Here is a 288358-nt window from a genome sequence, read left to right as displayed (position 1 = left end):
GGGAGGGATTGTACTTGAATTTCATATGATGAAGACATAATCTTTCTATCAGTTTAATTGAGGTCTGGAGCTGGCATGTCAGTAACTGCTAGTAGTCCTTTGTTCATTTATGTATCATTGTCATTTTGCTTAGTTTTTTTTGTTACCTACATGTATTCTGACATCGGAGTCAGACTTCTTTTAAACTGAGTTTTACTGTGCGTATTGCTATGTGTTTCTTTATTCTACATTGGCTAGAGGTATAGGGGAGGGTTGAGATCTCACAAAATATGTTTAACCCCGCCGCATTTTTGCACCTGTCCCAAGTCAGGAGTCTCTGGCCTTTGTTAGTCTTGTATGTTTTTTAATTTTAGTTCATTTATATGTTTTGGAGTTTAGTGTGACGTCCATTTTCACTGACCTAGTACACAATTTTATTTAGGGGCCAGCTGAGGACCACCTCCGGGTGCGGGATTTTCTCGATGGTTGAAGACCCATTGGTGGCCTTCAGCTGTTGTCTGCTCTTTGGTTGGGTTGTTGTCTCTTTGACATATTCCCCATTTTCATTCTCAATTTTATAATCATGAAAATTCAAAATCAACCCATACAACAAATATGCCTATGGTGGTCATACTGCTTAAGAGTATCTGAGTAATAGACCAAACCCCAAAAACTTAACAATGTCCAATGATCCATGAAAATGAGGTCAAGGTCAGATAAAACCTGCCAGTCTGACATGTACACCCTACGATCATTTAATAAACACCAAATATAGTTGAACTTTTGCTTATATACTACTAGAAAAAAAATAGCAACACAACTTCTGCCTGAAAATATAGTAAAACAAAATTTTGATTTAACAAAAATATGTATCTTTCAAGTTTGTGTTTTCTTCATCTTCGATCATTTGTGTATTCAAAAGTACTACAGATGTGTTGGTCAAAATTCAGAAAGCTACACTGTTCGCAAATTTTGTGGTAGGGATCAAAATTGAGTCACAATGTTATTCTGTGTTGTTTAAAACATGTTTAAGGATTATTTTCAGACTACATTGTATGTACATATTTTTTAAGACACAGTTGGTAGCACAATTTGGTATTTTAATCTATGAGCAGAAATTTGATGGTAGGATTTCATTGATATTTACCAGAGCTTGAAAGCATAGGTAGCTGCACAAAGTTGTTTGATAAAGATGGAATATGTGTATACCCTATTTGTTGCAAATTTTTAGGTCAATTGGACATTAGTTTCAGAGAAGTAGTGAACACAAACATTAGGTCCATGTTTTCTGAGAAGAAATGCAATAACAATATTAAACAGAGAATTATTGAAGGTCTTTTCACCCTAAATGCACATATTTTAAAAGGAAAATAAAAACTTTTGGTATAATATTTCATCTCCAGTGTCAGATGATAGTTTATTTTACACTGATGCCAAAACTATTTGGTTCTATATACTTTTACTTGAAATGAAGAATATAAGTTGCTTCTTATGGTTTAAAAAATGTCACTTCCAGTGTTATACAATAGGTTACCTGATGCTGATTCCAAAGGGATATGGTTCTAGTAACTTTTAAATAAAAAATAGTGCAAAAAATGGCTACTCCCAGTTTACAACAGACCATTTCTGATTGATGTTTTTCAAGGTTATATCATGTACATGTATATGTCTGCAACCTAACTCAAAAGACCCTTTGACTTTATCATGTACCAATATGAAGTTACAGCAAAGGTCACAATCTAGAATGTTAAATAAAACTATGACCTTGAACTCAATTTGAAGTTCATAAAGCAAAGACCTCAAATCAAAAGACCCTATGTCTCTACTCATATGTATGATTAATGAGTTATATCACCATATAGCTAAGTTTAAATATAAGAGGGGGAAAACTCCTGTTATATGGCAAAATACCCTTATAACTGAAACGTATGTGTTAAAACATGTCCTAACTAACAATTTAGTGAAAACATTATGTTGACATCTTTTACGGTTTCTGAGGAGAAGTGATAATAAGCAAAAATCAAATAAAATATAGAACATGACCTTGACCTGTGATCTTGACCAAATCTTTTTTTTGGTGGACCAAGGACCTCAAATCAAAATACCCTAGGTCTCTTTCACTTATCAAGATATGGTTTGCCAGTTACAAATACATTGCACTGATATGAGGATTGTAATGGGGTACCCTTCAAGACAAATGACAGTAGGGCCAAATAAAAATATATGTCTGTTTACGGTTACCAGACTGACCCTACTTTTGAGCACCGACCCTAAGTAGTTTTATTTCCGTCATAAAGTGAAAAATTAATTGAACTCGTGTCAAAAGTTAAGTACATGAAGTAAGAGTTGCCAATAAAAGAAATCAACTGCCTGATACATCATTGTACATCCTAATGTTCAGAGTCATGAATATTACAGCTGTTTTAAGGAAACTCACGACTCATGTGATCAGTTTTTTCCAATCAATAACAAAGGGGAAATAATCCAATCATTAAAAATACGGGTAAACTCCACCCATGGATAACTCAGACCATGACGGACTGCACGACTCATAATCATGTTGCAAAAAATAAAATGTAAAAATAAAATAAAATGGAAATACCTACCTCCCTATCCTATTTTTTTTAATGATGTAACCTTAACCAGACATACATTTTTTTTTGGCCTAACATATTTGTTGAAATAACGTTAACTATAAACATTTCATTTCATTTGATGCTAACAGTAGCTACAGAATAAGATTTGATGAATGACAATACAAAATGAAAGCTCTTTTGATGCTTAGCAAAAAATGGGACGTTTGATGCTTGACGAAATGGTATCCGGTCGTTCCGTCCCCAAACTGTTCCGGCCCCAAGTCAGACCGGCCCAAAGTCGATCCGTCCCAAGTCGATCCGGCCCACGTCAATCCGTCCCTTCGTCGATCCGGCCCCATAATAAAATATGAATAAACTATATTGACTTTGGAGGATTTTGTGACAAATTTTAACAGTATAATGTGGAATTTGTAAAAAGTATTGTTGATGGATGAAAACAGGTAAGTGAAGTATTGGAGTACCAGTCAAAGAATTATTTTACATCGATATGAAAATGAGTGTGATTGTGTCTGTTTGTATAGCAGCTTCAACATATTTTAATATGAAGTTATTTTCCATGATAACTTTGAATGTCATGGCGATTTTTATTTTATTTAATTCACACACAGAATAGCTAAATAAATATTTACAGTCCAATGGAACCTATAAAATTTAACTCATCATAATGACTTGTTTAATCAAATCATTAGACTATAATTGGTTTGTTTATTCAATAATTGTCTAATGATTGTGAACTAAGGTAATGCCACTCGTAATCACTTAATTCAATCAAATCCTGATTGATTAAAGTTACGTAATCAACAAGGTCTTTATAGTTTGATCTTTTGTTTGGTGTTATGTGTTATAATAATTAATTGTATTTCTTTTTAAGGTAACATCAGAGGCTTCTATAATACATGTTTTTTTTTTTTGTAATATCGAATATAGTCCATATATTTTTTTAAAGTTGACAATATTTTGAATAGTTGTGTGTAGATAAAAAAACAAGTTATATGAGTATCCATTATTCTTTATTGCAAGATAATAACAAAATAATTACACTGAATGCACATTTTCACTCTCTAAAATATAATATCAGCATTACTATAATATAACAATAAATTCAATTAAATTGAAAACTTGTAATGAAAACATAATCAACATAGTTGTTTTAAACTCATCTGAAGAAAATATTTGTCAAAGGCCAATTTTTTTTACCGTACACCTTTTACATTATAATAAAATTCATAAACATTTATGAATTACAATTAATATATATCTTTAGTTTTATTCCTTATAAATATATTTTTTTATTGGGCCGGATCGACTTTAAATATGGGCCGGAATGACGTTGGGCCGGATCGACGTGGGATGGATCGACTTGGGCCGGATCGACGTGGGGCCGGATCGACATGAAAGCGACAATATAGGGTATTCTTACCCTCTTATATCAAATGCAGAAGGGGAAATAACTCTCAAATGGAGTCTACAGATGGCTTTGGTTAAAATTTTAATAAAAAATGCAGAGGATGTAACAAGCAATTTGGAAAAAAATTGTCAGTTTCTTGTACAGTTGCAAAGGAGTATAAATAACAAGAAAAACAGTGTTTAGGAAGATAACTCTTACAAATATACATTTAATGTAATTCACTTCTATGTTCAGTTTAGCAGGGTCAGCTTTATAAGTGTATAAACTGTACATTATCACATACCACATACCTAAGCAACATGTTGTGAAACAAAAAATACTTGCAAAATAAATTTTGGCAGAATAACTTCAATACGAACAAAAAAAACAAAAGGTCTGTTCTTCATGTTCATGGAAGTGGAAAGACCTAATTACTAAAAAATAAATATATATTGGCTAATCGAGTCCCTGTGCCTAACGATATCAAATGGTTGAATGCAGTAATTCCAGGGCATCTCTGCTCAAAAATAGTTGATAAATGTTTGATGTAAATTTCATAAGAATTTGCAAACGGACAGACGGACACCCGAAAGTTCTATGTCCTAACAACGCAATGCAAGGGGGAATCTTGGTAACACTTCTTACTTTCCAAGGACGATTCTTAGAGGTGTTGTTGACATGTTTTCGCAAAATTAACTTAACTTTTCCAAGTCGATTCCCCATGCAAAATTTTTGTCCATATCAATTTGAATCCTGGTTTTTAAATGCTCCCTCTACCCTTGATCAAGAGCTTTGAAGACTAATATCTTACTGACTCTGTGGTCCTATCTAGTTACCAAAAGAATCAATATAAAACGATAATGATATAAACGTGGAAAATAACGTCTGTTATTAGACTGTCTTCTATTTTCATATCAGAGTGTCTAAATATAAGGAATAGCATAATGTGATATATTAACATGTCAATTAATATCATTATGGATAAACAAGTCGGCCCGGAGACAACTTGGACCGTCTACAAAAAGACAACTCGGACCGTCTATAAAGACAACTCGGACCATCAATAAGTCAACTATAAAAATAATAATAATAATAATAATAATAATAATAATAATAATAATAATAATAATAATAATAATAATAATAATAACTTCTTTATTTAAAGAGGGTAACTCAATTAACTCATTGAGGCCCTCAAACAAAATAGATGTATACAGTTAAAGGGGCATTGGCTGTCAAATTCATATTTCACCGATTTGACTCAAATTTTCATATTTGATTTATAACAGTGACATACTAAAACGTATATCCAAATTATAAAAAGTCTAAAATAAACAATTTACAAGGCATGGGCTCTATAATATGTATCATCGTTTTGTGTGTATATTAGTCTAGACGCCATCTAATTAACTATCGAGTTGACCTCCGAAGACCGCCGACGGTCATATAAGCGATATAAACATAAATATAGATATAAGTAGATAGCGAACTCGTGCAATTGGATTTTTTTAGGTCTGTTTAATTTCATATTATATGTAAAAATATATGTTAATCATCGTTTTTACCTGTATAAGAATGAGTTTTCGTGGAATCAAATGATTTACCTTTGTTTCACTTTCAATGTTGACATTCTTTTCCTTTCAATAGCTGAACACGCATAATTCATGCGTTATCCACCTCTAGCTAAGGGGTTAAATTGAAGGTAACATGAATACGGATTTAATGAGGTCCAATTATACACTTGCAAGTGAATAATTCATGTTCGATGTTTCTTAGCTTATTTTGACAACATTGAACCATACATGCTGCTAAAAGCGAATTATTATTTCACTATTTCACTTTCATTAATGATTGAACAAAAAAAAATCATATTTGATTTTTGTTATATACATCTTGTAGCTAGTGCCCCTTTAACATTCAATTCCATACATCAAAATACAATCTATATATATATTATATATATCATTTAAATGTGTGAATGATTGAATTGTATCAATCATTCAAACAATTGATAAAGTTTTCATATTCTAACTATAAAATGTGTGTGAATGGTAAATTATTCCATACCTTGGTTGCAGAATAATGAAAAGATTTTTTATAATTTTTTTTATTTGGTCTTGGAACAAATAGATCATTATTAGAGACAGATCGTAAGTTTTAGTGTTGAACATCATTAATATTTAGCATTGCTAAGTAATCACAGAGACACATGTGTATATATGTCTCTGGTAATCATGTGTTAGTCCATTTACAATTTTATACATTAGAATATAATATAAAGTCAACTCGGACTGTCCTGGGACTATTATACTAACTAGTATAAATAATAGTCCCAGGACTGTCTATAATGACAACTCAGACCTCAGCTCAGACTAAGTATAAAATCAGAGTTTTGACGAAATAAATAATTTAATGAAAAAGACTGTGTCTAAAGAAAAGTCTCTAATAAAGTTTTGACGCCGATTTACAGTATATAAATGACGAAAAAGACAACTCGTCCGATTTGACTCGGTCCGACTTGTCTCCGGGCCGAGTTGTCCCGTATTCATATGATAAATATGTCTTAACACTGCTATATCGGAAATGTCGCAAATTAGCTTTCATCTTAAAATTAAACAATTAAAATATAGTATAATGTTCAATAAATGCTTGAAGTCACCTTTTTATTTATAAATCTGTTGTTTTTTTTATAATTAGTCCTTTACTGTGCTGTGTTAAGTTATATGGTAATTAGATACACTACGAGTTACTACGGAAAGCTACGTAAAACACCGAATGCCACGTTAGCAAACGTGCACCGGCGAAAACAAACATATCTTGAGAAATGGATGTGTTTCATGTATTCTTCGTTTTATTTGCAATTTATATTACATTTTCAGATGCCTTAATGTTTCATATATCTCCAAATACGAAAAAATGTCTGCGAGAGGAAATCCATAAAGATGTTTTAGTTGCTGGAGAGTATGCAATTTCAGATGCACCTGGACAAAAAGTTAACCTTGCAGTAAGTTTATGGAATGGTCTGCTAAAAGATGATATTGTTTGACCCCAATACTCTGTGATATAGTTCCTTTTAAGGTTCGTTACTGAAGGGTAAAACTGTCAATATTGAGTGTTCGATTTTATTTGGGGGGAGGGGGGTCTTTTTGTCATAGATGCCAGATGGTTTCTGGAAACTATTGATCTGTCCCCTTCATTGTTTTAAACTTGTCATTATCTGGACATTTTCATTTTGAACACCTTTCTGTGGCATCAGGCATGTGCCAGTCATTTACAAATTCCCAGCAATATAACATGTACATTTTTCAGTATGGTAAGGTATCCCTATACACCAAGGATTTGTATAGTAAGTCTTACTATACAAATCCTTGTATACACCAATCTCGAGTTTTTTATGAATGAGTTACAGCGGTTGACCCAGGGTCAATTGGTGTATACGATGTCAAATTATCAGTTCTTACTGTGATGTAATACCTTAAGCATTGTGACATAGGATATAGACGGGAAAGTGCATCAGTCAGGGGAATTATTTAAATGAGTGATTTCTTAAATCACCGATTCAAGTTTCATTTATATACGCCCGTTTACAGAACGTATTATGGTATACTGTTGTCTGACTGTCCGTCCGTCCATCGTCAACATGTCGGACATTAAGTTAACTCAAAAACGCCTTAACCAATTTGCATAAAACTTTGGTGAATTGTTTATATCTATTGACGTGAGCTCCCTTTCGTTTTTTATAAATTTCAGATTTTACGTTTCCAAGTTATGAGGTTTTATTCATTAAAAAGTTATGAGGTTTTATTCATTAAAAAAAGGGGGATTTTCCAGTTTTCGGACAATAACTCCAAAATGTTTTCACCAATTTGCAAGAAATTTTGGTGAATTGTTTATATCATTGACATGAGCTCCCTTTCCATTTTCATAAATTTTAGATTTTACGTTTCTAGTTATGGGGTTTTATTCATTAAAAAAGGGGCAGTTTACAGTTTTCGGACAATAACTCCAAAATGCGTTTAGCAGTTCTCATAAAATTTGGTGAATTGTTTATATCTATTGCTGTAAGCTCCCTTTCGAATTTTATAAATTTTAGATTTTACGTTTCCTAGTTATGGTGTTTTATTCATTAAAAAAGGGGGGATTTTCCAGTTTTTGGACCTCAAAAATGCTTTCAGCAGTTCTCATGAAACTTTGGTGAATTGTTTAAATCTATTGACAAAAGCTCCCTTTCGATTTTCATAAATTTCTAATATGACATTGAGATGTGATTGAACTTTATTCTTTGAAAATGCAACAGTCGTATCATGCGCTCATGGCGCAGCTGTTTATTCCAGAAATGTTGGAAGCATTTTTTCAACCAATATAGAATTTTACAGATGAATCATTGCATCAAAGACATTAACCTTGCTACATTTTGTACTTAAAAAAAAAGGGGGGTTCATTTTTTTCAATTTTACTAATCTGCTAATAATTACATATAAATCTAAACCTGAATGTTTAAAATTTTGGTAAAACTACAAAACCACAGAATTTCTAATTTGCTTAGCTACTTAAATGAGTGATTTTATAAATCACTTATTTCAGTAATTTCCCTGACTCTGCATGAATTTGAAAGTCTTTTATCTAAGTGGGTCTCACGACAAGTAAACAAATTTGGTTTCAAGAAATCTATTATTTTAAAAGATAGACGATAAATATTAAAACATGCATTAAGGTTCATGTGGACCCTTTGGCTAAAACAGCTGTGTTTTCACCTCAATAATTAGTACAGACAAACCTGTGTATCTGAAAAGTTTAAAGGCATGATAGCTTGCCCTAGATATATAAAATTCAAAATGCATTTGATGTTTTAGAAAATTAAAAACTTAACTGGATGTTGCAGTTTACTTTTTTAATGGTTTGAATTACAAAAGGTGCCAAAGTAAACCAAAGTTGGGAAAGAGGTTTGAGAACTTCCCCACAGGTAATAATTGAAGTGAACTGTATTGATTGAATTGGACAATAGATACCTGACAATAATTTGAGATTTAAACAGTATCACAGAGTGGACCATATCAAGTGAAACTTAACTGTATGTTAATTTTATCATCTTCTCCAAGGACAAAAAAAATCCAGTTAAATTTTAATTTTTCTAAAACATAAAATGCAGTTGAAATTTATTTACTTAGAGCATGATATGCCTTCAAAACTCAGTCAATTTAACCAAAGGATCCAAATGAACAAAGTCATACATGAAAGTGCTTTTTTGTATCGCATGCTGCGAAAGTCGCAGAAAGCTAGACATAGGGATTTGCTATTCAGGCGATGACGACGACAGCATCAAGCCGTCAACAATTGTTAAGTTTTCTGCTCAAGTTAGTTTGATAGGAACTACTTGTGATATTTTGTATGAAGTTGCATTACTATTGATGTACATGTATATCAGTTTTTAGATTGTCAATCTAATGTACTTTCAGTTTGTCGATAAATATATAATTTAGCCAAAATTATTTTGGCCAACTATGGCTTCACTTGACAGCTTGTGTGTCATATAAACCATGGGTATTGTTAAAGTATTTTACCTCAGAATTGGCAGATCCTGGGATTGGAAACCCCCCCCCTCCCCTTTTTTATGCCCCCGCCGAAGCGTAGGGGGCATTAAGTTTTACCCTTGTCCGTCTGTCCGTACGTCCCAAAATTGGTTTCAGTTCTCTAACTTAAGTTTGCCTAAACCAAATGTTATCAAACTTATACACAATGTTTATTACCACAAAACACAGATCAAGTTTGAATTTGGGTGGCGTCACTTTTACTGTTCTAGAGTTATGCCCCTTTACAAATGGAAAAATTGCTAAATTTTTCATTTTTTATGCCCCCGCCTTTGTTGAATCAACTACAATCAATGCTTTATACAATGCAATGTTTAATTTTGACTTCCACTGATAAAATACAGATCGAGTTGAATTTGGGTAGTGTCACTTTAACCATTATTGAGTTATTCCCATTTATAAATTGAAAGATTGCAAAATTTTTAGTTTCCATTCTGTAACTTAAGTTTGCCCCAAGCAAACATTATGAAACCTATGCACAATATTCATTACCACAAAACTAAGATCAAGTACAAATTTTTTGTTTCTATTTTCTAACTTTAGTTTGCCTCAACCAAATGTTATGAAACTTATACACAATGCTTATTACTACATGTACATAATACAGAATAAGTATGAAATTTGGTGGTGACACTTTTACCATTCTGGAGTTATGTCCCTTTATAAACATAAAAATTGCTGAATTTTTTAGTTTGTCTGAACCAAATGTTTTAAAACTTCTACACAACTGTTCTAGAGTTATGCGTGTTTACAAATAGAAAAATTGCTGAATTTTTATACGACCGCAAAAAAATTTTGCGTTCGTATATTGGTATGACGTTGGCGTCATTGTCGTCGTCCGAAGACACATTAGTTTTCGCACTCTAACTTTAGTTTAAGTGAATGGATCTCTATGAAATTTTACCATAAGGTTCAATACCACAAGGTAGGTTGGGATTGATTTTGGGGGTTATGGTACCAACAGTTAAGGAATTAGGGGCCAAAAATAAGCATTTTTGTAACTTCCAGACATAACTTGTGTGTTAGTGTATGGATCTCTCTGACATTGTACCACAAGGTTCCATATCACAAAGGAAATGCTGGGATTGATTTTGGGGGTAATTGCCTCCAAATTTTAGGAATTAGGGACCAAAAAAGGGGCAAAAAACAAGCATTTTTCTAGTTTCATGACAATAACTTGTGTGTAAGTGTATGGATCTTTATGAAATTGTACTACAAGGTTCCATATCACAAAGGGAAAACTGGAATTGAGTTTGGGGGTTATTGCCCAAAACGTTTAGGAATAAGGGGCCAAAAATAAGCATTTTTCTATTTTCCAGACAATAACTTTGTGTTCAAGTGTATTGATCTCTCTGAAATTGTACTGCAAGGTACCATAAAAAAATTGAAGGCTGGGATTGGTTTTGGGGGTAATTGCCTCAAAATTTTAGGAATTAGGGGCCAAAAAGGAAAAAAAACAAGCATTTTTCTAGTTTCCAGACAATAAATTGTGTTCAAATATATGGATCTCTCTGAAATTGTACTGCAAGGTACCATACCACAAAGGAAAGGCTAGGATTGATTTTGGGGTTAATTGCCTCAAAATTTTAGGAATTAGGGGCCAAAAAGGGGAAAAAAACAAGCATTTTCTAGTTTCCAGACAATAACTTGTGTTCAAGTGTATGGATCTCTCTGAAATTGTACTGCAAGGTACCATACCACAAAGGGAAGGCTGGGATTGAGTTTGGGGGTGATGAATCATAAGGGGGTTCAAAAATTTGCGGGGGGGTTTCCTTTTTTTTCTTTAAAATTTTCCATTTTAAATTGGTTATTTCTGATTTATATATAAAAGCAAATAATAATGATATGGTTTGAATAGGTAAATTAAAATTTTTTAAGTTTTTGACAACGTTATTTTGCACAAATAAAGAGTCTAAGGCAGATATAAGTACGCTGATGTTGCACACTTTGAATGATGCACTGCCAATTTAACAGTTTACGTCAGAACTTCGAATTTGAATCAAAGATTTTAATGTCAATCATTGGGATGGCCAACTCGGCAACTGATTACCATAATTGCCTTTTGTTTATGTAGTCTTAAGGGATTAAAATCGGGATAATATATAAAATGTCCGGCTGGCTAAAAATAATTTTGGAAGCCCTGGTTATGCCCCTTTATAAATAAAAAAATTCCAAAAATTTTAGTTTCCATTCTGTAACTTAAGTTTGCCCCAACCAAACATGAAACCTATACACAATATACTTATTACCACAAAACTTAAGATCAAGTACAAATTTGGGTAGCGTCACTTTTATTGTTCTTGAGTTATGTCCCTTTATAATATTGTATGCAAGCGGGGGCATCATCTGTGTCCATGGGGACACATTCTCCATTTATTTATTTTTTTTTTTTTTTAAATTATGTGTACATTTCATGGTGTTCTGGGGGTTTGAACCTCCACTTTTCAAAATGGCTTGATCTTTGCCTTCTCAGCCCTAGGTAATATAAATTTGTGTACACATCTGCACAATTGCACATCATGCAATGGGTTGAATTACAAAAGGCAAGATCTATATGGAGTTACTTCCCTTATCTTGTAGTGATTTCAAAATATACCTCTTTAGTTTTACATTTTTTCTATTAATTTGGATATAAATGAATACAAAATTTAATGCAATGACTTTAAAGAATGTTCCTTGCTTTACATTTAATTTTTTGGTTATTTCAGATATGCTCTTCATAAAAACAAAATCTTTTGTGTACATAATTACAAAGCATTTGGTCAACAGCATTGTTTGATAATTTTTATAAAATTAAAATATGTTTCATTGTTATCTTTGTTTCAAATGTGTGTTTAAAACTGATTTTTGAGATCCATGAAACCTACATTTTTTCAGATTAGCAGGCATCACTAAAGCTTGTCTAAAGGAATTATTGATTCTGCAGCGCAATCTTTTTACTAACTCAGTTTAATTTTATAGGTAACAGATTCAAAAGGACACATATTATATAATAAAGAAGATATTAAAAAAGGAAAATTTGCCTTCACTACAGAAGAATATGATATGTTTGAAGTATGTTTTGAAGCAAAGATGACTACAGGTAATTGAATCAAAGTAGTGTAATACATGTATATATATAATAAATTACTCGTATCTAGTTCTAAGAAACCTGAGTCCTCAGTTTAATTGTACATTTAAATAAATGTATAAAATAGTTAAGGATGTGTATTTACTGTCAATTAACAGTCTTTAGCTCTAATATTAAGTAACAATCTAATTTGTGAATTTACTACATACTAGTTTAAAGATAAGTAACTTGATCCTTAATATCAGTTCTAACTTAAATGTTAACTTCTCAATTTGTTCAATTCTGATCAACATTGCATATGATGATGAGAAAAAATTTAAATTAATTGGTTAGTTTTTTTATAGGCCCTTTTGATAAACCACATAGGAAACCTACCAACAAAATTTAAAAAACTTTTTTGTTACATTTACGGTAGTGTTCAAGCCTAAGAAACATAGAAATCTCTATAGGACGAAGATATTGTTTCTTTCCTTTCAACATTGAAAGTCTTTTCAGATCTGTTTTTATGGCCCCCGACAAAGTTGTTGGGGCCATATAGTTTTACCCTTTTCTGTCATTCCGTCACCAAACCATTATACGGACTTTTTTTCTAAACACTTTCAGATATTGGGCAAATTTTTGGTATGTGAGTTAACCATGCTGAGTAACAGATCAAGTTTAAGTTTTGTTCCGCTCTGCTAATTTTTGCCGAAATTACGGGCTTTGGACTTTGATAAATTGTTGAAAATCACAGTTATACGGTCTTTTTTTCTAAACGCCTTCAGATATTGGGCTGATTTTTGGAATGTGAGTTAACCATGATGAGTTACAGATCAAGTTTAAGATTCATTACACTCTGCTAATTTTTGCTGAAATTACGGGCTTGGGATTTTGAAAAATTGTTGAAAATCGCAGTTATACGGACTTTTTTTCTATACGCCTTCAGATATTGGGCTGATTTTTTTGTATGCGAGTTAACCATGATGAGTTACAGATCAAGTTTAAGTTTTGTTCCGATCTGCTAATTTTTGCTGAAATTACGGGCTTTGGACTTTGATAAATTGTTGAAAAATCACAGTTATACAGACTTTTTTCTAAACTCCTTCAAATATTGGGCTGATTTTTGGTTTGTGAGTTAACCATGATGAGTTACAGATCAAGTTTAAGATTCGTTACACTCTGCTAATTTTTTACGAAATTACGGGCTTTGGACTTTGATAAATTGTTGAAAATCACAGTTATACGGACTTTTTTTCTAAACGCCTTCAGATTTTGCGTTGATTTTTGATATGTGAGTCTACCATGATGAGTTACAGATCAAGTTTATGTTTTGTTCCGATATGCTGATTTTCATGTCGTTTCAACACATCTTCAGTACATCCACTTCCTGTTTGCTGATAGTTTGAAATTTAACTACTCATTGATCAAGGAAATTTTTCATCAAACTAGTATTGGTCTTGAGAGCTGGATACTATCCATGCATGTTTGTGTCCACATGTGTTTTTAAAATTGCAGATTTTTATACGACCGCAAAAATTAAAAAAATTTTTGGTCGTATATTGGTATGACGTCGTCGTCGTCGTCATCCGAAGACACATTGGTTTTCGCACTCTAACTTTAGTTTAAGTGAATGGATCTCCATGAAATTTCACCATAAGGTTCAATACCACGAAAGGAAGGTTGGGATTGATTTTGGGGGTTATGGTACCAACAGTTAAGGAATTAGGGGCCAAAAAGGGGCCAAAAATAAGCATTTTTGTAACTTCCAGACAATAACTTGTGTGTAAGTGTATGGATCTCTCTGACATTGTACCACAAGGTTCCATATCACAAAGGGAAGGCTGTAATTGATTTTGGGGGTAATTGCCTCAAAATTTTAGGAATTAGGGGCCAAAAAAGGGGCAAAAAACAAGCATTTTTGTCGAGCCTGCGACTTTTGGTCGCAGAAAGCTCGATATAGGGATAGTGATCCGGCGGCGGCGGCGGCGTTAGCTAACTTCTTAAAAGCTTTATATTTCAGAAGGTGGAAGACCTGGATGCTTCATACTTTGTATATGGATGCCTCATGTTACGAAGTTTCCGTCAGTCACATGTCTAATGTCCTTGACCTCATTTTCATGGTTCAGTGACTACTTGAAAAAAAAGTTAACATTTTTTGTAATGTTAAATTCTCTCTTATTATAAGTAGTAGGATAACTATATTTGGTATGTGCGTACCTTGCAAGGTCCTCATGCCCGTCAGACAGTTTTCACTTGACCTCGACCTCATTTCATGGATCAGTGAACAAGGTTAAGTTTTGGTGGTCAAGTCCATATCTCAGATACTATAAGCAATAGGTCTAGTATATTCGGTGTATGGAAGGACTGTAAGGTGTACATGTCCAACTGGCAGGTGTCATCTGACCTTGACCTCATTTTCATGGTTCAGTGGTTATAGTTAAGTTTTTGTGTTTTGGTCTGTTTTTCTTATACTGTATGCAATAGGTCTACTATATTTGGTGTATGGAATGATTGTAAGGTGTACATGTCTAGCTGGCAGGTGTCATCTGACCTTGACCTCGTTTTCATGGTTCAGTGGTCAAAGTTAAGTTTTTGAGTTTTGGTCTTTTTTTCTAATACTATATGCCATAGGTCAACTATATTTGGTGTATGGAAATATTTTATGATCTATATGTCAGTCACGCAGGTTTTATATGACCTTGACCTCATTTTCACGGTTCATTGATCAGTGTTAAGTTTTTGTGTTTTGGTCTGTTTTTCTTAAACTATAAGCAATAGGTCAACTATATTTATTATATGGAAGAATTGTTAACTGTACATGTCTGCCTGGCACGGTTCATCTGACCTTGACCTCATTTTCATGGTTCATTGGTCAATGTTTAGTTTTCTTGGTTAATGTTTAGTTTATGTGACAGTTGTAATAAAGCTTTATATTTAGGACTATCAACATAATATCAATGATTAGTAAAGAAGGCGAGACATTTCAGTGTGTGCACTCTTGTTCTAGTTTCATGACAATAACTTGTGTGTAAGTGTTTGGATATTTCTGAAATTGTACTACAAGGTTCCATATCACAAAGGGAAAGCTGGAATTGAGTTTGGGGGTAATTGCCCGAAACGTTTAGGAATTGGGGGCCAAAAAGGGGCCAAAAATAAGCATTTTTCTAGTTTCCAGACAATAACTTGTGTTCAAGTGTATGGATCTCTCTGAAATTGTACTGCAAGGTACCATACCACAAAGGGAAGGCTGGGATTGAGTTTGGGGGTGATGAATCATAAGGGGGTTCAAAAAATTTGGGGGGGGATTTTTTTTTCTTTCTTTTTTTCCTTTTTTTTTTCTTTTAAAATTTTCCATTTTAAGTTGGTTATTTCTGATTTATATTTAAAAGCAAATAATAATGATATGGTAGGAGATACACACCAAACAGGATGTGTAAATTATTATATAATAAGTATTGTGCAATAGCAAGAAATTTTCAATTGCACAGTATTGCACAATAGCAAGAAATCTTCAATTGCACAGTATTGCGCAATAGCAAGAAATCTTCAATTGCACAGTATTGCGCAATAGCAAGAAATATCCAATAGCACAATATTGGGCAATAGCAAGAAATTGTCAATTGTACAGTATTGCGCAATAGCAAGAAATATTCAATTGCACAGTATTGTGCAAAAGAAGATACTTCGTATAAATTGCTTATTTCTTGATCAATTTCAATGGGGTTTATTCTTGAATTCTTGGGGTTCTTTAATATGCTGAATCTAACCGTGTATTAAGTTTTTGGATTTTGGGCCCCGTTTTTAAATTGGTCCACATTGAGGTCCAAAGGGTCCAAAATTTAACTTTGTTTGATTTCATCAAAAATTGAATTATTGGGGTTCTTTGATATGCCGAATCTAACCGTGTATTTAGATTCTTAATTTTTGGTTCCGTTTTCAAATTTGTCTACATTAAGGTCCAAAGGGTCCAAAATTAAACTTAGTTTGATTTTAACAAAAATTGAATTTTTAGGGTTCTTTGATATGTTGAATCTAAACATGTATTTAGATTTTTGATTATTGGCCCAGTTTTCAAGTTGGTCCAAATCGGGGTCCAAAATTAAACTTTGTTTGATTTCAACAAAAATTGAATATATGGGGTTCTTTGATATGCTGAATCTAACCATGTATTTAGATTTTGATTTTTGGGCCCCGTTATCAACTTTGTCCACATTGAGGTCAAAAGGGTCCAAAATTAAACTTTGTTTGATTTCATCAAAAATTGAATTCTTGGGGTTCTTTGATATGCTGAATCTAACCATGTATTTAGATTTTGGATATTGGACCATAATAGGTGAATGTCTAATTTAAAATTTTTAAGTTCTTAGACCACATTCATTCTGTGTCAGAAACCTATGCTGTGTCAAATATTTAATCACAATCCAAATTCAGAGCTGTATCAAGCTAGAATGTTGTGTCCATACTTGCCCCAACTGTTCAGAGTTTGACCTCTGCGGTCGTATCAAGCTGCGCCCTGCGGAGTATTTTTTAAAACTTTTTGAGACGGGGCCATTCGTGTCATTCCGACACATCTAGTTTTCTTTTCTTTCAAAGTCCTTAAAATTTGATATCACATGTAGACTCCTGTAAATTATAGCTGGCCTTTGGTCAAGTACTTTTTTTTTTATATATATCTCAACTTTTTAAAATGCTACCTATGGTCAAAACTGTTTTAAGCAGTGAAAAAGTCTCCTTTTGAATATAGAATTAACAAATTTTCAGTAGGACCTAGATATTTTCAGTTTTGGTGGCCCTAATGACCAACAGGCGAAAACAAAAGATTTGTGAAATCTGAGTCTGATGTTTATGAAAATTTAACTAACTATACTGTCAATGACTGTTCCAGACATTGCATATAACTTATCCCTACTGTCGACTCCCCCTCCTTGATATCAATTATATACAGGCCTTACTCAAGATTACAAAATAAAACAAAAGTAAAGTGATCATGATTTTATTTGCCTTAAGACACATTTAAGTGTTTTCTTGGAAAAAAGATTAAAGTGTTTTTGAATATGAATAAAATCATCAGTTTATGTCTCGGCTATGATGAAAGTCCAGAAAGCGAGACATAGGGATTGCTTTTTAGACAAAGGCGACAACGACGGAGGCGTCAACAATTGTTAAGTGGTCTGCTTAAATAAGTTTAGTTCCATTAGTTTGATAGGAACTACTTGTGGTAGATCATTGATATTAAATATAGAGTTGCACTACTATCAGTACATATCAATTTGATGTCTATTTTGAGGCCCTGCCCCCTAGGACATGGTCCTGTGACTTTGAATTAATGAGCAATTTTCAATGTAAAGTTTTCTGCTAAAGTTAGATTGATAGGAACTGCTTACAAGAGACAACGATATTTTCTATAAAATTACATTACTGTCAGTCATCTCAGTTTGTTGACCATTTTGAGGCCCTGCCCACTAGATCATGGTCCAGTTCCATCAGATTGTCTTTTTCTGAATTTTGTGCCGACAGGCAAGACATATCTCTGTTTCAACAGTTTATTTCCCTTCTTGTCTCATTTTGTAAGAGTAAGGCACTTATGCCATTGATGTTAACATCAACTTTGCAGGTACTGATAAAATATTTCTCCACAGTGGTGGTAAGGAAGTATGTATTGAATCTTTACTTAGATATCACAAAGTGCACTGAAAATATTTCTTACATATTGTTGCATCTCTATTATTTTTGCAATGGCAAACCAGATTATTTATCCACGCTATACTGTATGATACTTTTTTTATGCCCCCGGTGTAGTTGAAAGGGTATTAAGTTTTACCTTTGTCCGTACATACGTACGTCACAATGTTGGTTTCCGTTCTCTTACTTTAGTTTGCCTCAACCAAATGTTATGAAACTTATACACAATGCTTACTACCACAAAACACAGATCAAGTTTGAATTTTGGTGGCGTCACTTTAACTGTTCTAGAGTTATGCCCCTTTACAAATGGAAAAATTGCTGAACTTTTCGTTTCCGTTCTCTAACTTTAGTTTTAATTAACTTGATTAACTCTAAACTTAGTTTGCCTCAACCAAATGTTATGAAACTTATACACAATACTTATTACCACAAAACTCAGATCAAGTAAAAATTTGGGTAGTGTCACTTTTACTGTTCTTCAGTTATGTCCCTTTATAACTTTATATAATATGCAAGCGGTGGCATCATCTGTGTCCCATTGACACATTCCCCATTTATTTTTTATGTTTATCTTAAAAAGTACATTGTACATATTTGTAACAAGAAATGAATACATTACTGTATTTGCAGAAATGCAGAAAAACACTGACATTACATTGTATTTTGCCATGATATTAAAGTTATTTATAATTGACAGGTGGACATGGTTCAGACACAGAAGTAACGTTGGATTTAAAGCATGGTGTAGAAGCAAAACAGTATGATGATGTAAGGTTACATATACATGTTTCTTTACTTCTTAAAAAATGACCTTAAAAATATAGATTTTAAACAATTGACAAAACATTACAACATGCCTAAATAAAGTAAAATTTGAATTCTTTAGACTCAAAACAATAAAGTAACATAGAAATAAAAGTGTGCAAGTTTCTCAAGAATTATTTGGTAAAAACGTTAATTCCTTGCAATCAACCATGACTAAATTCTATTCTAGCAGTAAACATGACACAAGAATTGAAGCTGTGTAAGCTAAACTGCCAACCCCTTTAATATTCTTTAGAAAGAAGTTTTAAGGATTCATACCATGACAGAATTTTTGACTTGTGTAGTAATTTTGACTCCTAAATATGCCTCCTTTAGTAATGGAAAAGATGAACTCAAATATTCGAGCCTTTCTAATTTTATTGGGATCCCCTGAGTGGAGGAAAAATTTCACTTGATTGCATATTTCGGCACGTAGACTTAGAATAATCAAAACTGAGTATGTCCCAGGTGCACTTCAAATGAAATTGATGAAGAAAAATATTTTTTATGCCCCCCCCCCCCCCCCCCCCCTTTCGGAGGGGGCATTCAGTTTTACCCTTGTCTGTCCGTACATACGTCCCAAAGTTGGTTTCCCTTCTCTAACTTTAGTTTGCCTCAACCAAATGATATGAAACTTATACACAATGCTTATTACCACAAAACACAGATCAAGTTTGAAATTTGGTGGCGTCACTTTAACCGTTCTAGAGTTATGCCCCTTTACAAATGGAAAAATTGCTGAATTTTTCGTTTCCGTTCTGTTACTCAAGTTAGACTCTATCAAATATTATGAAACTTACACACAATGCTTATTACCACAAAATACAGATCAAGTTCGAAATTTTGGTGGCGTCACTTTAACCGTTCTTTAGTTATGCCCCTTTACAAATGGGAAAATTGCTGAATTTTTCATTTCCGTTCTCTAACTTTAGTTTGCCTCAATTAAATGTTATGAAACTTATACACAATGCTTGAGCTTATTACCACAAAATACAGATCAAGTTTGAATTTTGGTGGTGTGACTTTTATCGTTCTTCAGTTATGTCCCTTTATAACTTTATATGATATGCAAGCGGGGGCATCATCTGTGGCCCATGGACACATTCCCCATTTATTTTATTTTCATGCACATCATCTTTAACTTGGAGAAACTGCATGTACTCCAAGATTAACTCATTTTGTCCTAACTTTAAACACCTGATTTCTACCCAGAAACTGATCTAGCTTCTAACTGTAGAGAATGTTGATATATTGATATCTGTTTGTGATCTGATTGATGATGGAAAAATATAGATCTAGCTTCTCTGCACTAGGCATGAGGATGGCATGGTGATTACCTACATTCACCAATAAAAGTGTTTCTTTTTGTATTTATTTTTATCATTGACAATACAATTATTCCCATATTCCGGTATATTAAATATGAGTATTTTTCTATTTGGTACTATGTATACTTGGGCATCTTGCAGTTGGGTCACCTTAGTCTTACAATATTTATCAACCCCTCTGCATCAGGCACAAGGATGACATACCAGGTTTGTGCATCTGCTCATAACATTTAAACCAAATTGTCTATTTACATACAAGTATACTATGTGCGTCTATCTCCCACCTTGCCATTCAGCACCATCCCTTGGTGGCTTTTGCAGTTAAGTTATATATCCAATAAATTGCCAATTTAGGCCCAAAAAAAATATATGTCTGTTCACGGTTACCTGACCGACCCTAAGTCATTTTATTCCCGTCGTAAAGTGAAAAATTAACTCAACTCATGTCAAAATCAAAGTTAGAGTTGCCAATAAAATAAATCAATTGCCTGATGCATCTAAATGTTCACAAAAGTGAATATGACAGCTGTTTTAAGAAACTTGCAACTTGTGTGATGAAATAAACACTTTGCTGCCATTTTTTTTTCAACCAATAACCAAGGGAAATGATCCAATCATTAAAAATACAGGAAAACTCAGCCCATGGACAACTTGGACCACACAACTCAAAATCATTTTGCAAAAAATAAAGTAAAATTGAAATACCGACCTACCTACCCTATTTTTTTAATGATGTAACCTAAACAGACATATATTTTTTGGGACCTTATTTAAAGCACTTTTTCATGTTGGGGTGTGCCTGAGAAGGAGGTATTACACTTGTAAACGTATATATATATATTTTTATATGTGTGTGTAGTTCATTCATGTTCAAACTGCTTTTTCTTTTCTTTGTATGTATACTTGATTATTGTTCTTTGTTGTTGTTTGAATAATGACTTATATTGTAAAATGCTCTTTGTGAGTCCATTTAATGGGAATAAAGCATTTTCACTTCTATTGAATTAGCTTACTTGTACTTAAATCTAGAAAACTAACTTCTACAATGTATGTTATTTGGTCTCTGGTGCCAGAGAGTTGTCTCATTGGCTTCTTAATATTTTAATTTTAACTGTCTTTAGTTCCCTGATTCTATTCATTATCAAGATAGTTTTTCTGTGGTATTTTCAATGGTACAGGCAGATACATGTAACTCCTTTGTTGTGGCATATTATGAACATATGTTGCATCAGACATGCAAAAACTTGATGTAAAACCTTTTAAATATTTCTTTTCAAAGTTTTAGAATAGGTGGAAGCTGGTTAATTTGTATTTTATTTTTTAATCTTATTTAGATTTTTGAAGGGTCTCTATTATGAAATGCCCATTCAAGGTGACGTTTGCAGTCTTGAAATAAAAAATGGAGGTAGTGAAAAGTTTGAATGATTTATTGGATGGCTAAACATGATGAATATCCATTTTTTTATGGGGTTTGAATACATTACAGATGAAATTTCTTGTTTTATGATATTATCAAATTGGGTTTGACGTCTTTCTTGTAATTTTTTTTATTTATGTTCATGGGATCTTCATGACTGTAAAACCTAAACATGAAAATTACAACCTAAATTGTTTTATTTTTCAGTTAGCTAAAGCAGAAAAATTAAAGCCTTTGGAAGTTGAGTTGAGGAGATTAGAAGATTTATCCAAATCTATAGTAGATGATTTTGAATATATGAAGGCTAGAGAAAAAGAAATGAGAGATACCAATGGTAATGTTATCAATAGACTGTATTGTTAAAATGTTTCATGAAAGAATGCTATATTGAGTAATGCTTTTCTGAAGATAAGTTACTGTCCTTTGTAACTTAGACAGAGGGTAAAATACAAACTTTGTCTTACTGTATATATATATATACAAGTCTAAATTGAAAACAACGTTCAAACCTATGATTGCATTGGATAAAAACCGCAATTTTTATACGTGTGCATGCAAAACAAATTTCTTGGTAGAGGGGTCTAAATACAGCACAAACAACATTTTCCAAAAGACCAAATGAGTGAAAAAGTATATTTTAACAAAACGCATTTGACTAGCAGGTAGAACAACTGATGTTCTTAAACCCTGCTGACTGCCATTGGCGAATGCCAAATAAACAGATCACAAGATGTAACAAAATAGATCTTATCATTAATTTATTACCAAACAGAACACAATAAACTTGGGGAAAATATATATATATATATATATATATATATATGTTATGTTATGGACTGCCTCAGTGGTCTCATTGTAGCAAGCTCTCAAGTGTGGGAGGTCATGGGTTCAATCCTCATCCAGGTCAAACCAAAGACTTGAAAATTGGAATTGGTTGCATCTCTGTTAGAGTGACATGTCTTCCTGCTGACCTTCTATTGAACTGGCATATTAAAAATTCAGCTCAGTATGTTGATTTAGTACTATGTGGGATTCAATTTCATATCATAATAACATGTTCTCATCCTGATATTTCATTTAATTTGCCACTGTATGTTAAACATTCATTCATCAATCCATCTTATGTTATAGGTCATAATTGTACAAAAAATAATTAATGAATTGCTGTATTGTTTCCTGTAACTTATACATATGATTACATGTATTTTGTTTCTCTTTTCAGAATCCACTCATTCACGTGTGATGTACTTTAGTATTTTCTCAATGTGCTGTCTTTTAGGATTAGCAACATGGCAGGTTCTGTACTTAAGGAGATACTTCAAGGCCAAGAAATTAATAGAATAAGAAAAATAGACATAGTTTAACAAATTAACAAAACTTTTTCTACACGGCAGACTATTTTTTTTCTGAATCATCATGACAGCATACCAACATTCAAAGACAAAACTTTTCTTGTTGAATGAAATTATATTTTGGTTGAATGTGTGGTCTATTAAGAATATAACAGATATTAAAAGAAATTGATAAAAATAGTCATTTTAAGTTTTCAGCGGTGAAAGGGTTTATAAATTTCATATCTTTTTTTTTATCATTACATACAAGTTTGTTATATATATTTTTTTCTAGCAGTAATGAATTTTTTCAAAAAATTTAATGTAGATATTGAAAAGTATGAATTTAGTGGTGCTTTCAAATTATGTTATAAAATAATTTTTTTTTATCCATATTGATAAACATTGTTGTTGAGAATATGGACAACACATTATACATGTAGTTTATGCAGTGTTTTTTTAAGAGAATAATAGTACAGAAAACTATCATTATTATAATAACACAGAACACTGACTGCACATTTTAGGTAATTCTGAAAATGCAGGAATTGTTCAAAATCAGAATGCAAACTCTGATGTTTATTGAAAGTAAAGTTTTACTGACCAATTTCAAATACTAGCATCTTACTCTTAGCAAGTGCCATAAGATGGTTATACACAGTCAAGAGATTATAATGAGACATCAGAGACCTCTACTGTCAGTGTATTATTCAATCCAGATTTTTCCTGTTGTATAGCTTCCATGCTGCAAGTGTTCTATCACTTTGAATTTTTTGGGCTCAATAGATACCGATCAAAAGACTGTCGGAAAATATATTCAGTAAAAGATTGAATAGAAGTAATGAGGTGCCTATTTCAAAAAGATAATAAATCATGAAATTCATTATTACATGTGATTAGGACATGTTAGTTCTAGTCAGGTCTTAGAGGGGGAAATCACATTACGGCCAAGTTTTGGAAAGCAATTTTTGTTTATACTCAGGCCATATATTAAAATTTCCATGTGACTTGGGTGTTTTAAGTTCTTATTTATATATGTACATAGTGTCTGTAAGTGCTTATTATTAATTTAATTGTTTTATTTCTTGGATGCTATTGTTGAAAGGAAGTGTTGGTTTTTTTTTGTGTGTGTCTAAAACAGCTTTTTTATCAACACACAATGTGTACCCAAGGAAGGCAATAATATCTTGGTGATGGATGTTGAAATGATCTTAATTATCACAGAGTTATTATAAGGTTGAAATTAATAGGCAGACGTGATTCCAAGGTGCCTTCCTGGGGATGTGTAGAAGTTTTTATCACTTTTGAAGTTGGAAAGTATTTTGCACAATTTTTTTTTTCAAATCTGGACAGGTATTTGAATTTAACATTTATTTATATCATAATAATCAAAGCATGGCACCAATATAAGATGAATCCTAATGATGATGTATATAGTTGCTAAAGTATGTAAATGGATTTTTTGGCTTTTTCTTGGTTTTGTAAATGAACCCATTTGCTTTTGATTGAAATTTTAGTCTATAAATCTCATTCAATTGATTAAAAAATTAAAGGTTACATTAACCTACCTTAATTGACCACATGTTGGTTGTTTTCATTTTAAAAGATGTAATAGCTCAATAGGGATCTACTACCAAAGTTTTTTTAATAAGCTGAATTTTATTGAATATTTGGTGTTTGTGACTTTAATGTCTTGAGAAAATACTAGTTGTTATATGAATAACTTGTTTTTTTTTTTTACTTTAGCCCCAGTGCTGCAACATTATTTAGTTAAACAAAAAAATGCTGTCTTATTATATATTTTTTAGTTGTTGCTCTCATGTTATCAAGGTCTTTAGGGGTTTTACTTTTTGATGTTGTTTGAACTTGTTTCTCAAACTCATTCTTACTAACAAGTACTTACAATCCAAGTTCAAAGGAGAAATTTTGCACTTCAAATGCACCTATGTGTTTAGCTTTTTAGACAATGCCTAGAACATATTAGTGCCTTAATGCCATGGCATGTACAAAGTGTATATATACAATATGAAATTATCAAAGATGTCATTTAAGGCTGAGGAAAAGTTTTAAACTATTTAGGAAGTACCAGTAATCTGTTAGACTTTTCTAATTAAAATCCAATAATCTTTTCTAAAAATTTGTTTTATTCTGAATCGAAAAAAAATCTTCTATAATTGTGTTCAAATTATTAAAACCTCATACATGTATAAAAACGTCCTTCATATAGTACATGTAAATACATGCATTGCTTAAATTAAACATGTCAGCTGGATTTTTAACAAATCCCACAAGAGTTTGAATTTCATTTCATATAGTTCTAACATTGTTTTGTACTTCAGCCACCTTGGTTTTTATGGCATAAAGATATACCATGGTCTGCCTTGACTCCTAAATTTTTGTGTAAAATCCACTGTTTTAGAAACCAATGAAATTTGATCAAATTTATCCTCTTGTGGAGTTCACCACTGTTTATCAAAACTTGAGTGACTTGAATTAAGTTTTGTTCAGATCTCAGAAACCTTATATTCAGAAGTATGCCACTGTTATCTCACACCTTAAGTCCATATTACAACTTTTGGTTTACCATGATCATCAAATTAATATATGTTACAAACAAGATTCAAGGTGATTAGTTATTTTTGTTTATTTGAAGCATTATTACAGATATGGTGAATGAAAGGGAGTAAGCAGTATATAGTTTTAAATGTACATATCTTAGGAATATATGACGATGTAAATGTAAGATCAAATTGTGCATCCTTTTTTGTCTGCTTGTTCTAAATTTAAAAAAAGATCATATGAATAAAAAAATCATAAACAAAGTATGTGTTCCTGTTTTCATTTGCTAAGAAAGTAACAGGACATTGTTGTCTTACATTGTGAGCACTTTTTCATTTCAACTACTGGTAGGCCAACAAAATTAGTATGAATACCTTGCAATGAGATTGTTCAGTCTGTTAACCTTTTAGATCTACCACTATGTGGCATCCATCTTTGTCATTATCACCAATAAGTCTATTTACATGAAATTTGGTCACAGCTAAAATATGGCAACCCGGGCTAAAAATAGAACATTGGGGCTAAAATGAAAGTTATCTTTTAAAATATTTAAAACTGATAACTGTTAACAACAAAAACGGATGAGCAAGGATTTGTATAGTATTACTATACAAATCCTTGGGATGAGCAAAAGGAGATTTTAATACGAACAATTCAATAAAACTGAAATTTATGATCAATTTAAGTGATCTTACCTAATACCTTTTAAAATAATAATAGATAAGACAGAAACTTTAAACAGCAAAAAATGACAGACATGTGATTCTTCTGGCGGGAGTTGAAATCTCTGATTTTTAAGCCCTCTTCCGTCCCTCATGTTAATATTTCAAATCTTTCCGTTTTTTTGAAAATTTCATTCCCAAAAAATTTGTCAGTCTCTATTTTTGTCGAGCCTTCGACTTTTGTCGAAAAAGCGAGACATAGCGATCCTACATTCCGTCGGCGTCGTTGTCGTCGGCAGCGTCCACAAATATTCACTCTGTGGTTAAAGTTTTTGAAATTTTAATAACTTTCTTAAACTATCCTGGATTTCTACCAAACTTGGACAGAAGCTTGTTTATGATCATAAGATAATATTCAAAAGTAAATTTTGTAAAAAAAAAATTCCATTTTTTCCGTATTTTACTTATAAATGGACTTAGTTTTTCTGCCAGGAAACATTACATTCACTCTGTGGTTAAAGTTTTTAAAATTTTAATAACTTTCTTAAACTATCCTGGATTTGTACCAAACTTGGAAAGAAGCTTGTTTATGATCATAAGATAGTATCCAGAAGTAAATTTTGTAAAAAAAAAATTCCATTTTTTCCGTATTTTACTTATAAATGGACTTAGTTTTTCTGCCAGTTAACATTACATTCACTCTGTGGTTAAAGTTTTTAAAATTTTAACAACTTTCTTAAACTATCCTGGATTTGTACCAAACTTGGACAGAAGCTTGTTTATGATTAAAAGCTAGTATCCAGAAGTAAATTTTGTAAAAAAAAAATTCCATTTTTTCCGTATTTTACTTATAAATGGACTTAGTTTTTCTGCCAGTTAACATTACATTCACTCTGTGGTTAAAGTTTTTAAAATTTTAACAACTTTCTTAAAGTATCCTGGATTTGTACCAAACTTAGACAGAAGCTTGTTTATGATCAAAAGCTAGTATCTAGAAGGAAATTTTGTTCCATTTTTTCCGTATTTTACTTATAAATGGACTTAGTTTTTCTTCCAGTTAACATTACATACAGTCTGCAGTTTAAGTTTTTAAAACATTTATTAGATTCATAAACTATCCTGGATTTTTACCAAACTTGGACAGAAGCTACTTACAATCAAAAGATAGTATAGAGAGGAATATTTTTATTAATTTTTTTCCTCATTTTTGCTGAGCCTGTGATTAACAGCAAAAAGTAGGCGAGACACTGGGTTCCGTGGAACCCTTACGAATTTTTTATTTCCATCGATGTCAACATTAATAACGCTTTTGTGTCACTGATGAATGTAATGTTTACCAGTAAATCAAAGAACTTGTATAATTATATGGCTTCACTTGACAGCTTGGATGTCATAGCATACTTACAATTACCCTGGTATATAAGACTTTCATTCCACTTCAATGTTATAATGAAAAAACAGTCTAAAACTAAAGCATGACTGGAATTGCAATTGGCGGAGAGCAACACTAACACAAAAATATCGTCATGGTAACAGTGAGTGTTATTGAATTCATGAATTAAATGGGATTACGATGGATCTTTAACCGAGTTTGGCCATAAACTGTGATTCATAACAATACAGGAACAATTAAGTCATCTATTAAAGGGGCTCAATTGGTGCCCATATGAATAATACCTACACCCTGTCCATAAACTGTATTACCAAAATGTACAAATATGTTGTCAAGGAGAAAATGCTGTCTCGATGGCTGAGTATTCTGTAAGACGTTTATCTACAGGAATCACAAGCCTATCAGCATGTGCGTAATTGGCAATGCCAGTTTTCTTGTCGAAGGTTGGTGGTTCTATCAAGGCAATCTGGCTTCCTCTTACAATAAAAAGAGCCGTCACGATATAGCCAATAATGCTGAAAATGGCGTTAAAACCAACAATCAATCATGGCAAGGAGAAAATTTACATCTTCAATAAACTCATCGCACTTCCAGTACATATATACTCTATGATATTCACCTCTTATACAACAAAAGAAAGCTTTATTTGGTATGCAGCAAATAAAATCACAATCAGATTTTTTAAAGGACCATTTAATTGAATAAGAAAATGTATGTTAGATGAGATTGCGTGGAAGTGTTGTGTAGAGAGTAGAAAAGTCTTAACTGTCAACCAAATTGAAAGGACAATCACAAGCACGTAATTCATCTGAAACATCCAAAGATGTTTTTCGTGACTCTCCAACAATAATTAATTCCTATTATTTCCAAATGCTTTATTACAAAAGTTGATAATAAGTTATTTGGAAGTAGTAAGCAGGAACTGTTTGATAGGGTTTTACCATTGTTGAAGGCCAAACGGTTGCCTATAATTGCTTACATCCACTTCATTTGAACTTGGTTGGATATTTGTCTCATTGGCAATCATACCACATCTCCATATTTTTATATAGTTAAACAGAGACATATGTCTCTGGTTAAAAGTACTGAAATATTTGTTTTAGAACACTTGCTTAGAAGCGAGATGAAACGATATTTGACGTTTGTCGTGTGTACTTACTGAGATAGTCAATACATAGTAGGGACATTCAAATGTTTAGAAATTTGAAATTCACTGTTTTTATCTAACAAAAAATGTTAATGACGTCACAATTTTAAGTGTCAATAACGTCATTATCGGGAATATGAGCAAAAATAAAGAAACTGGGGTGGTTTTCCTCATTTTTGACCACCACATCATGTTTGCACCAATTTGAAATTTTAACATTTAGACAAGTTCATACATATCAAACCCCAGATACAAAATCATGTTGGTGCAAGGTTGGTGCGATATTTTATTTTGTATTTTTTTCATAATCAAGCAGCGCAATAAGATTTGACTATAAAATGCCACAAATTCTTCTGACAAATATAATTTTAACATGCTTATGCCTATATACATTTGACCTTTTCACTTATGAATCGGCAACATGAATTTCTATTATTATTCTCGTAAGTATATCTATTTTTAATCTAAACCAATGAACTACAACATGCAAGTGGTCAACGATAATTTCGAGGAAAAATTCTTATGTTTTGAAAAAAATGAAATTCTCCTTAACTATAAGATAGGCATATAATATAACAAAATCTGATCATTTCTAATGTTTCTGCTAATCTCAATTCAAAAATGATTTATGTGTCAGTATAAATATTACAAGTGTAAATAGATATAAGAAGATGTGGTATGAGTGCCAATGAGACAACTCTTTATCCAAGTCATAATTTGTAAAAGTAAACCATAATAGGCCTTCAACACGGTGCCTTGGCTCACACATAACAGCAAGCTAAAGAGGGCCCCAAAATGACTAGTGTAAAACCATTCAAACAGGAAAACCAACCTCGAGGAACCAACGGTCTAATCTATATAAAAAATTCGAAAGGGTTCCGCAGAACCCAGTATCTCGCCTACTTTTGCTGCTAGTCACAGGCTCAACAAAAATGGGGAAAAAATAACTAAAAATGTTCCTATAGATAATATCTTTTGATTTTAAGAAGCTTCTGTCCAAGTTTGGTAAAAATCCAGAATGGTTTATGAATCTAATAAATGTTTTTAAAACTTTAACAACAGACTGTATGTAATGTTAACTGGAAGAAAAACTAAGTCCATTTATAAGTTATATGCGGAAAAACAGGAAATAAATTTTTACAAAATTTCCTTCTAGATACTAGCCTTTGATCATAAACAAGCTTCTGTCCAAGTTTGGTACAAATCCAGGATAGTTTAAGAAAGTTATTAAATTTTTTAAAACTTTAACAACAGACTGTATGTAATGTTAACTGGAAGAAAAACTAAGTCCATTTATAAGTTATATGCGGAAAAACAGGAAATAAATTTTTACAAAATTTCCTTCTAGATACTAGCCTTTGATCATAAACAAGCTTCTGTCCAAGTTTGGTACAAATCCAGGATAGTTTAAGAAAGTTATTAATTTTTTTAAAACTTTAACCACAGAGTGAATGTAATGTTAACTGGAAGAAAAACTAAGTCCATTTATAAGTAATATACGGAAAAACAGGAAATTTATTTTTACAAAATTTCCTTCTAGATACTAGCCTTTGATCATAAACAAGCTTCTGTCCAAATTTGGTACAAATCCAGGATAGTTTAAGAAAGTAATTAAATTTTTTAAAACTTTAACCACAGAGTGAATGTAATGTTAACTGGCAGAAAAACTAAGTCCATTTATAAGTAAATACGGAAAAACAGGATATTTTTTTTACAAAATTTACTTCTGCATGGATACTTTATTGTCGAGCCTTCGACTTTTGTCGAAAAAGCGAGACATAGCGATCCTACATTCCGTCGTCGGCGTCGTCATCGTCGTCGTCGTTGTTGTCGTCGGCGGCGGCAACCACAAATATTCACTCTGTGGTTAAAGTTTTTGAAATTTTAATAACTTTCTTAAACTATCCTGGATTTCTACCAAACTTGGACAGAAGCTTGTTTATGATCATAAGATAATATTCAAAAGTAAATTTTGTAAAAAAAAAATCAATTTTTTCCGTATTTTACTTATAAATGGACTGAGTTTTTCTGCCAGGAAACATTACATTCACTCTGTTGTTAAAGTTTTTAAAATTTAAACAACTTTCTTAAACTATACTGGATTTGTACTAGACTTGGACAGAAACTTGTTTATGATTAAAAGCTAGTATCTAGAAGGAAATTTTGTAAAAATTTTGTTCCATTTTTTCCGTATTTTACTTATAAATGGACTTAGTTTTTCTTCCAGTTAACATTACATACAGTCTGCAGTTTAAGTTTTTAAAACATTTATTAGATTCATAAATTATCCTGGATTTTTACCAAACTTGGACAGAAGCTACTTACAATCAAAAGATAGTATAGAGAGGAATATTTTTATTAATTTTTTCCCTCATTTTTGTTGAGCCCGCGATTAACAGCAAAAGTAGGCGAGACACTGGGTTCCGCGGAACCCTTACGACTTTTTATAATCATAAACAAGATTTTGTCCAAGTTTGGTAGAAATCCAGGATAGTTTAAGAAAGTTATTAAAATTTGAAAAACTTTAACCTCAGAGTGAATATTTGTGGACGCCGCCGACGACGACGCCGACGACGGAATGTAGGGTCGCTATGTCTCGCTTTTGCGACAAAAGTCGCAGGCTCGACAAAAACGAGAAACGAGAAACACTTATGAACCACACCAACAAACGACAACCACTGAACATCAGGTTCCTGCCAAAATGTGTTCCTGTGAAAAAAGTTCCAGTGGAATAAATATCACAGGAAATATATTCTGGGAGAACTCTTTTCACAGATAATTTCTATATAATTTGTTCCATCTCTTTAAAATAAGATCCACAATTTACCTGGTGAAATAAGTTCTGGGTTTGTGAAATGTGTTCCTTACCTGGTGAAATAAGTTCCTTGTCTGTGAGATATGTTCCACTGGAGCGTGTTTTATTGGTCTCTTCAGTACTTCTCCAGAATGTCTTGTGAAGAGTAAAAAAAATGAATCTGGACCTCTTCTGGAGATATTCTGTATAAGAAGCAATAAAACAAAAAAATCAATTTGCTGTCGAATATAGCAGATTTTTTTTTTGTTGGATGACATAAATGAAGTTTACGATAATTTATTAGAAAATCAATCTAATTAAAATATAGAACTCGGATTTCGTTATACTACATATAACGAAATCCGAGTTCTATATTTTAATTAGATTGTTAGAAAATTAAGATACGTCAGTTCCGATTCGGTATACATGACTGTAATAGTGTGCTCTGTTTTGGCATTGATGTAATTATATACAATAAGTATAAGTGTAAAAACAAAGAAAATTGGTTGGAAGAAATCGCTGTGTTCGTTACATTTTTTCTTTATGCTTTCCTAACTCAATTGTGCTAAACAAATTCGGCTTAAAGCCCCGACCATTTGCTTTTCAGGAATAATCTTAAACTGTACAAGAATTTGTCAATGTTTGTCTGGTACCGGTATATGATCGAAAAGGACATCTTGTCTATCAACATTTATTAAAGTAACCAAACTGGATTATTTTTGTATAAAGCAAAGATATCGCTGAGTTCTTAAAATCCTTTTTCCCTGGAGGTCCTTGAAGAAAATCTGCTGTTCCTAACTATTATTTCTATTGCAAAACTTCGATGGTCATAACCTTCGGACAACGCTTTTTGAAAACCTTATTTGTATATGCATGTATACAAGGTATACAAGGTCATGGACTGTTTATGACTATAAATCCGTTGGTTGTGTACTGATTGATACTTTAGTCTGGGAGAACAAGATTTATCTCAGTGTTAGTTGTAATTAGCTTTCAACAAACTTTCAGAAACTGCAAATACTCTTATTTCGGTGCTTTGTGTTTATTGTCTTAATGTTAGTTGTTTTTTTTTATGTCTCGTACCGATCTTTTGAGTTAACCTAATTGCAACTGATTTTTAACAGTTTGTTCATATGTTGTACGGTGACACTCACAAACATGTTTAACCCTGCCATATTCTTTAGGTGTCTGTCCCAAGTCAGGAGCCTGTTGTTCAGTGGTTGTTGTTGGTTCATATGTCTGTCGACTTATGTTTGATTTTTTTGTAAATTGTTTTGTTATATATATATAATTAGGCCGTTAGTTTTTCGTTTCAATTGTTTATCATTTTTCATGTCGGAGTCTTTTATAGCCGACTATACGGTATGGGATTTTGTCATTGTTGAAGGATGTACGAATAAAATTGAGAATGGAAATGGGGAATGTATCAAAGAGACAACCACCCGGCCAAATAGAAGAAAACAGCCGATGTGTCTTCAACACAGCGAGAAAATCCCGCACCCGGAGGCGGGCGTCACCTGGCCCCTAAACAAAATGTGTACTAGTTCAATGAAAATAAACGTCACACTAAACTCCAAAACATATAAGTGCACTAAAATTAAAAAACATACAAGACTAACAAAGGCCAGAGGCTCCTGACTTGGGACAGGCGCAAAAAATGCGCCGGGGTTAAACATGTTTAATGTTTAATGCCTATAATTGCTTACATCGATCTACATCCACTTCATTTGAACTCCGGTGGATATTTGCCTCATTGGCAATCATACCACATATGCATCTCCTTATTTTTATATTATATACCTGACTTTTAAACACGTGTTTTCCTGAACATGCATGAAATATTTGTCACTGGACGTTAAATATAAGCAACCAACAATTAATAAATTAAAACTTGTGTAAAATAAGGGGAAACCATTTGAATTTTTTTTTTTGGTGGGGTTGGGGACAGGAGGATTTTAAATATGAATATGGTGGCCTGGTAGGAGCTGAAAAATAGGCATGATTAGCGGCAGATTAAAATGAATATTAATAAATCTGCAAAATATCCTCCTGCCCCCTCCCCCTCACCAGGCCAGGATATTAAATAGCAGTCCCCTTACTGTTATTGTCCCGTAGTTCTTATATTTATCCAGCTTATTGTCTCTACAGGGACGATGTCCTACTAAGGCTGCCATACCATAAAAACGTTTATCACACAGCTCACATTCTACTATATCTGCATTCATAAATTTATTAATGTTATTTAGACTAAGTTACGCCATGTTTCTTATGTTCCTCTGCCGTCTAAACTACCTATTTAAAAGGAAGAGGTAGAAGAGAGCCAGATGATCTTCCCAATGCAAAAAAAAAACAAACAAAAAAACACAGAAATGGACCTTATCTGGCTCAGTCTTATATACTTCAAACATATATATATATATTCAAACATAAACAAGTCTAAATTGAAAACAACGTTCAAACCTATGATTGCATTGGATAAAAACCGCAATTTTTATACGTGTGCATGCAAAACAAATTTCTTGTTAGAGGGGTCTAAATACAGCACAAACGACATATATTCAAACATATATATATATTCAAACATTTGTCATCAGTGGGTTTGTAGTTATCACTCAAGTACATTATAAAAACATGTATTATATTGATAATTAATAAATAAAAAGTGTAAACATCCAATATGAATCCTGTGGAGTATAGCAAATGATTAATTAAATACTATTACTCGAGGAGAATAAGAAAAATCAGATTGTTAAAGATGTGAACATTTGTACTAAGTTGAAAAGGACAAAGTGACTGATCAATTAATTAAAAAATATGTAGTGACAAAAGACAACTCAAGAGTAGTTTGAAAATGTGCCGTGACCTTAGTATGACTAGAACACCCATGACAGTTAACAGGAAACAAGGAGGAATACCACATAAAACATAAACAAATACAAACTATGATACATTACCATCGCTTTTATTCTTATTCTTCATTCTAGAGTAACAGTCATGCCTTCAATTGCAAATGTACCCCATGTAAGCATAATACAGCATTCAATTTGCATTATCATTTAAGAGTAACAAGAAAATGTTCCGCTGTGGTTCGAGCGGAACTTATTCATTGATTTCTATGAAATATGTTCCTTCAGAACTTATATAACTTATTTCACTTCGTTTTTAAATTTTAATATTGAAACAAAATTCATGGAGCTGTGATTTTTGTTCCGGAACTTATTTCACATTTTGTAAAAAAATTAGTTCTGGACCAATTTTACAGTGCTGGAACATCATGTATTTCCTTATAATATATATTCCGGGTATAAATTTTCTGTGATATAAATTCCGGTGGAACATATTTTCTATGAAATAAGTTCCGGCGGAACAAATGTCACGCCGGAACAATTTTTTTGTTACACAAGCATTCTGAGAGTATTGCATGTCAATACATAGCCCCATACCGGTTAAAAAAATCATTGAACTGGAACAAAATGCTAACTTAATCGGTAATCAGTAATATTTTCTATATTAAAACAAACTAAGTCCTAATATCTTATATCTCCTAGTGCAAATATTGATCACTAAGTCTGTTTATACTAAAATATATGAAAAGTTTTTCTTGTGAATAAACTTTCACTAAAAGAGTTGTATCAACAAGATTGCAAGACAGATCGGCAGGCATTGTGATTTCTATTGTTTTTCAAGGTTTATTATGCAAACATTACAACAGAGAATTTTCTGGAGGGACCAAAAAATCTGCCAAATATCATCCGAACCAAACAAAATTCGAACTTAATCTGTAACTTGTCACGGATAAATATTTACAAATATCAAATCAATATCTTCAAGCATAACAAAAAAAAAGTATGGAAAAATGATTATTTGGGTGAATTTTCTAAGTCAGAGGACCATAACTTTGCAAAAAAATAATTCGAACTGAACAAAATTCGAACTTGATCAATTTCAAATCAATATCTGCTAACATGAAGAAAAAAAAATGCGGAAAACTGATTACTTGCGTGAATTTTCTAAGTTCATGGACCATAACTCTGCAAAAATCATCAGACAAGACAAAAAATCAAACTTGATCTGTAGCTGGTCATGATAAAACTATATACCAAATATCAAATCAATATCTTCAAGCAAGAAGAAATAAAGTGTGGAAAACAGATTTGCCGGACTGACGGACGGACGGGGTGAAAACTTAAAGTCCCCTTCGCCTTTGAATAGGGGACTAAAAATAAAGAGAGAGAGATGTGTACGTAAATATTAGCCAAGTTCCAAGATAGCCTGAGGTTAAACTTAAAGTTATGATAATTACCAGAAGTTCCCATGTCTGTTTCCTAATGGCTCTTTGAACCATAAACAATATATGTATCATCATTTGACATAAATAGGCAAACAGATACAAAAATTAGAGAAAGAAACAGTATCCAAAACAAAAAATGTGTCTTCTACTAAAATTACATAAAGATTCGGTAAGATTGTGGATCGCATAAAACATGTTGATAAATAAATAGGTATAGGAAGAGAAATCATTAGTTCCCATACGGGAGTTATTATGCCAAATATAACTGTTAAATTACAAGAGTTTACACCTCAACTCCCACCACTAAAGACAAAATCTGTAAATGTCATCAATACTGAGTATAATGAAAAGAAAATATAAGCAGGAATATAGATATACTGTTCCCAGATATAAGGTATACACATATTAATTTATAAAACAAATGTAATAACCAGCAATTTTACTATAAGATCAATTCTACATTATTATTACTTCACAGACATGACAGAGGTACTCTACAAGTGCATTTCGTACCGTATTTTCTTGAAGAATTAGTTGTTTGTTTGTCAAGTATTTTTATTTGTTGATGATATTGAGCATTGGTTTTTATCCTTATCATTTTCCTTGAGGTTTGGTACTTTTTACAATGTGCATTACATTGTGTTACATTAAAACAGTGGATGTATAATTTACTGCATGCTAGACAAGTTGGATCTTAAACATAAATTTATATTTAGCAATTTATTGAGTTTATCGCCACCATTATAGTGGTTGTTAGGCAACAGAATATACGAGATAGACCCAAAATGCAGGCATTTTCAGAAGGTCTGTGGTATAGAATTACAACATGACAAATCAAATAAAATTTGAGGGTGGGGCCTAAAATCATCCGGGACTTTATCACCCCTTGTCCTTTAAACCAGTCCTTCATAAGGTGTTTGGATTCATCTTCTAATGTTGAAATTATCATTTCAAAATCAGGACTAAGGAATATAATGTGTTGTTGTCATCTGCATAATAATACAATGAGATCTATTTGATTGGCCAAGTTATACAAATGTTAAACAAGAGTGTTCCAAGAACTCTTTTACTTAATATACAGACGATGTTTTATCATAATTATCTACCTGATTTTAGAGAAAAGTTAATTTAAAGTCATAGAATCGATTAAGCTGCAAGTGCACTGTTTTTGCAGCTTACTAATATTTATTTCTTATTTTTTTACAAATTAAGCTCATCGCGCATATCCATCTTTTGTCTTTTTATGCTTGAAATGCTTTTTTATTTAGAAGCTTTCTGTAAATAATGTTTTTTCAAGGTATCTTTCTTATGAATGTTTAATACATCCGGTCTTTATTTGCCTCAAAGTAATTTTTACTATTTGTTCCGATACATTTTAGATGAGACCGATTCTAATTCAAGTAGGTGTTGTTGATGTGCTCCTATACACAGGAGGAATATACAGAAAGAAGATGTTTGAGGCATATAATTTTGTCGTTACCCCTTTCCAGAAAGTCCCCTGTAAACTGACCCAGATATTTTGGTATTTTGGGATAGAGATTAGTTACTGTCTTCTATAGACCTGAGACATAATCTATTGATTGTAAGTCAATCACTTCAGACCACTTCACAGTATATTCTGACTCTACATATGTAAATCATAAGAAATTACCAATTTTCATACCTTTTATTAACCTTACATTGTATCTCAAATACGAAATTATTAAAAGTTTTAATAATTTCGTATTTGAGATACAATGTAAGGTTCATTAGAAGGAATTTGGACTATACACTTTTACAGTACAAAAAAAGTAGTTTACAAACCCAAAATTTACTCTGATTACAGACAAACCGGAGCAGTAAGGAACTAGATGAGACAATTTTAAATGCATAATTTTGATGTTTTAGCAAATGAAATATTTACCTGGATTTTGAGATTCCTTTATGTCGATCCTGCAAAATTTAATTTGTGAAAGCGAGACATGGCGATCCTAGATTCCATTGTCGACGTCAGTAGCATCAACATTTAAGTTCAGTCTGTAGTTAAAGTTTTTTTTAGACATCAATAACTTTGTCAAAGTTATTTTTAGACATCAATAACTTTGTCACACCTACATGGAATTTTATGAAATTTGGACAGAAGCTTGTTTATGACCAAAATACAGTACCCAGATCTAGAGCAAAATATTGAAAAGATTTATTTTCATTTTTCTGTATTCTTAGACTACTAATAAGTTGCCTTAGTTTTTTTTCAGTTGACATTCAGACTTAGTCTGAGGTTAAAGTTTTTCAGTCATCAACAACTTTGTCAAACCTTCATGTAATTTTATGAAATTTGAACAGAAGCTTTTTTTATATGACCAAAAGACAGTATCCAGAGCGAAATTTTGAAAACTCTTGTTTTCATTTTTACCATATTTTACCGATAAATGGACTTAAATTTTTTTTACAGTTATACACACTGAAATATAGTTCCCTATGATTCTCATGTCTGTGTACATATGCACATATGAACTGTGAAAAATTTGGGTTATATATTTTTATAGCTGTTCATCCAAGTATATATGTCTTTAAGGTTTGTCATTGTGCAGGCTACTTTTGTCATTTTGATTAGACAAGAGTAATGATACAATATCAGTATGATTGACACCTGTCATGACCACTAAACAATCAGAGACAAGGTGGGGCCTTAATCACAAGGCTCCACCTCCTTAAATGCCAATCATATTGACCATATCACTAATCAACCTCTGACAGTCTTACATAATTAAAGAGACCCTTCTAAATCTCAATACACAAATACTTGACCTCATAATTGAATACACAAATGTATATGTCAGAAGTTTGATATATATATAGAAATGATAGATTTATTCATTAGCTATTACTTTTGATCTACACTACAAAATGGGATTCTGTAAATTATGTCTGAAATATAAATAAGATCTTTTTTTTTTTCAAAAGAAAAGACAAAATATGAAATCTGAATAATTTATAAAAAAAGGTAAGGTCCATTGTCACTTTTACCTTTCTTCAGTTATGTCCCTTTATAACTATATGATATGCAAGTGGGGGCATCATCTGTGTCCACATGTGGACACTATCCACATTTTTTTTTTAGTTAATTCCCCATCAAATGTCTGTTAACAATTTTAGTCATTTGAATACAAGAAGTGTATTTTTGCAATTAAAAATGAATCCCCATTTCAATAAAAAAAAATTATTTGTTTATTTTGAAAAAGTACATTTTCAATGCCCTTTTCTGGAAAATGTTAAATTATAAATTGAATTGAAATTCACTCTACAACTTTTGATTTTCAGTGTCATATAATGATAATTGTTTTCAAAATCAATAAGCAATTATTAGAGGAGAAAAATAGTAATCCTATTTTTCAACTTACAAAATACTGCATAACAACCTTTTTAGGTTATTTTGTTTTGAGACAATAAAGTTTTGAGCTTCCAGTCTATCTGTTTGTTCCCATGTCCTACAAGGATAATTGATAAACTTTATTAGAATAATCTTTGTATTGTCATTTCTTATATTTCAAAAGATAAAGCGTAAAAGGTGAAACATGAAACTGGGAACATAATTTGGTTCAGATATAATCTGCCATTTAAACGAAATTGTTGTGTAGATTAAGGAACTCACTATCAGCGATTCACATTAGCTCTTTTTATCTACTGAAAAAGTTCTTATCCTTCTAAAGACCTGCAAGTAATGCAATTGTCAGCAATAGTGGTATATTAATGTTTTTTTTGTACACTCCATACCTAAATATGATTTGAAATTATTCAAACTACTCTCCCGGTCTTTCCATGAGTGATTTCCATCACTTTGATTTAGTTGGGTGCCAAATATAACTGGAGAGCATGATTCATATTTCAAAATCACTTGGTCTCCTCCGGTACTCGAATCTGGGACCTCTGTGTTACAAGGCAGTGCTCTAACCGTCTGAGCTAAAGAAGTACATGTACTTTCCTAGCTCAACCGCTTAAGGCTGTCTAAGTATCTACTGCATATACCAATGGAAGCAATCCGCCACACATCAATAACTGAACAGAAGCTTGTTTATGACCAAAATACAGTATTTTACTGATAAATGGACTATTACAGTTAACATTTACAGACAGTCTGGAATTAATTTTTTTTGACATGATGAATTTGTAAACCTTCATGGATTGTTATGAAACTTGGGCAGAAGCTAATCTTCAAGACCAAGAAAAAGCATCTAAAGAAAAAGTTTGATTTTTATGCCCCCGCCGTAGCGGAGGGGGCATTAAGTTTTACCCTTGTCCGTCTGTACGTATGTACGTACGTACGTCCGTCCGTACGTCCCGAAATTGGTTTCCGTTCTCTAACTTGAGTTTGCCTCAACCAAATGCTATGAAACTTATACACAATGCTTATTACCACAAAACACAGATCAAGTTTGAATTTTGGTGGCGTCACTTTAACCGATCTAGGGTTATGCCCCTTTATAAAAGGAAATATTGCAAAATTTTTAGTTTCCGTTCTCTAACTTAAGTTTGCCTCAACCAAATGTTATGAAACTTTTACACAATGCTTATTACCACAAAACACAGATCAAGTTTGAATTTTGGTGGTGTCACTTTAATGGATCTAGAGTTATGCCCCTCTATAAAAGGAAAAATTGCAAAATTTTTATTTTCTTCTAAATATCAAGTTTATATAATATATTTTTAAAATTGGAGTTATCTTCCTTTGACCATGATTATAGTTGAATCAACTACAATCAATGCTTTATACAATGCAATGTTTAATTTTGACTTCCACTGATAAAACACAGATCAAGTTGAATTTGTGTAGTGTCACTTTAACCATTATTGAGTTATGCCCCTTTATAAATAGAAAGATTGCAAAATTTTTTAGTTTCCATTCTGTAACTGAAGTTTTCCCCAGCCAAACATTATGAAACCTATACACAATATTCATTACCACAAAACTCAGTAAGGATCAAGTACAATTTTTTTGTTTCAGTTCTCTAACTTGAGTTTGCCTCAACCAAATGTTATGAAACTTATACACAATGCTTATTACTACATAATAAAGATTAAGTACGAAATTAGGTGGCAACACTTTTACCATTCTAGAGTTATGTCCCTTTATAAACATAAAAATTGCTGAATTTTTTAGTTTGTCTCAACCAAATGTTGTAAAACTTATACACAACGTTCTAGAGTTATGCGTGTTTACAAATAGAAAAATTGCTGAATTTTTAGTTTCTGTTCTCTACTTAAGTTAGCCTCAACCAAATGTTATGAGACTTACACACAATGCTTATTACCACAAAACTCAGATCAAGTTCAAATTTGGGTAGCGTCACTCTTACCGTTCTTCAGTTATGTCCCTTTATAACTATATGATATGCAACTGGGGCATCATCTGTGTCCACATGTGGACACTATCCACATTTATTTTTTTAAATTCTGTATTTTACTGATAAATGGACTCACTTTTTAAGTCAACATTACGCTTTTACACAGACAGCATCAAATTGCAGGCAAGACATGGAACCCCTTACAAATTTTTTCCAAACCTGCAGAAGATATATATGAGTGAAATATACAAGCACCTGAAATTCATTTGATAAAAAAATTGATATGGTCCCACCATCTAGTAAGCAAGTAGAATAATACTTTATTTCAAGAGGGTAGTACAGTTAGCAACAATGAAACTTGTATTCCTTGAGGCCCTCATGCAATAATTCTGAGAAAAAAAAATGAATATATCTTGAACGGTATCTCGAATGTTGTACAAAACAACTATAATATACATTTTGTGAATTTAGATATTTCAATGATTTCCTTGCTTATACATTGATTATGATGTATACTTTTCTTTCAATATATCAATAATTTCCACATTATTTATTCTAGATAGTATATTAAAGAATTCCATAATATGGTGCCTGTATGATGGAAAGTTTTTGTTGTAAAAGTTTAATGGACATTCAACAAATAATTTTCCTTTAATTGACAATCTTAAAGAATATTTGTAAAAATAGCACATGTGGTAAAATTTCACTAAATATTGAGGTGCATTATTATTCATACTCTCAACAAGCTTAAACATTAAAACATTTACACAGTTTAAATCATATATTGTTGTGCAGATATATCTACTGTCCATGTTAATCAAATTACATCTCACTTCAATAATTACATATCAAACATTTTCCCCAAACTTAATTTATTTGAGCCAGTAGTTTCAGAGGAGAAGATTTTTGTAAAAGTTTGACATATGACTAACGCCAAGTGTTGAGAAAAGCTCACTTGGCTTGTGCATATAATGTTTTATATTCATTATGTAACAAAAGCACTTATATCACATATAAATGTATACATTAGGAAAAACTGCAGTTAATTTATTCTTTAAGGCCTCACTGTGACTTTGAGATGAAAAACAGCAATAAAAGTGCTGTTCCTTTGCTTTTGGTGTTTTCTGCTGTTCACATATTGATTTTGTGTCATGGATGAATACCTCATATCCTTTCTTTTTTATTAAAGAAGAATACTAGAGGTTATAGTGGTGCATAATAACTGGTGCATTAGCTATTTAAAGGTTCCATTGAGTTGGATAAATCACACATATTGGATGTTTTGTTTTGGATAACAAGACATATTGGTGGTTCTATTTAGGCCCTTTTTTGGTTTTGATGCTCTTCCCAAAATTTTGGTGTGGATCATTTTGATGATAGTTTATATAGAAATGTGTGCTATGCTAATGCACAGTGCACTGAAATTTGATTCATACTTTTGATTCAATGAAATTTATTAAGACCATGGTTGAAATCAGAGTGAACCTGAAAAAAACTGAATAACTTAATAACTGCAAAGCAACATTCTTTATCAGGTAATGATTTAACTATTTGTTTTTGTACAAAATATGATAAATGAAATTGCACACAGAAATGTTTATTGTATTTCAATGAGTTAAAGAACCTAATAGAGGGCAACATACAGTCTTTAACAAATGGACAGGTGTCTATACATCATTTTGTACATTATATGTCGACCTCTAAATCACCTTGAGTTTATAAGAATTGTAAGAAAATGGACAGAAAGTATCTAAAATCTGCCATTTAAAACCCAATTTGCAAAACAACAAAAAAAAACATGACGATATGTGTTACATATGATAGTAGAATAGGAAACCCATGCATGAAAATTGAACATATAAATATTTAAAAGTCATATATTTTCAGGAAAAAAGAAAAGAGAAATGAAAAGACCAAAGTCCATCAAACAGACTGATTACCTTGAGTTAGTAATTTGGAGATGACGGTATAAGGATGTTAATCCTAGATATTAATTGCAACTTTTAATGAAACATATTGAGACAAAATAACTGTTACCGTAATGGAAAATAAAACAGACATAATACAAGGGACTTCTAAAGAAATTCTTCCCTGTAATGAAAATATAGGCAAAGGAACACCTAGGCAGAATAATGGTGACATAAAATATAAAGAAAAAAAGGGTTTTAACACAATAGACGGGGAAAGTGAAAAGGACCTTTGTATATCAAGTGATGATTATACAAAAACCATTAAAAATGTCAAAGACTTGGATTTTGTAGATGAAACAAAAACAGGAAACAAAGAACACATTGTTTTAGAAAATGAGCCTCAACCATTTCTAGTAGGCAAAACAGATGAGAAAATATGTATGTATATACAGAAAAATTTGGCGGCAGAAGGTATAAGTACTGAAGAGTGTTCAAGCCTCAAGCAGGAAGATAAATCATTCCATTGTAATCTATGTAACAAAAAATGCAGGAGTATGGAGACCCTTAATAAACATGGGAAAATACACACAGCAGGAAAAAGCTATAGCTGTAGCCTGTGTGGAGAAATTTTTTCAATGAATTATCTTCTTAAAGATCACATGATAACCCACAATGGAAAGTGTGACTGTGTTGTATGTGGTAAGAGTTTTAATCAACAAATCAAATTGAAAAGGCACATGTCAATACACAAAAGGAATAAATCTCACATTTGTAATATGTGTAATAAAGAATTTAGCGACAAGCGGAGTAAAGAACGGCACATGAGTATCTCATGTCCAAAGCTTCCAAAGAATAATAGTGTTGTTCAGCATTTCAAGACACACAAGGGTGGTTGGCCATATGCATATTTGTTTAAGAAAGGTAATGAAAATAAGACAAAACAGTTTATAGATAAAGATTTTCAACTACACACAACTGATCAAACATTTTGTACCTCAATCAAAGATGTAGATATGGTAATCAAAGATTCAGAAAATACTTGTTCAGCTCAGTCTGATGAAGAAATGCATTCTGAAGATTGGCAGGTTGTTGGATTTACAACACATGACTCAGAAATGATAAATGATAATACAGTTTATGATCATTTTAAGCTGAAAGACATGAAAATGCACAACAAAGAATCAGATCTTCTAGTGCAGACCAATGAAGAAATGTATACAAGGAAACCAGAACCAGTATCTTCTGTGAGCACAGAAGATGAAACAGTTGCAAAAGATTTTATATCTGGTAATAAAATGAAAATCATAGAAACATATGATAAGGAATCAGCCTCTTCTATTCCAACAAAAAGAGATACAAAGATAAATAACAAAACTTTCACACCTGAATGTAGAACAGAGGGTATGGATAGCAAAGATCCATCCTGTCCTAATGAAATGATTAACCAAGCTGAAAAGGAAATAAAAATGCATTCTGGAAAAGAAGACTCTTCATCAGGGAATGATATAGAACATATGAATGATGATCCAATATCTAAACCCTCATTAAGGAAAACCAAAGAAGCACAAAATAAGAATTCAACATCTCTTTGTCATACAACCAATGAAGAATTGACTGCTTCATTTCCTGGAAATACACAAATGACAAACAATGTAAATAAACCATATGTTTGCCATTTGTGTAGTGAAGAATTTCCTCGACGTGATTCACTTACAGTACATATCAAATCACATTCAGGTCAGAAACCTTTCTTATGTTCAACTTGTGGTAAAACATGTATTTCAAATCATAATTTGCAAGTTCACATATTATCACATACTGATGAAAAACCATACAAATGTAGCACATGTGCTAAAGGATTTAAAGCAAACAGTAGTTTCAAAGTTCACATTCAACAACACTCAGGAGAAACACCATTCTTATGTATTACCTGTGGTGAAAGTTTTTCTTACCGCAGGCATCTACAGGAACATATGACTGAACATACTGGAACAAAGCCTCACAACTGTGCTACATGTGGCAAGGGCTTTATTGAAAATTGCGAGTTACAAGCCCACATGAAAATGCACTCAGGTGAGAGACCATACACTTGCAATACATGTGGTGCAGCATTTGGAAATAAACGTAATTTTGATAGACACATGAGAACACACTCAAATGGGATGAAATATACTTGTAATGTTTGTGACAAACAGTTTTCAAGGATTGGTGTATTTGAGAGACACATGAGGAACCATACAGATTTACTTGGTGATACAACATCTGATTATCTTGAGCTGAAAGACATGAAAGCACATAACAAAGAATCAGATCTTCTAGTACAGACCACTGAAGAAGTGCATACAAATGAACAAGAACCAGTTTCTTCTGTGAAGAAAATAGAAGAAACAGTTGCAAAGGATTTTCAATCTGAATTTATAAAGAAGAAATTTATAAAAATAAATAATAAAGATTCAACCTCTCCTATTCAAACAAAGAGAAATACAAAAATATATAAAAAAATTGTCACAGCTAACTATAATAAAGAATATCTCAATAAAGATCCAACATCTAATTCATCAATAAAGAAAACAAAAGAAGCACAAAATAAGGAGTCAACATCTCCATATCATGCAACAAATAAAGAATTGCATGCTCAATTTCCTGGAAATAAAGAGAGCCAAAGATCTTCAAACAATGTAAATAAACCATATGTTTGTCATTTGTGTAGTAAAGGATTTTCACGAACTGATACACTTAGAGTTCATATCAAATCACATTCAGGTCAGAAACCTTTCTTATGTTCCACTTGTGGTAAAACATTTTTCTCAAATCAGCATTTGGAAGTTCATTTGTTATCACATACTGATGAAAAACCTTTCAAATGTAGCACATGTGGTAAAGGATTCAAAGCAAGCAATAGGTTGAAAGTTCACATGCGACAACACTCAGGTGAAACACCATACTTATGCATTACTTGTGGTGAAAGTTTTTCTTACCGCAGACATCTACAGGAACATATGACTGAACATACAGGAACAAAGCCTCACAACTGTGCTACATGTGGCAAAGGCTTTATTGAAAATTGTGAATTACAAGCCCACATGAGAACGCACTCGGGTGAGAGACCGCACTCATGCACCATATGTGGTGCAGCATTTGCAGATAAGCGTAATCTTAATAGGCACATTAGAAGACACACAGATGGGATGAAGTATACCTGTAATATTTGTGGCAAAAAGGTATCAAGAATTGATGCATTAAACAGACACATGAGAAACCATACAGATTTACGTGAGAAATCTCACCTGTGTCAGTTATGTGGTAAAGGATTTTACATGAATCAACACCTAATCAATCATATGAAAACCCATAATGGAAGAAGTTGAAAAAATAACACTTAGACGAAAAAAAAAAAAATGGTTTAACATAGTATTATCAAATTTTTATAACATTAATCAACTCATACATGGAAGGCATAACCTCAAGTAAAATTTACTATTTTGTAGATATATTCAACTGTTTTAATCAATCTTTCTAAATAAAAAATAAATAGTTCACCTGACTTAAATTGCTATTTGAACATTTGCCTTCAGTTTTTTCTTTATCTCTAATATGTTATGTAAATTAATTATGTGGGGTATACATCAATGAGGCAATATTTTAAGTCACAAAAACCTTATTGTGGACCAAATGAAACTTTTCCACAGATTCATCTCCTATTGTTCAATCTATTTAAACTTTTGTCAGTTCTATTTTCCCAATGAATAAATACAATAGCTTTTGTTCTCTGTGTAGTTTTTTCACTGGGACCTTTAAATTTCTGTAATAGTTATACACCGAGGGAAAGGTGTGTCTGGATAAGAAACCCCGTCGGCCGGGTCCGGAGGGGTTTCTTATCCAGACACGCCGTATCCCGAGGTGTATAACTAACTTACACCCCATTCTAAACCCTATGTTTGTTAACATTGATTATTAAATGAAAAAAAAAAAAAAAAACGATAGCATATTTATTGACAATATAAAACCATGATTTATAAGAATATTTTTTTATTGCATGAAACCCCACTAGTAACCTTTCTTTGGCTATCTTCGTTCAAACTTTGACAAGTGAGTATCTTTTACAAATATCAAAGTTGCTGTTTTGCATATTCCCGTTAAATCCATGTGCTAATATGGATCAGCAGGTCAAGGTTGACTGTTTCGTGTATTCTTATTACAAACAAAAAATACATCATGCTCCTGGTATACAGTTGTCAAATTATATGGACGGGTATAAGACGGACGGCATTTTGTGGCAAGCGTTGGATTTGGTAGAAGAGACTAAAGATAAAGGCAATATTATAACCCAAAGTACTTACCTGTATCAGTTTAATAAAGGTAATCATAACTGTATTTTATATCTTACGATTTTATCAAAAACAAAAGCCCCCCCCTCTTCTTGAGAATAAACAAACATTCATATTCGAACATACTAGGGGATAGGTGTCTGTGCATTAGAAACCCGACTACCAGACACGCTCAACATACAATATTTAATATAGAGGATCTCCCTTTTTGGGGGGTAATCAGGGGCTGATCCAGCCGGGGGTTCCCAACTCAAGAGAAAAGGGGGGAAGGGGGAGGGGGTCCAACCATTCAAATGCATTGATCTTTTAAATAAAAGTCGGGGGGTCTCACTAATTAGCGACAACAAGCGTCAAGAAGCGACAACAAGCGTCAACAAGCGACAAGAAGCGACAACAAGAATTATTTTAGCGACAAGAAGCGACAAGAAGACTATTTAGCGACAAGAAAACATTTTTTTTTTATTAGATATAAAGAAATTTGTATTTAATGGTTTTTTTTAAATATACGAGCAGATATGTCTAATTAAAATGTTTTATTATATAGATAGACGAAGAAATGAAACATTTGTGAAGAAGAAAGAGATTGAGCTTCTTTTTTTTATTTTTCAAATATGAAGAATATGTATAAGATAATGTATGTATCTGTTTTCATCAAAGTCAAAGTATGAAAAGAGTTTTAAAAAACAAATTATAAGATAAATAATATGTTCTAAAACACAAGGAAAAGTAATCTCATAATACAATAATTAAACGTAATACTGGCTGTTATACATAATAGATGATAAAATATTATGTAAATAATGTTTCATTTTTTTCGATCAATTTTAACTTTCTTTTCGCTAAAATTATTTTCTTTTGCATATTCTTTTAATATTTATTGCAATAATTAATTTTAATTAAAAAAAATATGTTTTCTTGTCGCTAAATAGTTTCTTGTCGCTTCTTGTCGCTAAAATAATTCTTGTTGTCGCTTCTTGTCGCTTGTTGATGCTTCTTGTCGCTAAAATTCTTGTTGTCGCTAATTAGTGAGACCGAAGTCGGGTCCAATCCACGGAACCCCCAACCCCGGATCGGCCACTGGGTAACCCGGGGGGGGGGGGGGGGGGGGGTCCGGGAGTTAGAATCCCCATTTTTTTTTAAAGATCAATGCTTTAGGAATAGAGACATATGACTGGGATAAAAAGGAATACCTTAAAGCAAAATAGTATTTAAAGGATTATTTTTGTATTCCATATAGATGCTTATTGGAATTTCCTAAAATGTGTTTTTTTAATATCATGAAACAATTTGTAGTGAAAACTATTAGTAATTTCTTATGTTCATGCTATTTCTTCGAACAAAATTTTGACTTTGAAACTTTATCAGACGATGTTGAGTTATTTCTAAATAGTCCAGTAACCGAAGATGAAATTAAAAAGGTCGTTTCGAATTTAAAAAATGGCAAAGCTTCAGGTAGTGATGAAATTTTAAATGAATATATAAAGAATACAATTGACGATTTAATGCCAATTTACGTTAAGCTATTCAATTTAATTTTTAGATACTGGAATTGTCCCAGACAGTTGGTCTAATGGAATCATGATAACTATATTTAAAAATAAAGGATCAAGATCCGATCCCGAAATGTACAGAGGAATCACATTAAATTCATGCTTTAGTAAAACTTTTCTGCTATGTTGAATTACAGGTTAAATAATTATGCAGATCACGTAGACCTGATTTCAAAATCACAAGCAGGTTTTCGTAGAGGATTCTCTACTGTTGATAATATATTTGTATTGTATTCTTTAATTACTATATATTTTTCATTTGGTAAGAAGCTATTTTGCACTTTTATAGACTTTAAAAGCGCTTTTGACACTATATGGAGATCGGGATTGTGGCAAAAAAATGCAAAAATCAAACATTAAAGGTAAACTATTTAATGTGATCTATAATATGTATCAAAATATAAAAACATGTGTCAAGAAAGGAAATGAATTTTCCGAATTTTTTATATCTCACACAGGAGTAAAACAAGGTGAAAATTTATCACCTTTTTTGTTTTCTTTGTTCCTAAATGATTTAGAAAGTTATTTTGTGGAAAATAATATAGAAAGTCTAGATAATATTTCAAATCTGTGCTTGGAATCATTACAAATGTATGTTAAATTGTTTATTATACTGTACGCAGATGATACTGCGCTATTGTCTGAAAGTGCAGAAGGATTACAAAAAACCCTTGTATGTTTTGAAGAATATTGTAAAAAATGGAAACTAAAGATTAACACAAGCAAAACTAAAGCAGTGATTTTTAGTAAAAAGAAAGTAAAAAGGAATCAGAATTTTAGGATATATGGAGAAAACATTGAAATAGTTGATTCATACTGCTACCTTGGTATACTTTTTAATTACAATGGTAGCTTTTGTACTGCACGAAAAAAACTTCTTGATCAGGCACAGAAGTCTTTGTATGCTCTATACCGAAAAATAAAAAATATATGTATTCCCGTCGATTTGCAGCTTAAACTTTTTGACTCATTGGTTAGTCCGGTTTTATTATATGCTTCAGAGGTATGGGGATTTGAAAGTAAAGATAGCATTGAGAAAATACACCTTCAATTTTGCAAAAATATTTTGAAATTAAGAAGCAGTACACCAAACTATATGGTGTATGGGGAACTCGGAAGATTCCCTTTGGAAATTATTGTTAAACGTAAAATGGTGATGTTTTGGAATAGTTTATTATTAGAGAATAACAAATTATCTTCCATTATGTATAAATTAATGCTAAAATTACATTTTCAATACCCCACAAAATTTAAATGGATTATGTACGTTAAATCCATATTTGACGAAAATGGAATTAGTTTTATTTGGCAAAATCAACTTCCATTAGATAAACTGGGTTTAAAGAACATTATTTCACAAAAACTGAATGACCAATTTATCCAACATTGGTTTTCCCAAATGAATAACTCTTCAAGAGGTGCATTTTATTCACATTACAAACAGGAATTTCGTTTGGAAACCTATTTAATGAAGTTGAAGCTGTGTGACAGGATTTATATAGCAAAATTCAGATGCTCAAATTTAAAATTTCCTGTAGAAACGGGAAGATGGTCTAGAATACCAAAAAATGAGCGAATTTGTCATCTCTGTGGAAACGGGATTGGAGATGAATTTCATTATCTATTCAAATGTCAAAAGCAGGAAATAAAACTGCTTAGAAATAAATATATACCAGAATTTTATACTGCAAATCCAACGGAGTACAAATTAAAACAGCTTCTAACATTTTGTCATGTAGAACTTTACAAAAACTTAGCAATATTTTTTAAAATACTTACACGATACTTATGATTTATATTTGTCTTTTTTGAGTTGAATGTTATGGTAATTTGTAAATTGACATTTTGCTGTATTTTACCATGCATGCATGCATTATTATGTGTAGTGTAAATGTATTGAGTATAAAAATGTGTATACGTGTATATACGATGTCCTCTTGTACACCTATGTGTCTGAGGTTTAATAATAATTACACCCCAGTTATATTGTTATACTTCATAGTTTCTATTTCTGAAACAAGTGTAAATTGAATAGATCTATTGTTACGAATAACAATGGATTTTGACCACAGGGTGTGACGAGCGGGGTTTCTGGAAACCCCTGTTTCTGCATCCCGCAAACAAAGTCCATTGTTATTCGTAACAATAGAAATTGATTATGAACATAAGAAATTACTAATATTGTTCACTACAAATTGTTTCATGATATTAAAAAAACACAACACAACACATTTTAGGAAATTCCAATAAGCATCTATATGGAAAACAAAACTAATCCTTTAAATACTTTTTTGCTTGAAGGTAATTTTGTTTATCCCAGTCATATGTCTCTATTCTAAAGCATTGATCTTTAAAAAAAAATTGTGATTTTAACTCTTGTTTTCACTCCTGGACCCCCCTCCCTCGGTTACCCAGTGGCCGATCCGGGGTTGGGGGTTCCGCGGGTTGGACCCGACTTTTATATAAAAGATCAATGCATTTGAATGGTTGGAACCCCCCCCCCCCCCCCTTTTCTATTGATTTGGGAACCCCCGGCTGGATCAGCCCCTGATTGCCCCTCAAAAAAGGGAGTTACTCAATTTTAAATATTGTATGTTGAGCGTGTCTTGTAGTCGGGTTTCTAATGCAGACACATCTATTACTTAGTATGTTCGAATATGAATGTTTGTTTATTCTCGATATGAGGGAGGGGGGCTTTTGTTTTTGATAAAATCGTAAAATACAGTTATGATTACCTTTATTAGACTGATACCGGTAAGTACTTTGGGTTATAATATTGCCTTTATCTTTAGTCTCTTCTACCAAATCCAACGCTTGCCACAAAATGTCGTCCGTCTTATACCCGTCCATATTGACAACTGTATACCAGGAGCATGATGGTTTTTTTTTTGTTTGTCATAAGAATACACGAAACAGTCAACCATGACCTGCTGATCCATATTAGCACGTGTATTTAACGGGAATATGCAAAACAACTTGACATTTGTAAAATATACTCACTTGTCAAAGTTTGAACGAAGATAACCAAAGAAAGGTTACTAGTGGGGTTTCATGTAACAAAAAAAATATTCTTATAAATCATGGTTTGATATCATCAATAAATATGCTATCGTTCTTTTGTTTTTTTTTTTCATTTAATAATCAATGTTAACAAATATAGGGTTTAGAATGGGGTGTAAGTTAGTTATACAACTCGGGATACGGTGTGTCTGGATAAGAAACCCCTCCGGCCTCCGGCCGACGGGGTTTCTTATCCAGACACACCTATCCCTCGGTGTATAACTATTACAGTATTGTCTATTGTCTATTGTCTATTTAAAAAATAATCAATTTCTATTGTTACGAATAACAATGGACTTTGTTTGCGGGATGTAGAAGCAGGGGTTTCCAGAAACCCCGCTCGTCACACCCTGTGGTCAAAATCCATTGTTATTCGTAACAATAGATCTATTCAATTTTCACTTGTTTCAGAAATAGAAACTATGAAGTATAACAATAGAACTGGGGTGTAATCTAAGAGAAATCTATCACTCATTGATTAATTTACCTGAGTAAAAAAAATATCTTCTAAAAGATGAAAATACATGTTTCACATTAAAAAAACTGCATTTGATTTTGTTTATATTCAATATCAATAATTTATTTTCAATCTGTTCAATATAAGTAGTACTATTCAACTGTTGAACAAATGGGAACTTTTTTCTTACATGTATCAGACCTTCTTTTTTCAGCTATTTATTTGGTAAAACATACAAGATCCAAATATAGATCAAGGTAGATAATATAGAATGACATAAGATTTAGAAGCAAAAGATAATAAATACATATATAAAAGAACGTCCTTGAGTAAACCTTGGTAGTTGGTGTATCAGTAATAATTAACTTTGCAACTAAAAACTTCTACCACATGCCTGAGCAGTTTCACAATTAGATCAGTGTTATGTTAATAGACTTCTTTTGTGTTTCATGAATGATATTGTGAATAACTCATGACCTATAGTATTTATCATACATCTTGTTTATGTGTTGCTCAGGTAATTGCCAAACATAACTGACAGCAATTATGCCAAATAGATTCACCTTGTAATAATGTAAGGTTCTTTTGTCATGTGAAATACTCACTTATTATGAGTAATAGGATAACCATATTTGGTTTCATCTGACCTCGACTTCATTTCATGGATTATTGATCAAGGTTTCCTTTTCGTGGTCAAGTCCCACTATATTTGATGTATGGAATGATTGTAAGGTATACATGTCTGACTGGCAGATTACCTTGACCTCATTTTCATGGTTCATTGGTCAATGTTTTTTAAGTTTTCATGGTTTTGTTAGTTTAATACCAGATACTATAATCAAAAGTTCAACTACATTTGGGGTATGGAATGATTGTACTAATGTAAGGTATACATGTCTGTCTTGAAGGGTTTTTCTGACCTTGACCTCATTTTCATGGTTCATTGGTCAATGTTAAGTTTCATGGTTATGTCTGTTTCTCAGACACTATTATAAGCAATAGGTCAACTATATTTGATGTATGGAATGATTATATGGGTACATGTTGTTTGGCAGGATTCATCCGAACTTGACCTCCTTTTTAAGGTTCATTAGTCAATGTTCAGTTTTCGTAATTAGGTCTGTTTCTCAGATGCCATAAGCAATAGGCTAACTTATGTTTGTGTATGGTATGATTGTAAGGTGTACATGTCTGTCTGGCCTGACCTTGACCTCATTTCCATGAATTGTTGTTAATGTTAAGTTTATGTGTCGTAAAACCTTCATATTACAGATCTTTAACATAAATTTAATCACTATAAGTTAAGCAGGTGAGAAATTTTAACGTGAAATCATAATATCAATGACTAAGTAAGGACAATAGCCACTCTAAACTTTTAATTTACAGTGTACTAAGACTAAGTTGAAGATAATGAATGAATTTGAAGCACGCCAATCACTTCATATGTTTACAATTGTAGTCTAGTTGAGTATTCCTTTATATAAACCTATCTTCCCTGGGGATAAGGACATCTCTGAACTTTCTGTGTAAGGACACACTGGTCTGCAAATTTTAGTTCTAGCTCAACTAATAGCTTATGGGAAAAGTATGTTGATATTACAAAGCTTGTCTATTTCATTTATAGTCTATTGAATCCTCATGATGAGAAGATCAACCTTATTAATATCAAAATTTATTGGTCAAAGAATTTTGTTGTTAGGGATGTATTAAATACCCTGCCACGTCCGGTCTGTGTTTTTGTTAGATGTTGTTCTGCTTTGAATATATCTGTTGAGTTAAGCAATTTTCAAAGGATTTTTATGTTGTGCTGTAACACCACTGCCCCAGGTTAGGGGATGGTTGAGCGCTCACAAACTTGTTTAACTCCGCCACATTCTTTATGTGCCTATCCCCAAGTCAGGAGCCTGTAGTTCAGAGGTTGTCGTTGGTTCATGTCTGTCATACTTGTTTTTCGTAAATTGTTTTGTTATAAATTAGGCGTTAGTTTTCTCAATTGAATTGTTTCATTTGTTTCATATTTTTCATGCCCGGGTCTTTTAAAGCAGACTATACCTTATAGTTTTTCTCAATGTTGAAAGCTGTACGGTTGCCTTTAATTTCTTCCATCCACTTCATTTAAACTTAGGTGGATATTTGTCTCATTGGCAATCATACCACATCTCCTTTTAATATTCAATATAAAGTTCGTAGAGCTAATGTCAATATCACATGATTTAAGTAATATGTATTGGCACATTATGTGGGATTGGGAGCTTTATGTTCCAAATTTGCTGTGGCTCTGTTAGTATTTTGTACATGAAGGTAAGTATATATATAAAACAGCATGTTTCTTTTCTGTAATTTAAGATCATTATACACCTTCATGTACAGGTATAAATGAATGCAAACCATCAACTCACAACCAAAAATAAACATATGTACACTGTTTGCTTTAACAACACAAACAAACATAAAATTATGAACTTCATAACAATTTGTTAACAACAGAAATTACATATTTGTATGAAAGGAACTTTTTATTTGTTTTATACACATTCTTTGAAACATGTGTCCATGTATGTATGGATTTGGTACTAAACATGTTCAAGGTTGTCAAACAGAAAACTTTATATTGAACATTGTATGGTAATTCCTTAAAATTCAACAGAACATAACTACAAAATTAGAAATCACATTAATATTCTTACAAATAAGATACTTGTATCAAGATTTTCAATAAAATTCAAAATATTTATGATCTATTGTACAGTAACTGAGACTACTATTACACATGTGGATACTGTAGATTTAAATATTTTACTAACTGGTTGAAAATCTAAAGTCATCTTGAAGACTTAACAAAGATTAAATGAAATCAATGATTAACATGAATAATGAAAATTGGTCAGTCAAAATACATGACTTGCTAGGCTTTGCCTTGCTGGGCTTTATTGACAGCAATCATAGCAAGATACCTGGTAGACAAAAATGTTTTTTTATTAATCTGATGTTTTACAATTGTGTCTGGTAAAATTACTCCTCCGTTGAAACTGTTGATCACAAGTTTCACATTTGTATGGCCCATCTTTGTGTGTTTTAACATGTTTTACTAAATCACTTTTTCTAACATACTGCTTATTACATTCACCACAGCTGTATGGTTTCTCACCTGAGTGTATTCTCATGTGTCTTGTGACGTCACCTGAATGATTAAAACTTCTACCACATACACCACAAGCAAAGGGTTTATGATCCTTGTCAAAGTGTCTATTTATATGACGTTTTAAATCACCTTTTTGACTAAATCTGTTTCCACATATGTCACACATAAAAGGTTTGCTTTCAGAGATTTCTAAGTGTTCATTCATATGTTTTACTATATGCTCTTTTGATGTAAATGTCTGCTCGCATAATAAACATATAAAAGGGCTTTCATCCAATTGCATTTCAATTTGTTTGGTGAGTCCTAGATGTTGTTTCATATGAAGCTTGATACTATTTTCATATTTAAAAGAGTTGCTGCATATTGAACAAGCATAAGGTTTTTCATCAGCGTGTGTTATCATATGCCTTTGTAACAACCATTTAGTGACAAACAGTTTATTACATACAGGACATTCACTGCAGTTTTCTCCTGTGTGACTCTTCATATGTAATTTAAGTGCACCTTTTACACTAAATCCATTTTCACAAAACTTGCATTTAAAAGGTTTTTCTGGCAGATGTATTGCTTTGTGTCTTTGTAATCCTCCTCTGCGACTAAAAGTCTTGAAACATTTTTGACAAGTATAAAAGTCCTCTTGTTTGTTCTTTTTCTCCTGTAAAACTTTGTGTTGGTGTTCCTGTATTTTCTTGCTTTGTATTTTCGAACTGCATTTTCTGTTCTGTCTTAATTTTTCCTTTAAAATCTTGCAATGAACTGTTTCAATTACAGTTGATGAACTGCTCTGTGTGAATTCTTCAGTGTGCAAACTTAAACAATTTTGTTTTTGGAGTTCCATTTTACAAATATCTGAAATAGGATTTTGTTGCTATGTATCTGCTATGCAGCTAAATTCAATTTATTAACAATATACATTGTAAAGGCATCTGGAGAAGTTTTAGTAATATGAATGAAAATTACAAGGTCTCCTCGAAATACACAATTAGGTTTCGAAACCTGCAAATAAAAAAGATAAACATTATAATGTATATCAAATATTTTACAAACAACTGTTGCAATTGCCATAGACCTGAAATATCGGTGAACACAAATTTGATATTATAATCAGATAATGGAGTGAAATAATATAAACATGATAAAACAGAAGGAAAGAGTTTTCTTGTGTATAAATAAGTAGTAATCAAATTGTTAAATATTCATTTTAAAACCTTTATTTTTTTCAGCATCTAAGAGAACAGATTTTTGTATGTTAATTATGTGTTCATATTATGGGGTTATATTTTAAACACTAAACACAATTTAGTTATAAATTCAAATGTATCTACTGTAATAGGTTAATATTTGATGTAATCATGATGTGATTGGTGTAGATATTAGAATATATATTTATTTTACCTTCAAATTAGCACTTGAGGTAAGCAAAGAGTTGAATTATGTTTTTTATAATTGAGTTAATAATTTGCTTATTTTGCTTACTTATACTAGCCTTTGCGTAGTTGCTGCATATAGATATTTCTTTGCCTTGCTATTTTGCTTCATTTACAAATATTTATAAATTCATGTAGAAGTATATTTTTACATGGGAACAGAATATTTATCACAATAAAGTTTATGAGATGCATAAACATTATACATGTACATGTAAGACACACGTTTGAGACAGAAAATATAGGTGTAAATGAGAATGACAATGTTATTTCATTTAGAATGTAACATAGTGCAAGTGAACTTGTTCAAAGACATGGCAGAGTATTCTTTTTTCACTAGTAGTTATAGTAGTTTTGTAGGGTCTTTATATGACTGTGATTATGTTGATTGTCATCTGAGACTTTTATTAAAGAACCTTTATATATTTTCAACAGAGTGTTTGTTATCCACATGCCTATTTTCACCCAGTTTCAAGCATAAAAGAACTTTCTTTAATACAAAACATGTGTCAGACTAAAAGTAGAATATGTGTTGTCTGGGATCCCTGACAGAAACAACAAATAAACAAAATTAAAATGATACAGAGAAGAACTGCTAGGTAAACATTAAATCAATACAGCTACAAAAGTAGTGTAACAGCCATGCTTGAACTTCTAAGGGAGCTACCATTTGATTTTTATGGGGGGGGGGGGGGGCTAGGATGAAATTTGAAAAAAATAGGCAGGACAGGAGTTTTGAGTAAAAAAAAATGCAGGATGAGATTATTTGCAAATAAAAAAAGGCAGGATGACAATTTATGGAAAAAAAAAGTCAGGATAAACTAAAAAAAAAGAAGGAAGGACCGAAAAGAGGGAAAAATAAAAAGGCAGGACAAAATTTTCCATCCTAGCCCCCAATAAAAATCAAATGGTAGCTCCCTAAGCTGGCCAACACTACAACAAAGAACAAATATTGCATCAGTCACCATGCTCTACAAAATCCAACATCAATTGTTTCCATCTCAAACAAGCAATACTTAGTACCATCAAAAGAGAAATAAATTTGTACAACCATTCTCTCAAACAAATTACCATTTATTTTCATTTTTTCCAAGAACAATAAGGTTATGGAATTATTAATTGAAATGTATTTAAGTCTGGTGCAGAATCCCAAATATATTGCTAGAACAAATAAATGTTTTTATCTACATAACGTCACATTACCCAAATTGCACAGAGTAGCAAAATTGCACACATTTAGCAAAATTAGCTGTGAGAACTTCTAAGGGAGCTACCATTTGATTTTTATGGGGGGGGGGGGGGGGCTAGGATGAAATTTGAAAAAAATAGGCAGGACAGGATTTTTGAGTAAAAAAAAAGGCAGGATGAGATTATTTGCAAAAAAAAACAGGATGACAATTTATGTAAAAAAAAAGTCAGGATAAACTAAAAAAAAAAGGCAGGACCGAATAGAGTGAAAAATAAAAAGGCAGGACCGAATAGAGGGGAAAATAAATAGGCAGGACAAAATTTTTCATCCTAGCCCCCAACATAAAAATCAAATGGTAGCTCACTTATTGCAGAGACATATAATACTTTATTATATGTCTCTGCTTATTGTAAACAAGGATTTGTATAGTGTATTATATATATATATATATTATCACTATACAAATCCTTGTTGTAAATATGTTCAGATTTTAAAATTTTTCCTAGCAATTTCCTTCTGGTGTAATCTTCAACATGTTGAAATTAAGAAGCATAGTATATGTAGATGAAGACCTTATTTTTTAATGTTTAGTATAAATGCTGCCAAGTCAATATGACAGCTTTCGAGAATTAATTACTTACGGTGGAAAGAGCGGATTTAGAGAGGGAACAAAATGACGGGGGAACGAAACGGCAACGTTTTGCATAAAAATAATATAATATAAATATGATATATATATATTATTAATCGAATATTTTTAAGGATTTGTGATTCGTTTAAACTTGATCACATGTACATTTGTATTTACTCAGTTTGAACGCCAATACTGTTGTGTTTAGCTTTTCGTAGGTCAAAAACAGAATGTTGCACAGTGCATACTGCATGTTACCGTGGCTAAAAATACATTCTAAAAATCCTCAATTTTACATTGTTCATGCAATAGTTGTTGATCAATAATACAATTGTAACCTTCATGACGAATAACAAGGATTTGTATAGTGAGACACTATACATATCCTTGCGAATAACGATAAAAAATCTTGCCAAATGACGTTAACGCCGGTAATTTTTGGTGCATGATATTGACGATAAAATGTACATTTTCTTTATGACGATACAAAAATCTACTGATTTCGACGAATCACGTTAAAGTTTTTACAGTAATAACGGTAACGGTTAATTATTTCAAATGACGAATCACGATAAGAATATTTTGACGACTCACGATAAAATGTTAACCAATTTGACGCTAACGGTAGCCGAAAATAACCGTTTGACGCCTGACGGTAAAGGGCATTCCTACCCTCTTAAATTAAGTTAAGTTAAGATATAAATGTATTTAAAAGAATTGGAAAACACCTGACTAAACTTGGAAAATTAACAATTAATTATTCTTTCATATTAATGTCCAACTTTAAGTACTGCCCACTAGTTAACTGTTTGGCACTTTTGTGGGAAGGTTAATACAAAAAAGATTGAGAAAATTCAAGAGAGAGCACTAAGATTTATTTATGAAGACTATTCAGCAAGTTATGAAGATCTACTCTGCAAATCAAAATTACCATCTTTAAAAATTAGAAGAATGCGATTATTGGCTATTGAAGTTTTCAAAATTATTAACAAAGATTGTCCTGTTTATCTCCATGATTTAATCCACTTAAATGATAACCCTTACTCTTTTAGATACCAGAATACAGCAGACCTGCAACATGTGAGAACAACTGCATATGGCCTACAATCTTTAAGGTATGCGGGTGCTAAGCTTTGGAATGAGCTGCCAGATGAGCTACGTAAGCAATCATCTTTAAATCAATTCAAGAACTTGATAAATTCTTGTTTTGGTAGCTCATGCCAATGTTTCGCCTATAAATATAATAATAAATAAGCTTTATTTAGAGTCGGCAAGGTATACAAACAAAGACAAACATAAGCTCTAATGAGCTTTTAACCGACACAACTGCAAAACCAGTTAATTCTGTTCATTATTTTTGGTTTAATGCTTTGTTTTCAGTATGGCAAAATTATTTTGTTTTGTTTACTATAGTGCTTCTGCTATTTTGTGCTTAGTGTAGTTACTTAACTAATCTCTATGTGCATTTTATGTTGCAAACCATTATTTTTGCTGTTTTTACCTCGAGCTCATAAGTGCATGCTTCAGTGTGTGTGTTTAAGATGCTTTATAGAACTTTTGTGTTGCATGTATACATATTAATATGAACTCTTGTTTTCTCAGTATGTTTAATTGTATGTGTGCATGCCTGACTTGATATGTATGTTTTGTTTGTTGTGCTTTTGTTCTGTTGGTTTTATAAGCTCTTCAGAGCTTATGTTTATAATTGTATTGCTTAAACCGACTCTAAATAAAGGTTTATGTCTTATGTCTTATGTCTTAGATTATTTTGATATAGCATTTATAAAACTGTACAACATCAGCTCGAGAGAGCTTTAGACCGAGTATAGAAACCTATCATCGACACATAATCAAAACAATAATAACGAACTTTCAATCATCGAGGATACACAACATAAAAACAATAATATAACAACATGCATTACATTCACAAATGGTTGGCATTTATATGCATTTATATTTGAAAGACTTGCATCATCATCCGGCATAGTTTGTAATTCAAAAAGGCTCTGTGTTATAGCAAGGATTTGTATAGAATCACTATACAAATCCTTGGTTATAGTAGTCAGGTACATGATTGGCCCGTGAACTGTTCCCTGGGGGACTCCTGAAAGTACAACTGAATTGCTTGATTTACTCCCATTTACAACAACGTATTTCGACCAAGTAGAAGGTGGTCCAGTTTTAGGAGGAATTTACAGAATAAGTAACAATTAATGTTTGAACAGTTTCTTTTCCCTCGCCCTCATAGCACCTGGCGCGTTTTAATTTTGGGAAGAAAGTCAATATAATCTATGTCTCAGGTATAATGTTTTTCAGGTTATATATATCTAAGACTTTTCGAACTATTCCAGTTTGAAATTTTCCTGTTTTTCATGAAAAGTCAATATTTTTCCCCAAAAACAACACATCTTTTACGTGTTTACGAGGCAAGGATTTCCTTTTATAAGGCTAGAAATATTTTCACCTGTATTTTATGGGCTAGCTCGAAAGCACAGGCACTTGTCTCTGATTTTTTTTCCACATATATACCTTAATATAACACAAGGTACTTAACTAGCATTTTTGAAAAATGACATTTAGTCACGAACTTTCGTTACATTTCGATTCCTCTGTTGTCTACCCATTAGTCCGAGATTGCTCTGACAGACGGCCCCAGCTTGTCTGGCAAAACAGCCGTTGGAGGTCAGAACATTCTTGGACGACCTACCCCACTAAAACGTGTTGTGTTGAAATCTACATTGATTTATCTACACAATGGTGTATGACACACCTACCTTTGTTGTCGGAATCATTCGTAGCAGGCCTCATGGTATGTCCGATCAACTGTAATTATTTTGTCTTCTCACAGCCATTTGGAAATGTAAGGTTGGCAGTAAATGGCTAATTATAATTGTTCCTTTGGTATCTTTTCCCTCTCTTATACATATCTCGATATCCGAATGGTCAAATCTTATTGCTAAAAATAAATGTTTTTTGGAGTTACCCGGTATCTCAATTTTATATTTAAAGTCCAGAGAGAGTCTGAATGAAATTGATGGAATGGGAAAATTTGAGTCTAAAAATAGAAACTCGTACCTCAAATAACACTTAAAAAATACATTTTTTTTCACGGAATCTCTTACAAATTTACTATCTGGATGATAAGTTCTATTCAGAGAAAAACTAACAGGTTTTTGGGAAATAATTTTTATAATTAACCATTTACAGCGAACCTTATATTTCCAAAGGGCTGTGAGAAGACAAAATAATTACGATAGACATACTTGAGAGGCCTGCTACGAATGATACGGACAACAAAGGTAGGCGTGTCATACACCATTGTGTAGATAAATCAATATAAATTTTAATGTTGTTCCGATGATCGGAATTAGTCAGAAATCAGTTGGTTGGGCTTGGCGATGTCATTAATCGATTAGGATTTTGTTCAATCAATTGATGTTATAGTTTTTGGACTTATAACATATCAACTTCTTGTCCGTTTCCTGTTTGCATTTTACATGCACAGTTAAACAAATTGTAACGAAAAATACCAGTATGTGACAATAACAATGTCAAACATCCTGTAATCAAAGACATAAGCAATTTCTTTCTTTATAAACGTGGCATTGACTTTACAGATTGATTAAAATTGAAAATGGAAATGGGGAATGTGTCAAAGAGACAACGACCCGACCATAGAGCAGACAACAGCCGAAGGCCACCAATGGGTCTTCAATGCAGCGAGAAACTCCCGCACCCAGAGGTGTCCTTCAGCTGGCCCCTAAACAAATATGTATACTAGTTCAGTGATAATGGACGTCATACTAAACTCCAAATTATACACAGGAAACTAAAATTAAAAATGATACAAGACTAACAAAGGCCAGAGGCTCCTGACTTGGGACAGGCGCAAAAATGCGGCGGGGTTAAACATGTTTTTTGAGATCTCAACCCTCCCCCTATACCTCTAGCCAATGTAGTAAAAACAAACGCACAACAGTACGCACAGTAAAACTCAGTATAAGAGAAGTCCGAGTCCGATGTCAGAATAGGAAACAAAAGAAAATAAACAAAATGACAATAATACATAAATAACAACAGACTACTAGCAGTTACTGACATGCCAGCTCCAGACCTCAATTAAACTGATGGAAAGATTATGTCTTCATCATATGAATATCAGGCACAATCCCTCCTGTTAGGGGTTTAGTATTATACCGTCATAAAATATATGAGAAGAACATAACCCGTGTCATGCCAACAACTGGTTTTAGAACAAATGTGTTTAATTCCGATGCAAAGACCCTATAAGTGAATCAATATTAAAGCCAAAATATGCAATCTTTAATGACCTGACAACAGTATCGTAACTATATCCCTTCTTAATAAGTCTGTTGAAAGGTTTTGTTAGCTTTTGAGGTGAATACTGACATTTTTGTGCTTTGTAAAGAATATTACCATAAAAGATTGGATGTGAAATACCCAAACGTATAAGATGTCTGCATGTTGAGTTATATTTACGAATGATGTCCTTGTACCGATGATAAAATTTAGTAAATGTTTTGACTAGTTTATGATATCGAAAACCCTGGTGTAATAATTTTTCAGTAATACATAAATTTCTCTCCCTAAAATCTAATACGTTGTTACATACACGAGCGAATCGTACAAGTTGAGATATATAAACACCATAAGATGGTGACAAGGGAACGTCACCATCTAAAAATGGATAATTAACGATAGGAAATGAAAAATCATCTCTTTTATCATAAATTTTTGTATTAAGCTTCCCTTAAATGATATACTGTAAATTCAGAAATTATTGCGAGGTTTTTATTAATGCGAATAATGCGACTAGATGAGTATCGCAATAATAAGAACTCGCATTTTGATAACTAAAACATAGATCTGTATGTAGATTTTTCTGAAATCGCAATAATTAAACTCGCATTCTTGTCCATTTTTGAAAAATCGCAATAATAAATGCACGCAATAATTTCTGAATTTACAGTAGATATCAAGATCGAGGAAAGGACAGTGGTCATTGTAAGTATTAGCTTTATTTAAAGTAAGTTCAACAGGATAAATTTCTTTAGTATACATACTGAAGTCGTCATTATTGAGAGCCAATATATCATCCAAATATTTAAAAGTATTGTTAAATTTTTGTATCAGATGTTGTTTCGATGGGTCTTTGCTGATTATAGTCATAAATTGTAACTCATAACAATACAAAAACAGGTCCGCAATAAGTGGTGCACAGTTAGTCCCCATTGGAATTCCGATAACTTGACAATATACAGAATCTCCAAGGCAAACAAAAATGTTATCAAGTAAAAATTCAAGGCAGATATAGTATCAAAGCATGTCCAATTGACATAGTTCTTTTGTTTGTTGCTCTAAAAAATGACCTAAAAGAGTTTGAACATATGTATTCGCATTCCGACTTTTTAAATGCCCATTTAATTAGGTGTGTGAATTTTTTCTTAATAAGAATATGAGGCAAAGTGGTATATAGGGTAGAAAAATCAAAACTTTGAACAGATTCAAAATCACCAATATATGCATGTAATTTATCAAGTACTTCCAATGAGTTTTTGACACTCCAAAAGTAATTAATTCCACTATTTTCAAAGGCCTTATTTGAACAATTTATTATCAGGTTTTTGATTGTACCAAGTGTACTAGTAAGTAGAATAGACAATTTAGTAGTGGAACAATGACTTGAAGACGAAATAAATCTATATTTGTAAGGTGATTTGTGTAGCTTCGGTAGCCAGTACATAGTTGGGACTTTCATTGTATTTGGTTCTGCTTGTAAAGAAGTAGCTAATAGTTTATGTTTGTTACAGATATCGTTTTCTGAAAATGAAGTCAGTTGGAATGTTGGTGAATTCGTGATTTCCTTTTGCAGAACCTCAATGTAAAATTTACGTCAAACTATAATGATATTATTAGCAGCTTTATCAGCCGGGACAAAAACAAATTCCTTGGCTAGTTCTTTTAGTTTATGTTTGATACGAGAAATAGGATTTTTATGGTTGTTGTTAAGAGTAAAATGTTCTTTAAAATGTTGTATACGTATATCAACTATCTTCATTACTGAATTAAAAAAAGAGTCCAAAGATTTTTTGTCAGCTTTTTCCCGTTTTATCCATTTCAAACAGTAAGCACGAAGTGAGTCGTGGATGATATTACGACACTCATTCCAATTAATAATTGACGGGGGGCGATATTTAGGTCCTTTACTGAGGAATGATTTTAAATCTCGGTCCCGAACAATGTTAAGGTCTCCTGTTATAACATGGGAAATGGGGCCATAAGTGTATTCGGAATTACTACAATGACATGACGTAGGTGTTTTTTCACTGATATTTACATCTTTACAGACTTGGCTATAATTAAACACAAATTTCCGGGTAGATTTCTTGTAAATATAACAAATAAGAGGGAGTTCAGTATTATCAAAATATCCAGGAATTTGTTCTTTAACAGAATGGTTGTTAAAAATACAAGCAATATTTACAAAATCAAAACCTTTATTGACATACTTTATTTTAATAAAATGTTTTTTATGATCTTCAGGGCGATCAATTTTGGGAATCAATATGCCATTATAATTTGAACGATTTCATACTTAGGACTGCAATATGAAATTGTGTTGCAATCCTCTAAAATTTTATTTAATTTATTTATAGGCAAAGAACAGAGCTTGGTTAATAGATAATGTCTGCCGTTGTTTTTTGAAATAGAAATTAGGTCCGAAATATTTGTATGGTTGGTCCAGATTTTTCTTTGATTGCGATTTTTTCTACGCCCATGAGAACGATTTTTACGAACAGTTTTAGAAACTATATCCAAAATGTTAACAGAATCGGTTCTTGATATATTACCAATTCCCATGATATTATCATTAAGACCGAGAGGGTAGACTGTCTGTAATTTTTTAATCCAATTTAATTCAATTATTTTCCGTGATCGTACAAACTTTGAATGAGATTCACCAGGCTGCTTAAGAACTGTTAAATATTTAATAGGATGATTGTGCTTTTTAAGATGTTGATAAATGATACTTTTGAATTTATTGGGTCTTTTAAAACGATACAGGTGTTCTTGCGTGCGTTTAGATAAATATCGTCCAGTTTCACCTACGTACTGAAATACCGCATCCCGGTTTGTTTCATGTGAGTAAATAAATAATACTGTTTGTTTTTCAAGTTATATCAGTTTCAAAATTTAAAGAAAATGTGCGACCATTAAACGTAGACCTTACCGTATTGTGGGTGGAAAGACGGGGACATGTAAGTCATTTTTTGGCATGACACTTATCGATAGAAGGGTAACCACGATTTTTATTGTTAAAAATGTTAGCGATGGTAGTATTTTTAGATAAGCGATTTTGAAGATTGAGACGTGTAGATTTAAGCTTAAGTGTACATAGCGGATTCATTTGCCGTTTTTTTACACAAGTGGGGCTAAATTTCTTTCACTTCGGCAAAATAGGATTTTTACAATTATGAAGCGTTATAAATAAATTTGACAGGGATGTATTAGAAAAAAATAGTTAATTGTCATGAAATAAAATGTCAGCTTAGCCTCCAATAAACGCAAATAAACTTTTTTTTATTGTTTCCTGTAAAATCTCTTTGAAGCAATGATGATATTCAAAGTGTTATTTAACAGCTTGCTGTTGATGCTGAAACCATTCTATCAGCACAATTCGAAGAACAATCATCATTTTAACAACCATGTCCAAGCAACCATCAAAGAAATGTCACCTTACTGGCCCAACTTTTTTGACAAGTTGGTTAGAGAAGTCTACTCCTTCATCAAATTGTAGTCAAACAGATGAAAATCATCACCATGAGCAAAAGCCCTGAAGTTGAAATTCAACCTTCACCAGAATGCACTGAAAGTCAACATGTACATTTTTGTACCAACAGACACAAGAAACCCTACCAGTACCATTGTATCACTGAAAGAAAATACGAGAATCACAAAAGATCCAAAGAAACGAAAAACAGTATCTTTGTCTGTCTAAGTATGCAGCGATTGATCTTGTTTTGCCAGTTTCAACAGCTGATTGTGAAAGGTGTTTTTCATGTTTAAACAGAGTTAAAACACCTTTGAGACACAGACTATGCCAAAAAGTGCTGAATTGCTTAATGCATATATCATGTATATCAATTGAAGGACCAAAGGAGGAAGATTTTGATTTTGAAAAAATGTGTGGTGACCTCTGGAAAGTTGAAACAGAGGAAGATATCAACAAAATAATGTGTACATGACATTAATTTGTAAGTAACTATTGCAGACTGGATTATTTTTATTATTGTTTATAAGGTCTTTCATTAATTCCTCTCATCTGTGATAAATACTTTAAAGTTCCATGACTTATATGAATTGCTGTACCTAATAAAATAATTAGATTGGTATATGGCTTTAAACATATAAATTATGTAGCGTAACTAATTCTGAAAAAGAAGCGTCGCACGCGCGTTGCAAATTCACCATGGACCCAACATGTATGAAAAATCTTCTAGGGAAGATACTGCTGGATTCTAATTTATTCACTGTTTTAGTTGCTAAATAAAGTATGAAAAGGAAACAAAAGATGAAACATGAACATACAAAATTTTGCAATGATATTGAATATATGCATTAGACATGTACAATGTAGTTGAATGCATGATTTCATATAAAAAAAGAGCAAGGTATAATGATGTGATTATAACCGATAGTCGGTGGATGCTGTCAACCGATAGTAATAGATAATCTGTTGGTAATTTCATCAGATTATCCAACACTATTAAATTTACGGCATAATAAATTTTAGTGGGGTAGGCAACAAAGGAATCGAAATGTAATGAAAGTTCGCGACCGATTGTCATTTTTCAAAAATGCGAGTTTAGTACTTTGTGTTATATTAAGGTGTTTAAGACATTTTTTTCAGAGACAAGTGCCTGTGCTCGAAAGACCGAATGACATGTCATTATTCGAATAACAGGTGGAATGACCGAATGACACCTCAAATTTTGATTATAGCACATATTGTTGACTTTTAAACATTAATTAATAAATAATATTACAATAGAAGTGTATGATATAACATAAGTAGAATTTATAGAAGCAGGTAAGTTCATAAAGATTTCATGATAATTTAGTGGATACATCCAACATGGCGACCAAGGAAATTAAAATGGGAAGACTAAAAGAATGATTGCATACATTCAAAAGAGAAATACTATGAAAATAAAGTATTAATTTATGTCCTGTATATACATGTAGGGTATTGTCTTTGACGAAGTTTTAAAAAGATAACTACACCAAAGCACTGCAATTACTCCAATCACCTATTAGTTTTCTTAATGATTTACTCGTTAATGGAAATATAATTAATAACTTTCACATATTTAATTTAATTTTAATTATGAACTTGATTATACTTGATTGTATTATAATTAAAACAAAGCAGCTGACTGGATGATTCATATGTGTATTGTAATAGCAACTTCTCAAAACGACTTTAAAGATTTTCATTGGCAAATATAAATGTGTTTTTTACAAAATTTGCTATAAATAGATATAAGATGTGGTATGAGTGCCAATGAGACAACTCTCCATCCAAGTCACAATTTGTAAAAGTGAACCATTATAGGTCAAAGTACGGCCTTCAACAGGGAGCCTTGGCTCACACCGAATAGCAAGCTATAAAGGGCCCCAAAAATGACTAGTGTAAAACCATTCAAACAGGAAAACCAACGGTCTAATCTATGTAAAAAACAAGAAACACTTGTGAACCACATCAACAAACGACAACCACTGAACATCAGGTTCCTGACTTAGGACAGGTGCAAACAAATGCAGCGGGTTTGAATGTTTTATCTGGCGCCAACCTTCACCCTAACCTGAGACAATGGTGTAACAATACGACATAAAAGGACACACTATAAAACATTAATAGAAAAAAGGCTCAACTCATCAAAGTTTGAATACTAACAGGTTTTAGACAAAAGTTAGACCATGAAAACCAAATAACAAAATAGTTAAATTATAAACCACAGAAAAATATATCAAAGCCAAAACCAGTACGAAATAATTTTGCCAAACAACCGGTCACTTATGGACCACTCAAAAAGAGCTTGTTGAGAAGGATCTTTAATGTGCAAAGAGCGTGGTACTCCCTGAACACGGGACCTTGGATTTAACGTCCCCATCCAAATCATATAAGACTTACGTGCTGTCTTCCTTGTAACTTTTTAATTAGAATATGAAATTTTTTTTTTTTAGAATATATATATATAAATACATTAAAAAAATTATTATTCCAGACAGTTAAGTATTCTAGATTTTCTTTAAAAGGGGAATTTAAAAGGGAAATTAGATATGAATACAGGCCCATAGCCAGGAATTTCCAAGGGGGGTTCAATACAATCATACTCAACTTTAACAGTAACAGAACGTCGACGTTAACAGTGCTTATTTGTTTTCAAGGGGGATTGTATGAACCCCTCGAACCCCCCCTGGCTATGGGTGTGTGAATATATCCAGGGTCTTATTAGGGGAGGCACCCACCCTCCCATTGTTCATTGCCTTGTGGCATGAGGGCTTCACTTTGGTGGTCCAAAATGTACACATTGGGGGATTGTATGCAATCCTTCTTTCCTTCTTTTAGTTTTTCCATTTTTATTTCCTTGGTCCCCATGTTGGATGTATCCACTAAATTATAATGACATCTTTATGAACTGACCTGCTTCTATAAGTTCTTTTTATGTTATATCATACACTTCTATATAATGTAATATAATTTATTTATCAACGTTTTAGAGTCACCAATATGTGCTTCAATTAAAATTTCAGGTGTCATTCCGTCATTTGCCTTGGTCTTTCGGGTTACCTGTGTTTTATGCAAAGTGTTCCCTAATTTAGATACGTTTATTAACCAGTTTAGTGCATGATGTTTGAAACTGCTAATTTATTAATAAAAGCAAAACTGGTCCAGTACAGACTAACAGGGCATTAATACAGGGCCATTATGAATAAACAGGGCTATTAAGAATAAACAAGGCCATTATGAAAAAAATGGCCTTTATGAATAAGCAGGGCTATTACAACTTTTCAATTGTTATCTATTCAAATACATTTCTGGGGAGAAGAAAAATTAAGCAATTGAAAGTTACCAAGAATCATGAATTATCTAATTTGACCCAGTTATTAAGTTAATAATTATATAACACATTCCATGATGTCTATCAATTTATTTAATTTTGAGTTTTAAAATCCAGAATGAAATCTTGTATTTTGTATGCGATAAATTGCTTTGAATAAGACAACAATAAAACTATATTTACATTTACAAAGTAATACATGTTATTCCATCACATCACTTTAAAACTTTCTTTTTAATATTGCATTTGGTATAATTATATTTATACAATTTCTCAAAAAAAAAAACTGATTTGGCTTGGTTGAATCTTACACATTGACGGTTTGGTTAATAAAAGTGTTAAGAAATGAATGTTTTCAAATTGACCCTCCGTCAGTAATAATGGCCTTGGAGGCGTTGCCTGGTGCCATTACAGGCATCCTCAACCATTATAACAGACCTTGGAGATATAATAGGGCCATTATGAAAACACCCATTAATCAATACTATAGTAAAGGATAATGTGTAACCAGAGAGCATGATTCTTTTGCAAAATCACTTTGTCTTCTCCGGGACCTCTGTGTTACAAGGCAGCGCTCTAAGCGACTGAACTAAAGAAGTACTTCCCTAGCTCAAACGCTTACTGATGGCTAAGTATCTACCACATGTTCTAAGGGAAGCAATCCTGTCACACTTCCCCAACCTCAAGAGGAGTCATACCATTATGACTCTCATAACACATACCCTAGCTAGAAATCCTCTCTAACCACCTTGGGTTTTTTAGTTGAGCTCCAAATGTAACTGGAAAGCATGATTCTATTGCAAAATCACTTTGTCTCCTCCGGGACTCGAACCCGGGACCTCTGTGTTACAAGGCAGCGCTCTAAACGACTGAACTAAGGAAGAACTTCCCTAGCTCAACCGCTTACTGCTGGCTAAGTATCTACCAGATGTTCTAAGGGGAGCAATCATGTCACAAATGTTTTATGATTAAGTATAATGACAGTTGATTGCGATAAAAATTTTGTGAAATCATACAATTACTGGTAATAAAAAGCTGTAGACAATTTTCTAGCAAATTCAAATGCATTGTATTTTTTCTGGGTTGTAATTTCAACAAACATATTCTTGAAGTAGTACATAGTTGATTGCAATAGAAAATCAAAGTACTGTAATGCTGTTTACTCGGATGAACCCAAAATCTGATGACTGGCAAAAAAAATAAAAAACTGTTAAAGCTCCATGTAGATTACTAGCAGTTGCTTTTTCAAGTCAAATATCAAACATTTCAGCCACATTTAAGACGTTGACATACTAGTATTTAACATGTAATCAATTGTCGAGGTTCTGTGGGCATAGAGGGTCAAAAGGAATAACAAAAAAAAGTTAAATGTGTTTTGCGCTGTCTGAAGACTGGATAATGCATTTGATGAATATATTTCGATCAGACATGATTGTGTTTAAAATAGACACCCTTCCCCAATACAAGACTGGAAAAGTTTGTGTGACAGTAATTCTATACTCATGTGACTCTTGCTTGTGTAAGCAGTATGAGTTGGTTGCCCTTTTCCTTAAAACTTCACACAGTAGACCTTTTTTGTTCTTTGATTAGTTTTAAATAATTTAATAATAAATTTACTCACTTTCTTAATTATGCCATGCATAACATATTAAATTCATGTAATTTCTACCATTTATATAGTAGCAATTGTTTTATTTGTCTTTATGGCTTGTTCAAACGGAAGAGGTAAATCACAGAAGCATATTTTGGTTCGCTTAGTTTAATCAGTAGTGGATCAACGAACTATTAAAAAGGGGGTGTGGTTACATGTCAATTACAGGAGGAGGAAGGAGTTTTAAGGTTCATTATACCAATTTGGCAAAAATGGCTATGTTTACACCTCAAAATGTACTCCCTCGATAGGCATAGACCGTATCACTATTTAGTCAAATCCTTCAAAAACAGTTTCTTAGAAAATCTCCTGTTAAGGTCACGTGTCACAAAAGCAAAGGTCATCAGAATAAATGAGATGAGGGAGGAATAAGATTCAGAAGAGAACATTTCAGGGCTCGAAATTAGCAGTTGTCTGATTGTCACAGACAACTTAAAGTTGCTTTGGCAAGTTAAAACTTTGCAAATTAACTGTTACATGTAGGTCATCAAGTTGTTTTATGGCCGGGCAACAAGAAACACTATGAAGTATTTCACCTGAGAATGAAGATCAATGTATCTTTATATATCGCAAATTTTGTTTATTTAACATTTCCGTTGTGGTAAAAACCCATCATACTTTCATTTTCACAGACTATTCAGGTGAAGGCAAGCATAGGTAAGGGTTCTATGTATGTATGCTCTGTAGTGTATGTTCCTTCTTTTGCTAGGATCACAGTCATTGATATGATTTGTAAGAGGTCAATACGAGGTTATATTGACCCAATTGAAGCATATTGACTGAGGATGAAGTTGGAGGTCGATATGCTTCTCTAAGTCAATATAACATTGTATTGACCTCAACCAAAGGCTACAATTGCTGTATTATTAATCAACAACAAGAAAGAACAATATAAAATTGAGGATTTCTAGAATGTATTTTTAGTAACATGCTGTATGTCCTGTGCAATATACTGTTTTTGACCTACGAAAAGCTAAACACAACAGTATTGGTGTGCAAACTGAGTAAATACAAATGTACATGCAGTCAAGTTTTAACAAATCACAAATCCTTAAAAATATTCCATTAATAATACTGACTAATAAGTAAAAAGTTAATCAAACAAATTAGTTAATAATTTAAATGCCATGATGTTGATCACAGCCATACTGAATTCTTCAATTAAGTCATCAAATTTTAATTCATGATACTGTATCATGCATCCATCCTGCTTTTTGTCACATTAATTCATGTATTTATCAAAACAACACTTTTCAAAAGAACATTTATTACATGTTATAATACACTGTGGCATTGTACAAAACAAACAAGAAAAAATGGAATCTCAATTAATCCTTTCCTGGAAAATGTCATGGCAACCTTTAGTAAAGCAGGGCAACCTTTAGCCAAGCAGGGTAACCTGGATTGTTGAGCTTGTTGCCTTGATTTTACACAAAAAACTTGGCAGGGCAACCAGGATTTTTTTTTTATTTCTAGCCCTGCATTTTGGAATATTGATAGTTCATGAACACAGGCCATGGGGAGCCCTGGCTCAAATTCAAAGGACCTAAATTTTAAATGTTTTCTGTATGTGAAGGCTCTTGAGGAAGCATTGTTACACATGACAGCTATATAGGTTAATATTTCATCAGAAGCTTGGATTATAGATGAATGTCTCTATAAGATTGACTGATTAAAAAATGTCAGTATATTATTGGGCATGTGCCCCAGATCTGGCTGGTTAGGCAAGATAAGAAGAACCCTTGCCAAATTCTTCAAGAAAATAAAGTTAAAATTCACTTTAAAAAATTGTTATAACATTTGGCGTTCGCCTTCTTCTCTTAGTAAATTGTATAGTTCCCCAATAAAGTTCTGTTATATCTGCATGTTTTATCTCTTGTAATACAACTAATGCGATAATAGAAAAGGGGAAATATTTTTCAATGTTATGTTAAAGGTTCTTTTATATTATATACTTGTAAACTATTTAAATAAAACTGATTGGTCCAAATCACGCTAAAGGTAACTAGACTTAAAATTTGTTCATTCATGTCGTTATTGTCTGATCCATCAACCAACATAGCTGCCATGGCTAAATAATAAGGAAGATTTCATGTAACAAATAATGTCAATATATTGTTTGACTTCATGACTAGATTATTTTATATCAAAAGTTGTTATTTTGGGATTTTGAATTTGTTTCATTATCTAGGCTTCAACTTTCTCATTAGCTAGAAATGGTAAAAGCTATAAAAATCAAGATAATTTTGATTAAATTAGATTTAGTTACAGCTCATGAGTTCAGTCTTAATTGGCAATTAAAGAACTTGGAATGAAGATAAAAATTCGTTTTCTATCTATTGCATAACAAGAAAATAAAGAATTCAAAGATTTATTTTTATTTACTCTCAACAAGCAAATACATTTAAAACCAAATTGATTAAGTTTACAACTAATTGTCTGATATTATTCATTATCTTAACATAGTGGCAAAGACTCATTTATTAGTACTGATAGAATTTTATTAGATGGCAAGATGGATTATCTTATTTTCCTAATTTTATTTGTAGAATTCTACGACTAATGATAAGCCACAACAATCAATATTTTTTTTCACGCTCATGGATTCACTGTGCTGTATTAAGGAAGCAGAGCTAAGATGTATCCGAGTAATTAGCGGGAGAAAAGAACTACACAAGGTAGGAACTATTTTTAATGTATTGATGTTGTTAATTTCAAAAGATGTAATGTCAACATAGCTCTTTATGAAATGAATTTCTATAATTGTTGTGGAATAACTGATTATTTTTACAAGATAATATTTACGTTGTTATTGATTGTCTAAAGGTGTGATAGATGCTTTGTCTGTTGTATTGGGAAACTAGCTATTTATGTAGGTAAATGTTAAAATGAGGACAGGGTTATAATTATTTTCCCATTGAATCACTTATTTAGAGATAATAATGAAGCTGTTAATACTGTCTCTAGTATAATAGAATTAAAAAGTCATTAAAATTTTAGAAAGACATTATCTGTAAAAGTAAACGCATAATTTATTAGAAATATAAGAGTGTTTTCCAAAATAGAGTATTTAATAAGAATATAGTATGTGGTGTACAACCTTTGGGATAAAAAATACTTTTGGTCTAAAGACATGATAATTACTCAAGGAACTTGCAGGTAATTTTCACTATTCTATGATAAATTTAACTATCCACCTTGTAAACTTCTTTGTATTTTTTTTAGTCAGTGCCACTCTTAAATTTTTGCATAGGATGATTGCTTAGTTGAAAGAATGTAGAAATAAGGAATTATTTGAATCTGGAAAGATTTGGAATTCTGAAAAATTGATAAGAAAATGTATGATAAAAACTAACCCACTTAAGGAGGGTTAGCCATACATGCATTAGTATCAGTGAAAAGTAACCTGAACCTTAGCCATGAGTGCATGACTAACCCTCCTTAGTTGGTTTACTTTCATCATACATTTCTTATCAATTTTCAAGAATTTAAAATTATTCCAGTTTCAAATAATTCCTTGTTTATATCATTTACCGGTACAATTTTCTAAAGCTGACTTTTTATGCAGCTGTGAAATGTATATTCTATTGTCAACTGAAAATGTTTATTTGATAACAAAAATTAAGGATGGGGACTTGGATTTCAATTATGATACTTCAGGGACTAATTTGATTTTTATCTTTGACTTAAGTGAAAAATAGGCCCACTCAACTCCTACTTTATGTCATGTTTTGACAAGATTATTATAGTATATATGTATTATTAACCTAAGTATCAAGCAAGTGCTGTATCAAATTATGAAAATGGTCATACCATCCAAGTCCAGTATTTCATTTTTATTTTTTAGGGACGTATTATGGTATATATAGTTGTATAGCACTCAAACCTGCAAGCAATTTCTAATGACAACATGTAGAAATATATGTCATTAACTTTAAAAGAAAAGAAAATGTCAATAATTAGTACATTGACTCATGCATATTTACAATTGGGGGCATTTGTGGCCCATAGACACATTCTCCATTTATTTTTATAAATTTCTGATATGACATTGAGGAGTTATGGAACTTTATTTGTGGAAAAAGGGACAGGAGTAGCATGCGCTCACGGTGCAGCTCCTTATTTTTCATTCTTTGATACTGTAGGAAAGATTTGACACCTGATTTTTAGAATTATCAGTTTAAGAATGTATGACATGAATATGAAATGTAAAACGCCCCTTTAGATAGATAGTTTGAACTTAATGTACGAGAAAGAAGATTAAGGCCATTTGAGCTTTTGCCATCTTTAGGTGTCAGTCGTATTTTAAAAAATCTACACCTGAAACTACAATACCTTTTTCAAACTACTTAAAATTAATGATCCTCAGGGTATCTTGTTAAAATTTGTGCTTTTCATTGCTGTCAGTCAAAAAACATGGCCACCAACCGCAGAAGGGTAAAATACATGATTTGACGAAAACCATTTGATAACTGCCCTTGAATTACAATTTATACTTATTTTCCAAATAATGATCAGCACAACAAGATATATTTTTGACAGGTGAGTGACTCAGGTTTTATATATAAAGAGCCCTAATTGTTCATATTCTGAATCACTATTAACTGTGCATCACCCTACATTTGACAAAAGACTTGTTATTTCATTGGATGAGAGCAACACCATTTATAAGAGAATTATGCTCCTTGCTCATCGTATATGAGCTATATATACTGTTACTTCTAATACTAATGATAACTTACTAATGTTACACAGTTCAAAGTCCACTGATGATTTATAAAAAATATGGCAATGTTATCAACATCTAAAATTGATTTGAATTTTCTTTAAAGCAGGTCCAATTGGTAATATTTTACATGAGACTAAAAAGGTTAATACTTTTTAAAACTTGAAAATTTCAAATTTCTCACCCATTACCAAATTAACCACTTCAGCAAACAATTTTATATGGCTTCCAAAAATTCATCAGTAGGATATATATTTATTTAAGGAATGAATGGGGTCCATTCAAACTTTACTTTGGATTTGCACGGTACAATTTTTTCATGAACCACATATTTTCAGATACGACCAGAAAGTCACAAGATAATTCTTTTGTACCTGATTTGCACATTCATGAGATTCTCTTGGATTTCAATGTTAAAAACCTACAGTTCTCTGTTTGGTTGGTTAAGCCGTTCTTGTTATTGCCTTCCTTGTATGTGTTTTCATGCATGTGACTCTTCAATATATTTGACCGATACAAGGTTTGACTCATTGTTTGAGTTTTTTTTTTCGAAACTTTCAATAAATGTATTTACACTTTTGGTGTTTAGCTAATTCTTTTCTCTGAATGACCTTACATCTGCTCCGAATAACCTTCTGACGTCAAGCAACAATCACTTTTTAATTGTGACGTCAAATTTTTACATCGCGATGACCTTGGGGTCATTCAGATGTATTGTTATCGCCTAGATTTCCATTATGTAAATTAGTTTTGGGTTTGTAACCGATCTATAAACATGATAAATATGCGCACATAAACGAATGCAAAATAACATTCCTTATCGTTTGATATAAATACATCTCTTCAATGAATACTGATAAAAATATTTTTGTTTACAACATAAATTAATAATATGAAAATGTTTTGTAGTTAGATATATATATATAAGTACAAAATCAATGATAATATCAATGCAGACGTACCGAAAAATTGTGTTAAAGCATGCGGAAGAATATCTCAGAGAACTTTTTGCGAGGACCGGTAACTCTGTAATTGTTTTTGCGGGAAAATATGAATGCCTACTCGTATCCAATCTTAGAAAAATCGAATTTTTACAGAAAAGTGTCCACCATGTATACTGATTTGTATCACTGCAATATAATAGTTATTACGGTGAAGTTGAATTTCCTGTCATTTATTCATCATCCACGCACGAACTTGTCTCAGAAAAAAATATATCTCTGTACATTAACCTCAGTTTCAGGTAAAGAGATATGTTGTTTTTTTCTGAGACAAGTGCTTTTGACCATCCTCAAGAACTTGTGGTCATCCGATGTTCAGTACTTCAGTACTTTGATTTAAATTGTGATGTCAAATTTTATGGGAATTTGTGTGATTTTACCTAATGGTGGACAATCTTGCATACAAGTGTAAATACGTCTATTGCTATATAATACACTCAGACTCGTGCTATATATCCCATATTATGTTTTTTTATATAGGGTAGTTATACAAAAATGTTATTACTAGATGGCATTGTCACATTGCTGATTTGCATAGATTTTTTTCTTTCATACTGTCATTGAATCTGTTTATTTCTCAGTTTTACATAAAGAACAAAATTGATTGAAATTCTACGGGGAAATTGTGAGACATTTTATGAGAACTTAGAAGAAAAGACATGATCTATATTATCTATAAACTGCTGATAGATTAGAATTTATACTTTTGCAGATTGTTGGTTTAAATAACATTTTCCTAGAGGATTATGTATGATGTCTTGTTTTTTCAATGAGATTGTAACCTTCAGTTCTGTCTGCTTAGTGCTTTTGTTTAGCATGGCAAGGTGATTATCTCTTTTCTTTTTTTAACATTAAGCTTTACCATATTGACAGTGGTTTTAATTTATTGCATTTATGTATTGGCAAATAGTTCATCAGGCCTCATATTCATCTGTTGTAATAATAAACAGTTTAGTATTTCTTTTGTAAGCCTTCTATGTCATTTGGTCTCTGGTGGAGAGTTGTCTCTCTGTCAATCATACCACATCTTATTTTTACAGTAAGATCATTGTTTTTTGGACCTGTACAGACACGATTAAATCTTAAAATTTCTTGCTTTGAAATTTTTTTCCCATTATGGCAAGAATGTATATATCTCAAGTTACCTGAATTTCTATGGGCACTAACTGCACATCTATAATTTAAGATCTTTTTCTTAACTGTTTTGACTAATTTTTGTGTTTTGCTAATTATTTTGAAAACTATAATAGATAGGTAAAAACTGTAAACTGCAAAAATGATCAGCAAACAAGATCTACAAAAACAAGTATGACCAAAACCATTTGCAGATGCCTTATAGGAGATATTGGCCTCCAATGATGATTTTTTACAATTTTTAAAGGCAGTGCCTTGATGCCTTTAATGGTATGAGGCAATAGCCATTTTGTTTCTACGTGGGGGGGTAAATATGTCACCATTGAAATCCAGAAATGTGGAATATTTTTTCCTTCTATTTGTGATTATCTGTGTTTTTTTTTATTGTAATTCATTGACATTGTGAAGTAAAGAATCGAACAGTGTTTTTTGTAAGTTTTCAAAATTTACTATAGAGTTGCAATTTACTTTATGAGCAGTCAACCGATTGACATACTGATATCACTTAAAAATCCGCATGAAAGAGTTTGGGTTTATTCAGAGTGGTATATTTTAATCTTTAGTTGCTTTTAAGATCGTTTCAGTCATTGATATAACAATGAAAAGTCGACTGTTCTATGCTTAGTCGCCACATGTCAAAAATAACTCAGTTTTCTCGGGAATCCGATTATTTTTTCTTTTTCTCATCAGAACATTTGGTACGTTGAATATTGCTGAAATCCGCCTAAACTATCAATATCAATCTGGAATTTATTGAAAACCAGAGCTGATGAAAATTGTCTGACTGTCTGACATACAATGTAGCTATCAAGTCAGACCCTTTGTCAGGTTAACAATTTCGATCTAATAGGTCCGATAAAGTTTGTTTTTTTAAATCTGAAACGAACAGTGCCAAAGTTGACATCAGGGAATAGTGTAAAACTCGAGGGTCTCACTAATTAGTGACAAGAAGCATCAAGAAGTGACAAGAAGAAAGAAGACTAATTTAGCCAGAAAACAAATTTAGGGTAAAAAAATAAGATATTAATTATTTCAAATAAATAAATGTCACAGTGAATTGGACATACACCTAATTTATGTTTATGGCAAATATCAGACAGTGACTTGGTACCACTTTTATTAACTGCAAATACATATTTATTTCAACATATACAAATCTTTCAACAAATTGGAAAACAATTACATTCATTCATAACCTAAATATAAAACCTCAAACTAAATAGAGACCAAGAACTGACGGACTAATAAATTCAACAAAGCGCTAAAAAACTATGCCGTGAACTAATAATGCAAATAAGACAATTTAAAGCTGTAGTTCAGTAATTTTGAACTTTACTAGAAAACTATGTAAAAAGTACGGAAAAGCTGTATCGAATCTTGTTATAGATTTTTACGATAAAACTATCATAATATTTCCATATAACTTTTACTGAATGAAATTCTATTGGGAAACTGTAAATTAGACTTTTCAAATAACAAAATTAAACACCTACAAATATTGTGTCAGCATTAAAGCATCCACTAAGAAAGGTGGTTATTCAGTTAACGAAATACTAAAACATCTATATGTATAAGGCATACATTTATTTTATTCTATCTAAATCATTCATGTGTGTAGTGACGTGTATCTGAAATTGTGCAGTGACGTGTATTAGAAATGTCGTCAGTCTCAGTCAAATGTCATAATGAGTATGATGAAACAGAAAGTGGAATGAATGAAATAAATGAACTGATGAATGACAAATCAAACATTTTAATTCTACACATAAATACGACGGTGACATAGATATAGAAACATGCATAAAAGTGTGTTTTTTTTTAATATAGTCGCTTCTTGACCCTTCCTGACGGTTATTGTCGCTGAAAAGTGAGACTGAAAATTCACTACACTTGAGTTTTTTCCTCTTACAATTTGAAGATGTAAAATCCCAAGTTTTAACTGACATTGCGCAGCTTGTGTTTGTGGGCCAACGCTATTTAACAAGTGATAATAGCTAGATTAAACATTCAACAGGTGGTTGAATATTAATTACTCGACATGGCTTCTGTTAATAGCACAAATCAAAGATGATTAAAGTAAATAAGGGCAGTGATAGAAAAGTGGAATGTTGTTAATGTTGTTAAAGTTTTGATGACGAAAAAACAGTTAATAAACCCTCAACTCAGCAAAAAAATGCTCACTATTTCACACTCCAATGTGGACCTTGAAGCACCTTCAACATGCTCAAGAAATTCCGAACTGACAGCAGACCAACAATGACTCAAAGACAATATACAGCCTCCTCAGTGTTTAGATTAGCAACTACACAAACTGTTTCAAGGATCAAGATTACTTTGGTACTGTGTCAAGTGTTTTAAAGGCAGCCAAGTTGGCTTGGACTCCTACATGACCAAGTGTTTTAAGACCAATGCTTTAGTTATTAAATAACATTGGTCAATGTAATATAGACAGTTCTTTTATAGCTAATATATTTCTAAGTGTTTGAAACAATGGCAGTCTTTAGTTTTTTTTAGCAAAATGACTTTATTAATGCTTAAATATAGGACTTTTCATAATCCAACCATACTTTCAATCACTATCTGGAGCAAGTTGACATCCTTCTAAAGTTACCAGACTTACATACATAACAAAAACATGGTACTAAGTATAATTTTTTCTCAAAGTTGGACCTTGACAATCACAAACAATAATTGGTGACCTGGCATGGTCAGTAATTTTTTTCTCAGAGTAATTATTGAAAAATAATGACTTTCTTGGAAAGAATGGACACACTTGAGATGCATTATATAACTCAATGTTTTTGAGATAAATTTCACACCAAAGCCATCAAGATAAACTGGAATGTTTTTTTTTTTAAAAGTGAATGCAGAATTGACCCTAAATATTCAGCATGTTCAGATACACTTGTATATTGGTATGACGTTGGCGTTGTCTTCGTCGTCGTCTGAAGACACATTGGTTTTCGCACAATTACTTTAGTTTAAGTGAATGGATCTCTATGAAATTTTACCATAAGGTTCAATACCACAAAAGGAAGGTTGGGATTGATTTTGGGTGTTATGGTACCAACAGTTAAGGAATTAGGGGCCAAAAAGGGGCCAAAAATAAGCTTTTTTGTAACTTCCAGACAATAAATTGTGTTTAAGTATATGGATCTCTCTGAAATTATACCACAAGTTTCCATACCACAAAGGGATGGTTAGGATTGGCTTTGGGGGGTTATGGGGGTCAAAATGCAACAGCATAGTGTATTTCACAAAAGCAAAAAAAAAGGGGGGTATGTGTCAAATGTCAAATGTTTAATTACAATCCAAATTCAGACCTGTATCAAGCGCGAATATTGTGTCCATTTTCGCCCCAACTGTTCAGGGTTGAACCTCTGCGGTCGTATCCATCTGCGCTCAGCGAAGCATTTTATTGGAGTTTTGTTTTCTCAAAAAAGTCAATTCTATGTTGCTCTGTAGCTGGCAAAATTTTAAATATAAAAGATATTAGTGCATTAATATACTCGTGCAATAATATGTTCTTTGGAAATCTATGTAGCATTACCATTTCCATGCCACAATAATTGAAATATGTCCAAATATCTTGATATTGTTAGCCTTTCCTGAAAAGTAATCCAGAAATTATTGCATGCATTTATTATTGCTATTTTTAAAGAATTATTGCAAATTTAGGAAAAGCTACATACAGATATATGTATTTGATATGATAATGCAAGCTCTTATTATTGCGATACTCCAGTTGTCGTGTTATTCGCATTAATAAAAACCTCGCAATAATATCTGAATTTACACTATAAAATTGAGAATGGAAATGGGGAATGTGTCAAAGAGACAACAACCCGACCATAGAACAGACAACAGCAGAAGGTCACCAACAGGTCTTCAATGCAGCGAGAAATTCCCGCACCCAGAGGCGTCCTTCAGCTGGCCCCTAAACAAATATATATACTAGTTCAGTGATAATGAACGCCATACTAAACTCCAAATTGTACACAAGAAACTAAAATTAAAAATAATACAAGACTAACAAAGGCTAGAGGCTCCTGACTTGGGACAGGCGCAAAAATGCGGCGGGGTTAAACATGTTTATGAGATCTCAACCCTCCCCCTATACCTCTAGCCAATGTAGAAAAGTAAACACATAACAATACGCACATTAAAATTCAGTTCAAGAGAAGTCCGAGTCTGATGTCAGAAGATGTAACCAAAGAAAATAAACAAAATGACAATAATACATAAATAACAACAGACTACTAGCAGTTAACTGACATGCCAGCTCCAGACTTCAATTAAACTGATTGAAAGATTATGTCTTCATCATATGAATATCAGGCACAATCCTTCCCGTTAGGGGTTTAGTATCATACCATCATAACATATATGAGAAGAACATAACCCGTGTCATGCCAACAACTGGTTTTTAAATAAATGTGTTTAGTGCCGATGCAAAGACCCTATAAGTGAATCAATATTAACGCCAAAATATGAAATCTTTAATGACCTGACAACAGTATCGTAACTATATCCCTTCTTAATAAGTCTATTTAAAGGTTTTGTTAGCTTCAGAGGTGAATACTGACATTTTTGTGCTTTATAAAGAATATTTCCATAAAAAATTGGATGTGAAATACCTGAAATATAAGAAGTCTGCATGTTGAGCTATATTTACGAATGATGTCCTTATACCGATGATAAAATTTAGTAAATGTTTTGACTAGTTTGTGATATCGAAAACCCTGGTGTAATAATTTTTCAGTAATACATAAATTTCTCTCGTTAAAATCTAAAACATTGTTACATACACGAGCGAATCGTACAAGTTGAGATATATAAACACCGTAAGATGGTGACAAGGGAACGTCACCATCTAAAAATGGATAATTAACGATAGGAAATGAAAAATCATTTCTTTTATCATATATTTTAGTATTAAGCTTTCCAATAATGATATAGATATCAAGATTGAGGAAAGGGCAGTGGTCATTGTTAGTATTAGCTTTATTTAAAGTAAGTTCAACAGGATAAATTTCTTTAGTATACATACTGAAGTCGTCATTATTGAGAGACAAAATATCATCCAAATATCTAAAAGTATTACTAAATTTGTGTATCAGATGTTGTTTCGATGGGTCTTTGCTGATTTTTGTCATAAATTGTAACTCATAGCAATACAAAAAAAGGTCCGCAATAAGTGGTGCACAGTTAGTCCCCATTGGAATTCCGATAACCTGACGATATACGGAATCTCCAAAGCGAACAAAAATGTTATCTAGTAAAAATTCAAGGGCATATATAGTATCAAAGCATGTCCAATTGACATAGTTTTTTTGTTTATTGCTACTAAAAAATGACCTAAAAGAGTTTGAACATATATATTCACATTCTGACTTTTTAAATGCCCCTTTAATTAGGTGTGTGAATTTTTTCTTAATGAGAATGTGAGGCAATGTGGTATATAGGGTAGAAAAATCAAAACTTTGAACAGATTCAAAATCACCAATATATGCATGTAATTTATCAAGTACTTCCAACGAGTTCTTGACACTCCAAAAGTAATTAATTCCACTATTTTCGAAGGCCTTATTTGAACAATTTATTATCAGGTTTTTGATTGTACCAAGTGTACTGGTAAGAAGAATAGACAATTTAGTAGTGGAACAATGGCTTGAAGACGAAATAAATCTATATTTGTAAGGTGTTTTGTGTAGCTTCGGAAGCCAATACATAGTTGGGACTTTCATTGTATTTGGTTCTGCTTGTAAAGCAGTAGCTAAAAGTTTATGTTTGTTACAGATGTTGTTTTCTGAAAATGGAGTCAGTTGGAATGTTGGTGAATTGGTGATTTCTTTTTTCAGAACCTCAATGTAAAATTTACGTCAAACAATAATAATATTATTAGCAGCTTTATCGGCCGGGACAAAAACAAATTCCTTGGCTAGTTCTTTTAGTTTATGTTTGATACGAGAAATAGGTTTATTGTGGTTATTGTTAAGAGTAAAATGTTCTTTAAAATGTTGAATACGTATATCAACTATGTTCATTACTGAATTAAAAAAAGAGTCCAAAGATTTTTTGTCAGCTTTTTCCCGTTTTATCCATTTCAAACAGTAAGTATGGAGTGAGTCGTGGATGATATTACGACACTCATTCCAATTAATAATTGACGGGGGACGATATTTAGGTCCTTTACTGAGGAATGATTTTAACTCTCGGTCTTGAACGATGTTAAGATCTCCTGTTATAACATGGGAAATGGGTCCATAAATGTATTCGGAATTACTGCAATTACATGAAGTAGGTGTATTTTCACTGATATTAACATCTTTACACAATTGGCTATAATTAAACACAAATTTCCGGGTAGATTTCTTGTAAATATAACAAATAAGAGGGAGCTCAGTATTATCAAAATATCCCGGAATTTGTTCTTTAACAGAATGGTCGTTAAAAATATTCACAAAATCAAAACCTTTATTAACATACATTATTTTAATAAACTGTTTTTTATGATCTTCAGGGCAATCAATTTTGGGAAACAGTTTAGAATAACAATATGCCATTATAATTTGAACGATTTCATACTTAGGACTGCTATATGAAATTGTGTTGCAATCCTCTAAAATTTTATTTAACTTATTAACCGGTAATGAACAGAGCTTTGTTAACAGATAATGTCTGCCGTTGTTTTTTGAAATAGAAATTAGGTCCGAAATATTGGTATGATTGGTCCGAAATTTTCTTTGATTGCGACTATGTTTGATTATAATCAATCTTGATAATAAAAACACAAAACCTATAGGTAACTGCCTTTACAGCGCATGCACGCTTTGATTTATTATTGTCATCAAAGGAAGATCTACAAAAATGGCACAAAATAAGAGTTACAAATTAGAATTACAAATAAGCAAATATACCTGATTGCAATAAAGGTAAACATAAATATCTTAATGGCATATTTATACCAGATGAGAGATTCATGCTCTTAGGAGTCTCTTGTAAACAAAACAAAAAAATATACAATGTACATTCAATAAACATGGTCAATATAATGCCAATATATATAAACTGTCTACTATTTTGGGTGTAGAATATATAAAAAATTAAAAATTAAGCTGCTATGTGATAACTGTTACTTTTCTATTTCTGTAATATTCTTATATAAAAAATATTCACGGTATGCCCTCAATACATAACTTAATGAATGTCTAAATAAAGGCAACAGTAGTATACCGCTGTTCGAAACTCATAAATCGATATAGATAAAAACAAATCCGGGTTACAAACTAAAACTGAGGGAACGCATCAAATATAAGAGGAGAACAACGACACAACAAAAACACAACATTAAAATGTAACACACACAGAAACGAACTATAATATAACAATGGCCATTTTCCTGACTTGGTACAGGAAATCATAGTTTCTCAGTAGGAATTTCAATTTCTCAAAATCTAACTGGAAAGACAGCATCATTTGTTTGTTGTATAATTTGATTTAATACATTTCATTACCAAGTGAAATTCAACCTACAGGTATGTGCCATACTAGCAGATAAGACAAATTCTCTGTGTCTATTGGAACAGCGACTCTTTTCACAAAAAATCTTACGATTAAAATTGATCGTAAGTTATACTGAGATGTTCATGACTTACGAGTATTTTTACTCGTAAGATTTTTTGTGAAAAGAGCCCCTGATTATTAAGCCCTTGTTCAAGATACTTATTTTTATGAAATTTGATACTCAAAGACTCATGCAAACGAGACCGGAAAAGAATAGTAGGGGAATTACTAGAAATATAAAGCAAGCAATAATGTCAAAAATATTCTCATAAAGCTATAGATCTACCCATGTATAATTAAAAAGGTTGTACAGGCCCCTGTGCATATGGCTCTTAAAAAAAGTGAATCTAGGTAACATGGGCAGATGTATACACTTAAATGTGTCACATTTGATGACCTAATTGTTAGAATAAGGAGAATATAATATATTAAAAGTGATAATAGTTTTACGTCAACAAGACGTCAATAGGGTGAAATTTTTGGACAGAAATTGAATGTATTATCAGCTAATTATATTTGTATCGTTTTTATTTTTCACATAGCTAATGATACCAGTGATAATTTAAATAGGACATTGTTCTATCATGAAAACCTGTTGTAGGTAAAATGACCTGCTTCATATTTAAAATCTGTTAAAAGGCCTATATATTGTAGTTAAGAAATAAAGATTCAAATTGAGTTTTAATGGATTATTTTTTACCGGAACTGTGAAAATCAAAAGTACAACACTCTTACAATAGCTATTAACATTGTTCTGAAGAAACTTCAAAACTATCCACTTTGTTGAGAATGAGCTATATGCTACATTACTTTATTTAGGAGAAACAATATCTTTGTTGCCTTTGCTGAGGGAAAACTTTCTTTCTAGCCACATATTTTTAGTAGGTAACATGATAGCATTAGTCAAAACCTTTTTAACGAGTTTCAGATCTAGAATATTTTGATTTAATGTAAAAGTTTCTTATAAGTAATTGTAAGTTCCATCCCAAATAAGGGTACCCGTTATAGGTCTATATAACTTATAGTAAAATATTCTCTGATGTCTTAAATAAGATGCATATCAATTGCTAACACTTTTTTGTATGATCTCAAAATTTTGTAAAGGGCAAGTTAGTATTATTGTCAGTTACTCTTTTATCTCTGTATTATTTACTCAAGTACATTTGATGGATTCTTCTAAAATTTTACATTAATGATTCTTGAAATGAAAACCAGCTTTAGAGGGAAAAAAGGCTTACAATGTCTCAAATGAATTTAAAAATCAGCAACTCTCACTCCTATATTTCATTAAGGATTTTTCTGAAATTTTCATCAAAGGTTTTAATATCAGTAATGACAGATGCATGTATCGTAAGCTAAAAATAGACTTGATGACAAAATGTAAAACAGTTCAAAAGATAAGACCAACCAGTACAATTTTATTGTGTCCTAAACCTTATTCTAATATGACGCGCTTCTTTCACTTTGTAAACAACACTGTGATAAAATTCTCGATATATCTATACTTAGCGCAGACTCTGAGATGTACATAATAATGGCTGTAAAAATAAACCTCCCACGTAAATCCACATGTATGGTAACCTATGTGCAAACGCTATGTCGATTTCGCTGTGTCAAAAATTATACAATTAAAAAAAAACTACAAAACCTTTATTCTAATTCGGAGGCATAACATAAAGAATTAATGCATTAGAGATCAGAAAAATGTACAAAATCAAAATAAAATAAAATTCCGCGAAATTCCATTAATGTTATTGGCGCATTAACGTCATTTCAAAACATGACGTCATACGAATGAAAACGACAAAGCTAAAGGTTTTTCCATTGCGTTTACCTTCTAAACTTGGATAATATTGCATTAAAATAAAATTTTGAGGTAGATGTTACTTTTTTCCTATTCTATTGCATTATTCACACATTTACTGATTTCAGCAAGTCAACATGGCGGCTCCTTCGTTACAAAATGTCAACAGTGAATTTGACGGTAGCCTACGAGAAAAAAATGTGAACTAAAAATGGCAAATGTTGGGTTTGTGAATTAAAAGAATCAATCATATTTTTCTAGCGGTTATTTAAGAAAAGATTCATGCAAGCTGCAGATTTTTTAGATTTTTTGTACATTTATCTAACAGTGGGTAAAATAGAACAGCCACACACACGGCATACCCACCCTTGCTTCAGTTTTTTAATGACAGTATGTGTCCTATTAGTATCGAAATAATTCATGGAAGCCATAGATTTGTTGTAAATTTACACATGGCCTTGGCCGTGATATTAATGACAGTATGTGTCCTATTAGAATCGAAATAATTCATGGAAGCCATAGATTTGTTGTAAATTTACACATGGCCTTGGCCTTGATATTCAGTTTATTTGTGTCCAGAAATATCACATCCCAGGCCATGTGTAAATTTCCGACAAATCTATGGCTTCCATGAATTATTTCTTAACTCTATCACACATGTGTTAAACTTTCCTATGATGACATGCTGGAATTGTATCAACGCAGCACTTTTGTTCCCACAAAAAAAAAAAAACTAACAGCTAGATGATAAAGTTATTAGTAATAGACTACATTTTAACTGTGGATGAACTACACAAATTATTACCAAATTATAATGAACTGAATAATTTGCCAGGATATAAATTGAATTTTACGTAAATTATGGCTGTTATCTTTGCACAGCAACGAGTCTGATGCAATTATCACATTGATCCTGTTAGAAAATTTTAAGTCAACAAATCATACAGAAATCCTGTAACTTTGTTGTTGATTGAAAAATAATTTGCCCAATAGATAACTGAATACAGTGTAATGGTTTTATCTTTTTCTTCATGTGAACTACTACCATCAATTAGAGTCTGTCATTGGTCATCATATATTTTTTTTTAAATCTTCTCCTCTGAAATCTGATCTTATGGGCTATTGTCCAATTTTAACAAAAACTTTTATTTTATCTAGTACATAATGTATTAAGTTTCTGTTTTTTGTTGCTGTCTGTCTATCAACATGGCCGCCATGGCTAAAAATAGAAGGTAAGGCTAAAAGTCAAGTAGTTGTCTAATATATTGAAACCCTTAATGAAGTTATTGTCCTTAAATTACATTTTTTTTAACCAATCTTTGTGTTTATGCATATTATTTTGCAAATTATAATAGATCAGCAGAAATTGTAAAATTCAAAAACAATCAGCAATGCAAAATCTACAAAATTGCCAATATGACTGAAAGCATTAATTGACTCCTTCTATAAGATCTTGTTCTAAAATGAATATTTTGACCAATTTTAGCAATTTCGACACTTAGGATCCTCCACTGTATTATATGCTGATGATGCTTGAAGATGGTGTCATATAGTGCACGCTACAGTACACATTTTTATCTGCTTCTCTCTCATGTTCTTAGTGTTCTCTTCAGGGCCTATGATTCCCCCAAAACTATTTCACCATTTTACTCTAAAATAAAATTAATTTAAATAGCATATTATATTTGTTGTTGTGAGAACAATGAGCTCAATAAACACACTCTATCAAAGAACTGCCATCAACAAATTTTTCTTGTAACAAAAAAAAAAATAACATTCAAACAATACAACATAAGAAAACCACTGAGGAGGTTATTTTTAAAGCGAAACTGCTTTATTCCGGTGATTTTAATTATTAAAGGAGATTTTGTTTTAATAGTGCAATTGAAAAATCAGTTAACTGCTTATGTTTCTGGGGAAATTGTTATTAATTACAAAAAGAATTAAAGTTGATTTGAACAAATAAAGGATATTAACGCACAATTGAATTGTCAATTCATCTGTCACATACCAATCCTCTTGCATTTTACATTTCTGATAAGAAAAGTCTTTATATTTTAATCAGTAGAAATCATCAGTTGTTATAATAATGATCTATGGGAGCTACATGTAACTATTAATTTCTTTCCTCATTAAATTCCCTGTACATCAGATGGAATTTTATGGTTCTTCATTTTTACCGGAAACAGTTCTTAATCATTGTGTGCTGAAAAAATTGATAGCTGAATTTAACAAAACAAAAATGATAAACCTCTTAATGGAAAAAATAAAGCTTATAATTGGTGTCCTGATCTTGCATAAATCTTTTGACTAAGCACATGGCCATTTTAGCCGCTTTGGCAGGACATAATCTGGAAGATATAAAATATAGATCCTTTTACCAACAATATAAAGTTTATAGTAATGTTTAGCTTACTATGAGCTTAGGGAAACAAAATGAAGAATCAATTTACTGGTAAGTGAATAAGAAAGTTGTAATTTACTTAGAGAAATGGTCTCAAACATCATAATTATATAAATACACTGATACTAACCAACTTCAAAAGGTCTTTCAAAGGAACTATTTAAACAAGGAGATCTTTTTTTTTAGAAAAAAAAGGTAAATAATTTACAGTATCATAACATACATTGGTATTTAATTAAATAGTTTCTATAGTAACAAGTTGACAAAAAGTCATGGTATATGTCACAGGTGTTTATGTATTGTTCACACTTTGGTAGTGACACATTGTCTCACTCTTTTTGACATTTTGGGCAGGTAGGCATTTTGTCACTTATTATCTGAATACTGAATTATTAATTAGTAATATTACAGGATTCTAGTTAAACAGTAATATAAAGGTAATATCAATTTTTATTGCTATCTCTGTTTTGTAAATGATAAGGCACAATAGCTTTTGATTCATTTTTTAAAGTGAAAAAAATAGACAAGATATTGGTAATACTTAAGAATAGCAGGTAGTATATTATTATTTATTGATGTTGGGGAAATTTTTTTAAATTTTTATTGTGTTTTTCTCATCTATTTCACTGTTAATTTTCTTGTTATATAGGGATTTCTTGTACTGGTTATTATTTTATGTTCTTTTATATATGTTTTGTTAATCTACGGATTAAGATTAAAAAAGTCAGGGTTGAGATCTGTAAAACCTAGTTTAACTCTGCCACATTTTCAGTCAAGAACCTCCTCAGCAGTTGTCCTATGTCATATCTTAATGTCTTTAGTTATTTAGGATTGGGCGTTAATGGCAGATCTTTTGATTGTTTCTGTTGAATTTATTTACGGTTTTTGCAGTCTGAGGACAAAAGAGCTTGATATATTGTATAGATGTGTTTTGGTTACTGTTGCCCATGAGTTGCTATCTCATTGATGATTTCCCTCTTGTCCTTTTTATCATTTCTATTTGTTGGACACTAAAAAACTGTTCTCTGAATAAACTTCACTATTTCTTACTAGTTCTGTATTGTCATAAATAGATATATTTAGTCTGTCTTCCAACACCTTACAAACCCCTTAACTTACATTCTAATTTTGAAATGATTAATAGTGTCTGCATGGTTTTGATATTATATATTTTGCCTTCATGCTTTGGTTTATAGCAATTACTTGTTTATACAAATTAGTAAAGAAATCTTAATTATTCGCTGTAGTTGCAAATTGATTATATTTACATAATTTAAATTAAAGCTAATTGAACTTGATTTTATTGAGAACTGAAACTGACTAAAAACAGCCTATAAATCATTCAGGAATGACAGTCTGAAGTTTGTATAATAAGAATGAGAGACAAAAAATCAAGTACCAGAAAAATAAGCAGTTGTCAGTTAAAGAGAAGATTTTTGTCATTCATCACCTTGGTTGGATTAAGGTTTTCCCTAATATTTCAAATGGTATAAAATTGTTTTCCTCTGTATAAGCTGATATTTTAACGGATACTGTGGATTCATTATTATTTGTGGATTTCATGTGTAAAGGTGAACCACGACTTTCTATGTTTAACAAAGTACATTCTTTCTATAGGCTTGAATGCAAACTTTTGCAATACCATGATGTCAAATATCCACAAAAATACAATGTTTCCTCAATCCATGAAAATTGGTGCCCACCAAAATAAATGAATTCACAGTAAATGAATTTTGCTAGGTTTGTTGATAATTGCTAGCTATTATATTCTTAAAATTCTTTTGTAAAAAATGGAACAAGGGAAGCCATTTTTAGCTCACCATTCCGAAGGAACAGTGAGCTTTTGCCATCACTTAGGGTATCTAGAATAAAGTTTGTGTTTTATTTACTGTTTCGTCTAATAGCATGGCTGCCATGGCTAAAAATAGAACATAGGGGTAAAATGCAGTTTTTGGCTTATATCTCAAAAACCAAAGCATTTAGAGCAAATCTGACATTGGGTTAAAGTGTTCATTAGGTGAAGTTCTATCAGCCCTGAAATTTTCAGTTGAATCTGATAACCCATTGTTGGGTTGCTGCCACTAAGTTGGTAATTTTAAGGAAATTTTGCAGTTTTTGGTTATTATCTTGAATATTATTAATGATAAAGATAAACTGTGAACAGCAAAAATGTTCAGCAAGGTAAGATCTACAAATAAGTTGAATGATCAAAATTGTCAATTGACCCCTTAAGGAGTTATTGCCCTTTAAGGACAATTTTACACAATTTGTTTATCATGTTTTTTAACTTTAAAAAATCTTCTTCTCTGAAACTACTGAACCAATTCCAACCAAACTTAAACTGAATGATTCTTAGGGTATCTAGAATAAAGTTTGTGTTTTATTTTCTGTTTCGAAAAAAAACATGGCCACCATGGCTTAAAAATAGAACATAGAGGTAAAATGCAATTTTTGGCTTATGTCTCAAAAACCAAAGCATTTAGAGCTAATCTGATGAGAGGTAAAAATGTTTAATAGGCCAAGCTCTGTCAGCCCTGAAATTTTCAGATGAATCTAACAACCCATTGTTGGATTGCTGCCACTTAATTGGTAATTTTAAGGAAATTTTGTAGATTTTGGTTATTATCTTGAATATTATTAATGATAAAGATAAACTGTAAACAGCAAAAATGTTCAGCAAAGTAAGATCTACAAATAAGTTCGTATGACCAAAATTGTCAGTTGTCCCCTTAAGGAGTTATTGCCCTTTAAAATCAATTTTTCACAATTTGTTCATTTAGTTTGCTTACTCTAAAAAATCTTCTCCTTTGAAACTGCTGAATCAATTTCAGCCAAACTTGGGCTGAATGAGTTTCAGAGTATCGAGTATAAATTTTGTATTTTATTTTCTTGTACGTCAAGAAACATAGCCACTATGGCTAAAATGAAACATAGGGGTAAAATGCATTTCTTTGATTTTGAAGAAAATATGACAGATACAAAGAACATTTCAATGGAAGTTTTAAGCCATTCATTAATATATATTGAAAAGCAAAAATAATCATTGATGAAAGATTTAAGCAAAAAATTACAGGTGAGGGATTCAGGCTCTTGAGAGCCTCTTGTTTAACATATTATATATGAGAGTAGACTAACCTAAATTTTTCTGATTTTTTGTTGATTTCTGTTTGTTTATGTTTGGTTTGATCTCTGTATTTTCTGTTATCTCATTTCCTTGTTTGGTTACAATGACTTCTGTTCACTGTTGTCATGACTGAAATAAAATATTGAAATATAAGCATTTCAAAAGGTTGTCATAATTCTCTAAGATTATGAAGGGTTGGATAATTCTCTAAGATTATGAAGGGTTGGATAAGTATCTAAATATATTTTAATTTTATTTTTTTAAATTATTTTGGAACTGATATGCTACCGCTACTAGAGAATGCCCTTTTTTGCCCCCCATTGAAACCAATTATTGGAATGAGACTGCTTTATATCAACCTTAATTAAAATAACACCTTTTTGCAAAAACTTTGCTAAATGGTAAACAAAAGAAGAATTTTTATGTGCATCAATATTATGCTCTTGTTTACAAGCCTGAATTATGATTGATTATGGGGTAGGATTTAAGAAAAAATAATAATCACTATCTATTGATTACAAAAATATGAAAGAGCTAAGCACAATAAACTGTTTATCTGCCTTTTATAGTGTGCCATATATAAATCTATGTTAGTTTAGTATGTCTATAATGATGATGTGGATACTTTTTATATGTGATCGTTAAGTACTCCACTCTTTTGATCTTAAAGGTTTAATGGCATTATTTGATGATTCTATTGATTTTAAGAGAAAGGTAGGTTTCATATTGTCAAATTCCATTAATTGTTGTTTTTTCTTAAGATAATTTAACCTGTTATTAGCAGATAGTAAAATGTTTTAAAACAGATTAAAACTGAATATAAAGTGAGTTTTTATTATTATTCCTTGAAATTTTAATTTCACTGAAGACAAGTTATCGTAAAATATGTGCCATTGCTATTGTGTTGGCAGCATAAACTATTTGTATAAAGCTTAATATATACATCGTATGCTTTATATTATGAATTGTAATGTCTTGCAGGTATCATCTAACCTTTGACTAATTGTAATGGTTCATTGGTCAATGTTCAATTCGTAATCAGATCTGTTTTTCAGATACTACAAGCAATAGGCTTCCTATATATGGTGCATTGTATGATTGTAAAGTGTACATGTCTGTCTGGCAGGGTTCATCTGAACTTAATGGTTTACATTTTATACAAATTGTGACTTGGATGGAGAGTTGTCTCATTGGCACTCATACCACATCTTCTTATATCTATTGACTTCATTTACACGGATCATTGATAATGTTATGTTTATATGATATTTGTAGTAAAACCTTGATTTCAATCATGATAAGTAAAGCAGACTAGACATTTAGGCCTGTGCACTCTTGTCTTTCTTAAGATGGATTTTATATTTTATTTTATGTATATGGTATGAATAAAAAGGAATTGTGTGATATGCATCAATAAGACCACATCCAAACCACAGAGAAAGAAAAATAAATTTCATTGAAAATGAGAACATTGCTTTTCTCAGACTGCTTGAGATGCCTTTACATTATATCCTTCGATGGTGTACTGATTGACATTTTAGTATGAGAGAATATGGTTTATTTACTAGTTGAAGTTTGGCGTTGAACTAGCTTTCAGTAAAGGGGAGAACTCTTTGTTCATTTCTTTGTGTCTTTTGTCTATTTGTTATTTGTTTTTCTTACTGCTTTTTCTTATTTTTAGCTCACCTGGCCCGAAGGGCCAAGTGAGCTTTTCTCATCACTTCGAGGCATTCGTCCGTCGTCATCGTTAACTTTTACAAAAATATTCTTCTCTGAAAGTAATGATCTAAATTTAACCAAACTTGGCCACAATCATCATTATGATATCTAGTTAAAAATATTTGTCCGATGACCCCACCTGCCAACCAAGATAGCCGACATGGCTAAAAATAGAACATAGGGGTAAAATGCAAGTTTTGTCTATTATCTTGAAAAGCACTATAAATAGAGAAAATCTGACAAGGACAGAAATGTTTGAAATGATGAGATCAACCTATTTCTCGTCTACTTCTAAACTGTCAGACGACTTTTTATGGGAGCTATTGCCTTTAAATGACGAATTTTACCAACTTTTTAAATTTTTGCCTAATATCTTGAAAATTATAATAGATAGAGAGAAACTTTTATTAGCGAAAATGATCATAAAGAAGATCTACAAATAAGTCAACAGGGTCCGAGTACACAGTTATTTCGTAGTGCATTTCTTTTAGACAATAAATGAAAATTAAAAAAATCCCACCTGCGCTTTCTCAATAATATTTTTACAGTGTGTTGTACTACTTTTGGGACAAATTATATCAAAATTATAGAAAACTTCAATGTCTCTAACTCAAAATATGGACAATTTTATGTTAAGGGGGTCTTCAAATCTTTTGACAGCTTCCGAAGTGCTAATTTTTAACATTTTTCAGCTGGACCAAATCACTACTTTACTTTAAAATTCATGACCCAAATTTTTTTACAGTGTCATTTCACCCCCCTACTTGCTATTTGAGTAATAAAACATGGAGAAATAAATTTGGAAGGGGTATAAAAAAAATTAGCAAGTAACACACTGTCCACACTAGGGACTATATTCGTGGACAACGAAAATCAAAGGACGATAACTGTGTACACGGACCTAATAGGGTAGAAAAAGTTGACCAATCTTAATGAAACTTGGTATGACCAAAGCTTAATAAATTATAAGACTGCTTACAAAGTTTCATGGCAATACGCTATACATTATAGACAATATGACTAATTCTTTATTCAACTTTGTGTGTTAAATTTAGACGTTAAAATTGAAAAATTTCAACTATCAACATTTGGGGCTTAAAAAATTTAAATATTGCAAAAAAATACTTTTGAAATGCCTTAATATATAATATATTATGTATTAAAAGCAATAGAGTACTCATTTGATTTATCAGACTTAACATAATTATTAAAAAGTTAAATTTATATGAGCCTGTGCCTAAAAATGGAGGTTTTCCAATGAAGGGGGGCCTTACATGAAGATGTAATATTTTCCAGCAATTTTAAATTTGTAAAGCTTTTTGGTTATAAATAATCCTTACATATGTATTTAATGTACTTTAAATGGAAAGAAAACTTACAAATAACATATCATATTAGTTTAAAAGGGTCTAAGGCCAAGTAAGACTGAAAATAATTTAGGGTCAATTTAGGCCGTAGCACATATTTACATTTAAAAATGCATATTGAAGCTATAGGAAATACAAATTTGTGTCTTTTCTATCATTTCTATACTCAGGTGACATGATACAATAAATCTGAGCACAAAAAGACTCTTGCATTCAACTTTTTTTGCAGACAGTATGGTCTGATACAAAGATTTTTCACTTTTTAGTGAAAAACATGCATGCAATTTTAGTCTCAACAGGCTTTTATTTGAACCACTTGCTATCCTACAGAAGAAAAGAAAGATATTATGGGACATGAAACAGCTACAAAAGACATTGTTAAGTGCTTTTTATACAAATTTAGTGAGGTCTTTATTATGGACTTCAACTTTTATGTTCCAAGCTCCTCACATTTAACTTGATCCAAACAGGGAGTTAGACGAGGGTCATATATACAACACATTTTGCACATATTGTATGAGATAATCTTCTTTTCTATAGATTCAGAGTTCACAAATGAGTAATACAACTGGATTGAAGCATAGAAACACAAATATTGACACATAAAAACCTGTCAGATAGAAAGTTAGAATGCCACTTATGCATCAAAATTGAAAAAGCTATGAAATGCTTATTTTGACCATAAAATGCCCAAATTGGTCATTTTTGCAGAAATTCTATGAAATAAAAGTTTAAATACTTTAGTTTTATGCTATTTGACAAATAGACACCATCAAATCATTCGGGGAAGTTGCCAAAGTACAGATTCTATATTTCCTGATTTCACCTCTTAGGTCCGAGTACACAGTTATTTCGTAGTGCATTTCTTTTAGACAATAAATGAAAATTAAAAAAATCCCACCTGCGCTTTCTCAATAATATTTTTACAGTGTGTTGTACTACTTTTGGGACAAATTATATCAAAATTATAGAAAACTTCATCGTCTCTAACTCAAAATATGGACAATTTTATGTTAAGGGGGTCTTCAAATCTTTTGACAGCTTCCGAAGTGCTAATTTTTAACATTTTTCAGCTGGACCAAATCACTACTTTACTTTAAAATTCATGACCCAAATTTTTTTACAGTGTCATTTCACCCCCCTACTTGCTATTTGAGTAATAAAACATGGAGAAATAAATTTGGAAGGGGTATAAAAAAAATTAGCAAGTAACACACTGTCCACACTAGGGACTATATTCGTGGACAACGAAAATCAAAGGACGATAACTGTGTACACGGACCTAATAGGGTAGAAAAAGTTGACCAATCTTAATGAAACTTGGTATGACCAAAGCTTAATAAATTATAAGACTGCTTACAAAGTTTCATGGCAATACGCTATACATTATAGACAATATGACTAATTCTTTATTCAACTTTGTGTGTTAAATTTAGACGTTAAAATTGAAAAATTTCAACTATCAACATTTGGGGCTTAAAAAATTTAAATATTGCAAAAAAATACTTTTGAAATGCCTTAATATATAATATATTATGTATTAAAAGCAATAGAGTACTCATTTGATTTATCAGACTTAACATAATTATTAAAAAGTTAAATTTATATGAGCCTGTGCCTAAAAATGGAGGTTTTCCAATGAAGGGGGGCCTTACATGAAGATGTAATATTTTCCAGCAATTTTAAATTTGTAAAGCTTTTTGGTTATAAATAATCCTTACATATGTATTTAATGTACTTTAAATGGAAAGAAAACTTACAAATAACATATCATATTAGTTTAAAAGGGTCTAAGGCCAAGTAAGACTGAAAATAATTTAGGGTCAATTTAGGCCGTAGCACATATTTACATTTAAAAATGCATATTGAAGCTATAGGAAATACAAATTTGTGTCTTTTCTATCATTTCTATACTCAGGTGACATGATACAATAAATCTGAGCACAAAAAGACTCTTGCATTCAACTTTTTTTGCAGACAGTATGGTCTGATACAAAGATTTTTCACTTTTTAGTGAAAAACATGCATGCAATTTTAGTCTCAACAGGCTTTTATTTGAACCACTTGCTATCCTACAGAAGAAAAGAAAGATATTATGGGACATGAAACAGCTACAAAAGACATTGTTAAGTGCTTTTTATACAAATTTAGTGAGGTCTTTATTATGGACTTCAACTTTTATGTTCCAAGCTCCTCACATTTAACTTGATCCAAACAGGGAGTTAGACGAGGGTCATATATACAACACATTTTGCACATATTGTATGAGATAATCTTCTTTTCTATAGATTCAGAGTTCACAAATGAGTAATACAACTGGATTGAAGCATAGAAACACAAATATTGACACATAAAAACCTGTCAGATAGAAAGTTAGAATGCCACTTATGCATCAAAATTGAAAAAGCTATGAAATGCTTATTTTGACCATAAAATGCCCAAATTGGTCATTTTTGCAGAAATTCTATGAAATAAAAGTTTAAATACTTTAGTTTTATGCTATTTGACAAATAGACACCATCAAATCATTCGGGGAAGTTGCCAAAGTACAGATTCTATATTTCCTGATTTCACCTCTTAGGTCCGAGTACACAGTTATTTCGTAGTGCATTTCTTTTAGACAATAAATGAAAATTAAAAAAATCCCACCTGCGCTTTCTCAATAATATTTTTACAGTGTGTTGTACTACTTTTGGGACAAATTATATCAAAATTATAGAAAACTTCATCGTCTCTAACTCAAAATATGGACAATTTTATGTTAAGGGGGTCTTCAAATCTTTTGACAGCTTCCGAAGTGCTAATTTTTAACATTTTTCAGCTGGACCAAATCACTACTTTACTTTAAAATTCATGACCCAAATTTTTTTACAGTGTCATTTCACCCCCCTACTTGCTATTTGAGTAATAAAACATGGAGAAATAAATTTGGAAGGGGTATAAAAAAAATTAGCAAGTAACACACTGTCCACACTAGGGACTATATTCGTGGACAACGAAAATCAAAGGACGATAACTGTGTACACGGACCACATGGTTGAAATCGTCTGACAACCCCTTATTGGAGTTATGGCCCTTTAATGACGATTTTTACTAAGTTTGGCGTTATTGCCTTATATCTGAAAACTGTAAAAGATGGAGAGAAACTTAAATGAGCAAAAATTATCAGAAAGACAAGATCTACAAAGAAATCAAATAGTTGAAATCTCCTGATGACCCCTTATTGGAGTTTTTGCCCTTTAATGACAATTTTTACCAATTTTTTGCGTTTTTGCTTAATATTTGAAAAACTATAATAGATATATAGAAACTTAAATAAGCCAAAATGGCCAGAAGACAAGATCTACATCAGGGGGTGGTTGAAAAGCCGACAAATAACAAATAAATGACTCTAGTGTTCAAAGTCAGGATCCTGTAATTCATTTATTATCTTTGGTTGCTGTCTGACATATTTGTTTTTTCTTTATTATTTTGTCAAAAATCTGGCTGTTTGTTTTTTTTTTACGTGTTTGAATTGTTTCACATTTTGTCATGTCTGGGCCTGTTATAGCTGACTTTATGGTATTGTTCTTGCTCTATGTTGAAGGCTGTACAGTGACCTATAATTGCTAACATTGATTGATTGATTGGTGTTTAACGCCACTTTCAGCATAATGAGCTTTTTCTTGGTGGTCATGTTTTTATTGGTGGAGGAAGCCGGAGTGCCCGGAGAGAACATTTGGACTTGAATAGTTTTCTCATACAACATTTCCTTTATTTTATAAAGAAGTCAAAGAAATACATGACATTTAAAAAATATTATACTATTGCCATGCAATAAATTGAGAAATATAGCTTAGCGGTTAAAACTTTTTGTTTCCTAAAATAAACATAACCTAATGGATAGTTTTGTTATGTTTTTAAGAGACCATATAAATGGCTTTACATGTTTAGGAACAGTACAAGTGAATGATAGTATGATAATCTTTTGTTCCACAATGTACAAACTATTCCTTAACTTTATTTGTACTTCAGAAAATTTTTCATCAACTTTGTTTTGTGATTCAGAAATTATCTATACAAAAAGTGTTGTTTTATTTATTTTGGAATACCTGGAGGGCCAAATAAGCCTTCAGTAAATACTGTTTAAGTGTAAGATTGGAAATCAATGGTGTGTAAGTGGAATCATTTTAAAGGATTCAATAAGATATTGAAATTTTAAAGTTTATCAGCAATAAGTTTGCTAGCACTTCCAAATGCACGATTTAAACATTTCATTGATTTAAGGTGTGTCATGTCTAGGATTTTCTTATTCAAACGGACAATGAGTGTCTCCTGACTATCATTATAATTTAAGAACATTTACACTATCTACTGTCTACCTCTATTACTGTGATACATCCAAATTTATGCTAGGTTATTGTTGCTTTCATCATTTGATGGTGTGGCTCTTAAGATTTTAAGGTACACAGAGTGTATAAGAAACAGTTTTATTTCAATATATAGATAAGGTTGATTGATTGATTGATGTTTGCTTTACATCACCTCACCATAATAGGCTTTATCGTGGTGAAACATATAGATCAGGAGATGTAGTTAGTTAAAAAAAGAAACAAACAAAAAAATACACATATAATTTCATAAACTCACTACATTTATCTGGATTAAAACTGAAAAAATATAAAACTGATCATGAAAATGGTTATTTTCAATTAGGCATAATCTAATTCTTTTAAATGTTATAAACTGATATTCACTCAAAATATTAATTTGGCATTGATAATGTTATTTTTTTGCTAAAATGGGTAGACAATTAAATCTGTCACTAAAGTGGGATATACTTTGGCGCTAACATGTCTGTTTGTTTTCGCTAACATGTTATCCTTTGCCTATTCCTTTAAAGGGGCATTAGCTACGAGATATAGAAAAAAATAAAATATGTGATTTTTTTTTTGTTCAATCATTAATGAAATTGAAATAGTGATATAATAATTCGCTTTTAGCAGCCAGTTTGTCAAAATAAGCAAAGAAACATCGTTAATGTATTATTCACTTGCAAGTGAATAATTCGACCTCATTAAATCTGTATTCATTTGAACTTCAATTGAACCCCTTACTTAGAGATGGGTTACACATGAACTAGGTGTGTTAAGCTATTAAAAAGAAAAGAATGTCAACATAGGAAGTGAAACAAGGGTAAACCATTTGGGTGACTGATTCGATCAACAAATACTCATTCTCATACAGGTAAAAACGATTATTAACATATTTTTTAAACCTATAATATGAAATCAAACAGACCTAGAAAAATCCAATTGCACGAGTTCACTATCTATTTATATCTATGTTTATGTTTATATCGGGATCGTCGGCATTCTACGGAGGTCATCTCGATAGTTAATTAGATGAAGTCGACACTAAAATACACACGAAATGCTGATACATATTATCGAAACCGTGCATCGTAAATAGTTTATTTTAGACTTTTTATTATTTGGATATAAGTTTTAGTATGTTTATAAATCAAATATGAGAATTTGAGTAGAATCGGTGAACTTGAATTTGACAGCTAATGCCCCTTTAATAGTCTCAGTTAATATATTAAATTTTTAAATATTTATAAAAAAAAATGATTAAGATGAACTTTCTTAACCAAAAGTAATATTCTTTTATGTCTAAAGCTAGTGTATTGTCATATAGTTACAAAATTACCTGCAATTCATTGGAATAATGATGTAATATATTTAAATTCAATGGGTTTCAATGACTTTCTGATTTTAACCCTGGAAATGAAACATGCAGGGAAAATCTCTTTCCAAAAATAATGTATGCTTTGGATTTCTTTTATTTTAAAACTTTGTGGATCAGTCATTTTTGCTCTTTGGTCAGGTTGTTGTCTCTTTGACACATTCCCCGTTTCCATTCTCAATTTTATTTCCATTCAATTTGAAAATGATATACTTAGATGAAATTATTTTGTTTCCAATTCATTAAATGTTTTATTATTTCTGTAAGTATAAAAAAGCAATCGAATTTAAATTAGTTTTCCATGCTTTCTCCTCGTTCTCATTTGGTTGTTTTGTATGCCACTGCCCATGATCGTATGGTGGCTTTTGTGTCACATAGTTTCCTATTGAACCCAATGGGGTTTAATTTAAAAAAAAAATAGATTCCAAAGGTTACTGCAATGTTAGAGTAAATTGTTATAGATACATGTATGCTTGAATTATAGTCCTTAATAATCAACAAAGTAATTTTGCTGCAGAGTATTTTGACAATAGCACACTTTAATACATAAGCCAATGGAAAAATACAATCTTCTTGCAGCCTCTAGTTTATGATTGAATCCCTATTGCTATTGACTTGCAAGATTGACCACTTAACCACTGTTGTCATTCTTGACCATACCATTCAATCTGAAAGACTTTGCTAATAAAAGAAATTTAGATTTATACTTGTAACCTAACATGACAAATTGAAAATGAACACAATTAATTTAGAATGTCTAGAATAACCATACAATTTCAATACAAAAGCTGTGAATACTAGCTGGCATTAGTAGCTTTCATTTGTTGAAGTTTGATGAAACTAACTTAACAAATTGATTTCTCAAAATAAAAGTGAACATTATTGTTAAATTTTATGCTTGGATTTAAGTGTATAGATCAATTATTTCATACTAGAGATAGACAATTTCTATACTATTGAATTAAAATTTCAGAGGGACATTTGATTAAATAATTGACTGTGGTAAGTTGATATGTTATTGAAACCTTTCATGGAATTCTCCATAAACTATGAACCCTTATTTTGATTTAATTTAATACAAGTTGATCAGTTAAATTGATTAGGTCTGTCCAGAATTTTAAGTAACTTAAAGATGTTTTGTTTTTTTAATAATATAAAATGTTGTCTGAGTTAGATGTTATTCCTGTTTAGCTTATTACTTAAGTTCTATTTTAAGTTTCTGTGCTAGATGCTGGTGTAGTTTATGATTTAAGACATATATAATGTTTTCTGTATGAGCTCAGATCCTTGTGTAATCTATAATTTAGGAATTATAAAAACTGTTTTTATCTTATAATATATGGAATATTATGAGTTAAGCATGATTTAAGAAATAAAAAGAGTTTTCTTTGCTAGCTGCAATGCTGGTGTAGCTTATGATTAAATAAATTTCAAGAATTTCTGTGCCATGCTGCTGTAACTTAAGGGATATACTATACAGTATGAAAATTAAAGAAGATGTGGCATGATTGCCAATGAGACAACTTTCTACAAAAGACAAAGGAAAGAGGATATAACTAATAAGCACTATAAGTCACTGTATTTTGAAAGTCTGGTGGAGATAATTTGTGAAGTTAAACATCGAAATCTACAACATGCTCGATTTTTTAAATAAAAATACCCCCCAAAAAAACAGCTATTTCAGAGAATTCTTTAAAATTCTGATTTGTAATGGTCCCAGCTGCATAAGAAATGGTCTCTCAAAGCATGTTCAACTGTGCCAAGAACAGTCATTGTTACGTATGTCTGTTGTGTTTTCGTATGCTTTGGTTCTTTGTTATACTGTTTCATAACCTTCAATAGATATAAGAAGATGTGGTATTTGTGCAAATGAGACAACTCTCCATCCAAGTCCCAATTTGTAAAAGTAAACCATTATAGGTCAAAGTCCATTCTTGTAGTTTTTTGGGGGGATTAGATTGCAATAGGGTCACCATCCAAAATGTCAAATTAAAAGCATTGACACTTTTAGAAGGTATACATCTGTATTGAGACAACACTGACTTAAAGATATTTATTTTACAAGGTTTTAGTAGTTTGTTTAGTATTCCCAAAAGCTTTTCATCTGCAACTGAAAACTCAAAACTGAAAGTAAAAGACAATGACTAGCTTTGAAATTTGAGGGCAATTACTTGTAATAAGTCCGCAAATTTAACGGATGATAATGGTCATTTAAACATATTATTGCTAAATATGTGATAATATATGTACATTTTAAATAATTGTCCAACTTCTTGTATATAAGTCTTGCTTTAATTAAAAACAAAGATCTCTGTTTTTTTCAAAAGATGATTTTTTATAGGGAGTATAATAATACAGGTTAAAACTATTGAGATATACCTGTTTTGAGGGGATTAATTATTCTTAATGACATTAATAGGAGTATCCAATATATAGTGTATTCTGTTCCTGCTATGTGGAGTCTTCAATTAAATTGATTTATACTGAAAACATAATGAATCGCACTGTGGACATTTCTGAGATGAAAAAGCAATATTAACATGACTCTATCAAAACATATTGACCAATTTATATATACAAATGAAGATGTAATCTGATTGACCAGATTATACAAAGGACAGTAGTGACCATTACTTGTTGGTCATTTCAGATTACATGGACTAATCAAGCTTTCTATTGATTTACTTCCTTATTCTGAATTAAATAATAGATTGATATAGTCAGACATCAAATAACCATAAAAAACGTGAATAGGATTTCTAAGTAAGGAGGTAGAGGGTTTGATTTTTTTTATCATTTACAAATGTTTACAATTGAGGCTGTTGAAAGTTTGGATTTGATCTCTCTTGGTCACTGTAAGGTTATAGTGTAACCTGTCAGTAAAGTATTTTAAAAGACTTACTCAGATGCGGATCCAGGACTTTGAAAAAGGGGGCCCCAAACTCGGCAACTTAAGGAGGTGGCCCTTCAATTCGCCTATGTTATTTAGACTTTAGGAATTCCCCAATTTTAACTTTTAAAAAAGTTATTTTGAAAAATTTACAGTGTTTAACAATTGAAAGAAAGTTCAAAGGATTAAAAAAAGTCTTGTAAAACAGCTGTAAATGTTTGTTGTTGAAAGTCTTGATTCTGTTTTATGTAAGTTACAATAACAGGCAGCTTTACTCTGCTAAACTAGTTCTATTTCTCTTTGGTAATATAAATCAACAGAAATAAGATATTTGCCTTTGTATTCTGTCGGGACAGTTAATAGATCATTTATTACACTCTCCTCTACACAAAGTAGACTCTTAGTCCCTTACCAATTTCTTGATCTAAAGATTTTAACACTGTCTTTGAAATTGTTTCATTTAATAACTATGTTTATTTCCTCAAAGTGCAAAAACATGTTTGGAACCAAAAAACTTCTGACTTGTCGCGGAAGTATTGGATTGGTGTTAATTTTAGGTTACCAATTACAATTATGTTGTCAGTTTGTCTGAATATTTCATTTGAAAGTGAAACAATCCATTGAAAATTGCCAATCTTGGACTATTATGAAAAACATTGTCTGTATCAGTTTGGTAAATCTTGTGTCTTGCTAGCACCAGTTAGGCAAATAACAATTTATCAAAATTTTATCAAAATCAAATCAACATTTTGACTGAGTTCCTTGTTATTAAATAGAACGGGTCTTTTATGCCTACAATTGACATTGTATCTTAGTGATCTATTTAGTCTGGGTGTTAAAGATTTTGTAAAATGTCAAGAGTTGAAACAAGTTATTTTATTCTCTTTTTTTCTTTTGTAGAACTTAGAAGTAATGCAGGATGGTATCAGAATGGATTGCATGCCTTGATAAAAGGTAGGTCTTTTAATGTCATTTCAGTAATGGATATAGCTATGAATAAATGTTTTCAACTGATACAAATAAAGATTACTTACAGGTTGTGTACCAAAAAGATTTACATTCCCAGATATGGTAATCTGATTGAAATATAGATACTTTATCCACACTGCTTTGCTTACAAGGATCAGACAAGACTCTACTTTCTGTCTTAAAGACCTTTGGGGATCCTATGATTTTGTTATAATGATACACATCTTCAAAAAATATGGAGGCAGACATTTCATTGGCTTATGTGATAATCACTAGAACAGAAAGTAAATCAGAGCGTTATCAGATCATTGTGAGCAAAGCATGGACACACTCTGTATTTTAATCAGATTGCAGATATAAAAGTTTAGGCTATACAAAACTCATAGAAATTTAGGCTTTACTAAACTGAATTTTTTTTTATTTGCTGCTTGATACCAGATAAACCAGAATTGCAATGACATTTTTTTATGCTCCTGCCGCAGTGGAGGGGGCATTAAGTGTTACCCTTGTCTGTCTGTACTGTACGTCCGTCCATTGGTCCATCCGTTTGGTCCCGAAATCGGTTTCCGTTCTCTAACTTAAGTTCTCCTCAACCAAATATTATGAAACTTATATACAATGCTTATTACCACAAAACTCAGATCTTTTGAATTTGTGTGGCAACACTTTTACCGTACTTGAGTTATGTCCCTTTATAATGTTACATGCGAGAAGAGGCATTATCTGTGTCCCATGGACACATTCTCCATTTGTTTTTATCATATTGCTATTTGAAAGAAGTATTTAAAAAGCTTAACCTTTATACGTTTGCACAGTTAATTTTCAATTACATTATCGTATTTATGTCTCCCTATGACCCAAAGAACACAAATTTATTGATTTGGTCTCATATTTGATAAATGTTGTAAATAGGTAGTTATATATCACAAACAGATCTGTTTACTAAGTCTAAAAGGATACTGACATTTAACTGCATTTTTTATGGAATTTAAAAAAGAATAGAATAAAGCTTGAGTAAAATGTTTGTAATTAGAATCTCATTAAACTGTAATATGTATAGAAAAACAGTATAAATATGAGATTAAGGTCAGCTATAAAAAATATTGGGAACTCACTTCATAAATATTCTTGTGTAGAAATTCCAATAGGGAACACATTTTACATGATTTTATTTATGTTTTTTTTTAAAACGTTTCTGCCACTGGCCTTCTTCAGTTTCTTTATTATCCTTCTAACCTACATGGTTAACAAGTCTCTTTTTTACAATCGTTTAAATTCATAAATATTGGTAAGAAATACAAGATCAGAAATATTGACGAATTATTATATATATATATATTTCCAGACCAATAGATAGAACTGGTGAAGATGTAGACATTATATTCTCTAAGCTGAAAAGTATTCCAGCATTTGAAAAATTCCAGTCGTCCCTGCTTCAAGAAATATGTTGCTATGGTTACTACGAGGACCTGGACAAAGGAGTAACATGTAGGTTTTTGTCTCGCCTTGACAGAGTCAAAAAGCGAGACATAGGTATGCTGTTTCCGATGGTGGCAGCAGCGGCATCAACAATGTATTAGTTTGTGATTAGGTCTAGTTCATGGTGAACCACTAGTGGTAGGTCAATGATATTTGGTATGCAGTTGTATTAGCATTGGCACATCTCATTACCATAGAGATTATTTGGCCCCGCCCCCTCAGTCAAGGTCTATTGACTTTGAAACTTTGCATAACTTACATGTTAAAGTATTGCTATTTTAATTTCAACATTTGCATTATCAAAATAACAAATAGGTGAGACATATCTCTGTGTTAACAGTTTATTACATATAGGAACCTGTTTTATGAATTTCTTTAAACTGTTCTATAAGATGAGACAATGTACAAAATGCTGCATATTGCCATCATTCAAATAGGGATTAATGTATTACAGGTTAATAGAAATTGATAGTTTATTAATTATTTAATTTTCCAAAAAAAATATTTACTGAGGTTTTTCCTAATAAGTTGACCAGAAGCAAGTTTTTCTTTTCTGTATGATTTGTCTTTTCTGTTTTACTTTACATATTTTTGGCTTTTTTGAATAAATATTGAGCTACAGGATATGCCAAGGTATGTAAATAATGGCTACACTGACTTCTTCATCTAGAAATAAGAATTATTCCAAGATGGAATGTTCATGCAGAATGTATTCTCTGAAAATGTTGTTTCTCTGAAATTCCTGAACCAATTTAAATGAAACTTGACATGATTAATGTCTAGGGTGTCTAGATTGTAAATTTACATTATGATACAAAAATGCTCAGATCATCAAGATCTTCCTACATAATTTTTACACCAAAAATGTCAGATGACTCCTAGGAGTTTTTGCTCTTAAAAACAACTTTTGTCCAATATTAGCAGTTTACCCCTTATCATGAAACCATAATAGATTAACACAAACTGTCAGTAGCAAAAAACTTCAGCAATATTTGATTTACAAAAATACTGATATGAAACCATCAATTAACTCAACTTTTTATGCCCCAAGTTTTACCCTTGTCCGTCCGTACATCCCAAAATTGGTTTCCGTTCTTTAACTAAAGTTTGCCTCAACCAAATGTTATGAAACTTATACACAATGCTTATTTCCACAAAACACAAATCAAGTTTGAATTTGGGTGGTGTCACTTTTACCGTTCTAGAGTTATGACCCTTTACAAATGGAAAAATTGCTGAATTTTTCGTTTCCATTCTCTAACTTTAGTTTGCCTCAACCAGATGTTATGAAACTTATACACAATGCTTATTTCCACAAAACACAAATCAAGTTTGAATTTGGGTGGTGTCACTTTTACTGTTCTAGAGTTATGACCCTTTACAAATGGAAAAATTGTTGAATTTTCCTTTTCCGTTCTCTAACTTTAGTTTGCCTCAACCAAATGTTATGAAACTTATACACATATACTTATTACCACAAAACTCAAATCAAGTACAAATTTGGGTAGCGTCACGTTTACCCTTCTTGAGTTATTTCCCTTTATAATGTTATAACGTTATATGCAGCTGGGGCATCATCTGTGTCCCATGGACATATTCCCCATTTATTTTAACCAATTTTAGCATTTCTGCTCAACTATTATAGATAGACAGAACATGTAGAAGAAGATTAATATTAAAAAAATGCTAATAAATCTGAAACCATCAGTTGACATTCTATAGGAGTTATTGCCCTTAAATGACAATTATTTTACCAATTTTAGTGTTTTTTGCCTATTTTCTAGAAACTTCAAAAGAAAGACAGAAACTGTTTATATGTCAAGGATCATCAAGCATTATTTACAAATTAGTTGCACAACTAAAGCTGGATTAGCTATGACTATGAATAAAATTAATCTTTTCTTCTCAATTATCAAATTGGTAATCTATATTTGATCATATTTGAAACATTTAAACTTTATATAAACTATTTTAAACATGAATTCAAAAAATTGATTAATATCAGTTTGGTTTGGTTTGCAACAACATTATCTGCAGAATTTTAAATTTAAATAATATTAGATCACATTCAATATTTTTCTGCATTTATTATGTCAAGCATTTATTTACTCATACTAGAAAATTCCCTCAGATCTTTTTATTTCAAATAGTCCATTGCTTGATGCAATTTTTATAAAATTAAGAACATGGAATCGGATTGCCAATAAAACACTATCTACAAAAAGACCTATCAACAAGTATGAAGTTCAGTAGATAAAGGAGAGTAATACAAGTATCATATTGCTTCAATTTATGTTTAGATCTTCAGCCCTTCAATATATATCATTTATGCAATTTTTTTGTCTCAGTTCAAAAATTGATAAAAAGATGTTCCACAACAGAAAACGTGTTTGGTTTTAAAATTTAAATTGGAAGAAAAGTCAGTTTTAATGAGAAGACGGTTAAAATATAAATCTATTGTTTCCATTTAATCCAATATTATTATCTATTTATCTTAAAGTTCTGAGTTTACTTTTGTCACTTTGTAATGATAATAGTAAATGAATGCATCATGTTCAAATTTTTCTGATGTCTGAAGTTGATGAATCAGTAAATCATAATAAAATACAATGACATCTAAAGACATCCTATAGGAAATCAATGGAAATCAAATTTATCTGGTTGCTTAATTTGAGCAAAGCTATATATACCCACTGGAAAATTTAGGATAAAAAAAGGTATTAAATTAGGAACCTGACGTCACATGAACAACATTAAATTTGAGTACATCAATTGTAGTCAAATATATGTTTTGTGTTATTCTATTGGGAACAATTATCTCAAGTCCAGATATAGCTTTATGTTTTTTTTGTTGTGAAAAGGTTTCTTAGATGGTAATACTAACAATAAAGAGCTTTGTTGTCTCTATGACACATTCCCCGTTTCCATTCTCAATTTTACAAAAGGCCCTGGATATCAAGATTTCTACAAATTAAAAAAGTTTTCTTTCTAGAAAATCAGCTGAAGTTCCTCAAATGTGCACACGAAGTGAGATGCATTTTTTCATTGTGTATACAAACAGTCTAGAAAGATTGAAACACTGAGACAAAACTATAGGAGCAGTTTATAACACAAGACAGGTGCCTTCTTTTTTGTCCCACACAATATTTACATTACTATAATCCGGATTTGACAATTGTAAACCCCAGCCCAAAATTGTTACCATTGATAATAAATTTGATTTTACAACAACAAAAAATTCTTTTGAAAATAAATATGTGATTGTTATTTGATTTCAGTGTTTAGACAAGGAGATATAGGAACAAACTGGTACATGGTATTGTCTGGAAGTGTAGAAGTTCTGTATTCCTCTTCTGGTCATCCAAGGGTAGGTAATCTGTTACATGGGAGATAACTTACAAAATTTGAACATTTCTTCGCTTTGCCTTATTTTCAAGCAAACCACAACAAATTGATTGTAGAATATCAAGTATATTCAGAAGAAGGAATACATGTATAATATTAATATCAAAATATAAAACATTTTAAGTGTTATCTTTTTATAATCTTCAGAGTAGATATAAAAAAAAATTGACTTTCAATGTGAAGGTTTTGGTGAGCATTTAAGTTTATAGGCTGGTAACTTAAAAACAAATTTCAGAAATTATTTCATCACTCAGATGTGAGGCATTTAAATTCTCATGATGCAGAAAATATAAGAAATGTGAACAGAGTATCAAGGGCATTCCTTGAACAAAAAAGAAGTGTGAAATTTTTGCAGCTTTTAACAAACAAACAAACAAAAACTCAGTACATATACTTGTAATCTTAAATCTCTTTTATGCCACATCATTAAAAAATAAATTAAAATTAAAATGAATACATTTGTACATGATGTGTTTGTTTGGAAATAAGGAAGAGGTAAGAAAAATCTTTTGTTTCAAAGGCTCTATATGTTCAAATTTTGTAACTTCTAAGCTCAGCAAAAACATGGATTGAATTATAATTATAGCATCCATGATTCTATTATATGTATAGTAAAAATACTTTGAGATAACCCTTTCAATAAATCATTATTGTCATCATTTGTTGAATATGAATAGAACAAAGGAGTAAAATCCATTGATAAATTCAGTTAAAAAAACATGAACAATTCTTGAAAGGACCAATCTGGAAATGATATGTTTATGATTTCCATATAGAAATATATTTGAAAGGAAATTTACCGTGTTTCTATTTACATGTATCAACCCTTTCTTTTATTTTAAAGTTCATTCCAGAAATTGTTCTTTTATAGCACATTAATAGTCTGGTAAATATGGTGAAATAGTGATAAATTTTTAGTGATGAACAGAAATAGCAATATCTGTTAGTTGATATGCTTGTATTTACATGTATTGATTCAGTAAGCATATCAGTAACAATAGACAAACTTTTGAAGTGCTCACTGAATAAAGTTAGCGTTAATATACTGTTGAGAAGAATTCACTAAAATCCCTTTGTTTCAAGGTATTAGTCATTTTAGTAGAAAGTATAATTTCCAATCTGTTCCCAGAATGGATTTAAAGTTTATAGAGAGTAGTCAGTCTTTCAACACAAATTGTATTGACAAATAATTTTTTTTTTTTCAATCCTTACATATAGCCAACCATAATTTATTGCAATATTTGTCTAAGGTATATATATTTATTCTAAGAAAAATCATAAATACCAGTGCTGAAAATGTATCAGATTAATAAATGCATTCAAATTCTTTATGTGTATTACTGCTGTTTTATTTAAAATCAATGAGATTATCCGTAGAGATATACTATTAATCTGTCACTGTTGGTTGTTTAAATGCACAAGAAAAAATTGATGGCAAATAAATCATTTCCATTGAGAAAATAACTCAACATGTTACATAGTCATCGCTTTGTATTTTCGTATTACTTATTATTTATTAATTAACAAACAGTCTTTCTGAGAAAAAAATAATTACGATCCTTCTGTAACTGTAAGATGACCACCACTGCGAAGCATAGTTCCATGTAGATTCTTGTCAGAATAAGACAATGTAAATCATATCCCCTCAATGGGAACTAATATGGAACACAAACATCCTGTATAATTCTTAATATAAAAAAGATTTATGTACAATCATCATGGCCATTGTTATTAAATATGAATAGTTATAACCAATATTGAAAAATATCAATGTACAAAATCCAACATAGTTGTTGATATCAAAAATAAATATTCATTGGTTATTTTCCACCAGACCAAATGCAGTTTAAGGATGTTCGCTCCTCTTGTTTTTGAATTTTTGCCATATATTTGGAATCCTCTGGTTTTATCCATGTAGTGCCATTATAAAATTTTCCCCGCTAACCCATACTTTTCTTTTCATTATTTTATTACATATAGTTTAAAAAGCCATATTTGAAAATCCTATAAAATGCTTGTTATTTTTTCATAATTTTTGAAAGAAAAAGGGTGCCAATGTTAAGTGTGAAAAGCCTAGAGAGAATTATTTCCCGCCAAATTTTCAACTGCTTATATCTAGAAAACAAGCACACGGACCCTTCATTTTATTCTGCTTTTTTAGTTCTTTTGTTTATATACTATTAATTTGTAACAGTCTTTTAAAAAGCTTGTTATTTTGAAACAGAGTGGCGAACATCGTTAAATTGGTCAGTAGGTTTTGATTTTCATGATTATATTACTGTGTCTGTGTCAATATTATGCTTAAGGAAAAATCCCTAAGTGAGCAATGCCTGCTCCTTGGAGCCTCTAGTTTAATCAAAGTTTGCACAAAAACTTTTCAAAAACTAAAACAAAAACAAATATATAATGAAAATATTTATGTTTTGAACAGGATGAGGTAACATTATGCACTTTTGGTGTAGGAATATCATTTGGAGAGTCTATTTTGACAAACCAACCAAGACAGGCAACAGTTGTAACAAAAGAATTTACAGAACTTGTTAGAATTGAACAGAAGGATTTTAGGATACTCTGGGAGGTAATTGTAATTTACTAACTATAGTTGAGTACAACATATATGTAAATAAATTTTGTTGAATATGTAATAAATTCATTGAATATATAATAAATTTATTGAATATGTAATAAATTCATTGAATATGTAATAAATTGAATATGTAATAAATTCATTGAATATGTAATAAATTGATTGAATATGTAATGAAGAAATATTTAGATTTTAAATTCATTTAAAGTTGCCTCCATGATGTAGAAATATAGATTCCACCACTGCAAAATGTGTGTTACGATATTTCTCCACTGGAGACAGTTAAATTTTAATATTTAAAGCGAGAGGCTTGCTGAGCTTAGTTATAGTGGAGGAATCTGTTTCTCTAATGATTTTTATCCTTCCTTTTCAAAGATTTGCAAAAAGTTGTATTCTTTATATGTGACGTCATCGGGCATGGTCGCCTTTTTTCAGGACGTCACAATAGGAAATTCAGAAGAAACCAAGAAAATTTGACGTCATAATTAAATTTCAACCAATCATTTGCCAAGCAGATATTTCACTAGTGAGGAGAATAATTTTTTCACAATCGGTTGGGAAATGTGAAAATAGTGAAAAAATTAGAGAAAATAATAGTATACACATTTTTTATTGAGTAAATTCTTTTCTAGGGAATTGAATATTCATCAATTTAGTCATCCATTATATATATATCCTTAAGACAACACTTTGTATTATAAAAATTGCGAAATCCTTAAATCCTTAATTAGGTTTGATATTTGATTGTGATAAGTCAGTGACAAATTTATTTTTAGGGGCTCATTGCATTTGCGCCAACTTTTAAAAATGCAGTATTTCATTAGCCCCATTGCGTTGTATTTCATTTGCGCCATAATTAAATAATGTTTTTGCACCAATTTACAGGTAAAATTTAACGGAAACTTTTTAATATAAGTTGTATCCTGAATACGAGGCTTGTATAAGAAATGTTGTAGAGTATCCTCCCATTGGATAAGTAAGTGAGTTCCTACTCATTTCTCATACAAAACTGAGTGTATAAAAATGTATAGTGTTCACATGTTGGAGGTGACAAAATGGACATAATTCATTCGGAGACAAATTGAGGAGGAAATACGTCTGTAATTTTTAAGGACTTCGCATTTATGAAATCTTATGTATTGAAAAATAGAGACAAGTCGTATAGATGTACCCCAAAAAGTTTAAAAGCCAGAATCACAATAGATGTGGGCAGCAAAACATTGAATGATACAGTCAACCACTGTTTAGACCAGCAAAAAGTACAATCTCAGCATTTTGAAAAAACTTATCAGTGTTTAATGTTTACATTTTGGTTTATTGCTGAATGTGATTGATGATCACTATGTTATATTATGCTATCAGAACTATGTTGTAACTTTATAATTAAAAGTCTCTTTTCAATATAGATCTATTATTTATATTATTTAAATTACCTGTACTATTGGCGCAAATAAAATATGTTTTGTGGTGCAAATGAAAGATTTGTTTTGCGAAAATGAAATGCAAATTGGTGCAAAAGCAAGGACGGATTTTTAGATATTGATAATTGTTTCTATGATATCACAATAAAGTGTAAGATGTTATGAAATTTTATTTGTTATTTGTAATTTTATGACTTTAATTTTAATATTTGTAAATGTTTTTTTTCAGAGAAATAAAACATTATTAGAAGGTGTGATCACACCACTAAGTTCACTTACAAGGACAAGTAAGTATATTTATTAATTATAAAAATGTAGTTGTAAATCTAAGCCCTCATGTACCAGTTTTTGTCTCCCTGCAACAAAGTCATGGAGGCCACCTTAAATTGTACTTTGGATTAACTAGTACTATTTTGCAATGAATAAAAAATAAGAGAATGGAGAACACCATTTTATTTTCTGAAAGTATTTGAGGTAAGCTGTCTCCACACTATTATTTCAAATTTCAATCATACATTACAATCCATATATAATCAGAGGCGTTGTACATCATGTTTATACTTAAAAACTAGGAAGGTCAAATGTACTTATATAGTTTTTATTTGTAAAGGAAAATAAATATAACAATATGGTCAAGATTAATTAAATTCAATCTGTGGTAAATGATAGACAAGATCTGCTTTTAAATCTAATTGGTCTTTTAACTGTTCTTAAAACATTTTAAAACCTCAACCAGTTTAGAAGTCGCAGGCTCTAAATAGGGATAGTGATCCGTCTGTGGCGGCCACGGCGGGGTTAACAAACTTCTTAAAAGCTTAATATTTCAGAAGGTAGAAGACCTGGATCTTTCATACTGTGTATATAGAAGCCTTATGTTATGAAGTTTCCGTCTGTCATATGTACCTTGACCTCATTTTCATGGTTCAGTGACTACTTGAAAAAAAAGTTAAGATTTTTAGTATTCTTAATTTCTCTCTTATTATGAGTAATAGGATAACTATATTTGGTATATGCGTACCTTGCAAGGTCCTCATGCCCGTCAGACAGTTTTCACTTGACCTCGACCTCATTTCATGAATCAGTGAACAAGGTTAAGTTTTCGTGGTAAAGTCCATATCTCAGATACTGTAAGCAATAGGTCTACTATATTTGGTTTATAGAATGATTGTAAGGTGTACATGTCCAACTGCCAGGTGTCATCTGACCTTGACTTCATTTTCATAGTTCAGTGGTTTAAGTTAAGTTTTTGTGTTTCGGACTGTTTTTCTTATACTGTATCCAATAGGTCAACTATATTTGGTGTATGAAAATATTTTACGATGTACATGTCAGTCGTGCATGTTTTATTTGACCTCGACCTCATTTCATGAATCAGTGAACAAGGTTAAGTTTTCGTGGTAAAGTCCATATCTCAGATACTGTAAGCAATAGGTCTACTATATTTGGTTTATAGAATGATTGTAAGGTGTACATGTCCAACTGCCAGGTGTCATCTGACCTTGACTTCATTTTCATAGTTCAGTGGTTTAAGTTAAGTTTTTGTGTTTCGGACTGTTTTTCTTATACTGTATCCAATAGGTCAACTATATTTGGTGTATGAAAATATTTTACGATGTACATGTCAGTCGTGCATGTTTTATTTGACCTCGACCTCATTTCATGAATCAGTGAACAAGGTTAAGTTTTCGTGGTAAAGTCCATATCTCAGATACTGTAAGCAATAGGTCTACTATATTTGGTTTATAGAATGATTGTAAGGTGTACATGTCCAACTGCCAGGTGTCATCTGACCTTGACTTCATTTTCATAGTTCAGTGGTTTAAGTTAAGTTTTTGTGTTTCGGACTGTTTTTCTTATACTGTATCCAATAGGTCAACTATATTTGGTGTATGAAAATATTTTACGATGTACATGTCAGTCGTGCATGTTTTATTTGACCTTGACCTCATTTTTACGGCTCATTGCTCAATGTTAAGTTTTTGTTTTTTGGTCTAATACTATAAGCAATAGGTCAACTATATTTGGTGTATGGAATGATTGTAAGGTGTATATGTCTGTCTGGCAATTATCATCTGACCATGACCTAATTTTCATGGTTCATTGGTCAATCTTAAGGAATGAGTGTTATTCAGTCAAACACTGGGGCTTAGTGGACCAAGATTAAAGTATTAACTTAGTATGAGTGTATTACTTTGGAGATCTTGTTCTTGTATTTGTGAATGCTTTTATACTTCTGGTCAAAAAGCTATAATTTTGTTTCCAAAGATATAGATGGACAACAAAAAAATTGATTGTAATTTATTCCTTGACACATATCATCATTGTTTTAAAATGTGTTTGGATTGTCTTTAATAGAGCACAGGATTAAATGGTAAACGAGGTTATAGCAGCATGCCCAAATTTCCACTTGCAGTTCTTCCCCAACCGTTTTCTATAAGTGAAATTGGAAAATAAAATTTGATTGTCCCCCTTGGCTAAGAAAGATGACAAAGGTTACTGTAACAGTAACCTGGAGAATGATTATGATATACCAAGAAAGATGATAGAAGAGTGGCATGAATTAGGGCCATTGCTTGTCATTTCTATATACTGTAAATTCAGAAATCATTGTGAGGTTTGTATTAATGAGAATAATGCAACTTGGTAAGTATCACAATCATAAGAACTCTCTTTATAATATCAGATACATATATCTGGATGCATTTTTTCAAAAATCACAATAATAAATGCATACAATATTTTCTGAATTTACAGTATTGGTATTGACATTTATTTATTGAAAAAAATATCTTTTTAATCCGAGCTGTGAAAGTCAAAAGCTAGAACAGTATTGTCATTAGATTTCTAATTGGAATTACTGCGAGGTATTTTCAACATACCGGGGGTATTGTTTTTTTACAGATCCTCACAAACATCAGTATGAATTGTCACCACAGATACCAAGGTCAAGGAAAGGTAGTAGTTCAAATTTGGATGATAAACACAGCAGTCCAGCCTCACCCATCACTACTGTAAGTATTAGTTTTTTTGGATATTTTGTTGTTTACCATATAAAAATAAGGAGATGTGGTATGATTGCCAATGAGACAACTGTCCACCAAAGTTCAAATGAAGTGGATGTTAGCAATTATTAGGCAACCATACGGTCTTCAACAATGAGAAAGCCCCATACCGTATAGCTATAAAAGGCCACAAAATGAACTGTAAGTGGATTTAGAATTGCTATCAGGATACTTTAAACTGATGGTTTGTACCTACTTGTTTTTACAGAGAATAGGAGAGGCAGATTTATTTTACTACAGCTTTATTCAAGGAGTATATCAGATATGCAGTATTTATTACATTTTGTTTTACTATTTGTAAATGACTTTGTCTCTCCGACGTGGAACCATACTTGGTAGATATGTTTAGTTTCATGAATCTATGATTTTCATAAAATGCTACAATTCATTTTCATTTCATATCAGTACTGACTGAAACATCTTAGATCTTCAAGTCAGAAACTTATGAACTGATTTGATTGTTAAATTGTATGTATGATCTGTATATGGTCATCTGTTATAACTAATCTAAACATTGGACATGTTAACAGCTTTGCTTCTTATCTGCATATCAAATTAGATGGTAGTGCACAAACAGCTTTAATAGATGCTGTGACAATCCTTTCTGAAAATTGTAAATTTGGTGCAGATCTATCTTCGCTAGCCAAGGATTATGATCCAGTCCCCTCCTCTCCACCCTTGGCGGATTAATCCAACATTTGTGATCACAATGCTGCGCCATCTACCGATAGATAAAAGTCATGCCCATTCCGACTACCGGTACATCATTCTTGACCAGTGGCAGCACTTGAACTTGCTTCAGTGTGGATGTGTAAAAATGGTTGCGGCTTGTGTTTACAAATTTCGTGAGGCATGATCCGAAAATATACATTGAAATTCCAACATATGCGCGAGAAATATACCCAGGAACTTCAATTAGTTGATTACAAACTTTAGAATTGTCACTAAATATCATCCTATGTTTTGGGGGTAAGACTTGTTGCACAGTCAGCACGTGGCAATTATTTATTTACATTTTCTACATTAACGCACAATTTTTGATTGGATGCAGCCAGATACAACTGTGACCAATGGAAATTGTTATTGCATGGATCCAAAATTCTGTCTTAATCTGCCAAGGGTGGAGAGGAGGGGACTGAATCGTAACCCTTGGCTAGCGAAGATGGTGCAGATCAGAAAACAAAGATTATTGCCATTAGTAAAATTTCCAGTTTTTTCTTAAAAACTACTTTATAATTCTTAATTATATTATACATAATGATTCTATGATAGCTATGAGGCTATAAATTGATCATCACCAGGCTCTGTTAATTATGTGTGTGTTGGCATTACCGTTACCATTTTTTTTTATTCTATGATAATACTTAATAATATATTTTGTTTCGATTTCAAATTAAATATAGAAGCACACTTTTAAAATTTGATTGGATTATTTTTAATGGACAATAAGTTTTGGTATGACCTTAAAAAAAATCCACGACTTTAATCATGAACAGGAGTTGCTTCCCTTAAAAAAACAAATCACTGGAAAAGATCTTGTAGCCACTTTGCTTTTTTATTTCATGATAAATTTCTTTGAAACTTATTTGGAAGCTTTTTCTTACCAATATCTCAGTTGAGTGATATTGGTAATAGTTGAGTTATTGAGTTAATTTGAGTCCTGTAAAGAAAATATTTCTTTAAGTTATTGCCCTGTAAAATGTCTTCTAACACTCTGATGATGCTCGTATTGCTGGATGGATGATTATGAAAATTAAATCAAATCTTTTCTACACAGTTAAATAAAGTGATGTGAAGGGAAAAAAATCCTAGCTACTTGAAAAAATGAAAATAAGTATTGTATTCATAGGGCAATGTTTACATTTTTTGTTGTTGACTGAGTTGCACTCCATGCTGGGGACATAGAAATACTGGGAGTCAGTCCAGTGGTGTTAACACTCTCATGTGTTGTACAATTCTTGCCAGATTTTTATGAAATTTATATCAAAGCTTTATATCAGTAATGTTTTGGACAAGTTCAAAAATTAGTGCCAAACAACCATTTTTATGCCCCCGCCATAGCAGAGGGGGCATTAAGTTTTACCCTTGTCCATCAGTACATCTGTATGTCCCAAAATTGGTTTCCGTTCTCTAACTTTATTTTGCCTCAAACAAATGTTATGAAACACAATTGTTATTACCGCAAAACACAGATCAAGTTTGAATTTGGGTAGCGTCACTTTTACCTTTCTAGAGTTATGCCCTTTACAAATGGAAAAATTGCTGAATTTTTCTTTTCCATTCTCCAACTTAAGTTTGCCTCAACCAAATGTTAAGAATCTTATACACTATACCACAAAACTCAGATCAAGTGCGAATTTGGGTAGCGTCACTTTTACAGTTCTTGAGTTATGCCCCTTTATAACTTTATATGCAAGCAGGGGCATCATATGTGTCCCATGGACACATTCCTCATTTATTAAAGTAGTTATGCCGCTTGGAAATATAAAAAAAAAATATGTGGAAAATTGCATTGTAAGTGCTCTCAAACCTACATTTCTTCATGTTCTTGTAGGATTTATTTAAAGATTTATATCAGGGAGGTCTGGGAAAAGTTCGAAAATTAGAGCTGATCAAATATATTTACAGGATGTGTGTCCCTTGAAAATGTCATTTCTATGGAAAATTGCATTATAAGCACTCAAGTATACGATTCTTGCCAGATATTTATGAAATTTATATCATAGACTTATATCAGCAATGACTTGGAGGAATTCTAAAATCAGTGCAGATAGGGAATATTTTGTCTGTTAAGTAGCACGAGCTAGTAGGACCCAAAAACTAAAGGAACTCAGTGATTGCACAATGTGCTTCAATAATGTCTTGCTTTGATAACTTGCCATTACTCAGGACCATTATAAATATTGTTCATGTCTCATAAAATGTCAATGAGCATTTCCTGCACATCCAAATTTTGACATCAGTATAAGGAAGCAGTTCAAGCCACATAAAGAATTTTATTTTTGAACTTGCTTATTTCTTTTGAAGTTAATGCATTGAACATTTTAGGATATACTGGTAAATAATGTTCTGATAAATATTGGTGAATATTTTATGTGAAAAACTGATTAATAAATCCATGTCATAGATGCTATTTGTAAGGTGTTTTATTTATGGGATATTTTTCTAAAAATATTTCATTAAAAAGGTAAGAGAGTGCTGGTAGAATTTTGTAAATGGGATATTAAGAGCTACTGTTCGTGATTAATTTTTAAAAAAAAGTTAAATATTTTCTGGATATTGTTTTTTACATTCAATTAAGTAAAACTTTTGTTTCAAATACCTTTGTAGTGATTAAACACCTGTCATATTATTTTTGGGATAGTTTTCAATCTTTCATTTTTTTTATAGATGCCATCACAGAAACTTTCTAGAGCAGCCAACATTTTACGTGCTATGATACTGTCAAGAGCTCCTCACATGATTCGTGATAGGAAATATCATTTACGAACATATCGCAGATGCATGGTTGGTACAGAAATGGTGGATTGGTTGTTACAGCAAAGTACTCTGGTGTATTCTCGTAACCAAGCAGTTGGAATATGGCAAGCTCTACTTGAGGAAGGATTAGTTGTTCATGGTGAGTTAGAGTTATTGCCCCTTGTTTAAAAGATGTGTTTTTGGGGGCAAACCTGTATACAAATATTATTTTTAAAGAATTATTTACCCTACATACATAATTGAATATTCTGTCTGTTAAATTGCAAGCCTTTGACCAGTGTGCACAAACTGTAATAATTGATTGTTTAGATTAATAAAAGCATGTTACATAGACATTTGAGATTAGAAGCTTCGTCAGTGGCCTAATTTTGATGATATATCGATGTGATTAAATGACATCCTTTTATCATGCACTATTGTTGTTGCTGACTTATAATCAATAGTAAGACATAAACAAAACAAAAAAGATTGATTTACCCATTTTAAGATTCAATAATTATATGTTAAATTTTGTATTAGAAACACTGAACAAGCATATAAACAATTTAGACATTAACAACAATTGCACAATCATGTAACAAATATTTAACTCTGACTTTCCTTTGTCAGATAAAGTATAGCAATGTTTTCTTCATCAAGTGTCTTTTTATTTCTAAATACAAATATTTATATGTTAAAAGATTTGTTCTTAAAAAAAGAAGAAACAAAAATACTTCTTTATAAACTTTGAATCAGTTTGAGCTTCAATTTAAATCTTTAACTTAAGAAATATATAATATATAGTCAGTTCACATTCTATAAAATGACATATTATGTGTGAAAATAATTCGAACAAAATTCCTTTACATAACTGCACATTTTTCATGAATAAAAAGTGCAGTTGTTTTGATATGGTTTACATTATGACAAATAAATAAGGTACAGTCACTTATGTTAATAACCGGATGTTTTGTAACATTTCAAGATTAAAAGAAATATGTTTTACATAAAACTTTACCAAGTAAACATATGTTTTATTTGATTTACTTCATTTTCCTATTTGTTATATTTCTTGGAAAAGGTTATTATTGTAAACTCTTGTTATTTGTAATATTCATGACAACTTTATCAAATATTTTGAGAGATTTCTAATAAACACTTATTCAAAATACAGGATGTTTGGTAAAAGAACAGCAACTCAAATCCCCTATACATCTTTAAAATGAATGCATTGTATTCCTTATAGGATGTTTTTCTGTAAATATAGACAATGTAATTTCCGAAAAGAACTCATTTTACACTTAAAACTGTGCCACTTTTACTATGAAGTTTAATAAAAAATCATATCCTGGAATGGAAAGTTCACATGCACTGCATTTTTTTGCAAAGTTCAAATCATAGGATTGTGTGATATTTTTTCAACATTTATGTGCCTTAAACTTCTTAGAGATTTATCTTCTACTAAAATTCTGTACTTCACCTCCCCTTTACTTTAGGTCTTCCTGAGAATTCAGTTTGACCTCTATCCTATTATCTTTATACTGGTAAAATTCTCAAGTTGTATCTCTATGAGATTAATCGTGAAGATCATATCTGGGGACCAGTATGTAAACAACACATATATTAGGTGTCTCCCCAAAAGTGGTGTGGTTTGTGAATCAGATATATTTACAAAGTACAAAATATAGAATGACATTAAAGGATATTTCCCAAATCCACCATTATACAGAAGAGTGTTTCCATTCTTAATTTTATTTAAAAGATTTTACTAGAAATACATGTACATAACGTACCTAACATTTCCATTTTTGTCGAGCCTGCGACTTTTGTCACAAAAGCCACACATAGCGATCCTTCATTCCCTCTGTGGCGGCCACAAATATTCACTCTCTGTGGCGGCCACAAATATTCACTCTGTGGTTAAAGTTTTTCAAATTTTAATAACTTTCTTAAACTATCCTGGATTTCTACCAAACTTGGACAGAAGCTTGTTTATGATCATAAGATGGTATCCAGAAGTAAATTTGTAAAAAAAAAAATCCTGTTTATCCGTATTTTACTCATATATGGACTTAGTTTTTCTGCCAGTTAACATAACATTCACTCTGTGGTTAAAGTTTTTCAAATTTTAATAACTTTCTTAAACTATCCTGGATTTGTTACATACTTGGACAAAAGCTTGTTTATGATCACAAGATAGTATTCAAAAGTAAATTTTGTTAAAAAAAAATATCCTGTTTATCCATATTTTACTTATAAATAGACTTACTTTTTCTGCCAGTTAACATTACATACCGTCTGCAGTTAAAGTTTTTAAAACATTTATTAGATTCATAAACCATCCTGGATTCTTACCAAACTTGAACAGAAGCTTCTTACAATCAAAAGATAGTATCTAGAAGAAAATTTTTAATAATATTTCCCCATTTTTGTTGAGCCTGCGACTAACAGCAAAAGTAGGCGAGACACTGGGTTTCGCGGAACCCTTACAGATTTTTCATAAAAGTGACTTTGGTAAGAAAATTTCTTTTCTGTGAACATCTTAACATTTCTAATGTAACATGATTTTAGGGTCAAACATAATTTTACTTTAATTAAAAACTGCTAAATTGATACAACTTTTCAGTGTGGCCATTTAAAAAGCAGTAAATTTGAAACTAAATGATCTGAAACTTAATATATGGTTGTAAAGCTGGCAATGCATCTTCGCTAGCCATAAAAGAGGGGTTGCTCAAAGGGACCTTTTTTGTCTAAAAAATGAAGTATTATTTAATCGGGTTATTTAATGTGTGAAGATGATTCATGATTATGTGCAAAGTTTAAACCCTTAAGATCTTTAAATATTATCAATATTCACGGAGGGTTTGAAAGATAGCATAAATTTCATTTTTATATCACCAAGGAAAAATGATGTAACCTTTAAGTATTTTCCTTTCTTCTTAATGTTAAATTTCAGTGCTTGAGATAAATATATCAAAACTGAGTATTGACTTGTTACAAATTTTACAAGCATCAAAAATGCCGTAATTAGACATTTATTTCTTAATTCAGGATAAGGGATTTAGGTATACTTGTCAAATTGCAATTACCACCTTTAAATAATAGAATAAGGAGTTTGATTATCAGTCAAAAGCAAAGAACTAGTGCATTTAAGCTATGAAGACATTTCCTATGTTAGAAAAGATGTAGATGTTTTGTTTATTTAAAGGTCTCATAATTTTAGCCTTGTATCAAATTATGCTGACTTAGATTTGATCTGTTCATATATGACATGTAAATATGTATTTGTGAATTATTAATACAGGAATCTATAACTTGTTGTTTTTGTCTCACCTGCAACAAAAGTCGCAATATACGAGACATAGGGATTACTATCCAGTGGCAGCGTTGTAAACTATATGTGTAAAGCTATATATTTCAGAAGGTAGAATACCTGGATGCTTCATACCTTGTTTGCAGATACCTTAAGTTTCCATCTGTCATATATCCATTTGCCTTGATCTCATTTTCATGGTTCAGCGACTGCTTGAAAAAAATTATAGTTTTTTTGTCATGTGAATTTCTCACTTATTATGAGTAATAGGATAACTATATTTGGTATATGGGTTCCTTGCAACGTCTACATGTCCGTCAGACAGGATTCACCTGACCACGACCTCAATTTATGGATCAGTGATGAGGTCTGTTTCTGAGATACTATAAGCAGTAGGTTAACTATATGTCGTGTATGGAATGATTGTAAGGGGTACAAGTCAGTCTGGCAGGTATCATTTGACCTTGACCTCATTTTCATGGTTCATTGGTCAATGTTAAGTTTTGTGCTTTGGTCTGTTTTTCAAGTACTATTAGCAATAGGTCAATTATATTTGTTGTATGGAGTAATTGTAACGTGTACATGTCTGACTGGCAGGTATCTTCTGTCTTTTGGGAGAAGACTTCATAAGTTTGATTAACTAGTGTCTCATCCCTTTTGCATATTTAAGCAAATAAAATATGTTTAAACAATCTTCTGTCCTTGACTTCATTTTCATGATTTATTGGTCAATGTTAAGTTCTGTTTTTCAATTACCATAGGCAATAGGTCAACTATATTTGGTGTATGGAATAGTTGTAAGGTGTACATGTCTGTTTGACAGAATTTATCTGACCTTGACCTCATTGACATGGATCTTTAAAAATGTTAAGTTTATGTGATACTTGTAGAAAAACCTTTATCTTATATACTTTTAACATAAAATCAATGGTCTGTAGAGCAGGCAAGACATTTCAGCGTGTGCACTCTTGTATTGACCATTAACTGTAATATCAAACGAAGCTGGACTATGCTCTACCAAGTTAAGCTCCTAGTTGACTCCCCTGCACAATACAAAGATCAGATCTGGGCCACAAAAAGATATCTAATATCCACATTCATTGACATACACACCAACCTGGTTATATTTCTACATATACACTAGTACATAGAACACTGCTATCACATATTTTAATACTATAAGGATTGACAAGGTAAAGTAATTGTTTTAACATAGTGCTTTGAGCGAATGAAACCCTATTTGTAAATTATCATAAGAATAAGAAGATGTGTGCATTTATGTTCAAAACAATAAACAAAAAACACAAATATGATATACAGCAGCCTTATGTCATTTCGTTTCATTTACTGATTGATTGTTGGTGGTTAACACCACTTTCAGCACTATTGGCTATATCATGGTGGTCAATTTTTATTGGCGGAGGAAGCTGGAGTGCCCAGAGAGAACCACTGACCTTTGAGAAAGAAAACTGTCAATCTTATTCAATTAAGAATGGGGTCAAACCCACCTGCCACATTTGGGGTTCAAACTCACAACCTTACTTAGTGTTTACAGGCTAGTGATACAGTAGATGGCCTGAGAACACAGTTATTCCATAGTGCATTTCTTTTAGACAATAAAGTCAAATTAAAAAAATCGCACCTGCTCTATCTCAAAAAGATTTTTACAGTGTAGTGTACTACTATTGGGACAAATAATATCAAAATTATAGAAAAGTCTACCAGCTCTAACTCAAAATATTGACAATTCTATGTTAAGGGGGTCTAAAATTCAGTTTGACAGCTTCAGACATACTAGTTTTTGACCTTTTTTAACTGGACCAAATCACTACTTTACATAAAGATGCAGCACCCCAATTTTTTTGACATGTAATATCATCCCCTTACTTAATATTTCATGCATAAAATATAAAGAAATAAATTTGGAAAGTGTATGAAAAAAATTTGCAAGTTATACACTGTCCACACTAGGGACTGTATTTGTAGACAACGAAAATCTAAGGAAGATAACTGTGGCCCCTGTTCATTACAATATTCTGTAAAATGTAAACTGTGAAAATATTATTTTCTTTTAGTACATATTAAAAATTGCTTGATAACTAATCTATAAGCATCTTAAATTGTTGTAAACATTCAGGGGAGTGAATTTTTTTCTACTGCTTACTAATTTTAACCATGCATTGATTTCTCGTCTTTCCTCCAGTGTTTTTCTTTTTCATTGAAAAGAAAAAAAAATAATTAAAAACGTTTAAATTGAAGCTTTCTATTGTTCTCATATTTGAAGTTTGAGTACTAAAATTGCTGCAATAAGTTTTATTTTTAATTATTTCATATCTTTATACAGCATTTTTGATAAGAATTTGTAATAAAAAGTTTATATAACTCATATTTTATTTTTAAATGTCTTTATGATCATTATTCTCTTGAAGAATTTTTACAGCTACAGGTACTTTTTAATAATTGTAAATATTTTATGAGCCATATATTAATAAGTAACATTTGATCTTAAAATATTCTCATAATAAAAGTGAAATTTGCTTTTGTGAGACAGTATTATATTTATATTAAGCATGATATAGTCAAAAATAAAAGAAAATATCTGTATTAACATTATTGAATGTGTTTTCTGGTCAGATTATATATAGTATTTATAAGCTTGGTCAATGTGTCTCCTTCTTGTCTTCAAATTTAGGTTGATCTTTGCCAAAATTTACAGTATAACAGGCATGTATATACTTTTGAGTTTGTAATAATTTCTGAAAAGAAAAAACTTTTTTGTTTAATTTTGTATACTTTTGTAAAAGGGGAAAAAAGGTTTGGTGATTTATCAAGTCCCAATAAACAATTTAAAGTACAGTCAAACCTGCTAAAGATCGAGACCACCTGTATGAAGCAAAAACCTGTGTTATAAGACCATAAACTTTAGATCCATTTGTAGTGTGTTTCATATAGATTGAACCTATGAGACCACTTTTTTGCTCTTCCTTAAGTGTCTCTTAAATCAAATTTCATTGTATTGTGATTCTATAAAGAAAAATACTGTCACATCAAAAGACACAAAATGAAACAAATTGAAATAAATGCGGTTAAATTGTCATTTCAATGTGCATGTGTAGTGCTGTATTTACAACAGTTTAACACTGTGTCAGTATCATAAATCTTATATTCAAAATGTTGATTTGTAAAGTTCCTCAGAACCCAGTGTCTCGCCTACTTTTGCTGCTAGTCAGGGACTCAACAAAAATAGGGAAATTTTTTTTTTAAATTTTCTTATAGATACTATCTTTTGATTGTAAGAAGCTTCTGTCCAAGTTTGGTAAAAATCCAGAATGGTTTATGAATCTAATAAATGTTTTAAAAACTTTAACTACAGACTGTATGTAATGTTAACTGGCAGATAAACTAAGTCCATTTATAAGTAATATACGGAAAAACAGGAAATATATTTTACAAAATTTCTTTCTAGATACTAGCTTTTGATCATAAACAAGCTTTTGTCCAAGTTTGGTACAAATACAGGATAGTTTAAGAAAGTTATTAAAATTTTAATAACTTTAACCACAGAGTGAATGTAATGTTAACTGGCAGAAAAACTAAGTTCATTTATAAGTAATATACGGAAAAACAGGGAATATATTTTTACAAAATTTCCTTCTAGATACTAGCTTTTGGTCATAAACAAGCTTCTGTCCAAGTTTGATACAAATCCAGGATAGTTTAAGAAAGTTATTAAAATTTTAAAAACTTTAACCACAGAGTGAATGTAATGTTAAATGGCAGAAAAACTAATAAAATTGAGAATGGAAATGGGGAATGTGTCAAAGAGACAACAACCCGACCACAGAACAGACAACAGCAGAAGGCCACCAACAGGTCTTCAATGCAGCGAGAAATTCCCGCACCCGGAGGTGTCCTTCAGCTGGCTTTAAGTCCATTTATAAGTAATATACAGAAAAACAGGAAATATATTTTTACAAAATTTCCTTCTAGATACTAGCTTTTGATCATAAACAAGCTTCTGTCCAAGTTTGGTACAAATCCAAAATAGTTTAAGAAAGTTATTAAAATTTTAAAAACTTTAACCACAGAGTGAATTTTATGTTAACTGGCAGAAAAACTAAGTCCATTTATAAGTAAAATACGGAAAAACAGGATTTTATTTTACAAAATTTACTTCTGGATACTATCTTATGATCATAAACAAGCTTCTGTCCAAGTTTGGTAAAAATCCAGGATAGTTTTAGAAAGTTATTAAAATTTCAAAAACTTTAACCACAGAGTGAATATTTGTGGATGCAGCCGATGATCGAATGTAGGATCGCTATGTCTCGCTTTTGCGACAAAAGTCGCAGGCTCGACAATAAAAGGAGGGGGTATACATGTTTACATCTGTCTGTCTCAGTCAGTCACATGAAATTTCCATTGCATTTTTCATATAAACTACAGCAAACTTCATGAAAGGCATGCTTTGTTGTATGATGAGGAGTGTATATGTCCAGGAAATTAATAATTATACCCCTTTCCTCTTTGTCTGTCTGTCAGTCATATGGAATTTTCATTGTATTTTTCTCAGAAACTACTGACAAGAACTTCTTGAAATTTGGTAGAAAACTTCATGTAAGCATGCTTAGTTGTATGAAGCGTTTTTAAATTCATTCTCTTGAACTTCCTGTTAACCAAATTCTTAAATATTCCTGCTCATAATGGTCATGTATGAAATTTGCATTGCATTATTCTGAGGAACTACAAAATACTCTAACATTGTAAATGGGTTTAAGTGGCAACACATATTGAAAATGTAAGTCACAAACAATAGACTGAATCAAGTAACATCTTTTCAAAGCGATTTTAGTTTTATAGAGACGTACTTAGCAGTCTAATAATAATAGAAGAATGGTTGACTGATCAACTGTGGCAATGAAACTGTAATAGTATTTTTCTTCACAGGATATAAACACATTGTAAAGAAATTCTTTCATAAACCTCATATTCGCCCTACTACCACATTTTATAAAAATTTTGACAAATAAATGAGATGAAATATCAGCACTGTTTTCTTTTCACATTGTGACATACTTATACAAATCACTAACTGAAAAGAGAAATCTCTATCATCCTATTGATAAAGTAGTTAAAAGTATCTCACCTGAATATATTAAGTGCTAATCTGTCAAAATTTACTTTTACATGAATTTTTAAATTTATTTTATGTAAATTATATGGAAGAGTGTTTGTATTGATACATTTATTTTGATTTAATCATTTTATCTTCATTTAAAATCTGGAGGCATTATTATTTTTCAAAACAATGTGAGGTAAGTGAAAATATAGAGACATAGTATCAATGTTTACAAATGGATAAAGAAGAACAAGGCATTCCTGCTCAAGATTAGTTAGAAAAAATAATAAAGTCTTACATATCCAAAAGAGGGTATAAATAAGGTTAAAGTTGGTATACAGGTGAAGAAAAAGGGGGTGACGTTACTACTTTTATTTTTTTATTAAACAGCAGTGCCACTTGGTGATAAAAAATTGGTCAAAAATTTTATTTAGGTTAAAACTGAAATAGGGGCCACAAATTTACATGTTTGTTTTATTTAACACTAGATATAGCCCTTTTTACTTTAAAACTTTAAGATCATGACCCAATTTTACATTACTACCTTGATAGTGTTAAAGATGCAGACCCTATATTATATAACTTTCCCGAAAGTTACACCATATTTAGGGCACATCCTTGTATAGATTTATATTGTAAGCCCCTCCCCATTCTTATTTCATCCTTGAATACATCATTACATCAACTGGACAAGATATTTGTCCAAAGGATGATTTAACCTAGATATCATGGTTTAGTGATCACTGAAAAAAAAATCATTTAAGGAGTTCTACATAAAATTTTAGGAATAAACTACTACTGTAAACCAACTAATTTTCACGACTTTCGCGAGTAGAAAAATAACTCGAATATAAATCATCACGAATATGTTAAAACTTCGATCTTCTCTTACATTAATACATCAATGAAATTAGAACATCGCAAAAATAAATCGCCGCGAAGTCAAATAGAAACGTCTTAACGGGAAAATAAATTGGTTTACAGTATCTAAGCACCAAAATTGTGTGTCTTGCCACTTCCGATGATGATAGCTTGTTTTATTGAATAATTTTGTTGACGTAGCACAATCATTGGTATTCTTATTTTTATATTGTTTAAAAAAAAAATTGAAAATGCTAATATATTTTTACTTTGTTCCTAACATGTTTACAGAAAGAATTTTTTTTTTTTTTATTCTTTCTTAAATTTTGGCAGTGGGGGTAGGGGGGAAGATATTGTCTGGAGGGGACGAAAATTATATCTGATAATCTGGAAAATAAGCTTCTTGATGACATTCAGTAAATGTCTTATAGATGCAGGGAAAACTTGATATAATACAAATATGATTGCTTTGTACATATAAACACATAAGCAATTCAGTATGAATTTCTACTTATAAAGACATCATATGCAAAGTCATGGACTATAGCAAATGATGTGTTGTACAATAAAAGAATGTCATGGACATGTTTTTACAAGTAAATTACACAGAGATATAAATTATAAAAAATGGTATATTTTTGAAAACTTAGACACTCATGGTAGATCTCTTATTTTTTCAGTATGTCATGAGCACCAATTCAAGGATAAATATTTATTCTACCGTTTCCGCCAAGACGATCAGGGAGTTGGTACTGTACCATCTCATAACGACAAGAAAGAAGCTGAAGAAGAATTGCAGGATATTTTGTTGACATTGGCTCAGATTGGACCTGACGCAATGATGCGAATGATTTTACGTAAACTGTAAGTACATTTAGTGTAAAAAAAAAACTAGAAAAAAATACACTTTTTAGCTGTCCCTCAATGCAAATAATTTTTACAAATACTTTTGTATTGAAAACCAAATAGGTGTTTTTAACTTTTAATGCCATCCCAAATAGATGAGAATGTATCCATCCTTAAGTTTCTGCTTGTATTCTCTTCTGTATTTAGGAATTAAATGTTCTGTTATGTCAGCCAATGAGTTTAAATTTTTACATACCGGGTTTAAAGAAAAAGATTTCAGCCATTTGTTGAAATCACACATAATTTATTTTTTAAAACTACCTGTCTCAAATTAATGTACTCTGACTGATTTTCAGAAAATGCTGTATGTATAAAACATGGATATGATATGAGCAGAGACATTGATGTTACCCACAGTTTTAATATTTCAGACTTATACAGGCCTTAGCAGATACTCAGAACAAAATTGAAATTTAAAATTGTGCATTTGGTTTTAAAAGCAATCTTACAAAAATATGGATATTTGGTGTTTTTAGGATTAAGCAGCACTGTATTTTGTTAAGATTTTTAAATACTTCTTTATTAACATCAAATGGTGCAGGTCAACCATGTATTTAAAAAGAAATTGAAAACTTCTACCTTAAGGGCATACAATATAGTTTTGATCTCACAGTGATTTTTTTTCGAAAATTTGCACTCAAGCTAAACATGTCAAGAGAAATATGTAATAAAAGATATGCCTTCATGTGCTACTTTTAGAGATGAATGGTGTCAAAATCTTAGACATTTACTCAAAATGTGGGCGGCTTTGAAATTTCTATCCTTTAGAAGGACATACCTAACTTTTTTGTTTCAAAGGATAAACACAAGTGGATTTTTGTAAAAACATTTGGAATATTTTCTTTACATATGATAAATTTGTGTAATAACAGAAACTATTCATTTTTATTAAATTTTCACGATATTAGAAAGAAACGGTCATTTTTTGCCATTTATTTATCTTATTTTTAAAACATTCATCAGCGATTTGTTCAGTAAAAAATTAGTATAAAGTGGATCTCATTGGGGTGTAAGCGTGATCCGGGATTGGCCGATTTTTTGCAAGCATGACACCTGAAAGTCAAAATATTTTGCATGAAAACGGGAAACAAAGTCAGGCATACCTAATTTTTATATAAGTAGTTGATCTACAGTGGTCTCCAGCCTGTCACTGATGATGTGAGTTTAAACCCTGCTCATGGCAGTTGCATTCAACTCTGATCTTAATTGATTAATATAACCATAAGGGGATGTTATATGATTGCCAATGAGACAACTATCCACAAGAGACCAAATAAAATGGAGAATTATAACCCCCCCCCCCCCCCCCTTTATACTGGGTTGGGAACCCCCCTTTTAAAAATGGCTGGATCTGCCCCTGGATATACAATGTCCTTACACATGTTAAGCTTTCATTTGATACCAAAATTACCCAAAAATTTTACTTATTGACAAAGTTACAGCTATGAGTAGGAAATATTTTGTTTAAAATATGTACTACTTTTCTTATATTTATTCTTTCTGACTGAGCTGAATTAGTGGTTCTATACCTAAAGGGTGTTCTAATATAAATGAAACCTGAAGGATCTTTTATCCTTATTGATGTTTATTAACTTTCATTTGAAATTTTTTGTTTTAATGCAATACAAACATTACCTTTACAGTGTTATACATATATTTCAAACTCTATAAAACTTTGAAGCAAAAATTTAAGTTCAAATTTTACAATTTAATAAAACTATATTTCTTATAAACATAGGCAATATCAAAACCATTTTGATTTTCTTGCTTTGTTGAAGACCCATTGGTGGCCTTGGGCTGTTTTCTGCTCTTTGGTCGGGTTGTTGTCTCTTTGACACATTCCCCATTTCCATTCTCAATTCTATATGCTATTAGATAGTAAAAGAGAAAGTAATTCTGAAATGAAAAAAAAAAAAAAATGTTATATTTTCTTTTCAAACCAACTTTAGACATAAAAACAAAATGTGTTTTATTTAACATTTGAATATTTATAACATATACCTTGTCTATGGTTGAGAATTTATTTTCATATATAACCATTTTAAGTTTCCAGCAACAGCTTAAAGTACATTTGTTAATGGGGAATTAGTTTAAAATGTCATGTTCTTCTATTTTTCAATTTTCGTGGGGGCAATTTTCACTAGAATAAGATAAACTTTCTTCTTTATGTAACATCTATCACATTTTACGGAAAACAAGTCTGTGTTATGCATGTTAATGAATTATTCTCTGTCACATTTCCATGAATTGTGAAAGGCATACTGTCTTTCAAATTAAATTATCTTATTTGCTTAAGGATTAATGTTCTACAAATAAGTGCTGAATTGGAACCAAAGAAAACATACATAATATATTTGGTTTAACTGTCTGACATTTTAAGTTGTTTTCCACAAATAGTGGGTATCATTCACGTAAAGAAAAAATGGGGAAATTATTGAATACTCAGTGCCAGGATGTCTCTGAGGGAGGTTATTTGGGGTCCTGTCACTCTGAATTACAGTCAAACTTCAATCAGAATATCGACTTAAATAGTCGTTCAATAGTATGTTTTGTTTTTAGGGGAAGTTTGTCCATACCCAACCCCCCTGGCTATGGGTGTGATTACAATGTCATGTGTCAATAGCTACTGTTATAGTTCTGAGTAAATTTGAAGACATCATTGTACATGCATCCTTAAATTAAAGAATAATAAATTTTGAACACACTGTACAATTCGCTGGTGATAATAGTACATGTGTCTTCAAGATGATGAAAAGTTAGCAAGGAGTCTTTTTTTAAGATAGAATAGTAAATGTTTCTATTGATAAGAAATAAAAAAGTACAGACACATTTTAACAGCTTATAATAAAGAAAATGAATTTTGGCAAAATTGCTTAATCTGTAACTACTTGTGTCTTGTTTTTCGAAGTCAGGGGACATATTTAAGATTTAGTACTGTAAATATAGAAATTATTGCGAGGTTTTTATTAATGCGAATAGTGCGACTGGGTGAGTATCGCAATAATAAGAACTCGCATTTTGATAACTGAAACAAAGATCTTTATGCAGATTTTTTTGAAATCGCAATAATTAAACTCACATTTTTGTCCATTCATGAAAAATCGCAATAATAAATGAACGCAATAATTTCTGAATTTACAGTATTAGATGTATGTATCCTTGAAGTCCAAATTCATATATTTTTGCAGTGAGTCAAATACCTAGATACTTTTTAAATACATTGTATACAGTCACAACACCCAATTTCAATCTTTTTAGATGCATTATAACTGGCTCTTTACTCTCAAAGGTTGAGGTATACAGTCTATAGTAAATTTGAAAGAATACATATAGCACCAAAATCCAGTGAGATTGCTGATTTTAAAGATGAACTGAATAAGATATATCAAATGGAAAATATGCCTATTATTAGAAATAAGTTAAAAGCCAAGGCAATATTTGTTACTTAATTTTATGTAACTCTGGTCATAAAGCAAGTTTTGAATGATTTAAAGTATAAGCAATATAATTTCTATGTAAGTGAAACACGATTGTTTAACAGATGTGCTCCTTGAAGTATTTGAAGACTTGCCACAATGCAGAACTACTTATTATAAACAATCATTGAAAGTTATAAGAAATTAAAGATGTGTACTTTGCTTTGGTGTTATAATATATCATTAATGACACATTTTATGAAAAAAGAACTAAAAAAGTGGTTTGTATATTGTACTTGATGAATTTTATTCCTTTCTATTCTGATTTTTTATACTTCAAGGAAGCAGAATTTTATTAAGATGTTTGTCTATCTAAATATATTATCTCTCTTGACTAAAAAAATAGTTTACAACAGAAAATTTTATTACATAATGAAATTCTAACCAACCAAAATGGCAATCCTTTTTTGTCTCACCTCGACTAAGTGTAAAACAGCTGCAATCAACAATGTATTAGTTCATTATTAGGTCAGATAAGGGAAACCACTAGTGGTAGGTCAATGATATTTGGTATGCAGTTGTCTTAGCATTGGCATATCTCATTTCCAAAGAGAATATTTGGTCATGCCTCCTCAGTCATTGTATATTGATTTTGAAACTTTTGCATAGTTTACATCTTTATGTTTGTGTTTAGGTCAGTTTACAGGGAACCACTTATTATGGTCAATGGTATTTGGTATGCAGTTTTATCAGTATTAAAATTATTATTTCCACAAAGGTTATTCGCCCCTGCACCATCAGTTATGGTTTATTGACTTTATATGCTTTGCATAGTTTACATGTTAAAGTATTGCCATTTTTGTTGAGCCTGCGAATTTTGTCGCAAAAGCGAGACATAGCGATCCTACATTCCGTGGGCGGCGGCGGCAGCGTCCACAAATATTCACTCTGTGGTTAAAGTTTTTGAAATTTTAATAACTTTCTTAAACTATCCTGGATTTCTACCAAACTTGGACAGAAGCTTGTTTATGATCATAAGATAGTATCAAGAAGTCAATTTTGTAAAAAAAAAAATCCTGTTTATCCGTATTTTACTTATCAATGGACCTAGTTTTTCTGCCAGTTAACATTACATTCACTCTGTGGTAAAAGTTTTTAAAATTTTAATAACTTTCTTAAAATATCCTGGATTTCTACCAAACTTGGACAGAAGCTTGTTTATGATTATAAGATAATATCCAAAGTAAATTTTGTAAAAAAAAAATCCTTTTTATCCGTATTTTACTTATAAATGGACTTAGTTTTCTGCCAGTTAACATTACATTCACTCTGTGTTTAAAGTATTAAAAATTTTAATAACTTTCTTAAACTATCCTGTATTTGTACCAAACTTGGACAGAAGCTTGTTTATGATCAAAAGCTAGTATCTAGAAGGAAATTTTGTAAAAATTATTTCCTGTTTTCCGTATATTACTTATAAATGGACTTAGTTTTTCTTCCAGTTAACATTACATACAGTCTGCAGTTAAAGATTTTAAAACATTTATTAGATTCATAAACCATCCTGGATTTTTACCAAACTTTTGACAGAAGCTTCTTACAATCAAAAGATAGTATCTAGAGGAAAATTTTTAATAATTTTTTCCCCATTTTTGTTGAGCCTGCGACTAACAGCAAAAGTAAGCGAGACACTGGGTTCCGTGGAACCCTTATGAATTTTTTTAATTTCAACATTTGTATTATACCATCAAAATTACATAATGTGCATCTGGCGTACAAAATCTATGATGAGTTTATATATACATAAAGGTGAGACATATTCCTGTGTCAATAGTTTATTTTCCTAAATTTTGTGAAATATGTGGTATGAATATAACTCTTTTCTGTCCAACTGTCTATCAGGATATGCACACATTTTCCTGTTTTGGTTAAGATTCATTCCTCTGAAGACTTTGTTGACAAAGGTAATTCACCACTACTTCTCTCTTTCAAGTTTAGTACAAGATTTAACAATTATATCACCTAGACACTCTTGAATGGCTTTGATAATGTTTTGTTTACACTAAATGGTAGTGAAAAACAATTCAACAGAATCTGGGTTACCATAACCTAAATTTCATGCTCGAGTAACTTTGATTAAATTTTGTGTTTAGGTTTATTTCTAAGATATGTTATTGGTACATGTACTTTGATAAAATACATTTCAGGTCTACATTTTTAACCGGATTTCCGAAAGGAAAAATCGGTTATTGATTTGGCGATGTATGGCGGGCGACCGGCTGCCAAACAGTGTCCGTGCATCTCCTCATGATCCGTTCAACCAAAGCTTTTCAAATTTTAATATGTTGTTACTGATGGCAAAATGGAGGTCAAGTTCAGTATTGACGATTTTCACTTTCACCGTTCAGAAGTTATGGTTCTTGAAAGATTGAAAAATGGTCTTTCAAGTCGTATCCGTGCTTTAACTCATGAACGGTTCAACCAAAACTTTTCAAATATTGATATGTTGTTACTGATGACAAAATGGAGGTCAAGTTCAATATTGACGATTTTCACTTTCACCCTTCAGGAGTTATGGTTCTTGAAAGATTGAAAAATGGTCTTTCAAGTCGTGTCCGTGCTTTAACTCATGAACCGTTCAATCGAAGCTTTTCAAATTTTGATATGTTGTTACTGATGACAAAATGGAGATCAAGTTCAAAATTGATGATTGTCACTTGTACTGTTCAGGAGTAATGGTCCTTGTGATATTGAAAAATGCCAGGACACAAATAAATTTTAAAAAATATCTGGTTTGCTGTTGCTCTGACAGCCTCTTGTTTTTTAAGTTTTGCCTTTACCATTTTCATAAACCTGTGGTTCTGTTACACTTTTAGTATGACTTTGACAGTTTGAAAAAGGACCCCAACTTTCAAGTCCTCTAAAAATGACGGAAATTATTCAAAACAAAATCTTGGTCTTAGTTCAGTATTTACAATTTAGCAATATTGGGTCATTTCCTGCTTAAAGGAACTGTAAATTTGGTTAGGTCAGGCATTAGTATCCACACTTTAAAAATGGTAAATAGATGATATTTATCGCATTGTGTCCACATCATACCAGAAAGGTATATACAGCAAAACCTGTCCTTTATATCTATCATTTGTAATGATGTAATGTCATCACACTTTTCTATTTAAGAATTACTCCAAAAGTTTAAGCATGCCTAGATAATATTTATTTTACAAATTCATACATGATTTGTTTTGCTCTGGAATTGTATTTTTTTGGGGGGAGGGGGGTAGGTATGCATCAGTGTTTTCCAAAATCTGACTGACAGATGATTTAAAATTTTTAAAATTCATCAAGCTCAGTATCATGGGAAAGATGTCTTTTTGTAGAACTTCATTAGATAACATCAATATGATCATGAACATAGCAATAATTTATATTACCTTTGTCATGACATTTGTGACAAATGGTTCAGATAAAGTATACATGAATATACATGTACATGTATGTAATAAAATTGAGAATGGAAATGGGGAATGTGTCAAAGAGACAACAACCCGACCATAGAACAGACAAAAGCAGAAGGTCACCAACAGGTCTTCAATGCAGCGAGAAATTCCCGCACCCGGAGGCGTCCTTCAGCTGGCCCCTAAACAAATTTATATACTAGTTCAGTGATAATGAACACCATACTAAACTCCAAATTGTACACAAGAAACTAAAATTAAAAATAATACAAGACTAACAAAGGCTAGAGGCTCCTGACTTGGATATGTTTTATTTGAAAAAAAGTATATCTTGATTGTTTAAGTTTATATTTATTTTGTTGATTTTAACCCAGATATACATGTTTTTATACATTTCGAAATTACAAAGCAAATATGTCATTCATTACATTTAAATTATTTCTGTGTAAATAATGTTATTATTCATTATGAGAATATTATCTATGCATAAACATGTTGAGTCAGAGATTGTTCAAACATCAATAATTTGCACCCCCCCCCTTTTTTTTCTAAAACAAAAAAAGATAAAAATATCTTACAGCTTTATATTTTATCCATAAACTACTCTAATTAAAGTTTTCTCTGTTCATAATCCCTCTTTTTGCCAGTCTTTGTTTCATTTTGGTTCCAGTTCCATTTCTTCACATTATTTTATATCCAGGATATTTTATTTCTGTCCAACCCTATTTGTGACAAAGATATTGTAATTACGTACAAGATTAGAGTTATTGCCTCTAGCATCTATGTACTGTGTTTGTGGGATTGTAAATAACCCAACATCATACTAACAAAATAGCTATGACAATCTTTAGTTTTTTTAAATGACTGACCAAAACCAAGGTTGGTTACTGAATTCTCTGATGCTCTTATCAATTCAGTGGACAAATCCAACTTTACAGTATGGATTTTTCTCATTGTTTAAGGTCGTACAGTTGCCTATTACTGCTAACATCCTCTTCATTTGAACTGTGGTGGGAAAGTTGTCTCATTGGCAATCATACCAAATCTCCTCATTTTTATAAGGGTCCAGGATTTGATATTAGCGGGTTTGGGTGTAAGCCCAACAATTACACTTAGTGGTACCAACAAATTTTTATGTGTTTTTTTTTAAATAAATTATAGTTTTTTACTTTCAGTGGGGATTCTCCAGGTGCCCCCTCCCCTAAAATCTGAATCCACCCCTTGAGAAGTTATGAAATTAGATGATAAGTTAGGAAACTGGAAACTTGATTCTTGTTTTCCTTAAGTAATAAGTACACAGACGCAATATATTTTCTGAAAAAAGTAAACTTTTGAACAACAACCAAAACCAAACATGTGTAAATATCTTTTTGTAAGCACAAAAAATGTTGTCATTTCTATTTTTAATATTTCAAGATCTTTCCTTACAAACATGAGATGTTACATTAAATCAAAGTTGGTAAGGCCTTATTCAGGTAAACCTAAAGTAAAGACATCTGAAGCAAGCTCCGTCACCTGAACACTATTGACTCCTATTTATAACTTTAAATTTGAACTGTCTAACCAGATGCAAGAAAGTTTGTAAATAAGAGTATGGTTTAGATCATATTGACTCAAAATGGAAAATTTTACTGAAGTTTTAATATAAACTATCTGTTTGATAGTTTGAATTAAGGAATGATAGTACTGTATTGAGAGTTGCTGTCATCAAAAACGCAGTTTTACTGGCAACATGGATTGAAGTCGGTAAATCAGACATTTGTGACTTTCAAATCCTCAATTGACTGTGGCAACTCTTCAAATACTCTGTTATTCTCTATCTAGTGTATTGCAACAGAAATAATCCATTAACCTTTGAAAAAAGAAAAAATTGACAACAAATATAAAATATCTGATACATTGTTTGCAATATTGTGGCATATGGAGGAAAACTTTCTTACTGAACATTATTTTGTAGTTTTTTCGTTTCAAATTTAGAAATATCTCATTAAAACTGTGTTTTTATACGCCCATTTACGGGACGTATTATGGTATACCGTTGACCGTCTGTCCGTCCGTCGTCAACATGTCGGACATTAACTCAAAAACGCTTTAACCAATATGCATGAAACTTTTTTGAATTGTCTATATCTATTGACGTGAGCTCCCTTTCGTTTTTTATAAATTTCAGATTTACCGTTTCCGAGTTTTGGGGTTTTATTCATTAAAAAAGGGGGGATTTTCCAGTTTTCCGACAATAACTCAAGAATGCTTTCACCAACTTGCAACAAATTTTGGTGAATTGTTTATATCTATTGATATGAGCTCCCTTTGGATTTTTATGCATTTTAGATTTTACGTTTCCGAGTTACAGGGTTTTATTCATAAAAAAAGGGGGATTTTCTAGTTTTCTGACAATAACTAAAAAATGCTTTCAGCAGTTCTCATGAAACTTTGGTGAATTGTTTATATCTATTGATGTAAACTCCCTTTAGAATTTTATAAATTTTAGATTTTACATTTCTGAGTTATAGGGTTTTTATTCATTAAAAAAGGGGTGATTTTCCAGTTTTTCGACAATAACTCAAAAATGCTTTCATCAGTTCTCATGAAACTTTGGTGAATCATTTATAGCTATTGATGTAATCTCCCTATTGATTTTCATAAATTTCAAGTATGACATTGAGATGAAATTGAACTTTATTTGTTTATAGTCTGACAACAGATTTACTTAGTATTGCGCAACAGCACATTGTATTGCACAACAGCAAGAAATCTTTAATTGAATATAAATTCAATTCATATAACCAATTTCAAGTTCTTTGACTACATTTATTCAGAAACCTTTAATATGTCAAATATTTAATTACAATCCAAATTCAGACCTGTATCAAGCTTGAATATTGTGTCCATTTTTGCCCCAACTGTTCAGGGTTGGACCTCTGCGGGTGTATCCAGCTGCGCTTAGCGAAGCAGTTTATTGAGGTAGTTGGGGTTTAAATGTTCATCATGTCATTTGTGGAATTTAAAATGAACCTGATCCTAGTGTAACCCTCTAATCCACATTGATTTGATGATAATTGCATTGGAACTGATATTAAAAATATGTAAACTGAAAAGTGATGGTGAATTTAAAGTGTCAAAAATATGGAAAGTAACCATTATGCCCAAAATAATGTCAGTAGTTATTGGTTAAAGTTGAGCATCAGATAATACATGATCCATTAATGTAAAAATTATTTTTGGTTGAAACTTTTTTTTATTACCAATTAGCCGGAGGGAATTACACACCCGACTTTGATAATTGATAATGACCTTTATTTAGCATTAAGTGAGAGACAGATTATTATTTTATAAATCAGTGAACTGTTGTCAAGTAATTTATAACATGTCATGATTTAGCCCTACATAAATAAACGATGTTTTTAAAAAGCTCTCATAATAACAATAAAGCTAATTAACTTGATAGTTTGATATTAGATTTATACCCTTATATATTCTAGCATTTAATTTATGTTGAGCAATATTGAGATTGGAACTGAATTTTTCTTTGTTGTTTATCACAACAATAATTTGCCCATAAAACTGGGAATAAATACTTCTGTGTCTATAATCATGACAGTCAGTTGACAGGCCATGTGAAGATGCATCTACCTGTTGCACACCTGTGGTAGGGAACTTAATTTGTCAATGGAGCAATACCTGTCATTATGATGTTCATTTCTTTGATAATCATGTATGTTTCACAGAAATCTACCTATCCTGCTTAATGATGCATGAGACATGATCGGACAAAATACCTCAATATTAGTATGATGAGAGAATGAAGCTCTTATAACATTACAACACTTACAGGAATTCTTTGTTTTGCAATTTGATACTCATTTAAGTTAATTGGATGTTATTGATAGAAGGGAAAAAAAGGTGATTATTAGGATCTGTTTGGATATAATGCAGCATCTCGTAGCATCAACAATTAGTTGTGGATTAAGAGCTTTGACAGTGCACAATGAGGAAGATGATTTTCTTAAAATTCTTTTGTGGAAACGGTAGGTCTTATAATCTATAATTTTATAATTGTCTTTATACCATGGTTTGATATGTCTCTGGTTTAACTTTTCAAATTTAGGTAAATTAAAATTGAACAGGCACAATAAGTTAATTTTAAATTATATCTTTAAGTGATGTATTCACTTCTGTCTTAAAAAAAGATATTTCTGGACTAACAAAAGCTCACAACCTGACACATTATTGTACACTGAAATATGAGATATTTAAAATGGGGTCAGAGAATATAACTTATTGACAGTTAGATAAAATTCTGGGTTTATTTTCCCCACTAAATATCATATGCGTAAAAAAAAAACCTATTAGAAGAGGTTAAAAAGTTTGATGTGTTACTGAATTCCTTAAGAAATTTTTTTTCCTAACTAGATCAATATTATTGATAAAATTTTGTAACTAAGTTTACTATTTTAAAAGGTATTCTTTCTTAAGGAGGACTCATTAATTCCTAGGATATTACTTTATTACTTATTTGCATAAGTAAATCATTTGAAATAGTTAAAAATCTTTGTATAGTCAACCACTCCTGTATCTTGTGCAGTTTTTATCTCTGAAATATATAAGCCTGTTTATATGTGCCAGTGCTTCATTTTTTTTTTCCATATGCTGAAAAAAGTACACCATGGTGAAACATTTTGTCTGGTGTAATTTTTTACCATTTTTCAATTTTGATTTAACAAATATTTCTGTTTTTGTATGCTGAATATAAGATCATTTTATTGAAAAAATATTTGAATCCACGTTTTGTTCAATTTTGAAATTTAATCAGACATACAAATTTTGATATCCCATAACTGATTATTGTCCATTTCTTATTGACAGTTATCAATCAAATTAGCAAGGAAATTTCTCACATTAAAGTGACAACTGTTTAAACATTTTTCGCCCCAGGTCCCAGAACCAGTGTTATTTGAAGTACATTTGTACATAATCATATGTAATTATAAACTTTTAAAAGTAATATTGCATGACTTTAACTTCAAGGACATACATTATGAAAATATGATAGAAGAAAATATTTAGCCATGACCGGGTCAAGGTCTGCCAGGATATTAACTTTTAAATTCACCTTAATTATGGCTTTAAAACCAAAATTTTAGTGATTTTATTACTATATTTTGTTCATGGGCTTAGTTTCAAGTAAATAGAGTCCAGTATCATGTCACTATTATATTATTTAGACAATAGATTCATTATTGTTCAGAAAAAATTATGACTGAACAGACAAACAAAACAAATATGGATTCCAGTCATATCACTTATGAACAAACAACTTTTTTTTAACAGATATTAGTTTACAAGGATCTTAATAATGCATGTATTCTGGACACATACTTTTCATTTCTAAAAATGAAGACAGACTAAAAGATAGATGAACAGACAGACAGACAGACAGACAGACAAATAAATAGATGAGCAGAAAGACAAATAAATAGATGAACAGACAGACAGACAAATGAAAAGATGAACAGACAGACAAATAAATAAATACAAAAATAGATGAATGAAGAGGGATAGATGAACATACAGACAGACAAATAAATACAAAAATAGATGAATGAAGAAGGATAGATGAACATACAGACAGACAAATAGATAGATGAACAGACAGACAAATAAATAGATGAATAGACAGGCAAATAAATAGATGAGCAGACAGATAAATAGATGAACAGACAGACAAATAAACAGATGAACAGACAGACAATTGAATAGATGAACAGACAAACAATTGAATAGATGAGCAGACAGACAAATGAATAGATGAACAGTCAGACAAATAATTAGATGAATAGACAGACAAATAGATAGATGAACAGACAGAAATATTTATAGATGAACAGACAGAAAAGTAAATAGATGAGCAGACAGACAAATAAATAGATGAGCAGACAGACAAATAGATAGACGAACAGACAGAAATATATATATAGATGAACAGACAGACAAATGAATTAATGAGCAGAGGAACAAATAAATAAATGAGCAGACAGACTAATGAATAAATGAGCAGACAGATAAATACAAATGTAGGTGATTTAATAGACAAGAAACCTGACACTTAACTCTCTTATACTAGATAGTATGAAAGTATAGGACAACTGTCCATTTCACTCTTGCATTAAATTTTTTGTAAGTTTAAAGAATGTGACACTAAAGCCTTCTGGCTTATCTTTTTGTCTTGTGATTTACAACTTTTACTTAATAAGTTGTCATGATAAAAGATTATAATTTCTGACATGACACTTTAGATTATGGTAACATTAGTTATGGGATTATTTTATGAATTAATTACAGTTATTTTTGTTACTGGCCTTCAGAAAAGAGAAAAATAGGATGTGTACATCTGTTATAATTTAACAAAGCCTCAATTTTTTTAACCAAAAGGTATCCACATTTAAAGGTAATATCTGCACCACACATGAACATAAATTCTGTATCTGTATAACCAAGAAATGTACAAAAGAAAGTTTCTGTTTACCCATGGAAGCCACAAATTAGTTTCTGTGAAATTAGTTTTCACTAAAGGTAGTTTCTATTTTCCCAAAAACTTCCAGGGTTTCATTTATTTCATCAATTATCATCCTCTTACAGTACTGGTCCTGTTATTCACACTTGTACCAACCCAAGTTGTGACTTATGGATTTCTTGAATTAATTTTGTGCTTTTAAAATGATTACAATATCTGTAGAAACAGATGTCTTCATAAGAGATAAAACTTAGTTTTTCATAAAATTCGCAATAATCTTAAGGATGTTTGCTACTCTGTTTTAAAATAACAAGCTTTTCAAAAGACTGTTATAAATTGATAGTATATAAATAGAGGAACTATAAAAGCAGAAAAAAATTAAGGGTCCGTATGCTTGTTTTCGAGATATAAGCCACTGAAAATTTGGCTGTAAATGATTCTCTCTAGACTTTTCTTACATTTAACATTGGCACCATTTTTCTTTCAAAAACTATGAAAAAATAACAAGGATCTTATAGGATTTTCAAATATGGCTTTTTAAACTATACGTAATAAAATTATGAAAAGAAAAGTAGGGGTTAGCGGGCAAAATTTTTGATGACACTACACGGATAAAACTAAGAGGATTCTGAATATCTGGCAAAAATTCAAAAACAGGAGGAGCGAACATCCTTAATTAAACAAAATTTAAATTATGCCTATGCTTATTCACAATCATTCCAAATAAAGACCAAACCATATGTGAAAGTTCTTTTGTTTTTCCTTTGCCTCCTCCTAACCTTTTTCCATACTATGAAGTACCAAGTTGATTAAGTATCCTCTACATGTTACCATGTTTATCATGAGAAAAAAAAACATTAAAAAAAACCTGTGCCCTGTTCAGTACAGGACTTGCTACTGAATTGGAAAATGTAATAAATCCTGAAAGCATGACCAGTACAATCTAGATATACTCTCATTTCCAAAATGATAATTTGCTTCAAGGTAAATTCAGATTTAAAATTTAAAAAAAAAGTTATTAATATACAGAAAATAGAATTACCTTTTAAGATGAAATAGAATACCCGAAAAAAATGAAATTTTTCCTTTATGAAAATATGAATTTACACAGAAGTGCTATCTTTAATTGGCAGAAGTTGTAGTTTGACAAGATGATGTCTCTTAACAGTCAACAGTTATATGATATCAGTTTAGTTATGATAACATTAAAATAACTAATATTTCCTTTTTTCATTCAAACAAATGACATGTATAAGAAAATATTATTGTATCTGTCAAGTTCCTGTTTGAAAGGTTTTAACAATGAAAGGCAATTGTAAATTGATTGCTTAATATGTCTTATATAACTTAAACACAATGGTCTATGTAACTTGAACACAATGGATCTTAAATCTATTCTTAGTCATTAAAGAATGCTTGGATAAAAAATTAAAAGAAACCCAATGATTTCATAATTTACTTAGGAATGTTTAAGAATTGATTGCATATAAAAATAGAATACTTTGTAACTAAAACAAAATGTGAAGGAATTTTAAAAGCATATTAAATTTAGTAAATAAACATTTGTAAACAATAATGATTTATCTTAGTTGAGATGAACTATTGACTATTTTTGTTAATAATTATTGTCACCGATGGTGAAATGGATTACTGTTGTTTACTAAACAATGATATTATTGGTAAATCACTAAGTAATAGATTTGTTATCTGGTCTATCAAGCGATAATGCAATAGCATTGACCTTGGAGATCATTTTCCTGTTCTAGAGTAGAAGACTATCTGTCTGTAAATCCTACACAAGCGATGAACAGCTTTAGACTCACTATTAAATATGGATCATTTTCAAAAGTCCAATTTGAATTTTGCTTTTTCTTTCATTGAGGGTCCCTTTAACCTATGATGAACTGAAGATGGAATTGTGGCCAAATATAAAAAGTTTTCACAGCTATCCCTGTAAATATGAAAACCACACTTTATAAATTTCATGCATCCAAAGCGCTTCTCTGGATTTACCTTCATCAGGCAAGCTCAAAGCCGAATAATAGAAAGCCAAGGATGTATATGAACTGAAACTGTAAATATTTAGTTGAATTTTAGTATATACTGGTAGTTATGTTATAAGTTGTTGCTGATTACATGTGAGTTTTGCTCCAGAAAATGAAAGTGACAGTTTTAATATCCATTTTCAGTCCTTCCTTTGAGAACTTAAATAATTCAATTATCATCATTATCAAGCAAGAAACAATCAACCAATCAATTGTCTTATTCTGCTCAATCAGATATTTAGCTGATATTTGGTATACAGATACATACAAGTTTGATTTTTGTTGACTAACATTTGACCTTATTTCTGCCTTTCCCTTAAATTAGATAAGTTATTGTTAACTTTCTTTTGATGTATTAAGATCATTGCAGTAAGGAAAGTATAGTCACAGTGTGGCTTTCAACATGTAACTAAAGCTCACACCTCACTGCAAGTTCGAGACAGATCTTACCATATTTTACTCTTTTATTTTGGTTGTTGGAAATATTACCTGTATGAATTTCTGATTTGATATGGTCAGGGGCACTCAGAATGTGCAAACACATTTTTTCTTAAATATCTACGTTTAGTACAAGTGAGCTTAACTTTTAAAAGTACTTAGTTAGATTATCTAGATCTTGACATATTGTATACTATAATGAGTCTTGTTGAAGATCGTATGTTGTTCTTAAAATGTTTAGTAGTGGATTTTTTTTGATGCCTCATTAACTCATTGATATAAACTCTGGCCTTCTTATTAAAAATGTCCCTATAATTTTTATTCAATTAAATTTATTTCTAAAAAAAAATAATTTTATTAAATAGGATATCTATTTTATGACACTGTGTTGCATATATTTTGGATTTAAACAATTTGCAGCCTAAGGGATTTAAAATAGAAAACATTACATAATGTTATATAATTTATCATGGGTAGATTTTTGTTAGCTATTCGAGAGATGCGATTTTCTATTATGTTCTCTGGTTATATAGTTATTATGCTGGCTGACTGTAATCCATGGAGAACTGTATAAATACTAAAATCAAAGATTTGTTCACCAAATTTAATAAATGTAATGCATTTCAACTTTGTACTAATTGTGATTAGTGAAAATTCAAATCAATCTCTGTACTTTGTAATATACTCCATGTTGGGGACAATTTTTCATGCTTCTGAGGATTAAAAAATAAAATGTGTGGTGACTGCACAAGTTTTCTTACACCTGAGTTGGCAGAACTTGTGCTAATGATTATTGGAAATCATTATTATCAAAATATTTGGTTGTCATTCTTTCTTGTTTACAGGACTTTGTCCTGATTGTAAATAGACAAGTCCACCAAAGACATTTGAATAGAAGGGTGGGGGTAAAGGATTATTGTTGAGAAAATTAAGTGTTTGCCATTTTTCAAAATGTTTTTACAAAGTAATAAGTGCTTGCATTTTTGTCGAGCTCAACATAGGGATAGTGATCTGGCGGCGGCGGCGTTAACTCACTTCTTAAAAGCTTAATATTTCAGAAGGTAGAAGACCTGGATGCTTCATACTTTGTATATAGATGCCTTATGATATGAAGTTTCAGTCTGTCATATGTCCATTGTCCTTGACCTCATTTTCATGGTTCAGTGACTACTTGAAAAAAAGTAAAGATTTTTTGTAATGTTAATTTTTCTCTTATTATGAGTAATAGGATAACTATATTTGGTATGTGCGTACCTTGCAATGTCCTCATGCCTGTCAGACAGTTTTCACTTGACCTCGACCTCATTTCATGGATCAGTGAACAAGGTTAAGTTTTCGTGGTCAAGTCCATACCTGAGATAATTTAAGCAATAGGTCTACTATATTTGGTGTATGTAATGATTGTAAGGTGTACATGTCCAACTGGCAGGTGTCATCTGACCTTGACCTCATTTTCATGGTTCAGTGGTCATAGTTTAGTTTTTGTGATTTGGTCTGTTTTTCTAAAACTGTTTGGTCTGTTTTTCTAAAACTGTATGCAATAGGTCAACTGTATTTGGTGTATGGAAATATTTTATGATGTTCATGTCAGTCTGGTAGGTTTTATTTGACCTTGACCTCATTTTCACGGTTCATTGCTCAATGTTAAGTTTTTGTGTTTGGTCTGTTTTTCTAATACTGTATGCAGTAGGTCAACTATATTTGGTGTATTGAAATATTTTACGACGTACATGTCTGGCATGTTTTATTTGACCTTGACCTCATTTTCACGGTTCATTGCTAAATGTTAAGTTTTTGTGTTTTGGTCTGTTTTTCTAAAACTTTAAGCAATAGGTCAGCTATATTTGGTGTATGGAATGATTGTTAGGTGTATATGTCTGTCTGGCAGGTATCATCTGACCTTCACCTCATTTTCATGGTTGATTGGTCAATGTTCAGTTTTCCTGGTTAACTTTTTTTCTTAGATACCTTAAGCAGTAGGTCAACTATATTTGATGCATGAAATGATTTTAAGGTGTACATGTCTGTCTGGCAGGGTTCAAATGACCTTGACTTCATTTTCATGGTTCATTGGTCAGTATAGAATTTCCATGGTGTGGTCTGTTTCTTTTATACTATAAGCAATAGGTCATCTATATTCTGTGTATGGAGGGATTGTATTAAAGGTGTACATGTATTTCCTGCTTGGTTTAATTGACCTTGACCTCATTTTCTTGGATCATAAATGTTAATGTGATACTTGTAGTAAAACTTTATATGTAGGACTATCAACATAAAATCAATGGTCAGAATAGTAGGCGAGACATTTCAGCGTGTGCACTCTTGTTATATCTATAGAATTGTTTATTGTTTCATTTCTATATTTCCATCCTTGATATAACCTTTTTGTGCTGATGTGGCATAAAGCAACCACCAATCAATCAATCAATCAATCATTTCTATATTTTGTCTTGGTCATTACTGTTGCCTTATCCAAATAATACCAGAGCATGGCATTTCCTTAGTGTAAAGTCATAATGAATTCATCCTAAAAATAATTTCCAATTATACTTTGTTTTCGTTAGAATAATACAATAAAAGAAATGCCTTGCAGGGAGTTTAAAAATTCATGTAGATTTACAAAAAAACCTCATCATAGCTCTTGCTATTTACTTTTCCAATTTCACTATGATGATAATGCCAGTTGAGAAAGTTGTTGATCTGTGTTTTTTTCCCCATAAAGTTACAGTAGTATTAGTTATTATATTTAACACTAGTCAACTTTTGTCAGTGTTATATAATTTCTATATTTATTGACTACTTCAGTGCATTTTTTAGGGATAAGGAAATGTCAGTCTATGACGAGGGCCTCAGGGAAGATTAGTTATATAGCTAACTGTGTAACCCTCTTAAGATAAAGTATTATTGTTGTTAAAAAAAAAACATCGACAACCATTTTTCTTGATTACCATGCACATTCCATGTAAAGTATTACCCCCCCTTTGTATGTTTCTTGTTGTATAAAGAACATTTACAATTATGATAGAAACATTTATTAGTGTCAAGGGCATATTTAAATAAATTAAGAAAGGATGATATAAAGTTCAGTCTACAAAGAGTGTGAACATTTCTTCTATCTCCTTAGAAACCAATAATTGTTTTGATTCTTGGGAAGTTGCATGTTATTTGAACATCAGTTAGATAAACTATACTTCAGAATCAATAACATCTGGTGAGATTTATGTAAATTCTATAGAACTCTTGAAATATACACCTGTCATTTGTTATATGTCCTCATACATTTTTTTATCATGGTTTTTTTCCAGGAATTTATTGATAAATTTTGGGAAATTAGACAGAAAGTTGTCTTACAGTAGACTATGTAAATTAAATAAGCCATCTTATACATTTTCTGCTTAATTGAATTGAAAATTTAACAGAAGCAAAAACAATTTCTGTCAAGTGAAATTCTGAAATATTGCTTCTAAGTTTTGTTCAGTATAAACTTTTAGTAGATATGCTATGTCCAGTATTAATCAAAAAGTAAAATCACAAAAATACTGAACTCGGAGGAAAATTCAAAAAGGAAAGTCCCCAATCAAATGGCAAAATCAAAAAACAAACACATCAAACGAATGGATAACAACTGTCATATTTCTGACTTGGTACAGGCATTTTCTTATGTAGAAAATGGTGGATTGAACCTGGTTTTATAGCTAGCTAAACCTCTCACTTGTATGACAGTCGCATCAACTTCTCTATGTCTCTTAAAGTTACATAACCAATGATTACTATAGATAGGATAATAAAAGATTGATCCTTATAAACCTACCCATAAGCTATTTACATCACATAAACATTATCTTTTTTTGCTTACCAGTATGACCTCTAACCCTTAATATAAATATGTCTATAATAGTAGTTTAATACTTACAAACTTATTTTGAACAGAAAAAGAACTAATACAAGGAAAGATGAACCCTTAAATCAGAAATGACAATACCTATAGACCAATCTCTGTATTGAAAGCAAATGCTTTTGATTATGACCCCATGATTAAGATAAAAAATACATATAGGAATTATTAAGTCTGTCTGTCCAAAGATGTTCTATTCTTCTTTGTCTCAGTCCATCTGTCATTCCATGCACATTGTGTTCAGATGTCTTGAAGGATATAAATGATATTTGACATTATTTTATCCAATAATTAGAAGGTTACTATGTCACAAGAAAGGTTGGGATATCTGTCTGTAAGGCCAAGATAATATTAACATACCTTTCATCTGCAGTTACCCTGTGAGGTGGCTGACTGATAATTTTTGTCTCGCCTTGACAGAGTCAAAAAGCAAGACACAGGTATGCTGTTTTCGGCGGCTGCGGCGGCGTCAACAATGTATTAGTTTGTGTGATTAGGTCAAGTTTATGGTGTACCACTAGTGATAGGTCAATGATATTTGGTATGCAGTTGTATAAGCATTGGCATATCTCATTTCCATGGAGATTGTTAGGCTCCGCCCCTCAGTCATTGTCTATTGACTTTGAAACTTTTGCTTAGTTTACATGTATAAGTTTGTGATTAGGTCAGTTCAAGGGGAACCATTAGTGGTAGGCCAATGTTAATAAGTATGCAGTTGTATAAGCATTAGCACATCTCATTTCCATGGAGAATATTTGGCACCGCCCCCTCAGTCATGGTCTATTGACTTTGAACTTTTTGCTTAGTTTACATGTATTAGTTTGTGATTAGATCAGTTTAAGATGAACCACTAATGTTAAGTCAATGATATTTGGTATGCAAATTAATTGGCATTTGCAAGTCTCGTTTCCATGGAGATTATATAGCCCCACCCCCTCATCATGGTTCATTGACTGAAACTTTTGCAGTTTACAAGTTAATGTTTGTGTCTAGGTTTGTTTAAAGAGAACGACTTATGATAAGTCAATGGTATTTGGTATGCAGTTGTATTAGCATTGGCACATCTCGTTTCCATGGAGATAGCCATGTACCTTCAGTCATGGTTCATTGACTCTGAATATTTGCATAACATCTTACATGTTAAAGTCTTGCTATTTTAATTTCAACATTTGCATTATCAAAATTACAAAAAGGCAAGACATATCTCTGTGTTAACTTTTCTAAGACAAAAATGAAACAGCATTAACAAGTAAACAACACATTGGCTCATAACATGAATGTAAGGTGGAGATATCATAGTTGTTTTGTTTCCCCTAAACTGGTATACCGGTAAATTATCACATAACTGCATTATACAGTATCTAAAAGAAATAATTCAAAGAATGTCATAATAACCTTAGACCTACTACTTACTTCATGATAGACTTAACATGTGGACTCTTGTTAAAGATTATAGCTTGAATTCCAGATTTTTTTAGTTATTTTGTCCCCTCTTCTGTAAATAACCCTTAAAACCATGTGATTTTGTCTGTTGAGAACAAAGCCAGGTTCATTTTTATACGACCGCAAAAATTAAAATTTTTTTGGTCGTATATTGGTATCACGTTGTCGTCGTCAGCGTCGTCCAAAGACAGATGGTTTCTGGATAATAACTTTAGTATAAGTAAATAGAAATTAATAAAATTTTAACACAGGGTTTATAATCACTAAAGGAAGGTTGGGATTCAATTAGGGGCCAAAAAAGGGGCCCAAATAAGCATTTTGTAGTTTCCAGACAATAACTTGCGTTAAAGTGTATGAATCTCTCTGAAATTATACCACAAGTTTCCATACTTCAAAGGGATCGTATACAGCTGCGCTCAGCGAAGCAATTTATTACACTATATTTAAATATTGTCATCCTGAAATGGCAGTCATCCATCCTATTAGCATACCCATCTCCAAAGTTAAATTTGTCTGTAACACCATTCTGTTGCATTTTTTCAGCAACTTCTGACAAGTGAAAGCTTTTTTGAAATATGGTACATTGTACTATGTTTCATCTGGTAATACCATACTGTATGAGATGTTTTCAATCCCTTTGATGTTCTTCTTCCTATTTGCTGAACTCTGATATCTTTAAAATGTCATGCACATATATGAAATGTTTGCTACATTTCTATAGATATAGAAACTACAAGTCATAGCTTCTGGATATTTGACATCAAGCTTCAACTTGTCTTGCCATACAGTGTTACATGTTTTCAGTTTGTCTTTAATTTTCTACTTCCTGTTTGCCAAATACATATATCTGTATTGACCAGAAGTGGGTAAAATCTAACTATACATGTTGCTGAATTTATTTTGCTCATATTTGTTATGATATTACACATGATTTGTTATCAGATTATTTATAAGAGTTATGGCTTATTTAATTTTTGCTAATATAGCGTGTTATCTTTTTTATCTGGTGATGTAGTTTGTTCAAAATTGGTATAATGGCTTGTTTAACAAAAATGTTATAGATTTTTATTATGATAACATATACCATGAAGTTCTACAAGATTTTTCAAAGAATCATTAATTGACTTTTTATCTTGCTTAATGTGTCATACAGTTAGTTGACTTATGTCAGAGGATTTATCCTTTATTCATGTTATTCAGTATATGTTTAAGTTACATACTCTCTTATTTATTGCTGTGCTTCAACACAAAGTTACTGTGAGGCTTTCAACAAATTTAGCAAAAGCTAACGTCTGACTGCAAGTTAAAGTTGATCCCTATAGCAAAGATTTGAATGTAATCCTATATGTTGAACACCCTCTATATATATGCATTTAAGGCCACATATGTGGGGTAATACATTTGTAGCAACAAATTACAGACTATATAACAAGCATATTAGATCTTTCTAATCTTCAGCCAACCTTCATATTATGTAATAATTTCTTATTTCAGTCAATGTTCAGCAAATTGTACAAACTACAAGTTTATTAAAATGATAAAGTAGATTCTTTTAACTCTAATTAGTTGAAGGCAACATATTTTTAATTACATTGAAGGCCACATATTTTTGATTACATTGAAGGCCACATATGTTGGGTAATAGCAACAAATTATAGAGTATGATAGACACATATTAGATCTTTATAATCTTCAGTCAACCTTCATATCATGTATTTCAGTCAATGATCAGTAAATCGTACAAACTACAAGTTTATTAGAATATGTAATTTCTTTTCTTTTAATTTCAATGAAGGCCATACTGATAAATTTTTCTTACTTTGTAACTTGACATCTTGATTTGATTTTCTCTCGATTTTTTTCTGCAAGTTGTGAGAATTTAATTGTAATTGATCTCTTGACCTATTTGGTTTTTCTTTTGCTCTGTTTAGATTTATACCATCTAAGTGAATTATTTGCACTATTCAGAATAAAAAAGATTTAATAATGATAATCCAGTCTTTTATTAATTCAATGTTTTAATGTTCATATATACTGGAAATGAATTTTATGTAGGAATATGTGTATATAATGTACAGTAAAACTTGCTATAAAGGTCACCTCTAGTAAGCGAAAACCTGTCTAGTCAAGGTACCTTCTTCTTCTCCCACTGTAGTAATAACTAAAATTTCAAAGGTCACTACTCTAAGATCAGTTTTCTCTGGTCCCAAGGGTGACCTCAGGTTTGACTGTAGCTATCAAGAAATTTACTTTGTGACTGAACTTCAGTTTTGTATAGCATCAAAACATTGTCACCAATAAATAGTGTATGATTGTACAGAGGAGATTATAGAACTACAGTGATATAAGACCTAATAACTCCCAATCAAATATTTATCTTTAATATAGCATTCATTACCAGTCAGATAACATAGTAATGGGTGTTTATTTACTTCAGATAACTAATATCATTACAAACGTGTTCCATAGATTGGCCTATTTGAGCATTTAAGTGTTTTGTCAAGGATTGTGTGATTTCGGATCAATTCCTCCAATAGATCTTGCTAAGAGTTTCCTTCTTGTACATTATTTATAGTCAACAGTGGGTTTCAGATGGAGTTAAGATTAGCAATCACAAAATGTCTGCTGCAAACTGTCGTCAGCATTAATTTTGTAATTGTCTTTAAGATCTGTCCTGTTACTATGGATGTCTGAAGGGTTTGTCATCAAAGAATTATGTGTATTCTGGTTGAAAGTGTAGTGATGAACTTAGATAAAGTTAAATGAAGATCCTTTTTTTCTTGTAATGTAAAATGGCATTTGGTATCTGTCATCGTTGTCATTAAAATTTAACAAAAGTAATGTTTTAGGGAAATAAGATCTAAAGAAAATAAGTACCAAAGTTGAATTTAAAGAGAGAAAAACAGCAAAAACATAGGAAATAAAATGTGTACAATGTATTTTCAAATCTACTGTCAGTTTGAAAATTACACCATTATTATCATTTTTTAGGTCTCAACTATAGTTTCATTTTTATATTTATTTTATCTTTCATCTGTTCATAAATCTCATCTTCATTTCTCTTTTGTCTTTCATTTTTCTTCACCATGTTTGCTCCCCTTCTAGTTGAATGCTAGTTTTTGTCACGAATTTGGTCCATTTGGATTTTCCAGCATGTCTTTGAAACCTAGTTAGTTTCTTAGTTATCCATTTATCAGTACTATCATTAAAATTTATCAGTACTATCATTATTATTCTTGCCTTTTTCAGTCCCCATGATAGAACCTGTGAAGATTTGGAGATCATCTATGAAGAACTACTGCACATCAAAGCACTATCACATTTATCTACAATGGTCAAGAAAGAACTAGCCAGTGTTCTCATCTTTGAATCTCATGAAAAAGCTGGCACTGTGTGTAAGTTTGATAGTAAGAAGGTGTTTTACACAACATCCACCAGAGTCCAAATGATGTACATATAAACAACTTTAGGTCTCTGTATGGCTTTCAACAATAAGCAAAAATCCCATAGAATAGTCCGCTATAAAAGGCCCCTACATGATAAATTTGGGAAGAAATTCAAAAAGGAAAACCAACTGCTTTATTTATGAAAAAATAACAAATATGGCTGACAACAACCAAAAACAACCACTGAATGACAGGCTCAGGACTTGGGACAGGCATATACAGAATTTTGCGGGGTTAAACATGTTTTTGAGTACTCAATTCTTCCCCTAACCAGGGACAGTGGTGAGTATATCAAAAAAGTATCTATAAAGTTTTTTCCCAAATAAAGGTTTGAAATCAAATCATAAAAGTAACTTCAAATAATGGAACAGATACATGACTAAACATTGTAAACCACAAGTTTTTCATTCAAAACTCATTTATTTGTTTTCTCACTCAACTTTATAATATGACTTATATTACTGTTTTGGTTTTCTTTTGTATACCTGTTTTAGTAATATAGAAATCTAGTAACCATAAACTTTTGTTAAAATGTTACAATGATGATCATAAAAGTAATATTTGATACAATTCTAATCTTTTGTAATATTTATTAATACCATAATTTAAAAGTAGAATGAATTTAACTATTATTATTCATTTTTCTGGAGTTATTAAAACTTAGATAGCTTCTTTTAAGGTTTTTTTTAATTAAATTTATATAGGCACACTAGAACTCAAAATATGATGTCTTAGTTTAGATTGTATATATTGTATATACTTTACTTTATTGAATATTTATTACCAGTTTATTTAATGCTAATTTAAGGATTCTTTGTACAAGGTGGTATTATTGAGAAAGTGTGATATACATTATTGGAATTGCTTTTAAAATTAAATTTGAAGATTGAAACCTGTACAATATAAGTGTGATATTTGAAAATGAATATTTGTTTTCTGCCTTTGATACAGTAAGGTATACTTTGTGACACAAAATTAAATTGGACCTCAGAATACATACAATTATCGTCAAAATTTAAAATTGCTTCTGTGAAATATATTTTAAATAATTGGTAAATTCTCTGTAGGTAACTTCTTTATTTAACATTTTAAAAAGATTATATGTGTGTTCAGGTTTTTTTCAATATGGAAGGAAGTTAACATGGAGAAAGATTAAAGAATAACATAGACTTATAGGTCATGCAGTCCAGGTTATTTGGGGTTGGCATGATGTAGGTTTCTTTTAATGAATTAATGTGGTGGTCTTCAACATGATATTCAAAAATTTTCTTTTCAATTAAGTCAATTAAGATAGGAGTCGAACACACCTGTGTGGGTTCCAACTTACGTCATTGTTAATGACTACTGATATAGTAGATGATTTACTTAGACCACTAGGCCATGGAGGCCCCCTCTTACATTAGACTTCTGATCTTTATGAATTAATGGATAGTTCTTACAATAGGCTATTGATATTTGGTATACAATTATGGATAAAAGGATAGTTCTTACAAAAGACTATTGATTATGATGTTTGGTATACAATTATGAATAAATTGATAGTTCTTACAATAGGCTATTGGTATTTGGTATACAATTATGGATAAAAGGATAGTTCTTACAAAAGACTATTGATTATGATATTTGGTATACAATTATGAATAAATGGATAGTTCTTACAATAGGCTATTGATATTTGGTATACAATTATGGATAAAAGGATAGTTCTTACAAAAGACTATTGATTATGATATTTGGTATACAATTATGAATAAATGGATAGTTCTTACAATAGGCTATTGGTATTTGGTATACAATTATGAATAAATGGATAGTTCTTACAATAGGCTATTGATATTTGGTATACAATTATGGTGAAAATGATAGTTCTTACAACAGGCTATTCAAGGAATGGGGCATATCTCTGTATTAATCATTTTTGAAAACATTTGTTTTTTTCAGAATTTCAGTCAAATTAAATAAAATTATTTTTATTTTTCCAGTATTTAATCAAGGAGATGAGGGAAAGTCATGGTATATTATACTTAAAGGATCAGTAAATGTTGTTATATATGGAAAGGTAAGGAACACATGTTGAGGGGAAGTCATGGTTTATTATACTTAAAGGATCAGTAAATGTTGTTATATATGGAAAAGTAAGGAACACATGTTGAGGGGAAGTCATGGTATATTATACTTAAAGGATCAGTAAATGATGTTATATATGGAAAAGTAAAGACCACATGATGATCTAAAAATATTTAACCAATGGTCAATGGCATGGATGGCCCAGAAACTTCAAAAAATATGTATACAACTTTTGTGTTCATTAGTTATTTTAGGACTAGTTAAGAGATTGTTCATTAGTCACATTCCAAAATTATTTGTTTCATGATAAATGTCCTATTGAAATTCAAGTGCCATAGATATGTGTGCAGGTTTCATAACATTACTGCCATCTAAATGACTTGATTATTTTGTCCTTGGATTGCTGTATCGTTGATGTTTACCCCACATCTACTTTTATTCATATATAATGGTGATCAAATTAAAGTCTTTTCTTTACCTTGAATGTTGTATTATAGCCTCATATATTGAGAACTCTAAGAACTTATACACAAGTTATGATGTTGGGAATAGTCAATGTGACATGTGGGGAATAGTCAATGTGACATGTGGGGAATAGTCAATGCGACATGTGGGAAATAGTCAATGTAACATGTGGGGAATAGTCAATGTGACATGTGGTCAAAGTCAATGGGACATGTGGGGAATAGTCAATGCAAATATGTGGGGAATAGTCAATGCGACATGTGGGATATAGTGCATGCAACATATGGGGTATAGCCAATGTGACATGTGGGGAATAGTCAATGCAACATGTTGGGAATAGTCAATGCGACATGTGGGGAATAGTCCATGCAGCATGTGGGGAATAGACAATGTGATGTGGGGAATAGTCAATGCAACATGTGGGGAATAGTCAATGCAACATATGGAGAATAGTCAATGTGACATGTGGGGATTAGTCAATGCAACACATGGGGAATAGTCAAAGGGACATGTGGAAAATAGTCAATGCAACATGTTGGGAATAGTCAATGCGACATGTGGGGAATAGTCCATGCAGCATGTGGGGAATAGACAATGTGATGTGGGGAATAGTCAATGCAACATGTGGGAAATAGTCAATGCAACATATGGAGAATAGTCAATGTGACATGTGGGGATTAGTCAATGCAACACATGGGGAATAGTCAAAGGGACATGTGGAAAATAGTCAATGCAATTTGTGGGGAACAGTCAATCCAACACAGTTGGAGAATAGTCATTGGGACATGTGGGGAATAGTCAATGCGATGTGTGAGGAACAGTCAATCCAACACAGTTGGGGAAAGTCAATGTGACATGTGGGGAATAGTCAATGGGACATAGTCGGAAGAGTCAATGCAATATGTGAAGAATAGTCAATGTGTTTTACTAGCTATATTTGATAATGTGTTTGTTTTTAATAAATATGTTATATTGGTAGACATTCAGTACTTTTATCTTTATCATGATCATAAAAACTTACTTATTTGTATTAATTTTTAGAATGTGTCTGTTAGACTCAGATAGATATATAGTCATATTAAGTCAATATTTGATATCTCATTAAGATAAAAGTTGTATGAAAGCAAGGATATTTAGATATATGTATAGTAATATCTTTTTATGAGGGATTTTTGGGAGGGGGATTAAACTACATATGTTTTACTATATTAAAGTTAATGGGATGCTTGATCACTGACATTTTCCCTAAGCTATGCTATCTTTTATTCATGTCTGATAATGATCAAGACAATCTATGACTGGAATTTCTGAATACCAAGGGAGATTTGACAGCTTATTATGATTGCATTAAAAAAAACAATGAAGAAATTGATATTAAAACCAGGATTTCACTGGTGCCCCTGGCCAAACAATCAACCAGAGAGGACCGATTGTCCAGACAAAACAAGTCATTAACATAAAAACCAGGTCAAGTAAACTTTGGGTTTTTTAAAACAGCCATTCTTGTATTGCAGGTATACATTTTCCTACACTTCTTTGACTTTGAAAAATAGAAATTTTGAACTTTGAAATAAAACTTTATATATTGTAAAATCTACTGCCTCCTTGATGCACAATATAAATGTGTGATTAGTTAATCAATGAAAACAAGAACATACAGATAACAGTTTTTGCTTATTTTACTCAGTTTTTAAAGCAGAGAAATAGGACTAAATGTGACAGTTAAGATTGGGTTTACAATGAATATAAATGCCTGTCACATAAAAGTCATATTTCTTTATACATTTTAAGTTGTGATAAAAAAGGGTATATTTTACATTTTCAGGGTGTGGTATGCACATTACATGAAGGAGATGATTTTGGGAAATTGGCATTACTGAATGATGCACCAAGGTATTTCTATATTTGTATTGATAAAAGACAGGTTATTCATGCCTTTTAATTTTCTCTTTAAGGGTAATCCGAAAGTGCTTTCATACCTTTTGATCAAGGCTTTTTCAATTATCAGTTATCGTGACTAATTTTTAGTTGTGTCTGCTAGCTTTTATTGCTATTGTTGGCTTTCATATGTACCTTTCTTTGGATAACAATTACTGTACTCAGTATGCATTGCATCTTGACATTGTTGAAATCAGTTCCATCATTGATTGTTACTTAAGTGAACCAGTTCTTAACTACATTTGGGTCAATTAGTCTGTTTGTTATGATGAATGGGTTAAGTAATTGGACTCACTCTAAGGACACAATTAATGTTTCTGTCTTTTAAAGTACACCTTTTATTTGAATATTTTAGTTTTGATTAAATTGATTGATATAACGGCGAATGCACTAAATATAGACTAGGTTTATATACATCTATTTGAAATATCACTTTTTTGAGAATTAAAAAAAAACTTTAAACGTTCTCCCTGAGAAATAAGTAAAATAAGTCTTTTTTTGTATTCCTGTATTTGTTTTCTGATTTGGTATAAAGATGATAAAAAATCAATGAAAATACACGTTTAACAAAAGTGGTCTAAGCATTTTTTTCACGGCTACATTCTTAAGCATAAGTAAGAAAGAAAACTGTTTTTATATGTATAATGAATATACATACACAAAAAAAGCACTGACAATGACATGGAAGGCATAAACAATGCATAAACTTGCTCATTGTTGAAGACCGTCCAGTGACTTATAGCTGTTAACTACTAAGTCATTTGGTCTCTGGTGGAGAGTTGTCTCATTAGCAATTATACCACATCTTCTTATTTTTATACTTATAAATACATTTCAAGCACTCTGCAAATTAAATTTACTAAAAAATAAATTGACATTCTTGTTTATCAATAATAATAACTTGATAGAATAGAATGCTTTAAAGTGTTGATTCTAATTGTGTTGACATTTGTCTCCTAATGATATTGATAATGATATTGTTACATATAGTGATGATTGTATATTATAACTGTAAATAATTAATTAGATATCTACCGGTATATGTATATTTATTCCCAAATGTATTATGAAGAGATATAAAAAAAAAAACAATTTGAAAGAAGATAAAATTTTCTGAGCGACTAGACAAAAGAAATTCCTTCTCAAGACCAGTATTTTTTGCAAATAACCCTCCAGAACTTGATATATCTGTTTAGTTACACTGAAATTTTACTTTGATTATTTATTTCACAATATAGCCATTAGCAGAAAATGGCCCCCTTTGATAAAACACACAAATGATCAAGCATCTATGTTAAAGGTAAAACAGGCATAAACCTTTTGGCAAATTAAGTTAAAAAAAGTTAAAAATAAAGATATATAATTATGCGATATATAATTATGCATATACCCAAATGTATTGTGAAGAGATATAAAAAAATAAGTTTAAAGAAGTTAAAGCTTCTGGAGTGACTAGACGAAGGAAATTCCTTCTCGAAATATGAAAGAAATTCATCTATTATTACTTTGCTTATTCAAAAGATGTTGTCCTTTCACAATACCAATTGCTAAATTTTACACAACTGCAGTTTGAATTCACCTCTTCAAACTGGTAAAAAGGTAAAGCATTTTAGATCAAGTAAAACAATTGTGCTTTTATTGTTGCACTATATTTTTTAGTTCAAAAAGAACAAAAATGTTTAAAAAATATGTGAACCTCTATTTCATATTATTTTGTTAAGCTTGATAATCATATTGATATTTATTAATAATGTTTTAAAAAGAACTTCTATTATTAATTCAGACATGCTAGGTTGTGTCATATAATTTTGACATTTTGAAAAAAAGCAATCAATATTTTAAGATTTAAACTTTTGAAATATTTGTTTTTTTTGGTAAAAATACTTTTAATCTGTTAACAAATCATTGATGATATCATTCCTTTGCTGAACCTTGTGAATAGATTAACACTTTATTATGCTATTTTTACACAGACCAATTTATGTTACTAGGCTGTGTATATCACTCATGATTTTGAAATAAGAATCATCATAAAAGTTTTAAAAAATCTTAAAATACTCATGTCATGAAAACTGCTTTTATAGTTAGTTTTCCATTGACTTAATTTGAGTCATTTCTTATGCTGTCATGTTAAGGGGCACAATATGCACAAATGATTTCTTATGCTGTCATGTTAAGGGGCACAATATGCACAAATGATTTCTTATGCTGTCATGTTAAGGGGCACAATATGCACAAATGATTTCTTATGCTGTCATGTTAAGGGGCACAATATGCACAAATGATTTCTTTGCTGTCATGTTAAGGGGCACAATATGCACAAATGATTTCTTATGCTGTCATGTTAAGGGGCACAATATGCACAAATGATTTCTTATGCTGTCATGTTAAGGGGCACAATATGCACAAATGATTTCTTTGCTGTCATGTTAAGGGGCACAATATGCACAAATGATTTCTTATGCTGTCATATGCATGTTAAGGGGCACAATATGCACAAATGATTTCTTATGCTGTCATGTTAAGGGGCACAATATGCACAAATGATTTCTTTGCTGTCATGTTAAGGGGCACAATATGCACAAATGATTTCTTATGCTGTCATGTTAAGGGGCACAATATGCACAAATGATTTCTTTGCTGTCATGTTAAGGGGCACAATATGCACAAATGATTTCTTATGCTGTCATGTTAAGGGGCACAATATGCACAAATGATTTCTTATGCTGTTATGTTAAGGAGCACAATGTGCACAAATGATTTCTTTGCTGTCATGTTAAGGGGCACAATATGCACAAATGATTTCTTATGCTGTCATGTTAAGGGGCACAATATGCACAAATGATTTCTTATGCTGTCATGTTAAGGGGCACAATATGCACAAATGATTTCTTTGCTGTCATGTTAAGGGGCACATTATGTACAAATGATTTCTTATGCTGTCATGTTAAGGAGCACAATATGCACAAATGATTTCTTTGCTGTCATGTTAAGGGGCACAATATGCACAAATGATTTCTTATGCTGTCATGTTAAGGGGCACAATATGCACAAATGATTTCTTATGCTGTCATGTTAAGTGGCACAATATGCACAAATGATTTCTTATGCTGTTATGTTAAGGGGCACAATATGCACAAATGCCGTCATAGATCTACCAAATTCAACTTGTTATACTGATTGCTAGACTTTAGAAAATAATTGTTGTTCTCTGAACAATTTTCATTTGTTTGAGCCTACTTTAATACTTCACTACCATCTAGCAGGGATCTTTTATCAGATTGGCTGGTATCACATGTGAAAATTGGTAAGTCAAATAATAAAATCAACCTGTTTCCCTTTAACATAGATGCAAAGGGAAATAACTCCAACTTAGAAGCAATCTATCTATACCACTTCATCAGAATACTGTTTTATTTTAGGGGACATTGAAACTGACGTGCTAGATTATGTTACTGTTATTACAATTGCTTGATTTATCCTTTTTATTTACAGAGCAGCTACCATAGTCCTGAGAGAAGACAACTGTCATTTTTTACGTGTAGATAAAGATGACTTCAACAGAATATTAAGGGTAAGTAATAATATCATAAAGATAAAATGAAAAGAACTATTAGGTATAAGCTAGACTATGAGGAGGGGGGCAAAACAAAATCAGTCATTCTCTTCTTGTAACAAATTGGTATATTGAACAGATATATCATGTTATGGAGGGGTATTTGCGAAAAGTACCAGTCAAGGGACGGTGAAATTTTCCCAAGCCGCTAGGCGAGGGAAATTTGGTCCCAAGACTGGTATTTTTCGCAAATACCCCTCCATAACATGATATATCTGTTTAATTACACCGAATAGATTTTGAACAGATATATCATGTTAAGGAGGGGTATTTGCGAAAAATACCAGTCAAGAGAATGTTAAATTTCGCGAGCCGTAAGGCGAGGGAAATTCATTCTCAAGACTGGTATTTTTCGCAAATACCCCTCAAGAACATGCTATATCTGTTTAATTACACCGAATGTTAACGTTCAAAAACACATTGATGATTGTGACGTTACAAGCGTCCAGTCGGATAGAGTATTTTTTGGCAAATACCATGGCAGAGAGGGTAAAAAAGGCATATCCTTTTTGCATATACCCTGGCGGCGTTAAAAAAATGATCGATATTCATTTGATAACAGTAAATTGGTGAAAAATTCACTGGCTATCAACAAATCAAAACCCAGGATTCTTACATAAGGTGTAATTATGATTGAAACTGTCTGTACATGTGAAGCCAGAAGAGAAATCCTATAGTACCGCGGGAATTACACATATACTTATAAATACGCGTTTGTGCGGTCTTTTTGTAACGTCATGGTATCTATATGTGTAAACGTCATTGTTATTCCATCGTTAAATCATTCATTATATAGACATTTTTTTTCCCCTCTTTATATGTATATTTCTGACAGATTTTCGGTTTAACTCAATCAATAGTGCTTAACCATGTTGTAGGGATAAAGTGAGAAAGGTTCCAAAAAATTTTTGGCGGGAACTGGCTCGCGAGGGTAATAAAGGAATATCCAAAATGGCAAATACCACGGCAGAGAGGGGAATTTGAGGCAAATTCACCGGCAGTGGTGAAAAACAGGCAAATTCGTTTGAAATGAGGAAAGAATGTTAGAATATGCGAAAAATACACTGGCTAACAACCAATCAAAATCCGGCATTCTTATATAAGGTGTAATTACATTGGAAATAAGTCATACCACAAACGAATGATGCCAATAAACCCAACTAACAGTGCTTCACTGGCTCAGTAAATGAAGGGATTATAGATCTATTTCAAGGGAGCAGCAGATATCCCAAAACTTATGCTGCTGTTTTCATCTTAAATGGGACCACAGTCAAATATTAAAGCTGAAAATGTTAAAACCATGATATTAGATAGTATATATTGCTAGCCTTCTTGTTCCATCTGATGTGATTACCTGATTTTCAAAAGCAATTTGAATTATTTGCTTTGAAATTTTATCTGGTTGACATTCATCCAAAAGGTTTGGTTTATAGTAGATTGTGTAATCTGGAGAGAACTGCTCCAAGAAATACAAGTTTTAATCATTGATATTTTTAGGATGTAGAAGCCAATACTGTAAGATTAAAAGAACATGGACAAGATGTACTGGTACTGGAGAAAATACCCACCAACACACCTAATCCTGATGGAACAATTCAGTCACACTTCAAGTAAGTCAGTCAAGAAAATACCCACCAACACACCTAATCCTGATGGAACAATTCAGTCACACTTCAAGTAAGTCAGTCAAGAAAATACCCACCAACACACCTAATCCTGATGGAACAATTCAGTCACACTTCAAGTAAGTCAGTCAAGAAAATACCCACCAACACACCTAATCCTGATGGAACAATTCAGTCACACTTCAAGTAAGTCAGTCAAGTAGTTTTTATTTCGTTACTTTCTATTTAAGTAAATAATAAGGATGGGAGGGGTAGAATCTAAAATGTTAGGTATATATTCATCATTGTATTAAGAAATATATCCTTAATTGTGAAAAATTCAAAAGTCATGATAAACTGAACAGGCATATTGTTTGATTATCTTTTAAAATTTGTTTTTATGTATATGTTGTATAGGTATTCTGTCATGGCTGGTACAGCAGAGAAGATGTTAGAATATTTACTGGAGACCAGACTGGCAGAAAATAAAAATGAAGATCCATCAGGTATGTGTTACAAGAGGGGGAAGATTGTTCGGAAAAGTAAAATGAAATATTTGTAATAGTTATTGCTGAAGATAATCTTATATTATAATGATCTCTACTGACAAAGTAAAGGTGATGAACCATAGCTTTCCTTAATAGTTTTCCATGCTTATTTATAACGGGAAGAACTAAAACCCAGATTTTTTGTAACAGACTTTGACATATAGTATTGATCAGATACTTTTGAAAAAATAATTCTGCTGTTATTGGTTTTATGGAATGATGCCATTTTGACAAAGAGATTTTCAAGAAATTCTTACACATTTGGGTTTTATTTAGCATAATTAATATTTGACAGGTTTATGACCTTTGACTTAGAAATTCTGTTCCAAAGAACAGACCAAAAAGTTATGCAGTAATGGTAGATGTATAATGATACTGCATTTTAGTCTTCATTGGATGCTGCAGTGTCCAGTAGTTAATATTTATTGATTAAGAACTGCTCACATATTGTTTTTTTTTTCACCACAAGTTCTGACAACACAAACTATTTATTTTTTTCAGATTTTTTCCTGGAAGATTTTCTGAGGACACATGTGATATTTATGCCGACAAACAAATTGTGTGCAGCATTGCTGTCACAGTATCCTTTCAAAGAACAAGTTCTAATCAGTGTTGTAATGGGATAATTATTGCATCCCATATAAACTACATATTCAAAGATGTTATAAAACAGGTCTTATCTGGTGCTATAGCTTCAGGAGATAGTTACACTTTTTTGTTTTTTAATATGATAAAATAAAATTTTTTTTCCAAAAGAAAACATGGACTATGCCAACTATTCTTTAACTCCTGTGATTAATTTCAATGAAATCTTCACAATCTTTCTTACATTGTGCCACTGTGCAATTTCTTTTTTGTTTTTATTCATCCAAATTTTTTTTAGGTTACACAACCATGAGCATTTTCACATCTTTTCAAATGAGGGAGCTAGTAATTAGTTTAGTAAACTGATATTGGTTGAAATATTATGCATGATATAATGTTGTAGTGAGAATGATGTTTTCATCTCTCATTGCCCTGTTGGAGCTATGTTTGTTATGCTATGGTAAAAGATCTTTAAGATCTCTACCAGACATTATTACCTTAACCAGTAAAAGTTACCATGCCAAATCCTATGTTAATTGTGATGAAGAGAGTGCCTCATATGCCCTTACACAAAGACGATCAGTCATACAGTTTGTACATGAGTGGTTTTCAATAGGACCATCTGTGTTCAAAGGAGAGAAGACCATCAAAGCATTTTTAGAGGTAGATACTGTCAAGTAGCATTCTGTTTTTGGAAAACTGTACATATAATTTAAATTTAGTTATCTTGGAATGTAATAAAAATGACTAGGAATGAAATATTAAAATTTTCAAGAGAGAAAAAAAAATCAAGAAATAATAATTATGAAAGAGTAAAACAGCATTTATTTTAACATTGTTCTTTTTTTGTCCCCAGCGTAACGCCTTGCGGGGGGACATGGAAATACCGAGCGTCTGGCCTTCCAGTCTTGTTAGCGCTCTCACGTGTACAATTCTTGCCAGATTCTCATAAAACTTGTATCATAGGTTTATATCAGCAATATCTTGGACGAGTTTGAAAATCAGTGCCGATCAAATATTTTTAAAAGAATTATGCCCTTGGACACATTAATTTTATGGAAAATTGCATCGTAAGCGCTCTCATGTGTACAATTCTTGCCAGAAATTTATGAAACATATATCATAGGTTTATATTAGCAATGTCTTGGACGAGTTCGAAAATCATTGCCAATCAATTATTTTTAAAAGAGTTATGCCCCTTGGAAACATTAATTTTATTGAAAATTGCATCGTTAGCGCTCACATTTGTACAATTCTTACCAGATTTTTATGAAACTTATATCATAGGTTTATATTATTATATTAGCATTGTCTTGGACAAGTTTGAAATCAGTGCCAATCAATTATTTTTAAAAGAGTTATGCCCTTGGTAACATTAATTTTATGGAAAATTGCATTGTTAGCGCTCTCATGTGTTCAATTCTTGCCAGATTTTTATGAAACTTATATCATAGGTTTATATCAGCAATGTCTTGGACGAGTTCAAAATCAGTGCTGATCAATTATTTTTAAAAGAGTTATGCCCCTTGGAAAAATAATTTATATGGAGAATTGCATTATTAGCCCTCTCATATTTGCAATTTTTGCCAGAATTTTATGAAACTTAAATCATAGGTTTATATAAGCAATGTCTTGAACAAATTTGAAAATCAGTGCCGATCAATAATTTTTAAAAGAGTTATGCCCCTTGGAAATATTAATTATATTGAAAATTGCCCTATGAGTGCTCTAATGTATACAATTCTTGCCAGATTTTTATGAAATTTACATTTTAGGTTTATATCATCAATGTACTTGAAGAGTTCAAAAATCAGTTCCGATCAATTATTTTTAAAAGAGTTATGCCCCTTGAAAATATTGATTTTTTATATTGAAAATTGCAATGTTATCGCTCTAATGTGTTCAATTCTTGCCAGAATTTTATGAAACTTATATGATAGGTTTATAGCAGCAATGTCTTTGACAATTTCGAAAATAAGTGCTGATCAATAATTTTTAATGAGTTATGGCCCTTGGAAATATAAATTATAATGGAAATCCTTTATTTTAAGATTTAAGCAAAAAGACATGATCTAGGCATTATTTTAGGCACCAACAATTTTATTGTAAGAAATGGACAAAGTGAAATAACACTTTATATATTTCATTTGCTTCCATGCTCAGTTATAAAAGGCTACTAACTCACTATTTCCCCGAGTAAAATGATAAAACATGACTAACAACAATTTGTTTACATGAAACAAAAATACTTGTTTTGCAGGAATTACAGAGTGCAGTAGAAAAGGATATATTGGTCCTCCAGTCACTGTCACAAGAATTACATATCATTAAATCTATTCTACAGTATATTGCTGATAAGTAAGTCACATCATTAAACCACCTAATAAAGAGTTGATCAATTGGAACTTTAAGTCATTATGCTTGTTACAATTCTGTTTATTATGCTTATACAGAATTTTTTATTTTTTGAAATTTAAATTGTGAAGTTAGCTGATTTTCAGGCAAATTTGTGTAACATTCCCTAAAATAAAAAGTGTCATTTTGTAAATGGTGCTTGTTAATATTCTATTGAAAAAAACTTGAAAGAACCATGAAACACTGTTAATTGTTTAAACTTTTGATATTTAATCTTTCTCTTTAGAAAATCTCCAATAGAAGATAGGCCTATTATAAAAAGAAAATTCTCACCATCAAGTGTCTTAGTAACAAAGAAAAGTTCATCAGTGGACCAATCAACTTTACCTAATCTGAGGCAGCCAATCAAACCAGATGATGAAAGTAAGTTTACATTTCAATACATGGTTGTTTTTTTTTTGTTTCTTGCCTTTTTTATTACATTAATAAGTGGTATGTTAATGGATAAACTATTGGTTGGGAGTTAATGTTAATTGCTATGTTCATGCATTTTACACATGTCTTAATACTAGCTAAAAAATACACCAAATGGTGTTGTCGAATCTTTTAATTTAAAAAAAAAAAGGTTTTGTTTTTGTCTGTACATCACATAAAAGTGCGTTTTTTTTTATTGAAAATTAAAGACTTTTATGTAACACTACTGTCTAATCAATAATATTTGATATGTTTATGCTCCTGTAACCCCATCACTTATTACTATACATTATATATGTGGTCTCATTAGTTATGGTATTGCATGATAGTGAAAGCATTAATATTATACACTTAACCTAATGGGAAAACAATAAAGTTGTTCCAAATATAGTCATTCTAGTGTATACAATTATTTATAATGGTATAAAGAAAATTGAAAATCACCAATTCTCTCATGTAGGAAGTTTCTATATTGTCCTGTGTGAAATTTAAATATTTTTAAGTTTTATGTGATCAAAAATAATTTGGCACTGCAAAAAAATATTCCTGGTTTTTACAACCTTTAATTTGGTAAATCATTTGTCTATGTTACTTCATCTTCGCTAGCCAAGGGTTACGATCCACTTCCCTCCTCTCCACCCTTGGCAGATTAAGCCAACATTTGTGAGAACAATGTTGCGCCATCTATCGTTAGATTAAAGTCACGCCCATTCCGAATACATTATTCTTGACCAATGGTAGCACGTGAACTCTTCAATTTGGAGGTAAAAACACGGTAGCGTCTAGATTCTACACACTTGGTAAAGCAGGAAACGAAAATATACTTTGCCATTCATGCATTTGTGCAAGAAACATACACAGGAACTTCTATTAGTTGATTAAAAACATTCAAATTGTCACTAAATATAGTCGTATGTTTAGGGATGTAAAGACTTGTTGCACAATAAGCACATGGCAATTGTTTACATACACTTTCTACATTTACATGTGATCTTGTTATAGGCGCTTTTTGATTGGATGCAGCGAGTTTCGACTGCAACCAATGAAAATCATTACCTTGTGTCTCCGAAATTCTATCTCAATCTGCCAAGGGTTAGAGGAGGGAAGTGGATTGTAACCCTTGGCTAGCAAAGAAGATGTTACTTAGTTACAAATGTAAATATTATAGCACTCCCAAATACAAATACAACTTATCCAACTTTTTTTGTAACCCATTTTTTTTTTCTCAGATATTTTCAAAGTTTATTGTGCAGACCACACATACAGTACATTACGTGATACGATGGACTGTTCTGTACAGCAGATTGTTGAGCAGGCCAGAGACAAACTGTGCCTTGGTGAGGACCTTGTATTATGTGAGGTCAAATCATCTGGTGGTAAGTTTACACATAATTTAATAGATATATTACGGAAGGCTTTCGGCAATCTATTGATCTTGAAAGGTGGTAAATTTTTCAGCAGACGACTTTACCCATTACAGATCAAAAGAAAACCATTTGGTGACAGAATTTATACGCTCTAAGAATTACGTAATCGGTTAAGAGATAAGTTATGCCTTTCAGATGACAATATTTACAAGTTATAAGATGTGGATCACATGAACAAATCACAGATTTGTAATTAGATACAATTACATTTGTAATACTTTAGTTCAAGGAAACAGATTTAAGAGTCAGTATGCATTCCCTCTCTTTCTATGAATTAAAAGAACTATGCCATATTCTGGCAAGGTCATTTCAGAGAGTGCAGTACCCATCCTTTATTTCATGCTCCATGTGCTTTATCCATTTAATCTTGATGCTGACCTTTTTTCAATAATAATATTTATGATTATTGAGTGTCATAATACATAAAAAAAATTTACAGAAAATATACCACTTTTGGTCTTTTCTTCTGGTTTGGCAGTAAAGGGAAAGATGTTAAGTAAATTAATTTGTACAGTTATGTAGTAACACTAGACAGCTGGGGTGTAAAGGTATATTGATTGTAGTATATTTACTTAAACAGCAAGAAGCATGCTTTATTTTTAAGATAGAATTATTCCCTTTGTCTCAATTTTTTTCAGTAATATGTAAAAATTAAATTATCCAAACACTTAAAAGGAATGAATTGAATGAAGGGATGTTTAGAAATGTTCCTTCTACAAATTTTAATTTTCTGAATACTTACCAAAACAATCAAATGAATATTGTTTTTGATATCTTCACAATTTGCAAAATACTTATGCCCTTTTTTAAATTTACTTCTGCTCTTTATGTGCTTGGAGGAATAATTTCTGACCCTTTTCAAATTTGGGTATAACACTAATATAATAGACTCTCAAAAAATGTATATATAAGATTGTTCTTTTTATTTACAGAACGAGTTGTTTTTAAGAAACAGGATATATGTGTGACCACACGACTCACTATTAATGGATATTTATTTATATCACCCAGAGAACATCTTGATGCTTTGGTGAGTATTTAAACCCCCCAATACATGTTATATCACAATTCACTATTAACTAATAAATCAAACTGATTCACTGATATTTTTTGCGGTCATATATTGGTATGATGTTGGCGTCGTTGGAAGACACATTGGTTTTCGCACTCTAACTTTAGTTTAAGTGAATGGATCTCTATGAAATTTTACCATAAGGTTCAATACCACAAAAGGAAGGTTGGGATTGATTTTTGGGGTTATGGTACTAACAGTTAAGGAATTAGGGGCTAAAAAGGGGCCAAAAATAAGCATTTTTGTAAATTCCAGACATAACTTGTGTGTTAGTGTATGGATCTCTCTGACATTGTACCACAAGGTTCCATACCACAAAGGGAATGCTGGGATTGATTTTGGGGGTAATTGCCTCCAAATTTTAGGAATTAGGGGCAAAAAACCAGCATTTTTCTAGTTTCATGACAATAACGTGTGTTAGTGTATGGATCTTTATGAAATTTTACTACAAGGTTCCATATCACAAAGGGAAAGCTGGAATTGAGTTTGGGGGTAATTGCCCAAAACTTTTAGAAATAAGGGGCCAAAAGGGACAAAAAAATAAGCATTTTTCTAGTTTCCAGACAATAACTTGTGTTCAAGTGTATGGATCTCTCTGAAATTGTACTGCAAGGTACCATACCACAAAGGGAAGGCTGGAATTGATTTTGGGGGTAATTGCCTCAAAATTTTAGGAATTAGGGGCCAAAAAGGGGCAAAAAAACAAGCATTTTCTAGTTTCAGGACAATAACTTGTGTGTAAGTGTATGGATCTTTATGAAAATGTACTACAAGGTTCCATATCACAAAGGGAAAGCTGGGTTTGAGTTTGGGGGTAATTGCCCTAAACGTTTAGGAATTTGGGGCCTAAAAGGGGCCAAAAAACAAGCATTTTTCTAGTTTCCAGACAATAACTTGTGTTCAAGTGTATGGACCTCTCTGAAATTGTACTGCAAGGTACCATACCACAAAAGGAAGGCTGGGATTGAGTTTGGGGTGATGAATCATAAGGGGGTTCAAAAAATTGGGGCGGGGGGGGGGATTTTTTTTCTTTTTTTTTCTTTAAAATTTTCCATTTTAAATTGGTTATTTCTGATTTATATATAAAAGCAAATAATAATTATATGGTTTGAATAGGTAAATTAAATTTTTAAGTTCTTAGACCACATTCATTCTGTGACAGAAACCTATGCTGTGTCAAATATTTAATCACAATCCAAATTCAGTGCTGTATCAAGCTTGAATGTTGTGTCCGTACTTGTCCCAACTGTTCAGGGTTCGACCTCTGCGGTCGTATCAAGCTGCACCCAGCAGAGCATTTTGTTTTAAATAGTTCTGACATTTAGTGTTCATGTTCATTACAGAAAATGGCCATAACATCATATACATATTACAAGTGCTGGCTCTGAAATATTGTGTATTGAAACTGCCATTTTTGTAAGAAAACTATTTTACATCAATATTTGCATGCAGGTTATTAGGGGGGTTATAATTGACAATATAGAGAATAGTGATATGAATACTTCATGTTATTACTAAAATAAGTATGAGTAGATATGGGTTAAACACACAGGATATAACATTTATATAAGACAATTAAACACAATTAAACATTTAGGTCATTTGAAGTGGTCTTCACTTCAAGAACAGATCTCCAACAGAAAATAAGAGAAAAATTGATAGAATGGTGACAAAATAAAATAAACTATATATATTAAAATAACCAAAAATTTCAGCAATAGTTATCATATGTATATCACATTTATCCTAATAATAAAATGACAAAATAAAACCATTTCCTTAAATATTTACATATGGGCTTGATGTACAGTAGAATACTGTAAATTCAGAAATTATCGCGAGGTTTTTATTAATGCGAATAATGCGACTACTTGAGTATCGCAATAATAAGAACTCGCATTCTGATATCAAATACATATATCTGTATGTAGCTTTTCCTAAAATTGCAATAATTAAACTCGCATTTTTGTTAATTCTTCAAAAATAGCAAAAATAAATACATGCAATAATTTCTGAATTTACAGTATGGTGAAGTTATATATAGTGTTTGAGATCACAACACTCTAAATTGTCATTTAGTTTTGTGAAAATTCTTTATAAAAGGTCTGAAATGTCTTGCTTTTCTTTGTAGACCCCATTACCAGAACAAGAAGGACCAACACATGGTACAGCAAACACAATAGAACTGATGAGTACAAAAGAAATAGCATATCACATGACTTTATATGACTGGGAATTGTTCTCTTGTCTACAAGAGGTAAGTGTTCTTATTACCTGTCACATGACCCTATACCACACGATTAACTTGATTTGGAATTGTTCTTTCATATACAGCCACATGACTTGGAGCCTGGGATATCATATGGCATGACTTTATAAGGCTGGGATGTGTAATATTGTGTTAGTCACTTGGTTATGTTAGAATATCAAATGTAGATAAAATATCAATGAAACAGCAACCCATCAATGCAAGTTTGCTAAATATAGACATCTATAGTGGTCACAATAAAGTTCACTGATGGACAACCTCCAACAAGCAGCATAAACTACAAATTGTTGTTAGTTCAGACCATATATGAATGGGAATGAGCATTGTCTCTTTCAAAATGACTTTCAAGACAATTATAGACAACAAATTAAAATATTGTAAGAATGTTGTAAATGAGCATTATTTAGTATATTTTTTATCATATACCAGTTTACAAACATTACCAACTGTGGATATCTTGGAAAATAATTTGAAATAATTTATATCCTTAATAGTATTTCATATATGCCCAAAATAACAAGCACATGTATCCCATATCCTAATAATAAAATGACCTTATGTACCATATCCTTAAACCTCTTAAAAGGGGCACAAATATGGTAGTCTTGTAAATGTCCTTTATTTTCAATTGTGTATGAATTGTAAATGTATTTTCAATAAGTAAAAGTTATCAGTAATACCAATCACTTTACAGAGCATTGAATAAGAATTGATGTAGGTGTCTTTAGCCTGTAGCCTTATGGCTTTATGAAACCAATAATTCCTTTGTGTAAAGTATTATGTCATTTATTGTGTTAAAATTGTAACTTTAAAGGTATTTTGGATACAATAAATGATGCCTCAAATTACGTTCACTGTAAGCTGAAGAAGTCAGTTGAAACCACAATAAGTCATCGTGTGCTTTCATCAATTGACTATTTTGTTACAAATGATAAAATTAAAAGTGTCCTTATATGAGGAATTGATATAGCTTTGAAATATTATAATCTTCTAAGAAAATATTCTTTGATGTGTTCCAATATCTTTTAGGGAAAAGTTATTTTCATTTGACATTTATTGGTTACTTCAATTTAAACTGATAAAAGAGAGCACTAGATGACTTGGTTATGTATTTGAATTTAATAAGTTGCCTTTTTATGTAAACAGAATTTACAAATAATGGCTTTTAAAAGATTTTCTTTTCTATGTTTTTTAATTGGACCTTAATTTGAAAGTTTCATATGGGTTTATAATTATGGGACCTTCAAAAAATCAATATAGGTTTATAATTATTTCTTTATCATTAATATTATTATCTTTTTTCATTATTTTGTTGATACATGACTGATATTAATATTTATAGATGTATGTACATTTTTTATTTCAGTATGAATTGATTTACAAAGTATTTGGAGCTCATCAGTTTAAAAAGATCACAGCAAACTTAGAGTCATTCTTAAGAAGATTCAATGAAGTACAGTATTGGATAGTGACAGAAATGTTACTTACATTGAATGTCAGTAAAAGAGTACAACTTCTAAGGAAATTCATCAAATTAGCAGCTCAGTAAGTTCTTAGGCCAAGATAAAAATTTGCTATGCTTTTAGTGACAAAAATGAAGATGAGTGTGGTTTTTTTTTAAGTTCATTTTTCCCTTTTTTTATAAATACTTTAATTCTATCAATTTGAAGTTAATCTCTCTGAACCTATTTTCATTACTAAAGATGATCTTGGAAAGGATTTTTGATTCTGTAAATGACATAATTCTTAGGAAAAATTGAATTGATGTTTTTTCATCATATATTTTGTGGTAGTGCAGATATGTAATGGCAGAAAATGCAACAGACAAAAAAGAATCTTATTCTGATATGTTAGAAATTGCCCAAATTAAGTATGTTTTGAAAGCTACTGCATTTGTGCTAGTCATGTGCATATATTCTTATTCTATTTATTTTATATTTCAGTTGTAAGCAGTATCAGAATTTGAATTCCTTCTTTGCTATAGTGATGGGTTTAAGTAATATTGCTGTCAGTCGTCTTTCACAAACTTGGGAGGTAGGTCACAATCTGTTGCTATAGTGATGGGTTTAAGTAATATTGCTGTCAGTCGTCTTTCACAAACTTGGGAGGTAGGTCACAATCTGTTGCTATAGTGATGGGTTTAAGTAATATTGCTGTCAGTCGTCTTTCACAAACTTGGGAGGTAGGTCACAATCTGTTGCTATAGTGATGGGTTTAAGTAATATTGCTGTCAGTCGTCTTTCACAAACTTGGGAGGTAGGTCACAATCTGTTGCTATAGTGATGGGTTTAAGTAATATTGCTGTCAGTCGTCTTTCACAAACTTGGGAGGTAGGTCACAATCTGTTGCTATAGTGATGGTTTTAAGTAATATTGCTGTCAGTCGTCTTTCAATAACTTGGGAGGTAGGTCACAATCAGTTGCTATAGTGATGGGTTTAAGTAATATTGCTGTCCGTCATCTTTCAATAACTTGGGAGGTAGGTCACAATCTGTTGCTATAGTGATGGGTTTAAGTAATATTGCTGTCAGTCGTCTTTCACAAACTTGGGAGGTAGGTCACAATCTGTTGCTATAGTGATGGGTTTAAGTAATATTGCTGTCAGTCGTCTTTCAATAACTTGGGAGGTAGGTCACAATCAGTTGCTATAGTGATGGGTTTAAGTAATATTGCTGTCCGTCATCTTTCAATAACTTGGGAGGTAGGTCACAATCAGTTGCTATAGTGATGGGTTTAAGTAATATCGCTGTCAGTCATCTTTCAATAACTTGGGAAGTAGGTCACAATCAGTTGCTATAGTGATGGGTTTAAGTAATATTGCTGTCAGTCATCTTTCAATAACTTGGGAGGTAGGACACAATCTGTTGCTAATAGTGATGGGTTTAAGTAATATTGCTGTCAGTCATCTTTCAATAACTTGGGAGGTAGGTCACAATCAGTTGCTATAGTGATGGGTTTAAGTAATATTGCTGTCAGTCATCTTTCAATAACTTGGGAGGTAGGACACAATCTGTTGCTAATAGTGATGGGTTTAAGTAATATTGCTGTCAGTCATCTTTCAATAACTTGGGAGGTAGGTCACAATCAGTTGCTATAGTGATGGGTTTAAGTAATATTGCTGTCAGTCATCTTTCAATAACTTGGGAGGTAGGTCACAATCAGTTGCTATAGTGATGGGTTTAAGTAATATTGCTGTCAGTTGTCTTTCACAAACTTGGGAGGTAGGTCACAATCAGTTGCTTAAGTGATGGGTTTAAGTAATATTGCTGTCAGTCGTCTTTCAATAACTTGGGAGGTAGGTCACAATCTGTTGCTATAGTGATGGGTTTAAGTAATATTGCTGTCAGTCATCGTTCAATAACTTGGGAGGTAGGTCACACTCAGTTGCTATAGTGATGGGTTTAAGTAATATTGCTGTCAGTCATCTTTCAATAACTTGGGAGGTAGGTCACAATCAGTTGCTATAGTGATGGGTTTAAGTAATATTGCTGTTAGTCATCTTTCAATAACTTGGGAGGTAGGTCACAATCAGTTGCTATAGTGATGGGTTTAAGTAATATTGCTGTCAGTTGTCTTTCACAAACTTGGGAGGTAGGTCACAATCTGTTGCTATAGTGATGGGTTTAAGTAATATTGCTGTCAGTCATCTTTCAATAACTTGGGAGGTAGGTCACAATCAGTTGCTATAGTGATGGGTTTAAGTAATATTGCTGTCAGTTGTCTTTCACAAACTTGGGAGGTAGGTCACAATCTGTTGCTATAGTGATGGGTTTAAGTAATATTGCTGTCAGTCGTCTTTCAATAACTTGGGAGGTAGGTCACAATCAGTTGCTATAGTGATGGGTTTAAGTAATATTGCTGTCAGTTGTCCTTCACAAACTTGGGAGGCAGGTCACAATCTGTTGCTATAGTGATGGGTTTAAGTAATATTGCTGTCAGTCGTCTTTCAATAACTTGGGAGGTAGGTCACAATCAGTTGCTATAGTGATGGGTTTAAGTAATATTGCTGTCAGTTGTCCTTCACAAACTTGGGAGGTAGGTCACAATCAGTTGTTATAGTGATGGGTTTAAGTAATATTGCTGTCAGTTGTCTTTCACAAACTTGGGAGGTAGGTCACAATCAGTTGCTTTAGTGATGGGTTTAAGTAATATTGCTGTCAGTCGTCTTTCAATAACTTGGGAGGTAGGTCACAATCTGTTGCTATAGTGATGGGTTTAAGTAATATTGCTGTCAGTTGTCTTTCAATAACTTGGGAGGTAGGTCACAATCTGTTGCTATAGTGATGGGTTTAAGTAATATTGCTGTCAGTCATCTTTCAATAACTTGGGAGGTAGGTCACAATCAGTTGCTATAGTGATGGGTTTAAGTAATATTGCTGTCAGTTGTCTTTCACAAACTTGGGAGGTAGGTCACAATCAGTTGCTTTAGTGATGGGTTTAAGTAATATTGCTGTCAGTCATCTTTCAATAACTTGGGAGGTAGGTCACAATCAGTTGCTATAGTGATGGGTTTAAGTAATATTGCTGTCAGTCATCTTTCAATAACTTGGGAGGTAGGTCACAATCAGTTGCTATAGTGATGGGTTTAAGTAATATTGCTGTCAGTTGTCTTTCACAAACTTGGGAGGTAGGTCACAATCTGTTGCTATAGTGATGGGTTTAAGTAATATTGCTGTCAGTCGTCTTTCAATAACTTGGGAGGTAGGTCACAATCAGTTGCTATAGTGATGGGTTTAAGTAATATTGCTGTCAGTTGTCCTTCACAAACTTGGGAGGTAGGTCACAATCTGTTGCTATAGTGATGGGTTTAAGTAATATTGCTGTCAGTCGTCTTTCAATAACTTGGGAGGTAGGTCACAATCAGTTGCTATAGTGATGGGTTTAAGTAATATTGCTGTCAGTCGTCTTTCACAAACTTGGGAGGTAGGTCACAATCTGTTGCTATAGTGATGGGTTTAAGTAATATTGCTGTCAGTCGTCTTTCACAAACTTGGGAGGTAGGTCACAATCTGTTGCTATAGTGATGGGTTTAAGTAATATTGCTGTCAGTCGTCTTTCAATAACTTGGGAGGTAGGTCACAATCTGTTGCTATAGTGATGGGTTTAAGTAATATTGCTGTCAGTTGTCTTTCAATAACTTGGGAGGTAGGTCACAATCTGTTGCTATAGTGATGGGTTTAAGTAATATTGCTGTCAGTCATCTTTCAATAACTTGGGAGGTAGGTCACAGTCAGTTTCTATAGGAATGGGTTTAAGTAATATTGCTGTCAGTTGTCTTTCACAAACTTGGGAGGTAGGTCACAATCAGTTGCTATAGTGATGGGTTTAAGTAATATTGCTGTCAGTCGTCTTTCAATAACTTGGGAGGTAGGTCACAGTCAGTTTCTATAGTGATGGGTTTAAGTAATATTGCTGTCAGTTGTCTTTCACAAACTTGGGAGGTATGTTATCATCAGCTTCATGGAAGTATAAACAATGGAGGATCAATGAAACAGCAACCCAAAAACACTAGAAAAATCCCATTAGACCTTAGTTTGCAGTTATTGAAACATATTTCATAAATGTATCAGATAACTCATGAAATTTTTTTTGAAAAATTCATGGCATGGAAGGCCATATTGCAAACCAGGTATTTTTGGGAGAGGAGGAATGGTCCATAAGTTGCCATTTGTCCCTTAGTGATATGAATTAATATACCCCACTCTAGGAGAGGGGGTTATATTACATTCACCTCGTTCAACTAATATTTTGATCCCACTTTTCTCAACTTATATTGAATGGAAGGACTTCATATTTGGTCAACAGCTAGACAGTGTTTACTTATACTGTATATTTTGATATATGTTTTTTATTGTTGTTGTCTTTGGAATTCGGTGTTGTTAGCAGGTCTTTTGTAGTATTTGTTCAATTTATTCTAATCTTGGCTAAACTTCGGTTGATTTAAGTGATATTTGAATGTAAATTTTGTTTCATACCTATTATATAATAACAAAATTTTAAAAAGTTGTTTTAAAAAGCAATTTTAATATGTTTTAATTACATTTGCTGTATTAGTATCTATCTATTTAGAAGATCCTGATAAAAACTTATGGCAATGGGAGACAATTCCTCTTGTGATTATATAGATACTGGTACATTGAAAACAAGTATATTTAGAATTTATTAAACTGCTTAATATTTACAGAAACTGCCTAGCAAGTTCAAGAAAATGTTTGCCGATTTTGAAACTTTGATGGATCCATCGAGAAATCATCGAGTGTACAGACTTACTGTTGCCAAACTCTCTGCTCCAATCATTCCATTTATGCCTTTATTAATGAAAGGTAAGGAAAACTAGGATTCTGTTCTATTGTCATTTTATGAGGGGAAAAAACGAAGTTCTCATTATAACTAGTTAAAACAGGAAACAAATTTAACTCTGATCATTTTTATAACCAAAATCTTACAATATTTTATCCATTTATTTACAACATGTCAGTTCAGTTTAAATGTATGCAAGGGCCAATTAAATAATTGGTAGGCATTTGAAATCAAAAGTCTAAACAGCTTGTTTCAGGTGCCTTGGCTATAGATTACCCTGGTCCCACCTGATAGATTTTGATAGTTATAACATCTGTGTGATATTTGAACTCTTTGATAAGATTATAATAGGAGTAACAGTTGCAATAACTTTTATTAACAGATAAGTATTTATACTGTGGGCTTATAAATATCTTTTTATGAAGCGCTGTCATATAACTATTTTTGTTTTACTTATTTCAGATTTAACCTTCACGCATGAAGGAAATAAAACATATTTTGATGGTTTGGTGAACTTTGAAAAAATGGTATGTATACTCTAACATAATTTTGTTTATTGCTGTCTCGTGACTATTTAATTGTCAGTAAAACCTTAATTCTTTGATATTAAATTTTTTTATCAATACATAGATATTGGGTGAAGTCTTTTTGTAGTTCGTTGTGAAAGACTTTCAATATTGTTGAATAATTTTAACCTGATTCCAGTAATTCTTTATTATTTTGTCCTAATATTTAAATAATATTTTAAAACATCGTCAGATAAAACTTATGTTTTCAATGAAATCTTATTACCTTTGTTTTGTTTTTTAGCACATGATTGCTCAAACAATGAGAACAGTGAATTTTTGTAGAAGTCATCCATTAGGTAAGTATTGTAATTAGAAACATTATCCAAGGTCTAACACAACCATTACCATTCAAAATTTCTACAGACTGCTTTGCACAATGAATGATAACTCAGCTGAAATGTTTTGGAACTGAACAAAAAATGCATTTCTGTAAATTGGGAATTATCTCCCCTTAAAAACCAAAATGTTACATCTATATTCATCAATAATGTATTTCCTAAATACTTTTTTTCAGAAATTGAAGCACCTTCTACAGCAAAATCATCGACAGAAGTTGAAGAATATATCAGGTATATTTTTTCAAGGATTTTCATGTTTTGATATATTAGTAAAAATGTTTTTTAATGATCAGCTAATGAAGATCAACAAACATGTTTCTTGTGTTTTCGGCTATAATGCTGAGAACTTAAGTAGATTGAGAGAAACTGTGTACAACAAAAATGATTAGCAAGACAAGATCTACAAAAAAAATGAAGGAATGGAAACAGTGAATTGACTCCTTATTGGGTTATTGTCCTTCTTGGACTGAACAATTTTTTTTTAAACCTGATCACAATCTTATATACGGTAGGGTAAGATGTCTGCCACTGTTGCTTATGATATGAATGATGCCATATTTGAGATTCAGGCTCATGGGAACCTCTAGATAAATCATATACAATATTTTCATTTAATGAATATTCTATTATTCTACCAATAATTTATTTTTGAAAAAATCCCATGCATTGTTAAGAAAGCTTTAGAAGTGATGATATCTCTTGCTCTATTGTTGATGCATTATGATTTAACAATATTGTACAGAATACATTGCAATGTAGGCTCTTAAATATGTACAGTTATGATGTATTTATTCTTTAAATAACTTATCTTATGTGTACTACTTCACTTTTTCTCTTTCAGTTTTGTATGCTTATCGAAGTTGTTATTCTTCCATCTAAAAAACATATTTGACTTTTTTCAGGAACTTGAAAGTGATAGACAATCAGAGACTTTTAACAAAACATTCATACAAGTTGGAGCCCAGACGGACATGACGAAACTTGATTTTGATTAAACTAACGGTGCCAAACGATTTTCTATAATACATGCAATACTGCAGGTGTATTTGATTGACATCTAGCATTTGTCTTTGACAATCCTGGTGATTTTATTAGTGAGAATAGTGTCAGCACTGAAGAAGCCCTGGTTTGATACACGTGTAGTGTTATTTTCTTTACTAATAAAAAGGAGATGGAACCAGAGTTATAAAATCATATGGATGAATTGTAATTTTATGTGATACTTAGTCTAAGGAAATGTTGACATGCGGAAATCATATATTCTTTAAGATCATAACTGCACATATATCTAAATATTAAAAGGTTCTAGATGCATTTTAGTATATGTTCTTCCAAAGTGCAGAGAAGAAAATTTTTTAACTTTATTTGTATGTGCTACTTACATTATATCTGAAACAGTTTATGTTGCTGTTTAATAATTTCTGATAAGGGGCATGTTCCCATATATTGACAGTAAATATTTCAAGGAACCTTACTTTTGCATCAATGGAAAAAAAATCTGCGATATATTTGTTTATCTTTTAATAAAAGTATAATTGACTTCCACTACTTTGGATGAACAAATATTATAATTTTTTTTAATACAACTGAAAATTCTCTTAAAAAATATAGATCAACACTTCAGTTTCTGTCATGGAGCCATTGAAAATTTGTTTTCATGTAGAAAGGTGATAAACTCTTTAAGATTTAAACAAAAAACTTGTCCAAAATTGAATTTCCAATCAAAAAAGAATTAGAAAATCAAAAAAGGTGTGACTTGAAAGGTTGCAACAGATATCATTCTGCTTTTAGTGATTTTGGTTTCTTACATGATTAACACACTTGTATTTAATTAAAAACAAATACTATTCATAAACTCAATTTTTTCAAAATATGCTTCCAATATCACATACATTCATATATAACCACATGGAAATTTCATGTATTTCATCCTATCTTATTTATATAATACAGAATGATTGAATTGCATAATTGATTTGTCAAAAAGAAAATTACTCCTAATTTTGTTTGGATGAGTTGTTAGTTATGTAAATCCATTGACCCACTGTTACATGTGTAGTCTTTGTGATTTAATTAGAATTTAAGTAAAAAGGATATCATCTAATAAAGAAAGATAATTCAATTTTTTCAAATCAATGGACTTAGTTGTAATTTATACAGCAGCACTGTCTGTTTCGCTGGTGTGTATAGGACTTTCTGAAAACTCACCTCGGAAGGTCCAACTCTGATTTTAAAATTGCAATTGAAAATGAATTTATATTTCCATTGTTGGGAAGTATACTGGTATAAGCACAGGTTTGCTGCAGTGCAGAGCAATGATGAGACTTAACTTAGAAAACAATGTGTTACTTTAATATACAAACATTTCCAGCTTTTTTTTAAAGTACAAGTATAGTGGAAGACAAAAGACAATAACTTTTTTATCTATATAAACCAAATATTATTTTTAAATCATTAAAAACCGCTATTCATTGACTCTTCGTTGAGCTACATTTGCCGTGAAGCAGTTCCACTTGCCCACAAAGGAAATAACCTACTTCAAATTATACTTTTAGAGTAAAATTCACGACTCCCGAAATGAGTTTCTGGAAAGACCTATAATAGTATTATAAGATACAAATATTTATAACACATAGAGATATATATATGATACATTTTTTTTAACCAGAAAAATTACAATTGTATTCAAAATTGCATAAACATTTTGATAAAGTCTGTAACACAACTGTTATTTTAATCGAATAAAGTTTACAGTGCCTTATGATATTGATCAAAAGTAATCATTTAATCCATCAGCATTATTTCATAATAAAACTTATGTAATGATGCATGGGAGAAGGTATGCTAAGGCCACTAATTTACACTGTGAAACAAGAATCACAACCTACCTTTATGTTTGTCTCAGTTATTATGTAATAGAAATTTGCCTGACATATTTTTTTAAACCTTCTACTTGCATTTAGGAAAAAATGGCCACAGCCTAAACCAAAATGGATTTTGGCCAAAAGATGTCTTATTCAATGTTTTGTGTGTGTGAGTGAATTATCATTTTGTGTAAGGCTGTTGCTCATATTTATTGTTAATTAAAGAACATTTTTTTTGTTAAATGTGACTATTATATTATATGTATTACATCCCAAAGATAGAACAAATACAATATCTACTCTAAAGTATCCATATTACATGTATATCATTGGAAGAATTTTATTATGTTTGCCATTTCAGGAGCCAGTTAATTAATAATTTGAATATTTATATTATTTTGTTTCGTCTGAAAAGTCCATCAGTGATGACAAAAAGATATATATTATAAAGAATGGCTAATTTTCCATTGTGTATTGAACAGTGCATTTGTCAGTGATTATTCAGCCTCAAAATTATACCTAGGCTGCAATTCTTTATGCCAATGGGTTTAGGCATGTAACACCAATTTTGAATAGATGCTGTCTTCCATAAGTTCCATGGTCGACAGTCGGAGTCATTGGCAACAACATTGTGCAATCACAGTCGACATTTACAGGATATTTGAAATTAATTTTGAAGAGTATTGCATTAATAGGAATAACAGTACTGTATTTCAAGAGTTGCTGCCGTCAATTTTGGATTATATTTAATATAGTACTGTTATTCCTTACCTGTATGATGGAGGATTTAGATTATATTCCTTACAGTTGTTACATTTTCCAAAGTGTATATCCTAAACTGTTGAGTGTATTTTCAAAGGACATAGAGCAATGGCATATGTCCTCTGAGACAAACCAGTTTTATATATTAATTCATAATCACAAGGTAAAATGAGGGAGTACAGTAAGATTGTTATTTGATTTAAAGTCTTTTGTGTTCTTTAGTGTAATCTTATAACACAATGGGTCAATATATTATGGTGCATTTATTCATGTCCATCTGCTAAATTAAGAAAGCAACCCCTCCTCTATAACTCTAGTATCTGTTTGTTTTCTTTATTAGGGATAGGGATTTGTGATTTGTGTATTTTCTTTATTAGGGATAAGGGTTTGTGATTTGTGTATTTTCTTAATTAGGGATGTGTATTTTCTTTATTAGGGATTTGTATTATTTTTGTGATTGTTTGATTTATGTTAGATATAATGAAAGTCATGAGGATGATTACTGGATAAATGGGAATTAGTGATAGACAAAATATGCAATGTTGAGAATTTTTCCTTTTTGCCAGAGTAATGGGACTTGATTATAGAGTATTAGTCAGAATTACACAGAGCAAGCAAGTTTCAGGAAAGTTTTACTAATTGAAGAAATTTTTTTTAGCTCATAATCACTTTTTGTCGAGCCTGCGACATTTATATCACGAAAGCGAGACATAGCGATCCTAGATTCCGTTAGTGGCGGCAACATTTAGGTTCAGTCTGTGGTTAAAGTGTTTTTTAGACATCAATAACTTTGTCAAACCTTCATGGAATTTTATGAAATTTGGACAGAAGCTTGCTTATGACCAAAATACAGTATCCAGAACAAAATTTTTATTTTTTCGTATTTAACTGATAAATGGACTTCGTTTTTTTACAGTTAACAAGTAGATACAGTCTGGGGTTAAAGTTTGTTACACATCAATTACTTTGTCAAACCTTCATAGAGTCGTGGCAGAAGCTTTTAAATGATTTTAAAAGAGAAAGATATAATGTCAGAAGCAAACCTTTGAAAATATATTTTTTTTTAATTTTTTTTTTAGTATTTTTGTGATAGATGGACTTCGTTTTTACAGTTAACATTTACAGTCTGGGATTAAATTTTTATAAAATTGGTAAACCTTCATGGATTGTTATGAAACTTGAACAGAAGCTAATCTTCAAGACCAAATAGCATTTAAAGAAAAAGTTTGAATTTTATTTTTAATTCTGTATTTTACTGATAAATGGACTCACTTTTTAAGTCAACATTACACTTTTACACTGACAGCGGCAATTGCAGGGGAGACACAGGGTTCCACGGAACCCATTACGATTTTTTTTATTAAAACTGCTTAGATGAGTGCTAGGTATTGGGTGAACAATGGTAGGGATGATTTGGGTATAAAACAACGAAGTCCATATACTAGTAATGATTTGAATCTGTAAAAAAATAATATTAATATGTTTATTAGCTAACATTCTTTATGGCAGATTATTAAAGTATAGTTCATAAATTAAAATAAGGCAGGATAATATACATGGAAAAAGCAATTTATTTTTACCAGAGTACACTATTTTTGTGTAAATGATGCATTAATAATTGTTTGTTGCATACTGTGTGTTTATTGAGAAAAAAAAATTGAAATTACTTATAACGTTCTTTTTCCTTTTATATTTCTACAAAATATTAAAAACAGGGATTTGTAATCTTTTGTACCACGTGTATACCCTGTTGCTTGATCCTTAGCTTGAGTAGAACTTGAAAAATGGAAAGACTTTTTACTTACCAGTAGGTATGATTTTGAATTATTGGTTTATTCTTTTTATGGGTTCTAGAAATTTTTTTTTTTTCATTGAAGATGACATTTTTACTTTTTTTCTTGTACATCATAATTTTGTTCATAATACCATTTATTGTTAAAAAGGTTGTTAATTGTTTAAATGATCCCTGTTACATATCTCTATTTATTTGTAATAAAACACAATTGTTGATCAAAATAAAGTAATTCGTGTACTGATGTTATTGTGTGTGTATATTTATATAACATAACTTCTCTTTAGGTACCCATAGTTTAATAAAGCTATATAAGGGTGTAGTGGATAGTGTTTACAGCAGTGCATGTCTGATTGTTTGTAAACCGCCTGGATGGATTCATGGTAACATACTCATCTCTAGTGCAAGAGGTTATGGGTTTGATCCCCAGTCAGGTCAAACAAGATTTAAAAGTTGGTATTTGCTGCTTTTCTGTTAAGCACAGAGCATTTAGGAAATAAGATCAAAGACTGGTCAGCACAGAGTCATTTACTGAATGTAATATGTGCAAATGAATCGAAAAATTTATTTATTACATATTAAGATACCAGTATTTTTGGACTAAATGGGAAAAAGATTAAATGGTTAACATTGAAAAGAAAGTTGAAGAGTGTCATTGATTACTTTTGTATGAAAGGAAATCACTTTTTGCAAACATTGCCTCTCATACCCCAATTCCTTAAAAAAAAATTGCACTTTGACAAAAGATATATATTAAAACAAATAATTTTTTTTTACATAAGAAAAATAAGAATTTGACCGACAAGTATTTAATTAAAAGTAAGAAAAAAGTTACTTCCCTTGGATTATAGTTTGTGTTTTGCTTTTAAGCTGACCTAGCCCTTTGGGCCATGTGTACTTTTTCCATCACTTGATGCCAGTTATCTTTATTAAGATATTTAGTAAAGACACTCAGATTGGTAAAAAAAAATCCCAGCTGAGCTCAGACTCCAATAGGGCAAACTTATATTATATAATAAAAATATAATAAAAGTTAGATTTTATCCAGCCTTTGTTATCAACAGCCTTATCAAATTGTTGAGGATATTAAATTTGAAGTCAGGTCTAGTCAGTTTGTCTGACTCTGGTTTTTATAAGGTTAATAATTGTGGTTCTTCATCATAAAGACAACTGAGAGACTTGTAGTGTTGGATGTTCAATAGCTTGAAATAAGCCCATGTTTGTATATATGTTGAGCTATCATTTGGCACCAGTCATTTAATGGTTAAAGAGACAACACTATAAAAGACACTATCACATAAAAGGACCCCCAAAAGTTTAATTAAAGGTCTTTAGGTCATCACAAGCACCAGTCGTAACCAGGATCATATGGAATGTGTTATGGGCGTCACTTGGCATTTGTGGCTCCATTGTGCTTACATGTCCTATGTAGGCCTCAAGTCATCACCTTGCATCTGTTGCTCAATGTCTGTTAGGCTATAATGTTTTCCCCAGGACAAGAGTATAAAAATAAGATATAAATAAGACACTAAAACTGGTAAAAAAATAATCAATTAAGGGCAACAACTCAAAGGTAATGTCTGATAATCCTCATTTTTTACTTATTTGTAGATCATATTTGTCTAATCAATTTTGCTATTTACATAGTTTCTCTCTTTGTCCTATAGGTTTCACCAAAAAATGTGTAGAAATCATTATTGAAGGGAAGTAACTCTAATACTGAGTTGCTTGGTGATTACAATCAAATTGACTTATTTGTACTGTAGATATTTTCTAGCTCATCATGTTTAGCTCATCTGGCTATTCAGCTTTTGCCATCATTCGGCATCTGTCATCCGTTCGTTTATTATAATCTTTTATAAAAAAAACAGGGGTAAAATGCAGGTTTTGGGTTATATCTATAAAAATAAAGCACTTAGAGCAAAACTGACATGGGTAAAAATTATCATCAGGTCAAGATCCATCTCCTTTGGAATTTTCAGAAAAAATAGAACAAACCATTTTAGAGTTATTGCCCATAAAATCAATTGTTTGCAAATTTAGAAGTCTTTGGCCATTATCTTGAAAACAATAGCAGACAGAGAGAAATTTTACTAGTAAAAATTACCAGAACAATAAGATCTACAAATAAGCCAGCATTGCCGAAATCGTCAATTAAACCCTTACAGGAGTTTCAAGGAGGGCTTTTACTAATGTTTTGCGATTTTAAGAGAAACTATAATATATAGATTGCAAAAATGTTCAACAAAATAAGATCTACAAATACCTCAATGTGGCAATTGGCCACTTGTAGGCATTATTGCCCTTGAAAGGTGATTTTCACACATTTTTGGCAGAAACCATAATAGATAGAAACTAAATAGCCAAAACAGTTCAGCAAAATAAGACTTACAAATAAGGCAACATAGTGGGAGTGGTCAATTGGAGGACCATTTTTACTCATTTTTTATTAGCAACAATATAAAACAAAAATGTTCAGGAAAATAAGTTCTACAAATAAATAAGCATTATTGGTATCATTGATTGATCCTTTATATTGGTTATTGCCCTTAAACATGATTTTTATCAATTTTTGTGTATTTTGCAGGAACTACAATAGATAGTGAGGAGCAGTAAAATGATAAAATGTTCAGCACAATAAGACCTTCAGATAAGTGTACATGGCTGAAATTGTCAACTGATTAGTTATAGAAGTTTTTTACCCTAATTGATGATTTTCACTCATTTGTTTGCATTTTTTTTTTCAAAAACTATAGTACAAGTAAGTCAACATTGCTACATTGTCAGATTCCTTTTAGGATTTACAGTCCTTAAATGACATTTCTTTTTTTACTTACCGGTATTTCTATAATGTTACCAATTATTTTTGAAACATTTAATAGATAGGTATAAACTGTAAACAGTAAAAATGATCATCAATACAAAATCTACAAAAATACCACTAAATAAGATTAACCAATAAGCAAACATAACTGATTGCACTATAAGTCAAAAATAAATATCAAAATGGCATATTTTACCAGGTGAGTGATTCAGGCTTTTGAGAGTCTTTTGTTGGTGTATACAATTTCTCTAGATCCGTTTAAGTTTTCAAGATCAGTGCCAAAAACACAAAGAAGGGTAAAAGTCGTTATTTGAGGGCAATTACTCCTATAAGAAGTTGATGCATGTACTATCTTGCTGATCATTTTTGCTTTTTGCAGTTTCTCTCTATCTTCTATAGTTTCAAAAAAAAAACATAAAAAAACATAAAGGCAACAATTAACTATAGGGAGTCGATTGACAGTTTTGGTCATGACGACTCATTTGTCGATGTTATTTTGTTGATTAATTCGTTGGAACTGGGACATACGTTAGTATAATAGCCCCAGGTTGGATTTCGCAATTTTCCTTTCTCTACTAGAATTTCTGAAATGGGTAAAAATCGTCATTCAACATCCATAAGGAGTAGACTGACGATTTTGGCCATTATGACTTCGTTGTAGATCATTTTCAATCTACAGTTTCTCAATATCTCATATAGTTTTCATAAAAAAAAACGCCACAAAATGGGTATAATTAAGGTTCGAAGGTATAACTCCTATAACGATAAGAAGTCGACGGATACCGGATTTTAGTAGATCTCGTCTTGCTGATAATTTTTGCTGTTTGAAGTTTTTCTCTCTATTAGATTGTCATTTAAAGCTCTTATAAAGAGTCAAAGGACGATTTCAGTCATTTTTAATGATTTGTTATCTTCCGGTATCTGCTCGTATCCGAAAAAAACCTCGAAAATAAGTTAAAATTGTCATTCACTGAGGGCAAAAATTCCCGACTGGACTGGCAATTTCGCTCATGTTGACCTATTTGTAGATCTTGCCATGGAGATCGGTTTGCTTTGTGCAGTTTCTCTCTATCTAGATCAAAATGTTGGTTCTATATAAAAATAAGAAGATGTGGTATGATTGCTAATGAGACAACTCTCCAGAAGAGACCAAAGTGACACAGAAATTAACAACTATAGGTCACCATACGGCCTTCAACAATGAGCAAAGCCCCCAACATCCCCCTCCCCCCCCCCCCCCCCAACCTGGGACAGTGATGGGTTAACAGTACAACATACATAAGAACAAACTATCAGTTGAAAAAGGCTCAACTCGTCAGATGGATACAAATAGAAATACATCTAACAAAAACACAGACGTGGCAGGGTACTTATACATCCCCACAGCAAAAAGACACTAGGTACAGATCTCAGAGTACTCGCAGTTACTGACAGCTAGTTCAAAGCCAATAACAACTAATAAAAAAATATTTCAAGATAATAGCCAATATCGCAAAAAAGAAAACGGTAACAATGAACATTTACCCGCAATAATTTCTATATCTATAACAATTTTCAAGATAATAGATAATACTTGAATTTCCCCCCTAGTGTTCTTTTTCTAGCCTTTGTGGCCATATTATTTGGCAGGTGGGACCATTGAACACATTTTAAAACTATATACCCCAAGGATGATTGTGGCCAAGTTTGACTCCGATTGGCCCAGTCGTGTCAGAGGAGAAGATTTTTGTGGAATTTAATGGATGATGGACGACAGACGACGGAGCAAAGTGATGAGAATAGCTCACACTGCCGGGCTGGCCCAAGGGGGCCATGTGAGATAAAAATGATATTTAAAAAATGTACATTCAATTACAATAATATGTTTTAATAATATTGTGCATTGATCATAAAGTCTTTCCCCTTGAACTCAAAGCTGAAATAGGAATTAAACTGCTAATTACATTGACATTCAGCTAGAAATCGGCAGTGAGGGCCTATTGAGCACTACCATTCACACAAAAAAAGAGATGGACTTCATAATTTTTAATTCTTTACATGTTTTGTGAAAATTCCAGAAGCGCCTGTATATGAGGGTATGGATGGGGGTCCTTCATTTATGTATTCTTTAATTTTTTCGCTAATTATTCTTTATCTTTAATAAATAATGGCTATTCTGTAATTACTTGATAACTGTATTCTGGACATTGTTCTTTTCTGTAATCAGTATATTTTTACCCAATTCTGTCATTTTTGCGCTTATTCTATATGTTTTTGCCCATTTTTCTCTATACTTTTTTTTTTCCATTTTCTCTATTCTTTTTTTTTTTTTTTTTTGCCCATTATTTTTTATTCTGTAAACCTTATCCACCCTCGTATATAAATTGCATGTCTCCTAGTTGATACAATATTCAAGACATAGGTTTCCTATTTCAGCAGGCTTTCCTTACCCGTCGTGTTGATCGTGCAAGTAAACATCCGGGAATAAGTCTCATTCGGTAATGTGACACTTTAGAAAAAGAGGAAGAGATCGTGACCGATATTGCATAAAGGTCAACCAAATCATGATGGCGTCCGTAAAAACACTAACGAAGGATTGACTTCAACTTTACCATTTGGAAACTTGTTACAAAAGCTACCTTATGAGCAGTAACCTTTTATCAAAAAAAGTCATGATAAGAAACGCAAACCATGGAATATTGTATCAACTTGGAGATTTATACTCTATATGCAGTCGCTGCTGAAATGTTGCTACACAGAAATGGCAAGTTCACACTGGTAAAATTGAAATCCTCCCTTTTAAAAATGGGTCTTTCGTCCGATGGTTTGATGATGACGTTACTGACCTCTCACAAATACAGTCGATATCTATCAAATCTTATTTCTAGACGTCATGAAACCTGTTGAGAGTGTTGCTTCTGCTTAAAAAAAATGTCCAGTATTCAAACAAAAGCTTAATTTATTAAATGCATTGTAAGGAAGTCCGGGCGTTGCTATTAGTGATTGCAGAAGAGACTATCTTGTGTATGCAGGTGATATTGGTATTTTCTAGTACCAAGGCAGGTATATAAAAACGATTTGATGGATTTATCACAAAAAAAAACTAATCAAAGATACCAGGCTTTTAATTTTGTACGCCAGATCCGTGTTTCGTCTACAAAAGTATCATCAGTGACGCTCGAATCGAACAAGTTAAAAGGCCAAATAAAGTACGAAGTTTAAGAGCATTGAGGACCTAAATGCAGCTAAGGTGTTCTATTCTTGGGGTAGAAAATCCTTAGTATTTCGAAAAATTCAAAGTTTTGTAAACAGTTATTTATAAATATGACCATACCAATGATAATTCATGTTAACACAGAAGTACAAATTATATACTGATTGGTGTTCAGAGGTAATACTTATCAAAACCCAAAGTTATTATATTTAACAAACCAGATAAATTGTTAAAAGATTTTTTTTTCTCTCGGAAAGATAACATAGAAAATGTTAATAATTATAGGTATATTTAAGTATATAGGTAAAGTATTGATAGCTTATGGACTTGTAAAACAAGATATAAATAAAAGTTATTACCAAAAATCACTAAAAGATGTATCTAAACTACAAAGATCTTGAGCATTTTCCAATCCAATCATTTCAACTCTATTACATATACACGAGTGTGTGGGTGGACGGAGTCCACAGACTCTGTAGAGAATAATTGACAAATAAAATGAAAAATAGAGAAGCAGGGGCCAAAAGATTAAAGAATAGAGAATTGTGGGGTGCTAAAATATATAAAATGGAGAATGATCGGCAAAAAATGTCTAATAATGAAAAATGGCATGAAAATGGAAACAATATAGAAATGAAGACTTCCTTTCAGACCCTCATATATAACTATACCATAAACCTTATTTCGAAGTATGGCGGAAGGGAAATTACGGGAATGTTCAAATCTAGTTCCGCAGCATGCCAGAAAGAAAATGAACACAATAGCAATTTTATATGGATGATTTTTAAGGTAAATCCCATTTAAGATTTATATAGGCACATACAGAATCTAAAAGAGCATGCTTACTCATAAGATAAAATGCTGATACTCATCTATGCCTTATATTTTTAAAAAGCCGAATATTCAAACAGGCATGTGGACATGTAGTAGGGTTAAACTAGTTTTTCTTTAACAGTCAACAATGCCCCCTTTTGAAAATTGCTCGGTGGTCATGAAAGTACGATAGAATCAGTTATACTAGTAGACAAGAAGACAAAAGCACAGGTACAAGTAGCAGAATAACAAATAAAGCCGCACCAGAGGACTTTATAGTTACTGAATACAAGGAAACATTTCCATTGAGACTTTCTGAAAAAAAATGTGTTTCTGCCTCATTGACATATATCTAATTCTCCCTTTTTTCACATAGCTGAGTTTATATTTAGCTTGGAAGAAAATGATGTTGAGCAGATGCGCATGAAATAAATTATGATTCGGCAAGATCGTGAACAACGTTTGGTAATAACAATATGGCCGTAAATGACAGTCCTGCATGGAAGTTTTAGTCCAGGCATAGCAAAAACCAAAATTGGTGCAATTTTTTATCTACAGGTGCAAGTAAAAACATGCCATATAAATGTAATGACGGAGCTGAGCCTTGAAAGATCTAGGACTCGGGACAGAGACAGTACATTTAGGCAATGTGTTCCACTCTCTGATCGTTTTAGGATAAAACTACACCTTCCGTACAGTTGCTTTGCAAGATGGAATTCCGAGTGCCTTTTCGTCGTTATTTCTGGAAGGGCGTTCATTTGGTACCAGCTTACTAGATGTATCAATGTTGACAGTTGTTCTGAAGCTTATACATCATTATGCGACTAAGGAACTATGTTTCCTTCGTTCTTGTAGGGTAGTCCATTAAAGATGTTCAATATAAAAATAAAGAGATGTGGTATGATTGCCAATGAGACAACTATCCACCAAAGTTCAGATGAAGTGGATGTAAGCAATTACAGGCAACCGCACGGCTTAAAAAATGAGAAAAAAATCCATACCATATTGTCGGCTATAAAAGGTCCGACATGAACAATGTGAAACAATACATAATGAATTGAGAAAACCAATGGCCTAGTTTATGAAAAAAAAATTGCGAAAAGCAAATATGACAGACACGAACTAACAACAACCATTGGACTACAGTCTCCTGACTTGGGAGAGGCATATAACGAATGTGACAGGGTTAAACATGTTTGTGAGCTCTAATTCCTCCCCTAACCTGGGACAGTGGTATTACAGAACAACATATATAAGAACAAACTGTAAAAATCAGTTACAATGGGCTTAACTCAAAAGATCGGTACGAGTCACAAAAACAACTAAAATAAAACATGTAAAAATAAAAGACACAAAGCACCGAAATAAGATTACTCGCATTTAATGAAAGCTAGTTCAAAGTCAATTACAACTACTAAGTCAAGCATGTTACTAACTGACGAAGTGTTGTGATATCTGGTAGTAACATACGGTTACCTTGCTACCATTCTTTGAACCATCTCCAATCTGTGGATGTCAGTTTGTTGGTATGGGTCCCATACTGCACTAGCATATTCCAATATAGGTCTGACATGGGACATTTTACGCATGCTTTTTCTTTGATCGACTTGTTGGAGATGTTTACATTCCTATTTAGGAAGCTGCTGGTATATTATTAGCTATGGAGCAGATGGTGCTTATGTGTTTACCCCATTTAAGATCCCAGGTATTTAGCTGATGTGACATGTCAAATTCATCCGATGTATTCCCTTTCCCATTTGACTTTTTTTTTCGGCGTTTTACAATCCGACTTATCAAGGTTGACTACAGGAGAGAGAGATACTGAGAGACAATGAATCATCAATGTACAGACAGATAGTGTAGCAATATATAAATTTGACAGTACTGTAGATCAATATATCACTATAAACCCAACTGGCCGTTTAAGAAATGCTCTGATTCAGGTATCAGTCTATAAATGAAGCCAAGGACTAAAAAGTAAAATCACAAAAATACTGAACTCAGAAGAAAATTCAAAAGGAAAGTCTCTAATCAAATGGCAAAATCAAAAGCTCAAACACATCAAACGAATGGATAACAACTGTCATATTCCTGACTTGGTACAGACATTTTTTTATGTAGAAAATGGTGGATTGAACCTGGTTTTATAGCTAGCTAAACCTCTCACTTGTATGACAGTCACATCAAATTCCAAATATCGATCATAACAGATTGATTTAAAGTTCACTGTTCCACTTCTTTGACTATTTCAACAGCCCAACATTATAATATAAGTTATAACTGAAAGTCCTGTCTCACAGACATTTCTTTAGAAGTCTCATTTTAAACAAAAATAAAAGAATCAGCTGATTTTCAGTTGATCATATCGACATATTCATTTAAAAAAACATATTCTTGAAAGGTTTTATGGTTGCAATGTTTGCCAATATTTGAAGCCTTAGGGGACGAACATTTGATATTCTGGGGGCGGGAGGGGGGAGGGGGGGGGCAGAAGGATTTGTTTTGGATGGGTTAATTATTTATGTAGACTCATGATAAGCTAGGACAGATTATTTATTTTCTGCACTGTTGAAGCATGATTTTTCATTTTCAGTAATACAAGGGACTGCTTATTTTCACAATTATATTTATAATATTTAAAAATACACAAATTTTAAATTCATTTTTTTAATTCTTAAATAAATAAAATAGTCAAGGTTGTTTCTGTTCGGAATTTTGGCTGTTCCACCTTGAGGTCTTAGTCCCTGTCCAGCACTGTGGTATTCTTTAAGACCATCATAAAGATACCATTTGTTGTTGTGTTTAATGCTAGCACAAAAATGGCCACCATTGCCATAAATCTGTGCACCAAGTTCATAACTGCAAAATGAAGAAACTGAATTATAGGTGCAAATAGAAATATGCAATGTTTATAATGCATACTTGTACATTCATTTTGTATTGTGCATTGCTCTGTTTTAAGTAAAGGAGAAAGGAAAATGTAATGCAGATATATATTTCTGTAGTTTAAGTTAAATGTACCAGTATGTTGCATATATATATATATATATTAAATGAAAAGGGGGTTTTACTTTGGGGTGTTTTATGACAAATATGTTTCTCCTGATGCAAGCACCTTTTTAGATTACACAATATTCTCACATTTAAACTGTCACTTACTATAGATTTCCATCAAGACTGCCGAGTGGGACTATTATAAGACAAGTGTTCAATTTTTCAGTTCCAGTTGTTTTATTCATAAAAAGCTGGGTTAACTTACCTGCTATTGATGATCTTAAGTTTGTCTGGGAAAGCAGCCCATGGAGACCCATTCACTTCAAACGGAAGAATAATTGGTTCTGGTGTCACAAAATGTCTTGGTGATTATTTCCGAGTTCTACCACAAATATGTGTTCTATAAAAGAATATAGAAGAAATTCTATACTAAAGAACTATTACGAAGTTATAAAAAGAGCTAAAAACTGTCGCTGAAAGGAGATACGCATCATTTTATACATAGATAGCCCATTTTATAACTTCAGTTGTATATCACTGACAAGACTGATACATATTTATAAATTTAAAGATTTATTTAATACACATGATACATTGATTGACCAAATGAAATGGCATTATTAAAATGTATTCCATATATTTTGTACAATAATTACATATATATATATATATGTTCCGGACCATATGAGTATTTGGACCATAACCATATTCGTATATACTCATATGGTCCGACCATACGCGTATGGTCCAGGTAATAAATACGATGAACGTTGAACAGTAATCGCATAGAGCATAACCCGTCATTGTGCCATAAATTAAGAGCTTCTAAAAATGAATTTTTTGAGTTAGAATATAATTTGATAATCATTTTTACGTGATTAATGAAATAAAATGAATTTTACTCACAAGTTAAAATTATAGTAGAAGCATTTTTGCCAGATCATTATTAATTTGTCTTTACGAAACACAATATGTCGACTCCGAAAATAACTATAGTGAACTGTCAAGCAAGAAGTCAACTGTTTTAGTCGTTAACAATTGGAGCATGGAAACCTCCATTTTTCTTTATTTTGGTGTTTCAATTTATTTCAAATTTCTGAAACATTTCAAATTATTTTTAGTTATCTAATTTGTTCATGCTCCTTTTTATACGATCTACAATTACAGTAGTGTATACGTGCAGCCCCTCTATTCTTATGTAGAAACCACTGTTATTGTAAGTGAAAATTAGTGGAAATTAGAAGAATTTAAAGAAAATCTAATCTAAACGCCGGGGAAAAAAAGAAAGAAAATTGTCCATGCCCCAAACACCCGTGTGGTTTCACGTACGGACGAAACTGTCGACGTGATAATGGTGCTTAAATTTGACTCTAGATAGCGAAGACAAGTCAACAAATATACCAAGATTTAGACAATATGTTAAAAAGATAAAGGATTTCAGTTAATAATTTGTCCCGATTTTGGCCCAGAGAACGAGCTGTGTCTGTTAAGGAAGTTTGAATTTATTCGAAAAATACCTATATGGTCTAAATACTCATATGGTCCGGCCCGTTAATAACCATATGGTTTACTTTTATAAATTTTGACTTGGATGGAGAGTTGTCTCATTGGCACTCATACCACATCTTCTTATATCTATATGAGTATATGGTCCGACCATACGCGTATGGTCGGACCATATGAGTATACCAATATGGTCATGACCATACGCGTACGGTCCAAATACTCATATGGTCCGGAACAAATACAAACATAAGGAATAGTATAATTATTTAGAATAGACTTTTTGTAAAGTTCTTCATCTTGATCTATACTTTAGGCCTATACCAATTAGCACACATTCATACATAATATAAATATGCAGTTTACATATCTTTTCACAATATTTATTAAATGCAAAACAGGTAGGAAAACATAGTTTGAGATAGTTTAAAGCTTGTATATTTGTGGGTATAGCGTAGACTATGTTTTATTCCTTGGAAAACATTTGTAGTTTATATCATGTATATTTTCATTTATAAAAAATACCTGTCAACTGTTGTCTTGGTACACTGACAAGAATGTACAAGGTCAAAATGTGACAGATACACAAACTTTAAAGAACAGTTGGGCAACATAATTGATATTGCATCAAGGGCACAAAAAGATTTTGAAGAGAAAGTAAAAGAAAATGAAAAACATAAGTCAGAGGGGAGCAAAGAATGCGTCATATTTTGGAGTGGGATGGCTAAAAATGACGACTTCAGTATATACACTAAAGAGATTTATCCTGCCGAACTGACTTTAAATAAAGCTAATACTAACAATGAACACTGCCCTTTCCTGGATCTTGATATCTATATCTTTAACGGGAAGCTTAATACCAAAATTTATGATAAAAGAGATGATGTTTCATGTCCTATTGTTAATTATCCATTTTTAGATGGTGACGTTCCCTTGTCACCATCTTATGGTGTTTATATATCTCAACTTGTTCGATTCGGTCGTGTATGTAACAACGTATTTGATTTCAACGAAAGAAATCTCTGTATTACTGAAAAATTATTACACCAGGGTTTTCGATATCACAAACTATAGTCAAAACATTTACTAAATTTTATCATCGGTACAAGGACATCATTTGTAAATATAAATCAACATGCAGACATCTCATACGTTCAGGTATTTCACATCCAATATTTTATGGTAATATTCTTTACAATGCACAAAAATGTCGGCAGTCACCTCAAAAGCTAACCAAACCTTTAAACAGACTTATTCGGAAGGGATATAGTTACGATACTGTTGTCAGGTCATTAAGGATTGCATTTTTTGGTATAAATATTGATTCACTCACAAGGTCTTTGCATAGGAAATAAACATTTATTCTAAAACCAGTTGTTGGCATGATACGGGTTATGTTCTTCTCATATATTTTATGATGGTATGATACTAAACCCCTAACGGGAGGGATTGTACCTGATTTTCATATGATGAAGACATAATCTTTCAATCAGTTTAATTGAGGTCTGGAGCTGGCATGTCAGTAACTGCTAGTAGTCCTTTGTTAATTTATGTATCATTGTCATTTTGCTTAGTTTCTTTTGTTACCTATTCTGACATCGGACTCGGACTTCTTTTAAACTGAGTTTTACTGTGCGTATTATTATGTGTTTCTTTATTCTACATTTGCTAGAGGTATAGGGGGAGGGTTGAGATCTCACAAAACATGTTTAACCCCGCCGCATTTTTGCGCCTGTCCCAAGTCAGGAGCCTCTGGCCTTTGTTAGTCTCGTATGTTTTTTTAATTTTAGTTCCTCTATATGTTTTGGAGTTTAGTGTGACGTCCGTTTTCACTGAACCAGTACACAATTTTATTTAGGGGCCAGCTGAGGACCACCTCCGGGTGCGGGATTTTCTCGCTACGTTGAAGACCCATTGGTGGCCTTCGGCTGTTATCTGCTCTTTGGTTGGGTTGTTGTCTCTTTGGCATATTCCCCATTTCCATTCTCAATTTTATTCAAAGTCTTTGGCTGCTGCTCATGATCTCAAAGACACGATCGATTCCGTACCATGTCATACTTCTACTATAAAGGAAAATACACTAAAAAGTATTTCTGAGAGCCATAAAATTCAGAAGGACAAGAAGAAGGGGCTCAAGAGCGAGTCCCTTCGAGCGGCCGCATGTCCGAAAGCATCACTGAAAAAAGGTCATGTATATTTCTGCTACGGGAATAAGGGGATTTTTTTTAAAAGATCCCAAATCATGCCAAACAACAAAAATTACAACAATTTTGAAAAGGAGAAACATTTATCCCAGAGATATGGACATTTAAATACAGTTGTTGTTTGATATATAAATGTTTTATTTAAAGGTTTCAGTTATTTGTTGAGAATTCATGGTTTTTCTATGACCTATTGGTAGTAATTTTCCTTTCAAGTTTTGTTCACTTTTTCTTTTGTAATGCCAAAGTATGGTAATTATTTGTCATGTTTGCATGCATGTTTAAACGACATGCATGTTTAAACGACATGCATGTTTAATAGTTTTTTAATACATTAAAGTAGACGAATGTAATTATTTTTCTGCATTCAATTATGTGTTTTTTTATATACCAGTTTAACAAGTTTATACTTACATCTTATAAATTCGATGAGATGAAATACATTATGTACCATTTAATCCAAATTAATCATCATCCTCTGGAAGTGAATCTTCTGAATTCAAAAACTACATATTGCATACGTAAAAAAAACAATATCGGTTAAAATGGGAAAAGGTATTAAAGTGAGGTAAATGTTCATGAGACAATATACCTCAAGTGAAATGAAACCCATTTTCAGACATTTCAAAAATATTTATATATGGTGTAGTATATATATTATTAAAAGATTTTGGAAGTTTTTCCCGAAAAAAAATATGAAAAAAGACGAATTTTGGTAGAAGCATTTATAAAATGGTTTAAAAGACCTGCCGAGTTATTTATTTTCAATACATTGTAGGTCTGGTTATTTATTTTCAAACTACCACAGAACAAACCATTCATTTTTTTTTTATTATCAAGGCAAGGCTGAGTTATTTATTTTCAAAATCCCCCTCCCCCTCCCCCAGAATATCAAATGGTCGTCCCCTTATTGTCTGATTGAGACAAAGGACTACTCGATCATGACATAAATGTTATCTAATTGGGGGAATTACGTAGGTGATTGTTTTGCAAAATAATGTCAAACGTATTTTCGATTTTTAAATTGTATTTTGATCGGTTTGTTATCTCATTTTTTAAAATCTTTTTTTAATTATAATTTGAACAGATACAAATCATCGTAATAATCAGTTTAAAATTCACATTTCACCGTCTTATATTTTATTTAAAAATCGGGAGGTTAATGGAATAGCCTGAAAATGGCGACCATGTGTGTTTGAAACCGGCAATGCACCGGCATATAATTTAAATTTCAACGAATCGACTATATTAATAACAAACACACGCATCGCTGTTAATTTATAAAGCGTTTGCATTTGAAGAAACAGGTATTGCATGACAATATAACATACAACATTTGAAAAAATACGAAGCGTGGGTATTTTTTTCTTTTCTAAAAAACACAAATAATGACAACAAACATGTTCTGTTTTAAATGATGAGATGTTATGGGTTATCATTAGCATTGCTTTATTTAAAGCTCTATCTTTTGCATGCATATACGGATTAACAGCGGTATACCACATGAAGCATCTTTTACGTCTAACAATGTTTATATATTCAAGGGAGGCAACTTTTATCATTTTGATCTAGGAACATATCAATTTCATTTGTGTCTAAGGTCCAGCAACTAATGTTACATGCATTGAAAGAATTTTCATATTACTCCAGTTAACACTGTGTTTTACTTGATTGACACTGAGTCAGAGTTCATGCAAGATGGGACATCCCTTTTTAGATTATGAGCTGGGCTGTCTACTGTATTATGTTAGGGCTTTTATGAGAAGAGGTATTCACTGTATTCATATCACTTTTCTTGTCAGACTTGGCCTTCAAAACCAGTATCCATATGCTATTGTGTTAAACAGTTGCTCTTGTCTTCAGCAATTTTAAATCTGAACGTAAAAGCAATTTTCCACTTTGAATAAATAAATTATGGCTAAAATGGCTGTGTTTACACCTCAAAATTTTCTCTAGTACAGACAAACCTGTGCATCTAGAATAGTTTTAAGTCATAGCATGACCTAGATAAATAAAATCCAAATGCACTGGATTATGCTGTGCATTTTTTCCATTCCTGCTGAAGATGATAAATTTAACAAACACATGAGTTTCACTTGATATGGTCCACTCAGTTGCACAGTTTAAACCACCCATTGCTGACAGATATCTATTGTCCGTGTAAATCAATACAGTTCACTTTAATTATTACCTATGGGGAAGTTCTCAAACCTCTTTCTGAACTTTGTTTATTTTTGCACCTTCTGTAGGAATGAAATAAAGTGCACAGCTAAATCTAGTTAAGCTTTTAATTTACTAAAACATAAAATGCATTTGAAGTTTATTTATCTAGGTCATGCTTTGCTTAAAACTATTCCAGATGCACAGGTTGGTCTGTACTGAGAGTAAATTTTGAGGTGTAAACACAGCAATTTAAGCCTATTAAAGGTCCACATGAACCTTAAAGACCGCTGATTTATAAAAAAAATGAAATGAAAACATTAATTAATTGTATCAGCAGACTGATTGTATATTCATCAAATGGAACATAGTTTTATGAAAATGAACTCATGTTTTGCAGATTTTTATAATATAATAAATAACAGCAACTTGTGAAATCTTTATTGTCATCATATACAGTAATACACAATGTGAACATGTGATAAAAAGCCATGAATGAAAACGTACAGAAACGTAGACATTAAAATTGAGAAGTGCCCTTTTCAACTTCAAAAAGTGCCTTGCCCTGCACTGGCATCCTGCCCCTTTCAATTTCTATCTGGAGCACTAACAAATGCTGTTTTATTTCCACTATTTGTTTCACAAGTGTACATCAAATGATTCCAATGTTAATTAAAAGCTACTTCTTTAAACCTTAATTTAAAATGATTCTTAAATTATGCGTGATACATTTGTTGCAGCATAAACATCCCATTCCTTTTCAATTTGCAAAATAGCAATATTATAACAAACAAACATTTCAGTGCCACCAGAAATTGATACCTTATTACAATAACAGCAGTTATATATGCTGCCCTCTATTCTTATTTTCCACAAGGCAGGAAAGATAGAAAATTTAAATATCATACAGGGCTCACGCTAGCAGGCAACTGGGGCAACAAAGTCGCTTTCCCGTCCGTCACTTCGCTTTGCCGACCGTCAAAAGCGAAATCTAGTCGCCCTGTTGTTCACGATACTCGCTTTCAGTCGCTTTTGTCATCGGCAATATTCAACATTTACCAAGTCGATGAAACAGCAATTTTTCATTTAAAAGTAAGGAAATTCAAAGACATAAACGATTCATTTTCTTTAGAAAACAGGTTAAAGCATTGATTTTTAAGTTGGTTGCATGTTATTTTCATAAAGACAAATTTTTTATCACTTTGGGTACTTGTTACTCGAGAGCGTACATCAAATCATTCTAACTTTCGGCAAAATAAGTTTGTTACTTCATTAGAACGTGATGAAATTTGCCTGAAGTAAATTTGTTATCCTTATATTGCATTAAAAACGTCATATTCCCTTCCAAATAGCGTGTCAAACATCGTTTATTTTTGTAAATTTTCTTCGTCCGCCATTGAAATTATTGAGCAAATTATTGTACAACTACGGATCGGAGTCGGGATTTCATTGGAAACGGACCAGCTATGACCGAAATCCGGATTCTTGCGATAATGACTACGGACACATGAATGGCATAGCTGACAGAGAAAATTGATCCCAAAAGGAGAAATTACGCATTCCACAAGCATTAGATCTTCTTGATTAATGTATATATTTCCATGTATATGCATTGTTTCAATTTATAAATTAAAGTTGCTCAACTCTGGGACTATTACAATAATATAATTATATTATGTCCAAGCTTAACTGTTAAATTTATATATCTTTTTAATGAGAAATACTTAATTTCATAAACATGATAACAGAGTAGTTTTTAATTGAATTTTAATTGATATTACAACTTTCTTCTCCTTTTTGATATAAAAAAATCTTTTTTATTTATTTAATTGTTTTTTCTGACAAGAGGACTAATATGATTGTGCAACTAGATATGATAAAATTAAACAACTTTGAATTTGAACTGTTACCATGGTTACTTTAATTGTATACCCAGGTACAAATTGAACAATATATATAAAAAAAAGATACATATGGCCCATTGTATTATAAAGTAAAAAAAATTCGTAAGGGTTCCACGGAACCTAGTGTCTCGCCTACTTTTTCTGTTAATCGCAGGCTCAACAAAAATGAGGAAGTAAATCAATAAAAATATTCCTCTTGATACTATCTTTTGATTGTAAGAAGCTTCTGTCCAAGTTTGGTAAAATTCCAGGATAGTTTATGAATCTAATAAATGTTTAAAAACTTTAACTGCAGACTGAATGTAATGTTAACTGGAAGAAAACAAAATTTCCTTCTAGATACTGGCATTTGATCATAAACAAGCTTCTGTCCAAGTTTGGTACAAATCCAAAATAGTATAAGAAAGTTATTAAAATTTTAAAAACTTTAACCACCGAGTGAATATGTTGTTTCCTGGCAGAAAATCTAAGTCCATTTAAAAGTAAAATACGGAAAAAATGGATTTATTTTTTTACAAAATTTCCTTCTAGATACTAGCTTTTGATCATAAACAAGCTTCTGTCCAAGTTTGGAATAAAATCAAAATAGTATAAGAAAGTTATTAAAATTTTAAAAACTTTAACCACAGAGTGAATGTGTTGTTTCCTGGCAGAAAATCTAAGTCCATTTAAAAGTAAAATAAGGAAAAAATGGATTTATTTTTTTACAAAATTTACTTCTTGATACTATCTTATGATCATAAACAAGCTTCTGTCCAAGTTTGGTACAAACCCAGGATAGTTTAAGAAAGTTATTAAAATTTTAAAAACTTTAACCACAGAGTGAATGTAATATTTACCGGCAGAAAAACTAAGTCCATTTATAAGTAAAATACGGAAAAAATGGAATTTTATTTTTACAAAATTTACTTCTGGATACTATCTAATGATCATAAACAAGCTTCTGTCCAAGTTTGGTAGAAATCCAGGATAGTTTAAGAAAGTTATTAAAATTTCAAAAACTTTAACCACAGAGTGAATATTTGTGGACGCCGCCGACGACGACGACGCCGACGGAATGTAGGATCGCTATGTCTCGCTTTTTCGACTAAAGTCGAAGGCTCGACAACCAGACATTGTAGCGCTGTTCTCTTTCAAAACTCATCACTTCTTCCTCTCAGTTTCAAAAAGAGAAGTCACTTCTCCCTATGATTCTGAAGTAGTGTGAGCCCTGATCATACATATGCTTTCACTAGCCCATTTTTTGAACCTTATTTCCTTAAAATCGTACAAATTAGGACTTGATGGAAATTTCAAATTGCCATTCTTTAGTGGCTTAAATTTCATCAAGTTGAATTATTAATGACAGAGGTAGACGTCAAATGCACTTGGGTTATATTCTGAATGCAACGCATGAAATCATGAAGTCAGGTAGTGTAGTGTTTTCATGCTTATCATTAAGGAAATTGTTTTATATATGCAATAAAAAATATACTTGCAGTGTTTTTAAATGATATTGAATATATTGAAAATTCTTAATAAAAAAATTTAGACAATATAGTTGTTATTTATTTAGTCTTATCATGTGTACTGTCAACTTGAATTAAATTTCAATAAAATTTGTTGCTAGTATATTATGCATTAATCTCATGTGCATCTGCCTCAATTTATTTTTAAAAGTCCAGAAAAATATGACTCCCAGTTAATCTGATGACTTGGCAATTTGATTTATATCACCACTTCTTGTCATAATTTAGTGAAAACATTGAATGTCCATGGGGCCAGGACATCATGTCAGTTTTAATTTGAGATTCTGGTGAATGCTTGTAAACCTATAAATGAATCACATATAAATTAACTGATAAAGAGCTAATTTTTTTGAAAGCAATTGCTTTTTAATGCTATAGCATATAGCCATCTTTGTGACCCAGAATGATCATGTGACCCAGATCGATCAAGCCAATGTTTTTGAGCAGATAAAACTGATTCCTGGTCTGTCATTCAAAAAATCCTCTGTATGTTTTCTAATGGAAAACATTAATTGAAACAGTTGAAAAACAACGGTGGGTTTTTTAAGTTTCAACATATGTTCTTGTAGATGTATTTGTACCAGTTTGATCGTTTTCATAGGGCAGTTCGCCCGCTCTTTCCCGACTGGCACCATGTACTCTTTTAATACTCCCTGCCCGATTTTGTGAATTTGTACACGAACAAAATATTGTCTGATTTTGAACTTTCCCCAGGCAGACAATCATGATCAGCAAATCAAAATTGTTGTTTCTCATGATTATAGGACTGTATTTGATCAGCCAATCAAAATCATTGTTTCTCGTGAATATTGGGCTGCATTGCAAACATGCTAAATTTTGAACTTGTTTGGAACATCGGAATTGTACAAATCGTGATCATAGCAGATGAATTTTCTTCTAGAAGAAGGTTCTCACACAGCCTCAGAAGAAAAGCACGGCTGATTTACAAAATTCAAAGATACAGTACTACCATAATACATTTGTCTTATTTCTATTACAATGCCCAACCGGGAAAGATGTTTTGAAAGAAGAATTAAAAAAAGAAAAGAAACAAACAGGAGTTTGAATGACTTCTTTAGTACTGCATAAGTGTTTTAAAGATATTTGATTTACAATCCTATGCAGAAAATCGCCAAGCGTATTGACAATGACTTCATGAAACTTTTTACTGTAAATTAATTTCTTTATTTTAAAATATGTTGCATTATTTTTTTTTTACACAATTATGTCATTAGTAATGAAAGGGGTTAAGGGTTAACTTAGCCAGTTCTTAGATAAATTTCAGAAGCCGGTCCTATCTTCAAAACTTTAATCAGTATGTATGAATGCATGATTCTTATTGTAAAAAACTATAGTTCGGTAAAACACTTGTGCCAGGAAAGTTGAAATCAACAACTCAATGGTTAAATTTAAACCAATTATGATATACTTAAAAATTAAAATAGAAGCAATAGAAATAATGAAGCCAGGTGCATGGATTGTCATGTTAATAATTGTTCAGTAATAAACATTCTACAAGGGAATAATCTGTTTAATATGACTTCATTACTTCTCACAAGATAAGACTCCTCTCAGGTTTAATTCTTTTACATGTGGATGAAAAATAAAAGTCACAAACACATTAACTAGGAAGCAATTGCTTTAACAGCCTTTAAGGCTTTGATTATTTCTGTTATAAAAGATATCAATCTTATTAACCAGTTGGTTGAGGAAAAAAACACAAGCTGGCCATGGCTTGTGTGTTTGCAATATATTTATCCATCAGCTGTTTTTTTTTACTTTTTACTTTTTACATTTAAATTTTTATCAATGAATAGCAAAAAATCATCCCCTTAATCTACAGAATAGTACAACTGGTTGACTCGTATTAAATAAAAGTACTGAAAACAAATCAGCTGAGTGATTACGCAACATCCTCATGAAAAAAATCATCGTAAATTGATAATTCAAAACAGTTGTCTCCCTCATACCGATTTTGATAGCGACTTGACTTCGCTATGTAGTCAGTTGGCTGGCGAGTTTTAGCTATTTTCAAAATTCTTTGACAACTTAAATCGTCATTTCGCTGGCAAGATTATGGCCTGGCATGGGTATAATTAAGTTGTTGTTTTTTTACAGTGTCATGGACAAATCAAAGGAACCAGATGCAGAAAAAACAGTAGAGAAAAAGAAAGAACCTTCTCCTGGAACTTCTGATAAACAGACTGGATCCTCAAAAAAGGTAAGCTTATAGAAAACATTTTGGGAGCATGTAGTAATGGCTTAGTCCATCCCTGTGTCCGAAACAAATGTTTTCTGTATAACTAGGGAGTTATTGCCATTTAAGGACAATTTGTTCATCTAGTTTGCTTACTTTAAAAAATCTCCTCCTTTGAAACTGCTGAATTAATTTCAGCCAAACTTGGGCTGAATGAGTTTCAGAGTATCTAGTATAAATTTTGTATTATTATTTATAGGGTTAAATGCCTTTTTTTGCTTTTGAAGAAAATATGACAAGATACAAAGAACATTTAAATGGCATTTTTAAGCCACTCATTAATATATATATACCACTGGACGTTAAGCAACCAACAATCAATCAATTAATATATATATTAAAAAGCAAAAATAATCATTGATGAAAGATTTAAGCAAAAAAATACAGGTGGGCGATTCAGGCTCTTGAGAGCCTCTTGTTTATGAATTTTTAGTTTTTTTTATGGTCTTTGATACATTTATGAATAGAGAAGAACTAAATAGCAAAATTAATAAACTAGCAAATTGTGAAAATTCTGTGGTCATTGATGTTATAATGACTGCTTTAATAGAGGACTAAGGAGAGGGCCATTTGATAGAGGTACGGGCTTGCAAACTTTTGTTAAAAAAAGTTATCCTGATTTTTTAGTAAATATATATCAAAATGACACATTTATGTCAGATATTTTATTCAGGCTATTTGGAGGCTCTAGCTAATTTTCATAACTGTCAAAAGTTCAAAGTCTTTTCATGCTTGCCATTCTATGGATGAGTTGTTATTCTAAAAAGATGTATTGAGTAAAGTCATAAAAGCCACAGCTTACTTTGAAATTGGTAATATAAATGGTAAAAACCATAAATGTTTTGCTCCTCTTTGTCTGCTTTTATGATACTTACAGCCACAGTTTTTGGTTTTCACAGATGACTTTCATTTCAGGAAAGTTTCTATAAACTGAAAAAAATTTGATTAGATAACCCAGAAACTATAGCTAGTTTCAGTCAGATGACTAAACAAACATGGTTTTTTCTGCGCAGGAAGTTTGCACATTTGGACATTTGTGCTTTTTTCTACCAAACATTTGTGCTTTATCAACATACATTTGATATATCTAATTTTGAAGTAGTTGAAGGATTGCTGTTCAAGGATACTCTTAATAAAAGTCAAAATTGCAGGATGAGTTGAGTAAAATTGTATATTATACCACTATGAAATGATTCTGACCATTTGTTGTTCGTTTTCTGCGTGAAGGCTGCTCAGCCCATAATACTGGTGGAAAGCTTTGTATTCACTAGAAAGTCCTAACTTGAATCTTTTGCCAAACGAAAATACTTCAAAAGGGCGAAGGAAATAAACTCTTATATAACAACCACGTCTCTTTCTTCAATGTCAACAAGAACAGCCAATGGTTTAAAAATCAAGTTTAGGTCCTCACTCATTCAAAAAGGCTTAGACAAACAATGATTGAAGATGGAAAAAAGTATAACAAAAATATCGAAATACTAAGCTAAATTCAAAAAGGGAGAAGTCATTAAAGCTGACAAAATCAAACTTGAGACTTTATCAACCAACGGAATGAATGGTATACAACCATCATATTTGACTTGGTACAGGCATTTTCCGAAGAAAAGTTCCTCAAACTTTCCAGGCAAAATAATGAACATAAGAGGAATAAAGTTTTTATTTTTAAATCCACGAATCGTATAAAGCTGCTAAATTTCAATTTTTCATCCATACATGTCAAAATTATAATTCCATTTACAGTTAAACTTTTATACTTGGTAAAAAAGTGCAAATATTTGGTCAAATTTGCATAAGTGTATCAAAGTTTAAAGCACAAATGTCCTTTCATATTACAGGTAAAAAACGCAAACAACCTGTGCCCGTTTTTTTTTTGGGGTGCTTGGTATAGGCAATGCATTTTGTAGGAAAACTATCAAAAATTCTGTCACTGATGTAAAGAGTATTTATACTGCAATCTTTCTTTTTGAGCAGTCTATATCGTTTACTGTATTGTATATGATATTCAGTCACTGAACCTGTAAAACCATGCCTTCAGCTAAGACTTCTTTTAAAAATATGCAATGAAATGTACACACTTCCTAAAGGCAAGCACCTACATAAACTTATTTCTTATGCAAAAATTGAACACAAATTATTGTACTAGTTTTAACCGGATTTCCAATGGAAAAATATCGGTTATTAATTTGGTGATGTACGTCGGGCGTGTAAGTGGCTGCCAAACAGTGTCTGTGCAATAACTTGAAAACGCTTTGACAAAATCTTTTCAAATCTAGATATGTTGTTTCCTGTGACTAAATGAAGGTCAAGTTCAATTTTCACGATTTTAGCTTTTATCATTGTTGAGTTGTAGACCTTCAAGTAGCGAAAAGTGATACTTAGAGCATTGTCCATGCAATAACTTGAAAATGCTTTGAAGAAATCTTTTCAGTTTTAGATGTGTTGTTTCCTGTGACTGAATGAAGGTCAAGTTCGATTTTCACGATTTTAGCTATTATCGTTGTTGAGTTGTAGACCTTTAAGTAGCGAAAAGTGATGCTTAGAGCATTATCCATGCAATAACTTGAAAACGCTTTGAAGAAATCTTTTCAAATTTAGATATGTTGTTTCCTGTGACTAAATATAGGTCAAATTGGATTTTCACGATTTTAGCTTTTATCGTTGTTGAGTTGTAGACCTTTAAGGAGAGAAAAGTGATGCTTAGAGCGTTGTCCATGCAATAACTTGAAAACGCTTTGACGAAATCTTTTCAAATTTAGATGTGTTGTTTCCTATGACTAAATGAAGGCCAAGTTTCGTTTTAGCTTTTATTGTTGTTGAGTTGTAGAACTTAAATTGATTTTGGCCTTTCCATTTCTGAACATTACAAAAATTCATTTATTTTTTTACTTGAATACTGACCCCCACGAAATAGCACAATAGTGCTGAAAGTGGTGTTTAAATATCAATCAATCAATCAATCGAATTGTAGAATTATCCTTGCATCACTATTATTGTCTATTTAGACACTGTTAAACTTAAGAGGCCAATCTAACTTGTTTTTATCTACTAATCTTACAGGGTCTATGAATAATGATTTGTCACTGAATTTTAAACAGTCTGTGGGTCTATTGACACCGATTTGGTCATTTAGTGTTAAAGGGTCTATAGAAAAAGTTTTTTTTAATGTGAAACTGTGTTTGGACAGTATGTTGCATGCTTGATTTTGATAAATTATGATTTCTCATATTCCAGTCAAAAAGACAAAAGACTGTTGTAGCTCCTATAGAGCCTCGCACACCATTGAAGAGGCAGAGGGCACCTGTAGAAAGATTCCAGTCTCCTGCAGAGGAATTACCGACACCTAAACCTAAAACGCCTCACCATGATGATGTGGAGGTTGTTTATAAAAAGGGAGTCTTTCTGGCAGTTAGAGGAGATGAAGGTAATAAACAGTCATAATCACTTTCTTTGGCAAAATAAGAATCAACCATGGAAAAAATCTTGCATTTAGTTAACATGCTAAAGGTCCATACCATCTATGAAAATGTTTCCATGCAAACCGTAGCAGGAAGTGCAAGTAAAATACAAGCCCTGAAAATCCCCGAGCTATTGAGGTTTTCCAGAAAATTCCAACCCCTGAATATGCCAACTAATCAATTGTATTTGGCATGGGTAAACAGTTCTTAATATTCCAGTCAAAATAAATCATGCATTTGTACTTTCAGGATGGAAATTTGAAGTTTGATTATGTCATTTTAAAATAATTAAAAAACATAAAAATATAAAACTGCTTATGATTTGTTTATTGCAGAAACCTTCTACTTGTGCAGAACACAACAGAATGTCTTCAGCAACACTAAAAAGTTCAAGATTCAGTGGCTTGACATGGATGAAGTGACCAAGCATTACAAATTTGATTTCCTAGACTCGACAGATATTGAATGTGTCCTTACCAATATCAAGATGGATCGTGTTGCCAGGGAAACATATACACTTCCAGATAGTGAGAAAAAGAGGATTGAGATGATATTGACAAAGGCTATACGTAAGGAGAAAGGCATGCCTATTGATGACATAGATATTGTTCCTGAAAATGAGGTTGAGGAGGAAGAAGATGAAGAAGAGACTGAAGATGATGAGGGTAAGTACCATGGTTTACTTTTATGCAAACCACATTAATGTGCAAGGTGTATAGTTTTATTAGCGTTCAATGGACAGTTTCAATCATGTCTGCAGCTATTGACTTGATTGATGTCGTATGGTTCCTAGTTCTAAGATCAGATAATGTTGTTTTAATTCTGTTAGATATTTTGAATAAAATTTCTATCATTTTACTATTGTATTTGTGTACTTTTTGTTATGACTCCAAGCTGATATTGTTGAGTCTGCTTGCATAATGAAGTTCTTAGTATAAAAAAGAGAATTTTATTGTTATGCTTGATTGATTGATTGATTGTTGGTGTTAAATGCCACTTTCAGCACTCTTTGCAAAATCATGGTGGTTTTTGTCTCGCCTTGACAGAGTCAAAAAGCGAGACATAGGTATGCTGTTTCCGGCGTCGGTGTCAACAATGTATTAGTTTTTTATTAGGTCTAGTTCATGGTGAACCACTAGTGGTAGGTCAATGATATTTGGTATGCAGTTGTATTAGCTTTGGCACATCTCATTACCATGGAGATTATTTGGCCTCGCCCCACAGTCAAGGTCTATTGACTTCGAAACTTTGCTTAGTTTACATGTATTAGTTTGTGATTAGGTCAGTTTATGGGGAACCACTAGTGGTAGGTCAATGATATTTGGTATGCAGTTGTCTAAGTATTGGCATATCTCATTTCCATGGAGATTATTTGGCCCTGCCCCCTAATTCATGGTCTATTGACTTTGAAACTTTTGCTTAGTTTTCATGTATTAGTTTGTGATTAGGTCAGTTTAAGGGGAACCGTTAGTGGTAGGTCAATGATAATTGGTATGCAGTTGTATAAGCATTAGCACATCTCATTTCCATGGAGAATATTTGGTCCCTACCCCTCAGTCATGGTCTATTGACTTTGAAACTTTTGCTTAGTTTACATGTATTAGTTTGTGATTAGTTCAGTTTACGAAGAACCACTAATGTTAAGTCAATGATATTTGGTATGCACATGTATTGGCATTTGCAAGTTTCATTTCCATGGAGATTATATAACCCCAACCCCTAATTATGGTTCATTGACTTTGAAACTTTTACATAGTTTACAAGTTAATGTTTGTGTTTAGGTTTGTTTAAAGGGAACGACTTATGAAAAGTCAATGGTATTTGGTTTGCAGTTGTATTAGCATTGGCACATCTCATTTCCATGGAGATTGTTTAGCCCTGTACCTTCAGTCATGGTTCATTGACTTTGAATATTTGCATAACTTACATGTTAAAGTATTGCTATTTTAATTTCAACATTTGCATTATCAAAGGAAACCAGAGTACCTGTAGAAAACCACCAACTTTCAGCAGGAAAACTGGCAATCCTAGTCAATAAAGATTAGGTTGAAAACACCTTGCCATGAGCGGTGATGAAACTTATAACCTCAGTGTAAACATGCTGCTGATCACTGTAGATGAACTACGTACTATCAACCACTATGGCCCCTGGTTATTGTCCCCCGTGCAACGCGTTGCGGGGGACATAGAAATAGCGGGCATCTGTCCTGTCTTGTTAGTGCTCTCACATGTACAATTCTTGCCAGTTTTTTTATAAAACTTATATCATAGGTTTATATCAGCAATGTCTAGGACGAGTTTGAAAATCAGTGCCGATGAACTATTTTTAAAAGAGTTATGCCCCTTGGAAACATTAGTTTTATGGAAAATTGCATCGTAAGCGCTATCATGTGTACAATTCTTGCCAGATTTTTATGAAACTTATATCATAGGTTTATATCAGCAATGTCTCAGAGGAGTTCGAAAATCAGTGCCCATGAACTCTTTTTAAAAGAGTTATGCCCCTTGGAAACATTAATTTTATGGAAAATTGCATCATAAGCGCTTTCATGTGTACAATTCTTGCCAGATTTTTTTGAAACTTATATTATAGGTTTATATCAGCAATGTCTCAGACAAGTTTGAAAATCAGTGCTGATCACTTATTTTTAGAAGAGTTCTGCCCCTTAGAAATATTAATTAAATGGAAAATTGCAATGTTAGTGCTCTCACATGTACTATTCTTGCCAGATTTTTATAAAACTTATATGATAGGTTTATATCAGCAATGTCTTAGACAAGTTTGAAAATCAGTGCCAAATATTTTTAAAAGAGTTATGCCCCTTAGAAATATTAATTATATGGAAATTTGCATTGTAAGCGCATTCACATGTACAGTGTTTGCCAGATTTTTATCAAATTCATATCAAAGGTTAATATCAGCAATATCATGTACAATTTTGAAAATAATAGCCGATCAAATATTTTTAATGAGTTATGTCCCTTGGAAATATTATATAAATGAGAAATTGCTCTCAATTCTTCAACTCTCTAAAATAATTTTAAAAAGTTTTAAAAAACAAAATAATTTTTTTTTTTTAGTTATTGCCCTTGGACAGATAAAATATGTGCAACGCGGGGGACATTGGAACTCTGTTCTTTTATTCTTGAAGATGTGTTGGTAGATTTGGTATTTAGTTAAATAGTAATGAATTACAGATCTGCATTACAAAATAAAAATTTGGCCAACCTTATGCTTAAACAAATTAAATGACAATCATACTTATATTGACTAGTTTGAGCTATAACCACAGATATTAAGATATTTTTTCTGTTCATTTCAGATTGGGAAGATGAACCAACTACAAAGAAACAGAAGCTGTCAAAGTCTAAAACTACACCACCATCTAAAAAAGGTGTGAGGGTGTTCTTAAAATCTGGTAATGGTGAAGTAGTGTTCAGTAACTTTTTCCAAGTTGTATAGTTTACAAATATTCAGCTATTGCCAATAATATGCAAATTTGAAAGCACAAATGAATTGTATACAAGTATAGTCTTCAAGCTGAAAAAGTAAGACGCTCTCCATTGATTGGTTTGCAGTAAAAAAACCTTAATCAGATACCTTTTAAAACAATATCAGAATCTTGTGTGCTGCAATTTAAAATGACTAAAAATAAATATAAATCATGGTCTGTCATAATCTGTGTGAAAACCAATGTATGCATTGTTGTTTTGTCAGTGCAATTGTAAAAAATTAAAAATAGTACTCTCACAGAAAACTCTTGAATGGAGGATTACCCTTCTGCTTTTGTAGCTTATTGCTGTCCTTAATCATTCATCCTATATATCTTAAAGTAAATCCCTTGTCATATTGTCTATTTACCCTTTTGTCTTCTGTTTATGATAAATGTCCCTACTATATTGAAATTCCACTAGAATACCTGACATGAGTCTGTATTTATATAAAACACTGTACATAATTTATATGGTATTTGTTAGTTGCTTAATGGGTTGTTTTTTATTTTTAGGAAAGTCATCAAGTAAAAAATCTACACCAAAAACCAAATCTGACAAAAAAGAAAAGAAAGGTAGGATATTCATAATAAACCTTAGCTAAAACTTGTAATAAATTGACTATTACTTTGTATCATACTTGAGTATTCTTTACCAAAGTAGACCTTCTCCAGCAATGTCCGTACATTGTCTATAGGTAAGAAGTTAAAGCAATTTTGCATATGTTTGATGAAAATAATGCTCAAAAATCTGATGATCATAATTTGCAACAAATTGCATTTATCAATGGAAACAAAATTACATGTAATCTGAATAAAAACATACTGCTAGAGAAATAAAATGAAAAAAGAAAAGGTATGTAGCCATTTTACAAATTGATAAGAGTCAACTCTTGATAAAAATATATGTATTAACATCTGAGTGAAGGCTAGTAAAACTGAATTTTGAAACTATTACAGATACCAAAAAGACACCAAAGAAGGATGGTAAAAAGGAAGGCAAATCTGATAAGAAAAGAGGACCAGACAAAAACTTGAAGCCTAACCTAAAGATTAAGGTTATAGAAAAAGATCCATTATTTGAAACAAAGTAAGTATGTCTGCAGTAATATGCCTTTATAAAATAGTAATCAGTTTTATTACAGGACAAAACCATCACACGAATATGATTCCTACATAGATAGAAAAAATCACATTCAACTGTGTTACGACAAGAATATTTTACATTAAAGTCTGTTATGACTAGAAAAAATCACATTCAACTCTCTTATGAGACATTCAAGTGAGAATAAATCTTTATTATTGGTGGTTGTGATTTATTATCTGTTTTGTGCAATGGAACATTTTGTTCATCGGTTTGTAAACACTACCTGAAATACTTAAAAGTCCAAACTTTTGGAGGAGACTTCAATTTTATGTCAGCTTGCTATATGAGATCTGGTATCTTGAGTAATCAACATATTTCTGGATGTCTACTATAATTATATACTATATATATATATATATGATTAATGCCTGTTACAATGTCTCAATGTCAGTGAAATGTGTATTGTCCCTATTCTGACCATGTCCTTGTAGATATTCAACATATTCAGACTAATTCAGTGATAATCACTAAAAGGAGGTGAGACCTTGTTATGCGTCCTCTCTTCTTGTTATGCTTAAACTTTAAATCAGTAATATGTGATGAAATATTGCTCAGCTAGCCTTCACTTACCATGATAGACTGACTGTGTATCATCGTGTACTGTATTACTCCTATATGTACTAAACAACTAATGAACTGAATGTAAAGTATCTTCCAAGGTAAATGAAGGATGCTCTATTAAAAAATGATGGAATAATATACTGGAACATTTTATGCCAATTAGCTTAGTAAGTATTGAATGATGGCCTATCATTGTGACAAAAAAATGTTTGAATCATGTTAAAATTATCTTTGTAGGGACCATGTGCCATTTATTTCTAAGATGTCCCATACCAAGCTGGTATTCAGAGCAGTTTTACAGAATGATATGGAATTACTGAAACAGTTGTTAGAAGATGATCAACACATTTACAATGTAATTTTTACTTCTATATGAAACACTTTTAACAGTTATAGTTAAGCTTTTCATTTTAACTACTAAGTCAGAAACTAGAGTTTTTTATGAATCATTAAAATATTTCAACAGCTATAATTGTTAGCTTCTATAGAGATAAAAAATAAGATGTATTTAATTGAATTTTCAACTTCCAGAGAAATCAACAGGAGAATATGCATTCATTTAATTTTTGAGTATATGCAGATTGTGTTTTGGGGTTAAACTTTAATTTTTGAGTATATGTAGATTGTGTTTTGGGGTTAAACTTTAATTTTTGAGTATATGTAGATTGTGTTTTGGGGTTAAACTTTAATTTAATTTTTGAGTATATGCAGATTGTGTTTTGGGGTTAAACTTTAATTTTTGAGTATATGTAGATTGTGTTTTGGGGTTAAACTTTAATTTTTGAGTAAATGTAGATTGTGTTTTATATAGGTTCAAATTCCTAAATCAATAGCAGATGAAAGAAGTCCTTTCCAAATGGCTATAGAAAACAATAATATTGAAATGATGACTTTATTGAATAAAGATATCACAGACAAAGGAAATAAAAGACTGAAACAGTCTCCTCCACCTGTTCTTTTAGAGGCACTTGGCACAGGATCGTAAGTTGTTAAAGCTAAAAATAATGCTATCAACGACTGGATACAATGCTACCAATTTTACAAAATGAGTTTCAATGAAACATAAGATACACATTAATCATGTTTTTAAATACATAAGAACTGTAAAGATTTTAGCCAAAATAGTAGTGAAAGAAGTGAAACCATTAATATGAGGCAGGCATTACCTGTGAAAGGGGACGAAGTCTATATAAATTTTTTTTTTTAATTCAAACATATATTAAGTTCTAAATCTGTTAAAAAAGAAACGGAAAATAGCGTAATGTTTCCGATTTTGGTTCTGTTGTTTTTGTTAGGGATTTTAGTTGTGACGTTATTTTAGTTATGACGTCATATTCAATGTAAACAAAGAAACGCTATCATCAGGTAACATTTTTTCATATCAAAGAATTGAAATTGTTATTGTGTTCCTTCCTATATTTTACTGGACTGATAAATATATATTTCACTCAGTCTCATGACAAACGAGACTGGAAGAAGGAAGTAGATTTCTGCGCAAATGCGGATATTAAAAAAAGTTACAAAAAAAAAGTTAACGATTTTGAGTTCATTATTACAATGAAAATTTCGGGAAATTTTCCCGATTTTTTTAAAAAAATTTTTGTTATTGATTTTTCTACTGTTATAGGGGACTTCGTCCCCTTATTAACTGTAAAGTACTTACTTTGCTGGTAAGGTGTATAATATATTTACATGCCAAGCTAATGTTCACAAGAAGACTTTTCATCTTACAAAATATAATATCTTGGTTTAGATCGTCCCAGACACACTTTTCCAGACATGTTAGGGACTTTTAGTACAATTACTAAACTTGTTTGTCCTATTTAGATACCCCACTGTCAGAGTACTGTGTATGTAGGTGATAAATACAACCACATAAAAAATTATGCGACTCTTTAGCAAGTTTTCCTCAATAAATTTGTTTGCTTTCAATTACAATTTTGTGTAGGGATATATATTTGTTAGTTTTGACTCACTGTATATCTTGTTTGTAATTTTTAGATATAACCCTGTATCTCTTGGTGTAACTTTTATCAGAAAGTTAACAGCAAGTAGAGGAAGCAGAGAAGGAAATGCTGCTTTTACTAAAGTAAGTTATATAATGAATACCTTTTTGAAAAATAATTTAAATTCATTGTTTATTTCTTATAAATGTTAATAATAAGATTAACTAATAAAGAAAGAAGGTCTATAACTGTTTATTTCGATTTATTAACCAATGACTTAAAATACATTATAAATTGTCCAGTTAATACAATTCCATGTGACTGAGAACTGGTCGTTGATACATGTCTAATACAAAAAAAACCTATTAATACAGAATGTCTATTAACCAATGCCTTAAAATACATTATAAACCAAATGGTTTATATTGATCCTTTATGAGTCTTCCTACAGTCGTGTTCATCCTCAGTCAGCTTTTGGTGGTTATTTGAAGTTATTAGTTAATAAAGGTGTCATAAAATGGGGGACCGGTAGTAAAAAGATATTCATCGCACATTATTAATTTTAAGGGTTATTCAACATTCCTTGCATTAAAATGACAAACCAAATAGTTAATATTGATCCTGTATGAGTCTTCCTCTTATATTATATGAGGTTGAAATTATAATATGATATACTGTGTCAGACTTTTTTCTCTATATTAGTGCAGTGACTCTTTAATAATAAATATTTGTCATCTGAACACATTTAACACGTCATCAGAAAATCAAGTTTACATATGCATAGATATTTGCCTTTTTTAATTTTTTTATGCAATATTGTCAGTCATTTCCATACCACAAAGGGATGGTTAGGATTTGCTTTGGGAGGTTATGGCTCAAACCGTTTAGGAATTCGGGGCAAAAAAGGGGGAAAAACAAGGTTGTCCTGGTTAACGGACAAATACTCTAGTACAAAACATAATTTAAAGCAGTGTAAGGGAGATAAATCAATTACATCATTTGAATTACCTCCCTTACACTGCTTTTAAATTATGTATAAAGTAATGGTTAATGAACAATTAAGACAATTTAAAACAGTGTAAGGGAGGTAATCCAAATACAAGGTTTTGATTACTTCCCTTACACTGCTTTTAAACTATGTTTAAAGAAATGCATATTTATAAAGGAAGACCAGTAAAAATATCTGCAAATGTTGCATCTTTTTTTTTTACAAAAAAATCTGTATGAAAGATTTGACACCATATTTTAAATTCTATTATAAAATAGATTAAGTTAGCACTATGGTATTTAAATGGGTAATTATGGTTGCTAACTCCATTGGAAATTTGAATTGAGATTATGACCATATCTTGAGGGAAAGAAATATTTGGGGGAAAAGGGGAGGGGGGGTTAAAAGAAATTGTGGGGGGACAATTTTTTATCATTTCAGATTTCAGAAATTAAAAAGAATTATTCTTCAAATATTTTTTTTTCAAATTTCAAATATTGAAAAATTTCAAGAAGTAATCTTTAATTGCACAGTATGGCGCATTAGATTTGTAAAATCTTTGACCACATTTATTTATTTGTTATGCCGAATCTGACCTTGTATTTAGATTTTTAATTTTTGGGTCCAGTTTTCAAATTGGTCTACATTAAGGTCCAAAGGGTCCAAAATTAAACTTAGTTTGATTTAAACAAAAATTGAATTCTTGGGGTTCTTTGATATGCTGAATCTAAACATGTGTTTAGATTTTTGATTATGGGCCCAGTTTTCAAGTTGGTTCAAGTTGGGGTCCAAAATTAAACTTTGTTTGATTCCATCAAAAATTGAATATATGGGGTTTTTAGATATGCTGAATCTAACCATGTAGTTTGATTTTTGGGCCCCGTTATCAAATTGGTCCACATTGAGGTCAAAAGGGTCCAAAATTAAACTTTGTTTGATTTCATCAAAAATTGAATTCTTTGTATTCTTTGATATGCTGAATCTAACCATGTATTTAGATTTTGGATATTGGACCATAATAGGTAAATTAAAAAATTTTAAGTTCTTAGACCACATTCATTCTGTGTCAGAAACCTATGCTGTGTCAAATATTTAATCACAATCCACATTCAGAGCTGTATCAAGCTTGAATGTGGTGTCCATACTTGCCCCAACTGTTCAGGGTTCGACCTCTGCAGTCGTATCAAGCTGTGCCCAGCGGAGCATTTTATTCTAAACTACTTTAGGTTAATATTGATTGTATCTTTTATCCTGCCATGTTATTTTGTCTTTTGTATACAGATGTGCTGTTGTTTTTATGCTCGCTCTTTATTTTATAGAGAATATCTATTTTTATAAGCCAAGTAAGTGTGGGAGTATGTTTGAGCATGAAAAGATTCTAAAATGTTTTGGATTTTATGTATTTTTCCAAAAGATTGACAAGTAGGGTTTATGAACAATGGAATTTTAGTTTGAAAAAAATCTAGGCAACATATTTTGTACTTCATTATTAATTAAAATTAACATTTTGTAAAATATAAAGTGGTTAAACATATCTTTACTTTTATGTACAGTTACAGCCGATTGCATTGAGTGTGTAGGCAAAGGTAATATCTTTGGTTAGCTTGCTTGCTAGCTGAACTGTGAAGTCATTATTAAGTTAGGTAAGTTACCCTCTTTTAAGAGTAGACTAGTCATATAGATATCCAATCTATCTGTCTAATGGACTAGGCTACTTAGAAAGGAGGGTAGTAAACCTGACCTAATAATGACTTCATGGTTCAGCCAACAAGCAAGCTAACCAAAGATATTACATTTGTCTACACACTCAATGAAATCGGCTGTAAAGATTTCTTACTGAAACTGATGTATTGCTTTTTTTTACTTTTTCAGGAAAAATATATTAATAATTTAGAGGTTTTGGATCAAGCTATGTTGAAAGGGGTGAAGAAAGAAACCATTGATGCATATATCAATACCTTACCAATCAACCAACAAGGCCGTGTGGTAATAATCATAAAGCTTGTTAACACTCTTGTTTCCTTAAATATTGTCACTTCAATTCCAACATGAAATATGAATGGAATACATTGTCAGTCTTTTAGTTATATTTAAAGAATTGGTCTGAACTGAATGAGTTTTTCAATTTAACACCAGCTTATGGCTTAAGCTTTATGCCTTATATTTGGATAAATTTGTTATAGCCATTGTAAAGAGTGGTTTCCATAAATATGCCTAATAAAGTAATTTTTCTGGTATATTATTGTGTAAACTTAACACAGTTGTTCTGCAATCGAGAAGTAATAAAAACAAATTGAAAATGTTTTCATGGAAACTGATTCAATTCACATACTGCTGATCAATTTAGTTTTATGGAAAAACTTATACATTACATTGAAATAGCTTTGATGACATTTTCTGTTATACCAATTATCAAAAAACAAGCATTACATCATATAGTACTAATTATTTGATAACATAAAAATGATCAATACTCTGTACAATTTCAATCTTAAAATGATCTATATAAAGAATCATCTGATTACTAAATAGTTTATCATAATACTGTGAACATATTTTTTTCTCAATTTGACAGAAAAATAGCTTAAGGAACAGTTTAGAGTTAGCTGTTATGAGGGGCCATTTGGAATTAGCAGGTGCTATCATTAAAGAGAACAAAGATGGACATGGATATAATTTTCTTCATATAGATGTAAGTAGTTGAAATGCTAATAGAAATGTTGCCTTGTTGTTATTAGTGTTAACTTGTTTTTGTCCTGAATATGCATGAAAGATTAGCCACTGAACATTAAGCATACAACAATTAATCAATCGATTATATGCCAACTTGTGAAATGTGACTTCTGTTCTTTCATGGGACATTTGTACATATCATATAGGCATAGCAGGGATTATTTATGACTGGACTCGTATTATCAGTACTAGTGTTGTAGATGAATTCATTATTAAAACTACTTGTAAAAGCAACATTTGAAAAAAAAATCTGCATTTGAATATTGTATCTGATCATATGACTTTTTTAGCTCACCTGGCCTGAAGGGCCAAGTTAGCTTTTCTCATCACTTGGCGTCCGTCGTCGTTAACTTTTACAAAAATCTTCTCCTCTGAAACTACTGGACCAAAGGAGTAGGTCCGGTAAGGGCCAATTTTGGCCTCAAATTTCAGGTTCATCTGATGAAATATTTTGGACACTTTTTAAACACTCAAGTGTCTACTTTAGTAGATTTAATTAGTTTATCTGAAAGATTTTGGCCGATTTAGTCACTAAAGACGCTCAAATTCAGGCTTAAATATTAAAAATCTATCAATTATGCCATAATATGTCACTTTTCAGATGGTTTTTGTCAAAAATGAAAGTGGCCGCATTCGTGTTCATCCTCGATCTTTATATATGATATGTATTATCTTCAAGTACAACTTACATTTAAATATTAAGAATGAACACGAATGCGGCCTCTTCCATTTAAGACGAAAACTGTCTAAAAATTAACTCAAATGCTAAAATTGTGAAGATTTCAGTAATTTAGCATGACTTAATGATGCTAGTACCCGATACATGTGCATTGTATTGTCAAAAACAGCCCATATTTATGTAACAGAAGTATTCTTCTTTCCAATAAATAGCTAAAAGTTTACATTTTAACAATTTTGTAAAACTGCTATATTTTGGGGCCAAAAAGAGGTCTTACGGGACCTACTCCTTTATCCAAACTTGGCCACAGGCATAATTGGGGTATCTAGTTTTAAAAATATGTCCGATGACCCTGCCTGCCAACCAAGATGGCTGACATAGCTAAAAATAGAACATAGGGGTAAAATGCAAGTTTTGTCTATTATTTTGAAAACCGTTATAAATAAAGAAAATTTGACAGGGCAATAATGTTCAGAATGTTGAGCTCTACCAATTGTGCATATACGACAAAACTGTCAGAGACATCTTATAGGAGTTATTGCCCTTAAAAGACAAATTTTACCATTTTTTTTTCATTTTTGCTTATTATCTTTGAAAACTATAATAGATAGAGAGAAACTTTAAATTGCAAAATGATCAGCAAAACAAGTTCTACAAATAAATTCAATGGTCGAAATCGTCAGTTGACTCCTTATTAGAGTTATTGCTCTTTGATGACAATTTTAACCAATATTTTGCGTTTTTGCCTTATATCTTAAAAATTATAATAGATAGATAGAAACTTAAATAAGCAAAAATGATCAGCAAGACAATATCTAGGATTTAGACAATATGGAGGAAATTGTCTGACGACTCCTTATTGGAGTTATTGCCCTTTAATGACGATTGTTACCATTTTATTTTTTGCGTTTTGCAAAAATGATCAGCAAGGCAAGATCTACTGACAAGTCAAATTTTGCCGATATAATTAGTAGACTGTCACTCTTTATATGAGTGATTCCCCTTAAATGAGGATTTTTTTACTCTCTTTTGTGTTTTGAGCAAAAACTAAAGAAGATAGAGAGAAACTAAACAGTCTAAATTATCAGCATCCAAGATCAACAAAACAGAGATTTTTGTCATGAATTCTATTCTCGTCTACAATGTTGGAGAGTGTCCTTTGTTCAGTATGCACATAGACCCGGATGAGTGACACAGACTCTTTAGAGCCTCTAGTTTTGTGTACAATTGGGTTTAATGGTTTCCATGATAATTATGTTTTGATTTGAAGGTATTGACAAAAACAACAGAAGATCTACCAGCCACCATACGAGCAGACTCTGTCAGAAAGAAACCAGGAGATCAGTCTATGGTAAGTCTTTTTTTGAATTCAAATGAACATAATAAAAGATACTGAGTTAATTAATGAAATAAAACTATATAGTATTACTTGTTCTGTTTCCTAGTGTTAACAAGCAATAGAATAACATCTTTATCAAGAATAAAGACCAGAAACAATCTCTGGAATAGTTTGGAATAGTATAGATGATTTTTCAAGTATAAATGAGTTCTCAGATTATTTTCTATTTTGTAGACACCACTAGGGTAAGAGTTTTCAGTGTATTTTGAATTTTATAGTTGATGTGACTAGTGTATGAAATCTTGGAATAGTTTGAATATTAAATGATGTCACAAGTATACAAGTTCTCATAATATTTTTTTGTAGATGACACCACTTCACTGTGCTTGTATCAATCCAAACAAGAAGTACCTAGAGAGGCTGCTATCTATAGAACCAGATATTAACCTGGAGGATAAGAAAGGGAGAAAACCCATACACTATGCTGCAACCTGTCAAGGAACAGGACCACTAGAAGTCCTACTTAAAAAGTAAAATTTAAATGTAGTATAGAAAATTTCTTTTATCTGTCACTTAGACAAAGGGCATACAGCTGTTGAGTTGTTTTTATTATACACCCACTCATATTGCAGTCATTTTTTCTGTCTGTTCATCCAACAAATATTTCTGTCACACTTTTCTCAAGTAATTCTGAACAGAAAAAACTTCTTATTTGTTCAGCAGCTTGACAGTGATTAGGTGAAACATGTGAGCTAATGTAAGATCTGTCAGACACTCACTTCCTGTTAGTCAATACTTTTTAGTTTTCATTATCTGAAACGAAATTTCATCAAACATTTCTTCAGCACTACCGAACACAATGACTTCATATTTGGTCAGCAGCTTGATAGTGATGAGTTGCTTTTCCAGTCTGTCAGACACCTAATTCCTGATAACTGATACTTTGAATAACAAGTTGGAGTAAGCTTAGCATTGGTTATTCATTTGCAAATACAGTTAATCAATTAAGAACAAGATGCATGTGTTGTCATACATCTTGTTCTTAATTGATTAACTGTATTTGCAAATGAATAACCAATAAAATAAAGTGTTGTTTTGAATATTAATGAAATAACTGCCATTGAATTTTGATAAGATACAATCAATCAATGAAATGAAATGTAGTGTGTGTTCATTTGATTTATAATGTCATATGAAGGAATGAAAATTTTATAAATTTCAGACATTGGTGAAATGAAAATTTTTAGATATTTTGTGTCTTTGCTTAATGTGACATTAAAACACTCTACTTTTTGTGCACTCAAAATATATTCCACTCAATACTTAGTGTTATACATCTCTGTTTTGTATTATTGTTTACAAATAATTTTCCACACAAACATTCAAAAAAAAATTCTCAATGTGCTTCTTGCTTGTTACTAATGATGCATAGAAATAATTGTTTTAATTCCAATGTTGTTTTTCAGAGGTGCTAGTCCATTTGATGTTACCAGAAGAAAGTGCACACCATTGTTTTATGCTTGTACAGCCAGAAGGGCTGAAAATGCTGATGTCCTTCTCAAGAGGGCAAAAACAGGTATCTATCAGTCACTCTCCATATGTGTGTATTTAAAGTATGAGATCATATCATTTTCAGGACAGGGTTTATATGCAGCTTTAATAAACATTCAAGTCTATGTTATTTATAAAGTAATAGCAGCATTCAGTTTTACATATCTAAGTAAAACATTCCAAGTACAAGAACATCCTTTTAAATGTATTATCCTTTTGAACCCTCTTTTTATCTTTTTGGTTTGTTTATTCTTTCAGGAAAGGAGGTTCAAATGGAAATCTTTCAATGTACAGTAGAACCAGCACAGTAATAACCTCTTTGGATTCTTTGTAGCATGTTCAACTCAATTACAAGAGGTCATGGGTATGATCCTTTGACTTAAAGAATTTAAAATTGATAATCATAACTCATTATAATGCTGTTATCCTGAAAATGCATAAATTTCCCAATGAGCATCAATCAATCAATAAATAGAATGACAGCAGATTTATCATATTTTTATTTGTTTACAGACAAAGGGGGTGCTGGAGATGTCTTTACAGAAAAGTTTGGTGTGGGTGGTATAAACAGACCTAACTGGGAGTCCATTTGTCCAATCCATGTAGCAGCAGAAGGAGGAGATGTGGTTAGTATATTAAAACACAGAAAAAGGAGGAAAAACTAAGTATCTAATGAAAGAACTGAAAGTCTTGAGTGATTAAATTTCATTATAATGCTTCAACAAACGTAGCATGGCAAGTCGACCAACTAGACCATAATGAAAATTCTATGGAAAAATAAATAAATAGGATAATAAAAAAATCTGTAAAATGTAAAGTTATCAAAATTTTACTATTGAATAATCTCCAGTCATTATACCCCACCGTAAGAAGTATCTGGAGGAGTACATGTATATAGATTTTTACCCGTCCATTCGTCAGTCAGTCCAGTCATTTTCATTTCCGGATGATAACTCAAAAACTTTATTTCCTAATGCAACCTTACCGTTCCTACTCGCTTATTAGTCGGAAAATTGGGAGTAAAATTCATAATCCAGAGAGGGGGGGCGACTAATAGACGAGATCTAGCGACCAGAGGAAAAATCCAAGCTTGAGAAAAGTGGTCAGGAGTGAATTTCCTGGTCAAAACTACGTTTTTGATTGCCAAACCTACATAAATCAATAAATAAAAAGTTTTTGTTGAAAATAAATGACTTCAATACTGTCTTTGTGTTTTATTTGTTCTTTGGTAAACATTTTCTGCAAATTCGTGTTGAAATTCTACCGTTTCCGGTTTGTGTATTGATTTTCATGGTCACATGGTTTTCCCATAAACCCAAAAGAAGAGCCAAGAACCAAAAATGAAAAGGAGATAACAATGTACCAAATATGTGAAAGGATGTTTTCAGCGGAGTTATTGTGTCATTATTGTGATATCATGATATCAATTCAATGCTTATAAATCATATAATAATCAAAAAATAATTTTAAGATTCATTCCCAAAATCAAAATATTATTCATTATAGTGTCTCAGGTAAACAAAAATTACAAAATTGATTGACAAGCCAATATAATCCATTGATAACCCCAATTAAGAGACAAAGAGTTGTATTCACTAAAGGTGTGAAAACTATCAGTGATAGGTAAACAGATGACACTAATGAGTTGGAGTTAGTTATTTTAATATATTGATTAGCTTCACTTAATTTTTTTAATCCTTTAATCATCACAATATAATAAGAATTATGAAGTGTTCATGCTCATTTAACACCGAGTTATGTATGCTGTGAAAAATATTTTCATCAAGTGTTGATTGACTTTAAATTTTTCAGGTTCATATTGGTTTATATTCGCTTTTCTCAAACAATAGGTTGTTAGTCATACCCTACAAAATCATTGATGCATTACGTAAACAACACATGGCTAATCTGACATTTGAACAGTGAACAAAACAAGAGAAATGAATACATCTTTATTATTAACAGCAATATAAATTATCATGATGAGCATCAACTAAATTCAAACCAAACAAACATTAATGCAGAAATGAATATTATTCCTGGATTTGCATTGGTTTTACCGGCGTTCAGTTACTGTCAGCTGAAAAAAAAAATGCCCAAATTTTGTCCGACTTATACGAGGGTCAAGACTAAATCCTTAGAATTTGGTGCTGAAAAGGGACCCCGACTTATAGTAGGATCGACTATTAAGCGAGTATCTACGGTACTTAAATATATGTTCACATATGATGAGAGGAAGATCCCTATTGATTTTGAGGTCACTAAGTCAAAGGTCAAGGTTGAATTAACTGAAAATAGCTCAAAATATGTGCAAAAAAGTGGTTTCTGGAGGCGTAATAAAATACTACACACAGGATTGCAATCTTACCTAGATATATTGTCACATATAATGAGAAGAGGAGTCCTATTGATTTTGAGGTCAATTCTTCAAAGGTCAAAGTCAAAGTGAATAAAATAGGCTAAAATTTGTGCAGAAAAGGAGTTTCCAGATACTTAATCAAATACTACATATATGATTACAATCATACCTAAATGTATGGTCACATAAAATCTTATTGATTTTGAGGTCACTGTGTCTAAGGTCAAGGTCATATTTACTTGAAATAGAAAGAAAATTTGTGCCAAAAAATGGTTTCAAGACACTAAATCAAATTTCTACATACTAGTAGGGGAATGCTAGATCAAATTATACACACTAGTATAGGATTGCAACCTTAATTGAATATAAGGTCACATATAAGAGGATTAGGAAAAACCTCCGTATTTTTTGACAAGTTACTTGTTCTAAGGTCAAGGTCATAGTAACTAAAAAAAAAATTTGTGTAATACAATATAAATGTCAAAAATCCTGATGTTTTGGTGGTGTGGGGTATGTTCCCTTGCTCACTAAATGTTCTTTAACTTCTTATCTACCACAGGTACCTTTACAGTTCACTACTACACACTGCTGATTAGTTAGCTACTGCAGCTGAATTGTAGGTTAACTACCAGAGATAATTTGCAGTGAGAGAATTTTTCACAAATTGTTAAGGGTGTGTTATGAGTACTCTAATTAAATGTTTAATTAATCAGTATTTATTGTATAAAAAATGAAACAAATACGAAATCAATTTCTTTCTTTTCATTATCAAGCTTGAAAGCTGCCATAATCGGACGTAAAAAGTTTTCAAATTATTTGTCCATGTTTGGCTTCTTCATCCTCGGAAGACTCGCAATCTTGTTCTAACAAGCTAAATTATCCCTTCCTATTCTTCCAATTTTGCTTTCTAATTGCATAAATCCTTCAAATTCTTCACTTTCGCTATACGATTTGAACAAAGAAGCCCATTCATCCGCCATTGTTTTAATCGCATTCTGAACACGTGTAAAATTCATCATAATTAAATGTAAACACACACTTTTTATATAAAAAGGAATGTACGAGTTGAAAGATTATTCATTTGTATAACCGAATTTCATTGGTTCATTTCGGGATTCCCCAACAGTTTTGTCCAATCTAAAGGGTTTTAACAGTGGTATATTTTACGGAAATATTCACTGCGAATACATGCTTGATTATGCAAGCGGATTTATCAGTCACTGCGGACAGAACGATGATAAAAACCGCATATATATCTGTCAGTGGTAGATAAAGAGTTAATTTGATTTATTTTTATACGACCGCAAAAATTAAAAATTTTTTGGTCGTATATTGGTATGACGTTGGCGTCGTCGTCGTCGTCGTCGTCGTCGTTGTCGTCGTCGTCGTCGTCGTCCGGCGTCGTCCGAAGACACATTGGTTTTCGCACTCTAACTTTAGTTTAAGTGAATGGATCTCCATGAAATTTCACCATAAGGTTCAATACCACAAAAGGAAGGTTGGGATTGATTTTGGGGGTTATGGTACCAACAGTTAAGGAATTAGGGGCCAAAAAGGGGCCAAAAATAAGCATTTTTGTAACTTTCAGACAATAACTTGTGTGTAAGTGTATGGATCTCTCTGACATTGTACCACAAGGTTCCATATCACAAAGGGAAGGCTGTAATTGATTTTGGGGGTAATTGCCTCAAAATTTTAGGAATTAGGGGCCAAAAAAGGGGCAAAAAACAAGCATTTTTCTAGTTTCATGACAATAACTTGTGTGTAAGTGTTTGGATATTTCTGAAATTGTACTACAAGGTTCCATATCACAAAGGGAAAGCTGGAATTGAGTTTGGGGGTAATTGCCTCAAAATTTTAGGAATTGGGGGCCAAAAAGGGGCCAAAAAGGGGCCAAAACTAAGCATTTTTCTAGTTTCCAGACAATAACTTGTGTTCAAGTGTATGGATCTCTCTGAAATTGTACTGCAAGGTACCATACCACAAAGGGAAGGCTGGGATTGAGTTTGGGGGTGATGAATCATAAGGGGGTTCAAAAAATTGGGGGGGGGGGATTTTTTTTTTTTTTTTTTTTCTTTTTTTCCTTTTTTTTTTCTTTTAAAATTTTCCATTTTAAGTTGGTTATTTCTGATTTATATTTAAAAGCAAATGATAATGATATGGTAGGAGATACACACCAAACAGGATGTGTAAATTATTATATAAGTATTGTGCAATAGCAAGAAATTTTCAATTGCACAGTATTGCACAATAGCAAGAAATCTTCAATTGCACAGTATTGCGCAATAGCAAGAAATCTTCAATTTAACAGTATTGCGCAATAGCAAGAAATATCCAATAGCACAATATTGCGCAATAGCAAGAAATTGTCAATTGTACAGTATTGCGCAATAGCAAGAAATATTCAATTGCACAGTATTGTGCAAAAGAAGATACTTCGTATAAATTGCTTATTTCTTGATCAATTTCAATGGGGTTTTATTCTTGAATTCTTGGGGTTCTTTAATATGCTGAATCTAACCGTGTATTAAGTTTTTGGATTTTGGGCCCCGTTTTTAAATTGGTCCACATTGAGGTCCAAAGGGTCCAAAATTAAACTTTGTTTGATTTCATCAAAAATTAAATTATTGGGGTTCTTTGATATGCCGAATCTAACCGTGTATTTAGATTTTTAATTTTGGGTCCCGTTTTTTAAATTTGTCTACATTAAGGTCCAAAGGGTCCAAAATTAAACTTAGTTTGATTTTAACAAAAATTGAATTCTTAGGGTTCTTTGATATGCTGAATCTAAACATGTGTTTAGATTTTTGATTATGGGCCCAGTTTTCAAGTTGGTCCAAGTTGGGGTCCAAAATTAAACTTTGTTTGATTTCAACAAAAATTGAATATATGGGGTTCTTTGATATGCTGAATCTAAACATGTATTTAGATTTTTGATTTTTGGCCCAGTTTTCAAGTTGGTCCAAATTGGGGTCCAAAATTAAACTTTGTTTGATTTCAACAAAAATTGAATATATGGGGTTCTTTGATATGCTGAATCTTACCATGTATTTAGATTTTTTATTTGTGGGCCCGCTATCAAATTGGTTCATATTGAGGTCAAAAGGGTCCAAAATTAAACTTTGTTTGATTTCATCAAAAATTGAATTATTGGGGTTCTTTGATATGCCAAATCTAACTGTGTTTTTAGATTTTTAATTTAGGTACCCGTTTTTTAAATTTGTCTACATTAAGGTCCAAAGGGTCCAAAATTAAACTTAGTTTGATTTTAACAAAAATTGAATTCTTCGGGTACTTTGATATGCTGAATCTAAACATGTGTTTAGATTTTTGATTATGGGACCAGTTTTCAAGTTTGTCCAAGTTGGGGTCCAAAATTAAACTTTGTTTGATTTCAACAAAAATTGAATATATGGGGTTCTTTGATATGCTGAATCTAACCATGTATTTTGATTTTGGACATTGGACCATAATAGGTAAATTAAAAAAATTGAAGTTCTTAGACCACATTCTTTCTGTGTCAGAAACCTATGCTGTGTCAAATATTTAATCACAATCCAAATTCAGAGCTGTATCAAGCTTGAATGTTGTGTCCATACTTGCCCCAACTGTTCAGGGTTCGACCTCTGCGGTCGTATCAAGCTGCGCCCAGCGAAGCATTTTATTATATCCTAAAATAAAATTTTAAAACCTTCTATCTGAAATAAATATATTACGTTGTGAAAGACAACATTAAGATCTTGCTTTTTGGTTTTGTTCTCGTGTTGAAGGAAAAAAAATTGGTTGCAACAAATTGATTGAAAATTTCCTCATCTGTTACTGACTTCAAAAACACATTGATTTGAACAAAAAAAAAAGAAAGTCAGCCCTTGTATCTGACCACTTCATAAAAAAGGTGAGAGTGGTTTTTAAAAGTATCAGTGTTTTAACATAGAATGTTGTATCATATGCAGAGCTAAATTGTCTAGCCCTATTGGTAAATCATTTCATTTTACATATGACCACTGTTTTTTTCAGGAACTTTTGAAAATACTTCTAAAGCACGGAGTTGATGTTAACAAACCTTTATCAGCAAGTAAAAACAAACTATCACCATTAATGATAGCAGCCAGTAAAGGCAATCTGGAAATGGTTCGATTATTAGTTCAAAATGGTGCTGTAATTGAACAATTAGGTGAGAACTTACATTGTATATTGATTTTTGGTTGTCACAATGTGGTTGTGAAAACTTGATTTACTGTCAAAACATTATAAAATATATAAGTGCTAATATTTCATAAGAGTTGGAATTCTTGATAGCAGTTTAACAGATAAGTGTGACTGATAGAATTTGCAGAAATTTTAACGTCCTGTAATTAAAATTTGTGGATATTTTTAATGACCTGCTCATATTTGTCTGATCCGTATGTAGTCCTTTCGTTAAATGTTAAATGTTAAACTTAACACTTACAGTCAAAGCTTAAATGGCTTTAACATCTGTAACATAAAAATTCACCTTAAACATACTGTATGATAAGCATATTTTGACATCTTCCTCCATTATATTATCTTTCATTTGTATAACCAGATAAATACAAGAGAACAGCTTTAACACATGCAGTAATGAATGGTAGTGTTACAGTAGCCTCCTACTTGTTATACCTTGGGTCTGACCCTAACCATGCTGATAGTTCTGGTAACACACTGGTACATTATGCTGCAGCCTATGGATGGTACTTTGTTCTTAAGTTACTGGTCAATGAAGGTGGTGCTGATCCTAAAATAGCAAATGATTGGAAGGTAATTGTCTTAATTAAAAAATTACATTAGGGAGTAGAAAGAATTGAAATTAGAAAATTTTGTAGGTTAATATTAGATAATATAATATGGTATGACCTGCATATTTTTATGCCCCCGCAGCTAGGCCAAGGGGGCATTAAAGTGTTACCCTTGACTGTCCATCCTTCCATCCGTCCAAAAGTATTTTTACATATTATAAGCAAGCTTTGGAGGGAGCATTCATGTCCTCGGACACAATCTTCTTTCATTTTACAATTTTCACTGTAATGAATGGCTTTGTAGACTTTCAACAAATTCAAAACTACAACACCACAGAAAAGTATCGTGGATGCATTGCAGTGCATGTTAAAGTATCACAATTTATATTTAGTTCTTTGAACTTCACTAGTAGCCTCATTGTATTAAGATCCTTACAATATGGTGGTATATGTCACTGAGACAGTTTCCCAATAATATATAGAACTACAAAAAAAGGCATAATGAGATTATCATCATATGGTTAGCTTGCTTGCTAGGTAAACTACCCTCCTTTAAGAGTAGACTAGTCCGACAGATAACCAATCTATCTGCCTATAGGACTAGGCTACTTCAAACAGAGGGAAGTATTCATTACCTAACAATGACTTCACGGTTCAGCTAGCAAGCAAGCTAACCAAAGATATTACCTATAGCTACACACTCATTGAAATAGGCTGTAATTGATCTTAAAAGACAAGTTGTCAATGTTGTATGTCAAGTTAATGTAAAGCGTTTAATGTAAACAAAACAAACAAAAAACCAAATCACAATATCTAATTCAGCTTAGCAGTAAGTGAAAAATATATATCTTGTTTAATTTGCTAAGATAGAAATGTAGAACTCTTATGCATATAATTTTAATAGAAATGATAAATTTAAGTGACATTTAAAGATTTTATATAATTGTATAATTATATCTAGTTGACCCCAGTGGGTGTTGCCTTTATGAAAGGTCACATGGGATTGGTAGACTTTCTGTTGAAGATGCCTGGTGTTGATATAAATTTTAAAAATGATACAGGTAACTAAATTAAATTATAATTACTTTGTATAATCCTTTTTTATTGACATGTATAAACCCAATCATAAAGACGTTGATCCCTTTAATAATAAGAATGATTTGTGTTTATCTATTTGCTGCCAGTGACTTTGTTGACTTCATTGATGTATCACTAGTATTATGCAGGAATTTTAATATGTCAAATCAGCTATCTTGTTAAAGAAAAAATATATTAAAAAGATCTGTTACAAGGACCTAGGGGCATCAACAGTAAATATATTTTTCTCACTGAATATTTTTAGAAGAAAATATGTTTATCAAATTCAAGTTTTCTTAGATGTAGCATTTAACAGCTTCTGTACTAGATTTTTCACTATGTCTGAAGGATAGTTATGAATTTCATTATTTTATGTCTTTGATTTCATTATTTATAATAATATTTACAGGAATGACATTACTGAGTATAGCCTGTAGTAGTGCTTTACAGAAAGGTTTAGAGGATCAAGTTGTTTATCTGTTAAAGAAAGGAGGGGATCCCACAATCACTGATGTTAATGGCTTTAATGCTGTGAGCTTATTATTGATGCATAAACATAGTTTTGTCAAATTTTGAGGAACTTTTGTGATGTCTTTTACTTGATTTCCGTTCTCTAACTTTAGTTTGCCTCAACCAAATGTTATGAAACATATACACAATGCTTATTACCACAAAACACAGATCAAGTTTGAATTTGGGTGTCGTCACTTTTACCTTTCTAAAGTTATGTCCCTTTACAAATGGAAAAATTGCTGAATTTTTTGTTTCCATTCTCTTAACTTAAGTTTGCCTCAACCAAACTTTAAAAATCTTATACACAATGCTTATTACCACAAAACACAGATCAAGTTTGAATATTGGTGGCATCACTTTTACTGTTCTAGAGTTATGCCCCTTTATTATTTAACTGACTTACAATTCAATCAATAAAAATACTGAGCACATTCATAATCCATTTCAAACAAAATATTTCTGCCTGCTGCAATGATTGTATGTACATAACATTCAACACATTAACCTACATGTGTTACACAATTGCAATTGACATTAACAGAATAAAATGAAATGAACAATACTTTATGTATTATAAGAATAACAATATTTCAATGAAAACATTCAATATAAGAATAAGGAGATGTGGTATGATTGCCAATTGGACAACCATCCACCAGAGTTCAAACGATGTGGAAGTAAGCAATTAGAGGTCACCGTACACAGCCTTATTTTCACCAATTCAATTCAAAGCACATTTATGTATTTTGGAATCACAAAATTTCTGACTAACTTTTGCTAACATGGTAACTGAAAAGAAAGGTTTTTTACATACAGAATAAGAAAAAAAATCTATAAAACCAACAAATATCACTTGACATAGATAAATAAGGTAGATATAAATCTAAAATGCATTCTTGCTAATAAAGTATTATTTTGTATTGATAATGAATTACTTTTTTCCAGTTGCATCATTTGGCAGCAAATAAAGTATCTGGTGGGCATGGTTCTAAAGAGGTATGTAACTACAGGACTTTATATTGAATTTCCTTAAGGGCTGTTCCAGATTTAAACGCATTGGGGGATGGGAGGCACTCAAATTAATAAATTATGGGTGGTTGCATTTTCTTAAGAATTTTGTTAGAATTATAAATAAAATGAAAATTTTATATTATGGGTGGTTTGGGTCTTAAAAAGTGAATGATAGAAAAAATACTTTTTTTCTAAATCTAAAAAAAGTTATGATAAGTAAATTTTTCACATGTACCATAACTTCAGTTTGCTTGGAAAGATTTACTGGAACTGTACATAATTATTGGAATTGTTTAATTAAATATAATGTTTGATTCAAAAAAATTCTGATATTTCATTCCAGAGGCATGGGACTTCGACAGTCAGATGAATAAAAGTCAAATTTTTTTACAGCGGAATTTTGCATTAATAAAGAGTCTTAAGGCAGATGTTAGTACGCTGATGTTGCACACTTTGAATGATGCACTGTCGATGTAACAGTTTACGTCAGAACATTCAAATTATATCAGAAGTCAGAAGTTTGATATTGTTTTTATGTCACTCATTGTTATGATGCCCAACCGATTACCAAGATTGCTTTTTGTTATTTAAGATATTTACGGATTATAATCAGGATTAGAAAAAAATGTCCTGCTGGCTCAAATATTTTTTGAAAGCCCTGTTATCCAGAGTTCTGGGACTTTTAACAGTTATTTGAAGTTATGACACAATAGGGTATCCTCGTGCATGTTTTCTACAGAGCCATATTATTTGCTTCTGATTAAACACCTTCAAAATATCTGATTTTACTTTTGCAACAATTCTAACAAAAAATTTATAAAAACTATACAGATAGTTGATATTAAATAAGAAACAGTTGCCTCTTTTATTTTGGAACTTAACTGATTTGATGCTATATGTGTTTACATTTTTAGGAGGTGCAGAAAATGGTGAATGATAAAATGGATCTGACAGTAAAAATAGCACAATTATTAATTGAAGCTGGATGTCAACCTACCCATAAAACAGACAATAGACAGACTGCTATCACTCTAGCCATAGTACAGGTAGCTAAGACATTTTGATAAGTATCCCATCTCATGTAACCCCAAAGTATGCTTCAATTTTATCTGAAGTTTATTGTAATTGTGAATTTAAAATAAGAAGGCATGATACACTGTTATTTTGTATGCCACTAATCTGTGTGGCCTAACAATGTATTTTGACCTATCTGGTATTGTCTCCATCTGTCAGAATGTCCTCAACCAGTTTGATCTGGAAAGTACTTTCATGATCAGTTAGTTTTTTCAAAATTTTTAAACTTGTTACCAAAATCATATATCCTACAGTCTGCTAAATTTTACTTTTCTGTTCAAATTTTGTGTTAACAAAAAAACAAGATATTTTTTACAGTTTCATTGAGCAAAAAAATTACCCACAAAGCATTCTGCTAAAAAATTTAAATATGATTATTCATTCAGATTTTGGATTTAGTTTTTTGTGGAGATAAATGCTGTCAGCACAACTTTGACACCACTATATAAATGCAAGCTGCTGCATCAATATTAATAAGGTTCAAGGATATAAATAACTACATTATAGATACATAATTTCTTGTATTCAACCATTTTTTATTTTACAAATAATCATGACTTAATATTAATTCACTATTTTGCAGGCAAATATCAGATTAATAACATATTTGGTGGAGAAAGGAGGAGCTATATCAGCAGAGAAGAATCAACAGGGAGACAACCCACTTCATCTGTTAGCTAAGATGTGTATGAAAAATGATATGGCTACATTGGTCAAAACCCTCAATACAGAGGTATGAAAAATAGTGAAATAATAATATATAGATCTGACTTGGGTTGCGAAGCCATCCAGATCATTACTTATTCTTATGAATGATAAAGATTACAAAAATTGATCTGCTGTAATCAAGATGATGTTCAGGATTAAAAGTGTCAGCTTATCACAGTTTAATACATTTATTAGAGATCTTTCTCATACTGACATTGAAAACTAATTGCTTTTTGCATTTCAATAAATCCAAATTAATACAAATCCTATAGTGCAAAGTCAAAAGTGAAGTGAACAAATAAAATATTACTATATATTCAATATAAAACAACTTTTCATTATTAAAATGATATGAATATAATAATAGTTTTCCATAGTTACATGTACATGTACTTAAACACATTAAGTTCAGAAATTTCAATAAACACATAATAAATTGATATTTTATGATTATTCTAAAAATAAAGATTGAATACAATGCAGAATGAAAATGTTTTAAAATTAAAAAAAAAATGTTTACTATTCTGCTTTCAAAGGTAAAAATGTTTTGGAAATATGAAGGAAAATAGCATTTCAAAGCCATTGGCTATCAGTCAGACTTAAAACAATTTACATGGCAAAGTTAGTTCTATCTAAAAAGAGAGCATGTTTCAACAATTTAAATTGACTGAAATTGTTTGCAGAACGTACCTGTAGAAATAAAAGAGAATGGTCTGACAGAAAAGATGGAGGTTGATGGTGACAATGATAAAGCTTTAGACTTGAGAGCACCAGAAAATAATGTTCCAAAACCTTCCCTAAAGAAAGAAATGTCTAAAGCACGACCAGAATATATGAAACTGATGGCGTCAGATGTCAACCATAATGGTTTTACTCCATTACTAGTTGCTTGTGAACAGTATGCTATATTTAAGGTATTGTTCAAATTATTTTCTATAAGCATGTTGTTTAAGAATTAGGAAAAACTATTGTAAAGATGATTTAAGATAGGTTTCTAGAAAAGAATTTGGTACAATTATTGCTAAATTAACTGATGAACAAGTGAGCATGACTGTGTGTCAGTTATTAGTTGTATGTTTACCTCGCCATTGTTTTCATATCTGTTCAAAAGAATAACATGCTATACATAGACAGAATGGAGGTAAAAAGGTCAAAGCATCAGTAGTTAAATGGTGAAAAAACAAAGCTCAAATTTAACAATAACATAATTGTGTTGTCTTAGAAATCTATTGTAAAAGAAATATGTCAGCATTTTTACCAACAGACCATTGGATCTGAGTTACTCCAAAATTCCTGTCCTCTATCCTTTTTTGATTCAAGGAGCAGTTTCTGGCCATACATGAAATATTTGCCACTGAACATTTGATAAAATAAATATTTCATTCAACTTTTATTTAAGGGTTTCTTTATTGATTATATTGTTATACTTCAATGAGACTACAAACCAACAACAGTCTTTTCCATTATTTTTAAATGTAAAAGAAAAAGATCAGCATTAAAATCCTCAATTTGAAGATATTTGATAATGGAGTAAATATTTTGCTTTTCATTGAAGAAGGATAAAACGGACAATGAAGAATTTCAAGCAGCTTTGAAGAATGGCAGGGACTTTATAAAGGCTGTTTTAAATCTCTCAGGAGCAAATCCATCACAGACTGTTCAGAAGAAATATTTTGAAGGTCTGGAACCAGAAAATGAATCACAAAAATATGCATCTAATGGTAAGTGTAGTACCATACCACATTTATCTTGACATCCTAAAGGATCTCATTCAGTTTTGTTTCAAATAGGTGAGACATATCTCTATATTATATTTTTTCATTTGCTTTTTAAAACACCAAATGCTGTCACAAAAGGAAATTAAATGCAACTCATTGAAATATCCAAGTATGGGTTATATTGTGTAACTAAAAGAAAATGTAAAAACAACGCTTAGCAAGAAATTAATTATGCTGATTGTAATACACAGGCAAATGTTCAGCTGTCCACTTCATGGTGAAAGCATGTTCCGACAATAAAGAAGAAGGATGCAGTGGATTAAACTTGATACTGAGTTACAAACCAGACTTAGAAGTAAAGAATTTATCAGGAGATACACCCTTGTCTTTAGCTGTTAAAGTGAACAGCCTTTGTTCTGTAGAAATTCTGGTAAGACAGATTCATTATCTATATCTTAAATATGAGAATATGAATACTTTATATTTTTATGCAAGAAGAAACTCATTTGGAATCTTTATGGTTATAAGATTAAAGATACTTCCTCTCATAATCAATGTTCAAAAGAGATATGTGTTAGTGAGACAGTAAACTGACAATACGTAAAAAACAAAAAACACCAAGGTAATCAACAAAAGACGTTTCTATACCAGTGTTCTCCCCAGGATTTTTTTAAGGCGCAAAATTCAAGGGCGCGTAACTCTTTTTTTAGAGTGAACGTTTGTGATCTGAAGCAATAAGTCATAAATTATGACATGCAATATGAATTATAATGCTTTGCGTTATGTGTTTAATAATGCAGAGTATTAATGAATTACAAGGATATATATATGAAATAAATTGATTTTAAACACAAAAGTTATTTATATTCAGTCAATTAAAGAAGTCAAAATATAAATATTCATCTCTACTCTCTGCTCCTTCTAGGGATATTGTTTCAAGATAGTGTTATTTTGTTGGACAGTCTGTTCCTTAACTTTGTCTTTATCCTCTTCAGGGTTAAAAATTAAACCCCCACTCACAATAACTTTTGCTTATACCCCCTTTAACATTTCTAAGCCATGGAAACTCAGTCATGCAGCCACTTGTCATTGAAACCAGAAACATGGTGCTTGCTTTTATCAATTGCTAAAACTTGAGCTTGGTTGGGATTAGGAGAAGCAATGAAATCTGCTTATACTGACAGTGTAGACAGAGGTGTATTCCCCTTTTCATTAGAAGTCATTGGTGTGAAAAAAAACGTCTACTTCCATCATCTACCTTTTGCTTATAATTCACCCCTTTGTTATTTGCAGAGAACATGTTCATTCAGAATTAATAAAATCGAATATGGTTAAGATATTTGGTATACAACTTTTTAAAACTATTTTTTTTTATAAATGAACAGCTGACAAGTTTCCGTAGTTTCACATTACGCTTCTGTGCGTATTATTGTTTAATCCTATCTTTGGCAGATAGATATAAACGAAACTTTACAAATTCGTTTAAGTTAAAACCATTGAAATTATTTACCAGTGACATTATACAGAAGCTGCGGCGATTCTGTACCCGTGTTGATTGTCACATATTTCCCGACGCACGGATTCACGATCGATGTTCAATGATCATTTTATTTCTACAAATATGACAGTTTCAGACGAATTTACCTTGCAAGCAACATTTTTATATGACCGCAAAAAAAATTTTGTGGTCGTATATTGGTATGACGTTGGCGTCGTCTTCGTCCGGCGTCGTCGTCGTCGTCCGGCGTCGTCCGAAGACACATTGGTTTTCGCACTCTAACTTTAGTTTAAGTGAATGGATCTTTATGAAATTTTACCACAAGGTTCAATACCACAAAAGGAAGGTTGGGATTGATTTTGGGGGTTATGGTAATAATAGTAAAGGAATTAGGGGCCAAAAAGGGGCCAAAAATAAGCATTTTTGTAACTTCCAGACATAACTTGTGTGTTAGTGTATGGATCTCTCTGACATTGTACCACAAGGTTCCATATCACTAAAGGAATGCTGGGATTGATTTTGGGGGTAATTGCCTCCAAATTTTAGGAATTAGGGGCCAAAAAAGGGGCAAAAAACAAGCATTTTTCTAGTTTCATGACAATAACTTGTGTGTAAGTGTATGGATCTTTCTGAAATTGTACTACAAGGTTCCATATCACAAAGGGAAAGCTGGGTTTGAGTTTGGGGGTAATTGCCCTAAACATTTAGGAATTTGGGGCCAAAAAGGGGCCAAAAAACACATTTTTTTCTAGTTTCCAGACAATAACTTGTGTTCAAGTGTATGGATCTCTCTGAAATTGTACTGCAAGGTACCATACCACAAAGGGAAGGCTGGGATTGAGTTTGGGGGTGATGAATCATAATGGGGGTTCAAAAAATTTTGGGGGGGGATTTATTTTTTTTTCCTTTTTTTTCTTTTTTTCCTTTTTTGTTTCTTTTAAAATTTTCCATTTTAAGTTGGTTATTTCTGATTTATATTTAAAATCAAATATTAATGATATGGTAGGAGATACACACCAAACAGGATGTGTAAATTATTATATAATAAGTATTGTGCAATAGCAAGAAATTTTCAATTGCACAGTATTGCACAATAGCAAGAAATCTTCAATTGCACAGTATTGCGCAATAGCAAGAAATCTTCAATTGCACAGTATTGCGCAATAGCAAGAAATATCCAATAGCACAATATTGCGCAATAGCAAGAAATTGTCAATTGTACAGTATTGCGCAATAGCAAGAAATATTTAATAGCACAGGATTGTGCAAAAGAAGATACTTCCTATAAATTGCTTATTTCTTGACCAATTTCAATGGGGTTTTATTCTTGATTTCATGGGGTTCTTTAATATGCTGAATCTAACCGTGTATTTAGTTTTTGGATTTTGGGCCCCGTTTTTAAATTGGTCCACATTGAGGTCCAAAGGGTCCAAAATTAAACTTTGTTTGATTTCATCAAAAATTGAATTATTGGGGTTCTTTGATATGCCGAATCTAACTGTGTATTTAGATTCTTAAATTTTGGTTCCGTTTTCAAATTGGTCTACATTAAGGTCCAAAGGGTCCAAAATTAAACTTAGTTTGATCTTAACAAAAATTGAATTCTTAGGGTTCTTTGATATGCTGAATCTAAACATGTATTTAGATTTTTGATTATGGGCCCAGTTTTCAAGTTGGTCCAAATCGGGGTCCAAAATTAAACTTTGTTTGATTTCATCAAAAATTGAATTATTGGGGTTCTTTGATATGCCGAATCTAACCGTGTATTTAGATTCTTAATTTTTGGTTCCGTTTTCAAATTGGTCTACATTAAGGTCCAAAGGGTCCAAAATTAAACTTATTTTGATTTTAACAAAAATTGAATTCTTAGGGTTCTTTGATATGCTGAATCTAAACATGTATTTAGATTTTTGATTATGGGCCCAGTTTTCAACTTGGTCCAAATCGGGGTCCAAAATTAAACTTTGTTTGATTTCAACAAAAATTGAATATATGGGGTTCTTTGATATGCTGAATCTAACAATGTATTTAGATTTTTGATTTTTGGGCCCCGTTATCAACTTTGTCCACATTGAGGTCAAAAGGGTCCAAAATTAAACTTTGTTTGATTTCATCAAAAATTGAATTCTTGGGGTTCTTTGATATGCTGAATCTAACCATGTATTTAGATTTTGGATATTGGACCATAATAGGTGAATGTCCAATTTAAAATTTTTAAGTTCTTAGACCACATTCAATCTGTGTTAGAAACCTATGCTGTGTCAAATATTTAATCACAATCCAAATCCAAAGCTGTATCAAGCTTGAATGTTGTGTCCATACTTGCCCCAACTGTTCAGGGTTCGACCTCTGCGGTCGTATCAAGCTGCGCCCTGCGGAGCATTTTATTTCAATTTCTATTAAAGTAAATCACTCCTCGTTATCTTTAATCAAACTTTATTTTAATTTTTTCAACTACTAATACTTTCATTCATAGTTTTCATCGTAAATATCTTTAGCAATGTGTATTCAAATTTATCATGTGTATTCAACACGTTCATTGGTCGTGTTAAAATAGATTCTTCTTCTAGACCAATGAAAAAATTCGTTATATAAATGGTCAAGTGATCACACACACGATGCGTAAATACAATGTATTTGCGATCTATTTCTTCAATTTCTGCACTGAAGTTTTTAAAATTTTTAATTTTCTTCAAAAAATATCTATCTTCTTGATGATCATTTACGCTATTACCTGATAACATAGTCCGATAAGGCTGAGATAAGCGTGGCTCAGGTAAAACTAATTATCAGTTATTGCGTAACACTGACCGACCCATCAGCGGTGATCAGTAACTTGACAATTTTAACCAACATTTATAATGCAAATGTGAAAATTAACACGCTGCGGGATCAAGTATTAAGGGACAGCGGTCAATTAAGACGCTGCGGGATCTACAAAAATATTATGAAGGCGCTGCGGCACCGCAGCGTCATATCGGCCTGGGGAGAACACTGTATACAATATTTCAAAATGCAAAGCACTCAAGAAGGTAATAATCTTAATTAGAAGTTTTCTTGTGAATTCCATTTCAGGATAAGACAGTTTTGAAGGTTAGCTTCAGAAATACTTAAAAGGGATATTCACTCCCAATATACATGCAGTAATCTGGCAGTTTATTATAGGATTAAACACTTTTTTCTAGAGGTTATTGATGTGTAAACTGGGCCGATTAACTCGCAAACTAAGTAAAAGTTCAATGACGTTTATGTATAGTTTGTGAGTAAGCGGCCAAGTTAACACATCAATAATCTCTAGAAAAAAATTTATGTTTAATCCTTTTAATTCTCAATCAAACATTTGGTATTTTTTTCTTTGAATGTCAGCTTTCTGGGAACTCTGAGATAATGCACATGAATATATCACAGTGAAATGGAGGGAGCAGTTGATATGTTACAAAAGTAGTTTCGGTAACATGGTCTATTGAAGTGTAAACCGAGGAAACAAATTCAAACAGACCAATCACATTCAAGTATTTGTAGATATGCAAATCATTTAAAAATTATATTATAGCTGTGTTGCTGTAGAAAAAAAAGTGAGACATATCTCTGTATTAACATTTTAATTTCATTCAACTTCAACATGCAAAATAATCTTTTATGTAAACAACATGCTTAAAAATAAAAATCTTTATATTGTGCGCTTTCAGTTTTAAAAAAAAATGATCTCATTACAGTTACAAGCTAAAGCCAACCCTAATGTGACCTATATTGTGGAAAAAGGTGCAGAGGATAAGATAGTAGAAGCCCCAGTCTTACACTCTGCTACAAAGTGAGTACAAATCCCTTTACTAAACAGTTTGTTAAGTTTAAAAAAAATCTCATGAATTTTATGTAGTTTAAATTGTTACTATAAGATTTTTCCAAATAACCATAGAACTGAATAGTTTTATGAGAGGTGTGCCGTAATTATAGCTGTAATACAATGGGAGTTTCAAAAAAAAATTCCTTTCTGTTTTAAAAAATACAAAAATTACAGAAGTGAAAACTTTCAACTTAAGCTTGAAGGTCATAGAAATTAGATTATTAGTTCTTAAAAAACCACCTCATCAAGGGAAAATCTACAAGTTGTTACAATAAAAATTAAATGCATATCAATCTAATCCTTGTATTTGTATTTGCAATTTTTTATTTTATTGGGAGACAACTGTTAATTCAATGTCAGAAATAAAATGACACCCTGTCCCTGTCCCAATATTTTAGCCTAAAATTATTAAAGTCATTTACTAAATATATTTCGCTACTTATGAACAGAGTATTTCATACATCAGCAACAATTGATATTAATGAAAACTTGTAACATTGTAGATCTAAGTCAGTGGAAATAGTGGACAGACTGTTGGCAGCAGGGGCACAAGCAGACGGACGAAATAGTAAAACAAAGAGAACATGTCTTCACCTGGCAGTTTCCGACAGAGGTAAGTTTGTATTGACAGTAGGGTTACAAACAGATAGAGGTGGGGGGGGGGGGGGGAAGAAACAAGGAAAATATGTTTACAACAGTGTCAGACAGAAGAAGCCTCTTTTTGAAGCAGAAGCATAATTAAATGGAAAAAATATTAAAACAAAGAGAACACGACTACTCCACGCAGTGTCTAATAGAGGTTAGTCTGTATTGGAAGCAGAGCGCAAGCAGATTGAAGTAATAATGAAATAAAGAGAAGATTAAAGCAGTCTTACGACAAGGTCTCTATGAAAGCAGATGTACAAAGAGAACATGTTTGCTTCAGCCAGTGTCTGAAAAGAGTTAAGTCTGTATTAACAGCAAGGGTTCATGGAGATGGAGGAAATAATCAACCAAAGAGAATGTATCTACACCAGGTATTGTCCCAAAAATATAAGTCTATTTATCTTTTACAGAAGAGCTCAATCAGGTTAAAGAAGTTGTTGTACATAGAGAAATTTATATAACAATCTATAGAAGATTACAAGATAAATTTATGTAGAACTGTAAGATTATTTTGTCAATACAAGTCATTGAAATATATTGAAAACAAAATTGAGTACTTTAAAAATTTGCAGATTATGTTTATGCCTATATTTTGTTTTCTTTTTCTAGGTGATGAAGTTAAAGGAGTCCAAATAATGTCAAGCTTACTCAATTCTGGTGCTGATGTTAATGCTGTGGATTCAGAAAAGCGTTCCGCACTACATTTATCTGTCAATTCTAACAGTGGATCGTCAGATTCTAGTACAGATTATGAAGAAGTTCTTATTAAGAAAGGAGCTAATATCTTTCAGAAATGTAGTAGTAATAGAATGCCAATACATTATGTCTTTAAAAAGATTGAGTCGTAAGTTTACCTAGCCTTTAAAAAAACTAAATTAAAATGACTATATTATAAGTGAAAAGCTTTGTAGGTTGTGAGATATCAGTGTAATTTGATAACAAAGGAATGGTGGTAAATTTCATTAAAATTGCTATAGAAATTGATTTACAAGATATAAGAATAAGGATATGTGGTATGTATACTGTCCACCAAATACCAAAGGACAAGTATGTAAACATTCAATAGATTTGAGTTAAACTTTTATAGCATAAGTTTAACCATGAGCAAACTTATACTATAAAAGGCCTTGGGATAACAAATGTAAAAACATTTAAAAAGAGAGAAATCAACATCCTGATTTAAGCTTATTACATTGAAGAAAAACAATTAATGCAAAATAGCAATCATCAACAACCACTGGACTAGAACCTCCTGACTTTTTTTTTCATTTGTTTTCAAGTTCAGTTGCATTTCTGCCTCTATATTCTGTAAATGCAGAAATTATTGTGTGCATTTATTATTGCGATTTTTGAAGAATTGACAAAAATGCGAGATTAAATATTGCGATTTTAGGAAAATCTGCATACAGATATATGTAATAGAGCTCAGAATGCAAGTTCTTATTATTGCTATACTCACCCAGTCGCATTATTCTCATTCATAAAAATTTCACAATAATTTCTGAATTTACAGTACTTCACAAAGTGAGCAGTTCTATGTAATTACACTGTTAGAGACTTAATCAAACAAGAAATTAATGTGTATCACAGTTCAAAAACAGTAGTATTAGCTGATGCAATGTTCTAAAGGTTAGAATTTAAATTAACAAAGAATATTTTACATTTATAGACCTGAACTGAAGACAGCAATAGATCCAATTGATTTACTGAGTTTGTTAACCCGTACCATGAAGGACCAGCAGATTGATGAAACAGACTGTAACCTTCAGACTCCCCTACACCTAGCAGCATATAGAGGGGCAACCATCTGTTGTCTACATTTAATTAAGGTACATGTCTGTACATAATAGAGGGTCAATAATCAGTTTTATACATGTAATTTATACATTCATGTGGTAGCATATGAAATGACGATAATATGCTTTTAATCTTATTCAGGTTTACATTAAAATACTGCCATTTAAGTAAGGAAAGTTTATAATTCTGATTGAATGATGTCAAATACCAAAAATTCGTAAGAGTTCCGTGGAACCCAGTGTCTTGCCTACTTTTGCTGTTAATCGCAGGCTCAACAAAAATGAGATGAGGAAAAAATTTAATAAAAATATTCCTCTCGATACATTTTTTTTGAAGCTTTTGTCCAAATTTGGTAAAAATCTAGGATTGTTTATGAATCTAATAAATGTTTGAAAAATTTAACTGCAGACTGTATCTAATGTTAACTGGAAGAAAAACTAAGTCCATTTATAAGTAAAATACGGAAAACAGGATTTTTTTTTTTTTAAATTTACTTCTGGATACTATCTTATGATCATAAACAAGCTTCTGTCCAAGTTTGGTAGAAATCCAGGATAGTTTGAGAAAGTTATTAGAATTTTAAAAACTTTAACCACAGAGTGAATGTAATGTTTCCTGGCAGAAAAACTAAGTCCATTTATAAGTAAAATACGGAAAAACAGGATTTTTTTTTTTTTAAATTTACTTCTTGATACTATCTTATGATCATAAACAAGCTTCTGTCCAAGTTTGGTAGAAATCCAGGATAGTTTGAGAAAGTTATTAGAATTTTAAAAACTTTAACCATAGAGTGAATGTAATGTTTCCTGGCAGAAAAACTAAGTCCATTTATAAGTAAAATACGGAAAAACAGGATTTTTTTTTTACAAAATTTACTTCTGGATACTATCTTATGATCATAAATAAGCTTCTGTCCAAGCTTGGTAGAAATACAGGATAGTTTAAGAAAGTTATTAAAATTTCAAAAACTTTAACCACAGAGTGAATATTTGTAGACGCCGGTGACGACAATGATGCCGAGGGAATGTAGGATCGCTATGTCTCGCTTTTTTGATTAAAGTCGAAGACTCGACAAAAAGTGAGAAGAAGGTTAACAAAAATTCAATAAGTGATAATGCAAGACTTTGTTTTCGAGTTTTAAACTAGGTGAGTTTATATGTTTCATTATTTGACATCTTTTGTTACAGAGAAAAGCAGTTGTTGACAAAAAAGATATTGATGGAAATACACCATTGTCATTTGCAGTATCAAATAAGCATGACAGGTATAATAGTTATAATTTATTTTAGATTCTTTATTCTTTGAATGATTATCACACCTAGATAAAGGGAAAATATATATATGGCCAGTGTGAGCTATTGCAATTACTTATATAATTAGTGACCGTCATCCATCAACTTTTACCCAAATCGTCTCTTAAAATACCATTATAAATTGGAAAAAAAACTAAATGCATACAAACTTTCTTTAAAATCTGAATACAGCCCAAGTACGTATACTTTGCCTTAAGTATAAAATGTGATTCACATTATGTATAAAATACTTCTTATCTTCAGTTGTGCCATCATCTTGATCCAGAATGGAGCTAATGTCAAAAATAATGTGGTGTTTTCTCCCAAAGACAAGCCAGAACCTGATAAAAATAAGAAACCATTATGGCGATGGAAGCCTCTGGTTTTACCAGAGGTAACTCCAGAAAAGAAAACCTACTCCATATTCCAGGAGGCCATACAAAAAGAATTACAGGGTGTAGCTCACATGGTCCTTGATGCTTCAGGAAATCTGGACAGTCGTGTTATAGAGGTACATATTGAAAAACATAAAAATGAGTTTCTTTGAATTATGCAGATTTTTGAAGAGTACACATATTACCATGTAAAAGTTAAAATACTGATAAGAAAGTGACGTTTTTGGTCAGGCATCCAATGTTTACTTACGCTTGACATGTGAAAGCATTAAGCTCTTCTGAAATATGCTCATGGTCTTGCTATGACTTTACCCGCTACTGGTCAATCATAAAGTCAATGATAATCAAATGACTTCAGTCATCAATACAGTGGGTTTTTGCCTTTATACTTCAGTTAAAGATTCTCAAAGTTCAGTTAACTATGAGTATTTTTCTTACTCAACTGTTTCATATAAGTTTTATACGACTGCAAAAAATTTTGCGGTCATATATTGGTATCACGTGGTCGTCGTCGTCTGCATCTTCCGAAGACATTTGGTTTCCGGACAATAACTTTAGTAAATGTAAATAGAAATCTATGAAATTTAAACACAAGGTTTATAACCACAAAAGGAAGGTTGGGATTGATTTTGGGGGTTAAAATTCTAACAGTTTTGGAATTAGGGGCCAAAAAGGGGCCCAAATAAGCATTTTTAGCTCACCTGGCCCAATGAGCCAAGTGAGCTTTTCTCATTACTTGGCATCCGGCGTCCTGCGTCCGTCGTCTGGAAACTTTTACAAAAATCTTCTCCTCTGAAACTACTGGGCCAAATTTGACCAAACTTGGCCACAATCATTATTAGGGTATTTAGTTTAAAAAATGTGTCCGGCCATCCCACCAACCAACCAAGAAGGCCACCATGGCTAAAAATAGAACATAGGGTAAAAATGTAGATTTTGGCTTATAACTCTAAAACCAAAGCATTTACAGCAAATCTGACATGGGGTAAAATTGTTAATCAGGTCAAGATCTATCTGCCCTGAAATTTTCAGATGAATCGGATAACCCGTTGTTAGGTTGCTGCCCCTGAATAGGTAATTTTAAGGTAATTTTGTTGTTTTTTGTTATTATCTTGAATATTATTATAGAAAGAGATAAACTGTAAACAGCAATAATGTACAGCAAAGTAAGATCTACAAATAAGTCAACATGACCATAATGGTCAGTTGACCCCTTAAGGAGTTATTGCCCTTTATAGTCAATTTTTATACGACCGCAAATAAATTTTGTGGTCGTATATTGGTATGACTTTGGCCTCGTCGTTGTCGTCCGAAGACACATTGGTTTTCGCACTCTAACGTTAGTTTAAGTGAATGGATCTCTATGAAATTTTACCACAAGGTTCAATACCACAAAAGGAAGGTGGGGATTGATTTTGGGGGTTATGGTACCAACAGTTAAGGAATTAGGTGCCAAAAAGGGGCCAAAAATAAGCATTTTTGTAACTTCCAGACATAACTTGTGTGTTAGTGTATGGATCTCTCTGACATTGTACCACAAGGTTCCATATCACAAAGGGAAGGGCCAAAAAGGGGCAAAAACAAGCATTTTTCTAGTTTCATGACAATAACTTGTGTGTAAGTGTATGGATCTTTATGAAATTGTACTACAAGGTTCCATATCACAAGGGGAAAGCTGGAATTGATTTTGGGGGTTATTGCCCACAAAGTTTAGGAAAAAGGGGCCAAAAATAAGCATTTTTCTAGTTTCCAGACAATAACTTGTGTTCGAGTGTATGGATCTCTCTGAAATTGTACTGCAAGGTACCATAACAGAAAGGGAAGGCTGGGATTGATTTTGGGGGTAATTCCCTAGAAATTTGAGGAATTAGGGGCCATAAAGGGGCAAAAAAACAAGCATGTTTCTAGTTTCAGGACAATAACTTGTGTGTAAGTGTATGGATCTTTATGAAATTGTACTGCAAGGTTCCATATCACAAAGGGAAAGCTGGGTTTGAGTTTGGGGGTAATTGCCCTAAATGTTTAGGAATTTGGGGCCAAAAAGGGGCAAAAAAACAAGCATTTTTCTAGTTTCGAGACAATAACTTGTGTTCAAGTGTATGGATCTCTCTGAAATTGTACATGTGAACCTCCCGACGGGAGTACAATAATCCCTTCAGGGGTCTCCTCCCGACCTCCAGTTGAAGACAAAAAAATCCTGTGTATGAAATATTTCATGAATGAAAAATTTCAGCCCAACATATCTGGTGTAACTGACATTACCTGAAGATATATTTTACCTGTAAATCAATTAACATGTATAATTATATGGCTTCACTTGTCACCTTGGGTGTCAAACATACTGGTAATCAACGATTTTTACCTCAGGCTAACTGCTGTTGTGTAATAAATTTATTTGAGGGTTCTATACTTTCTTTCAAGGCTTAAATTGAAATTTATTTAATAACTATGACCCATGATTACAATCTAAATGTGTTACTTATCATGCATTTAAAATCTACTTGCAGATAGATAAGCAAATGTTCTGATTGCAATGAATAATGGTAAAAAAGATATGACCTAAAAAATTTAAAGAACATACTAAAAAAGAAGAATGTTAGATTGAACAAGTTGAAAGTTTAAAAAGATAGAGAAAATTTATAAGTACAAGGGTACATATAATACATTCGGATGGAAAGTTGAAGAAAACACACTTTAACAGACAATTTCTACAGCACACGGTTACATTTACGACAGAATTTATGTCGATTAAAAACCTCCTGATCTGAGTCCTAATCTCCTGACCAAAATTTCCCAAACTCCTGATCTTAGTTTCACAGTACATCACATGTACAGTACTGCAAGGTACCATACCATAAAGGGAAGGCTGGGATTGAGTTTGGGGGTGATGAATCATAAGGGGGTTCAAAAAATTTGGGGGGGGGGGGGGATTTTTTTTTCCTTTTTTTTCCCTTTTTTTTCTTTAAAATTTTCCATTTCAAATTGGTTATTTCTGATTTATATATAAAAGCAAATAATAATGATATGGTTTGAATAGATAAATTAAAAATTTTTAAGTTCTTAGACCACATTCATTCTGTTTCAGAAACCTATGCTGTGTCAAATGTTTAATTACAATCCAAATTCAGTGCTGTATCAAGCTTGAATATTGTGTCCATACTTGCCCCAACTGTTCAGGGTTCGACCTCTGCGGTCGTATCAAGCTGCGCCCCAGTGGAGCATTTTATTAACATTTTTTTGTAAATTTTTGTTATCTTTTACAAAAATCTTCTCCTCTGAAACTACTAGAACAAATTTAACCAAACTTGTCCACAATCATCATTAGGGTACCTAGTTTTTAAATTGTGTCCGATGACCGCGAACAAGGATGGCCGACATGGGTAAAAATAGTATATAGGGTAGAATGCAGTTTTTGACTCATATCTCTGAAACCAAAGCATTTAGAGCAAATCTAACAGGAAAAAATTGTTCATTAGGTCAATTCCTTTCTGCCCTGAAATTTTGAGACCATTCAGGCAACCCGTTGTTGGGTTGCTGCCCCTGAGTTAGTAATTGTCTCGCCTTGACAGAGTCAAAAAGCGAGACATAGGTATGCTGTTTCCGGTTTATTTGGCCCCATCCCCTCAGTCAAGGTTTATTGACTTTGAAACTTTGCTTAGTTTACATGTATTAGTTTGTGATTAGGTCAGTTTATGGGGAACCACTAGTGATAGGTCAATGATATTTAGTATGCAGTTGTATAAGCATTGGCATATCTCATTTCCATGGAGATTATTTGGCCCCGCCTCTCATTCATGGTCTATTCACTTTGAAACTTTTGCTTAGTTTTCATGTATTAGTTTGTGATTAGGTCAGTTTATGATGAACCAGTAATGTAAAGTCAATGATATTTGGTATGCAAATGTATTGGCATTTGCAAGTTTCATTTCCATGGAGATTATATAACCCCACCCCCTAATTATGGTTCATTGACTTTGAAACTTTTACATAGTTTACAAGTTAATGTTTGTGTTTAGGTTTGTTTAAAGGGAACGACTTACGAAAAGACAATGGTATTTGGTTTTCAGTTGTATTAACATTGGCACATCTCATTTCCATGGAGATTGTTTAGCCCTGTACCTTCAGTCATGGTTCATTGACTTTGAATATTTGCATAACTTACATGTTAAAGTATTGCTATTTTAATTTCAACATTTGCATTATATCAAAATAACAAATAGGCGAGACATATCTCTATGTTAACAGTTTATTTTTCAGAAATTTTGCAGTTTTTTGTTATTATCTTAGATATCATTATAATATCCAATATCTAATACTATTAATTATGATTTTAATCTTATTTTACATGATTTCCAAAGAATCAGTAAATACAGGTGAGCGACACAGGCTCTTGAGAGCCTCTAGTTCTAGTTTCCAGACAATAACTTGTGGAATGGTGTATGGATCTCTCTGAAATTATACAACAAGTTTCCATACCACAAGGGGATGGTTAGGATTGGCTTTGGGGGGGGGGGGGGGGGTTATGGCTCAAACCGTTTAGGAATTAGGGGCAAAAAAGGGGGAAAAACAAAGGTTTCCTTGTTAATGAACAATTAAAAAAAGTACAATTTTATGTTTGGATTACCTCCCTTACACTGCTTTTAAATTATGTATAAAGAAATGTTGTATTGTCTTGAGGTGATTAGCTGTCAATTTATTTTTAGAAGTTACTATTTAAAAATGCTGATTAAGGAATATTAATTTTAGCCATGATTATGTATGTCATTTTCTATTTGAAGACTTTTATGATGTATTTAAATGGGTAATTATGGTTGCAAACTCCATTGGAAATTTGAATTGAGATTATGACCATATCTTGAGGGAAAGAATTTTTTTTTTTGGAAAAAGGGGGGGGGGGGGGAGGTGAAAAAGAAATTGTGAGGGGGGGGGGGGCAATTTTTTCTCATTTCAGATTTCAGAAATTAAAAAGAAAATTTCAAATTTTTTTTTTTTTTGCAAAAAAAAAGGTGGGTGGGGTTAGGGGGTAAATTAATATATATATTTTTTTATTTTTGGGGGGGGGCGGGGGGGGGTCAATTCGCAACAGTATAGTGTATTGCACAAAAGCAAAAAATTTAATATAAATTCAAATCATATAACCAATTCTAAGTTCTTTGACTACAGTTATTCTGTGTCAGAAACCTATTATGTGTCAAATATTTAATTACAATCCAAATTCAGACCTGTATCAAGTGCGAATATTGTGTCCATTTTTGCCCCAACTGTTCAGGGTTGGACCTCTGCGGTCGTATCCAACTGCACTCGGCGAAGCAATTTATTTTTTAACTAAAATGCAAATGGTTTGTTTATCAGTAGAAAACAAGATGTTCATACCAGTCAATAAAGTAATACTTATGATACAAGAAAGAGACATTTGTAAACTTAAGAGCAAAATTGCTTTGTAGGGTAGCCCTCCTTCAAAAAGATTTCATTTGAAAGCTCACATAATTTTTATATAAAATTGGAGATGCAATGTTGTAAGTAGAACAAACAGATCTAAAAATGCTAAAACTCTGTAGATTATGTTTTAAAGGATGTAAAATAGTTGTTGTTTTTCTCTTTATTATAGGCAGCTCTACGTGTGAACCAGTTTAATGTAGTACTACGATTACTCAGAAAGATCAATGATCGATCTCAACTACAGATTCTCAATGACCAACAACAAAACCTTTTCCATGTGTTAGCTTTACATACAGAACCAGGAACCCCAGGGGCAGTAGATTCTCTACAATTAAAGGTTTGTAGTCCCTTATATGTGTAAATTTCAGAAAATTAATTTTCAGATGTAGTTTCTGACAGGTTTCATCTGACCTTTACCTCATTTTATAATGATAGTAGTGAAATAAATTTCTAAAAATGAACAGAATTAAACAAATAGATAATAAAATAATTTGCAGAAATTATACCTAAATGAACTTAAAATTATTCGTCACTTTTTTCTCAGAAACTACTCAACAGAATGACTTTATGGTTAGCAGATCATGTGATGAGTTGTAACTTGTGTGCGACAAAGCCTGCATTCTTGTGGTTCTTTAAAACCTTATGTTTAGTATGGTAAACAACACTTTGAAAGATGATGTAAATTGATATTATTCCATTTTGTATAAGCTAAACTGTATCCAACTTGTGCTTATGATGCAATAACTGAAGACAGTGGAAATCTGTACAGGTTCCTACTCTTGTCTAATAAAGGTATGTTAAATAACGGTAAATTTTGAAATTGAAATATTATATACTTTCTTTCTAGGTAGCTCAGATGCTGTATGACAAAGGTGTCCCATTAAATCAGACTGATGAAAATGGATGTACGCCATTACATTATGCAGCTCTCACACATCAGCAATATGATCTAGCCAAGTTTTTTGTTGGTAAGATATATTTAGATAATGGAAAAAGTTGTATGAATAGAATATTCTGAGTGTGATATTGATGAGACGCCCATTTCTATTGATTTTCAAGCAATGACCAAACACAAAAGAGAAATTCACAAAGTTTATAATTGGCCTGAAAATCCTAGTAATAAAACTTGCTGATTTTGTGTTTATAAGATATTTTTACATTTTTCTTGTCAGATTTATTCATGATCACTTTACATGAATTTCATTGAATTTAAGGCAGAATATTTTATCTTCATCAATTTACTCACAAACCAATGCCTTTTCCTTGAAGCATGGAATTTGATGTACACATATAAATGTTCTTTTACAGGAATAAAGGTATAAGAATAATAAAGAATGTAAGAGATGCAAATGTAAATTAAATGCTTGAGGGAAAAGTCTTAATTTCTGGCCCATTGGTTTTGTGAAAGGACAAACCTTCACCGATAAGCACAGTGAGAGCTCCTTTACTTCAGTGTTAGCTGAAATATTGTTTTTCTAATGTAAAGTAAATTGTAATTAATTCAGTTATAAAGTAGGAAAATTGAAAATATGTTTTCAAGATATTTGAAAATAGAAAGACTGTAGCTTAAATGTTTCTTTTCAGAAAAGGACACAGCTTTAGATTTGAATAGAAAAGACAAATTTGACAGAACAGTTATAGCAGCATTTTTCTGGGACCATCATAAAGTCACAAAACTTTCCAATTTAGAACTCAATACGTAAGTAATGTTGAGGAAAGAAAAAAAATATTTGTAGAAAACTCCAAATTATTTAAAACTTTATATCCATGTACAATGAAAATTAGGGAAAGTAATAAAACTAACAGAAACAAAATGACCAACCCAGTACTGACTTGAAACAGACACATAGTACAGTATATATGGTATGGACAGTTATCACAGTGCATATAGCACTTATTACAGTGTACACCAAACTGTACTCACATACACAAAACTTAAAAGTTATACAACAAAAACTTGCATTCAAACAATTAACAAACAATAAACTTGAGTGTAAGTTCATGCCCAACTTGAAAAAATCTAGCAATAACATGAAATGCGGATTGAAAAAAGGATTAAAGATACAACATATGATAGATTGCTTCCTGATATTTGTTACATCCACTGGGGATCTGTACATGTCTGCCAAAACATTTATAAATTATGTTCTAGTATGTATACGTATGAATAAAGAGATTGGATCATTGATATCTGGGTTATTGAATGAAACTGAAAATTTGCCAAGTATGAACTTTAAGAGCATGTCATTTAACAATTAATCAATTCTATGCCAATCTGCCAAATGATTTCCTAACTTTGAAACTATTTACTTACAGAAAATGGTTACAGTTATTTTTATCAAAGGGTTGTTCATTGGACATTTTGTTTGATCTCCCACTTCCAGAAGTGCCTGTATTTGATATGTTATCGAACACTCTTAGTAATTACTTTACAACAGCATGTGAATACAGGATTTCTCCTTTGATTTTTGCAATAAACTTTTGTGAAGTTGGAATTCTCAGATTTCTTCTGGAAAATGGAGCCAGTTCAAATTTTGCAGACAATCGTGGATTAACCCCACTCATGCATGCAGTAAAAAAGGTAAGGCAAAAAAAAAAAAATTGCATGCCAAATGTGAGTTTTGTTTTCACTGTTATATCAGAACTACCCAGGATATATTGTCTTATTCATTTACCGCCTCAGTGGTCTTGTGGGATTGTGCTCACCTCCAGTGCAGGAAGCTGTGGATTTGAACCATGGCCTGGTCAAACCAAAGATTAGTCGGCTCAAAGTCAAAATAATGTGTCTGGGTAGGGTGACATGACTGTTACCTTGTGAACTAGCATGTTATAATTCCAGTCTTGTACAAAGCCGGGTTTAGATTCATATCACGTTATCATGTTCTCATCCGGAATATGTATTTTATTTGCCACTTGACGTTACACAGACATCCTTTATCATCACATCTTATTCATTTAACATAGTTTTGCAGGAATATCATTTCCCTAGTTCGGAATAGTTAAGCACATCACCCACCAAATTCCAAATGCAACCTCAAAAGTAGGTAAAAGATCTGACAAAAACCCATATTTGTCTGTTGTTTCATGTGAAAACAACAAATCATTTCTCTGTTAATTCATTCAATGGGTATTTTTGTGATATGCTTTATTTTATTCAGATTTTTCTATCATATGATTTGATTCCTTAATGACAATGTCATCATATTAAAACTTGACAATGAATAGATATTATTTTGTGAACAGTTATCTCCCTCAAAAGACAGAAATATCCAATTGTTTTATTTTTTATATTAGAAGTAAAAACTGTACATGTTTGATATTCCATTACCAAATTATTGAAACTTTGCTTTTAGAATGATCTTGTCATGGTGAAAATATTGCTGAATTCTACATACAAAAGTGATGGCAGTCAGTCAAAATCAGAGAAAACCAAAATGTCCAGACAATTGTCTAGGAATGTATTTGCCATCACACAGATTGATGAGGAAGAGGAAGACAATGAAGATGAAAATGAGGAGGAGGAGGATGATGCTCAGGATGAACAAGATGATGAAGATATGGGTAGGCATTCTGATTGTAGAGATTTAGATTTATTTCAATAAATATATGAAACTAATTAATTTATTCTTAATTTTAGAGTTCCTTGCACTGTTATTAAACTGGATAATAATTGAAAATATGAATATATCTATCAAACTAGATATTTATATCTCAGTTATAGCTTTTGGGTATGTTAAGACCCTTTGAGGTGGTTTTTTTAAGATCTATTTCACAACTCTGTTCTTCCTCGAAAGGTTCAAAGTTAATCACCTATAGAATGCAAAATTAAATTTTCTACATTAGATGATGAAGACAATGAAGAGGAAGAGGAAGCAGCAGAAGATGATGATCATGACACAGACAATGTTGATGAAGATGAGGAGGAAGAGGATGAGAACAATGAGGATGATGATGAAATCTCTCCTGAGAGTTTCCCATCACTCACTAGTCACCCATCAAAATCATTGTCGCAAGAAGAAAAGAAATCGGATGAAGGTATACAGTCTACTTTTAGAACTTTGTTTATGTCAGTCACCAAAAGTTTGACATTGTCTTCAAGAATTTTTTGGCTTAAAAAGCTTATAATATGTTACTCATTAAGAAGGTTAAAGTAGAAAAATCAGTCGATTGTAATGCAATTCCAAGCACTCAATTATAAAATGTTAATGTCCAATTATTAGATATTTTTCAGTTTCACTTTCACTTTTGATTCCTGTTACTGCTGACATCAAGTTGAGCATTTTGTTTTGTATTTCAATTAAGTGTACATATGCACAGTTTTTGTCTCACCTGCAATGAAAGTCGCAGTATACGAGACATAGGTATTACTCAGGGATGGGGTAATCGTAATCGTAATCGATTGTAATTGATTACATTTTTTCCAGTAATCGACAGTAATCTGTAATCGAAGATATTTTCGATTACATGTAATCGTAATTTAATCGATTACAGCAAAAATTATGATGTAATCATTGATTACTTTTCGATTACATTTCGATTACTTTGGTAAAATAGCTTGATGAAATATAATCTATTTTATATGAAAGTATGTATGTATTCATCACTTTATAGTACAGATAAAAATAAAATGTATTGATATGAATTAAAAGTTTATCAAATGCCTTGTTTCTATCTATTGGCTCCAGCTGCTTCAACCAGATCTATCAAATTATACTGTATATCTAGCTTTTGAAACAAATGACTTTTCTTGCTGGTCAATAATTTAAGACCTTTTATATAAAAATAAGAAAATAGATTTAAATAAGAAATAAGTCTTAAGTTAAAATCTGTACTTTATTGCAGTAGTAAGCTTATTTGTATTAAAATTCCTTTAAGCATAATTTTCAATAATAGTTGGAATTTTAGCTTAGAATAGATAAACATTTGATTCATTATAATGTTATGACATAAAAATTACAAAGTACACGAAATCCTTTTGACAATGAACCAATGGCTATGCATTAAAATTCTTGTTCAGAAATAGAGATACATGTATCCAATTTTTGCACAAAAAATATAAATTGTTTATAATTTTGAAATGAGAATACAAAATTCTCAACAAAGTTCTTGTCGTTACTAATCAGATGAACAAAGACTTCTAATCAATAAGATGAAGACTTTGTTTTGATTTCAATTATGTCTAAATAAGAGAAGATTTACATTATATTGCCCCAGGTTATAATTGTACTCCATTGGCAGTATTATAGCCTGTAATTAGGGAGGTTGTCAAAACAAAAGGATTAATTCATGCATGTAATTACAAATCATAAATTTTCATCTCTAAAATTAGCTGAACTAATTAATTATTCTACTTTTTTATAGTTTTTTTTCAGAGTAAACTTTCAACATTGTAATGAACTATATTCAAATATAGCTGTTAAAGGGAAACTTCGCAAAAAAATGAAAAATTGATATTATGTTGATTATGTATAAAAAACCACAAATTCATAAATATTAAAGTTTAATTCTGCTAGATAAGAGATCACCATCGATTTTAAATTTAGAGTATCACTTCTCCGCGTGCGGCCATTTTGACATCATCCCTGAATAGAAACCACGATATATCTATAAACCACAAAGGACCAAAACAAGCAGTAACCTAACGTAGCCGTAAGTGAGTGTCGATATCTTGTCAAGCGTACGGTTGTTTTACCCGACAAGGAAAGCCTAAACAGTTTCCCGGGTCACAATAAAAGATTATAATAGACATGGTTGTGCATGCAACCTTTCCTAACTAACTTGATACGGAAAATGTAATTATAAATAATTTTTTTTGAATAACTTGTACTATGGTCTGTCGTTTTGAAACTGTTTTTTTTTACTAAGTTTTTGAAACAAGAAATGTTAATGGAAATTAGTTAAAAAGTTCAAAGTGATAAATTAAGTGTTCCGTGTAAAAATGTTTTCGAAAATCTAGTGTGTTCATAATTCATTTATTTAATAATCTTATTTAAATAAATTCGAACCTTCCCTTATCTGATCACCAGCATTGCTAAAGGAATTGTTCCCAGAGGTATTGTGAGTTGACACGTCCAGGTATTCAAGCGATTTCCTGTCGGGCTTTTAAACTCTTATTACACAATTACATAAAGCAAGTTCGTGCATCACTTCACCTCTGAGGGTATTGAGAAGTGTACACGGCCGATAACTTGGAACTTTCCATTTTGAAACTATCAGGTGAATATACATCTTTGTCTTGCGTGTCCGATAGTGATATGCTTGTCTTTACTAAACCATAGATATAATAGCCATTATATATATGACTAAACTCATACGCTTGTTTATAAATAACATTTATGGTGTAAAGAACATTTATGAAAATCTAAATAATTCCAAAAAAAGATTTGATAAAATAAAAATATATTTACATATTTTCCAAACGTAAATTAGGGAAAATGTAAGTAATTACTCGTTGTCAATAATTATGGACATTTTGAAACGTACAAATATTGATTTAACAAAATGTACGCACTTGTTGATCATTGGATTATACGCCTAGATAGAAGGTTACGGAACTATAGATAGTCGCAATTTAGAATATATACATGTATATTGAATATACGAAAGAAACATCCAAAACCAATCTGATTTAAATACAGGTCGATATCTAAGTGTCTCATAAGTCTATTCTAAGGCTGGATATTTGATCTCTGTTTTTATTATGAATTGTTGTATATATATATATATTGTTTGATCAAATATGTGACACTATAATAAAATAATTATTTATTTTATTTATTTTATTTATTTTATTTATTTATTTTATTTATTTTATTTATTTTATTTATTTTATTTATTTTATTTATTTTATTTATTTTATTTATGTATATCTAACTTGCTTTGGTTCATCAAAGTTATGCACATAGTAAAATCACAGATTTTTATTTCCATAAGATTATTTTGAACAGTTTAAGAAAGTCGTCATCATCTCAATGGTTGTGTATTATATATAATAATGTAATAATGTGAACATGGTTCTATTATACCTCATGTCAATCTCCTGTTCCGACATGCATGTAATATATATGCCACTGGACGTACACTAATGATCCCCAAAAAGCTTATTTGAAGAAATAAAGAAACTTCACTCCGAATTGACTGATAGTAGATGTGTTAACGTCTGGTCAGCTAGAAGGTTGATTAATTTATTTAGTTAGCTTAATAGGGATGGGGGATAAACCATTCCTAATATTGCACTTATGCATAAAATATTAAATGAGAGTAACATAAGAGAAAATATAAATACGAAAAGTCGCATATCTGGTAAAAAAAAGTCTCACTGGCAACTATAGAATTTCACGTACACTTGTCATTCTTAATCAAAATAACGGACAGTCATTAAATACATGCATGTACACTTTGATAAAAAGGGGTGCTGCATTTGCATATTATTCATCATAAATCTATTTCAAGTATATACTTTCCTGTCATTCTTATAAGTTAACGCAGAGACATGTAACTTTACATCTCTAGTTAACGACAATCAACCATATAAATATTTGAATCTGATGTGACTTACCGTTCATCTCTTTCTTTTTTCATCTTTTTTTTTTTATTTGGGCAGGTACACAAACATTGTTATGTTAGATATACTGTTCCCAGGTTGGGAGGGGGCGGTGGTAGGGGGTGAAGTATATCGAAAGTTACAAAATAAGAACGTTGTATTTATGAATTTACATGAAGAATTCTGATCTTGGGCGTATGTTTCTTTTTTTTTAAGTTCAGTGATTTAAATTGAGAGAAAAAAATATAGTCAGAATTTAAATCGTACCTGCAATTTCCACCTAAGACTCCTCTAAAATCATGAATGGTCATGCTTCACAATCATCAGAATTTTCTTTGCATTGGTACATTCTGTATCGGTAGTGATTTACCTTGACGTTTCCGGGTATAACAGAGCTACTTGTATATTACCTGTATGTGGTTAGGTGACGTCCCATGAGGTCTTACGTATACAGGTTCACATTTATAATGGTTTCTGATATAACAAGGTTTTATGACATTCACACTTCTGCATGTTCTGTATACCAAATTCTTATCTTATTTTCAGACCAAACGAGGATATGAATATTTTCCAGGAAAAATATGGAGTATCAAAGTATCAAATTAATTTCGGGATTTTTTTCTTTCTTGGTATTAAATCACAGAAACTTCAAGAAAATACTTCTTGTCCGCTTTAGGTGTATTCTTGTCAGTTAAGACTGACATATATGTCTCTGGTATAAAGTGGGTTTATGAATGAATGATAAGTCTTGCAAAGGTACAAGATATAAAGCACATTGAAAATTGATTCCTCCGGTCTGTCTCCATTCAAAAAAGGAAAGTTGACGTTAGATTGATTCTGTTATTTTTTTTAAACATCGTTGGTCAAATAGCTAAAATATGTATACGTTGTGAGATTTTAAAATATTTTAATAAGGGCATTCCCGATTAGGTAAATGTAGATCGCTGTGGACGGACCAAGCTATATTGATCATGTAACCGCGATAATTTTCTCTAAACATTGAAATATTCACGGTTAATACCCATGATAATTTGAAAAAGTAAGTAAGTGTTTGGTTTATACGCTCGTTTTCGTGGGCCATTTTTATTTGTAAAATTATTTAATTGAAAGTAATTCAGAATTTCGATGTTACAACAAAATACTCACCTATCTATTTTAAAATTAAGCTTGCGCAAAATATAAAAGATATACATGTATATAACGGCGATTCGGGTATTTTGCCACCATATTCCTCCCCAAATAATTAATGTTTTTATCATTCATACGAAATGTTGTTCACACCTGTAACGGTGAACCGTGTTGGCTAAAATTCACCGAGTGAAGATCAAAAGAATAGAATTACAGAATGCTAATCTTTTAATTACCTTGAATTTAACCACGCATTCAACAGGTGGTCACTTAGTGTCCCAGTACAATACACATTGTATTTACACAGTACTCGACTGAAGTAAAAGCCTTCAGGTGAGAATACAAACATGCATTTGTAAAACAATATCAGTTATATATATTTGTTCAAAATATCCGTCGGAAAAAAAATTCATGAAAATATATTCTATTGTATGATTTACTGTTATTACTATAATCATATCAGAAATCCTTTAAATATAAATTGTACATTTTAATTTTGAAAGTTGCACGGCGGATCACTTTACTTTCTTAATTATTAGTTGGTTAATAGCTTCGCCAAAAGTCGTCGATGCGCTTTAAATCGCGTTATGAGATGATTAACGAACAAGACTTACAACGAGATTTATTCACTCCCGGCATGCAAAAAGACTTAAACTACGTCACATAAGTCAGGAAGTTGGAATAAATTAAATTATTAATTCCCAAATTTCTTCTTTACTAGTGTTCATATCCAGATAAAACTTGGTAAATATGTTTTTTATGGTATTATGAACATAATAAGATGAAAAGTAAAAAATCGCGAATTTTCCCTTTAATAATGAGTAAAAACAAAAAACTTAACTTTAGTCAGTATGACAGCAAAAATTTGCAAAAATATGGAGATAATAACCTAAAATATAAAGAAGTGATTGATGCAATGTGATGCCATTGCAAGAACTTTATCACCAATCATTCATATTGAAAACCAAAATTTCTAGAATTTTTGAATATTTCGGATCCTTAGAGAGTAAGAGCTTCCATCTAGAAAACAACTGTCAACATAAAATTTGGAAACAATGCTTTACATGCTATTTTTGTAAAGTTCAAAATTTCCACTATGCATACATTGAACAACATAATTGACTTTGTGTTTAACTTACTTTATTTAATTTGTAATTTTGTAGCATGTAATTGACAGTAATCGAAAAGTAATGTAATTACTTTTGCTAAAGTAATCGATTGCAATCGATTACATACACAAATCAGAGTAATCGATTATTAATCGATTACACAAAAATCCTTCAAGTAATCGATTATTAATCGATTACATTTGTCAGTAATCGTGCCCATCCCTGGTATTACTATGTGGCGGCGGCGTAAACTATTTGTATAAAGCTTTATATTTCAGAAGGTAGAAGACCTGGATGCTTCATATCTTGTATGCAGATACCTTATGTTACGAAGTTTTGGTCAATCATATGTCCATTGTCCTTGACCTCGACTGCATGAAAAAAAAAATTTGAGTTTTTTGTCATGTGAATTTCTCACTTATTATGAGTAATAGGATAACTATATTTGGTATATGGGTTCCTTGCAACGTCTACATGTCCATCAGACAGAGTTCACCTGACCTCGACCTCATTTAATGGATCAGTGATCAAGGTTAAAGTTATGTGATTAGGTCCGTTTCTCAAATACTATATGCAGTAGGTCAACTATATTTGGTGTATGGAATGATTGTAATGGGTTCATGTCAGTCTGGCAGGTTTCATCCGACCTGGACCTCATTTTCATGGTTAATTGGTCAATGTTAATTTTTTGTGTTTGGTCTGTTTTTCAAGTACTATAAGCAATAGGTCAACTATATTTGGTGTATGGAATGATTATAAGGTGTACAAGTCTGTCTTGCAGGTATTATCTGACCTTGACCTCATTTTCATGGTTCATTTGTCAATGTTAAATTTTTGTGTTTTGGTCTGTTTTTCAAATATTATATTTGGTGTATGGAATGATTGTAAGGTGTGCATGTCTGTCTGGAAGGTATCATCTGACCTTGACCTCATTTTTATGGTTCAATGGTCAATGTTAAGTTTTTGTGTTTGATCTGTTTTTAAAATACTAATAGCAATAGGTCAGCTATATTTGATTGATGGAATAATTGTAAGGTGCACATGTCTGTCTGGCAGATATCATCTGACCTTGACCTCATATTTATGGTTCATTTCAATGTTAAGTTTTTGTGTTTTGGTCTGTTTTTATACGACCGCAAAAATTAAAAATTTTTTGGTCGTATATTGGTATGACGTTGGCGTCGTCGTCGTCCGGCGTCGTCCGAAGACACATTGGTTTTCGCACTCTAACTTTAGTTTAAGTGAATGGATCTCCATGAAATTTTACCATAAGGTTCAATACCACGAAAGGAAGGTTGGGATTGATTTTGGGGGTCATGGTACCAACAGTTAAGGAATTAGGGGCCAAAAAGGGGCCAAAAATAAGCATTTTTGTAACTTCCAGACAATAACTTGTGTGTAAGTGTATGGATCTCTCTGACATTGTACCACAAGGTTCCATATCACAAAGGGAAGGCTGTAATTGATTTTGGGGGTAATTGCCTCAAAATTTTAGGAATTAGGGGCCAAAAAAGGGGCAAAAAACAAGCATTTTTCTAGTTTCATGACAATAACTTGTGTGTAAGTGTTTGGATATTTCTGAAATTGTACTACAAGGTTCCATATCACAAAGGGAAAGCTGGAATTGAGTTTGGGGGTAATTGCCCGAAAAGTTTAGGAATTGGGGGCCAAAAATAAGCATTTTTCTAGTTTCCAGACAATAACTTGTGTTCAAGTGTATGGATCTCTCTGAAATTGTACTGCAAGGTACCATAGCACAAAGGGAAGGCTTGGATTGAGTTTAGGGGTGATGAATCATAAGGGGGTTCAAAAATTTTGGGGGGATTTTTTTTTTTTTCCTTTTTTTTTTCTTTTAAAATTTTCCATTTTAAGTTGGTTATTTCTGATTTATATTTAAAAGCAAATAATAATGATATGGTAGGAGATACACACCAAACAGGATGTGTAAATTATTATATAATAAGTATTATGCAATAGCAAGAAATTTTCAATTGCACAGTATTGTGCAATAGCAAGAAATTTTCAATTACACAGTATTGCACAATAGCAAGAAATCTTCAATTGCACAGTATTGCGCAATAGCAAGAAATCTTCAATTGCACAGTATTGCGCAATAGCAAAAAATATCCAATGGCACATTATTGCGCAATAGCAAGAAATTGTCAATTGTACAGTATTGCGCAATAGCAAGAAATATTCAATTGCACAGTATTGTGCAAAAGAAGATACTTCGTATAAATTGCTTATTTCTTGATCAATTTCAATGGGGTTTTATTCTTGAATTCTTGGGGTTCTTTAATATGCTGAATCTAACCTTGTATTAAGTTTTTGGATTTTGGGCCCCGTTTTTAAATTGGTCCACATTGAGGTCCAAAGGGTCCAAAATTTAACTTTGTTTGATTTCATCAAAAATTGAATTATTGGGGTTCTTTGATATGCCGAATCTAACCGTGTATTTAGATTCTTAATTTTTGGTTCCGTTTTCAAATTGGTCTACATTAAGGTCCAAAGGGTCCAAAATTAAACTTAGTTTGATTTTAACAAAAATTGAATTTTTAGGGTTCTTTGATATGCTGAATCTAAACATGTATTTAGATTTTTGATTATGGGCCCAGTTTTCAAGTTGGTCCAAATCGGGGTCCCAAATTAAACTTTGTTTGATTTCAACAAAAATTGAATATATGGGGTTCTTTGATATGCTGAATCTAACCATGTATTTAGATTTTTGATTTATGGGCCCCGTTATCAACTTTTTCCACATTGAGGTCAAAAGGGTCCAAAATTAAACTTTGTTTGATTTCATCAAAAATTGAATTCTTGGGGTTCTTTGATATGCTGAATCTAACCATGTATTTAGATTTTGGATATTGGACCATAATAGGTGAATGTCCAATTTAAAATTTTTAAGTTCTTAGACCACATTCATTCTGTGTCAGAAACCTATGCTGTGTCAAATATTTAATCACAATCCAAATTCAGAGCTGTATCAAGCTTGAATGTTGTGTCCATACTTGCCCCAACTGTTCAGGGTTCGACCTCTGCGGTCGTATCAAGCTGCGCCCTGCGGAGCATTTTATTCAATTAGCATTCGCAATAGGTCAATTATATTTGGTGTATAAAAAAGTTGTAAGGCGTATATGTCTGTCTGACACATTTTATCTGACCTTGACCTCATTGTCATAGATTTTGATTTTTAAAAATGTTAAGTTTCTGTAATGCTTTTAGTAAAACCTTTATCTTTAAGACTTTCAACATAAAATCAGTGGTCAATAAAACAGGCGAGACATTTCAGTGTGTGCACTCGTGTTAAAATAATTTGACCCAATTCAAGAGTTTAAAAATTAAATTAAGCAGTTAATATTTTATGTTTTTCATATGCATAAAAGCTACTTGAAATGGAAATTTTCTCCAATAAAAAGCTACATTAAATACAAAAAGGCCAACATCAAACAAACAAACACACAACAGAAGTACAAAGTATATTCTTTACTATTCAATGTTTAAATTACTCCCCCAAGTATAGACAAAACAATGAAAACATGCACATTTATCTTTAAAAAATGATGAAGAGAGTTTTCACAGTGTTCCGATTATTTGATGATTATGAAATTTCTTCCAATTCCCATCACTAGAAGTTACATATACATGTCTTGAACTTAATTCAGTAAATGTTCAAAATATCAAAGGAAATAACTATACGGGTGTCTTTCTGTGAAATGGGGTAGAAATAGGTTTTAGAAATTATCTTGCTTACTCAAGATTTAATTGGTTCTTGTTTAATGTTGTAAAAAATTAAATCAACATATTCTATTTATAGTATAACCTGGTGTTATTTTATTTTAAGCATTGTAAACACACTTGACACAGGCTGATGCTATAAATAGAATATAAACAGATTTTCTACAGTTATTTCCAAAAATAGTATATAAAATCATCATATATTATCTTTTACACTTATATTGTGGCTTGCACACATTAAATTTGTTAGAAGAGTGAATAACTTAACTACTATGGTTATCAACCATTTTATTTAATAGACACTGGTTTCTTAAGAATATTGTTCATCACAATATAAATTGAATCCTATAAATCATTGAACTAAAGGTACTGTGTTTTCAGAATTTGAAACAGTTGAAAAAACCAGTGATGTTAGATTAAATGCAACAGATTCTCAGGGATGGACAGCAGTGCATCATTTGGTGTGTCCACTAGACTATGGAACCTTTGATAATGAAGAAATTTTATTTGTCCTTGCCAAAGTTGGGGCAGATATCCAAACAAAAGACAATGCAGGATTGTCTCCCTTAGACCATGCTTTAATCCGTGGAGCTACACAACTAGCAAGACGTTTACAGATACTATCTGGTGTGGAGAATAGCAAACTGGTATTGTCATTTAACAGTTTTATCACATGATGTTGTATTCTTTGTTTTATTTTTTTTTTTTTTGCTTTAAGGATGTAAAATTGAGAATTGAAACGGGGAATGTGTCAAAGAGACAACAACCCGACCAAAGAGCAGAAAAAAGCCCAAGGCCTCCATTGTAGTCTGGTGAAATAAAAAAAATCTGGAATTTAAAATTGATACTATAAATCAGAAGAGCAGTAGTAAAGGAACAAAATAAGCTAAAAATATTGATAGGTTATGGAACTCCTTTTTGAGATATTTGATTTAAAAAATATGGCGGAAAAAGGCTGAATCAGACTTTTACCTTATATTTAGCATTGGCATTATTTGGGTCTCAAATCGTAAGAAAAGAAATCTAGAATTGGCTTAAATTTTGGTAATGACCTTTTATGAGCTATTAAAATCTGCTATGAAAAGAAAAGTGGGTGATATGGGGCAAAATATTTTACCCTGTATCGCAGGAAAAAAACAAAGGAGTCCCAACATCTAACAAAAATTCCTAAACCTGAAATGACTACATCCTTCAGTTTACTTCATATTTGAATATTGTTAATAAATCATAAAACTGAAATTAGTTATTATGTCCACTTAAAAAGATGGATATTTCATTGAAACTTATTTGATTAATAAAAGCATACCTTCACGAAATAGAGAACAAGTATGTTGGGGTTAATGTAACAGATCACCATGGTATTATAACAGTTAGAGGATGATGTGTAAAATAACAAAAAATTAATGCCTGAACATGTGTACATGAGGTTCAGACCATTTAAAGATTTTAACCACATTAAACAAATACCATCTATTGATGACAATCAATTGGCTGTTGAGGTTAGAATCATCTGAGGTTCCACAAGAACTTGCATAGCTTATTAAAATTGAGAATTGAGATTGTTTGCATTGTTCAGAGAATGACCATGAACTAGTAGAAATTGTGATTGGAAAAAGAATTTCTCATTTTCCATCAGTAGCATTATTTCCTGGAGTTAAATGGAAAGGTTACTAGAATGATAGATGTAAAAATTAATGAATATGTCATTTAAAAAAAGGTTGTGAATATGATGTATTTTTGACTATATTCCAAATTGAGTGAGTTTCATTTTTAGGATGAAACTAAGGGAAAACTTATAAAAACTTTGTTGATATTGTAGGAAAAGCCAGTATTTCCATCTATAGAAGTGAAGGACAGTCTGCCTGTGCCATTGTCAGTAGATTACAAAATTGATTCAGAAGAATATCTTAAGTCAATACAAGACAAAGACATGGATGTGGATGAAGAAAACAAATGTGAAGTTGACAGATGCTGTGAATACAGAAAAGTTGGGTAGGTCAGATATTTGTATATATCAAATATCTAAGTATTGCATGTTGCAGTGCTAAGAAATAAAAAAAAAATGGTAAGACAACAGTTGAGATGACAAAATGGTGGGTCCCTGATTCCGTAAACGTGGATATTTGTGCAGTTTTTATGCCCCACCTAGGGGCATTATGTTTTTTGGTCTGTCCGTCCCGCTTCAGGTTAAAGTTTTTGGTCAAGGTAGTTTTTGATGAAGTTGAAGTCCAATCAACTTGAAACTTTGTACACATGTTCCTTATGATATGATCTTTCTAATTTTAATGCCAAATTAGAGTTTTGACCCCAATTTCACAACCACTGAGCATAGAAAATGATAGTGCTAGTGGGGCATCCGTGAACTATGGACACATTCTTGTTCTTTTTATACGACCGCAAAAAATTTTGCGGCCGTATATTGGTATCACGTCGTGGTCGTCCAAAGACATTTGGTTTCCGGACAATAACTATAGTATTAGTAAATAGAAATCTATGAAATTTGAACATAAGGTTTATAACCACAAAAGAAAGGTTGGGATTGATTTTGGGGGTTATGGTCCCAACAGTTGAGGAATTAGGGGCCAAAAAGGGGCCCAAATAAGCATTTTTCTAGTTTCATGTCAATAACTTGTATGGATCTCTCTGAAATTATACCACAAGTTTCCATACCACAAAGGGATGGTTAGGATTAGCTTTGGGGGGTTATGGCTCAAACCATTTAGGAATTAGGGGCAAAAAAGTGAGAAAAAACAAGGGTGTCCTGGTTAATGGACAATTACTTAAGTACAAATTACAGTGTAAGGGAGGTAATTCAAACACAACTTTGAATTACCTCCCTTACACTGCTTTTAAATTATGTATAAAGAATTTTTGTATTGTCTTGAGGTGATTAGCTGTCAATTCATTAATTTAAGTTATGATTATGTATGTCATTTTCTATTTTAAGACTTTTATGATGTATTTAAATGGGTTATTATGGTTGCAAACTCCATTGGAAATTTGAATTGTATTATGACCATGACTGAGGGAAAGAATTTGTTTTTGGAAAAAGGAGGGGAGGGACAATTTTTTCTCCTGAAGATTTCAGAAATCAAAAAGAAAATCCTTCAAAAAAAATTTTTTTTTTTTAAAAAGAGGGGGGGGGGGGGGGAGGTCAATTCGCAACAGCATAGTGTATTGCACAAAAGCAAAAAATTGAATATAAATTCAAATCATATAACCAATTCTTAAGTTCTTTGACTACAGTTATTCTGTTTCAGAAACCTATTATGTGTCAAATATTGAATTACAATCCAAATTCAGACCTGTATCAAGCGCGAATATTGTGTCCATTTTTGCAACAACTGTTCAGGGTTGGACCTCTGCGGTTATATCCACAATGTGCACAAGGTATTCACACTGGGGAATTTTAGCACATTTTGCTGATGGCTAAATAAGGAAAGATAACCCCTGCACGAACCATGTTTACAGTAGTTTGTGAAGGTTGATGGTTATGTTGTTCCTGTTAATCTTTGTTCTTATTAATTAGGCAAACTTGAAACAAAAGACAAATGGTTAGTCAAAAAAGTTTTGTTTTTTATTTATTTTCGAGCATATTACATACACTGTTATTGAATACAAATATTAATTTCAGAGAGGTTGTGATGGATGATTCTCAAAAGATACCTTATGATGTAACCTTGTCCAAAGTAGATGTTTCTTTTGGTACTTGGGGAATGTACAACTTCTATAAAATGCAGGTAGGTTAAATTTAATATAGAAAAAATATTACACAAGTTATTACAATATATTTAATTTATGTTTCATTTATAACAAAGGCTTCTGTAAAATAAAAGAAAAGGTAGGATGAAAATCATCTTGTTTACAATTGCAAAACTTGTGAAGTTTAATTTGTATTCAGGTTGTGCATCAGAAGGCTCAGGATTTATATATATTATTTACACGATGGGGAAGGATTGGTGAGAATGGACAATTTCAACATACACCATTCCAGAAGAAGTCAGAAGCCATTACAGAATTTGGAAAAATATTCAGATCAAAAACTGGAAATTACTGGTCAAATGTTAAGTTGTAAGTAAAATTTTTTTTATTAATGAATAAGACCAACTGTATTTTTCAATGTACCATCTCAATTATTTAACTACCCCTTGTGTCTGTAATCACTGTTTCTTCAATGCTGCAATTTTGTTTCACTTTTCTGTAACTGTTATGATAGTGACAGCATTTAATATTGTGCAATAACATTGCTTTCACCAGGGTTAATTGAGATTTGTATGCAGGTAATGAAAAGACCTTGCCATCCAGTCAATTTCACTTGAGACAGATTTCATTATCATGCCAAGGATGAGGTCTATATTTCAATCATTCTAGATGAGAGATCGACAATAGCTGTTATGTGGATTTGTTGTAAGAGCTATTTTTCTGTTCGACATAAATCATATGGCCTTCGCCTCATTTTCATGCACTATGATTCTGGTGAGGTTTACTTGATTAGGTCTGCTTCCCTGGAGAAATAAACAATATTTGATATGTTGATTTGTTAAAACAATTATATGTAAATCTTAACATATATCACTGTACAACCACCCTATATGATCTATTTAAAAACCTGATGGATATGAAGAAATAAAAAGAAAATTGAAAATTTGCAAATTTCTTTCTTGTGCTATATGACAACAGTGTATAATTGAATCTGTTGGTTGTAGTTTGTATATGGTCATGCTCCAGTCGTCATATTAAACTTTCAATAATAGGTCTGTTTCTTAGGAACTTAATATTCCATGAAGAGAGCCCTTGTCAACTCTCATACTAGCATTCTATGACAGGTGTAGTTGCCTTTAACATCAATTCATATTATAAATATTTTTACAAGTAGAATTTGATTATAGAAGTCAAAGTTGAAAGAAAGGTAGCTTTTAGTTCAGTTAATTTTCTGTAATGACAGTAGCTTTTTTTAAATACTATTAGGTTTGAAAAGCAACCAAAGAAATATAGACTGGTTGAAACAGACAGATCATATGCCCAACCAACTAAAATAGATTTTAAGCTGCAGACAGACATTCCTTCCAAATTACCAAAATTTGTACAGGATCTAGTGAAAGAAATGGTATGTTTAGAAAGGTTTTACAATAATTACATTACATGTATGTTTCAGAAGAATCTGTACTTTTGATGGATTGAAACCAATCACAAGGCATTCCAATATCAAATTGTATTTCTCAATAAAATTCAACATTCATGACAGCATGTGCTTCTCATGACGACTTCACAACAATGCATTCAATTCTTAATTGTTAATCTTTATCGCCTGAAATTGCAGAAAGAGAATATAGTAAAGGTACTATTGTTCAATGAGGATGTAAGTTCTATTGTATATACCACACCTAGATCAATCTTGGTTATACTAATCACACTGTTACTATAGGAGGATGTAAGTTTTATTGTATATACCACACCTAGATCAATCTTGGTTACACTAATCACACTGTTACTATAGGAGGATGAACCCTATTGATTTTCAGAGTCAAAGGTCAAGGGTTGAGATTGTAACCCTATCATGAAATACAGACCTAATCCCTTTTCTGACTTCATGTACATGTAAGTGGATATTTGTAATAAATATTTTAAAACCCTAACTTTCAATATCATATGTCAAGCACCCTTGTCCAAACGTTTCCAATAGGATACAACGGGCAGTTATAAAGAACATATGTGTGTAACTCGAGGAGATTTTATTTTGTTTTCTCACAAAAATGATATTTGTAGTTCTGTAAGAAAGAATCTGCAAGTTAAGAGATTTTGAATCACAGAATATCCCTTTATGATTACAGAGCAGTATTAAGATGATGGAAGCAGCTATTAACAAAGAGGGGTTTAATTATAGCTTGATGCCATTTGGGAGGCTGAAAAGAGAAACATTAATTGAAGCTAGAAAAGTACTAGCTGAGATAGGGTAAGTTGTTTACAATTATATGGAAGAACATTTTCCTACCATTTTTTAGTAAGTTATAATAGAACAAATTAAATTAAGGAGATATTTTACATGTAAAGTTGTGTTGTGTTTTTTTTTAAATAAGTAGTTATTTTTCAATGAAATAAGCTGTTCAACATAAACAAAAGTGTATTAACCCTGTACTGTATATGTACATTGTCCAACAAAGAGCTGAATGTTCTAGAAAGACATGTATATAGGTCTGTTAAATTCTGATCTTTTTAATGTTTTCCTCTCATCAAAGTTTTAAAAACCTGTTTATATTGAACTCTAACTACATGATACTTAGTTTTATCAGACTAAAACACTGCAGTATGAGTATGTATAAAAATATGTTTGATCTATCCTATTTTAAGATTTTAATGATGTATTTAAATGGGTAATTATGGTTGCAAACTCCATTGGAAATTTGAATTGAGATTATGACTATATCTTGAGGAAAGAATTTTTTTTTTTGGAAAAAAAAAGGGGGGGGGGTTGAAATGAAAATTGGCAGGGAGGGGGGTAAAAAAGAAATTGTGAGTGGGGACAATTTTTCCTCATTTCAGATTTCAGAAATTAAAAAGCAAAAAAAAGGGGGTACATTTTTTAAGGGGGGGGGGGGTCAATTAGTGTATTAGCATAGTGTATTGCACAAAAGCAAAAATTTGAATATAAATTCAAATCATATAACCAATTTTAATATCTTTGATTATAGTTATTCTGTGTCAGAAACCTATTATGTGTCAAATATTTAATTACAATCCAAATTCAGACCTGTATCAAGCGGGAATATTGTGTCCATTTTTGCCCCAACTGTTCAGGGTTGGACCTCTGTGGTCATATCCAGCTGCGCTCGATGAAGCAATTTATTGTATCTATCTTTGATTGCAGTGGGCATGTTAAGAAACTAGAGAAGATTAACAGTGACTACTCTATGACACAAACAGAGAAGAATGTTCAAATGCAGGAGCTTGGAGAAAAGGTACTGTATTTACACTATTTGCAGTCATTGACTGGGATATTGATTTGTAAACTGTATACTGTAACTGGAGGAGCTTTTATTTTATGTAAACTTTTCCCAGAATGAATAGCAGTGTCATGTACAAAGGACTTGAATATAAATCATTTCCTTTTAATTTAGCTATGAATAAATTGTGCAATTCTTACACATTTTGTTTGGAGTAATTGTCCTTTGACAGATAAAATTTGTGTATTGGTGGGGGATTTTGGAACAATGTTCTTTATTTGCTTATGATTGGAAATAATATCTGAAGTACAATGTAATGATATATGTGGTAAGAACTTGATCTCATAGACTTTCAATATATGATTTTGTCATCATTATTTGTGCAGCAAGATATTTCAAGATGTCTTTAGTTTCTTTAATCTCAGCATATGTAGCTGTCGATTGCAATTGCATTTAGACAATAACTATGTATAAGACAAATTTGATGGAAAATTATTGTTTGAACTGCCACCAAATGGCCTTCTTTTCTATAGGAACACATAAAAAGTTGATGACAAATGCATTAGATAAATGATGAAAATAAGTTCCAAGATAACATTGAATATATCTAGTTCATTGTTATACTTTTGGAGAGTTTTACAGCATATATGCTTTAGTGTGAACAAACCAGAAACAAGTGAACTTTGTCTGCTTTTAAAGTGGTCTTTAACATTATATAAGTAACTAATTCAGTGGTTGTTGTATGTTGCTGTATATCATATTTGTTTTTCTTTTATTGTTGTCGAGCCTGCGACTTTTGTCGCAGAAAGCTCGACATAGGGATAGTGATCCGGCGGCGGCGGCGTTAGCTAACTTCTTAAAAGCTTTATATTTTAGAAGGTGGAAGATCTGGATGCTTCATACTTTGTATATGGATGCCTCACGTTACAAAGTTTCCGTCAGTCACATGTCCAATGTCCTTGACCTCATTTTCATGGTTCAGTGACTACTTGAAAAAAAAAGTTAAGATTTTTTGTAATGTTAAATTCTCTCTTATTATAAGTAATAGGATAACTATATTTGGTATGTGCGTACCTTGCAAGGTCCTCATGCCCGTCAGACAGTTTTCACTTGACCTCGACCTCATTTCATGGATCAGTGAACAAGGTTAAGTTTTGGTGGTCAAGTCCGTATCTCAGATACTATAAGCAATAGGTCTAGTATATTCGGTGTATGGAAGGACTGTAAGGTGTACATGTCCAACTGGCATGTGTCATCTGACCTTGACCTCATTTTCATGGTTCAGTGGTTATAGTTAAGTTTTTGTGTTTTGGTCTGTTTTTCTTATACTGTATGCAATAGGTCTACTATATTTGGCGTATGGAATGATTGTAAGGTGTACATGTCTAGCTGGCAGGTGTCATCTGACCTTGAACTCATTTTCATGGTTCAATGGTCAAAGTTAAGTTTTTGAGTTTTGGTCTTTTTTTCTAATACTATATGCAAGAGTTCAATTATATTTGGTGTATGTAAATATTTTATGATCTATATGTCCGTCATGCAGGTTTTATTTGACCTTGACCTCATTTTCAAGGTTCATTGCTCAGTGTTAAGTTTTTGTATTTTGATCTGTTTTTCTTAAACTATAAGCAATAGGTCAACTATATTTGTTGTATGAAAGAATTGTTAGCTGTACATGCCTGCCTAGCATGGTTCATCTGACCTTGACCTCATTTTCATGGTTCATTGGTCAATGTTTAGTTTACTTGGTTAATGTTAAGTTTATGTGACAGTTGTAATAAAGCTTTATATTTAGGACTATCAACATAATATCAATGATTAGTAAAGAAGTCGAGACATTTCAGCGTGTACACTCTTGTTTTAAACAAATCAGGCTGATAGTTTTCTTGTCTAAATTGTTTTTGTCATTTCAGGACCTTTTATAGTTTACTATGCAGTATGGGTTTTGCTCTTTGTTGAAGGTCGTACGATAACCTTAAGTTAACTTCTACATCATTTGGTCTCTGGGGGAGAGTTGTCTTATTGGCAATCATACCAAATCTTCTTATTTTAATAATTACCTTTGTTTACTACAAATTAAAAGTGTAATAACCAATCAAATCATGAGATGGGTAACAAAACAATTGCTAAAAAACATGTTTGATCTATTTGTTTTTATATTTACCATAGCTTATAAAGAACTTGAGGTTAACTTTCACACAAGAAAACTTGTTGTATGCACTAACTAAACACTTAAATACTTCAGTTGTAGTTGTTTTTTTAGATAAATAAATGATGCCATCGTGTATAAAATATCATGCATTTCTGATGTGTTGATTTTTTAAGAGGGATTTCAGAATATTGCCTTTTTGTGACTTTTTTCTTAGGGGTGTTGATAAAAAAAATCAGCTATTAACACTGATTATAAAATATTTATTATTTATAATTATATGACAAACATTCAAATGTATTTTACACATTCAGTCATGATAAGCACTTAAACAAGCACAGTATAATAATAATAAGAATTTTAGATAGTATTATTTTAACTTCACAAGTGTCACTATACATCAATTAAGTTTTATTTTTACTTCACAAATGTCACTAGACATTACTCAAGTTTTATTTTTACTTCACAAATGTCACTATACATCACTCAAGTTTATCTATGATAATTACCACATATCAGTTTGCTAATACAATTTTTGATGTCTGCAGAAGAACTCTGTATTAAAGGAGGAAGGAGAAGTTGTGTTGATCTTTTGGACTTCGGTGTGTCATATGCAGGATTCTTTTTGCGGATATTACGTCTGATTCTGTTGGCACGATTAAAATTTCTGTAACTTCCCAATGGACTGTCATTGGTTCCTGAACCACAAATTGATTGCTGTTCTTCATTTTGATGACTAGAAGTTGTTGACACCTGCTTTATAGGTGTTGATGTGGCAAGTGGTTGTACACTGAAGCTGGTTATTGGCTTTACCTCCCTGTTAGATGATGTCACATGATCAGCTTGCTTAGTCTTAACAGTAGAGGGCATGAAGTCTGGTACAAATGTGATAGTAGACTGTGTTACAGGTGTGATTATTGACTGTGTCTGATGACTGGACTGGTCAGTAGTGTTACTTGTGTGCACTGCTGTGCTCAAGTGTAGTATGAAGAAGTGACCACTTGGTACTGTCCTAGTTTGGTGACTTACATTTAGTCCCTCTGGTAATGAGTTCAGATAATCTTGGAGGATAGGTTGCACAGACTGGTAGTAAGACATCCTAAGTAGAATATGTTCAATGAGTATGATCCTGTGATTCAAAATTGTTGTATTTATAACTGGCTATGGATGAAAAGAAATTTGGGATTAAAAGCAACTTAGTTCTTGATTGGATACATTTAGAAAAACAAAAATTATCATTGGAAGGTGATAAATGTTAAAACAACAGAGTTAATGATTAGCCAATAAGATGTTAGCACTGAAAGTTAAGAAATATTAAAACTAAAAATGCAGATGATTGGCTATCTTTTGTTTAATTGGTTAATAAGCTGTGAGTTAGCTTGGGTTACTGGAGTTACATTTAAATTACTAATTGAAAATAATGATTGGTCTTTTGATGTATTGTTAGCAATTTATCAGCTTGGTGTAGAATGAAAGAAGTGTGTAACAGACAAGCTTAGGTTCATTATTTGTGGTTCTTTGTTATTACTCAACTTTAGTTTAAACTTGGCTTGTTACATTATTTTAGGATCAAAGAGGTATCTTGATAATACTAAATAGAATGTTAACAGTACCATTCATTAAATTTTAACAAATAGATTTCTTTTTAAATAATGATATATGAATATTTATGAACATTTCTTGTCTAATTTTTTGGTACACACATATAAGGCATGCAGTAAAATTACTCAAAACTTTATTAAATATGCATTCATTAATAAAACAAAATTAAAAAGAAAACAAAATTAAAATGCAACACATGAATATCTACCCACCCATACAAAAAATAAATCTAATAAAATAAAAGTCCATTTATAAATAAAGTATAGAATTTATCCTAAATGTGCATTAACAGGGTGAAATTATCATTTGGCAAGACATTTGACAAAATGTGTAACCTTAACCATATAATTTGTCATAGACAAATAATTATAGATAGTTTAACTACATTTATTTTTATTGCCTCACCTAGGGGCATTATGTTTTCGGTCTGTGCGTCCGTTCGTTCGTCCATCTGTCCCGTTAAAGTTTTTGGTCAAGGTAGTTTTTGATGAAGTTAAAGTCCAATCAACTTGAAACTTGAAAACTAATGTGAGTGCGGCATCTGTGTACTATGGACACATTCTTGTTTATAAATGAAAATAAAAATTCTACAATTTATTGATTTACAATATAAGAATTTTACCAGACATACATGTACATAAACACATGTAAATAGTTATATGTAGCTTTATAAAGTGCATCATATCACACATGTTTTGTTGAGAAATAATACAAAGATATTGCAAAAAAGGGAGTATAAAAAATGGAAGTTTAGAATTCTTACATATAGTCAAGAGACTTTTCAATATTAGTTGATTATGAATTATGATTGAATCCAAATTAACAATACAGAATTTTGCGATTTGAAGAAAGAAAAAAATATACCAGAGTTTCTAGTTGATTATGAATTGTGATTGAATCAAGATTTACAACTTGACGTTTCTTCCAACTATCAAATGGTAGTAAAATAACACATTTTAAAATAAATACTTGATAAAAGTGTTTTAAGATGACTATTTGTCATAATCGTTTCATTTGTGTAATTTGGCAGGAAATTAATTTGTATCTTATGATTTAGGGTCTTATCTTGTAATTAAAAAAGGGAGGGGGCACTTGCACACATTTTTACTGCATAGTTATTAAAAGCACATGATTGACTTTTGAAAAAAATTTCAAAATGAAGTTTTTTAAAAAGGGATCAGCAAAGCCATCATGATTAAGAAAGTGATGACCATAAAAAAGCAATTTCTGTCAAAAGGATATTAAAATGTCTAATCTTGAATAAATTTCATATTCAATTTTGAAGTTGAATTTGGAATCAGTCATGACTGTCAAATAGGACCATTTCTAGACCCTTGCCACTAACATTTCCAGACCCTTGCATGGGATATATGTTCACTAACATTTCTAGACCCTTGCATGGGGTATATGTTTACTAACATTTCATTCATTGGCTGCATTACTGTCTTTCAACTTGAGATTAAGTGAGAAGTTAATTGGATAGGTTGATTTATTTAGAGTGATTGAAAGTAAGTAAAAATAATAAAACTTTTTTTTCTTTTCAGATTGCCAAATTGTCCAATAGCTATTACCACTGTATACCTCAGCAGAATTACGTCTTTGATAAAATCCAACCAATATGTGACAAAGACTCATATAAAACGCAACTGAAGCATCTATCAAATCTGTTAGATATTGAATGTGCAGAGAAAATTGTTATTGGAGCTCAGTCAAAGATGTCTAGTAAGTTAACATCCTCAAATCTTAAAATATATATGACTGAATTTAGGATTATGCAGAATTTTGTATTTTTTGACAAGTAAAGTGCTGTGTAAGTAATTTCTGGTTGTCTTCTACTTTCAGTGGAATATTAACATTTTTATTATCATTTTACTTATGTCAGATTTGAATCCAAGATATTTCATAACTTGCTTAATTTACTTATCATATTAACAAAAGATCAAAAAGCTGTGTTTGAACAATAGATTCCAAGCTGATAACCATGACCTGTGTATTAAGTTGAATCTGAGAAATTATAAAAAATAATTGGAATTTAATTGAACTCGTTATCACAGTAATAGAGTTAATTTATATGCAGAAATTTGAAAACAAAAAAATTACCAGATGCATATTTTATAAAATAATGTACATGATTTTTTTGATTTTTTTTTTCCTATTTCAGAGTTGTATTTTTCTTCACAATACTATATCTATATGTTTGAATTCTAGGTATGAATCCTCTTGACTACATTTACCAAGCTGTTGGATGTAAGATACAACTACTAACAGAAGATTGTGCTGAATCTCAGTATATACTCAAATACATACATGCATCATGTAAGTTGTCAATACAGACATATATAAAAAGTGTTTGCGTACAAAATAATGCAAACCTAAAGACTGAAGTTGCAAAACTGACTAGTACGGAATATACTAAGGGAATTTAAGATTGCATTAGATACTGGGGATTCATTTATTTTCGTGGATACCAATTTTTATATGCCCTTTTACGGGACATATTATTGTTGATTTAGTATAGTTTGCATTTTCACATTTTCGTAGATATTTGATATCATGGTTTTACCAATGCCTGCATACGAGCCTACAGAAAATTTATTGGACACTAAATCTGTGATTTGATATGAATGGCTAGAAATGGCATGTAAAAAATTCATAAACCATATCTCATTAACCATATCCAAAAAATCTGTCCGCATACCCATTGTTGCCAAGGGAAGAATTGTCTAAGTTGGAAGTTAAATTGGTTTAAGGTATTGCTAAGATGTTCATGAGACAATTTCAAATATAATAGAATAGAGAGAAGAATTTGGAAAACAATTTAAAGAATATAATAGAATAGAGAGAAAAATTTGGAAATCAATTTAAAGAAGCTTAAAAGTGCTTTTCAATTCCTTATATCACTACAAGCTGAAAACAAATGAAAAAAAAACCAAAACTTTTAGGGTTGCCTTTATCAGAAGGAGATAAATTTTAGGTATCTTAAGATGCTTGACTGTAAGAAACAGTATGAATCTTCAATGAGACATTATCCATTTTGATATTGGAAAATTTTTGCCCTAATAGATCATAGTGTATTCATTAATTTTCAGGCAAAGAAAATCATGTACATGCAATATATAAACTGTCCCGTCCAGGAGAAGATACCACTATTAGAAGTTTGAACATGGAAAACCACAAGTTGTTGTGGCATGGCAGCAGTATGTCTAACTTTATCAGTATATTACACCGTGGATTACTTGTAGCACCTCCTGAAATACCAATGACGGGAGCTTTGTTTGGAGAGGTCAGTTTGTTATATCAGTATACTATAGTGGATTATTAGTGGTCTCTGATAGGGATGCTTTGTTTTTTATATTTATTCATGACAATCTGAAATAAGGGCAGATTTTTATCCCTTGTAAATGTAAAAAAATTCCACTCAAATAAAAGGCATTTGACTGTATGCAGTTTCATGCAATTTTGTACTGTCAAAATATCTAATCATGTTGAATAAATGTGACAAATTTCATGAATAATATTAAATACATTTAGATAAATACCAAACAAAATGCATACTTTCCATATTTTTGTTACATGTAAGTTTAATACCATAAAAAAAAACCCAGATATTTTGACAAACCAAAAAAGTGTGAAGCCAAGGAATGACAGTGTACTTACATTATATGTGTTATTTGATCATATGATGCAATAAACCTATCTTAAATATTCTTTTAGAATAGGAATGTTTAAATACATTTGAAAGTCTATTTTATTTTTTCATTTTACAATGTTATTTACTAATATTGTTTGTTTTCTACAGGGTCTGTACACCTCAGATGCTTTCTTTAAATGTCAGATGTATTCATATAATGCCAACCCATCATCTAATACCAGACTGGCTTTACTCTGTCAGGTAATACTATACAACTGTTTTATACCAAACTTTTTGTCAAATTACACTGTACCATATCACTTTTCCCACAGGGATATTTGTCATGAAATATGTTACTGATTTTGTTAGATTTTTTTTCTGAAGTATGCAGTCAACCTTTTTTCAATTTAGAATGTATAAAATGTTTATGATTCCTTTATGACATTATGATTTAATAAATATTTTTTTTCAATTTTTTATGAAACGTTTCCAAGGTTGATTGCTTTGCAATATTTTTGCTCTTTGCTCCTAATTCTTGGTTTTTCCTTCATAAATGTATGAACTTGTCATTCTGTATAAATTGAATTCACAGGGAAGTTAATATGGCATATTTGTAAATATCTTGTTTGCTCTATGTGAAGTGATTGTAAGAACTATAGACATTTGGTTTATTACAGGTTGCTCTTGGTAAGACATGTGAAGTGGATACTGTAGATGATATGGAAACAGATTTAACAGATTCTGATTATCAGTGCAAACGTGTTGATGGGAACAAGATTCCCAATAAAGATTTTGATGTTACTTTGCCATATGGTAAATATTTTTTCTTTAGAAGTGAGCAAGGAAGGATAAAAGATAGCTTAAATTAATTTTTTTTTACTTCAAATAGCCTCTGATTGATTATTTTCTTTCCCTTAAAGAGAAATTGTAGTTCCACAGATAAAAGTTAATCTCAAATTAAAAACAGATTTTTTTTATTTGATATTGAGAGAAAGGTACTGATGACTATTCAGTTGTGATGTATTCTGAAAACCTATCTTAATTTTATAATTGGTTGAAAAAACAACCAAAGTTCTTCTGAGAAAAGTAAAAACCCTAGATGATTTTTTAGGATCTCTTATGAGGTCACTGGAAAAACAGAAATCTGTCATTAAGAATATTTTGTTTTATATATACATTTAAGGAAAGCCCTATCATAAAAGGGAATTTGAAAAAGGAATGCAGATGATAAGTTTAAATTATTTCAGTGCAGAACATCTCATTTCTTTAGTTATAAAGCAAGAAAAATTTATTCTTATCAAAGACATTGCTTGCAGTTAAATATGCGGAATCATGTGATGTTTTAAGACTGATTTGGTGATCTATAAGTTCATAAAATGATATTTCTAATTTTCAGGAGCAGTCATGCCTCTCGGTCAGCTTCAGAATAATCCGAAGAAAGAAAACTGGAGATCATTTAGAATGCCTTACAGGGAATTTATTGTTAATGATGCCTCTCAGGTCTGTCTCCGGTATCTGGTGGAATTCAGCACAATTACATCCAGAAAATAGATTGTCACAAGTCATTTGGACTCATTGTTGTCTCCCTTCTTGAGACAAGAGTTGTCTGCCCATCGAATGATAAATGTAGTAGATGTAGTACTGTTTTTCATTGTTGATTGTATGGTCGTAATATTCACTAAGATATTGTTATTTTGTACAGAAAATATATTTTGGTTTAGTTTTATAACCTCATAATCATTTTGTTTATTTATGTCATAGGCATTTGCTTATTTACTATCTTTTAAACTGAAATCATGTTCACTTTCTAGAAGAAATATTTAACTAATGATGAAATACGAATTTCATTTTAAAAAAAGAATTTTGATGTAAATAAAGTATTGGAGTATACTATAATTTTATGGTCATAGTTCTACATGTATTAAAGTTGTTGTATGAATTGCATAATAGATTAACATTTATAATGCTTCATTTAATTGTCCACAAGATTAAAATTCAATCGGCAAAATTTTGTATGTAGTTAAGTGTAAATCAAGTTGATTAGTAATTAATAAAACCAAAGAAAAAAATATCTTAGAAAATTTATTTAGAAATTTAAAATATTTTTTTTCCATCCATGAAAATATATTGGCATAGGATGGTTCTATCTTTATCATATCTTTTTGAAATACTGATAAAAGGGTTTTAAAGTTAAAATATTTAAAAGAAACAAACTAAGCTTTCAATTAGGTTATTCACCTTGCTTATTAATATTTGGCATCATGCAACTTTTAGGATCACATAATTTAGATTTGAATATATTTCATTATGAAATCATGAGAAGTATTGATTATATATTTTGCATTTATTGATAGACCTGATGTTGAATATGCTTGATTACCAACATGGAAGTAAAGAAATGGTCAACAATAAACCATATACTATGTTGTCATATGACATGTTATTTGTATACATATTGATGTTATTGGTATACAGAGTCGTAAAATGGTTACAGTGGTTCATATCATTATACTGTTGTATTTTTAGTGCTATTATTTCATGAGTTTTGTACATAAAGCATTGTTCCAATGTTTGATACATAAAACCTGTTTAAATGGACAAAGCAAATTATTATTAATGATCTTCATCAAAGACCAACATCTGCATAGAAATTTCATTTAAAATAGTATGCATAGTAGCATATCAACAAAAAAGAAGTTCATGAGTCGATTTTCATACCATCAGAATTTGTTATTTATAAAATCAAATAGATCAGACACGTAATGAAATACCCCGCTCAATGAAAGAAATCAATTCGTTAAGATTTGTTCCTGTTTTGGGATTTTTTCCCATTAGTATGGGTTGATTTGGTAAATATAAGTTAGTTCAGTGTCTTTTGCTTAAAAACTGGTATTTTAAGGTTTATACTGATTATTTGTTACTTTATTTTTCTAGAAATTTTGTGAAAGCTACTATAATTTTATTCTGTTTTGATATCTTTGTTGTATTTTATTCTGAGGGATATTTTGTGCAATCCTTATATTGTAGATATATATCTAAATTGAATTGAAATAGGTTCCCTTAAAATTACTTTTTCATTTCTCTTTCTCATAATATATATTTTTGTACTTATAATTTTTATTGAGAATTTTTTTCTTAAGGTTGGTTAAATCTAGTAATGTTTAACTTTTTTCTCTAAGATAAAATAATAAAACATTACTTGATTTACAAAAAGATTTTTTTAGCCAATTTCTTCAGATGAACTTCTAAAATATTGCCTCCAATGTGTGTTTTCACATGTTCAGAACTTTAAAGTTTGCTTTGATGTCATTATCTGGTATTGATGTTTTTTATTTTATAAAAAAAATATTTAGTGTTTTTTGTAATTTGTTAAGCTTTGTGGTTTTTTATGGCATTTTATATATTAATGTTAAAATCAGGGTTAAAACAGAACTTGGTCCTTCCCTTACTCTAGTTTACTCCTTTGAGAAAAAAAACCAGAAACTAAACTTAATTTGTAAGTTATATAATTCATAATGAATAAGTGCTATCTTCTATACAAGTATTGTGTTTCTTGTTACATGACCTTGAAAAGTAATTACCATTGGATGGACCAGCCACACTTCTAGAGCAATTGGTATGCCAATATTACATGAAAATCACATAAATTTTGTATGATAGATATCCAGTTTGACAGGCTTTTGCAGAAGTGTAGGGTTTAGTATGCACCAAGACTAAAGGCTAATCTGTTTGAAGTTTAAATGACAGTTGCTGTGACAAGATAAATGAGTTGTTGTGTTATATGTAGTGATTAATTGTAGAATCTCTTTGTTTCATTATTTCCTGAACATTAATAACATTTTAGTCAGAGCCTAATTTAATCAATATAAATTATATTTTTAGAATAAAGATGCTGTCTGCTTAATAATTTTATCTTTATTTTCAGACATATTTGTGAATGAATTGTAAAGAAGTGTTCTTAAGAGTTCATTAGTTAATTGTTCAGGATAAACTGGTTAAATTAAGTTCCACTAAGGTTTTGAAGTTTCAATATGCATTGCTACTATATGTTTTACTCTTTTCCAATACTTTTTTTCAGAACTTGGTCAGTTCAAACAAAAGTTTTCAGTTTTATCAAAGAATAACTAGTAAAAAAGAATAATTACCAGCAGACGACATTTTATATCTAATATATTACATTCTTTAATAACTTATATAGCTTTAGAAATACAATTGAATCTGTCATAAATATATGATATTGAGAGATGCCCACTTTTTAGAAAAGTGGGTATAGTTGATACAAACAAAACCAGTTTTTATAGGCTAGCTATCCTGTAAGATAGTCTTAGGCCACTATCTAGTAACTGATATTGTGATCTCTGATGACAGATTCCATTGTATAACAGGAGGTTTTGTTTATAGTCATACTTCACCATCACATGACCATATAATACATATTGTAGAATTAAATCATAAAGAATGAATTTTAATGTAAAGAAAAATTGTATTTTGTAATATCGTACAAATAAATATGTCACTAGGTGATTTGACTTTTTTCTTTGATTTGCCTAATTGTTACTGTTAAGTTTTCCACGTTGACCTTAGATGGATTTGGCTAACATATTTAGGTCCTTTTTGGTCTAAAAAACTCTTCCAACTATTTCAATTCTTATGCATCCTTGGCTTTCAAATGTTTGACTTCAAGTGTTTCTGATGAAGGTAAATCAAGAAAAGCGCTTCAAAAGCAAGAAATTTACAAAGTGTAGTTTTCATTTTTTATCCCATCTATACTATTAAACGAGAAGACCTCATTTTGTGTGTCGCTTCTCTTCCTTCCCCAATAAATTAATCATCATGTCTCTGTGTCTTACAGGTACCATGCATAGTCGCATTTGTCATCCATTATGATTATTCAGTTTGGGTTATTTTGGGAGAAAAACGAAGAAAAAGGCGTCCGGATATTGTTTCCGTCATCAGACCGACTTTTAAGTCATACCCAAGACTTCCGATTTTAAACTTTAAAAGAGGGGGTGAAGGGTTATTTTTGTCCAACGTGTTTTGCCACTTTTTATACGACCGCAAAAAAAATTTGTGGTCGTATATTGGTATGACGTTGGCGTCGTCGTCGTCGTCGACCGGCGTCGTCGTCCGAAGACACATTGGTTTTCGCACTCTAACTTTAGTTTAAGTGAATGGATCTTTTTGAATTTGACCATAAGGTTAAATACCACAAAAGGAAGGTTGGGATTGATTTTGGGGGTTATTGTACCAACAGTTAAGGAATTAGGGGCCAAAAATAAGTATTTTCTAGTTTCCAGACAATAACTGTGGAACAGTGTATGGATCTCTCTGAAATTATACTACAAGTTTCCATACCACAAAGGGATGGTTAGGATTTGCTTTGGGGGGTTATGGCTCAAACCGTTTAGGAATTAGGGGCAAAAAAGGGGGAAAAACAAGGTTATCCTGGTTAATGGACAAATACTTTAGTACAAAACATAATTTAAAGCAGTGTAAGGGAGATAAATCAAATACATCATTGAAATTATCTCCCTTACACTGCTTTTAAATTATGTATAAAGTAATGGTTAATGA

At 31.6% G+C, this 288358-nt stretch overlaps 6 protein-coding genes across 8 annotated transcripts in view; 4 read left to right on the top strand and 2 right to left on the bottom strand.

Annotated features, from left to right (window-relative positions):
* LOC127698514 (50S ribosomal protein L33-like) overlaps positions 1-4746 on the bottom strand; it is an 11181-nt gene extending 6435 nt beyond the window's left edge. Inside the window, exon 1 of the mRNA XM_052202026.1 lies at positions 4609-4746. Within this exon, the coding sequence (XP_052057986.1) occupies positions 4609-4643 (35 nt within the window). The 5' untranslated portion in view covers positions 4644-4746. The remainder of the gene's footprint in view (positions 1-4608) is intronic.
* Positions 4747-6727: 1981 nt separating this feature from the next.
* Positions 6728-25987, top strand: LOC127698503 (transmembrane emp24 domain-containing protein 10-like). Its single transcript, XM_052202012.1, has 5 exons — positions 6728-6967; positions 12513-12633; positions 18983-19053; positions 22042-22168; positions 23057-25987. Exons 1-5 carry the CDS (start codon positions 6788-6790, stop codon positions 23176-23178), a joined length of 621 nt encoding a protein of 206 aa, XP_052057972.1. The 5' UTR covers positions 6728-6787; the 3' UTR covers positions 23179-25987.
* An 11512-nt stretch (positions 25988-37499) lies between these two features.
* LOC127698448 (zinc finger protein 14-like) lies at positions 37500-46779 on the top strand. The gene is made up of 2 exons (XM_052201901.1): positions 37500-37593; positions 43220-46779. The coding sequence occupies exon 2, from the start codon at positions 43374-43376 to the stop codon at positions 46608-46610; it is 3237 nt and encodes a 1078-aa protein (XP_052057861.1). The 5' UTR covers positions 37500-37593; positions 43220-43373; the 3' UTR covers positions 46611-46779.
* Positions 46780-55151: 8372 nt separating this feature from the next.
* Positions 55152-59065, bottom strand: LOC127698491 (gastrula zinc finger protein XlCGF8.2DB-like). The gene is made up of 2 exons (XM_052201995.1): positions 59037-59065; positions 55152-56775 (listed from the first exon to the last, which is right to left on the bottom strand). The coding sequence occupies exon 2, from the start codon at positions 56615-56617 to the stop codon at positions 55616-55618; it is 1002 nt and encodes a 333-aa protein (XP_052057955.1). The 5' UTR covers positions 56618-56775; positions 59037-59065; the 3' UTR covers positions 55152-55615.
* A 2226-nt stretch (positions 59066-61291) lies between these two features.
* LOC127698449 (rap guanine nucleotide exchange factor 4-like) lies at positions 61292-187814 on the top strand. The gene is made up of 30 exons (XM_052201902.1): positions 61292-61329; positions 74377-74505; positions 106190-106243; positions 107604-107746; positions 111016-111104; positions 113574-113720; positions 115380-115437; positions 118052-118161; positions 121603-121831; positions 131645-131828; positions 156329-156474; positions 158508-158584; positions 160883-160950; positions 164491-164569; positions 166109-166221; positions 166633-166721; positions 167265-167343; positions 167861-168011; positions 169609-169706; positions 169990-170126; positions 171407-171553; positions 172537-172634; positions 174808-174933; positions 176312-176490; positions 176889-176979; positions 181129-181267; positions 181707-181771; positions 182055-182109; positions 182328-182382; positions 183054-187814. Exons 3-30 carry the CDS (start codon positions 106209-106211, stop codon positions 183124-183126), a joined length of 3060 nt encoding a protein of 1019 aa, XP_052057862.1. The 5' UTR covers positions 61292-61329; positions 74377-74505; positions 106190-106208; the 3' UTR covers positions 183127-187814.
* A 14447-nt stretch (positions 187815-202261) lies between these two features.
* Positions 202262-287308, top strand: LOC127698442 (poly [ADP-ribose] polymerase tankyrase-like). 3 transcript variants are annotated; one of them, XM_052201892.1, is made up of 51 exons: positions 202262-202404; positions 208788-208890; positions 212158-212347; positions 212717-213046; positions 215705-215776; positions 216389-216448; positions 216833-216962; positions 217818-217935; positions 218392-218561; positions 219582-219669; positions 222387-222500; positions 223090-223206; positions 225197-225277; positions 225632-225795; positions 226732-226841; positions 227330-227442; positions 233193-233349; positions 233743-233954; positions 234894-234993; positions 235419-235540; positions 236468-236518; positions 237448-237579; positions 238191-238340; positions 238999-239229; positions 239871-240036; positions 240285-240463; positions 245248-245342; positions 245879-245988; positions 246630-246864; positions 247690-247849; positions 249005-249081; positions 249374-249620; positions 255113-255280; positions 255791-255911; positions 256528-256642; positions 257260-257524; positions 258297-258504; positions 258787-258978; positions 268843-269108; positions 270281-270453; positions 272096-272201; positions 272363-272532; positions 273430-273568; positions 274293-274414; positions 275327-275417; positions 280698-280875; positions 281362-281469; positions 282243-282436; positions 282953-283045; positions 283462-283597; positions 284181-287308. In XM_052201892.1, exons 2-51 carry the CDS (start codon positions 208792-208794, stop codon positions 284333-284335), a joined length of 7380 nt encoding a protein of 2459 aa, XP_052057852.1. In that variant the 5' UTR covers positions 202262-202404; positions 208788-208791; the 3' UTR covers positions 284336-287308. The 3 variants fall into 3 exon arrangements, with proteins under 3 accessions (XP_052057852.1, XP_052057851.1, XP_052057850.1); XM_052201891.1 differs by having other exon boundaries at positions 215705-215800; positions 258796-258978; XM_052201890.1 differs by having other exon boundaries at positions 215705-215800.
* The last annotated feature ends 1050 nt before the right edge of the window (positions 287309-288358 follow it).

Source organism: Mytilus californianus, unplaced genomic scaffold (assembly GCF_021869535.1).
Source record: "Mytilus californianus isolate M0D057914Y unplaced genomic scaffold, xbMytCali1.0.p SCAF_4, whole genome shotgun sequence".
Taxonomy (NCBI): domain Eukaryota; kingdom Metazoa; phylum Mollusca; class Bivalvia; order Mytilida; family Mytilidae; genus Mytilus; species Mytilus californianus.
The sequence above is the reverse complement of the archived record's forward strand: the minus strand, read 5'-3'. Positions and strand labels throughout refer to the sequence as shown.

Bases quoted from the DNA above. Each gene is read 5' to 3' on its own strand.
- LOC127698449 (XM_052201902.1), top strand. From the start codon at position 106,209: ATGGTATCAGAATGGATTGCATGCCTTGATAAAAG. The intron at 166,722-167,264 runs GTATGTGTTACA...TATTTTTTTCAG, and splicing joins TAAAAATGAAGATCCATCAG to ATTTTTTCCTGGAAGATTTT. The intron at 182,383-183,053 runs GTATATTTTTTC...GACTTTTTTCAG, and splicing joins GAAGTTGAAGAATATATCAG to GAACTTGAAAGTGATAGACA.
- LOC127698491 (XM_052201995.1), bottom strand. From the start codon at position 56,617: ATGGAACTCCAAAAACAAAATTGTTTAAGTTTGCACACTGAAGAATTC.
- LOC127698503 (XM_052202012.1), top strand. From the start codon at position 6,788: ATGGATGTGTTTCATGTATTCTTCGTTTTATTTGCAATTTATATTACA. The intron at 6,968-12,512 runs GTAAGTTTATGG...TTAATTTTATAG, and splicing joins GACAAAAAGTTAACCTTGCA to GTAACAGATTCAAAAGGACA. The intron at 22,169-23,056 runs GTAATGTTATCA...TTCTCTTTTCAG, and splicing joins AGAAATGAGAGATACCAATG to AATCCACTCATTCACGTGTG.
- LOC127698442 (XM_052201890.1), top strand. From the start codon at position 208,792: ATGGACAAATCAAAGGAACCAGATGCAGAAAAAACAGTAGAGAAAAAG. The intron at 269,109-270,280 runs GTATTGTCATTT...TTGATATTGTAG, and splicing joins GTGTGGAGAATAGCAAACTG to GAAAAGCCAGTATTTCCATC. The intron at 275,418-280,697 runs GTACTGTATTTA...TTTTCTTTTCAG, and splicing joins TGCAGGAGCTTGGAGAAAAG to ATTGCCAAATTGTCCAATAG.
- LOC127698448 (XM_052201901.1), top strand. From the start codon at position 43,374: ATGGAAAATAAAACAGACATAATACAAGGGACTTCTAAAGAAATTCTT.